The 288,358-nt window shown below is 44.1% G+C and overlaps 1 protein-coding gene across 4 annotated transcripts; it reads right to left on the reverse strand.

The window, feature by feature from the left end:
* Positions 1 to 9,490: 9,490 nt before the first annotated feature.
* ATG10 (autophagy related 10) lies at positions 9,491 to 180,911 on the reverse strand. Of its 4 annotated transcripts, none has more exons than XM_044291566.1 (9): positions 180,887 to 180,911; positions 151,176 to 151,306; positions 140,530 to 140,640; positions 108,731 to 108,787; positions 102,642 to 102,780; positions 80,875 to 80,972; positions 34,080 to 34,168; positions 32,886 to 32,975; positions 9,491 to 10,025 (listed from the first exon to the last, which is right to left on the reverse strand). In XM_044291566.1, the coding sequence occupies exons 2-8, from the start codon at positions 151,293 to 151,295 to the stop codon at positions 32,888 to 32,890; spliced, it is 702 nt and encodes a 233-aa protein (XP_044147501.1). In that variant the 5' UTR covers positions 151,296 to 151,306; positions 180,887 to 180,911; the 3' UTR covers positions 9,491 to 10,025; positions 32,886 to 32,887. The 4 variants fall into 4 exon arrangements, with proteins under 4 accessions (XP_044147501.1, XP_044147525.1, XP_044147518.1 ...); XM_044291583.1 differs by lacking the exon at positions 9,491 to 10,025 and adding an exon at positions 12,312 to 12,383; XM_044291575.1 differs by lacking the exon at positions 9,491 to 10,025 and adding an exon at positions 31,015 to 31,799.
* Positions 180,912 to 288,358: the final 107,447 nt, after the last annotated feature.

Genomic DNA, 288,358 nt, shown 5'->3' on the forward strand with positions numbered 1-288,358 from the left:
AATACAACACAGATAAAACTCTGAACAGAGGCTTTTACTCAACACAGCGGGATAATAATCTTGGCACTGTGGGGGTTTGCTCTGGTAGGCAGATGGTAGCGGTGGCAGTATAGAGGCTCAGGAGACAGGCTTTGTGTCCAAACCGTGCTCTTTTATTCACTCCAGTGCATCACATCAAAACTGTGCAATTCACACAACAGCAATGTTTATAAACCCCACCTCCCACAACGGATCCCCAAACGCTGCAGGTGTCTTGGTGCCTGTTCACACAGTCTCTCACATCCGTGATCAGTAATACACCTTGTTGTGGGGCGGGTTTGTCCAAGTTAGACAGGCAGACCAGCAGTCTTACAAGAGGCAACAGGCTTATTGGCTACAATATTATGGTTACAATAGTCTTTCCCTGAGGGTACAGTCTTCATCAGACACTGTCTCCTGTAAGCGAATCTGCCAACAGCAACCTCCCTATACAAATTGTTGTATAGACACACAGCTGTAGCTCACGTGATTAAAATGCAAGATCCGCTCCTTTCTGTCCCACGTTTTATTTTGGGCTAAAAGTCATTTTTCCATTGGGTCTTTATTAAAAATCTAAAATAGTTTTACTTTCTCTAAAGCCTTGAGTTTTTCTGATTGATCCTTCTCAGTGAATCCAATGGCTCAAGTAGCTTCTCAATAGCTCCAATAGCTCAATCTCAGGTTCCCTGACTGCTCATGAACACTATTTAACCTAAATTCTGATCAATTTGGTCTTAATTAGGCCTAAATAAGTGTTTATAAACTGTCAGGGAACTAGAGATTAGGGCTTCAGGTTAAGCTGTCAGAGTGGTTCTCTCATGGATCTATTGAGGAGAAACAAACTGATGAACCTTTTTGTTTATAAAGACCAATTGAAAATTATTTTTAGTCCAACATAAGTAGAATCTAATAAAGAAACTTGCACCCAAAGTTGTCCATAATTTTTAATTGCACTATTCAGTATAAAAAAAATTGTATTATTGTTTGTTTGGCACATTATCTGAAGGGCTAAGAACTGCTCTGACTGCCCTAATGGCCACCTATGATCAATTCATAAGGCTTGCAATATAAACAGTACTAACTATCAGTGATGAGCGGCAAGGGAAAGATTCGAATTCACAATATTTCACAAATATTTGGGCGAACATTCGTCATATATTCGCAAATTCGCGATCTCCTGTCATTATTTTCTTGATTGTGAAAATCGGCAATCAGAAAATTCCCGATAAAAAAAAATTTGCAATAAAAATTAGTGATATGAAAATTCGCGATCAACACTATTCCTGAAGTCAAAGATATTGCAGCCTTCTCATTGGCCCACAAGTAAAAAGCAGTGAGAGATCATAGGTAGAGTTGAGCGGACACCTGGATGTTCGGGTTCAACGGGTTTGGCCGAACTTCCGAAAAAAGTTCGAGTTCGGGACCCGAACTTGACCCCGAACCCGAGCCCCATTGAAGTCAATGGGGACCCGAACTTTGGAGCTCTAAAATGGCTGTAAAAATGTCATAGAAAGGGCTAGAGGGCTGCAAATGGCATCAAAATGTGGTTAAGAGCATGGCAAACGCTCTGCAAACAAATGTGGATATAAAATACGTAAAAATAAAAACTAATCATCTTGATCTAGGAGGACGAGGTCCATATGGAGTAGGAGGTTGAGGAGGCGGTGGATGTGGCGGTGTAGGTGGAAGCGGCGGTGGAGGAGGTAGCCTACACTGCTTTTTGGTTTTACATTTATTTTTATTTTTTTTAATTAGGGTACACCCCAAAACATTGGGAAATATAACCTGTGATAACCCCCTGCAGTCGTGCTAAACACACGTTCAGACAATACACTGGCTGCAGGGCAGGCCAGCACCTCCAAGGGGTAAAAGAGCAAGCTCGGGACATGTGCCCAATTTGGAGACCCACGAGTTGCAGGGGCTGACCCCTGTCAGTCAGTTCGTGTAGGCGTGTGCACACCTACTACCCCACCATGTTGCACGTCCCTGTGATGTTCATGATCTAATTTAATATCTGCTCTATTAACTTTCAATGTTCTTTTCTGCGCCTACCATGGTGATCGCGGGTGGCGGGGAATCGGGGTTCCACGCTGGATAGGGAGCGTGAACAAGAGAGACCACACAGGGAGGATTAATTTTTTCAAATTTAAAATTATAGAGTGGAATTATGGGACAAATTATTAAAGCGTAAAAGTGGGACAACTTTTTAAAGTTTAAGCATTGAATGAAAGGATGTGGCGCGCATTAATTAATGAAGAATTTATTAAATTTTATTCCCTGTCAACTATGCAGAGCAGGGGTTTCTATCTGGCAAAATTTGAAAAATGTCACCTGAGAAATGTAATTGACGATTTTTTTAAAATTATGTTCCTGTCACCTATGTAGAGGTGCCCCAGTGACATCCACCATCCATTTCGATATCTTCTCTATCAACTTTCGATGCTCTTTTCTGAGCCTACCATGTTGATCGCGGTTATCGGCGAATCAGGGTTCCACGCCGGAGAGGGAGCGTGAGAAAAAGAGACCAAATTTAAGGGAGCTAAATTTATAAAAAAAATTGGGGATCAAGCGGAAATGTGGGAAAAGCTGTCAAATCGCAAATGCGGGACAAATTACAGAAGCCCAAATGTGGGTCAGAAGAGTGAAGCGGAATTATGAGAAAAGTTATTGAGGCGAAAATTTGGGAGAAATCACAGAAGCCCAAATGTGGGCCAAAAGAGTCAAGCGAAATTATGGGAAAAGTTATTGAGGTGCAAATGTGGTACAAATTACAGAAGCCAAAATGTGGGCCAAAAGAGTAAAGCGGAAATGTGGGAAGAGCTGTTAAAGCGTAAATGTGGTACAAATTACAGAAGCCCAAATGTGGGCCAAAAGAGTAAAGCGGAATTGTGGGACAAATTATTGAAGCGCAAATGTGGTACAACTTGTTAAAGTTTAAGCATTGAATCAAAGGAGGTGGTGCACATCAATTAAAGAAAAATTTCTGAAATTGTATTCCCTGTCACCTATGCTGAGCAGGGGTTTATTCACATCTAAAATTGTATAATGTCAACCCAAGAATGTAACAGAAAAATTTGTGAAATTTACTAACATGTCTACTTGGTAGAGCAGGGGTCTATGACAGAAAAAAATTGTTTATTAGTCACCCGAAAATGTTAAAGACAGTTATTGAAATTTATTAAGCTGTCAACTAGTTATAGCAGTGGTACCTAACACCCAAAAATTGGTGAATTTCACCCGAAAATGTAACAGACAATTTATTTTTATTTTTTTACCGGTCTACTAGGTATAGCAGTGGTACTTCACACCCCAACATTTTTGAATTTCACCCGAACAAGTAACAGACACATTTTTTTCTTTTTTTTTACCAGTCTACTAGGTATATCAGTGGTACATCACACCCAAAAATTGGTGAATTTCACCAGAAAATGTAACTGATAATTTTTTTTTTTTTTTACTGGTCTACTAGGTATAGCAGTGGTACTTCACACCCAAAAAATGTAACAGACAAAGTAGTGAAATGAAATAAAATAAAATACGTACAAAAAATAAAATAAAATTTGATTTATGAGGTGGAGTTCCATAGGGAGTAGGAGTTTGAGGAGGTGGATGTAGCGGTGTAGGTGGAAGCGGTGGTGGAGGAGGACGAGGTAGCCAACACAGGTTTTTGGTTTTCATTTAATTTTTTAAAATTAGGTTACACTCCAAAAGAGTGTGAAATATCCAAAATACAAGAATAAGCAATTGCGCTGCAGTATAACAATGGCTGGTTAGTGCCAGTATACATGTCTATTCTGCACAAGTACTGTGGGATCCATGCCTGGTTCATTTTAATGAACGTGAGCTTGTACACATTGGCTGTGGACAGGTGGCTGCGCTTGTCTGTGATGACGCCCCCTGCCGCGCTAAACACACGTTTAGATAATACACTGGCCGCAGGGCAGGCCAGAACCTCCAAGGCGTAAAGGGCAAGCTCAGGCCATGTGCCTAATTTGGAGACCCAGAAGTTGAAGGGGGCAGACCCGTCATTCAGTATGTGTAGGCGTGTGCACACATACTGCTCCACCATGTTGCTGAAATGCTGCCTCCTGTTAAGACGTTCCATATTAGCTGGTGGTGCTGGTTGTTGTGGCGTGCTAACAAAGCTTTTCCACATTTCAGCCATGCTAACCCTGCCTTCTGAGGTGCTGGTGGTGCCCCAGCTGCGTTGGCGACCTCTTCCTCGTCCTCTGCCTTCGCCTTGTGCTTCCACTGTGCCCCCGCTGTCAGGTGGGAATGCCACCAGCAGCGCGTCTACCAGCATGCGCTTGTACTCGTGCATCTTACGATCATGCTCCAGTGACGAAATTAAGGACAGTACGTCATCCTTGTAACTGGGATCCAGTAGCGTGGTCACCCAGTAATCAGCGCAAGTTAGAATGTGGGAATCTCGGCGGTCGTTGCGGAGACACTGCAGCATGTAATCACTCATGTATGCAAGGCTGCCCAGAAGCAACGAAAAGCTGTCCTCTGTGGGCGGTGTATCGTCTGTGTCCTCTGTTTCCCCCCAGCCACGCACCAGTGATGGCCATGAGGTGGTCTGGGTGCCTCCCTGCTGTGAACATGGTTCCTCCTCCTCATCCTCCACCTCGTCATCCTCCAGAACTGTGCCCTGGCTGGACAATTGTGTACCTTGGGTTTGTGGGTGAAGGAACCCACCCTCGGAGCCACTTGGGAATGACTGGCCGGAAACCCTACGAAATGATCCCTCTTCACACATCCTGTTCCATCATTGCCAGCAGCGTTTTTTCAAGGAGGCATAGAAGTGGGATAGTTAGAGAACAGTGTTATCGGCACTGGCCATGTTAATGGAGTACTCGAAACAGCGCAACAAGGAACACAGGTCTCGCATGGAGGCCCAGTCATTGGTGGTGAAGTGGTGCTGTTCCGCCGAGCAACTCACCCATGCGTGCTGCAGCTGAAACTCCACTATTGCCTGCTGCTGCTCGCACAGTCTGGCCAGCATGTGCAAGATGGAGTTCCACCTTGTGGGCACGTTGCATATGAGGCGGTGAGCGGGAAGGCCGAAGTTACGCTGCAGCGCTGACAGGCGAGCAGGGTGAGAACGCCGAAAGCGCACACAGACGGCCCGCACTTTATGCAGCAGCTCTGACATATCGGGGTAATTTTTATGGAACCTCTGCACCACTAAATTCAGCACATGTGCCAGACAAGGGATGTGCGTCAAACCAGCTAGTCCCAGAGCTGCTACGAGATTTCGCCCATTATCGCACACCACCAGGCCGGGCTTGAGGCTTACTGGCACCAACCACTCATTGGTCTGTTGTTCAAGGCTCGTCCACAGCTCCTGCGCGGTGTGGGGTTTGTCCCCCAAACAGATAAGTTTTAAAACTGCCTGCTGTCATTTACCCCTGGCTGTGCTGAAGTTGGTGGTGAAGGTGTTACGCTGACCGGATGAGAAGCTGGTAGAGGATGAGGAAGCAGAGTAGGAGGAGGAAGCAACAGGAGGCAAACTGAAGCGCCCTGCAATCCTCGGTGGTGGAAGGACATGCGCCAAACTGCTATCCACCTCAGGCCACTGAATTTACCCAGTGTGCTGTTATGGAGATATAACGTCCCTGACTGTGCTTACTGGTCCACGTATCCGTAGTGAGGTGCTCCTTGCCACAGATGGCGTTGCGCAGTGCACACCTGATTTTGTTCCCTACTTGGTTGTGCAGCAAAGGGATGGCTCGCCTGGAAAAGTAGAGGCGAGTGGGCACGATGTACTGTGGGACAGCCACCGCCATAAGGCCTTTAAAACTATCCGTCTCCACCAGACGGAATGACAGCATTTCAAAGGCCAGTAATTTAGAAATGGTGGCATTCACGGCTAGTGATCGCGGGTGGGTAAGGGGTACTTCCTCTTCCTCTCCAGCGTTTGGGAGATGGAGAGCTGAATGCTTCCGTGGGACATTGTGGAAATGCATGGTGACCCAGATGGTGGTTGTTGCTGGCAGATCCTCTGTTTGTGGGGTGGCAGGCGGCACTGTCTCTCCAGAAGTGGATGAAGAGGCCGAGACTGCAGCAGAAGAGGAAGCAGGAGGAGCCAGAGACCTTTCTTGGTTTTTGAGGTGTCTACTCCACTGCAGCTTGTGCTTTGCACTTAAATGCCTGGTCATGCAGGTTGTGCTGAGGTTGAGAACGTTTATGCCTCGCTTCAGGCTCTGATTGCACAGCGTGCAAACCACTTGTGTCTTGTCATCAGTATATTGTCTGAAGAACCGCCACGCCAGGGAACTCCTTGGAGCTGGTTTTGGTGTGCTCGGTCCCTTGCTGCGGTGGGCAGTAGCAGGCATACTGTCTAGAGGACGACCGCTCCGCTTTTGCACCCTGCTCCCTCTTCTGCTGTGCTGATGGCTCTGTGCGACCACCGCCTCTTCCTCGGAACTACATAGGTCACTCGCATGACCTTGATTCCATGTGGGGTCGAGGACCTCATCATCCTCCACATCATCTTCCACCCAGTCTTCACCCCTACCCTCCTTTTCTGTCTGCACACTTTCGAAAGCCCCAGCAGTTGGCACCTGTGTTTTGTCATCATCCGAGATGTGTTGTGATGGTCCTCCCATGTACTCATCTTGAAAGATAAGTGGTTGTGCATCGGTAAACTCAATCTCTTTCACTTCTGGGGCAGGGCTAGGTGGATGGCCCTGGGAAACCCTGCTAACAGAGTCATCAAAAAGCAGCAGAGACTGCTGCATGACTTGCGGCTCAGACTGCTTGGCTGATTTGCAAGTGGGTGAGGTGAAAGACTGATGGACATCGGCTGCAGGTGCCAACTGTGGTCTTTCAGCATGAGACTGGGTGGGAGACAATGTGAAGGAACTGGAGCCACTGTCAGCAACCCAATCTACTATTGCCTGTACTTGTTCAAGCCTCACCATTCGTAGAGCCGCATTAGGCCCGACCAAATACCACTGCGGGTTCTGTCGCCTACTTGCACCCGAGCAAGGGGTTTCACTTGTGCGTGTAGCTGGCACAGATCGACCACGTCCTCTCCCTGCAACAGGAGCTCCACCAGCAGCACCACGACCTGGGCCACGTCCCTTATTTGACGCTCTCCTCATATTTCTGGAATTTAGGATCTCTGCCAGATCTGGCCGGCCCTCTGCCAGATGCGGCACCTCTGCACTAGGCTCAGCCTGATGCGCCATGGGATCCTGGCAGCAGCTTCGTTGAGCGAAGTGCGCATGCTGCCAGGAGTCTGCGGCGCATCAGGCTGAGCCTAGTGCGCACGCGCCGGATCTGGCGGAGACGGCGCTGAGGTGAGGAAGGCGGCATTGTAGACAGGGAGGGCGACGATTAAGACTGGGAAGGAGGCGCTGGGCACCAGACAGCCGGGCACCCTGTATTAACGGACGTCCCCTTGGGGACCTTAGGTAGGTGATTTACAGGTTATAAAAACCAGTGTTTTGGGCTAATAGAGCCACAAGCAGGTTTAATAAGGCCAGTTTAGGATTCATGTTATTATACGGACATGGGCATATGTTTAGCTTATATGGCTAAAATCTCATGACAGAATCCCTTTAAAGATTTGTGCACAAAATGGCTGTATTTCAAATACATGAATAGAACTCCTGTATTTAAAGAGTGTATCTCACAATGACATCTGCAGCAAAGTCAAATAAACTTTTTTTTCCCAAACGGGTGTTAGTTTAATGACTGAATATGACAGCAGTATATAACCCTGGAATTTCAAATGTCTTGATGCTGCAAGGCCTGGAAAATTGTGTATTTTGCCCCCAAAAGGGTGTTTTATTAATAGAAGAATATAAGCCCTGTATATACAGGGTGTATCTCACACGGCCTGACCCACACTAGGCCGCAATTAAAGATTTGTGCACAAAATGGCTGTATTTCAAATACCTGAATAGAACCCCTGTATTTAAAGGGTGTATCTCACAATGACATCTGTAGCAAAGGCTGCCAAATATTTTTTTTTTTTGCCCAAACGGGTGTTAGTTTAATAACTGAATATGAGAGCAGTATATAACCCTGGAATTTCAAATGTCTTAATACTGCAAGGGCCCAACAATTGTGTATTTTGCCCAAAAAAGGGTGTTTTATTAATAGAACAATATAACCCCTGTATATAAAGGGTGTATCTCACACGCCCTGACCCACACTAGGCCGCAATTAAAGGTTTCTGCACAAAATCGCTGTATTTCAAATACCTGAATAGAACCCCTGTATTTAAAGGGTGTATCTCACATGTCCTGACCCACACTAGGCCTCAATTAAAGATTTGTGCACCAAATGGCGGTATTTCAAATATCTGAATATAACCCAAATATAGAAAAGGGTGTATCTCACAATGACATATGCAAATAAAAAAACTTTTTTTGCCCTAACGGGTGTTTGTTTGATAACTGAATATGACAGCAGTGTATAACCCTTGAATTTCACACGTGCTGATGCTGCAAGGGCTGTAAAATTGTGTATTTTGGCCAAAAAGTGTGTTTTTAAAAACCCAGAAAACTATGGCTGTATTTGAAGCTTAAATTGCACACTGACTAATCCAGATGTTGCATATTGCCAAAAAAAGTGGGGTTTTTTGCTAACAGAATATGAAAGCTGCATATAATGTTTGAATTTCACACGTCCAAATGTAGCTAGGGATGTAAAATGGTGTATTTTGCACAAAAAGGGCGTTTTAAAAAAACCCAGACAATTATGCCTGTATTTCTAGCTAAAATGGAACACTGACTAATCCTGCAAATGCACCAGATGTATATTGCAAAAAAGGGTGATTTTTTACAACCAGATTATTAGTGCAGTTTTTCAAGCTTGGATTAGAATGTCACAAAAGCTCAGATGCAGTGCTGGTGCACTGAGCTTGCATAAAATCGCTGCAGCCACCGCCGCCCACCCAACTAACAGACGGATAAAAGTTAGTTTTTTTTTGTCAATGGGCTCAGGGTAGGGTAAAAAGATTGTGCCCTGCACCCACACAACTAATTGCATGTAGATTGCAGAGTTAGATTCTCTCCTATTCTCAGCTACGTGACTCAAGCTTATATAGAGCCTGGGTCACATGCTGCACTGGCCAATCACAGCCATGCCATTAGTAGGCATGCCTGTGATGGCTTCTAAGGTCAGACAGTTAAACGCTTGTTGATTGGCTGCTCTGCAGCCTTTCAAAAAGCGCAGAGAAAGTGCCGAACACCAAACCCGAACTTTTACTGAAATGTTCGGGTTTGGGTCCATGGTCCAAAAATCCTAAAGTTCGGTTCGGTCGCTCAACCCTAATCATGGGTACTGATGAAAAAAAATCTAGAATATTTGCGATTATGAAGATATAGCACTATATTCTAGATATTCATGAATTCTCAAATTGCCAATATTCGCGATAAAAATTTGTGATTAGAATATTCGCAATGAACACTACTAATCATATTGAACACAAATGTATTATCATACAAACTATGTTTTTACATTTTATTGTCAAATGCTTCTTAAGTGTTTACATACTGATACTCTAATACTTTTTCATTGCTTCAGTCGTAATTGAAGCAGACCACAATAACATATACACAGTACAGTTTCTAGGAAAAGTGAGGCTTACAATTATTTTTGTTCCAAAAGCTTTGACTTTTATTCCATTTGGGTTTACTTTGCAACGGTTTAATTAACCAATCTTGTCAAATACATTTTAATGACTATGTCTGCATGACCCAGTAGCCTTGATGAGAACTTGTTCCACTTCATTAGGGTTCTAGCTATTGTTGGTTAGTAATGTGTGATTGGCCAAAGAGCTGCATCACAGTTGTATCGGTGGCTTCCACGGTACATTAAGATTTGCTAACCACACTCCATCAACATGCGGCAGAGTGACAAACAGAGCGGGAGGTACAGTATGAATGGTGGGCGTGAGATGACAGTGTTCTCCAGCTTAACATGTGATTTCCCTGGAGCCGATCTCAGACGTAGAACGATGAACTGGGTTCTCAGTTTGGCCTGTAATCCTAGAATGAACAATGGGCTGGTGTTAGGATATGTACAAAATGTGCAGAAACTGGTGACATTTTAATGCTGCCTTATGATGCAAAACCAATATAAGAAAACATTGGAGATGCCTGTTATGCTAAACAATATCCAAAGGAAATTAGATTATTAATTCCAAATGTTCTGGCAAGATACCCACCTTAGCTTTGCCAACACAACGTTGGCGAACGGCACTGAATCCCCACGAAGAGAAAAGAGCTTAATAGCTTAATGTAATATGGCATGTTTAGAGCGAAGTATATGAATAAAAGTCAAAACGTAGGGATGGATTACAGGGCCAGAAATCAATAAAATTCTACACAAAGTATTGCCCATAAGAAACAGCATTGTTTACTGCTTAAACACCCAAGTTAAACAAATATTACAAATACTACTAAATGCTATTTGTAATAAGCATAAAGAAGAAACAGAATACAATCTATGTAGTAAACCATAATACAGTGTCCTCTGGTGCTAATAAATGTGGCCTTATAAAAGAAACATATTCCTCTGGATCAACTTGCAGGATGACAGGCCGAACTGGATGGACAAATGTCTTTTTTCGGCCTTATGTACTATGTTACTATGTATATAAAATAAAAATGTCCAGCGTTTTTAAGAACATGAGATTTTCTATATTTTTTCCCCCTTTTTTAATGGGTTCAGGGCCGCTCAGACTATATACATTTGGGCGATCCATGCTCATCTCTCCAATGATCTTCATAAGTGATATTGCAAATGGCCTCGATAATAAGGTTTGTCTTTTTGCTGATGACACAAAGATATGTAACAGGGTTGATGTTCCTGGAGGGAAACGCCAAATGGAAAAGGATTTCGGAAAACTAGAAGAATGGTCAGAACTCTGGCAACTGAAATTTAATGTTGATAAGTGCAAGATAATGCACCTGGGCGTAAAAACCCAAGAGCAGAATATAAAATCAGTGATACAGTCCTAACCTCAGTATCTGAGGAAAGGGATTTAGGAGTAATTATTTCAGAAGACTTAAAGGTGGGAAGACAATGTAATAGAGCAGCATGAAATGCCAGCAGAATGCTTGGATGTATAGGGAGAGGTATAAGCAGTAGAAAGAGTGAAGTGCTGATGCCGCTGTACAGAGCACTGGTGAGACCTCACCTGGAGTATTGTGCTCAGTACTGGAGACCATATCTCCAGAAGGATATAGATACTTTGGAGAGAGTTCAGAGAAGAGCTACTAAACTAGTACATGGATTGCAGGATAAAACTTACCAGGAAAGGTTAAAGGACCTTAACATGTATAGCTTGGAAGAAAGACGAGACAGAGGGGATATGATAGAAACTTTTAAATACATAAAGGGAATCAACAAGGTAAAAGAGGAGAGAATATTTAAAAGAAGAAAAACTACCACAAGAGGACATAGTTTTAAATTAGAGGGGCAAAGGTTTAAAAGTAATATCAGGAAGTATTACTTTACTGAGAGAGTAGTGGATGCATGGAATAGCCTTCCTGCAGAAGTGGTAGCTGCAAATACAGTGGAGGAGTTTAAGCATGCATGGGATAGGCATAAGGCCATCCTTCATATAAGATAGGGTCAGGGGCCCATTCATAGTATTCAGTATATTGGGCAGACTAGATGGGCCAAATGGTTCTTATCTGCCGACACATTCTATGTTTCTATGTTTCTGAACCTGCTTGGAGAGAAAGTAGCTGCACACAGATTGGAGCTGGTGTTCTATGACCGGCTTCCCATTGAGAAGTCAGTCAGAAACAGTTGATTACTAAATGAGTGCTGTATATACAGATGAGGCAAATAGCCACGACGCTTCCTGCTGGTCCTAGCGATCACATGACTTAGCAGACCCCTGGTCAGCTCTGCAATGAGGCTGATCAGCCTTGTACAACTTTTTTGGGGATTGCATTTTACCCTGTAACTGGGGCTCATATGTAAGCCCCAGTTAAAGATGAAATAAGCAATAAAAAAGAAAAGATGGAATGTTAAAATGCATCCTAAAGTGTAAAATAAAATTACAAAAATTAAGACAGTTCAAAAATAAAAGTAATAATAAAAAAAAAGTAATAATAAAAAGAATGCCACTACTAGCCCACACGTAGCTTCCAGCTGCCGTAAACTATATATATCCTTTATAAAAACAACCATAATGGAAGAGGGATACAATTTTCAAATGTATTTTATTTGCTTTTACGACGTGTATTTTTTATTTATTTTTTACAATAAAGCCCCATGTATCACTGAAAAACAGAAAAAAAAAAATTACAGTTTTCAATATCATGTGTATTTTAAAAAAAAATTGGACGGATCTTGAACTTGAAGAGAATCTCTACCAACAAGATTATTATCTAGAAGAAGGAATGGGAAAGAAAGGTGCATTTTATTAAAAAGAACCTGTCACCACAAAATGAAGTGCAATCTGTAGACAGTATGCAATAGAGCAGGAGGAGCTCAGCAGATTGGCATACAGTATGGTGGGAAAAGATTAGGCAGTGTGGTGTGGATCTCCATAAAAAGACCAGTCTTATATCAAGACGTATTAGCAATGCCCCATGCGAAAGGATATGCAAAGAGGTATCTCCCAAGAAAAATAGCTATCTCGCTAGCGCCACCTTGTGGAAGTGGCTCCCTATGAGACAAAATCCGACTTGGAATATGACAAGGGGAAAATGCCAAGCTTTACCAACATGCAGGAAGCATATAGAACTTGTGGGTATACATAATTATAAGATTATACTGCTATACTACTGCACTAGACTATACATCAAACCTGACAAGTGAGATACAGAAAACACAATGGGGAGATTTATCAAAAATGGTGTAAAGTACAACTGGCTTAGTTGCCCATAGCATCCAATCTGATCCCACTTCATTTTTCAGAGCTCCTTTGGAAAATGAAAGGTGCAATCTGATTGGTTGCTATGGGCAACAAAGCCAGTTTTTCTTTACACCAGTTTTTAAAAATCTCCCGCAGAGTATCAGCCGATTGTGCCAGTTCTAGTGGCCCGTGTGAATGATAGAATATTTGAAGACTATTATGAGGTTAGTCAAATATAATAGTAAAAATACACCAAAACGCAAAAAGTTATTTTCAGTTCTAGTGGCCAGCAACTCCACCCCCCCGCCCATTCTGCGGGACCTGCAAAAGGAAGCTTACTTACCTGCTTCACAGTGCTGGCTCCCAGCTTCTTCTCCCAGCCTGCGATGCTCTTCGGAGCTCCAGCATTGTCAACATCCGATTTGCAAATCACAGGTCGCGGTGCTGTCGGGTTCCCCGTGTGTCATGACAAATGGTCGCAAGGGAAGCCTGACACTGCCACGTCCTGTGATTTACTGTGGCATTGTCAAACCAGATGTTGACATCACTGGGACTCCAAGGAGCATCGCAGGCCTGGAATAGGAGTGAGGAGCTGGCGCCAGGAAGCAGGTAAGTAAGCTACCCTTTGTAGGTCCTACACAATGGGGAAGGGAGTTGTCAAATCTCCCCCCATTCTGCACAACTCCTTTAAGCAAATGTAATTCTCCTATACATCCCTTTAAAAAAAAAAAAAAAGTCACCTCCCATTGTTTACCTTAGTTATTCACATTATCCCAATATTCGTTATTACATTTATTTTGGCATTTTTGATGGTATCATAAAATTGCAATTAGTCGGTCATTTATTTTTATTTTTTATACAGCAACACTGGGTGGGCACAGCAAAAGAAAAATAGCTATCTCGCTAGCGCCACCTTGTGGAAGTGGCTCCCTATGAGACAAAATCCGACTTGGAATATGACAAGGGGAAAATGCCAAGCTTTACCAACATGCAGGAAGCATATAGAACTTGTGGGTATACATAATTATAAGATTATACTGCTATACTACTGCACTAGACTATACATCAAACCTGACAAGTGAGATACAGAAAACACAATGGGGAGATTTATCAAAAATGGTGTAAAGTACAACTGGCTTAGTTGCCCATAGCATCCAATCTGATCCCACTTCATTTTTCAGAGCTCCTTTGGAAAATGAAAGGTGGAATCTGATTGGTTGCTATGGGCAACAAAGCCAGTTTTTCTTTACACCAGTTTTTAAAAATCTCCCGCAGAGTATCAGCCGATTGTGCCAGTTCTAGTGGCCCGTGTGAATGATAGAATATTTGAAGACTATTGTGGGGTTAGTCAAATATAATAGTAAAAATACACCAAAACGCAAAAAGTTATTTTCAGTTCTAGTGGCCAGAAGACACACCTAGGTTTTAGAGGAGGACAATAAGAAAAAAATTTTTTTTCAATAGACCAGCATCAGACCTCTAATGTTAATCAGACCTCAGATCACAGCCCCAATCAGACCCCCAATGTAATAAGACCCTCAGTCAGATCTCAGATCAGACCCCAATGTTAATAAGATCCCAATAAGACCTCAGATCAGACCCACAATAAGACCTCAGCTCAGACCCCAACGTGAATGACACCGAATCAGACTTTAGATAAGAGCCGCAATATAAATAAGACTCCCCATTCAGACCTCAGATGAGACCTCCATACTTCAGATCAGACCACCATACTTCAGATCAGACCCCCATACTTTACATCAGACCCCTATGCCTCAGATCAGACCCCCATGCCTCAGAGCAAATAAAAAAAAAAAATCAACTTACCTCTCCTCCTCCGGACGCCACGGGCTCTCAGGATCCAACTCTCTCTCTCTTCTTCCTGCCGTGCACTGTGCTGTGACCCGATGCGCACAGCCTGAGGTCACAGAGCGTCCTCATGCTGTGCACAATCACAGCACGGCCAACGGCAGAGGACCAGGAAGCGGTGAGTACAGACCCCAAGGAGCGCAGCATTCACCACTTCCCGATCCTCCGGTGCTAATGAGCACTTCCATTAGTATTCGCCGCAAAAAAAGCTGGGAATTTTTCCCGCACTTTTGGGGGGAAAAAGTGCTTCTTATGGAGCGAAAAATACGGTACCTACAGTAACTGGCTGACTGTAGATATGGTCCTTAATATGCTAAAAACGTGAACAAGGCCCTGGGTCCAGATGGATTACATGATATAGATCTAAAGGAACTCACTTCAGTTATTGCTTTGCCTCTGTTTATATATTTCCAGATTCTTTAATGACAGGCATTGTACCAAGGGACTGGTGAAAGGCAGATATGGTGCCCATTTTCAAAAAGGATGCTAGGTCTTCAACAGGAAATTATAGACCAGTAAGTTTAAGATCCATTGTAGGTAAAATGTTTGAGGGCCTTCTACGAGACTCCTTACAGGATTATTTAACTGTCAATAATATTATAAGTCATAGCCAACATGGTTTTACTAAGAACAGAAGCGGTCACATTAACCTGATTTGTTTTTATGAGGAGGTGAGTAAAAACCTAGACAGAGGGAGTGCTGTGGATATTGTGTTTTTGGACTTTGCAAAGGTGTTTGATACTGACCCACACGGACAACTAATGGGAAAATTGAGGTCTATTGGTTTAGAAAATATAATTTGTAATTGGATTTAAAATTGGCTTCATTGTGCCGTTATGCAGTATGGGACCAGTGTATACAATGAAGAGGCCATAGCACTCGCACAAGCACCCTGCCCCTTCAGCTGATCAGACCCCCACTGATCTAATGGTGATGGCCTATCCTAACGATAGGCAACCCGTTTTAAAAAGTTGGATAACCCCTTTAATAATAAATCTACACAATGCAGGAATATAGAGGAATGACATAAGCTCCTGCTTGCACAGAAGCATATTCTGACATGCCGATCTGCACACGCCTGCCAAGATATACAGTACCTTGCAATGAAATTCTTTATTTTGACAGAAAGTAACTATTTCATGGTGAAAATTTCTGGACTGGCGTCTGTAGATGAAACATGGGCACAGTCCCAATGACCTCAGACTCCTTTGTAGCACCTGGAATTTTTTTCCTTCGTGAATTTCATTAGGCTTCGCTTTTTTCCTTCCAAGTATAATGCTGCAGATTTAATTATCACAGAATGGCTCTTCTGATTTGATGCCAATCATTTCTGCAGTTATACGCTGGTAATCTGCACCATAGCTTCTAGGATTTCAAAGCAGGTGAAAGGAATGTAGTAATGCAGACCGACTAAGAATACACAAATACATTAAAGGGGTTTCTGAAAGCAAAAAAGGTCTTGTCTCGGGGTTGTGTGTCTGGTATTCAACTGAATCGGGCTGAGATGCAATGCCAAATACAACCCATGAATAAGGGTGGCACTATTACTTAAAAGAGTTATCTAGGATTTTACTACTGCTGACCTATCCTCAAGGACAGGTCATCAGTATCTGATCGGTGGGGATCTGACACCTGGGAACCCCACCAATCTTGTGAGCGCCGCTGTCTTTTGGCAGCTTACCAAGCACAGTGCCATAAATTGTATAGCGGCTGTGCTTGGTATCTCAGCACCACTGCCTTCTCAAACAGCTGAACGTCAGGGGTCCCGGGTGTCAGATCACCACCAATCAGATACTGATGACCTATCCTGAAGATAGGTCATCAGTAAACAAAATTTCGGGAAAACCCCTTTAAAGATGGATGGTCCTTGGTCAACCCCTTTAAATGTGTCGAAATAATGGGTGGCAGGAACATTTTCACACTTCTGACATGTAAAAATGAACAAAATCGATATAATAAAAACTCATTGAAGATAACTAGTGAGTGTATGGAGGCTTATTTTCAAGCAATGCTCCTGGCATGCAAATGAACTTCTGGCAGTCAAACCAAAGACTTCTCCAAAGGTAAGAGCAACCCTTCTGCAGGGCCCAAGGTCATCTGAAAATGTCATTCTGCCTTAGGGTACGGCCACACATATTAATGAAGACCGCACTGTATAGTCCTTCTTCATTGTTAATAGCCACGCAGCACCTTTAAACAGGGGCTGATGCTGTATATGGGGTTTGGCTGGTTAGGTGGGGGTTCAATATGCATATTATTGCTGTTTTGCCTGCAATCTCCTGCAGGTTATTTGACAGTTAACACAGAACAGAATATTAATCAGCTCCGGCATACCCACTTCTCCAACCCCAGCGCTCTCTGGCACTACAGGTGGGAGCCCTTCTTCTGCAATCTGCTTTTCCTCCTTTTCCACATCATCTAATATCGGTGAGAATACAGTATGTCATCAGGAATATCCAGCTTACGGCATACATATTAGGACATCGTCAGACATCATCCACAACTCCATCCTCCGTCAGGCAAAACTCCATCAGCCCTCAGACATCAGACAAAACTCCGTCCTCCGTCAGGCAAAACTCCATCAGACATCAGACAAAACTCCGTCTTCCGTCAGACAAAACTCCATCAGCCCTCAGACATCAGACAAAACTCCGTCCTCCGTCACCCAAAACTCCATCAGACCTCAGACATCAGACAAAACTCCGTCCTCCATCAGGCAAAACTCCATCAGACCTCAGACATCAGACACAACTCCGTCCTCCGTCACCCAAAACTCCATCAGACCTCAGACATCAGACAAAACTCCGTCCTCCGTCACCCAAAACTCCATCAGACCTCAGACATCAGACAAAACTCCGTCCTCCGTCACCAAAAACTCCATCAGACCTCAGACATCAGACAAAACTCCGTCCTCCGTCACCCAAAACTCCATCAGACCTCAGACATCAGACAAAACTCCGTCCTCCGTCACCCAAAACTCCATCAGACCTCAGACATCAGACAAAACTCCGTCCTCCGTCAGGCAAAACTCCATCAGACCTCAGACATCAGACAAAACTCTGTCCTCCGTCAGGCAAAACTCCATCAGACCTCAGACATCAGCTAAAACTCTGTCCTCCCTCAGACATCAGCCAAAACTCCGTCCTCCCTAACTCAAAATACGCCCTACTACACACACTCTTCACCTGACGGAGCTGCTAGCTGCTGGAGAGGCAAAGGACCTGTGATGACGTCATGACCATGTGACGAGTCACGTGTGTGGGAGGGGTCAGATGTGCACAGCAGCTGGTAGAGTGTACAGAACAGTAGCCATCAAATAGAGCTCTGTACTAGAGATGTGTGTGTAACCTGCATGTAGCAGAGCTGTGTACTGTGTTACAGAGATGTATGTGTAACCTGCATGTAGCAGAGCTGTGTACTGTGTAGCAGATCTGTATGTGTAACCTGCAGGTAGCAGAGCTGTGTACTGTGTTACAGAGATGTATGTGTAACCTGCATGTAGCAGAGCTGTGTACTGTGTAGCAGAGCTGTATGTGTAACCTGCATGTAGCAGAGCTGTGAACTGTGTAGCAGAGCTGTATGTGTAACCTGCATGTAGCAGAGCTGTGTACTGTGTTACAGGGATGTATATGCAACCTGCAGGTAGCAGTGCTGTGTACTGTGTAGCAGAGATGTGTACTGTGTTACAGAGATGTGTGTGTAACCTGCATGTAGCAGAGCTGTGTACTGTGTATATAGAGCAGTGTGTGTAACCTGCATGTAGCAGAGCTGTGTACTGTGTTACAGAGATGTGTGTGTAACCTGCATGTAGCAGAGCTGTGTACTGTGTTACAGGGATGTATGTGCAACCTGCAGGTAGCAGAGCTGTGTACTGTGTATATAGAGCAGTTTGTCTAACCGCATGTAGCAGAGCTGTGTACTGTGTTACAGAGATGTGTGTGTAACCTGGGAACTATAAAAAAGTGTAAAAAAACCCCATAAATATTCAGATCACCCCCCTTTTCCCAAAATTAAAATAAAAGACACATCATGGGTTTCGCAATGTGTAAAAACGCCCATTGTATAAAAATATATTCCCCATACGGCAAACAGCAAAACAGAAAAAAAAAAAGAGTCCAAATGTCCGATTCGCCGTTTTTGGTCACTTCATTTGCTACAAAAATGTAAATAAAAAGTGATCAAAAAGTCTTAAACACCCCAGAATGGTATCAGTAAACAGTTTAGATTGCCCCGCAAAAAATGAGCCCCCATCCAGCTCTGTACACATAATTACAAAAAAGTTATGGGGCTCAAAATATGGCGACAAAAAAAATCGGATATTTTAATTTTTTGATCACTATTAAAACGCAAGAAAAACTATACATATAAGGTATTGCCGGATTCGATCTGACCTGTAGAATAAAAGTAACCAGTCAGTTTTATCGCACATCGAATGTTGTAAATAAAAATCACGTAAAACTGTGGTGGAATTGCTTTTTTTTTTTCAACAGGAAGAATGGGCAGTTTTACCATCTGAGAAAATAAAGAGCCTCATCCATAACTACCACAAAAGACTTCAAGCTGTCATTGATGTTAAAGGGGGCAATACATGGTATTAATAACTGGGGCGTGTAAACTTCTGATCAGGGTCATTTGGGGAGTTTGTGTTGTGATTATGATTTATAAAGAGTAAACACCGTTGTTTGACATAAATGGCTTCAGCCGACCACTAACCGTGAGCGAGAGAAAAGTGTCTGTGGTATCATTCATATTCTCTGCACAATGGTTAAAGGGGTATTCTCATCTTAATGATCACCGGTAAATCTGTTAATGATTTGACAGTGACCATTTTTCTAAATACATTTTATTACCCAATTCCCATCCTTTTTTTAGAAAATAAGTCCCCTCTTACCTGATGATGTCTTTGGTCTCCCCTGGTCACGGCCACCTCTCCTGTCGAATCCAGCCGGGCCACGCTTGCGCAGAAGACGGAAAATTCTCTCCCGGCTGGGCCGCGCAATGTCCTGAACGCGCATGCCACCGCGCATGCGCCATGATGACTTCTTCCTGGCCAGTATAGTACAGAGCCGCGAATGCGCACGCCGACTCTGTACTATACAGGCCAGGAATAAGTCACCATGGCACATGCGCGGCGCTGTGCGCGTTCAGGACATTGTGCGGCCCGGCCGGGAGAGAATCTTCAGTCTTCTGCGCAAGCGCGGCCCGGCCGGGAGAAGAATACAGGAAGTGAACGTCACGCTCAAGGAAGGTAAGTATAAAAAAGGGAAGATGAGAATACCCCTTTAAGAAATCATAAATTCTGCAAGGGTATGTAAACTTATCAGCACAACTGTAAGTAGCTGTGTGATATAAATCTGTGGAATATGGGAAGCACAAGAGGATGTGCACCTTAAATCCCATCTTTGTAAGGCCTCTTGCACATGGTCGTATTGTGGACCACATACGGCGGTTCCGCAATACACAGGGCACCAGCCGTGTGCATCCCGCATCCGTGATGTCGACCCATTCACTTGAACGGAACAGAAACACGGATCGGATCCCCACAGAAGCACTACAGAGTGCTTCCGTGGTGTTTCTGGCCATGCCTCCGCACAGCAAAAAAGTAGAACATATTTACGGACCCATTCAAGTTGAATGGGTCTGGATCTGTCCCGGCTGCTGCACGCACGTTGCCCGTGCATTCGGGACTGCAAATTGCTGTCCCCAATGCACGGAATGGACCAACAACGTTCATGTGCAAGAGGCCTAACACTTGTGATCTGTGTGAAGCGGCATATATGCATTCATGTTGCATGTATTTATTAATTAGGGTTACCAATTCTGAGTAACTCGGAGTGACAGGAGATTTACAGAATCAGATTTTTTTTTTTTGTCGTCATATTTTGACCTCTCTAACTTTTTTGTAATTATGTGTACAGAGCTGGATGGGGGCTCATTTTTTGCGGGGCAATCTGAACTTTTCACTGATACCATTCTGGGGTGTTTAAGACTTTTTGATCACTTTTTATTTACATTTTTGTAGCAAATGAAGCGACCAAAAACGGCGAATCGGACATTTGGACTCTTTTTTTTCTTCTGTTTTGCCGTTTGCCGTATGGGGAATATATTTTTATACAATGGGTGTTTTTACACATTGCGACACCCATGATGTGTATTTTTTTAGTTCTTTTATTTTCATTTTGGGAAAAGGGGGGTGATCTGAATTTTTATGTTTTATTTTACACTTTTTTATAGTTCCCAGGTTACACACACATCTCTGTTACACAGTAAAAAGCTCTGCTACATGCGGTTACACACACATCCCTGTAACACAGTACACAGCCTGCTACATGCAGGTTACACATACAGCTCCGCTACACAGCACACAGCTCTGATACATGCAGATTACACATACAGCTCTGCTACACAGTACACAGCTCTGCTACATTCAGGTTACAAATACAGCTCTGCTACACAGTACACAGCACTGCTACATGCAGGTTACACATACAGCTCTGCTACACAGTACACAGCTCTGCTACATGCAGGTTACTCATACAGCTCTGCTACACAGTACACAGCTCTGCTACATGCAGGTTACACATACAGCACTGCTACACAGTACACAGCTCTGCTACATGCAGGTTACACATACAGCTCTGCTACACAGTACACAGCTCTGCTACATGCAGGTTACACATACAGATCTGCTACACAGTACACAGCTCTGCTACCTGCAGTTTACACATACAGATCTGCTACACAGTACACAGCTCTGCTACCTGCAGGTTACACATACATCTTTGTAACACAGTACACAGCTCTGCTACATGCAGGTTACACATACAGCTCTGCTACACAGTACACAGCACTGCTACATGCAGGTTACACATACAGCTCTGCTACACAGTACACAGCACTGCTACATGCAGGTTACACATACAGCACTGCTACACAGTACACAGCTCTGCTACATGCAGGTTACACATACAGCCCTGCTACACAGTACACAGCTCTGCTACATGCAGGTTACACATACAGATCTGCTACACAGTACACAGCTCTGCTACCTGCAGGTTACACATACAGATCTGCTACACAGTACACAGCTCTGCTACCTGCAGGTTACACATACATCTCTGTAACACAGTACACAGCTCTGCTACATGCAGGTTACACATACAGATCTACTACACAGTACACAGCTCTGCTACCTGCAGGTTACACATACAGATCTGCTACACGGTACACAGCTCTGCTACCTGCAGGTTACACATACAGATCTGCTACCTGCAGGTTACACATACATCTCTGTAACACAGTACACAGCTCTGCTACATGCAGGTTACACATACATCTCTGTAACACAGTACACAGCTCTGCTACATGCAGGTTACACACACATCTCTAGTACAGAGCTCTATTTGATGGCTACTGTTCTGTACACTCTACCAGCTGCTGTGCACATCTGACCCCTCCCACACACGTGACTCGTCACATGGTCATGACGTCATCACAGGTCCTTTGCCTCTCCAGCAGCTAGCAGCTCCGTCAGGTGAAGAGTGTGTGTAGTAGGGCGTATTTTGAGTTAGGGAGGACGGAGTTTTGGCTGATGTCTGAGGGAGGACAGAGTTTTAGCTGATGTCTGAGGTCTGATGGAGTTTTGCCTGACGGAGGACGGAGTTTTGTCTGATGTCTGAGGTCTGATGGAGTTTTGCCTGACGGAGGACGGAGTTTTGTCTGATGTCTGAGGTCTGATGGAGTTTTGGGTGACGGAGGACGGAGTTTTGTCTGATGTCTGAGGTCTGATGGAGTTTTGGGTGACGGAGGACGGAGTTTTGTCTGATGTCTGAGGTCTGATGGAGTTTTGCCTGACGGAGGACGGAGTTTTGTCTGATGTCTGAGGTCTGATGGAGTTTTGGGTGACGGAGGGCGGAGTTTTGTCTGATGTCTGAGGTCTGATGGAGTTTTGGGTGATGGAGGACGGAGTTTTGTCTGATGTCTGAGGTCTGATGGAGTTTTGGGTGACGGAGGACGGAGTTGTGTCTGATGTCTGAGGTCTGATGGAGTTTTGCCTGATGGAGGACGGAGTTTTGTCTGATGTCTGAGGTCTGATGGAGTTTTGGGTGACGGAGGACGGAGTTTTGTCTGATGTTTGAGGTCTGATGGAGTTTTGGGTGACGGAGGACGGAGTTTTGTCTGATGTCTGATGGAGTTTTGCCTGACGGAGGACGGAGTTTTGTCTGATGTCTGAGGGCTGATTGAGTTTTGCCTGACGGAGGATGGAGTTGTGGATGATGTCTGACGATGTCCTAATATGTATGCCGTACCAGCTCCTCATCTCACTTTTCTAGGACATGGAGACTTTGAAGGTTGATTTGAAAAAAGTTAAGCCTGCCAGATGACGATGGTCATCATTAAGACCTGGCCACCCTAAGCAGGGCCGGCTCCAGGTTCATGCGGGCCCATGGGCCCATGGGCAATAAAGTCTCAGTGGGTCCCCTTGTGGCATTTGACACTGCGCTTACAGTAATGAATATTATTGTAAATAATAATGTATGTATTATAGATTAAATACCTTACACAGAGCATGCTACTGAGCATGCTATTCAGTAGGACTATCAGCTGTGTATCCACCTGACTTCTCCACAACGCAACTGATGGTCCCAACCCCATTTATAAGGCAAGAAATCCCACTTATTAAACCTGACAGGGCACACCTGTGAAGTGAAAACCATTTCAGGTGACTACCTCTTGAAGCTCATCAAGGGAATGCCAATAGTGTGCAAAGCAGTAATCAAAGCAAAAGGTGGCTACTTTGAAGAACCTAGAATATGACATATTTTCAGTTGTTTCACATGTTTTTGTTATGTATATAATTCCAAATGTGTTAATTCATAGTTTTGATGCCTTCAGTGTGAATCTACAATTTTCATAGTCATGAAAATAAAGAAAACTCTTTGAATGAGAAGGTGTGTCCAAACCTTTGGTCTGTACTGTATGTGTATCATTCCTTATGTGTTTACTTTTATTTTCTACCCAGTGTTTCAGTCCCTCAGGTCTACTCACTGATATGTTTCCCCTCACGGTAAATATGCCAAAATATGCCACCTTCATAGTAGATATGCCAAGATATGTGCCCCCTCACAGTAGATATGCCAAGATATGTGCCCCCCTAACAGTAGATATGCCAAGATATGTGACCTCTTACGGTGGATATGCCAAGATATGGGACCTCTTACGGTGGATATGCCAAGATATGTGCCCCGTGCCCCTTTCACAGTGGTTATGCCCAAATGTGCCCCCTTTACAGGAAGTGAAAAAAAAAAAACAATAAATACTCCTCGCCTCAATCACCTGGCTCCTCCCATGATCTGCACTCCCCATCAGCAGAAGCAGGATACTGTGACACATCACACTGCTGTGTAGGAGGAGCAGAGGCCGATTCCCAGCCTGCCCCTCTCCTCCTTCTACACAGATCAGCAGGACGATGTGTGAGGACATCATGCTGCTGCTGCTGAGCGCTGGCGGCTCAATTGTGGAGCGGGGAGCAAATAGTTCCCTGCTTCAGTGGGTGCCTACGGTGTTTGGCACCTGGGGCGGGTCCTTTCTCTGGCACCCACCCCAATACTTTAAAAAAACTGAATTAGTCTTACCGGTAATTCAGTTTCCATGAATCCACCATGACGGCAACCAAGTAGAGAGATTGACCCCTGACCTTTGTAGGGGCAGGAACAGAGAAAGGTTAAATTGCCCCCTATCACCACCATTCACCAGTGTGTTACTAGATTGCAGTGCTCCATAACCCGTGTGTAGATAAATTTATATATATATAAATTGGGGGGGGGGGTTATTGTGCCGTCATGGTGGATTCATGGAAACTGAATTACCGGTAAGACTAACTCCGGTTTTCCATTTCACCACCATGACAGCAACCAAGTAGAGACCTAACAGATTACTAATATTAAGGGGAGGCTACGGCTTGTAGGACTTTACGCCCAAATGATAGCTCCAAGGACCTTGACAGGTCTAATCTGTAATGTTTTACAAAGGTGTTCATACTGGACCAGGTTACAGCCCTGCATATCTTCTCTAAAGAAGCTCCTGCTTTTTCTGCATATGATGATGACCTGGCCCTGGTAGAATGTGCTTTTATTTCAACGGGGCTATCGAGGCCCTGAATTCTGTAACAATCTGAAATGGTCTGTTTAATCCATCTAGCGGTGGATGACTTTGATACCACTTTTCCTTTATTTTTTCCCGAAAATTGGACTAACAGGTTATCTACTAATCAAAACCCTTTAGTGACTTCTAAGTATCTGAGGACAATTCTCCTGACATCAAGGGAATGCAATTTCCTCTCTCTAGAATTTTTAGGATCCGTACAAAAGGAAGGTAGTACTATTTCTTGTTCTCTATCGAAATCAGATACTACTTTTTGGCAGAAAACCTGAATCTAACCTCTAGAGCAGGGATGCTCAACCTGCGGCCCTTCAGCTGTTGTAAAACTACAACTCCCACGATGCCCTTCTGTAGGATGATAGCTGTAGGCTGTCAGGGAATGATGGGAGTTGTAGTTTTGCAACAGCTGGAGGGCCGCAGGTTGAGCATGCCTGCTCTAGAGCGTTTGATCTTTAAACCTCCGAACATCTCCTCCTGTATAGAATGGGTTTTTTAGACCTCTTCTATCCTCATAGTATCCCTGACCGCTTTTAAAAGGTCGTTCATTTCCTCAGTGGGGAAATTTTTACAGAGTTTACAGAGTTTTTTAGAGTATTTATCAGGAAGCTTAACATAGCATTTAATGCATTTTGTGCTTCTCCTGGGCTTCTTCAAAGCCTGTTTAGAAACCTATGGTAAGAGAGCAGCTTTATCAGTGCAGGATTCTTTGTGTAACACACTTAAATACAGCATGTAATATACATATATGTCTGTAAAGACTCAGTAAAGGACAGTATATGGAGGTACCATACATAGTATAGGTCCCCAACATAGAGTATGGTCCCCAACATAGTACTACTGAGCCTGCTGCCACTGTATCCCCCACATGGGGGAACTCACGGTTTTCTGTGTTGGAGCATCCAGCTCTCTAGGCAGCTGAAACTCGGGGTCTGACATCTTCCAGTACACCAGGCCTCAGTCAGATCCGTGGCCGCTCTGACTTTGAAATCTTTCGGCCCCAGTTACAGAAGCACTTCCGGGTATGCACGCACGCGTCTAAACTCGGAAGTGACGTCATACGCCCGCGACACGTGAGGTTCCTGCATCTAAGCCAGCTGATCTCACTAGGAGACAGGAGGCCGTGGCAGCATCAGGGTAGGCTCCTGATTAACAGGAAGCGTGACCCTGCCTTCTCCCTGCCAGCGTTGGAATGAACCGCCAGAGGACAGGGGACATACCCGGGCACCGGATCTATTGCAAGGGAAGTGCAAATACAAAAGAAGTTTTCAAATCCACTTCACCTCCCTGACTGGCAGAGAGGACTTCCTCTGTCCTGGCCACTGTAGGGACAGGAACACACTGGTGAACGGTGGTGGGAGGGGCAATTTCTCCCTTCTCTGTTCCTGCCCCTACAGAGGTCAGGGGTGAATCTCTCTACTTGGTTGCCGTCATGGTGGTGAAATGGAAAAATTGTACCCCCTCACAGTAGTATTGCCCTCATTGTACAACCTTCACAGTAGTTTTGTATAGCTGTGTGCCCCCTCACAGTAGTTACGGCCACATTGTGCCCTCTTACAGTAGTTATGCCCCCTCTGTGCCCCTTTCACAATTGTAATGCCCTATCTGTGCCCCATCACAGTAATAATCCCCATTGTGTCCGTTCATAGTAATGATCCCTATTGTGCCCCCTTCATAGTAATAATCCCCATTGTGCCCTCTTCAAAATATTGAGAATTTATTGCGAATATTGGCACTCATTAACATCCCTAGCAACCAATAGGAAAGTTGCCTATAGGAGTAGTGTTGAACGCAAAATTTTGTATCGCAAATTTTATCGTGAATTTTCTGATTGCCGATTTTCACAATCAAGAAAATAATGACGAGATCACGAATTCTCAAATTCGTGAATATATGATGAATATTCGCCCAAATATTCACAAAATATCGCGAATTCGAATATTGCCCCTGCCGCTCATCACTGGTAATAATTCCCATTGTGCCCCCTTCACAGTAATAATGCCCACTGTGCCCCCTTCATTGTAGTAAAGCCCTCTGGCTCTGTGCCCCCTTCACATTAGTAATGCCCTCTGTGGCCCCTCCAGAGTAGTAATGCCCTCTGTGCCCCCTCCATAGTAATAAAGACCTCTGTGCCCCCTCCATAGTAGCAAAGACCTCTGTGCCCCCTCCATAGTAATAAAGTCCTCTGTGCCCCCTTCATAGTAATAAAGACCTTTGTGCCCCCTCCATAGTAATAAAGACCCCTGTGTCCCCTCCATGGTAATAAAGACCTCTGTGCCCCCTCCATAGCAATTAAGTCCTCTGTGGCCCCTCCATAGTAATAAGGTCCTCTGTGCCCCCTCCATAGTAATACAGTGCTCTGTGACCCCTCTGTATTAAAAAAAAAAACACAGTAACTACTCACCTTGTCCCGTTCCTGAAGCTCACATACCTCTCTTCCCTGCAGGCACAGATCGCTCTGCAGCACTGTGTGGGCGGAGCATATGCAGATTTCTGGGCTCCAGGCTCCACCCACACAGGCTGACAGCACGATCCGTGCCTGCAGGCTGAATGGTGGAGCAGGAAGAAGTCTACCTGCTTCACCATTCAGAGCACCACTGGCCTGAAGAAGGGGAGGAGCATGGGGAGCTGAGCAGTGAGTGACAGGACCCAGCTCCCTGTGCTCCAGCAATGAGGATGGTAATCATTAAGACCTGGCACCCTAAGCAGGACCGGCTCTAGGTTCATGTGGGCCCATGGGCGATAAAGTCTCAGTGGGACCCTATGGGGTGGAGACTGGATGGTATTGGTTGGCACGCTGGCACTGGAATAATAAAGGCTTCCATCTTATTGATATTGAATTACATTTACAGCTGATGTAGGAATAAGTAAAAGTAGAAATAAATAGAACTGTCACAGAAAAAAAATCTCCCTGCAGTCTCCCTCTCTCTCTAATATTTTTCTATTAATCTTTTTCAGCAACACTGTCCCTAGCGCATGAGCTCTTGTCATGTCTCTCCCTATGCTCAGCTCACAGGACAATGGCCAAGAGGGATGAGGCTTTTATAGGGTTGTGGCATCACAGGCGATGCTATCTGCAGATTGGCTGTCGGCACCGCATTATGGGTGATCTCGCGTTCCCCGGCTTGTCTCCACACTTAGTTTTGCTTTGTAACTCATGCAGCCGACATTTTAGGAAAACCATATTCGTTACCATGAAGTGTAAGGAAATTTGAATTCATTGCAAATTGAAGTTTACCTAAACTTCAGACCGAATTCCACTTTTAATGCTTTGCTTCGCTCAACACTAGTCAGTAGGTAGCAGTGTTACTGTACGTAACATATGTATTCTGTCGGTACTGTACCTTTAGTGGAGGCAGGCAGAAAGGAAGGGGGGGGGGGTTTGAGGTGCTCGGCTCTGAACTCCTAACTTTTCTGATGCAAAAAACACTGCATGAAACAGATTATTACAACTTTCATTTCAGCCATGAGCTCCCCCAAGTGGTACAAACAGGAGCTGATAAGACTTCTTTATAGGTTTCACACCCAAACAGCCTTTCAGAAGATTCCATTTTTTATATGTGAGGCAAAATAGATTGAAGCCAGCGAGGATTTTTATAAGCATTGGAACAGCGGCTGCAAGGAATCAGTGAGATGAGTGAAGCTTCTCCTTCTACTCCATATATAAAAAACAATCCCCTCCGTGATCTCTTCAGGATTAAAGACTGTGCAGCATATATATATATATATAGCTATCCTTCACAACTAATAGATTTTGTCATCTTCACGCAGCACCTCTTGGCTAGTAGCACACCCCTTCATTTTAGAGCAGACACAGTGCTATATTTTGTGGTGGTTGTACGTGATACTGCAGCTCAGTCACATTCAAGTTAAAAAGAATCTGTCAGCAGGATCAACTGTATTAAACCATTAATACAAAAACTCCAGTTAAATCGTATTGGATGCAACTTGTTTATTGGGTTTTCAAAATCGGTTACTGCGGCGAAGTAAGTGTAACGTTTCGGCAACTATGTGCCTTCATCAGACTAATGCCGCTTTTGAGAGAGGAAGCCACGAGGGTGTAGACGCTGTACTACAGACAAACATGCGGATATACCGCTAGAGGAAAAATGCGCCGTGCTGTATTAAACCATGAATATTGTCTGGAAGCCTGTTCCTGCCGACATCCATACATTGTTCAAATCCATTGCCCCATTCTGTATAAATTGTGTATCTATTTTATGTAACTAAGGGCTTTGGAGCACCGAAGGGCAGGACCTAGCCCTTTGGTGCACCCAAGCTTCTCCTGCACCATGCACCCCAAAATATTGCCCAGATGGAAATAGTGCCACATGGTGCAGTTGTAGGGTTATAGTGCCAGGTGGGAGGATGATGATGATGCCTGGCCCTGACAGTCAGTGAAGTATCCAGAGCTTGAAAGCAGAGGATGTAGGGTGCACCGAGAGGTTACGTCCCACCCCTTGCATTTTGAAGCTCTCATTTGCACAAAAATAAGAACCCAGTTTTTTACAGAACAGTGCAATGTTTTTAGCAAGATTAGCCATACCAGGCATTACGTCTGGTTTAATAGGGTTGATCCTACTGACAGATGCTCTTTAATGGGACTGGACTGCAATATAATGAAAAGCCACAACTCAGCGTACATAGCTTTGTCTGGTAAAGAATAAAGCAGTAGCTGCAGCCAATCGGATTGGCTGACTGGTGAGGTGCTATAAAATGGACCCCCACCAATCATATATTGATGGCCCATCCTACGGAAAACCCATCAATAAGTCCAAGAAAACTCCTTTATTTCTCCTTATTCTTAGCGTTCTGCTTACATAACATCAGTCTGGCAGAAGCATTTGGTCACACTGGCTTTCAGGAGAATATTGGGAACCAATATACCATCATTAAACCCTTAAGGACCTTGTGATTTTCTGTTTTTGCATTTTCGTTTTTTAACGCCCAGCCTTCCCGAAGCCATAACTTTTTTATTTTTTAGTTCACATAGCCATATGAGGGCTTTTTTTTTGGGGGGGGGGGGGGGGGACAAGTTGTACCACCATTTAATATTGCAAACAATGTAGTGGGAAGCTGGAGTAAAATTCCAAATGGAGCTAAATTGGAAAGAAAATTAAATTCTGCCACAGTTTTATGGGTTTCATTTTTATGGCGTTCCTTATGCAGTACAGCTGACCTGTTATCTTCATTCTACAGGTCAGTATGATTACATCAATACCACATTTATATAGGTTTTATTGTGTTTTAATACTTAAAAAATAAAAACTGAAAAAACTTTTTTTTCTGAGCTGTGTGAGGGCTCATTTTTTGCACTGCAGTCTGTAGTTTTTATTGTTACCAATTTGGTAACATTTGGCTTTTTCTTACTATCATGTAAGTAATCAGGTTACTTATATAGCACTTAAAACATATTTATTGGAATACAATTGCAGATATTCCTGGCATTTTCTTTATTTCTGTGACTAAGTACGCATTGGAAAACAGTTATACACTTAAACATATTAAGAAAGTGAGAAAATATATATATACACTAGAGATCCAAAATTTTTCATAAATAATGTCATCTTCATAGCTCAACAGTTGAAGGAATTTTCTTTGTTGCAATACCATACTACTAGAACAGAAAATAACCAAGGCACTTCATTAAAAAAAACTTTATTTTTGCAGAAAACACAATCATCAAAATTAGAGAACATCAATGACCATAGCACAGAGAAAGATTACAACTTAGGCTACTTTCACACTTCCACGTGTTTTGGGCGGATCCATCATGGATCTGCAAAAATGGATCCGTTACAATAAAACAACCGCATGCATCTGTCATGAACGGATCTGTTTGTATTATCTGTAACATAGCCCAGACGGATTCGTCATGAACTCTATTGAAAGTCAATGGGAGACGGATCCATTTTCTATTGTGCCAGATTGTGTCAGAGAAAACGGATCCGTCCTCATTGACTTACATTGTGTGCCAGGACGGATCCGTTTGGCTCAGTTTCATCAAGCGGACAGTAAAATGCTGCAGGCAGAGTTTTGGTGTCCGCCTCCAGAGCGGAATGGTGACTGAACAGAGGCAAACTGATGCATTCTGAGCGGATCCTTTTCCATTCAGAATGCATTAGGACAAAACTGATCTGTTTTGGACCGCTTGTGAGAGCCCATGACGGATCTCACAAACGGAAAGCCAAAACGCGAGTGTGAAAGTAGCCTAAATCTTCTGAATGTCTTTATCACATCTGTGGCAACAGGACATCGCTAGTCTCTCACACTGCTGTGGTGTGATTTTGGTCCACTTTTCAGCCAGACTCTTCCACAGTTCGGTGACTGTAGTTGGTTTCTTAACCATAGCTTTGTTGCTAAGGATTTTTGAGAGGTTTTCTATTGTGTTTAGATCAGGACTCTGGGCCAGCCATTTTATTATTTCAATGTTTTCAGTTTCAAGGAACTGTTTTACCCATTTTGCTGTGTGACAAGGGGCATTGTCCTACATGAAAGTTGATGGCTGAGTGATGAATGCAGAGAAGGAACCACATGTTGTCGATGAAGGTGCTTGGAGCACTGCTCCTCTGTCCATACAACATGCTCTTCAGCAAAAGTTAGTCTAACCTTTTGAGTCATTCTGCTAATGAGAGGTTTGTTTACTGCAGAGTGGGCTTTCAGTCAAAATGCTCTTGAACGTCGAGAAACTGTATGATGAGACAGATCCTTACCCTGTTCAGTGCTGAACTGGTGAACAATTCCAGCTGCAGTGTTGAACCGATTGCCTATTAAGATTCTCTGCATTATCCTGTCCTTTCTTGCATTTTCTTTCGTGGGTGACAATCCTTCTTGGGGGACTTGAATGAGTTTGTGACATTGTAAAGATGCAATATTCTAAAAATCACAGACTTGGAACGGCCAACTTCTCTTGCTATGGCTATGGAGAAGTGAGAACTGATTATCTATCACCACTAGAACACCCTGCTTATCACTGTTTATAGTAAAAGATATGAGAGGACACAGGAGAGGTCAGAACTGATTATCTGTCACCACTAAAACACCCTGATTATCACTGTTTATAGTAAAAGATATGAGCGCACACAGGAGAGACGAGAACTGATTATCTATTACCACTAGAATACTCTGCTGCTTATCACTGTTTATAGTATAAGGATTGGAGAAAACACAGTAGAGGTGATAACTGATTATCTATTACCATTAGAACATCCTGCTTATCACTGATTATAGTATAAGGATAGGAGGAAACACAAGAGGTGAGAACTGATTCTCTGCCACCACTAGAACACCCTGCTGCTTATCAGAGTTTATAGTATAAGGACAGGGGGGAACACAGGAAAGGTGAAAATTTATTATCACCACTAGAACATCCTGCTTATCACTGTTTATAGTATAGGGAACAGGAGAGAACACAGGAGAGGTGAGTATTGATTTCCTATCACCACTAGAACACCCTGCTTATCACTGTTTATAGTATAAGGACAGGGGAGAACACAGGAGAGGTGAGAACTGATTATCACCACTAGACCCTGTTTATCACTCTTTCTTTTATAAATAAGGGCCTGGTAGAGCAGAAATATATATTCATGATTAGCATTTATAAACTTTTCTAAATTTATATGAAAGTTTATAAATTAATATATTTTAGTAAGCCGAGTCTGAGTTGGTCCATTTCTACTTACTCCGACTTCTCCTAAAACTACCTATGACCTTGTTACAGTGAACAATTGCTTTGGATTGAGCAGACACAGTTTCTGTATCACTGCCATCCCTGTACTCTAGATTTGACAGTGCTAAATGCTAATTACATAGCTCCAGCAGAAATGTAGGGGTTAAATAGGCTTTACCCTTTGCATACTTGTTAAAGGTACAAAAAATATATAGAAGTATAAATAACTACATTTTATTAAACAATCCAATCTTAGAAAGAACTTAAGATACTAAACTAGGAGGTGACCATTTCTCTTTAACTAGTAAAATAGATGTAAAAAAATAATATATTTACCTTCACACAGTTTTTCCATAACTTAATGGTAAAGTCAATCCAACCACAGGTCCTACTGTACTGAGCCAAGTAGTGATGTAATTCCCTTCTCTGAAAACAAAGTAACGATCGTTAGGAAACTGCTGACGCTGTGACTTATTGTGTCCTCAGACTTCATATTCAAGTCAGTCAATAGCAGTAAGATTACATTATAAGCCAAACATAAGCAACAGTATTAAAGGGGAGGTCTGAGATAATTAAAATTATCAGACAATCCCTATAATGCCAAATAAATAAATAAAAATGCTACACTCACCCAATTCTTCAGCTCCGTTCTCTGACATGCTTGTCCGGTACTCTTGCCACTGTTTGTTTACAAACTGCATCGGTAACGTGTTGTGATACATCACGTGACTGCTGCAGCCGATCACTGTATCCAAACCACTTTGTGAGCACCTGTCAGCCTGTATATGCACCTGTCTCTGGGAGAAGCAAAACGTAGGTTCCAGACACAATGATTTCAGTGGTGAGTCAATTACTGTATGAGGGGATGTTTTACCTTTGGAGAACTCACAGATTAATCATCACAGCACAATGGAAGTAGTTCACCGGAGTCATAAGATAAAGGCTTCCACCCCCAAAGATTAACATATTTATCTATGTGCACAGTAACAGGGAGAAATCTGTCAATCAGCGACTGGAGGGCTGCAATGATTAAATGAGCTGTTCGAGATTTTGATATTAATAGCCTGTCCTTAGAATAGGTCATCAATATCTAATTGCTGAGGGTCCGATCAGATATTGATCATCAGCTGTTTAAAGAGACTGCCACGCTCTGGCGCTCTTCCTATGCCTGTGATGTCACACTCATCAGTTATATGGTCTGGGCACAGCTAACATTGACTTCAAATGGACAGCGGTATGCCTGGAAAGTTGAAAGGATGCTGCGGCTCAAACAGGAGCACCGTGTCCCCCTTAAACAACTGATCAGTGAGTCAGACCCATGCTGATCTGATATTGATGACCTATCTTGAGGATAGGACATCAATATTAAACACCAGGACAATCCATTTAATGTGGATGGAGAGTACCATGTCTGTTTCTACCGTTTGCTTTCCTCAGCAAGGGCAACATAAAAGGGCTGACAGGTTCCCTTTAACATACGCACAGATGAGGTTTAATATATTTCCTACACAATGTGAATGATGTTCTCACCTGCTTGTGCTCCCTTGAAGTAATGACATGAAGTCATTGGTTCGGCATGGGTGAAGTACAAAAAACGGCTGCCCAAGAATTGGATGCTCCTAAAGGAGAAAGAGATATTAACTGCTCATGACATCAGAATGCTGTCATTAATCTAAGTGACTGACATTTACTAACTGAGAACGTGGAAGAGGGATGTTAGCATGAGATGTTCTGAGGACCATCTACTCCAAGAACATAAAATGTCTCCACACACAATGAGACCTCATTAAAGGGGTTGTGGGGTCTATGAAAAGGAAAAAAGCATATTCATTGTATGTCATGTGAATAAAAGGCTTTTCTAAGATCTTTAAAACTCATCATCAGTATCTGATCGTTGGTGGTCCAACACCCAGCACTCAAGTAGCGTTGCGACCTTCCCACATCTTTCCCTAGGCCAGTGACATCACATTCATCAGTCACTTGGCCTGGGTGCAGCTCAGCCACCAAGCACAGCTGCTACACAATGTACGGCGCTGTGATTGGTGAGCTGAGAGAAGACCATGGCACTACTGCAAGCGCCTGTGCCTCCACAAACAGCTGATCGGTGGGTGTCCCATGTGTCGGACCCCCTTCCCCCCCCCCCCCCCCCCCCCCGATCAGATACTGATAACCATCCAGAGCATAAGTCATCTTGGAAAACTCTTTTAATTACCTGTAATAGATAGGGCTACTTCACTATCCCCTTCAGGTAGCAACAAGACATGGTACACCCCTACATGTAAGACTCCAAGAGATCCAACTACATGGAAGACTACTGCAAATATACTCAGTTTAAACTAAATTTAAAAGGGGTCACTCTCAACAGGACATCCCTTCTCAAAAGGAAGCTGATCTCTGTACGGTTGGTTGTGAAACTCCTGGCAAACAAGTGATCATGGAAGAAAGCTGCGGGCAGCCAAAGTTATACTGGGCCAATTCCAGTGAAAGGGAAACCACATTGTTTTTGGAGTGGGAATCACTTTTTGTAGGCTAAGAGAAAAACAGAACTAGCCATCTGCCCTCTATGGTGTCCATATACCCAGGGGCAGACATACCATATGTGCAACCTGTGTAGTTGCACAGGGGCCCACTGTTAGCCTAAAATGAGCTGTCTGCTGTCTTACTCATTGCCACTAAACTAATGACAATGGTTCACAGTTGGTAGAGAGACCTATGCCAAGTTATTGAAGAACAAGGGTCCCTATATTGTTACACCCTAACACTATTGAAACACTATAATTCTCACTGGCAAGGTACAGTATATTGGAACGGTAACCAATCAAATGAGCAATCAAAATATAGGAAGTACCAGATTTGGTACATAATTGAAGCAAACGTCGCTGACCAGATTACATTCACTCTACTGGAGTCTGTTCAGCTCTGATTGAAGATGCTGCTCTTTCACAGGACTTTTTTGTCCTCCCTTTTTTATGGAATATGCAACGGAGGCAATGAACGGATGCCTCCAACACACATCTGAACATAGCCTAACAAGTTTCTAAAAATTCCACAGTAAGAATTCTAAACTGGCAGTCATCGGTTGATGTGGACACTAGAGGGCGCAATTGTACCACGCTGAGACTACACTGAACTGTGAGGCGATAAAAGAAAAAAGTGCATTTACCTTATTGTTTTAACCTGCAACTGTAAGAAACAAATAACTTCAAGGGTACATATCAAAAGGTCACCGTCAAATGTTCTCACTTTTCTGCATCCCACTGCAGGAAAGGCGGCCGAGTGCTCAGGAGAAATCCATATGATCAGAAGAATACTAGGTAAAAGTCTCTTGTATACAAACATAATTTGGAGGCAGAACCCATACTGCTCCATCCCAACATGGAAAAAGGAACAATAAATAGAAATGTAGTGATTATAAAGTTTTATGCAAAAATGAAAATACCAGTATACCACCACACATACTGTAAATTGAAAGTCTCAGCTTTTATAATTGTGTTGTTAGTTGTGGGTTCTGGTATTTTTGGAAGGACAGAAGCTATAGTTTGATAGATCACACTGTACAAAGTAGTTTGTTGAAGGTTTTTAAAAAGTTAATTCAAAAGTGAAAACCAATATGACTAGCAGAACAGTTCTAATTACAAGACTTTGGCTACAATTCTAACTTTAGATTTTTATTTTATATATATATGACAATTTTTCTGTTTTAAGAACACATCCTCTTTAGTTTGAGGGCCATATAAAGCATAAATAGTAGTAGTACATAAAAAATCAAAAGGAACATATAAATAAAAATAAATGACCTATATGTGCAGATTCTCCCCATCGCCATTCAAAACCATGTTAAGATATACAGTACAGACCAAAAGTTTGGACACACCTTCTCATTCAAAGAGTTTTCTTTATTTTTATGACTATGAAGGCATCAAATTCACACTGAAGGCATCAAAACTATGAATTAACACATGTGGAATTATATACATAACAAAAAAGTGTGAAACAACTGAAAATATGTGATATTCTAGGTTCTTCAAAGTAGCCACCTTTTGCTGTGATTACTGCTTTGCACACTCTTGGCATTCTCTTGATGAGCTTCAAGAGGTAGTCACCTGAAATGGTCTTCACTTCACAGGTGTGCCCTGTCAGGTTTAATAAGTGGTATTTCTTGCCTTATAAATGGGGTTGGGACCATCAGTTGCGTTGTGGAGAAGTCAGGTGAATACACAGCTGATAGTCCTACTGAATAGACTGTTAGAATTTGTATTATGGCAAGAAAAAAGCAGCTAAGTAAAGAAAAACGAGTGGCCATCATTACTTTAAGGAATGAAGGTCAGTCAGTCCAAAAAATTGGGAAAACTTTGAAAGTGTTTCCAAGTGCAGTCACAAAAACCATCAAGCGCTACAAAGAAACTGGCTCACATGCGGACCGCCCCAGGAAAGGAAGACCAAGAGTCACCTCTGCTGCGGAGGATAAGTTCATCCGAGTCACCAGCCTCAGAAATCGCAGGTTAACAGCAGCTCAGATTAGAGACCAGGTCAATGCCACCCAGAGTTCTAGCAGCAGACACATCTCTAGAACAACTGTTAAGAGGAGACTGTGTGAATCCGGCCTTCATGGTAGAATATCTGCTAGGAAACCACTGCTAAGGACAGGCAACAAGCAGAAGAGACTTGTTTGGGCTAAAGAACACAAGGAATGGACATTAGACCAGTGGAAATCTGTGCTTTGGTCTGATGAGTCCAAATTTGAGTTCTTTGGTTCCAACCACCGTGTCTTTGTGCGACGCAGAAAAGGTGAACGGATGGACTCTACATGCCTGGTTCCCACCGTGAAGCATGGAGAAGGAGGTGTGATGGAGTGGGGGTGCTTTGCTGGTGACACTGTTGGGGATTTATTCAAAATTGAAGGCATACTGAACCAGCATGGCTACCACAGCATCTTGCAGCAGCATGCTATTCCATCCGGTTTGCGTTTAGTTGGACCATCATTTATTTTACAGACTTTTGGTCTGTACTGTATTTATCCAAAGAATCTCAGATTTGATCCTTACAATGTGAATGATAAGAAAGCTACATGTTCTGGCTACACAGCATGAAAGGTGTCCTTGGGAGTAACTACCAGACTAGTGGCCCATGCTGTCTCTCAGCTCAGCAGATGTGATGATGTCACTGCATCACGCCTGCTAGGGCGAACAGGATGTGCTCCATTCATCATGGGAATGGAGCTAGGTGAATTACTGTTTTTATTTTATTAAGACCACAGGGGCTTCACTAATGTACGGGGGATACTAAACAGGATCACTACTGTGTGGGGGGACTAAGGGAGACACCTACTGTGAGGAAACACTAAAGGGCAGAACTTCTTTGTGGGGGCACTAAGGGGGTGCACTACTGTGTGGGGACACTAAGGGGGCAAAACTACTGTGAAGTGGGCGCTAAGGGGGCATAGCTACTGTGAAAGGGGCACTAACAGGGCATACAGTATCTACTGTGGGGGACCAATAAGGGAGAAGAACTACTGTGTGGGGGCAGTAAGGGGGCATTCAACTTTGTGGAGGTACAAAGGAAGAATAACTACTGTGTGAGGGAAGTAAGGTGCCATAACAACTGTGAAGGGGCACAAAGGGAGCATAACTGCTGTGTGGGGGCATAACTACTGAGTGGGTGGGAGGTTGCATGGCAAATGTGGGCAGTATGGGACTGGGGTTCCTTGGGCCCACCAGTGGAAATTATTTTCTGGGTCGAACCCCATATCATCAATAAGTCTAATACTGTAGGTTTAGATTAAAAGAAAGAGAGCCTAGTGGCAATTCATTGTCTACAAAGTCAACTCCAAATTGTTTGTTTTTTCTTAATCCTGGACTTTGAGGCCCACTATGGTATCAGAGCCTGGGCCCATTAAAGATCCAAGATTCAAAAATTTGCAATGTGGCCCAGCCCTTGCTAGTTCTTAAACTATCATGATATCGCTATGTGCATGATCCATGTACTGTGGTACTACTATGTATGTTATCCCTGTAATGTGACATCACCGTACATATTTTCACTGTTCTGTAATTTCATTATGTGCATTAATCCACTATTGTGATATCACTGTGGCCTCACTGTGTGCATTATCCTTAGGCGTTGGGGAATCCACAATACATTTTTCATGCTCTGAATTTGGAGTCATGGTGGAGTAGAGCCCAAATACAAGTTCTGCTATGGGGCCCCATGAATACTTGATACACCCCTGCAGGTATCCATAACAGGTGCCAAACTCCAAAAGAACAATCACACAAGAAAATCATGACCTGTAGAACTTCAAACCACTACCCTCAACTATAGCCCTAAAACTGCAGTTGAAATGATGACCCCAATCATTAATTTGGAACATTAGCTGGCAATCCAAACATGTAATAAAAGTAGAATTCCGTACTGGAAGCTTTCATATGGAACGGTTTTGTTCTGGTACAGTATGTGCAAAATATTGTGGAAAGGTAACATGAGGTGCACTTATTAGTATACCCTGTCAAAAGGTTGGAATGCTAATTCTCCAACATGCTCATCAGTTGCCTGCTAGTCAGCATCCTAATATGACAGCAAATTTATCCCCAGTTACACTTTATTTGTACAGCAATTTTTTGTGGCTGATATGAAAACAAATAGCTTTGCCTTCCACCAAACTTTTCATAGGATCGTGAGACAAGAATAAGTTGTAATCTGGATGCCAGACCTGGTGTCATCATTTTTTGGGTTCATAATAAGAAGTGTAGTGGGGATTTAGTTGGCATTTCACCGTATTTTCTCCAGGTCAGGGAATCTGGCTCTGATATCCAGAGGAAAAAATGCTGACTGATTTGTAGCCGACTGGGAAAAGCAGCTTTATAAGTAAACTGACAAAGCAAGTGTGGCAGCTTGCACCTGTGTTTCAATCCCAAGTCTGTTTTGTCTTAAGTGTGTGACTTGACTTCAGGAGAGAACGGCATTTATTCACTATCTTTTTCATTGCAATTGTATAATTTACAAAAAAACTTAAGTGTAGATAATCACATATGTTGGTCATGCAAAAATTGAAGTATTATCACAGAAAGCAAAAAACAATTAAAACATAACCTTAATATATATTAAATAACAATGTATATCCCAACGTAGCACTGCTATACCGATAGTGATAAACTTGGCATCAGGGGAAAATAAGGGCTACATATAGGGAAATCTGACCCTGTCGGAACCCTAGATAGTGGCTCAGCCCAGAGGCACACCCTGATGGTGGATACCCTCTGTCCTCGTACCGAAGTTTATTATGCTCCTAGAAGCCCTAACAAAATTGTGAAAAAAATATTTGGGATTTAGGGTATTATTTTTTTGCAATTATGTTAGGGCTTCTAGGGGCATATTAGGCTTAGGTACGAGGACAAGAGGCCATCCACCATCAGGGTGTGCCTCTGGGCTGAGCCACTATTTAGGGTTCCGACGGGGTCAGATTTCCCACTATGTAGCCCTTATTTGCCCCTGACGCCGAGTTTATCACTGAGTATCGGTATAGAAGTGCTACATTGGGATATTCATTAATAGCCCTAATTGGGCTCTTTTTATATAATATATATTAAAAGTTATGTTTTAATTGTTTTTTGCTCCCACTGATAATACAATTGTATAATTTACCTTTTTTTTGTTTTTTGTTTTTGTTTTTCCATTAGCAAATATGTGCTTCATGACTGACAGTGCAATCCAGTGCTATGTATGCATGCAGTCCTTGAATCACATTTGGAAGCCCAGATCCTGGATCTAATTGAACAAATTGCACTGAGATGCGTTGACAATATGGAAAGGAGTTTGATGGGGTCAGTGGGTGAAGATGGTAGTATAGGGGACCAGGAAAGTGAGGTAGCTAGCTGGGTAACAGAAGGTAGGGTAGAAAGAAGCATGCCAGGGAGGCTAGCCCTGAGCTGACACACCACAAGAAGTTTGCTAAATTGGCAGATGAGGGGGATGTTCATTCAGGGGTACCACTGCTGCAGCAAGATACTCCCTCGCCAAGTCATGGGAATGTCACCTCCAGAAACCAGGAGACTAGAAGTACAGGGAAGGCCAGACAGGTGCTGGTAGTAGGAGATTCAATCATTAGGGGTACAGATATGGTTATCTGTCACAAAGATTGGGATTGTCAAACAGTTTTTTTTTTTTTTTTTTACTGGCGCTCGAGTTTGACATATCGCAGATCGAGGTGATGGATTACTGGAAGGAGCAGGTGAAGATCCAGCGGTCATGGTGCCATTGGCACCAATGACAAAGTGAGAGGCAGGTGGAGGGTTCTTAAAATGATTTCAGGGACTTATGTCACAAGCTCAGGGCAAGGACCTCAAGGGTAGTATTTTCTCAAATACTACTTGGACCACAAGCCACACCAGAAAGGCAGAGTGAGATAAAGGAGGTAAACAAGAGGCTCAAGAGCTGGTGTAGGAAGGAGGGGTTTGGGTTCCTGGAGAACTGGGCTGACTCCTCTGTCAGCTACAGGATGCATGGTAGGGATGGGCTGCACCTCAATGGGGAGGGTGCAGTTGTTTTAGGGTAGAAGATGGCTGTCGGGTTGGAGTGTTTAAGCTAGGGACTGGGAGGAGGGTAATTACAATTTAGAAGGGAAACATAGTGCAGACACTGATCCGGGGAAGAGTAGTGGACCTGGAGGTGTAATGGAGGAGGGGACTACAAAAGTTCATAATAGGGGCATCTCTAGGGCAAAACATTTGGGGCAACTCAGGCCGTGGGCCGGAAGAAACTTGAGGCCTTTATTGCAGATGGAGGTGAGGAGTAAGGTGAGTATTGTGTTCTTTTTTTCTAACTGACATTAGGGGAAGATGGTACTGGAAGCACTATGTAGGGGGTGCATTATAACTACATAAAAGCTCTAAGTACTGGGGTAATATAGGGGGTACTATGAGTGCTGGGAGAACAAAGGAGGTTTTATACCTATGTGGGGGCATTATAACAATATAATATGGTGGCCTTATAACAATAGGGGGACATTAAGTACTAGGGGCACTACAGGGGGTACTATAAGTACTGGAGGCACTACAGGAGTGCGCTATAATACTGGGGACACTACAAGAACATTATACCTAGTGGGGGCACTAAAAAGGAGCATTATAACTACTGGGGCACTACAGGGGGCATTCTACATATTTTACAGGGGGCATTATAAGTACTGGGGGCAACTAGAAGGGTGTACTAGAAGGGGCATTATACCTACTGGGGTTACCAGAGAGGGTATTATAACCACTTGGGGCATTACAGTGGACATTATATCTACAGGGGCATTATAAGAGGCCATAACATTTAGTGGGTCACTACAGGGGCATTATATCTACTAGGGGTACTAGAGAACATATCTACTAGAAGCACTATAAGGAGCATTATAGGTCTGTTCCACAGGATTGGCCCTTAGCAAATGTGGTGCAAATATTCAAAACAAGGTAAAATAACGGAGCCAGGAAACTATAGGCCGGTAAGTCTAACATCTGTTGTGAGTAAACTGTTTGAAAGTTTTCTAAGAGATGCTATTCTGGAGTATCTCAATGAAGATAAATGTATAAAGCCATATCAGCACATCTTCATTAGGGATCGGTCCTGTCAAACTCATCTAATCAGTTTCTCTGAGGAGGTAAGTTCTAGACTAGACAAAGCTGTGTCAGTGGATGTCGTATATCCTGATTTCTCCAAAGCATATGATACAGTAGCACATAAAAGGTTATTAAATAAAATGAGAATGCTTGGACTGGGGAAAAAGGTCTGTATTTAGGTAAGTAACTGGCTCAGTGATAGAAAAAAAGAGGGCGCTTATTAATTTTACACACTTAGATTGGGTCACTGTCACTAGTGGGGTACCAGAGGGGTCAGTATTGGGCCCTATTCTCTTCAATATATTTATTAATGATCTTGCTGACAATCCTAAACTGTCTACAGTAATTAACAAAAAAGCAGACAGTATACTGTATTGGAGGCTTGGGCAGAGAAGTGGCAGATGATGTTTACTATTGACAAATGTAAGGTTATGCACAAGGTAACGAATAATGTAAGTCACCAGTACATACTAAGGTTACTTTCACACTAGCGTTTTTTGCGGATCCGTCATGGTTCTGCAAAAATGCTTCAGTTACAATAATACAACTGCATGCATCCGTCATGAACGGATCCGGTTGTATTATGTCTTCTATAGCCATGACGGTTCCATCTTGAACACCATTGAAAATCAGTGAGGAACGGATCTGTTTTCTATTGTGCCAGATTGTGTCAGAGAAAACGGATCCGTCCCCAGTGACTTACATTGTGTGTCAGAATGAATCCGTTTGGCTCCGCTTCATCCGGCGGACAGCAAAACGCTGGAGGCAGCGTTTTAGTGTCAGCCTCCGGAGTGGAATTGTGACTGAACGGAGGCAAACTGATGCATTCTGAGCGGATCATTTTCCATTCAGAATGCATTAGGGCAAAACTGATCCGTTTTGGACCGCTTGTGAGAGCCCTGAACGGATCTCACAAACGGAAAGCCAAAACGCCAGTGTGAAAGTAGCCTAAATGGTAAAACACTGGGTAACACTGACATGGAAAAGGACCTAGGAATTTTAGTGAACAGCAAACTAAGCTGTAGAAACCAGTGTCAGGCAGCTGCTGCCAAGGTCAATAAGATAATGGGTTGCATCAAAAGGGGCATAGATGCCCGTGATGAGAACATAGTCCTACCACTTTACAAATCATTAGTCAGACCACACATGGAGTACTGTGTACAGTTCTGGGCTCCAGTGAACAAAGCAGACATAGCAGAGCTGGAGAGGGTCCAGAGGAGGGCAACTAAAGTAATAACTGGAATGGGGGCAACTACAGTACCCTGAAAGATTATCAACATTAGGGTTATTCACTTTAGAAAAAAGACGACTGAGAGGAGATCTAATTACTATGTATAAATATATCAGGGGACAGTACAGAGATCTATCCCATCATCTATTCATTCCCAGGACTGTGACGAGGGGACATCCTCTGCGTCTGGAGGTAAGAAGGTTTGTACACAAACATAGAAGAGGATTCTTTACGGTAAGAGCAGTGAGACTATGGAACTCTCTGCCTGAGGAGGTGGTGATGGTGAGTACAATAAAGGAATTCAAGAGGGGCCTGGATGTATTTCTGGAGTGTAATAATATTGCAGGTTATCGTTAGTAGATTTCTGGAGAAAGGTTGTTGATCCATAGAGTTGATCCATCAACTTTGCAGGATAACAGGCTGAACTGGATGGACGTATGTCTTTTTTCAGCCTTAGAAAACTATGTTACTATGATATAAGCAAACTTTTTTTTTTGTAAAACCAACCTTCAAGCCGGTGGAGGAAGGCCTTATCAAAAGCCCCTCATCTGCCATCTCTCCTGTATTAGCCAAGCACCACTGGAACTTGCCAACAATCAGACTAGATGGGCGCTGAAGGATATTCATTTCCTCAAACCAGTTTCACGTGGCTATAGTGTGAGCATTTTTTAGAGTTAACATTATGGTGCCTCTGTGGTTCTGCTGAACTAAATCAACAATAAAATATAATCTAGTTCATTAAAGGGGTTACTCCATCTGGGACATTTTGACATATCACTAAGATATGCCATAAATGTCTGATAGGGGCAGATCCCATTTCTGGGACCTACTCCAAAACGAGACCCCAAAGCGAATTAAATAGCACAGAGGTGGGACCCACTCCTATCTGACATTTATGGCATATCATCGTAATATGCCATAAACATCCCAGATGGAAATACCCATAACTTGAAGGTGGATCATCACATTAAAGTGGCTTCAAGGCATAGCTTTGTTCTTTTCCACATCAGGACCAGACAGCCTTTACACATTTTTCTCACTTTTTTGTGAATAGCACAGGTTTCTTTTCATATGATTTTTAAACACCTAATTTATACTTTTTTTTTTTTACAATTTTTGGCTAATAGTTTAAAACATGGTAAAAATGCTATTTTTCTGGTAATAATATAGTATCACCCTTACATTTTATTACTTTTTCCTTGAGTTAAACATTACATGTCCAACACACGGTGATAAGTCACAGCTAGTGGTACAACAGTGATTAGCGCAGGGAATTTTTTATTAATTTTTTTTCTTTGGGGGGGGGGGACTTTTACGGTACTTTATTTTTTTTATACTCTATCCCGCAAAAGGTCAAAAAAGACCACTTTATAATTGTCGATCATATGACCAGAAACATGACCTTCAGGGCCAACACAGTAATGTGTTAGAACAGAAAAGACAGAAGCAGTGAAAATCATTCACTTTCGCTTCATGGTCCCTGATAGCAGGGGACTCCACACAGTTGCTCAATCAAATGGGCAGTTGGTTAAACAATGCACTGTAAGGAGGGTATAGAAGGGGCTTAGGTACCTGGACCACTGTGTCATAAATAGACAGCAAGCTGTCCTTAACCACTTAAAGTGAGTCGCAGCTTTCACCATGCTAAATTGCTGAAAGCACTAGGTAGGGTCTGTGGAGAGCAATGCAAACATACATTTTATTATCAGAAGTGGTGTGAATATGAAGTTTTATTTTGCTAGATTCTGCTGCTACAAATGCACTGTAGGTGGGCTTCACTGTGAAGTGTTCTCTCTGCATTGAGCTGTTTCAGACTACTCCTGTAAAAGATACACAAAAGGTATGTTTATACTGCTCTCCCCAGCCCTTACCTAGTGTTGTCAGAAGTTTTGCATGGCTAAAACTGCTGACAGCCTCCCTTTAATTATGCCACTCATATATTGTACAGTTTTACCAATGCAGAATCTAATGCTATAATACAGCTCATGAAGTAAACCTAATTGTATGCCAAGCAGTGGCAGTTTCAGCAATAGATGAAGTGGTGTATGTCTCAAGATGATAAATTCATATCTACTCTAAGCATTGTGCCTTGAGTTATTTGCTTGCCTGTAAAAAATTCATGACCTGCAAAAATAGTGTTCTGCTATCTGATCTGTTTTCTTCTGTGCTGCATTCTTAGGATTTATGGAAATAGGCATCAAAAGAAAGAATCAAATGAAGAATCGGCGTAAGGTTAAAACAAAATGACATAAACGACATGATGTGTCCAGAGGAATAACAAAGACAACTGATTTATCAGGTAGCACAAGTGACATGAATGAAGCGCCAGTGTTTCCATCACCACTTTCTCTAGCAGGATCTGGTATATTTAACAAGACATGCAGTCACATTTACTGATTCCTCACTTTAGTCCATCACTACTATCTATTATGCCATCTTATATGTTTAGCTCTCACCTTTTATTTACTGTGCATTTTTTTTATGCCTTACTGGTTGCCATAGGTTAATACATTCGGGGCCTGGGCCCCAGATGTTTTGTTCCAGGCCCCGAATGTACTGCCTGCTAACGAAAAAACAGGGAAGACTACTGACCAGGGAAGCACTGGAGGAGCTGAAGGACCCGTGATGACATCACATTCAGGTGATCTGTGCTAGAGGCAGAGCTCAGTGGTGGAGAAGGACCTTCGATAATGTCACTGTCATGTGATAAGTGTGGGATGGGGCGGAGCTAAGCTGTGAAGTGGAGAAGTAGTGGAGAAGACCCTGACTGTGATGGCTTTTGTGACTGAGGAGAGGTAAGTGAAGGGATGGATACAGTGTGAGAGCCAGAGGAATGCTGGGAGTTGTATCTCTACTCTCACACCACCTTCCTGCTTAGTTGAGGGAGTGATGTTAATTACAAGGGAATGTATGTTAGGGTTGAAGGGAGGGGTGTTATTTACATAGGACTGTATGTTGGTGGGGCTGAAGGGCAGGGAGTGATGTTATTTAAAGGGGTTCTGCACTTTCATTTAACTGATGATCTATCCTCTGGATAGATCATCAGCTTCTGATCGGCGGGGGTCCGACACCCGGGACCCCCGCCGATCAGCTGTTTGAGAAGGCAGTGGCGCTCCAGCAGCGCCGCGGCCTTCTCACTGTTTACCGCCGGGCCGCCCGTCCACTGACGTCATGACTTGTATCAACTAGAGTGGGCGCGGCTAAGCTCTGTTCACTTGAATGGAGCTTAGCCGCGCCCACTCTAGTTGATACAAGTCGTGATGTCAGTGGGCGGGCGGCCCGGCGGTAAACAGTGAGAAGGCCATGGCGCTGCTGGAGCGCCGCTGCCTTCTCAAACAGCTGATCGGCGGGGGTCGCGGGGGTCCCGGGTGTCGGACCCTTCGCCGATCAGAAGCTGATGATCTATCCAGAGGATAGATCATCAGTTAAATGAAGGTGCAGAACCCCTTTAAATATAAATAAAGAAAATCTTGCCTGTCTGGCACTTACTAAACATCAAAGGTTCCTATCTATCCGCTGGAGGGCTGCTCCCGGCCAACTCACAAAACAAGGCTTCAGCAACCTAGTACTCACGGTTTGCTCACTCACACAGACATACTTTATGTGTACCCAGGCAGAGAGAGACTGACTGACCTCCTGGCTCTGTTATATCCCCACCCTCACTGCTGCTTCATTAATTACCTCACAGGTGAGAGTCTTTCACCTGCTACTTCACATAGGAGAGGAATCTTGGGGAAATATACCTCCCTTCCACTACCAATCCAGCATTGGTGTCACTATATATATATATATATATATATATATTGTAGGAAGCCGCAAGGCTCCGTCGTTGGCGGAAGGTAGGTTCCTGGCCTCGGTGAAGTAAGAGCCGGGTGCCAGCGGCAGCTAATGCTGATTGCCACTTTGCTATTTTAGTGTGGCTGTATAGCTGATCCAGGACGGCTCTTACTGGGAGCAGTCAAAGTAATTGGTGGGTGATTACTCCCCACGTTCCAGGCCGGGTCTTAACTGGCCTATAAAAAAACACCCAGCAGTGTCAGCTGGGAGCGATTACCTCTCTCTGACAGAGGAGCTCTGTCAATTGCTGGTGTGGGAACTGTGTACTGGAAGAGCAGGCGACCTAAAGCCTGCAATTTGGCTGCTGGAGGCAGAACCGCCGACAAGGTGACGTTTCTTTGTTATGCACTAACTTTCTACTTGGTGTGAACAAACACTAACCTTGCAAAGAGTGTTTTTTGTTTGACCTTATGTGTGAATAAACACGGACATTTGAATTACGAACTGGTAATTTGCCTCTGTACTGCACCTGCTTATCCCAAATACCAGAGCGAATCCTCACAATTGGTGGAGGATGCGTGCATTGCAGTGAAGCTGGCGTGAAGGCCAAAATATTTTTGTCTTTCCAGGCACAGTTGTATGTCTTACATCAAACCAGCGAGATTACAACCCATGTCCTAGACAAAATGGAACCTGTTGTGAAAGCCCTCGCTCGTGGAAGCTAACCTGCAACAACGGGAGGCCAATAAGCAACAGCAGGATACAAACCAGCTGCTGTTACAACATGTGATGGCTTTACAAGCAGCAGTAGCATCCCAGAGCGTCCATAATGCCCGGAAAGCTGTTCGTGCAGCGATCCCCAAGATTACCCCTGCAGACGACGTTGAGACCCATTTGGCAATCCTCGAGAAGGTAGCCGTGAGAGAGAAGCTACCCCGGGAGCAATGGGCTGAGGTCGTTTCTCCGTTCCTGGCGTCTGGACCCCAGGAGGTGTATTTTGACTTACCAAATGATCAAACAGTTGATAACCCGACAGTAAAGGGTGAGATCCTGTCGAGACTGGTGGTAAATGTCTAAGTCCGGGCCCAGCGGGTGCATCAGTGGAAGTTTAACCTGGCTGAGCCCGCGAGGCCCCAGTATTATACCCTATTACACCTGTTGCAAAAATGGCTGCAACCTGACATGCTGAGTCTCACTGCTATGCTGGATCGTCTGTTGGCTGATGTGTTCTGGAGAGCTTTGCCATACCCCCTCCAGCACTGGATAGGCCATGTGTCTCCTGGTAATGTCCTTGAGATTGTGGACCTGGTGGAACGCTTTGAGGCTACCAGGGATTTGAAAGGAGCTTTGTTTGGGAGGGGGGCAGCCAAACCCCAGCACCCTCCATCCCAGACCCAGAGACTTGTGCCAACCAAGCCCACCCAGCGTGTATCCCCCATAGACCCGGCTCCGATAGTATGCTGGCGGTGTCAGAAGCCTGGCCATGTAAGGGCTGACTGTCCACATTGAGGCGAACCCATGGAGACTAACTATGGATACCGCAACTCGTTGTACGCCAGGAAGCTGTGCGCATCAGGTATCCCAGAGACTATAGACAATAACCACCTGTGCCAGGTAGAAGTGGGAGACACTCTGTCTGTGGCTTTGTTGAACTCAGGGAGTCTAGTGTGCCTGGAAAGAGCTACCCTTGTGCGTCTCGACGAGTATACCGGGCGAAAAATCATACATTTAAAGGACTATCCCACAGCCTGGTGTCTCTATCCACGGGAGGCGGCAGGTGAACTTACGAGGTGGCCGTTGCCACCACTTTACTTTGTGAACTAATAATAGGGAGAGACTTTCTGGGGTTCCCAGCCCTGTGGCTGGCTGTGAGAGTTGTTGATGCCCCTGAGTCAGGGGTAATCAGCCGAGTGGCTTGGCTTAGGCGGAAACCTGAGGCCGAAGGGCCAGCGGTAGGGGTAACCGCCACTTTGGTGGACGAGGGGGAGACAACCCCGCTGAGTGTGTTGGTAGGAGACGTTGAGAACTGGCCACCAGGTCCTGAATTAGCAGACCTCAATGTCTCCGATGAAAATTTCGGAACAGCACAACACCGGGACCCAAACTTTTCCCGGGCCTGGGAGAATGTGGTAATAATTGATGGTGAACCACAAAAACCTGGGGCCGAGTTGATGATTCCCCAGGAAATGCTGTATCGGGTAAACCAATGACGTGGTGAGCATGTTGAACAGCTGGTGGTGCCCAAGGCGTATCGCAAGCTCGTATTGGAGCTTGCCCACCAACATGTTCTTGGAGGTCACTTGGGGTGGCAGAAAACGCAGGACCGGATACTACAGTGGTTTTACCGGCCCAGTTTGTTCAGAGAGGTAGAAGAGTTTTGTAACTCTTGCCCAACCTGCCAGATAAATAGCCCCCAGCCACATTTTTGGATGGAGCCCCCTGGTGCCTCTCCCGATTATCGAGGTCCTGTTCGAGCGAATCACTATGGATTTCATAAGCCCAGTACTGTAGTCTGCTAGAGGGCACCAACACATCTTGGTCGTCCTCCACTAGGCCACTCGGTACCCGGAGGCGGTGCCACTGCGACATACATCAGCCAAACTCATAGCTAAGGAGTTAATGGAGATGTTTTCCCGAGTGGGACTACCTAAAGAGGTTCTGACTGACCAAGTGACCCATTTTATGTCTAAGGTCATGAGAGAACTCTGTAAGTTGCTCCACATAAAACAGCTACAAATGTTCGTGTATCATCCTCAAACGGATGGCCTGGTAGAGAGATTTAATCAAACATTAAAAAAACATGTTAAAAGGAGTAGTGCCCAAGTATGGGAGGAACTGGGACCTTCTTCTGCCCTATCTCATGTTCACAGTGCGAGAGGTGCCCCAGGCCTCTACTGGGTTCTCGCCCTTCAAACTGCTATATGGCAGACACCCTCGCGGACTGTTGGACATAGCCAAATAAGCATGGGAACAACAATTCACACCGCACAAAAGTGTTATTGAGTATGTCACCCAGATGCAAGGACAGATGGAGACAGTGTTGCCTCTGGTCAGGGAACATATGGAGGCAGCGCAGTGAGCCCAGAGTACGGTCTATAATCGGCAGGCTCGGGTCCGGAACTTTAACCCGGGTGATCAGGTTTTGGTTCTGGTACCAACCGTAGACAGTAAGTTCCTAGCTAGGTGGCAGGGGCCCTACGAGGTACTTGAGAAAGTCGGAGAGGTAAATTACAAAGCACACCAGCCGGGGCGGCGAAAGCCGGAGCATGTGTACTATGTGAATTTACTAAAACCAGGGAAAGATAGGGAGTCCTCTACTGAAGACAGCCCGTGGCCAGGTTTTCTAGGAGAAGGGGTTCAGGCCCCTCAGTCTGATGCAAGAGAAGCAGTTGTCACAGTAAAAACTGTTGACAGCCTCTCCTTTAAACAGACTTAGGAAGCCAGGGAGTTCATTAGTTGGAACACGGATGTGTTCTCGGACCTACCTGGACGCACTTCCATAATCCAGCAGGAAATTGGAACTGAGCCTCAGGCAAAAGTCCGGTTAAAACCATACCGGGTCCCCGAGGCTTGGCGACAAGCCATCGCGGAGAAAGTGCAACTAATGCTTTAACTAGACGTCATTGAGTCGTCCAAAAGTGAATGGGCTAGTTCGATAGTCTTAATACCCAAACTAAATCGATGCGTATCCCATGCCCTGGGTAGATGAGCTAATCGAGAGTTTAGAACAAGCCCGATGTTTTTCTGTTTTTATCTTCACGAAGGGCTACTGGCAGGTGCCCTTAACAGAGGCTGCCAAAAAGAAAACTGCCTTTGCCACCTGTAACGGGGTGCCAAAGGCGCACTCTGTCTCCCAACAGCCGCAGACCTGCTGCTTAGCTTCGGGAGCGAGGATCTGTGTTTGACCTCGTTCCCAGGGCGGCTTTGCTACCTGGGAGGCTCCCTGCTCTTAGGTCTGCCTTGAGCGCCGAGCTGATCATTCGGTGCTTGACTGATCGGTCTGTCGGTCATGTGACGCTGGCCACGTCACATGACCCTCACTCCTCACTATAAATACAGGCAGCCTGCTGGCCACAGGTTGCCTGTTAATTTCTAGGTTCCTGGCTATTTGTTGGACTACTAAATACTCACCTGATCCTGTTCCCTGACGATCCTTTGCCTGCTCCTCCTGTACTGCGCATCCGTCCTGGTATTGTGACCTCGGCTCCCACCTGACTACTCTTTGCGGACTCCTCTGGTACTTCTCTACTCTCCTGGTATTTGACCCCCGGCTTCTCCTGACCATTCTTTGCTTAACCCTTTGTACTGCGTAGCTCTCTTGGTTCTGATCCGGTCCGTTCACGTTCCGTATTTTGTCTTGTCTGTCTTCCCTGCACATATTCTAAGTAAGGGACTGTCATCCAGTTGTCCCCTGTCATCAGGACTCGTGAGGCAAGTAGGCAGGGCCAGGGGTGAGGGTGGAGCGCAGTGGTCACTATCCTTCCCCCTGTGTGTGTGTGGACGTGACCGTTACACCACCCCTGAGGGGCTGTATCAGTATAAAGTGTTACCCTTTGGTCTGCATGGTGCCCCCGCCACATTCCAACAACTCATGGACATTGTATTTCGTCCACATCTTCGGTACGCGTCGGTTTACCTGGACGATATCGTCATCCACAGCACGGACTGGGAAAGTCATCTACCCAAAGTGCAGGCTGTAGTGGACTCTCTTAGGAAGGCTGGACTGACCGCAAACCCAAAGAAATGCGCAATAAGGTTAGACTAAGTACCTGGGGTACGTCATTGGATGTGGGGTTATCAAACCCCAAGTGAATAAAATAGAGGCGATTCAGAATTGGCAACGACCTGTCACCACTAGGAAAGTTCCTGGGAATGGTGGACTATTATATGAGGATCGTTCCTCATTTTGCCACTTTAGTGGCTCCGTTGACAGGGCTCTTGAAGGGACGGAACACCGTCTAGAACACCGGCTGGGTCGACGCCAAGAAGAGTCACGGTGCAGTCGGCGGCTGCTGGAAGGATTCCCCAAGGACAGCCAAGTGAGAGGACATTGAGTCAGGCTCATGGGATGGGGGTTGCGTGTGACCAGCTGGGCAGGATGGGGGCGGAAGGTTTAGCACAGGAATTGTTGTCGGATATGTGGACACTTATCGCATTGAAGATCAGGTGCGGTGTCGTCTCCAGCTGCAGTGTGGGCTTCTGCGCCGGCGGTTGGGGCGGGGGACCGGTTGAGTGCGGTTTGCGTGGAGAGCACGCCTGCTGTGGCGGCAGGTTCATCAGTTGTAGAAGTGGCGGTGAGTGGGGGTAGTAAAAAATAAACTTGGGGAGGAGGTTAGGCTGGCGAATGCAGCAAAAGGGGAGGTCTATGTGTGTTTTGAGGGGCCCTTGGGGGCACACTTGAAGCCCGATGTTAGGGAGAAGATTTGAAAGGACGAGTATGTAGGGATATTTTCATTGCTTCCGTTAGACAAGTTTCATTTGGATAGGGTGAAGCCAGATGGGAGAAAAAAAGAGGAAGAGGAGAAGCAGCGGTATAGGCTGATTCTGCAAACTTTTTTGAATTGGCTACAGTCACATGCTATTTTAGCAAGTGTGGTGGGTGAAAAGGCCCCGGAGCATTGTTCTGCTCTTTTTTGCTATATGGATGCTATAGGGGAGGCGTATCGGATTTACGGGGGGGTTGCATGGCTCAGGTATGACGAGCAGTTTCGCTTGAGAAAATCCGGTGGGACCATAAGGATATCAGCCTTTGGATGCAGCTGATGGCGGCTCCAAAAGGGGTTAACCAGCCCTTTCGGGGTGCAATCGGGGGTTCCTCGATGTCGGATTCAACCAGCGGGAATAGAAAGGAATGCTGCTGGCAATTCAATAAAGGGTACTGCAAGAACCTTTCCAATTGTCGCTTCAAGCATGAATGCTCAGGTTGTAGCGGTGCCAACAGCTTGGCGGAGGCGGCGAAGTTGTTGTTATTGAGTTTTAAGGACGGGTTAAGATCCTGTATGCTTTGATGGGTTCGGGGGTCACTGCTCGCAACTTGTCTTCTGCGTTGCAACGTCCGGAGGTGGTATTGGATAAGTTTGAGCAAAAGAGGTAGCGGCATGGAGGATAGCGGGCCCCTTTGCGGAGTGTCCTTTGCAGGATTTATGGGTTTCGCCGTTGGAGTTGGTCCCAAAGAAGGAGCCAAACAAATTTCAGCTCATTTATAATCTTTCTTATCCGGCTGGGAGCTGTGTAAATGATGGTATTGACGATGATTTATGTTCTATGTCATATACATCGTTTGATGAGGCGGTTTAGTGGGTGCGTAATTTCGGGCAAGGGGCGCTGTTGGACGGATATTGAGGCAGCGTTTCGCTTACTGCCAATTTATCCGGATAGCTTTCACTTGCTTGGTTTTAAAAGGGATGGGCAGTTTTATGTTGATTGTTGTTTACCGATGGGATGCGCTATCTCGTGTTCCTTGTTTTAAGCATTTAGTTCTTTTTTGGAATGCGTCGTGAAGCAAGAGGCAGGATAGAATTCGGTGTTGCATCTCCTCGACAACTTTTTGTCTCTGGGGCTGGCGGTGTCGCATGTATGTTCGGTTTTGCTGCGAAAGATAGAACAGGTGGCGGCGAGGTTTGGTGTGCCGCTAGCAGAAAAAACGGAGGGGCCTTCTAAGTCGGTTACGTTTTTAGGGATAGTGATTGATAGTGTGGCGATGGAATGTAAGTTATGCGAAGATAAAGTAGTGGATTTGAGCAGCGAGGTGGTTTTCCTGCGTAAGGTGAAAAAAGTGCAGCTACGTCGTGTGCAGTCTATTTTGGGTAGACTGAATTTCGCTTGCAGGATTTTGCCAATGGGGAGGGTGTTTTGTAGGCGCTTGGCCATGGCCACAGTGGGGGTGAAGGTGCCTTTTCATTTTGTGCGGCTGTCGGCCGAAGTGCGGGCGGATTTGGAAGTGTGGGAGCATTTTCTGAGTGAATTTAACGGTCGTTCGGTGTGGATGGAGGCGCTCATTTCTAGTGTGGATTTAGAATTGTTTACCGATGCGTCGGGTTCATGTGGTTACGGCGCTTTTTGTCAAGGGCAATGGAGTGCGGGTCCCTGGCTGGAGGAGTGAAGAGTTGCCAGCTTACTTATAAACTTAGCTTTGTTGGAGTTGTTCCCTATTGTTTAGGCAACTTAGTTGTGGGGGGATTTGTTAATGAATAAACGGGTATGTTTTTACTGCGATAATTTGAGGGTAGTGCAAGCAGTTAAGTCGGTCAGCTAATTCACCCCCGGTGTTGCGCTTACTTCGGCACTTAGTTCTTAAAGGTTTGAGGTTAAATGCTTGTTTTGTGGCGGTGCATGTTCCTGGTGTTGATAATTCAATTGCTGATGCCCTTTCTCATTTCCAGTGGGATCGTTTTCGCAGATTGGTCCTGAGCGCGGACGCAAAGGGTTTTCCTTGTCCTCAGTGGCTCTGGAGCGTGGCCTTGGAGTCTCCTCAAATCTGATTCGGCGGTTCGTGAGTAGCAGTATGTGGTCAGCTTACTCTTCTGTGTGGTCTCAGTGGGAACGTTTAGTGGATCAGGTAGGGGGTTGTGAGGTAGTTGAGGATTTTCACTTGTTACTGGTTTATTATGTGAGGATGTCTTAGTTCGGGTGTGTCTTTTTCGGTGGCATCTAAAAGGGTAGTGGCAGTGGCTTTTTGGTTGTGACTGCGTGGTTTGTCCGACGTGTCCAAAAGTTTTTGGGTGCGCTAGGCTTTGAAGGGGTATCGTCGCAGTGCAGTAAGAAAGGACACTCGTCGTCCAGTTTCTTTTTCAGTGTTGCAGAAGTTGTGGGATCAGGTTGGAATAGTGGGCAAGTCTTGGTATGAGGTGTGTTTGTTTCGAGCTGCGTTTTTTTTGGCTTTCTTTGGTGCCTGTTGGGTCTCTGAGCTGGTGGCTAGCAGTCGGGCGCGAGGCGGTGGTTTGTTGCGAGAGGATATACGTTTTTACAAGGAAGGATTGCGATGTGTGTTGCGTAGGTCAAAAACTGATCAAGTGGGTAGAGGGGCATGTATTTTGTTGCACCCGATGTTTGGGTCGGTGCTGTGCCCAATTCGGTGTTTGGAAGAATTTTTGACTCTTCGGCCAGGTGTGGCAGCTTCTTTTTTGGTTCATCAGGACAGTTCGGCTTTGTCTCGCTTCCAGTTTGTTGCTGTCTTTAGGAGATGTTTAGCAGCAGAGGGTTATCCGGCAAATTGTTTGCGTCTCATTCCTTCCGGATAGGTGCGGCAACCGAGGCGGCTAGATGGGGTTTAGGTGAGGATGCAATTAAGCGGATTGGCCGGTGAGAATTGGCGTGATTTTGTTCGTATATTCGTCCTCATATGTTGTAAGGGCTGGGTTTCATGATCAGAGGTGTTGCCTTGTATGTTATTTGTTATAGTTGCACGTGGAGGCCAAGTTTAATTTTGTTTACAGGGTCATCATTATGTCTGGCGTGGATTTTTGGACATTCCTATGTTTACTAGGGAGCTTTGCGAGCCAACGTGCAAAGGAATGGAAGGCAATTAGGTTTCCAGCCGGATGTGTTACAAGTCCGGTGGATAGGTTTGCAGGGTCTCTTGTGGGGGCGGGTGTTACCTGAATTCCATGCTTATGCTTCTTTGGATAGGCCCCCAGATATTGTGGTTTTGCATGTAGGAGGTAATGATTTAGGAGTACGCCGTTCAAGAGATGTGATACGCGACATTAAATGGTTGTTATGCGAGTTTTCTGATTTGTTGGTCGTTTGGTCAGATGTGGTCGCGGCGATTTGCAAGGTCAGTAGACCGTATTAATAGGGCTCGGGCGAAGCTGAACAAAGAGGTTGGGCGTTTTGTACGTCGTCAAGGCGGTTTTGTGGTGCGCAATACAGAGTTGGAGGTGCATCTCAATGATGTGGGTACAGATTTGTAGGCCTTAGGGCTTTAAGAGGGTTTGGAGACAGCTCTTAGGGTGTGGCAGGACATCTATAGGTGAGGTGTCACCTATGTTTGTTGCTGGAAGGTTAATGGGGAGTCCTAGAAGGCAATACAATGTTTAATAGGTGCATGACATGGAGCGTGCATCTTATGAGGTTCATTAAGCTGAAAGCTGGGTGCTCCTGTTTGGGCTAAAAAGGCTTACAGGGTTATATGGATATATATTTTGGAGGATTTGGTGCCCTTGGGTCAGTGAGTGTGGCAAAGGGTAAGGTGAAAAGACAAGTGGAGGTGGGGAGTGAAGAACACAGCTTGCTTGGGTTAGCTTCAAGGATCATTCCACAATGTAGGTTGGAATGTTATTGCACTTTATTATATGTGTTTATGTGTTTATTATCATTGTCTTTTATTAAAGATGTTTGATAATGTTCTGGATTAATAAACTGACTACTACGAACTTTCACCAAGAAGTTGGACTCGGAGAGTAACGGATATCCTGGCACCCCGACCGGGTACCTCCGTCGATAGATGCTCCTAGTGCTTTCCGAGGACTCCAAGCACTCCACTTGACACCGTACGCACTGCAGACCCCACAAACCGCCGCAGCTTGGTTGGGGTCTCACCGTCCTCCACCCATGCTGGACCCAAGACCGGGCTTCAGCTTCCAGTGGGTGAACCTCTTCTACATCCAGAGAGCAGGAACCATGAACAAGCTCTTACAAGAGCTTATACTCAGGGGAGTATTGTGATATAGCAATCCCCAAGAGTGTAGTTATCGCATGCCCCAAACATGAGCCAAAACTTAATGAAGGTATAAAGCAGCCTCTTTATTTTAACACACAAGCATTTTATACACATCTTCCAACAAGGTTACCACCCACAGGGTTTTGTAAAAACAGCCAATAACCACGTAAAATACACTCAGACACTCCCACACAAAATCCTCCCCTCTGCCCGCGATAGAATTACCTCACATTGGGTTGATGCAATCATCACAGGCAGGCGAATACACAATATCCTCTGTCCTGGAGAAAACCAAGAAGTAATTCAATTATCTCTCAGGACAAAGGACATCGCCAATACACACAGAGAGACAATGGAACAGACCTCCCTACTCAACATATACAATGTCCCACCCTTTTCAATACACAGACATTTAACATCCCAAAATGGCACGAATTAGACCAGGGGTTCAAGTTAGTCCAAGTCCTTTGTGAACAATGGAGGCCTGGCTGATGAGAGGGCCCATAATCCTGGGGCAAGAGGCTAGTAGCCAGGCCCCTCCAAAACCCAGTGGCGAGGTTGGTTCACCACACATCTCCCCTCCCAGGGAAGACTAACCAGATACCTGACCTCATACCGGTCAGTATCTGAGTTAGTCTGGCAGTCCACCCACAACCCAATACTGGACCTGTTGAATTTTGGGGCCTGGCTCTGTTCTGTATGTCCCCAGCTGTTGAGGGGGCATCTGCTACTCCTTGCTTCCTTGTTGCTCTCTAGCTTGGAGCTGTACAGTCATGGCCAAAAGTTTTGAGAATTACATAAATATTGGAAATTGGAAAAGTTGCTGCTTAAGTTTTTATAATAGCAATTTGCATATACTCCAGAATGTTATAAAGAGTGATCAGATGAATTGCATAGTCCTTCTTTGCCATGAAAATTAACTTAATCCCCAAAAAAACTTTCCACTGCATTTCATTGCTGTCATTAAAGGACCTGCTGAGATCATTTCAGTAATTGTCTTGTTAACTCAGGTGAGAATGTTGACGAGCACAAGGCTGGAGATCATTATGTCAGGCTGATTGGGTTAAAATGGCAGACTTGACCTGTTAAAAGGAGGGTGATGCTTGAAATCATTGTTCTTCCATTGTTAACCATGGTGACCTGCAAAGAAACGCGTGCAGCCATCATTGCGTTGCATAAAAATGGCTTCACAGGCAAGAATATTGTGGCTACTAAGATTGCACCTCAATCAACAATTTATAGGATCATCAAGAACTTCAAGGAAATAGGTTCAATTCTTGTTAAGAAGGCTTCAGGGCGTCCAAGAAAGTCCAGCAAGCGCCAGGATCGTCTCCTAAAGAGGATTCAGCTGCAGGATCGGAGTGCCACCAGTGCAGAGCTTGCTCAGGAATGGCAGCAGGCAGGTGTGAGCGCATCTGCACGCACAGTGAGGCAAAGACTTTTGGAAGATGGCCTGGTGTCAAGAAGGGCAGCAAAGAAGCCACTTCTCTCCCCAAAAAACCATCAGGGACAGATTGATCTTCTGCAGAAAATATGGTGAATGGACTGCTGAGGACTGGGGCAAAGTCATATTCTCAGATGAAGCCTCTTTCCGATTGTTCGGGGCATCAGGAAAAAGGCTTGTCCGGAGAAGAAAAGGTGAGCGCTACCATCAGTCTTGTGTCATGCCAACAGTAAAGCATCCTGAGACCATTCATGTGTGGGGTTGCTTCTCATCCAAGGGAGTGGGCTCACTCACAATTTTGCCCCAAAACACAGCCATGAATAAAGAATTGATACCAAAACACCCTCCAACAGCAAATTCTTCCAACAATCCAACAAGTTTGGTGAAAAACAATGCATTTTCCAGCACGATGGAGCACCGTGCCATAAGGCAAAAGTGATAACTATATGGCTCGGGGACCAAAACGTTGACATTTTTGGTCCGTGGCCTGGAAACTCCCCAGATCTTAATCCCATTGAGAACTCGTGGTCAATCCTCAAGAGGCGGGTGGACAAACAAAAACCCACTAATTCTGAAAAACTCCAAGAAGTGATTATGAAAGAATGGGTTGCTATCAGTCAGGAATTGGCCCAGAAGTTGATTGAGAGCATGCCCAGTCGAATTGCAGATGTCCTGAAAAAGAAGGGCCAACATTGCAAATACTGACTCTTTGCATAAATGTCATGTAATTGTCGATAAAAGCCTTTGAAACGTATGAAGTGCGTGTAATTATATTTCACTACATCACAAACAACTGAAACAAAGATCTAAAAGCAGTTTAGCAGCAAACTTTGTGAAAACTAATATTTGTGTGATTCTCAAAACTTTTGGCCATGACTGTAGGTACTTGGTGGGCAGAGGCCGACTGCACTCTGCCCTGATGCCAGCTCTTCCGCTGGGGTAGCCTGTGGGAAGTCCGGCTCTGGAGAAGAGGATAGGGGAGGGCAGAGGCCAACTGTGCTCTGCCCAGATGCCACCTCTTCCGCTGGGGTAGCCTGTGGGATGTCCGGCTCTGGAGAAGGGGATAGGGGAGGGCAGAGGCCAACTGTGTTCTACCCCGTTGCCAGCTCTTCCGCTGGGGAAGCCTGTGTGGAGTCAGCCTCTGGAGAAGAGGATAGAGGAGGACAGAGGCCAACTGCGCTCTTCCCAGATGCCAGCTCTTCCGCTGGGATGGGGTCAGGGAATCCTACCCCCAGGACCTTGTTGCGGATCAGCTGTGGAGAGGAGGGATCACTTACCTCCTCCTCCTGGCATTCCTGCGGGGTCGGTGGAAACTCTGTACCGGCCGTCCAGCATCCCGGTAGGCCTGGTGCAGAGACTGCGGTCCCATCTGCACCATTGGAGTTAGGGGTGCGAGACCGGTTGTCTCCTCTCCCTTCAAAGTACACTGCCGCTGGGGAGCAGAACCAACTGTCCCTACTCCCTGAAACTCCGGCTGCCGTTGGGGATCTGGGCTGACTGCCCAGCATCTCTGTAGGGCCGGTGGAGAGACCTCGTCCCATCTCCACCTGCCATATGGGGTTCCCCCCAGGACCAGTCTATGAGGTCCCCTACCTGTGTAGCTGGGACTGAAGCAGGGGATACTTCAGTCGGGTCTTCCCAGTAAACCTCCACAATATCCTCCCAGCTGAAGGGCTCTGGACCTGGGTCTGACACTCTGCTCTCTCGCTGAGCCCTCTCAATGGAGTGGAAGAGATCTCTGTAGTCCTGCTCCAGTTCCCACTCCAGGGTTGCTAGGTGAGCCAGGTCTTTCTCTACCTCGTGGCGGTCATCCCAATCCTGCCTAGCCTCCCTCTCGTAGAAGATGTCCTGAAGTCTGGACTGTGCAGGGCTCCCGAAGTTAGGCTCTGCAAAGGACTCCCATAACAAGCCAGGACCATAAAACTCCTCTCCCTCTGGCTTGTCATGCTCAGCTGTCCAGGGTATATACTGTGCCATATACCACCAGAGCGCCAGGTAGGCCTCCTCCAAACATAGCTCCTGCCATACCCGATGCTCTAGTTCCTTCACCCATTCCTCCAGGGGCTGCTCTCCCAGGAAGGGCATCCGCAGGGCCACTTGCTTCTGCAATCGCTGCTCTACACTGGGGAGACTCTCACCTCGCTGATATTGTACATTACCCAGGGCCTGGCACCAGATGTCTTTCCTTAATGCATCCCGGACATCCAGGTCTTCCTCATCGTAGTGGAACGCTGTTTGAAGACTAGCCGATTCCATCCTGCTGTAGCCAGGGGCGCTGTACGGATACTAGCGTCGCCCTCAATATACTCCACGAACGGTGTCTCTGAGCTGCTTCTCCTCACACTAGGACGCCATCCCACTGCTTGCCACCAGTTGTAACGGATCTCCTGGCACCCCGACCGGGTACCTCCGTCGATAGAAGCTCCTAGTGCTTTCCGAGGACTCCAAGCACTCCACTTGACACCGTACGCACTGCAGACCCAACGAACCACCGCAGCTTGGTTGGGGTCTCACCGTCCTCCACCCACGCTGGACCCAAGACCGGGCTTGAGCTTCCAGTGGGTGAACCTCTCCTACATCCAGAGAGCAGGAACCATGAACAAGCTCTTACAAGAGCTTATACTCAGGGAAGTACTGTGATATAGCAATCCCCAAGAGTGTAGTTATCGCATTCCCCAAACATGAGCCAAAACTTTATGAAGGTATAAAGCAGCCTCTTTATTTTAACACACAAGCATTTTATACACATCTTCCAACAAGGTTACCACCCACAGGGTTTTGTAAAAACAGCCAATAACCACGTACAATACACTCAGACACTCCTACACAAAATCCTCCCCTCTGCCCGCGATAGAATTACCTCACACTGGGTTGATGCAATCATCACAGGCAGGCGAATACACAATATCCTCTGTCCTGGAGAAAACCGAGAAGTAATTCAATTATCTCTCAGGACAAAGGACATCGCCAATACACACAGAGAGACAATGGAACAGACCTCCCTACTCAACGTATACAATGTCCCAACCTTTTCAATACACATAGACATTTAACATCCCAAAATGGCACGAATTAGACCAGGGGTTCAAGTTAGTCCAAGTCCTTTGTGAACAACGGAGGCCTGGCTGATGAGAGGGCCCATAATCCTGGGGCAAGGGGCTAGTAGCCAGGCCCCTCCAAAACCCAGTGGCGAGGTCGGTTTCGCCACACGGAGTGTTATTTTTCTTTTGGGGGGGGGATGTAGATGTGGGTTTAGCAGTTGTCTAAAATGATCTTACATCCTTAAGTCAGTAGAGCAACGGCGCGAGGCGCAGACGTAGCAAAGTGTAACTTGACTTAGGGGTAAATTTGAAGGCAGGAAGGGGTTAAGATTAGAAGTATGGGTGAGGAGTCTGATTGGTGGGTAAGGGGGTGGTGCAATAGGTTTCGCAGGCTGTATATAATCTGGTATAGGGGTGGGGCTTCACCAGTGGCCGTTTTTACCTGCGTGAGTTGCCCACCCACCCGCCCTGTTTAGATATCTATTTTAAAATCGTAGCTGGGGCAGGTTAATGGGGGGTCCTGGAAGGCAATACAATGTTTAATAGGTGCCTGACACGTTGGAGTGTGCATCTCATGAGGTTTGGTAAGCTGAAAGCTGGGGGCTCCTGTTTGGGCTAGAAAAGGCCTACAGGGGTAGATGGATATGTATTTTGGAGGATTAGGTGTCCTTGGGTCGGTGAGTGCGGCCAAGGGTAAGGTGAAAAGACAAGTGGAGGTGGGGAGTGTAGAATGCAGCTTGCTTGGGTTGCCTTCTAGGATCATTCCACATTGTAGGTTGGAATGTTATTGCACTTTATTATACAGTATGTGTTTATTATTATTGTCTTTATTAAAGATGTTGGATAATATTCTGGATTAATAAACTGACTGCTACGGCCTTTCATCAAGAAGTTGGATCCGGATTATTATTTTTTGGGGGGGATTGGGTGAAGATGTGGGTTTGGCAGTTGTCTGAAATGATCTTACATCCTTAAGTCATGCTCGGGTCACCAGATGGTTCTTGTCATTACAGAACTTCAAGTTCTCAGTGGAACACAGGGCAGGCCGCTTTCAGGGAAATGCAGATGCCCTGTCCCGGGTACACTGTATGGCAAGTGCTCTTCCCCTCAGGGTTGAATAAAGGGGGGGAGGTATGTAGGAAGCTGCAAGGGTCCGTCGTTGACGGAAGGTATGTGTCACCTAGGTTCCTGTCCTCGGTGAAGTAAGAGCCAGGATTTTCAGGTGTCAGCGGTAGCTAATGCTGATTGACACTTTGCTATTTTAGTACGGCTGTATAGCTGATCTGGGACGGCTCTTACTGGGAGTAGTCATGGAGTGATGGGTGGGTGACAACTCCCCACGTTCCAGGCTGGGTCTTGACTGGTCTATAAAAAACTCAGCCAGCAGTGTCAGCTGGGAGTGATTAATTCTCTCTGACAGAGGAGCTCTGGCAATCGCTGGTGTGGGAACTTAGACCTGTGTACTGGGAGAGCAGGCCACCTAAAGAAGAACCGCCGACAAGGTGACGTTTCTTTGTTATGCACGAACTTTCTACCTGGTGTGAACAAACACCAACCTTGCAAAGAGTGTTTTTTGTTTGACCTTATGTGTGAATAAACAGGGACATTTTAAATTACGAACTTGTACTTTGCCTCTGTACTGTACCCGCTTATCCCAACTACCAGAGCAAAGCCTCACTATATACAGTACAGACCAAAAGTTTGGACACACCTTCTCATTCAAAGAGTTTTCTTTATTTTCATGACTATGAAAATTGTAGATTCACACTGAAGGCATCAAAACTATGAATTAACACATGTGGAATTATATACATAACAAAAAAGTGTGAAACAACTGAAAATATGTCATAGTCTAGGTTCTTCAAAGTAGCCACCTTTTGCTTTGATTACTGCTTTGCACACTCTTGGCATTCTCTTGTTGAGCTTCAAGATGTAGTCACCTGAAATGGTTTTCACTTCACAGGTGTGCCCTGTCAGGTTTAATAAGTGGTATTTCTTGCCTTATAAATGGGGTTGGGACCATCAGTTGCGTTGTGGAGAAGTCAGGTGGATACACAGCTGATAGTCCTACTGAATAGACTGTTAGAATTTGTATTATGGCAAGAAAAAAAGCAGCTAAGTAAAGAAAAACGAGTGGCCATCATAAAAAAAAAAAATTGGGAAAACTTTGAAAGTGTCCCCAAGTGCAGTCACAAAAACCATCAAGCGCTACAAAGAAACTGGCTCACATGCGGACCGCCCCAGGAAAGGAAGACCAAGAGTCACCTCTGCTGCAGAGGATAAGTTCATCTGAGTCACCAGCCTCAGAAATCGCAGGGTAACAGCAGCTCAGATTAGAGACCAGGTCAATGCCACACAGAGTTCTAGCAGCAGACACATCTCTAGAACAACTGTTAAGAGGAGACTGTGTGAATCAGGCCTTCATGGTAGAATGTCTGCTAGGAAACCACTGCTAAGGACAGGCAACAAGCAGAAGAGACTTGTTTGGGCTAAAAAACACAAGGAATGGACATTAGACCAGTGGAAATCTGTGCTTTGGTCTGATGAGTCCAAATTTGAGATCTTTGGTTCCAACCACCGTGTCTTTGTGCGACGCAGAAAAGGTGAACGGATGGACTCTACATGCCTGGTTCCCACCGTGAAGCATGGAGGAGGAGGAGGAGGTGTGAGGGTGTGGGGGTGCTTTGCTGGTGACACTGTTGGGGACTTATTCAAAATTGAAGGCATACTGAACCAGCATGGCTACCACAGCATCTTGCAGCGGCATGCTATTCCATCCGGTTTGCGTTTAGTTGGACCATCATTTATTTTTCAACAGGACAATGACCCCAAACACACCTCCAGGCTGTGTAAGGGCTATTTGACCATGAAGGAGAGTGATGGGGTGCTGCGGAAGATGACCTGGCCTCCACAGTCACCGGATCTGAACCCAATCGAGATGGTTTGGGGTGAGCTGGACCGTCACTCACTTACTTCTAAAAAGTTATAAATATAAAACATTTGAAGTGTAATGTAACAGTGTTTAAACAGGATTCTGAAATCTGTCAATTATCAGAAAAAACGTTATGTAGCTGACTGACATGAGCGATGGGCTGATGTCAGCAGTACATAACAGAGTGTTTTATAACTCCCTGCCTGCCGCTGCCGCCGTTCTATTAAAATAAAGACTTATAATATGCTAATGAGCTTCTAGGTGCTATAAGGGCGTTGCTGCAGCACCTAGAGGCTCCGTCTATTCAGCCTTTGGCAGTGGCACGCCCATGTCCAGTTGATTGACGTCCGAGTTCTCCTCTTAGTCCCGTAAATCCCACGCCTGCGCCGTCCCGTTTAGTATTCGGCGCAGGCGCAGGATTTATGGGACGAAGAGAAGAACTCGGACGTCAATCAACTGGACATGGGCATGCCACTGCCAAAGGGTGAATAGACAGAGCCTCTAGGTGCTGCAGGAACGCCCTCATAGCACCTAGAGGCTCATTAGCATATTATAAGTCGGCAGGGAGTTATGTACTGCTGACATCAGCCCATCGCTAATATCAGTCAGCTACATAACGTAACGTTTTTTCTGATGACAGAAACCCTTTAATAAAAAATATTAATTGATTGGACAACAACTATCAATAAAATGGATTTTGCACTAACATGAAATTTGGATGTCTGTATTGGACGATATGTATTATTGCACATATAAGATGCCCCCCACAAAACAGTGGCATTTCTTTATGGGGGCATATTTTAGGTGCAATACTAACAAGTGCCTTGCCCTGCACTCGCTCAGCTGTGCTCGCATACATATCGTGCCCTGTGTCCACTGTCCTGTGACCACTCTGCTAAAGCCTGGCATAGCCCAGCTATGCCCTGCTTTACCAAAGCAGACAGGCAGGAACGGTGATGTGATCATATTTATTGTATATATGTGTCCGTCCCTGTGTGTGTGACTGTCCGTCCCTGTGTGTGTGACTGTCCGTCCCTGTGTGTGTGTGTGTCCGTCCCTGTGTGTGTGTGGCTGTCCGTCCCTGTGTGTGTGTGTGTGTGTCTCTCCCTGGGTGTATCACCATGCCCACAGTGTTCCTATGTCTTGACGCAGCTGCATCAGAAGTTCAGAATGTTCTGTGCGGGGCAAGAAGAAGATGAAAGAGGAGGCAGCGCCAGCATGGAGTCCGTGCGATAGACACAGGGAGGCACACTAAGGACGAAGGTAACACTTCCACATGATCTACACTAGTGTTACCTGTGGTTTTACATAGGACTGCAGGTAACACTACCACATTAGCAGCACTAGTGTTATCTGTGGTTTTACATAGGACCAGAGGTAACACTACTACATTTACGGAAATCAGAGAGCCATCACTGTGTTATCTGTATTCAGAGAGCTATGTGGTGTTATTTGTGGTGTTACATAGGACTGCAGATAAAACTTTTATGGTATATCCACAGGAGTCCCATAGATTCAGATACCGTATCGTGTAGCAGCATTATGGGTCCCCAAAAAACAGGGGTAAGGGGGGGGGGGCCACAAGGTTAGCTCGCACAGGGCGCCTGAACACCTAAGGCCGCCCTGTGCGAGTTTAAGTTCTTCTGAGCAGGACCTTTAGGCCTCTTTCACACGGACGTCGCGTGTGAGGGCCGGATAGGATGTGGGTTGGGGATTTTGCCTGCGAGGGGGGTGAGTATTGTATGCGATTGCGTTGCGTTCTTTATTTTTTTCCATGCGAGTGCAATGCATTTTGCACGCGCGTGAGAAAAAACTGAACGTGGTACCCAAACTCGGACTTCTTCACTGAAGTTTGGGTTTGGGTTAGGTATTCTGTAGATTTTAATATTTTCTCTTATAACATGGTATAAATGGAAAATAATAGAATTCTTAACACAGAATGCCAAGTAAATTAAGGATGGAGGGGTTATAAAAATAAACTCACCTCATCCACTTGATCGCCCAGCCTGGCTTGTCTTCTTTCTTCTTCTTTGAGGACCTGGGAGAAAAGGACCTTTGGTGACATCACTGCGCTCATCACATGGTCCATCACCATGGTGTCGGACCATGTGATGAGCGCACTGACGTCACCAAAGGTCCTTTTCTCCGAGGTCCTCAAAGAATAAAGAAGACAAGCCTGGCTGCGCGAAAAAATGGATGAGGTGAGTTGTTTTTTTTTAACCCCTCCATCCCTAATTTACTTAGCATTCTGTATTAATGCTAATGCTATTATGAATGCTATTATTTTCCCTTATTACCATGTTAAAAGGGAAAATAATAAAGATCGGGCCCCCATCCCGATCGTCACCTAGCAACCATGCGTGAAAATCACGCATTGAGCCCACGCGGGAAAACTCGCATGTGATAATTCCGCGCGTGAGGTGAACACATTGCACCCGCACAGAATCCGGACCCATTTACTTCAATGGGGCTTTGCACATGAGCGATGATTTTCACGCATCACTCATTTTGGGTATGCGTGAAAATCGCAGCAAGCGCTATATTGTGCGTTTTTCACGCAACGCAGACCCCACAGAAGTAAATGGGGCTGCAATCAAGTGCGGATGCGGTGCGATTTTCACACATGGTTGCTAGGTGACGATCGGGATGGGGACCCGACTTTATGATTTTCAATTATAACATGGTTATAAGGGAAAATAATAGCATTCTTAATACAGAATGCTAAGTAAATTAGGGATGGAGGGGTTGATGGACTATGTGATGAGCGCTGTGATGTCACCAAAGGTCCTTTTCTCCAAGGTCCTCAAAGAAGAAGAAAGAAGATAAGCCGGGCTGCGCGAACAAGTGGATGAGGTGAGTTTATTTTTTTTACCCCTCCATCCCTAATTTACTTAGGATTCTGCATTAAGAATGCTATTATTTTCCCTTATAACCATGTTATAAGGGAAAATATTAAAATCTACAGAATATCTAACCGAAACCCGAACTTCAGTGAAGAAGTCCGGGTTTGGGTCTGGGTACCACATTCAGTTTTTTTATCACGTGCTTGCAAAATGCATTGCACTCGCACGGTAAAAACTAAAGAACGCAATGCAATCGCATACAATGCTCACCCCACTCACAGGCAAAATGGCACGATTTTCCCGCGACCCAACCGCATCCCATCAACAAAATTCTTGAAAAATATGTTTAACATAAAAATGTGATTAAACAATAGGTTGATTTCTGATGACACATTTCCTTTAAAAAAAATACAAAAGTTTAAAACGCTTCATTCATCGCAGCAGGAGGCCTTTTAATAGACATGCTGGAGAAATGATGCTGTTAGGACACAACAGACTGTGAAGGGAGGGGAAACGGTAGACGTACAAGTGTCTGACTACGCTACCATCTGCTGCTCATACCACTACATCTCCATCTTGTAGACCAAATGCCTGATGCTATGGCGGAGCACAGGTGCTTTATACCGCACACTGTGTGTAAATGGTTTTCAAAGATCAAGATGTAAAGTCTTCCCACTTATTAGAACAAGCATAATAGTCCATAGAATATTGGTAGTACAAGAGGAGGTATGAGGAGAGGACTACAACTCCCAGCATGTTCAGCTTGTTATGTAATATCAAAGTACATTACAAGAGGAGGAATAAATGGAGATGACTACAACTCTCAGCATGTCTAGGCCATTATTATATAATATCGAGGTACATTACAACATCATGCATATGCTGGGAGTTGTATACCTACTCTTATAATGTACTCTGATATTACATAATAACGGCTTGGACATGCTGGGAGTTGTAGTCCCATCATCTTATACGTCCCCTTGTAATGTGCTCTGATATTAAATAATAGACATGCTGGGAGTTATAGTCCTCTCCTGTTAAACCTCCTGCAGTAATGTGCTCTGAATTAGGGTCGGGACGATTGATACGGGAGGATAGTCATCCGCCTAGGGTGCCACTTCGCTACCCATAAAGGGGGGCACACTCATGGCAGTCCAACTTCACAAGCCTTAGGCCGCTAGGCCTCAAGCCTGTGAGGCATTAGAACAAAGCAAGAAGCCAAAATTACATCACTGCAACCTCCTGCTCTGGGTCTCGCATGATGACGTCATCACGTGAGACCCAGAGCAAGAGTGGTGATGTCATTGGGACCGCAGCAACACAAGCAGCACATAAAACTGTGGTCTGCATCGCAGAAAGCGGCAGGGGAATAGGAGGGAGGCACTTTTTTTTTTTTTATATACAAAATGTCCACACTGCCAGGGGCACCAGTGATGGGGGAAGGAGATCATTATATATACTTGGCACTACTGGGGAGGAATGGTGAAACATGATATATATACTGGCACTATGGCGGGAAGCATTATATATTGGAACTAGTGGGGGACATTAGAGCCACTGGGAGCATTATGGTTATATTATTACTATTAGAGTACTGTAGGAGCGTTATTATTATTTGACACAATATGGAGGGCATTGCTACTAATGGGGGCTATCTTGGGGAGTATTATCACTATTGGGGGTACCATTACTAATCAGGGCAGTATAGGTGTATAGTATAGTAATACTGTTTGTGGACATTGGGTGGAGCAGAACAGGCACAGTATTGGGGGTAGCTTTAAGAAGTTCTCTGGGTTTTTTCATATTGATGACCTATCCTTAGTATAGGTCATCAATATAAGATCGGCAGGGGTCTGACACCCGGCACTCCCGAGGGTCAGCTGTTTGAGGAGACAGTCTCCCTTCTCTCTTTCTGCTGCTGTATGTCTATGGGACAGCAGCAGTGAACAGCAAGCGCCGTCTCTTTAAACAGCTGATCGCCGGGGGTGTCGGACGTGCGATTTTAGCACATTATTACAAGATGTGGGCACCCTCTTGATTTTGCTCAGGGCCACATTTTTTTACTGCCTAAATAAAGTACGCAAAAATTATTTTTATTATATTAATTATTAAAATTATCTGCAACAAGTTAGGCTTGGTAGGGTGAGAGGGGATATCTCAGACTGATGATGCTGATCCCTACAATCATCCCTACCACTAGAACTCCAAAATATAAGGAGTCAATAATATGTGGCGTGTTCCTCTATCTGCCTGGGGCAAACTGGTAACATCCATACATAGGTACCTGATTGAAACAGTGAGTGAATGTGACAGGTCTCCTATAAGAGAGACACTGCACACCACACAATGTCAGGTAACACTACTAGGATAGTCCAATCCCCAGCCGATGATAAAATATAGGAACAAGCCACTAGGCTCCTCCAGTCAGCAAGTCAGGACGCGTTTCTCTTGTCCAACTTGTTTGTTGGTTCATCAGGAGCAAGTTACTAAAGCCACTGTTGTCACCGTATGTCACCCCCTCACACCGGGTGCATCACAGAGCAACAGGAAGCTTTAGAAATTATCTGACTGAATATGAACTACATGCAGTTGGTATAATGCATGTAGCCCTGTTTTAAACACCAAGCTCACTGTCACCGTTTAGATATTATCCCCTTACACTGGGGATAACGGTTGACAAAGAACTCAGGAGCATTTTATATTTTCACATGAGATATGCTGAACGCCACTGATGACGTGCCTGCTGCAGGCACGTCATCAGTGGCGTTCAGCATATCTCATGTGAAAATATAAAATGCTCCTGAGTTCTTTGTCAACCGTTATCCCCAGTGTAAGGGGATAATATCTAAACGGTGACAGTGAGCTTGGTGTTTAAAACAGGGCTACATGCATTATACCAACTGCATGTAGTTCATATTCAGTCAGATAATTTCTAAAGCTTCCTGTTGCTCTGTGATGCACCCGGTGTGAGGGGGTGACATACGGTGACAACAGTGGCTTTAGTAACTTGCTCCTGATGAACCAACAAACAAGTTGGACAAGAGAAACGCGTCCTGACTTGCTGACTGGAGGAGCCTAGTGGCTTGTTCCTATATTTTATCATCGGCTGGGGATTGGACTATCCTAGTAGTGTTACCTGACATTGTGTGGTGTGCAGTGTCTCTCTTATAGGAGACCTGTCACATTCACTCACTGTTTCAATCAGGTACCTATGTATGGATGTTACCAGTTTGCCCCAGGCAGATAGAGGAACACGCCACATATTATTGACTCCTTATATTTTGGAGTTCTAGTGGTAGGGATGATTGTAGGGATCAGCATCATCAGTCTGAGATATCCCCTCTCACCCTACCAAGCCTAACTTGTTGCAGATAATTTTAATAATTAATATAATAAAAATAATTTTTGCGTACTTTATTTAGGCAGTAAAAAGATACACATTGAGTTAGTACGTAAACGCTACTGTGAATAATTAGTTAATTCAGGGCCACATTTTGTCTAAAACCTGCCCTGGACATATCGATACAATAGCGTCCTCTGTGTTGATCCCCCTCTCCCTACGAGTGAGAAGCCAGTGCAGCGTCCCACTAGCTTATGTGGGAACTGCAAAAGCTTTTTGTTATCATCTGTATATCAAGTTGTATTGTGTTATCCTGTGATATTCCTATTTACCAGCCTGTCAGGTGCATTACATACATCCACCACTAGATGGGGGTAGCACCACAGAATAAATATAGTAGTTCAGGCCTAGTTGGAAGGGTTTTTGTTCTCTCTAAGGAGATAGAAACATAGAATGTGTCGGCAGATAAGAACCATTTGGCCCATCTAGTCTGCCCAATATACTAAGTACTATGGCTAGCCCCTGGCCCTATCTTATATGAAGGATGGCCTTATGCCTATCCCATGCATGCTTAAACTCCTCCACTGTATTTGCAGCTGCCACTTCTGCAGGAAGGCTATTCCATGCATCCACTACTCTCTCAGTAAAGTAATACTTCCTGATATTACTTTTAAACCTTTGCCCCTCTAATTTAAAACTACGTCCTCTTGTAGCAGTTTTTCTTCTTTTAAATATTCTCTCCTCTTTTACCTTGTTGATTCCCTTTATGTATTTAAAAGTTTCTATCATCTCCCCTCTGTCTCGTCTTTCTTCCAAGCTATACATGTTAAGGTCCTTTAATCTTTCCTGGTAAGTTGATGGAGTGAGGAGATGGAGTGAGGAGCTAAGGGGGAAGGAGAGGTTCCCTCTCCTCCTAGCTCTCTGGAGCTTCACGGCCCAGAGAAGCCATCATACACCTCAGGACCTAAGACAGGAGACAGGCAGAGGGAAGTCTATCTTTATTTTTCAGAAGGAACAAGTGAATTTCTTGAGTTTAGTGGATCAAGACAAAGGAAGGATAAAGCCATTGTCATAGGCTCTAGGCGCCTTTGTAATTTGGTGAAGGACTTAATAGCTTCTGGCAGCCTCACCGTTATTCCTAAGACAGATAAGGATTCTGTCATATCACTTGTGTAGAAGATCAAGATTGGGACTACCTCAACTAAGACTGGAGCAAGCCAGAGATCTGTTTTCCCAGTGAGTACATAACTTACCACCCTAGCCTGACACAGTATCATCAGCACAGCCTGTTACTAGGATTTATCACATCCTATTCGCATGTGTATCAGAGACTGTTTTATTGCTGGATGCAAACTGTTATGAAGAACCTGGTTGTAGTAAAAGTTACCGTTGGATTTAAATCTGCCTTATTCTTCTAAGTCCACACCACTACCACTCTCAACATTTCGCAGTATCAAGGTGCTGGCGTCACAACATTATTTAAACCAGGGGCCCAGCCGCACAAGCACTCTGCAACCATCCACCATCAAGGGCACCTCGATCACCACCTGGCCAGTGTCCCCTGTAATAGAGTGTGCCCTGGAGATTCCAGTGCTGTTCTCCCCTTCACTGCACTGCTTGCCCAGGGAGGCGTCTGCTAAACTGTGAGTAACCAATGAACTGTATTTACATTCCGGCCCACCGTGAAGCTCATGTGTTCTACCCCTGTGGACTGGCATGTTGCACCAGTAGCTAGTAGCAGCTGTTGCTCTGGCGGCCATTTATGTTATGGTGGGGGAAACGTCTGTTTGCAAAGGGTGTCGGGACCAAGACCCACAGCAATCAGTTAATCATTATGGCAGCTCTCAGATTAAAAGGGTTGTCTGTGGTGAAACAACACCTTTAATGACCTTAAAGGGGTTCTCCGGGACTTTAGAAAATGAAAATACTTAAATATTACTTTATTATAAATATATTACCAAATACCTTTCATTGGTTATAATGGCTCGTTTTGTCCGGGGAGCAATCATTCGGAAAAATACAATGGCCGCCATCCTACTAGTACACACAAAACCTGTCCTAATTACACAGAAGGACAAGTTAACAAGCTCCACCATCTTCCTCTCTTGTTAAGAATTATGATCCTGAATACAGTTTAATATGATCTTCAGATGAATCTCTGTGGGAATGGAGTTCAGAATCATGAGGAAACATGAAGTACAGAGAGGACAGTGGGGGTGTAGATAATGAGCAGCAGCACTTGTATGCAGTCTCCATTTCCACAGTCTGTCCTGTCCGTCCTCTCTGTATGGCTACATGCACACGACCGTATGCGTTTTGAGATTCAGCTGAAGATCTTTTCATCTGCATTCAGGATCATAATCCATGACAAGTAGAGCAGAGAGGAGGATGAGGCAGCTCTTTATCTAAGTGTTGTAAAGTAACTTGCCCTACTATGTGATTAGGACAGGTTTTGTATGCGCTAATAGGGCGGCGGCTATTTTATTTCTCCTAATGATTGCTCCCTAGACAAAATCAACATTATAAGTTATGAGTAATATATTTATACTAAAGTAATTTTTAAGTATTTTCATTTTCTTAATTCCCGGAGAACCCCTTTATAAAGGGGCTGTCCATAATATATTTTTAAATTCCTTCCACCTTTCCCACACACATACTCAGCGTGACCTATGAAGGGGAGTATACTTACCTTCTCCACTTAGTTCCAAGCTCCATGGGTCCCAGGCTGTCGTCACTGCATTTCCGGTTCCCACTACCCAACTTCCTGCACGGGCGGTGTCACATGTGAAACTGCAGCTGGCTTCAGCGGTGACATGTTTCCAAGCAGCATTTGACCCAGCAGTGAAGTGCTGATTGGGTACACTTCACCGTTGAAGCTCGCCATTGGTTGCACTGGCACAAGTGACCCCGTCAGTGCAGTAAGTTTATATGTGGGGATCCTGCAATATAGACAGCCCAGGACCAAGTGGCAGAGAGCAGGTAAGGTCCTACTGGCTGGGGTTGGAGAGGATGTAAAATATATATATATATATTGGACAACACCTTTAAGTACTGAAAATCACTGTCAAATATTCTTTTAATAAAAGTGAATCCTACCTTATCCTAAGGGGCACATTTATAAAGCCCTGCACTGGAGGTAGATCCGCCAAAGTTATGAAGGGGCACCAGCCTCTACATAACCTCAACGGATCCACCGCCGCTTTTTAAATGTAAGTCAGCTTCCTAGCTGTCTTACGTTGAGACCGTTTTCTACTCCTATGCCCACACCACACCCACTTTTTTAGACCTAGCGCGAGCGGGGAAAAGTTGCAGATTGAGGAGCAAAGGACCTTTGCACCACAATCAGCACCAGAAATACGCCTAACATAGGAGTATTACTGTTTCATAAATGACCCCCTAATTCTTTATAATGGGATTGCAAGAAAATTTAGACTAAAACCTTCAGAATCACAGGTGCATATCCATGAAGCAAACAGAATTACAAAAAAACAAAATGGATGCACACCATTATATATGCAAACAATAGAGCTAAGAAATAGGGGTCATTCTAGATAAAAGTGGTACAATACCGACTATAAATGAGTATAAATGAGTAATGGAAGCTCTTAGCGCACATACGTGTCGGGCCCACCTACCAGGCGTCAAAGTGGCTTCCGCAGATGGGTCCCTATCACTAAAGATACTGCCTCACTTTGGACTTACTTAAGCTTCCATTACTCATTTATACTCATTTATAGTCGGTATTGTACCAATTTTATCTAGAATGACCCCCATTTCTTAGCTCTATTGTTTGCATATATAATGGTGTGCAGCCATTTAGTTTTTTGTAATTATCTTTACAATGGGAGTCAGGAATGCATACAACTGGGTAAGTATTAAACAGTCTTATAGCCAAATCTCAATCATTCCCAGCTTCCCTGATGTCACCTGAATTTCAGTTAGTGAAGGGGGTTTTCTGGCCTCTAGACATTGCTGACCCATCCCCAGTGTAGGTCATCACAATAAGTGGGGGTGCTGGGTGTTGGACTTTTCCTTCCCACTAATCGCCCTTTTCCAGTTAAATAGCATCAGATTAGAGAACTTTCTTTAAAACAAGTTTTTTTGTTATGGGGCTTCTTCCTTTCACAGCCCACAGTGGGGCCGTTACTAGAGCGGAAGCATGAGTTGTGTCTGTGCATTAACAGGATAATCATTCTCATGGCAGACATCACAGCTCAGCACGTGCCGCGTGCTTCACGAGAAGTGTCAAGTACTTCACCGCAGAACCAGCCGCTGAATATTCCTTCGACCCTTGGTACATTTCCCAGGATTCACACATTTTATTGTTCCTCTGAAGAGCTCGGGAGACTTGGAAGACACACACTCTGGTTCTCAGGAAATATTTCAACTTGTAGGGAAAGTTTGCATTGTGCTTATTGACAGTCATTATATAACATGTCCATCCATATAACACATACATTTTTCTTACTGTACATTACACTTTTCTATTCTGTTTTACTCAATGTATACTTCAACTTAAAGGGTTTTTTCAGGATTTTACTATTGCAGACATCAATATCTAATCAGCGGGGTCCAACACACTGCTGATCAACTGTTTAAAGGGGTTGTGTCACTTCAGCATTAGCATTTATTCTGTAAAGAAAGTAAATATAAAGTAAAAGTTAATTTAAAAAAAGAAGTGCTAGTCTCTCTGGTGGCCGGGAACCTGGGAGTGCACATAGGTTGGTGCTTTTTCCTATAGTGTGCAAGCATAGCCACCATTGCTGGATTGCAAGGTGGTCGTAACCATGGAAACAAGTAGTGTATGATGTGATGGAAAAATGAATCAAGACAGTCACAATACATTAGTAACTGCCTTGTATTAACTTTCTCTATTTAATGAATGCCATTTGACGAAGTGACACAAACCCTTTCACGGTAGCTCCGGTTGTGTAGTGGATTGGGCAGGTTAATGCAGCGCTGCTCCTGTACACTTCAATGGGAAAAGAGATGCAGTAACAGGCTCTGTCTCCTACACAGTGGGAGCCAGCGTTACCCCAATACAGCATATGAGCAGGGGGTCAGACCACCAACAATCAGACCATTAATGGCCTATCGTAAGGATAGACCATCAATAGTAAAATCCTGGACAACCACTTTTGATGGTTTTCAAACACTAAATAAATCGTATAAGGCCTCTTTGAATCCAGAGGGGAGACAAACCAGGCTGGTGTAGTGAGCTGCATCTAAATTTATTTATATAAGGAGATATATAACGCGAGTTTGACCGCGACGCGTGGTTGATTAAGTGTGTGGTTGTAGGGAAATTAACAAGTGGCTCAAGAACTGGTGTAGGAAGGAGGGGTTTGGGTTCCTGGAGAACTGGGCCGACTTCTCTATCGGCTACAGGCTCTATCGTAGGGACGGGCTGCACCTCAATGGGGGAAGGGGCAGCTGTGTTGGGGAAGAAGATGGCTAGAAGGTTGGAGGAGTGTTTAAACTAGGGACTGGGGGGGAGGGTAATTATGTTATAGAATGGGAAGATAGTGCAGATAGAGACCGGGGGCAAGGTAGTGAGACTGGGGGAGGAACGGAAGGAGGGACTAGAACAGTTCAGAAGGAAAGGTGTAGAGTAAAAAATATACATAAACCTCTCAAATGTATGTATACTAATGCCAAAAGCCTGACTAATAAAACTGGTGAACTGGAATTAGTGATGTGTGAGGAGGACTATGACATAGTGGGAATAACTGAGACATGGCTGGATGATAGCTATGACTGGGCAGTTAATGTACAGGGTTACAGCCTGTTTAGAAAGGATCGTCAAAACCGGAGAGGGGAAGGGGTCTGCCTTTATGTAAAGTCCTGTCTAAAGCCCACACTCCGGGAAGATATAAATGAGGGACATGAACATGTGGAGTCACTGTGGGTAGAGATACATGGCGCTAAAAACAATAATAAATTACTAATAGGAGTTTACTATAAACCACCTAATATACCAGAGTCCACAGAAAATCTACTACTAAACGAGATAGACGAGGCGGCAAATCATAATGAGGTGGTTATTATGGGGGACTTCAACTACCCAGATATAGACTGGGAAACTGAAACTTGTATATCTCATAAAGGAAACAGGTTCTTGGCAATAACCAAAGACAATTACCTCTCCCAACTGGTTCAGGACCCGACTAGAGGGACGGCCATACTGGACTTAGTATTAACCAATAGGCCTGACAGAACAACAGACGTGCAGGTTGGGGGACACCTGGGAAATAGTGACCACAAAGTAATAACCTTCCAATTATCATTCAAAAGAGCGTTTCTACAGGGAGGAACAAAAATACCAAACTTCAAAAAAGCTAAATTTAGCCAACTAAGAGAGGCCATAGGCCTAACTAAATGGGATAAAGTCCTCACAAATAAAAATACAGCCACAAAATGGGATATCTTTAAAAGCATCCTAAAATCTCATTGTGAGAGGTACATACCGTATGGGAATAAAAGGTTAAGGAACAAAAAGAAACCAATGTGGATAAACAGAACTGTAAAGAAAGCAATAAATGACAAAAAGAAAGCATATAAAACACTAAAACAGGAAGGTAGCACGGAAGCACTGAAAAACTATAAGAAAAAAATAGAACATGTAAAAAACAAATAAAAGCGGCCAAACTAGAGACCGAGAGATTAATTGCCAAAGAGAGTAAAACTAACCCTAAAATGTTCTTCAATTATATAAATGTTAAAAAGTATAAATCTGAAGGTGTCGGCCCGTTAAAGAGTAATGAGGGGGGAGTCGCAGAGAGCGACGAGGAGAAAGCAAAGCTGTTAAATATTTTTTTCTCCAATGTATTGACTGAGGAAAATAAACTGTCAGATGACATGCAGAATGTTGAAATAAATTCCCCATTAAAAGTGTCCTGTCTGACCCAGGAAGAAGTACATCAGCGACTTAAAAAGATTAAAATAGACAAATCGCCAGGACCGGATGGCATACACCCCCGTATCCTAAGGGAATTAAGTAATGTCATAGCCATACCCTTATTTATGATATTTGCAGATTCTATATTGACAGGGAATGTCCCACAGGATTGGCGCATGGCAAATGTGGTGCCAATATTCAAAAAGGGTCCAAAAACAGAGCCTGGAAACTATAGGCCGGTAAGTTTAACATCTGTTGTGGGTAAACTGTTTGAAGGTTTTCTGAGAGATGCTATGTTAGAGCATCTTAACAGAAATAAGCAAATAACGCCATATCAGCATGGCTTCGTGAGGGATCGGTCAAGTCAAACAAATTTAATCAGTTTCTATGAGGAGGTAAGTTCTAGACTTGACAGCGGCGAATCAATGGATGTCGTGTATCTGGACTTCTCCAAAGCATTTGACACTGTACCACATAAAAGGTTAGTATATAAAATGAGAATGCTCGGACTGTGAGAAAACATCTGTATGTGGGTAAGTAACTGGCTCAGTGATAGAAAACAGAGGGTGGTTATTAATGGTACACACTCAGATTGAGTCACTGTCACTAGTGGAGTACCTCAGGGGTCAGTATTGGGCCCTATTCTCTTCAATATATTTATTAATGATCTTGTAGAAGGCTTGCATAGTAAAATTTCAATTTTTGCAGATGACACTAAACTGTGTAATGTAATTAACACTGATGAGGACAGTATATTACTACAGAGGGATCTGGATAGATTGGAGGCTTGGGCAGATAAATGGCAGATGAGGTTTAACACTGACAAATGTAAAGTTATGCACATGGGAAGGAATAATGCAAGTCACCCGTACTTATTAAATGGTAAAACACTCGGTAACACTGACATGGAAAAAGATCTAGGAATTGTAATAAACAGCAAACTAAGCTGCAAAAAACAGTGTCAGGCAGCTGCTGCCAAGGCCAATAAGATAATGGGTTGCATCAAAAGGGGCATAGATGCCCGTGATGAGAACATAGTCCTACCACTTTACAAATCGCTAGTCAGACCACACATGGAGTACTGTGTACAGTTCTGGGCTCCAGTGAACAAAGCAGACATAGCAGAGCTGGAGAGCGTCCAGAGGAGGGCAACTAAAGTAATAACTGGAATGGGGCAACTACAGTACCCTGAAAGATTATCAAAATTAGGGTTATTCACTTTAGAAAAAAGACGACTGAGAGGAGATCTAATTAATATGTATAAATATATCAGGGGTCAGTACAGAGATCTATCCCATCATCTATTCATTCCCAGGACGGTGACTGTGACGAGGGGACATCCTCTGCGTCTGGAGGAAAGAAGGTTTGTACACAAACATAGAAGAGGATTCTTTACGGTAAGAGCAGTGAGACTATGGAACTCTCTGCCTGAGGAGGTGGTGATGGTGAGTACAATAAAGGAATTCAAGAGGGGCCTGGATGTATTTCTGGAGCGTAATAATATTACAGGCTATAGCTACTAGAGAGATCGTTGATCCAGGGATTTATTCTGATTGCCTGATTGGAGTCGGGAAGGAATTTTTATTCCCCTAAAGTGAGGAAAATTGGCTTCTACCTCACAGGTTTTTTTTGCCTTCCACTGGATCAACTTGCAGGATAACAGGCCGAACTGGATGGACAAATGTCTTTTTTCGGCCTTATGTACTATGTTACTATGCACACGACCGTTCCGTTTTTTGCGGTCAGAAAACCGCGGATCCGCAAAAAAACGGAAGCCGTCTGTGTGCCTTCCGCAATTTGCGGCCCACGGCTATATTTTTTGGGCGGGGCCACGGAATGGAGAAAAGGATGCGGACAGCACACGGAGAGCTGTCCGCATCCTTTGCGGCCCCATTGAAGTGAATGGGTCCGCACCCGAGCTGCAAAAACTGCGGCTCAGATGCGGACCCGAAAAACGGTTGTGTGCATGAGGCCTAAAAGTGATCATGGGCACGGCAATGATTCACCACATATGCTAATGAGTACAAAAAGAGCCACTCCTCCTGCTCCTGGATCCGCATGGCCATTTATGACTCTTCTTTTAAGTAAACTGTAAGTAGGCTAATTTGTATCTTCTTTATACTTTTTTGGGGACTACTTAGAGGGAAATATTTGGAATTGCGAGGGGTCCTATATCAAGGTGTGCATTATTATTTTATTATTATTAAATTGGCCAAAAAAGAGATTTAACTAACTTGGAAAAGTCAAAAAGTCTTTCAGGGGGATAGAAAACTCTTGAAATTGCTAAGATATTGGGGTGTGATCACAGAACCATCAAGCGTTTTATTGCTCCGGCCAAAAACACTAGCCGGAAAGCCGAATCCAGCATTAATTTACATTGAAGTGTATTAGTGCCTGATCCGGCATTAAGTGTTCCGGCAAAACGGATCTGGCTTTTTGCATGCGCAGACCTTTAAAAATGCAAAAAAAAAATGTATACTGGATCTGTTTTTCCAGATGACACCGGAGAGAAGGATCCAGTATTGCAATGCATTTGTCAGATGGATCAGCATCCGTCGAACAAATGCCATCAGTTTGCGTCCGGATTGCCAGATCCGGCAGGCAGTTCTGGCCACGGCACTGCCGGCCGGAATCCTCTGCGGCAAAGTGTGAAAGTACCCTAAGTTACATAATAATTCTGTACACTAAGAGTGGCCCAATTATGCACACATAGATCTTCTCATAACAAGGCAAAAATCTCCCTTTTACTTTCTTACATATTGTATGCAGGTGATAGTTCGCAATTCAATTTTACTAAATACAGCTCACGCAAAAGGGAAAGGGTTGACAGTGTACAACTTATGTGCAGCCAAGTGCACTCTACTGGATATAAGTGGTCAGACGGGACATTGATCAATCTCATTTGGCACATACCCAGAATGCTTCATTTTTATCTTTTAAAGAGATTTTCTGTGTAAGCTATGAGTATGTCTGACAACTGCTCCATAGAAAAACACTTTAATTAGCAACAGTCTTAGGCTACTTTCACACTGGTGTTTTGGCTTTCCGTTTGTGAGATCCGTTCAGGGCTCTCACAAGCGCTCCAAAACGGATCAGTTTTGCCCTAATGCATTCTGAATGGAAGATGATCTGCTCAGAAAGCATCAGTTTGCCTCGGATCAGTCTCCATTCCGCTCCGGTGGCCGACACCAAAACGCTGCTTGCAGCGTTGTGCTGTCCGCCTGACAAAGCGGAGCCAAACGGATCTGTCCTTTTGTAAGTCTATGGGGATGGATCCGTTTTCTCTGATACAATAGAAAACGGATCCGCCCCCCCCATTGATTTTTAATGGTATTCAAGACGGATCCATCATGCCTATAGAAGACATAATACAAACTGATCCGTTCATGACGGATGCATGCGGTTGTATTATTGTAACAGACGGATGATGGATCCGCAAAAAACGCTAATGTGAAAGTAGCCTAAGGCTAAAGAAATACTAGAGAGCATTAATCACTTTGCAAACATCTGTAAAAAGAATATTTACAAAGCACAAAGACAGATGGAAAATCTTCAGTCTTACTTGTTGGGTAATAGTTTCCCATGGTCCATGTAGTAGTCGAGGTTTATAGCTGTCATGCACCCTCTCCCATATTGCATCTAGTGTTAGGGGTCTTCCATCTAGAGGGACAACAAAAAACATAAGATGTTATCAGGGAACAACTGTAGACTTTGTGGGGAACCAGGCAGGAAAACCTGGTCCTGTTCCCATTGAAAATACGGTGCAGTGCATAAACATGCTCATATGGTCTTCTACTGTATATTGGAGAAAATATAGGGAAAATGCTGATATGGTTTCAATATTAGAGAGAATATAATAGGGAAATGCTCATAATATTCTAAATTGGAGAAGATATAAAAGGGAAAATTCTCATTTAGGGTCCATTCACACGTCCGTTTTTTATTTCCTGATCTGTTCCGTTTTTTGCGGAACAGATCAGGACCAGATCTGGACCCATTCATTTTCAATGGGTCCTGGAAAAAATCAGACAGCACAATGTGTGCTGTCCGTTTCCGTTGTTCCGTTCCGCATGTCCGTTTAAATATAAAACATGTCCTATTCTTTTCCGCAAAATTCGGATCCTGGTACAATACAAAGTCAATGGATCCGCAAAAAACGGAAGACATTCGGATGTCATTCCGTATGTCATCCGTTTTATGCGGAATCCGTTCCTGGAAACACATAACAAATTTTTTATTTTTATTTTTTTCAATTTTTTCTTCAAAGAAATCCAAACAACTTTATTTGATTATTGAAATTTATACATGTTTCCATTTTTTGCGGATCTGCAAAAAACGGATGACATACGGATGACATACGGAAACATTTTCAGGAACAACGGATCCGCAAAAAACGGACCGAAAATCGGGATATAGGAAAATACTGACGTGTGAATGTAGCCTAAGTCCGCTATATTGGAGAAAATATAATAGGGAAAATACTCATATGATCTTCTATATTGGAAAAAATATAATGGGAAGAATGCACATATGACCTTCAATATTGGAGAAAATATTACAGAGAAAAAGGGGAAACAAACTTATTCCACTTGAATAAATGCTGTAAAGAAACTTCAATGACAAACAGCACTGAAATAAATCTGATATGTGAACTTAATTTTCTATGTAGGTCAGTTGAAGAAGGGAAGGTTAGTAAGAAGCAGCTTTTAATAGAGGGTGATCTGTTCCTAGTCAACAGATGCACAAAACGTACCAACTATTTACTATACAGTTAAGGTTATGTACAACTTTGCAACTTAAAAGGGCTATCCCAAGATTATTGTAAAAATCTAAATCAGACATTGTATAGTACAGGACAAGCTCTTTCTAACAAAGCTAGAACCAGCCCTGCACCTCACATGGATCCAAAAATCTCCCCATTCATTGTTCCACTAGACTTCTATCAAGCTGGCAGCTCACGGGGCTGAGTGTCTGTTCTGCTGCAGCTCAGGAGGCGTGTCCATTCTCCTGCAGCTCTCACCCTATCACAGCTCAGGAGGCAGCTGAAGGATGAAACTGAGCATGTGCGTCCTTCTCAGTGAGCAGGACAAAGAAATAAGGAAAAGAACAAACAGCAGGTGGCGATATACACATACATTTTATAGAATAACTCACTGGCTATGCTAAATTTTTAATTACTTGCAATTACAAAAGTATTCAGATCTAGGTGCCGTTTTGAAAACTATACAATATTTTCATGGAAAAACCCTTTTAAAGGAGTTCTGTCATCAGATATGTCTCACCAGACGGTTCTATTGCGGCATGTGCACTTGAGAGTTAAAAATCATGGTTTTGGTCCCATCTTGCTAGTTGCTCAAATTCTTGAGAAAACTGATGTTTTATAATATGCCCTTTGTCCTGCGTTCAGAGCCCTCCCTGTACAGCGCCTGCGCTGAGTGAGTTCCCATGAGACTTCAGGGCCAAGCGTTGAGTATGTCTTCACTGCCTAGCCCTGTCAGTCAGTGGTAGAGGCGCATGAAGGACAGTGAGCCAAGCCTCGGGGAACAACCTCGTTCCTCCTAAGGGCTCATTTGTATATTAGAGAACACCAATTTTCTCAAGAATGTGGGAACCTAGGAAGAATGGACCAAGACCATGATGTTCAACTGCCCAGTGCACAGGTCTTGGATGAGAGCTTTATTTCGACATATCTGCTGCACAGAACCCTGGAAAATGTTTTACTGTTCCAAAAAAAAGTCTTAGTTTAAAGGCTAAGGGCACCTATACACTCTTTTTTTTTTCTTAAAAAAAAAAGTTACAAGTTGTAACAAGTAACAAGTTGTCCTCTGCAGTGTGTGCTCTAGTCCTTCACTTGCTGGTGCTGCTGAATCTGAAATCTGTCAAAGCTCTGCTCCTGTTTCCTGTTCCCTTCCCTCTCAAAGTATTAGCTAATATGGACATAGGGAAGAAGGCAATTAAAGGGAACCTGTCATTAACTTTCTGCTCAAGGAAAAATCCCAGCAGTTGTGTCTGGAATATTCGTGATGTTTTATTGCATCAAATCAAAATGTCCTCAATCCAGGACGCTTTTCGGCAAGCATGCCTTTATCAACAGATACAGCTGTATCTGCTGGGATTTTTCCTTGATTACACGTGCTTCCTATCCCGTGCGGCGTGCAAAGAGAGTGAGTGGCGGCTGATTTATTTTGTGAATTAACTTTATGCTGCCCATACTAACGGCAGAATAAAGTAGAGACAGGTGAGTTGATTTCAGCGGTCTGTCATTTAAAAGTTAGTGGTTGCCGAGAACCAACATCACAATCTTTGCAGACTGGGCCTGGAAAAGAGTCACGGCCTCCTGAGAAGAGTCCTGGTTATTCATGAATTCCTGCTCTCCCGTCCACCTGCTGATGACTGACCGTCTTCTACCTAGTTTTCTCCCTTTCCCTCTAGGAGAGAACTGCCAATCATCAGCAGATGGGGAGAGAGCAGGAGATTATGAATAACCATGACTGGTCTCAGGTAGATCTGACGCTTTTCCAGACCTGGGCTGCAGTGATTATGATGCTGGTTCTCAGGAACCACTTACTTTTAGCTCATGTGTGACACACCGCTGAGATCAGCATTTCTGTCACTAACTTATGCTGCCCTCAGTACAGTCAGCATACAGTTGACGACAGGTTCCCTTTAAGTCAGTCTGCAAGGGGAAGACAGCAGCACCCTGGACACACCCACACCCATGGTGCATAAATTACTAAGAGTGATTCGCCCATATGAGAAAACCCTGGAACTAGGAGAAGGTTGAAAACTGAATATTGAGGGGTGGGGGGTGAAAATTAATTAAGAAATAAAGATAGCACACTGAAACTTAGTGCAACTTGGACTGTTTTGTGTCTACAGCTGCAATGCAGACCTACCTGTGTCCTTGTGTAGTCTGATCATGCAGTTGTACTCTCACATGTCCTCTACCTCTTGTTACCTATCTAATTTACGCTACGTTAGCAAGATGTAGATATTAATGAAAGTTTGACTGCAAGATCAGACTATAGTAGGTCTGTAACAATGGAGACAAACAGGTCAGCGGGGAAGCCGTATACACAAAAAAGGAGGAAGATTTAATCAACCCAAATTGCAAACATGCTACATTTTTTGGATAGGAACAATGCAAGTTTTCCATTTTAAGGGGTTGTCTCATCATGGACAATGGGGGCATATTGCTAGGATATGCCCCCATTGTCTTATAGGTGCAGGTCCCACCTCTGGGACCAGCACCTATATCGAGAACAGAGCCCTGCAAGGTGGTGGCTGGAGGACTCAGTCCGGCCACCACCAAGCCGGCTCCCCATAACCGTGAATGGGAGCGTATCGCGCATGCGCGGCCCCCGCTCCCATTTATTTCTATGGAGCCGACATAAATAGCCGAGCCATCGCTTGGCTATTTTCGATGGCCCCATAAAAAATGAATGAACGGAGGGCGGCTGCGCATGCGCAGTGCGCCCTACTTCACTTACGGGGCTCCGTTCTCGATATAGGTGCGGGTCCCAGCGGTGGGACCTGAAACTATAAGACAATGGCAGCATATCCTAGCGATATGCCCCCATTGTCCATGATGAGACAACCCCTTAAACTTTGATTTTATATATTTAAGTCCCTGATCAGTTTAGACATATGTAGACAATTCTATCTGTATGCATGCTCAAACAGAAAGGCTGTCGACCCACCGGATCCACAGCCCCAGAGACAGCAGGGATTTCAGGAAATATATTTCCACTAATACTGAATATTTTCCCACAAAACTCTATAGTATATAATGTACTATAAATCTGTGCAGCATGTTTATTGCAACAGGATCACCTTAAATCAGGCTTCATCCTCTGCATAGCAAAAAGTGAAATCCGCACCTGATTAATGCAACTTAAACAAAACATTTTTTAAAATCTCATCCATTTCGCTTCTACTATTAAGGCCTCTTGCACACAAACGTTGTGCGGCCATTCTGTGCATAGGGGACCACAATTTGCAGTCCCCAATGCACGGGCAAAGTCCGTGTGGCAGCCGGGACTTATCGAGACCCATTTAACTTGAATGGGTCCGTTATGCGTCCGCACCGCAAAAAAAAATAGAACCATTTTTTTGCGGTGCGGAGGCACGGACAGAAACACCAAGGAAGCACTCCGTAGTGCTTCCGTGGGATTCCAATCCATGCTTCCGTTCCGCATCTCCGTGATTGCGGACCCATTGAAGTGAATGGGCAATACGGCACGGTAGGAGTGGGCGATATAGCCTAAAATCTATATTGCGATATAATTTTAAGCATGTGCGATATGCGATATATTGTTTTCTATATTTGGGGGGATTTAAACTTTTTTTTTTTACTTTTTATTTAATAACTATTAGCCCCCTTAAGGGCTAGAAATAGATCTCTATTAGGGTGAATAGCACTTTACACTATCCCTGCTGCCCTGTGCTTTGTGCACACAACAGCAGGGAGCTGACCATGACCCCTCCCCAGTATTAATCATTGGTGGCAGTAGCCACTTGGGTCCCTCCTCCCATCATTGGTGGCAGTGGGCAGTGCGCCCCCCCCCCCTCACAAGTATTGATCATTGGTGGCAGGAGCCCCCTTCCCCCCCACATCATTGGTGCCAGCAGCAGTTCCGATCGGTTACCATGGCAGCCAGGACGCTACTAAAGTCCTGGCTGCCATGGTATGTCAGTGAGCAGCATTATACTCACGTGTGCCGTGGCCGGCGGGCGCTTCTTCTGTCTGTGCGGCGCATTGCTAAGGAGCACCCGGCGGCCACGGCGCACGTGAGCTATAAGCATTAGCAATGCGCCACACAGACAGAAGAAGGAGCGCCCGGCGGCCGCGGCGCACGTGGCGCACGTGAGTATAATGCTGCTCACTGACAGTAGCATCCTGGCTGCGATGGTAACCGATCGAAGCCCCAGCATTACACTGCTGGGACTCTGATCGGAACTGCCGCTCCGTGGTCATATCGCAGTCCGGCGATATAGGTGATATGCACAAAATCCATATCGTGGCACAAATTTATATTGCATATCGCCTATACCGCCCACCCCTACGGCACGGGTACACAACGTTCATGTGCAAGAGGCCTAACTCTGTCGATTTTACCCATGCACTTCTGCTGCAGAAAATTTGTGGCAATAACGTTACATGTTACCCTAAAAGCAGGCAGCTCAGGCTACTTTCACACTTGCGTTCAGAGCGGATCCGTCTGGGGTCTGCACAGACGGATCCGCTCCTATAATACAGACGATGGGATCCGTTCAGAACGGATCCGTCTGTATTATAGTTTAGAAAAAATTCTAAGTGTGAAAGTAGCTCAGACGGATCCGTCCAGACTTTACATTGAAAGTCAATGGGGGACGGATCCGTTTGAAAATTGAGCCATATTGTGTCAACTTCGAACGGATCCGCCTCCATTGACTTCCATTGTAAGTCTGGACGGATCCGTTTGCTTCCGCACGGCCAGGCAAGCAGCGTTCAGGTGTCCGTCTGCGGAGCGGAGGCCAAACGCTGCCAGACTGATGCATTCTGAGCGGATCCGCATCCACTCAGAATGCATTAGGGCAGTACGGATAGGTTCGGGGCCGCATGTGAGAGCCTTCAAACGGAACTCACAAGCGGAGCCCCGAACGCAAGTGTGAAAGTAGCCTAAGATGAAATTCCCTGCAATTACCCAGCAGAGTACAAGCTGCCTTTTACAGTAGTCTATATAATCTGCCTATGGAATGGGTTGTAAAGAGCACCAGTCCGGTCCATGGCTTCTGTATAGCATTAAAGTTCAGCCCCATTCACTTCAATGGAGTCATGCGGCAAAACCATACAACCGCAGATGAACGATTTGCTCAAAATTTTATTCCCGTTTGATTCACCTAAATCATTTACAGCTACTTCCACATCTGTGTTGTTAATTCCTGTTTTAAGATCTGGTAGATGAGCTCAAACCTGGAATTAAATGGATCTGTGCCATTTAATACATCCTGATGCATCTGTTTTGGCCGGATCCGGTTGCATTAAATCAAAACTGAACAAACTGGATCGGGTATGAAAATCATTGTAAGTTAAAGGCCTCATGCACACGACCGTTGTGTGCATCCGTGGCCGTTGTTCCGTTTTCCATTTTTTTTCGCAGACCCATTGACTTTCAATGGGTCCGTGGAAAAATCTGAAAATGCACTGTTTGGCTTCCGCGTCCGTGATCCGTTTTTCCAGTCCGTGAAAAAAATATGACCTGTCCTATTTTTTTCACTGACAACGGTTCACGGACCCATTCAAGTCAATGGGTCCGTGAAAAATCACGGATGCATACAAGATAGTCATCCGCGTCCGTGATCCGTGTCCGTTTTTCCTATCATTTTCAATGCAAACTTGACTTAGTTTTTTTTTTCACTTTTCATGTCCGTGGATCCTCCAAAAATCAAGGAAGACCCACGGAAGAAAAAACGGTCACAGATCACGGAACAACGGAAATCCGTTTTGCGGACCGCAAAAAAAAAACGGTCGTGTGCATGAGGCCAAAGGGTGCTGGATCCAGTTTTTTCTCTAACAGAAAACCCCGGATCCGGCACCAATGACTTACTCTCATGCCAGATCTGGTTTGTACCATTTCTCAAACCGAACACAAAACCGCAGCTTGCAGCAATTATATTGCATACTTATGCATCCTGATCAGTTTTTTTCCCTATTGACAATGAATGGGGACAAAACTGAACCGTTTAATTCCGGTTTTGAGATCCTCTGCCGAATCTCAAAACCAGAATTGAAAACGCAGATGTGAAAGTAGCCTAACTGATTCAATACAGGTCTGAACCTGAATCTAAAGTGCTCCAACTGGCATGAAAATTTGTGTATAATGCTTCATTCACATGTCAGTGTTCGGTCAGTGATTTCCATCAATGATTTTAGGCCAAAACCAGGTGCAGCTCGAAACACAGAACAGGAGAAGATTTTTTCCCTCACCCTAAGTTCACACCTGAGCGTTTTACAGCGCGTTCCTACGCGCTGTAAAACGCTCAACAAGGAGAAACCAATGCTTCCCTATGGGAATGGTTCTCACCTGGGCGCTGTAAAACGCCTGACGCTCAAAAAAGTTCTTGAGCTTCTTTGGGGCGTTTTGTCGTACATAGACTTTTGGGAACGCGCGACAATGGGCGTTTGCTTGTCTCTGTATGCGCGATTGTAAATGCCGGTACAATCGCACATACAGAGCGCTCCATCGCGAACGCTCAGGTGTGAACCCAGGGTTAGGCCTCATGCACACGACAGTATTTTTTTGCGGTCCGCAAAAATGGGTTCCGTTGTTCCGTGATCCGTGTCCGTTTTTGTTTCCTTGTGTCTTCCTTTATTTTTGGAGGATCTCCAGACATGAAGGAAAGTAAAAAAAAATCTGAGTCAAGTTTGCCATGCAAATGATCACCATGAGGATGGACCATGTGATGAGCTCAGTGACGTCACCACAGGTCTTTTGACAGGTCCTGAAGAAAGAACAGGAGACCGGCAGCTACGTGACCAATTGGAGGAGGTAAGTAAAGTTTTTTTTTTTTAACCCTCAATTGACCTTCTACTAAGCATTCTGTATTAAAAAAATGCTATTATTTTCCCTTATAACCATGTTATAAGGGAAAATAGTACAATTTACAGAATACTGAACCCAAAGCCGAACTTCTGTGAAGAAGTTCGGGTTCGGGTCTGGGTACCAAACATGCAGATTTTTTTCACGCGCATACAAAACGCATTAAAACGTTTTGCACTCGCTGGGAAAAATCACGCATGTTCCCGCAACGCACCCTGCATCTTTTCCTGCAACGCCCGTGTGCACGACAGCCTTATAGCTTACGTGTGTGGAGGCTCCAGTCCTGGTTTTGGCTCACAATCACTGATGGAAATCACTGACCAAAACACGGAAATGAGGCTTAACACTGAGATCTCCTAGGACTCATTCTTTTCCTGTCTCTTTTTTTATTTTTATTCTCTCTCTCCGAAAACTCACCCAAATTGAATCACCAAAAATTCAGATGTGGATCCAATTCAAATTTTTACAAAATTTGGGTGAAATTTGTTTCGCATCGATTCACTCATCTCCACAGAAATCCCATGGACAGCTGCGGTGCCGCTTCATGTTTCTATAATCCTGGATTTCCCTGCAGGTTATTCCTATATCACTTTCAAGTCAAAACCTCGGTGCGTTATGTGTATTGTGCACTAGAGAATTACTGATCAATATAAGATTGAAATATTCATTGATTTATTGCTGCCATTTTTGCAACAATTATTGAAAATGTCCAGTGCAGCGCTCCATTCCTTTCTATCAGGTAATATACACACATAGCACACAGCCCCCCCTTTCTGATTATATTAGCACCAAAATACCACCCCCCCAGTATCCAGAGAACACAATCTATTCATATCACTGGTTTGGACTGGGCGACAAAACTAGAAAAGTCCGGAGGTGACTCATGCAAACATGGGAGGAATAAACAAATGCCATGTGAACCGTGACCTTGTGAGATCAAACCCACAGTCCCTGCGCTAGCAAGCAGCGGCGTTAACCACTGCGCTGCCATGGCTCCGTTACCATAGAAACATACAGTACATGGGCACTTTTAATCTTCCTTCTAAGCAAATGTGCATTGGTGTAACCTTAGCAGATACAAGTTAACAAAACCACTGATTTGATTCAAACCCAATTAGACAAGCACCTGTAATAACAAGACGCTGGAAGGAGCTCCCTGCAAATGTTCCGTTTCGCTGAAACCGACGCAGTGTATTCTTTGGCCTCCAGATGCCTATAATTAAATAGACGTGTAAACAGGAATGTTCTGTCGCTTCCACTGGGAGTCTCACATGCCACACTGGCAAGGTGTAAAAGGGAGAAAAACCTAAAGTTGCTCAGCTGCACGGAGCAGGCGGCGAGTAGACATGAAGGCACAATTGTTGCAGCGCTCAGTAAGGGGAGCTGTTGGCACGCCGGAGAGACACAGGCGCCTCTTCCCCTCATCTATACAATTCAGGCCCAGATACAAGCAGTCATGTTTCAACACCTCCGACTCCCAGATGCTGACAAGCTAAACAAGTTGTTTTGTCTCAGGGAGCTTTTCTGTGGTGATTAACTGCTTACAGTGAATACTAATTAAATGGAGGACTCCCAGGTTCATGGAATTTGTGTTTTAAGGATTTTTTTTTATTTTTATTTTTTTTACAATTTTTTTTAAATTATTTATTCAGTGTCTAAATTATACAGATAGAGAAGCGGGTGCACACAAATTGGTGTTTATTTTTTTACAGTTTCTCATGGTCAAACGTATGTATTGTTAGGTCAGTGTTTAAATATTCCACTTCATCTTCCTAAATAATTTTATTCGTTTTTTACAGCTTGTTCGAGACGGAAAACCGAATAGGAGATATTACAAGATACCTTGAAGAGGATTCCTGCAGGAGCAGGCGTAGATACAGGCTACCTGAGAAAAGGCTACAACAATCCTCTGGATCATTTCTGAAGTGGAGAATTATACACTAAGAAAGCAAATGAGGACGTGTGATAAGCCTGGATGTTATTTGCCTATTTCCACATCTTCAGCGTCTGTCTTACAGAAAGCACACCGATAAGCAATTATAGATAGGGGCGTCTGTGTAGGATGCAAAATACTACTTCTTCTCATGGGTTTAACCAGCTCATGGAGGAGAAGTCTCAGGGCTTCTTGCCTTATAAAGGCTATGTGCGACTTTGACAGTTGAAGGCTCTGCATTGTATGATACAAAACAATGGTGAAGCTAGCCAAAGATAATGATCTGCCTACAAATAAGCAACATTCACACCACCGCTAATTATTTCCCTTTGTTCTGCTCCATTTAAAAAAAAATAAAAAATAACGCATGTGCCACTTCCTCACATAACTGACCCAAACAGACCCCTTTGACTGTTTGGTTTACGTTTGGGATCCTTTTTTCTGCTGTTTTTGACGGAATCTGCAACGGAGGTCCCAAACAGATGCGAGGAAGCCCTTAGAGATTGGTTTTTCTATATGTTCAGAGCAGCGACATTAAATCACCTTCAAAACACTTTCTCGAGTATTATAGATTGTTGCAAAATATGAAAATCAGACATCATATACATGACAGTCTTGTTCTTTCAAGTCTAGAACCAGCCCTGTACCTCACATACATTGCTCCAATTGCTCTTTTAGATTTATTTCAGGCTGGCAGCTCAGGGGGTGTGTCCTTTCATCTGCTGCTCTCTCATTACCACAGCTCTGGGGTGTGTCCTTTCATCTGCTGCTCTCTCATTACCACAGCTCTGGGGTGTGTCCTTTCATCTGCTGCTCTCTCATTACCACAGCTCTGGGGTGTGTCCTTTCATCTGCTGCTCTCTCATTATCACAGCTCAGGGATGTGTCCTTTCTGATTCAGCTCTCTCCCTATCACAGCTCAGGGATGTGTCCTTTCTGATTCAGCTCTCTCCCAGCTTAGGAGCAAGTTCTTTCAGCTGCAGCTCTCTCATTACCACAGCTCTGGGGGGTGTCCTTTCTGCTGCACCTCTCTCATTATCACAGCTCAGGGATGTGTCCTTTCTGTTGCAGCTCTCTCCTTTTGACGGCTCAGGGGCATATCCTTTCTGTGTAACTGTCACAGCTTCTAACAGTAAATTGGGTTGGTGGCAGTTGAAGAATGGAACTGAGCATGTGTGTCCACCTCAGCGATGTTACTGAGGCGGACAGATAAATAATAAAATGGAAAACAGCAGATGGCGCTATGTAGATATGTTTTATTGAATAACTCAATGGTTTTACAAAATTTTTATTTACATTCAATTACAAAAGTTTTCAGATCCAGGTGCTGGCTTAAAAAATGTTAAATATTTTTGTGGGACAACCCCTTTAGGTAATGTTCTACTATCAGGGTTGGACTGATCCATTACAGTACCATACTCTAGTGCAGAGGTTCTCAAACTGTGAGGCAGTCTTTACTGGTGAGACGCCCCTCCAGTTCTTGGTTAGGTGCAGCTAGGTGGCCAGTCTTGGCAGATATTGTTATACTGTATGCTGTACAGGCCAGTCTATAGTTGCACCATGCTCTGGTTCAGCAACATAATTGTTTCTTTTTGTATGTATTTCAATGTTCTCTAGACAAAGTCTAAACCTAATTGAGGTAATGTAATACATTTTTTAGCACAGACTATGAGCAATTGTAAGGCTTAGTTACCCACTATGTTCTGGCTTGTGAGTCTTCAGAAAAAGATTACAAAACCCTGCTCTAGGGGACCCAGGCCTTGACCTGATAATGAATCCTAAGGCCTCTTTCACACGGGCATCGCGTGTGAGGGCCGGATAGGAAGCGTTGTGGGAAAATGCGTGATTTTTCCACGCGAGTGCAAAGCATTTTAATGCGTTTTGCACACGTGTGAGAAAAATCTGCATGTTTGGTACCCAGACCCGAACTTCTGTGATCGATGTTGTGTAGATTTTATTATTTTACCTAACATGGTTATAAGGGAAAACAATAGCATTCTTAATACAGAATGCTTAGTAAAATGTCCATTGAGGGGTTAAAAATAATAAACAAATTTAACTCACCCCATCCGCTTGATCGCGTAGTGGATCTCCTCTTCTTTCTACTTTCTTCAGGACCTGGCTAAAGGACCTTTGATGAAGTCACTGCGCTCATCACATGGTCCATCACCATGGATATTGAGTATGTGATGGACCATGTGATGAGCACAGTGATGTCATCAAAGGTCCTTTAGCCAGGTCCTGAAGAAAGTAGAAAGAAGAGGAGATCCGCTACGCGATCAAGTGTATGAAGTGAGTTAAATTTGTTTATTATTTTTAACCCCTCAATGGACATTTTACTAAGCATTCTGTATTAAGAATGCTATTATTTTCCCTTATAACCATGTGATGCGTGAAAATCACTGCTCATGACATAGACCCCTTGAAGTGAATGGTTCCGTGCGGGTGCGGGTGCAATGCGTTCACCTCACGCATCACACCCGCATGGAAAACTCGCCCGTTTGAAAGAGGCCTAACAGTCCAGTAGAGGACAACCCCATTTGGAGGTGACTTTGCAGCCAATTGTTTGCCACTTGGGGTCTATTTCCTATGGGTTTATTCACAAATATCTTATTATATCTTGATGATATATCATTGTGTGCAATCAGATGTCTTCTCTTTAAAGGGTTTCTTCTACACACTTGGTTTGTAAAAATACCATGAATTTTATATATCCTTTACAAGCATTGTTTGGTTGGCATTTTTTAAAATTCATACTTTTTACATGTGTTGTTTCATATGATTTTCCAGTCCTACAGAAAAGCCTATGAGCCAAGGAATGAAAACAAAATAAAAAAAAACTGCAGTTTGTACTGCATTTTCTATTTCTATATTAACTTGCTAGCAATTGGCTGCAGGAGCTTTTGACAAAATAAAAAAAACTGTGTTTAAAAATATCTGTGTGAAACAACCCTTATAAGTAAGTATAAAGCATCATAAGTAGGGATGAGCGAACCCGTGGAAGTTCGGGTTCGCCGAGTTCAGCCGAACTTCAGGTCAAAGTTCGGGTTTGGGACTCGAACTTGACCCCGGACCCCATTAAAGTCAATGGAGACCCAAACTTCACTTTATTATTTTCCGTTATAACATGGTTATAACTGAAAATAATAGAAAATAAATAATAGCAAATAATAAAATAGCAATTGAGGGTTTAAAAATAATTTAAAAAAACTCACCTCATCCACTTGATCGCACAGCCTCTTCTTTTTTCAGGACCTGCAAAAGAACCTGCGATGACGTAACATCACCGCAGGTCCTTTTGCAGGTCCTGCAGATTGAAGAAAGAAGAAGATACCAGCTGTGCGATCAAGTAGATGAGCTGAGTTTTTTTAAAATTATTTTTAACCCCTCAATGGCCATTCATTATAACCATGTTATAATGGAAAATACTAAAATCACCAGAACACCGAACCCAAACTTCAGTGAAAAAATCCGGGTTCAGGTCCGGGAACCCGAACTTTGCAGTTCAGGTTCGCTCAACCTTAATCATAAGGCTACAATCCGAAGATAAGAAGTAATAGCGGCACTCACCATTGCAGTAAAATCACTTCTTTATTGACTTGAATAACTGGTAACATGGGCTGGGGCGGACATAAAGCATAAAAAAAACTGAGTGATCAGCTGGCGACGGCCGTTTCGGGCACCTGAGCTTCTTCTGGCCTGTAACCTCATCGCGCTTACTATGCGCTAATTTAAATACGTCCACATTGCCTGTGCAACCACAGACGCTAAGACATCCTCATCCAAATGAGAACAAGAAAGGTAAAAACAATATACTCCCTAACACTAAAGGTGTGCGTGCCACGTGTATAAACCTCAAGCTGCTACAAAAAGACACTCAAATCGTTACGATCATTTAGTCCTAATGGACCCATAGCTGCGGTACGGATGATCCACTCCGCCTCCCTCTGAAGTAGGAGGCGGTGCCTGTCTCTGCCCTGTACCGGGACAGGAACATGTTCAAGAGCTGCGAATTTCAAACATTTAGTGTTGTGATTATGCCTATTACAGACATGATCAATAAGCCTAGGGCATCCTTTTCCCGACCTGTGTTCCCTGAATCTCTCATACATAGGGCGAATAGTCTTCCCTATGTAGAAAGACCCACAGGAGCACAAAACCAGGTAAACCACATATTTGGTCCTGCATGTAGCAAACTGCTTAACTGTATGCTTGATACCTGCAAAAAATAGGTACTTGCCCTGGTTGATATATTGGCAAAAGGAACAGTCAATATGTTTTTCACTGAAGCCCCATTCACTTCTATGGGGCTAGGGCTGCGTGTAAAATGCAGGATATAGAACATGCTGCGTTTTTCACGCATCGCAGAACTGATGTGTGGAAAAAAAAAAAAAAAGCTCATGTACACAGACCCATTGAAATCAATGGGTCAGGATTCAGTGCGGGTGCTACGCATTTGCGTCACTCATTGCACCCGCGCGGAAAACTCACTCGTGTGAAAGGGGCCTAAGATTCTACTTGCTATATGTTTTAAAAAAATAAAAATTATAATATAAAACAAAAATATTTTATTTTACTCTATTCCAACTGTAAAAGTTGTCTGATGGTGGAGGAGAGACCTTCATGTTTGTCCCACTAAATTAGCTCTTCAATATGAGAGCCTCCTTATGTCAACTTCCCTGATTCTTGTAGGTTACAGTGAGTGGTATGTTCTGCTGAACTCCCATAATTTAGAAATTTTAGCAAAACGGTGATACTTTTGGGGAGTTTAGAGCCACGCTTTCTACTTTTCCAAAAAGTGGTTAAACCGTTGCAGGGAGTGGATGAAGCAGGGGCAGCTATAGTTGGCATGGGACATTTATTAGAATCGACGCCAGGAAACCGGCATAGATGACAGCCCTTGCTAGTGTACATTTCCAGTTTGGCACACAGACCTGCAAAGATGTGCCACAATTATTATAGAGCATGTGCTTCTTAAGAGTTGTGTGGCACCTGATGCCAGAGGGAATAGATTAAGATCAATGTAATAAGCCAGTCTTAAAGAGTCACTTTTCCTTTACACAATTTCATTTACTAGAGAATTGTGTAACTAGCAAATGTCTAGATCACTTCATTTAAAAATATACCTGAATCCACCTGAAAAACAGGTTGTCTCATTTCAGCAAATTTAATTTATTATGTAGAGGAAGTTAATACAAGCTAATTATTAATGTATTGTTATTATCCATATTGCTTCCTTTGCTGGGTGGATTTATCTCATTTTACACTACCCGTTTCCATGGTTACGACCACCCTGCAATCCAGCAGCAGTGGTCATGCTTGCACACTATAGGTAAAAGCACTAGCCCAGGTGTGCTCCCATGGTCCGGGCGCTTTTTCCTATAATATGCAAGCAAGACCACCATTGATGGATTGCAGGATGGTCGTAACCATGGAAACAAGCAGTGTATAATGTGATGAAAAAATGAATCCAGCCAGCAAAGGAGGCAATATGGAGAATCACAATACATTAGCAAGTGCCTTGTATTCACTTCCTCTACACTGTCTGGCTCACAGGAAATAGGGGTGTGTCAGAGCTAGCTGAGATCTTGAGCTTGATAAAAGAACGGCTTCTACACTGCTCTGAAGATTACAAGGGTGGGTTGTGTGTCTCTAAGTGTGATTTCCCCTTCCTTATCTGTTCTGTGAGCTCCGGAGCTGAAAACTAACATAGTGTGAAGTAGAGGAAAGGAAGTCACAGCAATACAGTGCTGGAAGACTCCACAGAAGGCAGAAGCCCCTGCTTATAAGAGAATTGCATCTAGCCGTGCAGCTGAAACAGAAATTAACATGGCTGAAAAAGACATTAGGGAAGCTCAAAAAGACCTTTCCTTCACAGTTATGATGGTATAAAGAAGCACAGCTACTATGCAAACTTTTTTGAAAACTCAGGTACACTTTAATAAGCATCCCCCCAAGTGATGGGCAATTGATCAATAAAATACTCACTCATCCTAAAAATGGACTGATTTTTCTCAGAGAGATTAACAAAAGGCATTACGAAAAGTGCCGAACCCCAGTGGCCATACCCTTCTTTGTAATCACTTCCTAAAACATTATGGTGAGTAAACCACTTTAAGTATCTATCACATCACTATAATGTATAGTCACATTTACCGCCTAGGGTGAAACATGAAATGGACACTCTAGAAAAAGTAATTCATCATTCAGTGTTTATTTCCATAAGAACTGTAGAAGACTCTGTGTCTCCATAAGCCCTCATTTAAATGACGGTCATCTTTTGTGTCCTGCCAGCGGAAAGTTAAGACTTTGAAAAGAACAGTAACTATAGCATTATAATGCCAAGAGGTAATCTGAATAGTGATCATGACCTGCACTGTCATTGAAAGTAAGCTTCTTTTTAATACCAAGTACAGGGGAAATTATTACCATGATATATCGTAGCTCAAGGCTCCTTCAAAACAGGTGATATATTTAATCTGAATATTAGGGTACGGTCACACGTAGGAGGTCTGCTGCAGGTTTTCAGAGTAGTATCTTCCGATATTCCAAAGCATATACTGCATATTTTCTACCTGATCTACCTATGTGTGAAGGCACCATAAATAAAAAACAGGATTACAATCTCCCTCTAAGTACACCACAGTTAAAGACTATGTACACCTTCGGATTGCATTTTACTAATTTTGGCCTAAAACATTTTCTTCAATTGGTCTTTATTAAAACTATTAAGCTGTTCTGTCACAAAGAGTTAACTATTCTTGTGAATCGTACTTTCACCTTCTCTTTGTGCTGGTCATCTAATAAAACGTATCTCTAAGTTACTAAAAGGGCATAAACACTTACGTAAGAACTGAGCTATAAGGAGTGTTTATAAGGTCAGAGATTTGAGTTAAGGTGCTGCCAGCTGAGCTGTCTGATAGAACAGTGAAAATTCAGATCCCGCTTCTAGAGAAACTCAAAGTCGCACAGAGAAAGGGACTCAACATTTTTAATAAAGATCAATTGAAAATTAGATTTTTAGCTCAAAATGAGTACAAAGCAATAATAAAAAATGCCCCAAAGGTGTACATAGCCTTTAAGTTACAAGCCATGAACCACTACCGTGCTTTTACTTCTGTGCTCTTGACTCGAATGTTAAAATGTAGGCCTTGTTTTCCTGGGGCAACTGCAAGAGTTATGTCTAACTTCTCAAGTGACCTACAAGCAAGTTATTCCACCACCACGAAGATATAACATTTACATTGGGTCTTCTTCAGTCCAATAGATTGCAAATAAGGGATAGCATTAATCATTTGCAGAATACCAAAGCAATTCTAGTCAACAACTTGTCACATGGTTACTGGGTAAGTTTAGCGGACCTATAATCAATGGGTTGGAAGGAGACATATGTCTATCAAGGTCACAGTACAAACTCCAGGGCAAAAGGGTAAAAAAAAAAGACCCTTTAAATAGACCCAATTTGCCATAGGCTTGACAAATTACTTCCTGACCCCTGATGACCTAATCCCTGGATCAACATTCTACATCAGTAGCAATAACCCTGTATATTGTGTCAAGATGTGATCACCCCAATGATAAAGCACTACTTCTCTAGAGGTCATTATTTTACTAAAACAAGATAAAGACCCATATTTACTAATGTGAATGCTCTTAGAATCTGTCTATAAAAGTGGTGTAAACTGGGGAAATTTCGGAACAATTTGGCATAACTTTGGTTTCTTCCACTTTTTTGACTTTCTCAAAAAGGGGCAGGTTTTAGCAAGGAGAGGCTGGGCTTCACAGAAAAGGGATGAGACCTAAGATGAGAAATTCTATGCCAAAAGTGCACCACAATTCTGGCTTACAATTCTATCTCAAAGTAAGCCAAGCAATAGTCGATATAGAGGAAGGAAATTTTATCTATCTGGTGTAGGTCTAGCTCTGCACAAATATCTTGTTAGTTTTTGATGCAGCAGACTGGTATTACATACTATAATTTAGTTTATCACTAACAATTTCACCCCTTCTGTACCTTTTTGGCCAGTTTTAGCAGGTTAGGGAGGAGGAAGATATGGGACATACTTTGCTTTGCAGTTCCAATAAAGCTCAAAGATTGATGAGGTAAATATAATGTTTTTTTAGGTGTACTTCAATATGTTTTGGTACTGCACTAGCCCTTTCTTCAGAAAATACATTTTTTTCTTAATCAGTTTTTCATCCTGTACAAGGGGCTACTACAGGTGTGAAATCTGTTGATTAGTGATGAGCGGGAGGTGCCATATTCGATTTCGCGATATTTAGCGAATATTCTATTGAATATTCGTGTTATATTCGTCGAAATCGAATATTCGCAATTATTCAAATTATCGCGATTTAATTAATCGCGTATTGCGATTTTTTTTTTCTTTTGATAGTATAAGGCAACGTTCCTATGACTAATTGACTATGGCTAGGCTAATATGTGTATTTTACGAATATTCTTAATATTGCTCTAACTTCGTCGTTTAGAATATTCGTAATATTCTAAAAGACGAAGTTAGAGCAATATTACGAATTTTCGTAAAATACACATAAAAATTGTAATTTAGCTAATATAGTGCTATAATCCTTTTTTTTATCAATTTTTTTTTGCCTCTTATGAACTTAAGTTTTGTAAAATATGTACACTATTAAAAAAATTACTATAGCAGTATATTAGCTAAATTACAATCTATGTGTATTTTACGAATATTTTTAATATTGCTCTAACTTCGTCTTTTAGAATATTCGTTATATTGCTCTAACTTCGTCTTTTAGAATATTACGAATATTCTAAAAGACGAAGTTAGAGCAATATTAAGAATATATACGTAAAAAGTTGAAATCGCAATTCGATTATTATAACTTGAATTAATCGAATTGCGATTTCAACGTAATTCTCAAATCCGACAGTACATTCTAGTATATGGAGATGTTCCCATGGTGATGGGGACGCTCCATGAGCACGGAAGTCGGCAGAAGCGGCAACGGGCACTGACTGGAGCAGCCAGGAATCCAAAGGACAGGTAAGAACTACTTTAGGGAAGTGGGAAAGAAAAAAATATAACAATTAAAAAAATAAATAAACTAATATTCGATTTCGCAAATATATAGAACTATATTCAAAATATTTGCGAAATCTCGAAGTTACGATATTCGAGAAAAAAATTAGCAAATCGAATATTCGCACCCAACACTAATGTTGATCTTCATTTGTATATGCAGCCCCAGCAGCAGCCCCATCTATATGTTTTTGTTTTTGCATCATTCATATAGACAGATGACACTACAGAGCTTTGTGTCATCCATGAATATAGAGAAAGTACCATAAAGTCCTTCTGCATAATTTCTAAACAGGTTGTGATGCTGGCATCTAGTTTCTCCTGGTGGATATAGCAGTCAGGATACTCATCCTCCCTGCTGCTCATGGCCTTCGCAGCCTGTTCACTCTATAGACAGTGGTAGTCTGTGTTCTTCATGTTCAGATAGAAAAAATAATAGAACGAGAAGCAGCAACTACAGATCTTTCTTTGTCACTAAGGCTACTTTCACACTGGCGTTTTGGCTTTCTGTTTGTGAGATCCGTTCAGGGCTCTCACAAGCGCTCCAAAACGGATCAGTTTTGCCCTAATGCATTCTGAATAGAAAAGGATCAGCTCAGAATGCATCAGTTTGCATCAGTTCAGTCTCCATTCCGCTTTGGAGTTGGACACCAAAACACTGCTTGCAGAGTTTTGGTGTCTGTCTGATGAAACTGAGCCAAACGGATCCATCCTGGCACACAATGTAAGTCAATGGGGACGGATCTGTTTTCTCGGACACAATCTGGCACAATAGAAAACTGATCTGTCTCCCATTGACTTTCAATGGAGTTCATGAAGGATCCGTCTTGGCTATATTACAGAAAATACAAACGGATCCATTCATGACGGATGCATGCGGTTGTATTATTGTAACGGATCCGTTTTTGCAGATCCATGACTGATACGCCCAAAACGCTAAGGCTAGGTTCACACCATGTTATACACCAAACATTTTCACTCAAATGTGGTCTAAACACAGCTTTTAAAGGGGTTGTCCCGTTTTGGGCACTGGGGGCATCTCATCTTTGAAATAAATGAAAGTCTGCAGCACAAGTGCGGCCACTGCTCCGATCACTTCTATGGGGCTTACAGAAATAGCTAAGCCAGTGCTCGGCTATTTTTAGAACTCCCATGCAAATGAATGGAGCATGCCACTCCATGACTTTGTGGGCTCCGTTCTAAGGATAGAGGTGGGACCTGCACATTAGACATTGGGGACATATCCTAATGATATACCCCCATTTCCAAGATGGGACAAACCTTTTAGGCTACTTTCACACTTGCGGCAGTGTGATCCGGCGGGCAGTTCCGTCGTCGGAACTGGCCGCCGGATCCGCCGATCTGCCGCTGACTGAAAGCATTTGTGAGACGGATCCGGATCCGTCTCACAAATGCATTGCAAGGACGGATCCGTCTCTCCGCTTGTCATGCGGACCGACGGATCCGTCTTGTACATTTTTCTCATTTTTAACAATCTGCGCATGCGCATGCCGGAACGACGGATCCGGCATTCCGGTATTCTGAATGCCGGATCCGGCGCTAATACATTCCTATGGGAAAAAATGCCGGATCCGGCGTTCAGGCATGTCTTCAGTTTTTTTCGCCGGAGAGAAAACCGTACCATGCTACGGTTTTCTCTTTTGCCTGATCAGTCAAAACGACTGAACTGAAGACATCCTGATGCAAACTGAACGGATTACTCTCCATTCAGAATGCATGGGGATATGCCTGATCAGTTATTTTCCGGTATAGAGCCCCTGTGACGGAACTCTATGCCGGAAAAGAAAAACGCAAGTGTGAAAGTACCCTTAAAGGGAACCTGTCACCTGGATTTTGGGTATAGAGCCGAGGACATGGGTTGCTAGATGGCCGCTAGCACATCTGCAATACCCAGTCCCCATAGCTCTATGTGCTTTTATTGTGTAAAAAAAAACGATTTGATACATATGCAAATTACCCTGAGATGAGTCCTGTCCCTGACTCATCTCACATACAGGACACATCTCAGGTTAATTTGCATATGTATCAAATCTTTTTTTTTTACACAATAAAAGCACACAGAGCTATGGGGACTGGGTATTGCGATGTGCTAGCGGCCATCTAGCAACCCATGTCCTCAGCTCTATACACAAAATCCAGATGACAGGTTCCCTTTAAGGGACATTGACACAGGCAAAATACTTGTGAAAAAATGTTGCCTGAGGAAGACAAAGGAGGAAGGAAAGCTAGGGCTAAGCCTCAAGTTTCTGCCATGGGTTCTACCGAGGGTTTGCATGCTGGTTAGACCCATTTAATGGGGCCGATCATTGTGTGGCTGCATCTCAGTTGTTCTGATGAGGAAACTGGCAAAATAGGGCAGGATGCTTCCTCCCTTAGAAAACAATGAGAGGCAGATTTGAGGCATTTTTCCATGCTGATTCCAATGTGGTTTCTGTGTCGGAGTCAGCACCAAAAAACTCAGTGTGAACTAGCACTTAGATTGACTGCTCCGGCTAACACCTAGAGTCTGTGCTGCCACAAGTCTGTAAGTGATCCGTCAAATCTTCAACTGCATGATCACAGACAGAGCTCTTTAAAACTGAAATCAATGAGTAACAAAAGTATATTAGAATGACTATTTTTTCATTCCACAATGAATATGTTTTAGAAAAAAATGTAAATACCACTTTTAGCAACCTCTAGTTATAATGTTCCTCAAACTGGTAAAGCTCCAGGGAATACCAGAACTTACCTAAGAAGCTTGCTCTAAAGTACAGCACCGGTGCCTGATAGCTTATGGAGTACAAAACATGATATTCATAGTGAATCACTTCTGATTGCAGAGCTCCCTGTGGTAGAGCACAGCTATCTTCTTCTTCTTCATGCTTGCCCTAAAAAACACAAATTAAAATCACTCTAGATATTTTGATTATTAAAACGCATTCCCAGCCATCTCTGTCAACTTAAATTCCCATTCCACTTTTCTTCCATGAAATAGAAATAACTAATGGTAAACTATCTTTAATCTACCAATCTCTCTTATACCTTGGGAGGTGTTTTAATCTAAAAACAATTTACGCCTAATTTCCCTATTATACTTCGACAGACAAATTTTTACCAAAATGCCGTCATTTTGGTATATATTTGGAAGGAATATCTTGAAAAAGGAAGTTGAGTCCACTTTTCAATATAAATTATATAAAACATGTATTCATACATGTACAGTACTGCACAAAAGGTTTAGGCGGTTGTGTAAAACATGCTGCAAAGTTAGAACGCTTTAAAAAATGAAGTGTTAGTTTATGTTTATCAATTAACAAAATGCAAAGTGAATAAACAAATGAAAACTCTAAAATCAAAATCAATATTGGGTGCGACCACCCTTTGACTAAAACAGCATCAGTTTTTCTGGGTACACTTGCAAAAATGTAGGTGTTTTGTATGATTACAGTCAGGTGTGTGATTAGCCAACAGGTAATAACAGTCTTTATTTTCATATGTAGGTTGAAACACACGTCGTTAACGGAAACAGAAACAGTTGTGTAGGAGGCTTGAAACTGGATGAGGAACAGCCAAACTCTGCTACAAAGGTGAGGTTGTGGAAGACAGTTTCATGTCACAGGTCATACACCATGGCAAGACTGAGCATAGCAACAAGGCACAAAGTAGTTACACTGCATCAGCAAGTTCTCTTCCAGGCAAACATTTAATGTTGATGACAGTAGACACAGTGGCCGGCCAAGGAAACTTAAGGCTAGGTCTACACGACGACATTTGTCGCGCGACAAAAAGTCGCGCGACAGATAGGGCGCAACAGTTGTCGCGCGACATTTTGTTGCACCAATGTCGCGCGACAATTTTTATAATGGCAGTCTATGGTGTCGCACTGCAACATGCGACATGTTGCGACTGCGACGCGACAGTCGCAGAAAAATCCATCTTGAATGGATTTTCTGCGACTGTCGCGTCGCAGTATGTTGCATGTTGCAGTGCGACACCATAGACTGCCATTATAAAAAATGTCGCGCGACATTGGTGCAACAAAATGTCGCACGACAAATGTCGTCGTGTAGACCTAGCCTAATGCAACAGAAAAAAGACACATCATGCTTACTTCACATATCCAGCCGTTTCATCAGATTAGAACTGGCAGAAACCAAAGGGACTCAGGTACACCTTTCTACTGTTCAGGGAAATCTGGCCAGAAGTGGTTTTCATGGAAGAACTGTGGCCAAAAAGCCATAACTTCAACATGGCAACAAGGCCAAGCAACTCAACTAGGCAAGAAAACATAGGAAATTAGGTGCAGAAAAATGGCAGCATGTGCTGTGGACTGATGAGTCAAAATTTGAAATATTTGTGTGTAACAGAGTACTGGAGAGCGGTACAATAATGAGTGCCTGCAAGCAAAAGTGAAGCATGGTGGAGGTCCCTTGCAAGTTGGGGGCTGCATTTCAGCAAATGGAGTTGGGGAATTTTGTCAGGAATAATGGTGCCCAACATGCTGAGAAACACAGGCAGATAGTTTTCCATCTCGTAATACCACCAGGGAGGGGTCAAACTGGCTCCAAATGTATTCTACAACAGGACAACGACTCATCAAGAACTATCTTTATTGTAAAAAAAAAGAACAAAGAGTCCTGGAAGTGATGATATGGCCCCCACAGGGCATCATTGATTCTGTCTGAGATTACATGAAGAAACTGAAGGATTTGAGCAAGCCTGCATCCACAGAAGATATGTGGTTAGTTCTACAAGATGCTGGGAACAACCTCCCTGCTGAGTTTCTTCAAAATCTGTGTGCATTTGTACTTAGAAGAACTGGTGCTGTTTTCAAGGCAAAGGGAGATCACACCAAATATTTATTCGATTTAGATTTTTTTTTTCATTCACTTTGCATTTTGTTGATTGATAAAAAATAAACTACCGTACTAACACTACTATTTTTGAAAGCATTCTTATATTGTAGCATTTTTACACACCTGCCTTAAACATTTTCCCCGTACTATATGTCTGGGTCTTATGTATGTTTCAAATGGTTTCACTAAATGTAACTGCCAAATATGTGGTGATCCAAGTCTCCAAACTTTTGCTCTTGGATTTACTTTTTACAGTGCTATAAATGTTAATTATATGACTATTATTTAGAGGTACGATATTACACATAGATTATTTTTTTAATTCGTTTTAACCAGTTTGTCCCACCTCATTTTTAGTCTGAGTGTGCTCTGCCTTTTATCATTTTATTTAATCAATAAAAGTTTGCATTATTAATAAAACTTAGTCCTGATTTCCTGATTTCTTCCCTTTGTTAAGGACATTTGGTGATCTAATTTTTAAATTAAATAGAACCTCGGTAAAGGTTCCAGGCCCTACAGAACGGATTTTTATTATAAAGTAATATCCTATTATGTGTCATACGTTATATATATATAAAACTGATCAGTTTTATACTAATGCATTCTGAATGGAAATCATTCCAATCAGTATGCATCAGGATGCATCAGCTCAGTCCCTCTTACGTTTTTGGGCCGGAGAAAATACCGCAGCATGCTGCATTTTTCTCTCCGGCCAAAAATCCTGAACACTTGCCGGAATGCTGGATCCGGCAATAATTTCCATTGAAATGTATTAATGCCGGATCCGGTACTAAATGTTCCGGAAACCCGGATCCGGTTTCCCGATCTGCGCATGCGCAGACCTTCAAAAATTATCAAAAAATTTATACCGGATCCGTTTTTCTGGATGACAACTGGAAAGACGGATCCGGTATTGCAGTGCATTTGTCAGACGGATCCGCATCTGGATCCATCTCACAAATGCATCCGTATGCGTCCGGCGACGGAACTGCCTGCCGGAATCCTCTGCCGCGAGTGTGAAAGTAGCCTAAAGCATAATTATTAATTATTATTCCTGATTTGTCATTTTCTATTCCTTATTTAGCCAATAGCGGGAAGTTATTTGGAACATGCAATTACAGTAATATTTGATAGCTACTATTGCTGGACCACCTTACCAGGGTCATTGGACTTTTCTGCTGCTCATTACCTCTTCAGCCATATTTTGCTAGTTAATTTAGATAATGTTGCTTCTAGTGAAGTGGACAAATACACAACCACTTTACTTATCTTTATTTTATTTAAGGCCATCTTTATGGCGTATTTATGTGGACTGTTTGACTTAGTACACTCATAACACCATGTAAAGACGCCACTTGTAGTTACAGAGTTTACCATTTTAGCCTCTTAATTTGTCTGCTCCTCATAACATATATGAAATGTTATTACTGCAAATTTTCAAGTATTTTCTCTGCATTGCTTTGAGCTGCAAATGGCCTGTGTCGCCTGTGTTTTCCTCTCAAGCACATACTAACCAAGCCCAAGGTCAGCCGCGATCACTCATTGCTGCAATGACCTCCCACATGCTCAGCAATTTTATTCTTTCTGGAAGTCAAGTGCTCTCCTAAAATCAGCTCACAATGGTATCAAGATGATTTGAATTGTATCCAAGGAAAACAAAACACATTCGTTCCCCTTCTTGAAATGCCAATTGAAAGAAGACAGTTTTAGAGAACTGAAAGAGGTCTGCTTAGGGCAAATTTAATCAAACTGAAGTGATGGCATTTAATGTTTCTTTAAAAAGTCAGAATTTCAGAAGTTTCACATTTGTAATTGTAATAAAAAAAACGGAATCATTTTATTTATTTTTTTAAAGTAGGGCACACCAACACCTGGATTTCACACGGAGAGTTGGGTACAATATATGTATTTATTAGACACATAAAACAATCTATTCCGACATGTTATAATGCATGGATAAAATCTATAAAAGACATGGGTATGTGGATGTAAAAATATAAAATATAATATAAAACAAAAATAAAAAAATTCCTTATATTGACCTGTGGGTCAGAGTCTTTTGAGACAAAAGAGCTTATCGTGCTCGGCAGTAAATTGTTGCTGCAAAGTCAGTAAATTCACTATTAGTAATAGATAGGTCGCAGTTGTTTTACTCACTGTTTCGATACTGATGATTTATTTGTAACACTGGTGGCGTCCCACAAGTGATACTATTCTTAATGCGTTGCGGTGTAATAGGAATTTCCACCGAGTCTATGTAAATATCAGGTCCGGGATCTTCGGTGATGTAAGAAGCTGTACTGTCGTAGAAGCCGCTCAGTGATGTCTTAGTGCTGCGCTGTTTGTTTGTATCACGCAAGCTGTGGAGTCATCAAATGCGCTTCCCATAAGTTACCGACAGGTATCCAGCTTTCCTTTATGAAAGTGTATTCTCACCGATCCCTCGGCTGTTGATTCCTTTTCTTTAAGCGCTTTAATCTTCTGGTTCTATGTCTTATTTCATGGGATTTACCCATGAAATAAGACATAGAACCAGAAGATTAAAGCGCTTAAAGAAAAGGAATCAACAGCCGAGGGATCGGTGAGAATACACTTTCATAAAGGAAAGCTGGATACCTGTCGGTAACTTATGGGAAGCGCATTTGATGACTCCACAGCTTGCGTGATACAAACAAACAGCGCAGCACTAAGACATCACTGAGCGGCTTCTACGACAGTACAGCTTCTTACATCACCGAAGATCCCGGACCTGATATTTACATAGACTCGGTGGAAATTCCTATTACACCGCAACGCATTAAGAATAGTATCACTTGTGGGACGCCACCAGTGTTACAAATAAATCATCAGTATCGAAACAGTGAGTAAAACAACTGCGACCTATCTATTACTAATAGTGAATTTACTGACTTTGCAGCAACAATTTACTGCCGAGCACGATAAGCTCTTTTGTCTCAAAAGACTCTGACCCACAGGTCAATATAAGGAATTTTTTTTATTTTTTTTTTTTATTTTTGTTTTATATTATATTTTATATTTTTACATCCACATACCCATGTCTTTTATAGATTTTATCCATGCATTATAACATGTCGGAATAGATTGTTTTATGTGTCTAATAAATACATATATTGTACCCAACTCTCCGTGTGAAATCCAGGTGTTGGTGTGCCCTACTAATTTTACATTTTTCGTCATAAATTTCAGAGGAGTGGGTAAATCCTCTTGTAGGAGCACCCATATCATTTTTGACTAGTAGGTGAGCCCTCTCTAACCTATACTCTTTGAATTTTTTTAAAGTAGTCTGAATTGTGTATGTGGGCAGCACTGTATTCTACTAGACCTTTCAACACCAATGGTTGCATTTCTACAGGCTACGATAGTTGGAGCCTCGTCCTAGTCTTTCTTGCACCATATAATGTATATAAGGTACTTCAATTAGACTTAACATAAACCACTGACAAGAGAAATGAATAACAAGAGATGCATATATAAGGCAGCAAGTCAGTCCATGACGTTGGTTGAAAGCAGGAAAAATAGGCAATTATAAGGAAAAATATATGAAAATTAGCACATTTTACCTCTGTTGGCATCAGATAGGCTAATTTGTATCTTTCCCAGAAACCCAGAGGGGCGTTGCCTGGCCTACATTACTCTCAGGGGCGGACACAGACAGCAGAGGGCCCCTGTGCAAAGAATGTGCCTGGGCCCCCTCCCCTCCAAGCCAAGTTCTCAACATAAATTCTGTCCTAAGATTACTTATAGCAATACAAAGCATACAGTGTCATTGTGATTTTGTAGTAAAAAGGATCACAGAGAGGCACGGAGCATTATCAATCATGTTACTACTCCGTTTCTCTGCTGTCCGGAGCGGGGCTTGGCTCTCTTTCACGCAGCGGATTACCCGCACAGCATCGTGTGAAAGAGCCCTAAGCCCAATGCATGGCTACACTCACCCAGTCCTAATAAAATATGGTCCTACCTCATCCAGGGTGTCGCTGGCGTCGGTGTGATGTCCACTGGATCCAGAACAAGGTCCCTGTGGTGATCGAGAAAAAGAATAAATCACATAAGGAAGGGATGGTGACTGCCCCGTGAAATCGCCAGCAGGGGGCGCTGTGCTGGCCTGTAAGACTGAGCAATCCCAATGTATAGCATGGTAATCTAGTGCAAACATGCAGTACTAATGCCCACATTGTGGCCCCTCACAGTAATTAAGCCGTCAAAACAGTAATGTCCTCCATGTGGCCCCTCACAGCAGTTATGCCCAGATATGTGTCCCTCACAGTCGTTATGCCCAGATATGTACCTCCTTCACAGTAGTTATGCCCAGATATGTGCCCCCTCACAGTCGTTATGCCCAGATATGTGCCCCCTCAGTCGTTATGCCCAGATATGCGCCTCCCTCACAGTTGATATGCGAGATATGTGCCCTCTCAGTCGTTATGCCCAGATATGTGCCCCTCACAGTCGTTATGGCCAGATATGTGCCTACCTCACAGTGGTTATAGCCAGATATGTGCCTCCTCACAGTCGTTATGCCCATATATGTGAGCCCTCACAGTAGTTATGGCCAGATATGTGCCTCCCTCACAGCAGTTATGCCAGATATGTGCCCCTAGTTATGCTAGATATGAGCACCCTTACAGCAGTTATGCCAGATGTGCCCCTCACAGTGGTTATGCCAAATATGTGCCCCTCACAGTGGTTATGCCAGATATGTGCCTACAGTTATCCCAGATATGAGCTGCCTTACAACAGTTATGCCAGATATGTGCCCCTCACAGTAGTTATGCATACATATCTGTGCCCCCTCACAGTAGTTGTTATACCTAGATATGTGCCCCTCACAGTGGTTACGCTCTTTTGTGCCCCCTAACTTTAGTGGTTGCCCCCTTTTTGCAGCTGGGAAAAAACAAACCTTAATACTTACCTTCTTCCCTGATGACAGGCTCCCACACTCAGATCGCGCTGCTGGCTGTGCTGAAGGCAGATTCCCGGGCATTCAGCGCTCCTTCCACAGCCAGCAGCGCAATATGCGGCCAGCAGGGGGAGCGCCTGAGCTCCGAATATCAGTTAATCAGGGAGCAGAGAGGTCTTCCTGCTTCACTATAGAAACGAACAGCCCGGCAGTGCCTCTGCGCCACCTCATGTTTGAAGAGCGCTCTGACTGGGCCCGGCATTCTCGCTGTACTTCATGCTGGGCCCAGTCAGAGCTTGGAGTGCATGGGAGTGCAGTGGGCCCCCTCCCCACCAGGCCCGTGCGCCCCTGCTTGGGGCCCCCAGGAGCAACTGGGCCCGGGGCAGCTGCCCCTTTTGCCCCACTTTAAATACGGCCCAGCGAGTAGCTGATCTTCCCCTGCAGCTGGTAAGAAGGGGCCCCCTCCTGCTCTGGGCCCCTGTGCAACTGAACCGGCTGCACATGCGGTATGTCCACCCCTGACTCCACACACATACTACGCATTCTAGGCACTCTCCGTAATTAGAAAGAGTATCTCCCAAACAAACATCTCTGTCCCCCTCTTTTGTTAAATTCAGTACATATTCTGGTAGAATCAATTTGCTCATCCTTGGGGCTCATGCACAAGAATGTGTGCCGGCTGTGCCCGTATTGCAGCCCGCAAATAGCGGGTCCACAATATACGGGCACCGGCTGTGTGCGCACCGTTTCACAGATGCAGACCTATTCACATGATCCACAATCTGGCTGGATTCATTTTTTCATCACATTATACACTACTAGTTTCTTTTGGTTACGACCAGCAATCCAGCAGTGGTGGCCGTTCTTGCACACTATACAAAAAAGAACCAGCCTATGTGAGCTCCCACGGTTCTGGCCACCAGAGAGGCCTGCACTTTTTCCTATAGTGTTCAAGCACGACCACCGCTCATGGATTGCAGGGTGGTCGTAACCATGGAAACGAGCAGTGTATAATGTGATGGAAAAATTAATCCAGCCAGCAAAGGAGGTAATATGGACAATCACAATACATTAGTAACTGCCTTGTATTAACTTACTTTACATGATAAATGCCATTTGCTGAAGTGACACAACCCCTTTGAGTACCCAGCGCTGGCAGTTACACATTGTACAGAGCTCTCTGCCTCCACTCTGCACACTGTTAGCCACTGGCGCTGCAGCAGCCCAATTCAGCAGATTAGTGGGGATGCTGGATGTCAGACCTCCACCGATCTAATACCGGTGACCTATCCTGAGGAAATATCTGGAGAACGTAATAAAATTGGTGCAAAGCATGTGCACCAGTTTTTCAGCTCAATTTGCACTAGAATTCTGGCGTATTTTGATTAGCAAACCCCCTCCCCTTTCCCCATCTCTTATTATGCTGCTGCGCTTTTTTTATTTTACATACACTAATAATAAAAAGCTTGTCAGAGGTGTCCACAAGGGGTCTCGCTTCCACCTAAGTTGTAGTCTACTGCCTGTTCTCAGGCAAGATCCATCCCTGGTAAGAAGGCAGCTGAGAGGAAGTGTGTGTGTGTGTGTGTGTGTGTGTGTGTGGGGTGGGGGGGGGGCAGAGGTAGCTGAGATCCTAAGCCTTAAAAAAAGAACTGCTTCTACACTGCTTCTGAACATCATAGGAGCCTCCTGCTTTTCTGTAAGGCCTCATGCACACGACCGTATTTTGTTTCCGTGTCTGATCCGTTTTTTTGCGGATAGGATGTGGACCCATTCATTTCAATGGGTCCGCAAAAAACACTGTGTGCTGTCCGCATCAGTATGTCCGTTCCGTTGCTCCGCAAAAAAAATAGTGCATGTCCTATTTTTTTCTAGTTTGCGGACAAGGATAGGCATTTTTACAATGGATCCGCAAAAAAAACTGATCCATTTTGCGGATCCGCAATTTGCAGACCGCAAAACACATACGGTCGTGTACATGTAGCCTAAGTCTGATTTATCCATTTATCCCTCCTTATCAGTTTTCTGAGCTCCCAAGAAGAAAACAGTGTGAAGTAAGGGAAGTGAGGTCACTGAATACAGTGCTAGCAAATGGGAGACACCCCCTGCTTCTGAGATAAATGCATCTAGCTGTGCAGCTGAAACAGGAATTTATACGGCACATTTATGTGTCATCAGAAATGATCTATTGTTTAAAATCACATTTTTATGTTAAAGGGGTTCTCCAGGAATTTAAAACTAATGACCTAGCCTCAGGATAGCTCATCAATATTAGATCGGCGGGTTTCCAACTACTGGCACCCCTTCTGATCAGCTGTTTGGATAGGCCGCTGCTCTCAGCAGAGCACCGGTAAGTGCTGTGGCTTCCTCACAGCTTACCAAGCACAGCGTTGTCCATTGTATAGTGGCTGCACTTGTGGACAGAGCTGTGTAGTTTCAGAGCTACCCAGAAACAGCTGATTGTCAGGGTGCGGGGAGACAGATCCCCACCAATCATTTATTGATGGCCTATCCAGATGATAAGCCATCAATAGGAACATCCTGGGTGACCCTTTTAAGGCTAGGACTGCATGGCCACAGGGTGCAATATTAGCACATAGTGATATCGCATCCTGACATGGAGTGGAGGTAATACGGAGTTCCCATGCACTAACTTAACCTAAGTAATTACAGCAAGTACTATATATTTATATAACTCTCACCTGACAAAACAAAGCATTTCCTCTCTTTTGCTGTCCTAGAGGCATTCAATAAGAGAAAGTCACAGAGAGGAAGCGTTCTGTATAATAATTCTGAATGGATGTGCTGAAAGACAGCAGCATTGCTTCCAAGTATTAGCTGAAAGAGTCTTTTCTTACACTGCCTGTCAATACATGCCTCAGAGACTGGCGTGAATTCTTTATCATATGGCAAACTAATCCTCAGCTCTGCTTTCTGTTTAGCACTTCTGCCAGCGATAAAAAGACTGCAAGAGGCAAAGATTAAAATTTTCATGTATGATGTATGAAGGTTAACTGAAAATTCACAGTCACAGATTTGTGTGATATGTTTTATACAGGGGTTATTTATCCCATGATCAATGTAAAAACTGAAAATCAGAGATCATTTGGTGCATGACAATCTCTTTCTAACAAAGCTAGAACCAGCCCTGCACCTCACATAAATCCAGAGATCTCCTCATTCATTGTTTTGCTAAATTTATATCAAGCTGGCAGCTCAAGGGGAGTGTCCTTTCTGCTGCAGTTCAGGAGGCGTGTCTTTTCTGCTGGAGCTCTCTCTCTCTATCACAGCTCAGGAGGCAGTTGAAGGATGAAACTGAGCATGTGCGTCCTTCTCAGTGAGCAGGACAAAGAAATAAGAAAAAGAACAAACAGCAGGTGGCGCTATACAGATAAGTTTCATTGAATAACAGTGGTTATGCAAAACATTTTATTACATGCAATTACAAAAAGTATTCAGATCCAAGAGCTGGTTTGAAAAATGTAGAATATTTCTTGTGGGACAACCGCTTTAATAAAATGGGGACCATATGAAACAGAGGACCTGTTTGGAGCCCTTTGGAGTAGAGTTTATCCAAGAAAATAGATTGAATATTCTGAGTTTAATCAAAGAGAGTACTGCTGCCTAAGCTTCTAGATTAAAGGCTATAATATAGCCTCACACCCAGTTATTTACCCCAGTGCATATAAAATGCAAAAGAAAACAACATTTTAAGTCGTGTTCACACACTTAGTATCCTGTCGTGATTTAGGTACAGATTTTCAGAATATTTTGACATTTACTCCATTGAATTATGGTGGGACTAATCCATGCTAAATTCCGCTAGCCAATCCATGGCAGAAATCTGCATTTCAGCAGCAGATTTCTGCTGTGTAATATCTAAAAAATCCAATGCTGATTTATTTGGCTATGGCAAGCCCATATAATATTGAAATAGCCTTAAACTGGTCCATGGAAACAGACTACTAACAAATCCTGTGTAGTCCGATTCTGCAGAGATACCCATCACTTTTTTTTTTTTTTTTTATAATTTCTTTATTGTTTTTCTGAGCCAAAAAATGTGAATTCCATTACACATAGTTTAAAAATAACAGATAATCATACATCAATCCACATAGTTAACCCCATTATACCCCCCCCCCCCCCCCCCACCCCTTAATTCACTGCTGCGGGATCCAGCCATCTCCTATTACTACTCGTGATGAATACCACAAACAGCCAGGTTCTTTGGAGCGAAGAAAAGGTATCAAAAAAACATGCCCCTTCCAGGACTACTCTTTTTTTTATTTTTTTAGCATTCTTCTATAAACATCAATGGTATCTATCCGAACCCTCCACTCAGAGTAAGGCCGAGTTCACACGAACGTGTGTGTGACCCGTGCTCGTGCTGCGGCCCGCAAATAGCGGGCCGTAATGCACGATCGCCGGCCGTAGGTCAGCCGCATCGGATCGCGGACCCATTCACTTTAATGGGTCCGCGATCCGCCCGTTCCGCTAAAAGATAGGACATGTTCTATCTTTTTGCGGAACGGAGGTACGGGACGTAACCCCACGGAAGCACTCCGTAGTGCTTCCGAGGGGTCCCGTCCCATGCGGCCGTTCCGCGATTCCGGATTTGCGGACCCATTGAAGTGAATGGGTCCGCATCCGTGATGCAGAATGCACACGGAACTGTTGCACACGGAATACGGCCACAGATCACACACGTTTGTGTGAACTCGGCCTAGGTAGGGCTATTTTTTGTGCCCCAATATTTAAGAATCAAGACCTTTGCAACCATAAAGCTCTCCAAGGAGATTTTAATCTGATAGGGCGTTAAATCCACATGGGAAAAAATACCTAATATTGCTTGCTTAAAACAGCGGTTCAGTTTAATCTTATATCTGCTATATAGTTCTTTATAGATTCTGGACCAATATCCATTTATTTCTGGGAAATCCCACAGCAAGTGAACTAGACCAGCGTTTTCAGCCGAACACTTCCAACACGTATCCCTTCTTTCTCTATATATTTTAGCGGGGAAGGTGGGGGAGTAATACAGGCGATGTACAATCCTAAACTGGATTACTCTGTATTTTTGGGATATTGATGCTTTTTTTATATTTCGATATACTATATCCCAATCAACAGTACTTCCTACACCTAAATCGGCTTCCCATCCTCCCTCGCTTTTAAATGTTATTGTTTCTCCTAAGCAGTCCCGGAATCTACGATATATTTGTGAAAGAGTGAGTTGTGTATCCCTAAATTTAAAACAATAATCCAAGAAGGAATTTGCCCTGGGGTTGGGGCTTTAGAGGCAGATTTGGCCAGACAGAACAGAGATACCATCACTTAATTCTTGCTGAACTACTGAATGTAAATAGGGGAAAATGGTATCGCGCATGACTGCAAAATCAGACTACGCAGAGTTTGATGACTGTTCTCAGCTAGAGATAGATAGATCTGCATAGGTGCTGGACACACATACTGGTAGGACATATGTCACGGTCTCTAACGTGACAGGTGTGAGAAGTTTTTTGGTTTCACTGGTTTCAGTGTTGTTGCTGGTAATAACCACACCATTTGTCTCAGGTGTAGCTTTGTGGTCATTCAAACTCCCCTATTTAGTCTGACTTCACCCATCATGCTATGTGGTTGATAGCTTCAGTTTGGTATTGGAAGTGCTGGTGTATGGTCCTCTTCTGAGTTTCTGCTCGTCCATTTTTCTTCAGAAGTTAAGTGTTACTTCTCTTTTATATTTTGTTGTTTCCACTCTGTCTTTTGTTATGCCTCAGGGTGACACTTGTTCTTTCACATTGGAAGGAACAGGTTGTCTCAAGCCCAGACACTACTCCAGGTAAATTCAGGGTTTCCAGGGTCTCAGGTTCCAGTGTATGAACATTTCTACCCTCAAGGTACGTTCATGCGGATAGGTGTCAAAGCTAGGATTAGGGTTTCCATAGGTGGTGCCCATTTCCCTTTCCCTAGCTTTCAGGCCTAGTTCCTTTTCCCTTCCCTCCTGTTGTCGGTTTGGTGTTCCCTCCCACATCACTACGTGACAACATAATTGTAATTTACAAAGCTGCTTACAGCGTATCTGAGCTTTAAAAAAAAAAAAAAAGGTTTGCATACTGTCTGTGCTTCTTTGTACACTCATAACTGTGAAGGAGCTGTTATGTTTGGGCTTTCCTACAGTCTCTATCAGTCATATTATTCTTTGATTTAGCTGCACAGCTAAATGCATTTCTCTCAGAAGCAGGTGGTGTCTCCCTTCTGCCTGCACTGTATGCAGTGACCTCACTTCCTTTACTTCCCATTATGTTTGTTTTCAGCTCGGGAGCTCACAGAACAGAGGAGGAGGGATAAATCACACTTATAAATAGGTAGGAGGCTCCTGTGATGCTAAGAAGCTGTGTAGAAGCAGTTGTTTTATCAGGTTGATAATCACAGTTAAATCTGACATGCCCCCACTTCCTCCCAGCCATCTTCTGAGTCTCTGTTACCAGGGACAGACCTTGCCTAATAACAGGCAGTAGACTGAACGTTAGGTGGAAGTGGGACCCCTAGTGGCCATGATTTAACTGCTTTTTTCACATGGATGAAGGTATATTTTTTAAACTAAGTGATTTAGAAATTTGCTAGTTACAGCATTCTCTAGTAAATGAAATTGTGTGAAAGTGCAGTCACTCTTTAAAGACCCTCTGTCAGCATGATTAACCCTTAAACCAGGCATATTGCCATATTAGCCCTGTCAATTAAAGGGGAAGGGAGAGTGTAATGAGCACTAGGTGTGTAGCAGTGGCAATGCTTGAAATGTGACTGCCTGCCCCTTAGTGCTCCAACTGCCTGATTTGCATAATAATAAAAATCTTTATTCTATCTCCACAAAGCTGCAACCTATAAAAGATAAATAAGGTATCCTTTTAATCAGCATGATCAACCCTACCAGGCAATATGCCTGGTTTAATAGGGTTTATCATGCTGACAGAGGTTCTTTAACCTCTCAGCGACCAGTCTATTGTGGGTCTTTCATTTTTTTTTATTGTCATATTTCAATAGCTATAACTTTTTAATTTTTCCATTGATGTAGTAGGATTAGGGCTTGTTTTCAGCAGGACAAGTTGTACTTTTAAATGGCATCATTGTGGGGTACACATAACTTACCGATTAACTCTTTTATTAACTCTTTTTTAATTCCACGGCACACCCAAAAAGTAAATTAAATTACTTATTTACTTGGATGTTGGATCACTTCTGCAGCCGCGGGCACACCATAACTATTTAATCGCTGTGCCGTTCACATCATTTGGAATTATCTATATATACACACATACTATATATATATATATATATATATATATATATATATATATATATATATATATAGGTCCATAAAAGAAGTTTCAGGCAGCACTCCTGTCGTTTTACTCAGCCGTAGCTGTGTGGTGCCGGCGGTGGTCCCTCGATTCGAGACATAAAACAATGAAGAAAATCCGCAGCACTCCTTGAAATGTAAAAAAATGTGTAGTTTTATTCACACATGTCAAATAAGACAACGTTTCGGTTCTCTCACAGAACCTTTTTCAAGTCACTTGACTTGAAAAAGGTTCTGTGAGAGAACCGAAACGTTGTCTTATTTGACATGTGTGAATAAAACGACACATTTTTTTACATTTCAAGGAGTGCTGCGGATTTTCTTCATTATATATATATATATATATATATATATATAGAAAAACTAACAGCACTCCTGGAATCCACCGAAAAGGTTTTTCTTTATTCACCCATGTGATGCAATGTTTCAGCTCTGAACTAGAGCTTTTCTCAAGCAAAGAACAAGTGCATTATGTGAGATATATACCCAACAGGAAGTGAAGTCAATTCAATTCAATTACAAGATCATGTGACAATCATGTGATACAAGTCATGTGATACAAATCATTCGTAGATACAAAAACAAACACAAAAGTGTTCAAATATACAGTAATCAGTGCATAAATTCATACAGATGACATCATAATGTATTGAAGTACGCCTATAGAGAGCAATGTAGTGTCATCATATCAATACATAAAGTGCATTGCTCTCTATGGGCGTACTTCAATATATTATGATGTCATCTGTATGAATTTATGCACTGATTACTGTATATTTGAACACTTTTGTGTTTGTTTTTGTATCTACAAATGTTTTGTATCACATGATTTGTATCACTACTCCCACAATGTGATCCTCTGATCACTTCTATAATACACTATACTGCTTATGCAGTACAGTGTTTTATACTGTCAATTCTATACTGACAGGTGCAAGAGAGGCACAGCCTGATACATATATGCTGGCCAGGGGCATTCATGGGGTGCTAAATGGCGACAGAGGGAGCCCCTTCGCTTTAAACCACTTAGGTGCCGCAGTCGCTATTAACCTTGGCGTCTAAGGGGCTGAACAGCCTGGATCAGTGCTTCTGCTGATCCTCACCATTAGAGCAGGAGCATGGCCCTCATGTGAGAGCAGTGCACCCACTCTCCACTGCATGGGAGACTTGAGAAGGGCTTAAACTAGGTTGTTGTAAAAAGGTGATCGTCATAAAAAAGCGCCTTGGCAGTCCCTAATGGGTTAAATGTTCATTTTAGATACATTGGGAAAATAAAACCAGGTTGCACCTTTATAATAAATAATCATTATATTACTATTTATTGGTTTTAAGACGAACATCAGGTCACAACCTTTTAAAGGGAACCTGACGGCGGCAAAAACCACCCCAAACCGCTAGCAGTACCTTCAAGTATCCGGCAGTGTGTTTCTAATGACGATTTTCTTCCTGCAGTCAGATGCGGTAAAAGCAGGAAAAAACATTATTTTATCCCCCAAGCGCGCTATTTATAGTCACTCTTGAAGTCAAGCGGGCAGCGGCCTCCTTGCTTCGAGTCAAGGTAACCGTGCCCCCTTCCGTGCCCCTTCGCATAGAGTCAGAAAAAATTGATGTTCCAGAATTATTATGACACTGGGAATGCAAGTAGTTACTAAAACAGCCATGTCTGGAGAGGCGACAGCTATTTACAAGTCAGCAAGAAGTCTTTTGTACTCCGCTCACCTTCTCTTCCCTAAAAGCACCACCACCACCACATTGAATATGGTAAACAGTGTAAGATATACATTTTCCTTCTGCCTTTCCTCCCATGAAAAAGTCACATAGAATGACTCACAGTCTCCAGGGGGGAAAAATATAACAGTAGAAATCTTTACAATCCAAAACTGATGTAGGGAAATGTATTTTCCTGCATTTTCAAGAAAGTAAATCAGACACTCCAGGATATATTGTGTGGTCTCTCCAGTTAACATTTTTTCATATTTTGGATTTGGCATTTAAATACTGTCATGTTACCTGTAACATTGTAGTTTGTAATTATGCAGCTATTTGTATTGTAGCAGTAGCATGAAAATCCCGAGCATACGCTGGATACACAGAAACAAATATTAGCCTGTATCCACGACCACTATAAGGCCCCTTTCACACGGGCGAGTATTCCGCGCGGGTGCAATGCGTGAGTTGACCCATTCATTTCTATGGGGCTGTGCACATGAGCCATGATTTTAACGCATCACTTGTGCATTGCGTGAAAATCGCAGCATGCTCTATATTCCGCGTTTTTCATGCAACGTAGGCCCCATAGAAGTAAATGCACCCGCGTGAAAATCGCAAGCATCCCCAAGCAAGTGCGGATGCGGTGCGATTTTCACACATGGTTGCTAGGAGACAATTGGGCTGGGGGCCCGATCTTTATTATTTTCCCTTATAACATGGTTATAAGGGAAAATAATAGCATTTTGAATACAGAATGTAAAGTAAAATAGTGATGGAGGGGTTAAAAATAAAAAATAATTAACTCACCGAGTCCACTTGATCGCGTAGTTGCGGATCTCTGTCTTCTTCTGTAATGTTGAGCTGCCAGCTAAGGACCTGTGGTGACGTCACATCACATGATCCAATCACATGGTCCCTCACCATGGTGATGAACCATGTGATTGGACCATGTGATGAGCACAGTGACGTCATCAAAGGTCCTATTCCTGTGCACAGCAAAGAAGACAGAAGAGATGCCGGCTGCACGGTCAAGTGGATTAAGGTGAGTTAAATTATTTTTTATTATTTTTTTAACCCCTCCAGCCCTATTGTACTATGCATTCTGTATTAAAAATGCTATTATTTTCCCTTATAACCATGTTATAAGGGAAAATAATACAATCTACAGAATACCTAACCCAAACCCGAACTTATGTGAAGAAGTTCGGGTTTGGGTACCAAACATGCCGATTTTTACGCGCGTGCAAAACGCATTACAATGTTTTGCATTTGCACGGAAAAATAGTGCATGTTCCCGCAACGCACCCACACCTTTTTCCTTAACGCCCGTGTGAAACCAGCCTAAAGCATAACCACCTCGCAGCAATTTTCACAAACATGCACATGGCAAAGTAGACAGAGCCACACAGACTCAATAGACGTCCCACTGTTTGCTGCTGTATCTGAGTGGTACTACACTATATTCTTGCCTCAATGTTTCTTTCTAGAGGAGATGCATGTATCATACAGAATGCATTGGAACATGTAAGATTCCATATGAGTCAGTGGTATAAGTTCATAGATGTCTATAGCTGCCGGTACGGATGCGAAGGGTCTATAGTACTACATAGGACACCCATCTATTATGTATCTTCTTATGGTATAACTGCTACCTCTGCGCCCTCTACAGCTATGACCCTGAAGTGATGCTGCAATAAACCACCACCTAAGATCCCATGCTCATGGCCGTTTTACGGAAAGTTTTCTATGGAATTCCCATAAGGCTAGGTCTACACGACGACATTTGTCGCGCGACAGATAGGGCGCAACATTTGTCGCGCGACATTTTGTTGCACTAATGTCGCGCGACAATTTTTATAATGGCAGTCTATGGTGTCGCACTGCAACATGCAACATGTTGCGACTGCGACGCGACAGCCGCAGAAAAATCCATCTCGAATGGATTTTCTGCGACTGTCGCGTCGCAGTCGCAGCATGTCGCATGTTGCAGTGCGACACCATAGACTGCCTTTATGAAAATTGTCACGCGACATTAGTGCAACAAAATGTCGCGCGACAAATGTCGTCGTGTAGACCTAGCCTAAAGGTGCGTGGGGTCTCTACCGCGCCTACGAATGCTTGCGATTTCATATGGAGCTTTCATTTCTGTGGGATTCCAACAGTAATTTAACAGAAAACCATTTCCCCCTAGATCCCAGCACATACAGCTCCTATGCACTTCTATGTAGCCTCCAAGCCCGTGGCTTTACTGTGTAAATAAGCCCTTAGGCCCCTTTCACACAAACAATACAAATTGGCTCCGGATGCGTTCAGGGTGCGTTCAGTGAAACTCGCACCATTTTGCAAGCAAGTTCAGTCAGTTTTGTCTGCGATTGCGTTCAGTTCAGTTTTTTCGTCGAGAGTGCAATGCGTTTTGATGCGTTTTTCACGCGCGTGATAAAAAACTGAAGGTTGCTTGCGGATGCAGTGTGTTTTTCACTGAAGCCCTATTCACTTCTATGGGGCCAGGGCTGCGTGAAAAACGCAGGATAAAGAACCTGCTGCGTTTTTCACGCAACGCAGAACTGATGTGTGCAAAAAAAGCTCATGTACACAGACCCATTGAAATGAATGGGTCAGGATTCAGTGCGGGTGCTATGCATTCACGTCACGCATTGCACCCGTGCGGAAAACTGGCTCATGTGAAAGGGGCCTTAGGGGCCCAATGCACGGGCAACATCAACATTCAACTTGAATGGGTCCGTGATCCGTCAGCACTGCAAAAAAACAGAACATGTTCAAGTAAATGGGTCTGCATCCGTGATGCGGGGTGCACACGGCCAATGCCCGTGTATTGAGGACCCACCGTATGCGAGCCGCAATACAGCCATGGCCGGGCAACAGCCGTGTGCATGAGCCCTTAGGCTACCTTCACACTTGTATTGTTAATTCCGGTATTGAGATCTGGCAGAGGATCTCAATACCGTGATTAAACTGATCCGTTGTGATTTTGCACATCAGGATGCGTCCATTCCATTAGGATGCGATTGTGTGTAATTAAAATGGAAACAAAAACCCCCCCAAAAAACGGATGCGTCACGATTGACTTACGTTTTTTTTAAGCGCCGTCTCTGTTTTTTTGTTTGTTTTTATGACCGGACACAAAACCGCAGCTTGCAGCGGTTTTGTGTCCGGTCACAAAATGGAATGCTGACGGAATGGAAGACATTGTAGGGAAAATAGATTGGTTCAGGAGCAGCAACACAAACGGCTTATGAAGAGCAGAGATGGTGAATACGCAGCAGCTGGGCAGGGGAACGCAGATCCAAAGCGGTCCAATGGCATGTAAAAAAGAATGGAGGGCCACAGCAGCGTCTCGCCAGAAAACTTCTTTATTCAGGAACACTCCTCACAACAAGGCATATAAAAAGTAGTTTGCAGCAACGTTTCGGCTAGGAGTAGCCTTTGTCAAGCATGTTAACAAGTTAAAATCACAGCCTATAAGTAGCACATGACAGGCCACCCACACCGCTAAGCAGCCAATAAGATTCAAATTCATGTATAACACACCTGTGCATGAAATCAATGGGGACCGACATGCTGAAATAGATTAGCCAGCTGTAGAAAAACGTACCTATGTGAGGCCATCATATACATGGCTCCTCCGTCCCTCCAGCGTCCCATGATCGGCAGTGCGCATGTCTGCATACGTCATCGCATGCGCCACCACGCGGCGGCGCGCGTATGACGTGCCCAAGTGAATCCGAATGCATAGTCCACGCCGGACAACTTACATCATCAGGCGGCGGCTGACTAACGTCACAAGGCCACTCCCACCTGGCGTTACGGATTGGAGTATGCATAAGGACTCAAATGGGGCTGTACATGGAGGGCGATCGCACCACTGTAGTACATGAACAGTGTGCAAAAAACGCTCGCCAAGGATAACAACAATCAGGCATAGAAAGCGCACTGCCATTAATACTAGCGCAAGGAAGGAACAGGGAGACATGCAAAAACACATGGGCATCACATAGGTACAGCAGGCATAATAAAGAGAACAGGAATCACTGGATATTGGTGACACATAGTATTTTCACTGTGCACAGGTTACCATTGATAAATAATATATCATACACAGGTGTGTGTAGGCAAAACTACAATGATCATCATGATGCTATAAAGCGGTGTGATTAAGGCACATAATTAAAAAAACAAAGCAAAAAATACTGTAACAGAGGAGAAATATGAAGTCAGCCATATAAAAAATATATTTCTTGATTAAATCCAGATTTTAGCTGATACCAGCCACATTGAATTCAAGATTTAGACCAAATGGCTGTAGGGATTTCAGTGTGTAGATCCATTTGAGTTCCTTCTTCCTTAATATCGCATCCCTGTCACCCCCTCTCCGTAAAGGGCCCACACTGTCAATAACTCTAAAGCGAAGCTGGTTAACAGAATGCCCCGCCTCCACGAAGTGTTTCGCAACGGGCTTATCCATGTTCATCTTGCGTATGGTACTCTTGTGTTTGTTAATACGTTCTCTAATCTCCATAGTGGTCTCTCCCACATAAATAAGGCTGCAGGGGCACTGGATGGCATAAATCACATCCCGTGACCTGCAGGTGTAATAGCCCTTGATTTTATATTTTTTCCCACTGTAAGGGTGGGAGAAATATTCACCTTTGAGAACGTTACCACAATTACAGCAAGATAAACATGGATAAGTCCCGTTTTTGCGCGGTGCAAGAAGTTTTTGTGTCAGTGACTGGCCACCTACATCGGATTTAACCAGTCTATCACGGAGACTAGGGTTCCGTCTGTATGCCATCAGCGGCGGGGATTTGAACTCTTCTATATCTGGCAAACCCCGTTGGAGTATATGCCATTCCTTTCTGAGGATATTGGCAATATTGCCGCTATCCCGGCCGAAGATGGACACAAACGGAACCCTAGTCTCAGAGACCGCCTTTGTTGGTTTCCGTAGTGCGGTGCACCTGTCAACCAGCCTCACCCTCTGTTTGGTTCGAGTAAGTAGGGGTTTCGGGTAACCTCGTTCCAGGAAACGTGTGCACATCGTGTCAATCCTTTGTGCACACGTTTCTTCATCAGAGACAATTCTCTTCACCCTTAAGAGTTGACTCCATGGAAGGGAGTCAAGCATTCTATGTGGGTGGTAGCTATCATGCATAAGTAAAGTGTTGCGGTCAGTGGGCTTCCGATAGAGGTCCGTAGCCAAAAGACCCTCCATCACATAGACTCGCACATCAAGGAACTGCAACTCACTAGGAGAAACAGTTATAGTGAATTGCAGACCCGGGACACCCGCGTTCAAATGAAGATGAAAATTATCAAGTTCATTCAAAGTGCCTGTCCAGATCATAAAGATCTGGACTTTCTTTGGGAGAGTCCTATGTTGGTGGCGCTACATCGACGACATCTTTATGATCTGGACAGGCACTTTGAATGAACTTGATAATTTTCATCTTCATTTGAACGCGGGTGTCCCGGGTCTGCAATTCACTATAACTGTTTCTCCTAGTGAGTTGCAGTTCCTTGATGTGCGAGTCTATGTGATGGAGGGTCTTTTGGCTACGGACCTCTATCGGAAGCCCACTGACCGCAACACTTTACTTATGCATGATAGCTACCACCCACATAGAATGCTTGACTCCCTTCCATGGAGTCAACTCTTAAGGGTGAAGAGAATTGTCTCTGATGAAGAAACGTGTGCACAAAGGATTGACACGATGTGCACACGTTTCCTGGAACGAGGTTACCCGAAACCCCTACTTACTCGAACCAAACAGCGGGTGAGGCTGGTTGACAGGTGCACCGCACTACGGAAACCAACAAAGGCGGTCTCTGAGACTAGGGTTCCGTTTGTGTCCATCTTCGGCCGGGATAGCGGCAATATTGCCAATATCCTCAGAAAGGAATGGCATATACTCCAACGGGGTTTGCCAGATATAGAAGAGTTCAAATCCCCGCCGCTGATGGCATACAGACGGAACCCTAGTCTCCGTGATAGACTGGTTAAATCCGATGTAGGTGGCCAGTCACTGACACAAAAACTTCTTGCACCGCGCAAAAACGGGACTTATCCATGTTTATCTTGCTGTAATTGTGGTAACGTTCTCAAAGGTGAATATTTCTCCCACCCTTACAGTGGGAAAAAATATAAAATCAAGGGCTATTACACCTGCAGGTCACGGGATGTGATTTATGCCATCCAGTGCCCCTGCAGCCTTATTTATGTGGGAGAGACCACTATGGAGATTAGAGAACGTATTAACAAACACAAGAGTACCATACGCAAGATGAACATGGATAAGCCCGTTGCGAAACACTTCGTGGAGGCGGGGCATTCTGTTAACCAGCTTCGCTTTAGAGTTATTGACAGTGTGGGCCCTTTACGGAGAGGGGGTGACAGGGATGCGATATTAAGGAAGAAGGAACTCAAATGGATCTACACACTGAAATCCCTACAGCCATTTGGTCTAAATCTTGAATTCAATGTGGCTGGTATCAGCTAAAATCTGGATTTAATCAAGAAATATATTTTTTATATGGCTGACTTCATATTTCTCCTCTGTTACAGTATTTTTTGCTTTGTTTTTTTAATTATGTGCCTTAATCACACCGCTTTATAGCATCATGATGATCATTGTAGTTTTGCCTACACACACCTGTGTATGATATATTATTTATCAATGGTAACCTGTGCACAGTGAAAATACTATGTGTCACCAATATCCAGTGATTCCTGTTCTCTTTATTATGCCTGCTGTACCTATGTGATGCCCATGTGTTTTTGCATGTCTCCCTGTTCCTTCCTTGCGCTAGTATTAATGGCAGTGCGCTTTCTATGCCTGATTGTTGTTATCCTTGGCGAGCGTTTTTTGCACACTGTTCATGTACTACAGTGGTGCGATCGCCCTCCATGTACAGCCCCATTTGAGTCCTTATGCATACTCCAATCCGTAACGCCAGGTGGGAGTGGCCTTGTGACGTTAGTCAGCCGCCGCCTGATGATGTAAGTTGTCCGGCGTGGACTATGCATTCGGATTCACTTGGGCACGTCATACGCGCGCCGCCGCGTGGTGGCGCATGCGATGACGTATGCAGACATGCGCACTGCCGATCATGGGACGCTGGAGGGACGGAGGAGCCATGTATATGATGGCCTCACATAGGTACGTTTTTCTACAGCTGGCTAATCTATTTCAGCATGTCGGTCCCCATTGATTTCATGCACAGGTGTGTTATACATGAATTTGAATCTTATTGGCTGCTTAGCGGTGTGGGTGGCCTGTCATGTGCTACTTATAGGCTGTGATTTTAACTTGTTAACATGCTTGACAAAGGCTACTCCTAGCCGAAACGTTGCTGCAAACTACTTTTTATATGCCTTGTTGTGAGGAGTGTTCCTGAATAAAGAAGTTTTCTGGCGAGACGCTGCTGTGGCCCTCCATTCTTTTTGGAATGGAAGACATTGTGATGCATCATGAACAGATCTCTTTCTATTCAGAATGCATGAGAACCGGAAACGTTTCTATTCGGTATCGAGATCCTCTGCCGGATCTCAATACCGGAAAACAACAATGCAAGTGTGAAACAGGTCTTAGAGGTTAAGCTGCTACAATGTCCAAACATGAGAGAGATAAAAAATAATCAAACACAGGTGAACTTATGGTGAACTAAAAAATGCATCCGGAAACAACAGCAATTCACATTAAACCACGTGCCTTGTTTGCTGCATGTTTTTTGGGCCACAACGTGTATGGGTGCCCTCAGCGTCTCAAGGAGGTGCCTCAGGAATCTAATGGTAGTTTCATTCTAGCGCTAAAATCTTCCGTCAGGCTGTTCTGGCAGAGGAACAGCCTTCAAGAGCTCATTGTATTGGGCATAGCCAGATACTACCTTTTCCAGCCAGAACCCATTGACTATAAAGGAACCTGGCAGGGATTAGGCCTGTTTCCGCCATTAGTGCCAGAATTCAGCCACATTACTGCTGCTTGCAGTGGTGTTTATTCAGCTGAATCTCGGCACTAATGCCGAAAACAAGCCAGATCCCCACCAGGTCCTATTAAAGTCAATGGGGCCTGGCGGCGCTCCCGCCCCTTCTGGCTATGCCAGATACAATGATTTTAGCGCTAGTGCGTGTACTAACTCTCTACAATCTTCCTAAGCTGAAATATTTACGTAAGTGTTCAGGCAATAAACAGCAGACACCCAGGACTAATGTATGCTATCGATGAGAACGTCACTCGCATATGTTTAACCCCTTAGATGCTGTGGTCCTCCAGGCCATGCACCAGTTCCCCCTAGCGAGGATCAGGGGAGCAGCAGCCTCAGTCCTTCTGAGTGACATGAGGCTGCCAAACATTAGTTCCTATGGAGAGCCTGCCTGTGGCACGGCTCCATAGAAACATAGTGTAAGTCTTATTAACTCCAATGCAATGCATTGGAGTCTGTGAGAAAAGCAATCTAATGATTGCTTGCTATAGTTCCCTAGGGGAACTTTTAAAAAGTGTAAAAAAATTATGTTTTTTTAAATATTAAACATAATATTAAAGGGAACCCGTCACCGGTATTTTGGGTAAAGAGCTGAGGACATGGGTTGCTAGGTGGCCGCTAGCACATCCGCAATACCCAGTCCCCATAGCTCTGTGTGCTTTTATTGCGGGAAAAAAAGACGATTTGATACATATGCAAATTACCCTGAGATGAGTCCTGTCCCTGACTCATCTCATGTACAGGACTCCTCTCAGGTTAATTTGCATATGTATCAAGTTCATTTTTTTCCACAATAAAAGCACACAGAGCTATGGGGACTGGGTATTGCGGATGTGCTAGCGGCCATCTAGCAACCCATGTCATCAGCTCTATACCCAAAATCCCGGTGACAGGTTCCCTTTAAATAAAAAAATATATAAAAATCTAAATCAACCCCCTTCCCCCAAAATAAAAATACATAAATAATTTTTAAAAATTAACATCCTGGGCATTGCCACATTCAAAAACGCCATATTAAAATATAAAAATATTTATCCCATACGGCAAATCGGAAAAAGAAGACAAAATGGCCGATTCACAGTTTTCTGGTCAGTTCACCTCCCACAAAAAAATTGAACAAAAATTTATCAAAAAGTCATACACATCCCAGCCCTGCAAAAAATGTGCCCTCTCACAGCTCCAAACACATAAAAATAGTAAAGTTATGGGGGTCAGAATATGGCAATGCAGAGAAAAAAATAGTTTTTTCCAAAGTTTTAAATTTTTTCAGTAAATTAATTTTTAGAAAAAAATATATATATGTGATATCATTGTAATCGTACTGAGCTGGAGAATAAAAGTAACAGGTCAGTTTTTACCACATAGGAAACAGTATAAAACAGACCCATAAAACTGTAGTGGACTGGTGTTTTATTTTTTTATATTTCCACTCATTTGAATTATTTTTCCTGCTTCCCACCACATTGTATGCAACTGTAAATGGTGCCATTAGAAAGTTCATCTTGTGCCGCAAAAAAAAAAAAAAAACTGTCATATGGCTATGTGAATGAAAAAATTTAAAAAGTTATGGCTTTGGGAGGGCTGTTAGTAAAAAACAAAAATGCAAAAACAGAAAATCACCCTGCCTTGAAACGGTAAAGCAGCCCTGGTATAGTAGAGAGAAATGGATACAACACATAGAAATTACATTCAATCTATAAGTGACCATCAATATTAGATCGTGGATGTTCAACAACCAGCACCTCCACCAATTGGCTTTTCGGGAGTGGCTCCGGCACTGGCACTACACAGCTGTGGAGAGATCATCAATATAAAAAGCCCCCCTTTAAATTATTTGATCAATCTATTTTCCCTGCTCATCCATATCAATACAAGAATAACGAGCCCGAAACCAGACAAGGTCTTGGCCTGGACATGTTGTCCGCAGCGGACAGAACATTCTGTAATAATTCATCTTCTGTTTTCATGCATCCATCCTGGACATCATCATGGATTCATCCTCTGAGGGCTGCTTGTATAGTCATTACCCCATCTCATTCAGTAGAAAAGAAAACAATTTCAGATTGAACATTACAGCAAGGTACTGATGAAGAAACATGACTCATGGCCTCATATCTCTATTGATTGACTGTCACTAGCGAGCACTGCTCGTGTCTCACTGCAAGTTAATCTAAGAAACATCAATAGAAAATGTGAAAGTAACAGATATATGTCTGCAGTTTTACATCAGGTTATGCTCTGCTGCGCCTGCTACAAACATGTCCTGTCCAGAAGTAAGGCAATAAGTCATTATTCGGCGTATGATGGGTTATATTAGCTTACCATGTGCATCGGTATTCTGGATAATAGTTTCCATCAAAATCTGGGATGTACAATATTGAATAAGGATTTACCCTTCACAAAGTCCTGATGTTTCGCATCAACAGTTTATGTAGCCATTTATACTTTGCATCAGTAATTTACATGTAACATTATAATTTGGGGGCCGTCCACTGACCATACACATCCGAGCGGTCAGCATTTAAAGAGGTTGTATCACTTCAGCAGATGGCATTTATCATGTAGACAAAGTAACTACAAGGTACTTACTAATGTATTGTGATTGTTCATATTGCTTCCTTTACTGACTGGATTCATTTTTCCATCACATTATACACTGCTCGTATACAGGGGTCACAGCCGTTCGCTGCAGCACACATACAAGGTGTCTCTGTGCGCTTTCACGGTCCAGGCCACCAGAGGCTAGTGCCTTTTCCTATAGTTATAGTTAATACGGTTGAAAAAAGACAAACGTCCATCAAGTTCAACCAAGGGATAGGTGGGGACGCGAATCCCAGAAGGAAGTGAGACTCAGATTTCTAAATATTTTCATAAGCATTTATGTTTTTTAATTTTAAGAATTCGTCTAAACCCTTTTTGAAACTGTCCACTGTTCCTACTGTGACCATGTCCTGAGGAAGTCTATTCCACAGATTCACAGTTCTTACAGTAAAGAAGCTTTGACACTTCTAGAGACTGAACTTTTTCTTCTTCAGTCGGAGGCAGTGCCCCCTTGTCTTTTGAGCACATTTTACATGGAACAGCTTTTCGCCGTATTTTTTGTATGGCCCATTTATATACTTGTACAGGTTAATCATGTCCCCCCTTAGACGTCTCTTCTCAAGACTAAATAAATTAAATTCTTTTAATCTCTCTTCATAACTAAGACCCTCCAGGCCCCTTATCATTTTAGTCGCTCTCCTCTGTATTTTTTCCAGCTGCAGTGCATCCTTTCTATGGACTGGTGCCCAGAACTGCGTATTCCAGATGAGGCCGCACCAGTGCTTTGTAAAGTGGTAGTATTACATCTCTGCCCCGCGAGTCCATGCCTCGTTTAATGCATGACAATATCCTGGTGGCCTTAGAAGCAGCTAATTGACATTGTGAGCTGTAATTTAATCTACCATCTACAAAGATACCCACATCCTTCTCTATAAGTGACTCTCCCAGTGCTACATCACCTAAGACATATGAAGCACAGAGATTATTACTACCAAGATGCATAACTTGACATTTATCCACATTGAACCTCATTTGCCAAGTTGATGCCCAATCACTCAGAGTGTTCAAGTCAGCTTGTAGTGTGTGGATATCTTGTATAGACTGTACAGTTCTACACAGCTTAGTGTCATCTGCAAAAATAGATATGGTGCTATTAATCCCGTCCTCAATATCATTAATACATTAAATAATATCGGGCCCAGCACTGAACCTTGGGGTACACCACTTATAACCTGGGACCATTCTGAATAGGAATCATTGACCACAACTCTCTGGACATGGTCCTTCAGCCAGTTTTCAATCCGATTACAAAGTATACTGTCCAAGCCAATAGACCTTACTTTACTTATTAAGCGTTTATGAGAGACAGTATCAAAAGCCTTTGCAAAATCCAGAAACACCACATCCACAGCCGCCCCTCTGTCAAGGCTACTACTCACCTCCTCATAAAAACTAATCAGGTTAGTCTGACAACTTCTGTCTTTGGTAAACCCATGTTGGTTATCACTTATATTATTTATAGTCACATACTCCTGTATATAGTCCCTTAAGATTCCTTCAAACATTTTTCCCAAAACAGAAGTTAAACTAACTGGTCTATAATTACCTGTGGAAAACCTAGATCCTTTTTTGAATATGGGCACCACGTTTGCTTTGCGCCAATCACTTGGCACTGTACCAGTCTCTAGAGAATCCTTAAAAATTATAAACAGGGGCACAGCAATGACTAAACAGAGCTCTTTAAGCACTATTGGGTGTAATCCATCTGGACCCGGAGTTCACATTTATCCTATTTAACTTCTCTTGGACCATACAGTATCTACAGTTAGCCAATTGAGTATATCACTGGATGTACTAACAACCCCCACGCCACAGACATCAGCTCCTTTTTCTTCTTTTGTATATACAGAGCTAAAAAAAACTATTTAGGAACTCTGCCTTTTCCATATCTTCAGTGACTACCCCCCCCCCCCCTTCATTACCATTATTTAGGGCACATACCTGCTCAGACCTAGGTTTTTTAGCATTTATATATTTAAAAAACTTTTGGGGATTTGTTTTGCTTTCTTTTGCTACCTGCTGTTCGTTTTGTATCTTTGCTAATTTTATCTCCTTTTTGCAGATTTTATTAAGACCTTTATAATCTTCAAATGCTACAGCTGACCCCTCAGATTTGTATTTTTTAAATGTCCTCTTTTGTCTTATTGCTCTTTTTACAGTGGCTGTAATCCATGGGGGGTTTAATTTTAGCTGTTTATACTTACATTTTTTTGTGCAATTACTCAATGTGGATTTGAAGCTCTCTGTCACAGATGGTGTAACCGAAAACAAGAAGTTACAAATAAGGATCCGACTGGCTTGATCCGAAACTAAGGAACAAAAGGGTGACCCCTATTTAAGCCCTGAAACTCTCCCTGTCTTCTCAGCCCATGCAAAGATCTCTATGATAGAAAATTGCATGCCCCCGTGCCTCGACTGCATGACACCTGAACACCCTATAATAGTGAGGGGACACGACCACCGGCTAACTACACTTAATACGGAGGGAGTCAGGGTCACCTAGGATCAAGCAAACAGGAAAACACAAATCAATGAACAGACTTATCTGTAGAAGCATCAGTTGTAGCATCCAGCATGTACACTCTCCAGGAAGTTGTATAAACCGCAAAGTGATGCAGTATGGGAGGGGATTTAAAGGGAACCTGTCACTGGGATTTTGTGTATAGAGTTGAGGACATGGGTTGCTAGATGGCCACTAGGACATCCGCAATACTCAGTCCCCATAGCTCTGTGTGCTTTTTATTGTGTAAAAAAAATTATTTGATACATATGCAAATTAACCTGAGAGGAGTCCTGTGCGTGAGATAAGTCAGGGACAGGACTCATCTCAGGTTATTTTGCATATGTATCAAATCGTTTTTTTACACAATAAAAGCAAACAGAGCTATGGGGACTGGGTATGGCGGATGTGCTAGCGGCCATCTAGCAACCCATGTCCTCAGCTCTATACACAAAATCCAGATGACAGGTTCCCTTTAAAGGGATGCAATCTGTGCAACTAGATGACAGCTGAGAGAGGGAAACGAGATGACAAAACGAAAGCAAAACAAAAGAAGTTCAAGCAGGAGGTTCTGAAGAACGTCTGTCAGAGCTTCTCAGATGTCTGGCGGTGACACTCTGCCATTTATCCTCAGTATTATTATGTGACAGTAGCTGCTCCGAGTCTATGCCCTGAAATGCTGCCCTCAACCCAGGGAAATTAGCCTTTTTGAAATTCAGTGTCTTTGCTCTGCCTGACAGAGTTTGCTTTTTATAGTTTAGGGGGAATATAATTATATTGTGGTCACTATTACCTAGTGTTTCTCGAACAGTAACATTTCCAACAAGCTCTGCATTATTAGAAATTACCTTATCCAATAGAGCATCGTCCCTAGTGGGAGCTTCTACAAACTGGCCCATAAAGTGGTCCTGCAGCAAGTTGAGGAATTTTCTCCCCTTTGCAGTTGAGGCAGAACCATGACCTCAGTCAATATCTGGGAAGTTAAAATCTCCCATTATGACCACTGTACCGGCCTGTGCAGCCCGCTCTTTTTGGTTACACAGTTGCATTCCTATCTCTTCTGTGATGTTAGGGGGTCTATAGATTTATTATTATTTTTTCAGTGTTTATATCCCTTTGAACTTCCACCCATAAGGTTTCAACATCCTCACCCACAATTGCCTCTTTCCACTACTGCTGGATTGCAGGGTGGTTGTAACCATGCAAACAAGCAGTGTATAATATGATGGAAAAATTAATCAAGCCAGCAAAGGAGGTCCCTGGGTAGATAGGTGGCTCAGTGCTGAACTCCTTTTCCTGCATTTTCGTACATACGCCACTACACACTAGCGAGTGCAAAGGGATTATTCCAGTTTCCTCTGCAGTCAATGGAAACTGTATAAATTCCTATGCACTGAGCTCCCCTAGTGGTGGCTGCAGACAGCCAGTTTTGTAGTGCATTATGTCAAGCGAAGCAGTGATGTAAAGCAATATGGGGGAGATTTATCAGTGTATTTATGGCAGTTGTCTGGTTTAAATACAAATATGGTGTTCAGACTGAGTGACATATTTTTAAAGCACTTGTTCCCCTTTTCCGACATCAAATAAGTCAGATAAGGTGGGTGAGGCCGAGAATGGCTTTTTTATTTAATTTTCTTAAGGTTACATGCACACGACCGTAAGTGTTTTGCAGTCCGCAAATTGCAGATCCGCCCAAAAAACAGATGACATCCGTATGCCATCCGTTTGTTTGCGGATCCATTGTAACAATGCCTAAAACGGATAAGAATAGGACATGTTCTACTTTTTTTGCGGGGCTACGGAACGGCCATTCTGAGGCGGACATTTTTTGCGGACCCATTGAAATGAATAAGCCCACATCCTATCCACACAAAAAAACGGAATGGACACGGAAGCAAACAACATTCGTGTGCATGTAGCCTAATAGCTTTGAAGCTTTGAGCTTTGCGTTCCAGGTTCCCTGTAAGTGTGTCACTCATGCCTACTGGGAAACTGGATGGGACAGAGGAGCCCATACTAAGTTTTGCTATGGGAGCCTATGAGACATGTCTATGCCCCTGAGACAAGAAATAGCTTAAAGGGAACCTGTCACCTCTACTATGCTACCCTCACTGAGCGTTTCTAAATGTTCATTGTCTTACCCTAAACATATAAATTACACTTTTAATTTCATTTGCAGACGAATTCAATAAGTATGCATTTTGGTACTTCCAGCCTTTTATGCAAATTAACATAAAAGAGTCATATCTTACTTGTGTGACCAGAAAAGAGTCATATTTTCAAGCTCTGACTTATCTCAGGTTAATTTGCATATGTATCAAATCGGGTTTCTGACACAATAAAAGCACACAGAGCTATGGGCACTGGATATTGCGGATGTGCTAGTGGCCATCAAGCAACCCATGTCCTCAGCTCTATACACAAAATCCAGGCGACAGGTTCCCTTTAATAATTAATAATATTAATAAATTTAAAGCAATCATGTGGGGTCAAAGACAAAGGTTGTTGTAAATGAAAGCTGCTCTCTCCTAAGGCTGGTTTACATGTTCGGGTTTTAGATTTATTTTTGAAGTCCAATCCAGGAGTGGATAAAAAAAATAGAAGACTCATTCATTCCTTTATAGTGTACATGTCCTTAGTTTATGATCCATTCCTGACTTTGGCATCAGAAACTGCATTGAAAAATCTGAAAATATAAACCAAGACGAACAAGCTAACAGGGAAAACGCAGGAATATTGAACTGCTTGCAGCTTCTCTTGCATAATATATGGTATCTTTCACTAGGAAAGTCGATATATTCAGATAACAATCAAGGGAATGTTCATACGTGGCAGATTTGTTGCAGAAATTTCTGCAACTGTAAATCTGCTCCATATATCTGAATAGTGTTGTATCTGCAGCTTGTACAGTGCATTCAGAAAGTCTTCAGACCCTTTCACCTATTTCACATTTTGTTATGTTGCAGAATTGTGCTAAAATAAAGAAAAAGTTCTACTTTTTTCTCATCATTCTGCCCTCAATACTCCGTAATGAGAAAGTGAAAACAAAATTTTAGATATATTTGCTAATTTATTAAAAAGGAAAAATTAAGATATTGAATTGACATAAATGTTCATACTCTTTACTCAGGACTTAGGCCTCATGCCCACGAACGTAATGGCTCCAGGCCCATTATGCAGACCGCAAACAGTGGGTTTAAAAAAATCATGTCCTTTCAAAATCATGTCCAATCAACTGAATTTACCACAGGTGGACTCTAATCAAGGTATAGAACATCTCAAAGATAATCACGAGAAACGGGAGTTAAATTTTAAGGGTCATAGCAAAGAGTCTGAATACTTATGTTCATATTAATACATTTATAAACTGTTCTAAAATTCTGTTTTCACTTTCTTATTATGGGGTATTGAGTCCAGAATGATTGGGAAAACTAGATTTGTTTCTTACTTTAGCACAAGGCCGCAACATAACAACATGTGAAAAAAGTGAATTGGTCTGAAGACTTTTTGAATGCACTGTATATGGATTTTTGCAAGTCCTATTCAGATAAATGGGGTAGGGGCATATATTTCTGCAAAAAAAAACGCAGTGTGAAAATATTGTACATTTAAGGGGTATTCACATCTTGGACATTTGGAGTATATCACTAGGATATGCCCCCAAAGTCTTATAGAGGCAGGTCCCACTTCTGGGACCAACTGTTACCGATGAGGTAAAGGAGTAAACACCACACCAACAACCAGGGGGGAAGGAAAAAGCCACTAGGCCTCAACACTAGGGAAGGGAAAGGGTCATCAAATAAAGAACCCTACTCCTGGCCCTGACTCCTAACCATATGGGCACCCCTTGAAGGTAGAAATGCCCATACACAGGAACCTGAAAGCCCTAGAGACCCTGAGGAGCCCTAAAGATATTGGCAGGGCTGAGACAACCTGTTCATTCCAAGATGAAGGAACAAGCGTCTCCCTGAGGCCTAGTAACCACAACCAAGAGGAAAAGGCAAAATACAAATAAGCAAGACACTTATCTTCTGTTGTAGAAGGATGAGGGAGAACCACATTCCAGCTCTTTTCAAAACCATATGAAGCAATCAACTGCATAGTCAGAAGGGTGGGGTCAGACTAGAAGTAAAGGGGTAGAAGTGGGGGCTAGAAGTGATGACCACGGAGCAACAGCTGAGACAAGGGAAGTGGTCATTAACCCCATCAACACTGAATCAAGAGCAATCAAGGAGGCTGTTAGATTCCTCCACGCTCAGCCAGTCTCCTTGATCTCCTGACATCAGTCCACTGAGGGACTGTGACACCAGCATCTATACTTAGACTGGAGCCTGCAAAGTGCCGGTGGATGCACTGCACATGTGCGGCTGTCCTCTTGATTTCTTTGGGACTTACGGAAATAGCTCGGCTATTTCCGTGACGTGCCCTCCGGTAATTTGCAGGCTCCGTTCTAAACAGAGGTCAGACCCACACCTATCCAAGTGATATGCCCCAATGTCCAAGATGGTAATACCCCTTTTATTGTAACAAAAGTAATGTTTATCAGTCCAGTAATATATCAAATTCAGCAAAAATATTTTTAATTTTTTTTAATGGACTATCTTTATTGTATGTATCATTGGTTTACTAACAAATATAGAACTTCTAGGCAAGATAGTGGAGATAATGTGGCTGAGGTGCAACACCAGAGCAAATCTGTAGAGAAGGGAGAAGTAAGGGACTGTTTCTGGGAAAAATAAGACCCCTTTTCCCCAAAAATCCTGTAGGCCCTTTAAGGACAATTTTGACCTTAAAGGGGTATTCTGGTTATATGAAGTTATCCCCACTCCACAGGAGAGGGTTTATCTGTTAGATTGGTGAGGGTCCTACAGCTGCTACAGCGACAGGTGCTCTTTAACCCCTTCACGACATGTGACGTACTATTACGTCAAATGTCAGGTCTTTAAAGAGGTGCCCACTGTTGTCACACATCAGACATCTGGGCTTGTCCGTGACACAAGTCAGTTTTATTGCATAGTCAACACCGTAAAAACAAAACCCAAAACAAAACTGTGGCATAATTGCATTTTTTTTCGAACTTGGAATGTTTTTCAGCTTCTGACTATGTCCTATGTAATATTAAATGGTGCCATTAGAAAGTACAACTTGTCCCGCAAAAAACAAATCCTCATATGGCTATGTGAACAGAAAAAAAAAAAGCTTCAGCTCCAAGAAGACAGGGAGTTAAAAAACGAAAAGCAAAGAGGGAAAATTGCTCCTTTAGTAATTAAGGTCTTTAACCAGTTCCAGACCAGGCCATTTATCTCAGCATTTTGCGGAACAGAATTGCGGACCCATTCATTTCCGCACTTCCGGGTCCGCATTTCCGTTCCCCCAAAAAATAGAACATGTCCTATTCTTGTCCGAAATTTTAAAGAAAAATTCCAAAATCAACTTTTTTACAGACCAATTCAGTTCTGGAACTACCCATAAATTACCCCATTTTAGAAACTACAAAATATTGAAAACTGATTTTAGAAATGTTAACCCTACAGAAATTAAATCAAAATGGAAAAAAATTACATAAATACAACACATATAGTCATAAACTGCTGTATGGGCACACAGCAGCGCTCAGAAGGCATGGAACACCATATTGTTTTTGGAGGGCAGATTTTGCTGGAATGGTCTTTAGGCACCATTCATTGTATTTGTAGAGACCCTAAGTGACCACATTTTGGAAACTACACTACCTAAAAGAATTTTTAAGGGGTGTACTGAGAACTTTGACCCAACAGGCATTTCACAGAATTTATAACACTTGGCTGTGAAAAAGCTGTGGGGGCTTGTTTTTGGTGGGATGAGGTGACATTTTCATTGGTACCATTTTGGGGTACACACAACTTTTTGATCGCTTGATATTATATTTATTGGGAAGAGAGGTGACAAAAAAAAGCTGTTTTGGGATTTTTTTTGTTTTCCTGATGGAATAGATCATGTAATAGTTTTATAGAGCTGGTTGTTACAGACATGGTGATACCAAATATGTATATTTTGTTATTTTTTTAAATGACTAAATTGGGGAAAAGAGTGCTTTATTTACATGTAAAACTTATTTTTTTATTTTTATAAAACACATTTTTATTTTATACTTTGTGTCCCCATAAGGTCATTCAAGACCTCTGGGGAACATTTAACATTACTATATATTTTACTATTGATTTCACCTGTAACTGGGGCTAACATAGGAGGTGCACAGCCGTTCCATTCATTTCTATGGTAGTTCCAGACTCTGCTATTTCCAGAACTCCATAGAAATGAATTGAGCGGCTGCGCGCATGCCCAACCATTCACTCCATTCAAAGCCTTTAGATTCCATGGTCACAATTGACCATGGCACCTAAGGGGTTATACTGTGGAGATTGGCGCTAGCCGTGACCCCGGTATGTAACAGCTGACATCTGCTGCTGATGGTACAGGCTTCACTTCTGAGCCTGTACTATCAGTGCTTTACGGCACAGAGTGGGAAGGTGCTAAGTAACAAGGCAAGAGGTAATAGAATTTAAATATTTTTGTGAATTCAGTAAATACATATCTAAGATATAAATAATAGTAAATCATACATGAACAGAATCTAGTTGCCAAGTCGGCTGTGTGCTCTCATTTTTATTAATAAAGGTAATAGCGCAGCACAGTCCTGATGCCAGCTCTTTACATTTGCTAATGGAGCACTTACTCTTGGCTGCACAGCCATTCTTTTATGTTCAGTCCCAGCTAGTGAAACAGTTTGTTAGCAATCCATAACTAACCTATTCTACTGACACAGATAATCAGCTCTGTAAGGTCATGACGCTACAAAATGCGGATGAAGAAAAATATTTTCAGGAGGTCAGAAAAGTCAGCATTTTAAGCTCTCCCTCCAGCTCGCTTGTAAATATGCTTTGATTTACTTATTGTTGTCACTGTCAATCAAACATATTCTTTTGGGGAATGTAACAGAATTGTAGGAGAGATCAAAGTCAGAGTCAGGGGAAGATCATTGCCTCCAATCTCAGAGGACAAAACCGAAGAGTAGGGAGGGAGAGGACAGCTCAGCTTCTAACTAACATCAACACAACACAGAGGAGCACAAGATACAAGCAATTATGGGCATTTCTGAAAACGATTAGATAAAAAAGTGCAGATATCAAGCAAGGTTTCCACGTACAGTATGACTCCCATAAAGCACCCCACAGCCAAAGATCACTACAGATCAAAAGGAGGGCTTCTCAGGACAATTAAACTGCATAAATGCTTCATATTTCATAATTTTTTGGTTCGCAATTTTCGAAATGCCTGAAAACCAGAAGCTTGAAACTAACATAAGTCAATTATATTGAGAATAAGTACAAATAAGATGCTGGATAGCAAAGATTAGAGATCTCCTAGAGGCCATACGACCCTCCTCAGGAGATGATACACAGGAGGAGAGCTGCAGTCCTAGCCACAGAAACCCATACAGATAAACAGATGGGCCTGCGTAACAATGGAGTGGACAAGGCACTCACTCCGTTTCAGAGGTTGGACCCCTCCACCAATCCGATATAGACACATACATTAAAGGGAATGTGCAGGTTAAAAACTAAATAGTATAATACATGGTAATATATTAAAATAATAAAAATAAATTATATTCACCTTTCTGAACCAACTCTGTTCCAGCACCACTGCTCTAATTCTCCATCTTGGGCTTTATTTTCATGACTGAAACAGTGATTACCCATATATTGCATTAGACCTCAGTAGTCTAGTGCAATATCCCCCTGAGGTCAGTTATTATCTGGAGCGGTCACATGTGGGCACATCATTACTGCAGCCAAAAGTGTGATGTCATTGATGCAGTGGCAGGAAGGATCAAAATGGTGGGGTCGGAGTGGAGGGGATTTGGAACGGTGAGTACAACTTATCTTTCTTTGCTTGTAAAAAATTTTTTCTCAATTCAGACAATCCCTTCAAAAAGGTTGGCAGAATTTCAAGAAGGGGTCTGTTTCCCCCCTGCCCCAAAAAAACGTTGCCTCTCTTGCCCGTCAGATATGTCTGGAATTACAGATTATCTCCACTCATTTGACATGTTATGAGCTGATATACCAGACACCGGGTCATTGGACAAGAGTGCCACTATTTCTGGAAAAACAAAAGATCCTTTTTTTATAGCTCTGGAAATAGTGGGGTTATCTTCTCATAGACATTATATGAGTCTGTGCCACAGGGACTTCACGTGCCACTATAAAGCCTTCTGTACATTGATCTTAAGTGAACATTACAATAAGGCCTCCTTCACATGACCGTATCTGTTTTGCGGCCCATAAATCCCAGATCTACAAATTACAATTGCGGTCCGCGCGCATCCCTCATGTTCTATAATTTGCGGCATGGCCATACGGATGACATCTGTGTTCTGTCCACATTGTTTGCGGCCCTATAGAAATAAATAGCTCTGAATTCGATCCCCCAAAAAATGTGGATCAGCTGCGTACAGAAAATACGATCGTGTGCATGAGGCCTTAGTGTCCAGCAGCTCTAAGGTCTCTTCTGCCCACCCTATGACTGCCTTTTGGAGCAATGGAAGGGACAACCGTTAGAAGGACTTTTCATGCTCTGAGCTATAAATGACATTTATTCCTATTTGTGAGGGGGAAGAAAGTCATAGTTGTATAATATGGAATACTGGCTTACCTCTGAAATTGTGAATGCGTTCTCATCTTCCTGCTCATGTGTCTTCACACGATCTGAATCAATAGCTCTTGTTTGATAGCAGATCTTACTCAGATATCCTTCCTCACATCCCTGCATACAAAAGACCAATAATGTGGATCACAAATATTCTGTCATCATGGTCATCCACGATTATCTGCTGCCATGCACATATTCTATGTAACATACAGATCACTAGTTATAGAAAAGAAAACAGTTCCATGTAAAATAAGAAATCTTAGGGCATATGTGCTATACAGGCTGTCCATATGGTAGCCCTGGGCCATCCCTGTTTGGATGACTCCCTTCTTTTAATGGGAGGTAGGAGGCTGTGCAGGGATTCCCAGTCCACAGGTCGTACAACCTCAGCATGCAATGGTGTGGAGAATTAACCCAATGATCACAGAATGGAGATGAAGGAGCAGCAAACAAGTATCATGTTCTCCGGTGCCGGTTGTTTAGGAGGGGTGGCAGAATTAACCAGGACTAGAAGGAGGCCACATTTAAATATTTGCTCTGGGTCCCTATTTTCTTTGTACACATCTAATATTAATATAGATTTCGCTGATTAACTTACTGGCATTATAGCCTTGCTGTAAAATGACCCAACATGAAGACTATGAAGTATATATCCTTCATAGGGCACCTTATCAAAGAGAGGTGGCTTCTACTATGAGCATCAAGGAGATCGAAAAAATACATTCTTGACCAGATAAAGGTTTAAATTCGAAATTATAAAAAAAAAAAAAAAAAAAAAAAAAAAGAGTGGACAATAAGCAACATGATGGGTGGATAATATCACAGAAGTCATTGAGAAGCATGAAAACTTGAATAGAAGACTGGCTATAAGACTTTTATTATATGGTTGCCATGATTAAAGAAAAAACTTGAGTGATACATAACATAATACTTTAGGTGCCTTAGGCCCCTTTCACACAAGCGAGTTTTCCGCGTGACGTGAACGCATTGCACTCGCACTGAATCCGGACCCATTCATTTCTATGGGGCTGTGCACACAAGCGGTGATTTTCACGCATCACTTGTGCGTTGCGTGAAAATCGCAGCATGTTCTATATTCTGCGTTTTTCACACAACGCAGGCCCCATAGAAGTGAATAGGGCTGCGTGAAAATCGCAAGCATCCGCAAGCAAGTGCGGATGAGGTGCGATTTTCACGCACGGTTGCTAGGAGACGATCGGGATGGGCACCCGATCATTATTATTTTCCCTTATAACTTGGTTATAAGGGAAAATTAATAGCATTTTTAATACAAAATGCATAGTACAATAGGGCTGGAGGGGTTAAAAAAAAAATATATATATTAAGTACAGACCAAAAGTTTGGACACACCTTCTCATTCAAAGAGTTTTCTTTATTTTCATGACTATGAAAATTGTAGATTCACACTGAAGGCATCAAAACTATGAATTAACACATGTGAAATTATATACGTAACAAAAAAGTGTGAAACAACTGAAAATATGTCATATTCTAGGTTCTTCAAAGTAGCCACCTTTTGCTTTGATTACTGCTTTACACACTCTTGGCATTCTCTTGATGAGCTTCAAGAGGTAGTCACCTGAAATGGTCTTCCAACTGTCTTGAAGGAGTTCCCAGAGATGCTTAGCACTTGTTGGCTCTTTTGCCTTCACTCTGCGGTCCAGCTCACCCCAAACCATCTCGATTGGGTTCAGGTCCGGTGACTGTGGAGGCCAGGTCATCTGGCGCAGCACCCCATCACTCTCCTTCATGGTCAAATAGCCCTTACACAGCCTGGAGGTGTGTTTGGGGTCATTGTCCTGTTGAAAAATAAATGATGGTCCAACTAAACGCAAACCGGATGGAATAGCATGCCACTGCAAGATGCTGTGGTAGCCATGCTGGTTCAGTATGCCTTCAATTTTGAATAAATCCCCAACAGTGTCACCAGCAAAGCACCCCCACACCATCACACCTCCACCTCCATGCTTCACGGCGGGAACCAGGCATGTAGAGTCCATCCGTTCACCTTTTCTGCGTCGCACAAAGAAACGCTGGTTGGAACCAAAGATCTCAAATTTGGACTTATCAGACCAAAGCACAGATTTCCACTGGTCTAATGTCCATTCCTTGTGTTTTTCAGCCCAAACAAGTTTCTTCTGCTTGTTGCCTGTCCTTAGCAGTGGTTTCCTAGCAGATATTCTACCATGAAGGCCTGATTCACACAGTCTCCTCTTAACAGTTGTTCTAGAGATGTGTCTGCTGCTAGAACTCTGTGTGGCATTGACCTGGTCTCTAATCTGAGCTGCTGTTAACCTGTGATTTCTGAGGCTGGTGACTCAGATCAACTTATCCTCTGCAGCAGTGGTGACTCTTGGTCTTTCTTTCCTGGGGCGGTCCGCATGTGAGCCAGTTTCTTTGTAGCGCTTGATGGTTTTTGTGACTGCACTTGGGGACACTTTCAAAGTTTTCCCAATTTTTCGGACTGACTGACCTTCATTTCTCAAAGTAATGATGGCCACTCGTTTTTCTTTACTTAGCTGCTTTTTTCTTGCCATAATACAAATTCTAACAGTCTATTCAGTAGGACTATCAGCTGTGTATCCACCTGACTTCTCCACAAGGCAACTGATGGTCCCAACCCCATTTATAAGGCAAGAAATCCTACTTATTAAACCCGACAGGGCACACCTGTGAAGTGAAAACCATTTCAGGTGACTACCTCTTGAAGCTCAACAAGAGAATGCCAAGAGTGTGCAAAGCAGTAATTAAAGCAAAAGGTGGCTACTTTGAAGAACCTAGAATATGACATATTTTCAGTTGTTTCACACTTTTTTGTTATGTATATAATTCCACATGTGTTAATTCATAGTTTTAAAGCTTTCAGTTTGAATCTACAATTTTCATAGTCATGAAAATAAAGAAAACTCTTTGAATGAGAAGGTGTGTCCAAACTTTTGGTCTGTACTGTATATATAACTCACCTTAATCCACTTGATCGCGCAGCCCGGCTTCTCTTCTGTCTTCTTCTTTGCTGTGCACAGGAAAAGGACCTTTGATGACGTCACCATCTTTCATCACATGGTCCGTCACATGATCCATCACCATGGTAAAAGATCATGTGATAAGCGTCAAAGGTCCTTTTCCTGTGCACAGCAAAGAAGAAGACAAAAGAGAAGCCGGGCTTCGCGATCAAGTGGATTAAGGTGAGGTAAATTATTATTAATATTTTTTAACCCCTCCAGCCCTAATCTACTATGCATTCTGTATTAAGAATGCTATTATTTTCCCTTTTAACCATGTTATAAGGGGAAATAATACAATCTACACAACACATAACCCAAACCCGAACTTCTGTGAAGAAGTCCGGGTTCGGGTCTGGGTACCAAACATGCCGATTTTTCTCACACGCGTACAAAACGCATTACAATGTTTTGCACCCGCACGGAAAAAAACGCAAACATGGAACGCAATCGCAGTGAAAACTGACTTGTTTTAGTGTCAAAATCGCACCATTTTCTCTGAACGCATCCGGCCCCAATCCGCAACGCCCCTGTGAAAGGGGCCTTAGACTTTCCTTCTTCATTAGAATGGATGTGCAGTAACCAGGTATGGCCACTAGACAGCGTAACAGCTGTTGTGTTTCGTTGCCTGGTTCCAGCACACAGCAGCATCTGAAAATAGCTGTTCGGTGGTGTCCAGAGGTGGACCCCTGCCAATTTCATATTGATGACCTATCCTGAGGATAGGTCCTCAATACTATGGAAAAACTCTTTAAGAATATTAGAAGGCACCCCGAAGTTCTGTGACCTATATTAATGTCTGCAGAAACTCTCAAAAAAAGCTTAAAAATGACAGGGGGGAGGGGGGGAATATATCTCAAATACAACAAAACTACATTCTAATCCACAAATAATTTGGAAAGGATTGCTCTATTTTGTGGTATCTTCCCTTTTCTGCATCATTAACAACGTACAGTAAAGGGCAAAGTCTGGGAGAAGCAAATCACAGTAAACATTTATTTCATCAGTGTAAGGTTTAAATCAAATTGCTATATGCAAAAGTAAGTCATTGATTTATAGTCAAATTTTATTGGAAGAGAACATTCATAATATACCGATCAGACATTTACAAGATAAAGCAGTATATAAAGGTGCAGTAACTAATTCATTGCGAAAAAGAGATTTCTTCACTATTGAATTTAAACAATAAAATAAAGGAAAATATAAAATGAAAAAGATACCGGTAATATTATTTACTTAAATAAAGGTCATAAAACCACACAAGATAAAAACTGCAAAACATCTTTATGCCTGGAGCCAATATGTTTCAAAACAGCTTAAGAAATCAAAACACTACAAATCCAACAAAACTGCACGGTTCACCAGTCCACCTAATTCTTATACCCTGTGCAGCATTGCCTGGCTAAATACATCAGTTAAGAGGGGCTAGTCGGTACTGGGAAAGGGCTTAGTGTGGAGTAAAAATAAAACTTGCTATACCTCCCATTTCAATGCTTATATAGCCCTTTTTCTATGATATTTCCCTGCTGGACAACCCCTTTAATGTTCCCCATTAAAGGGATATTCTAACACTTGCGGCAGAGTGATCCGACAAGCAGTTCCGTCGCCGGAACTGGCAAACCGTATGCCAACTGATGGCATTTGTAAGACTGATCAGAAAAATGCATTGAAATGCCAGATCAGTCTTTCCGGTGTCATCTGGCAAAACGGTTCCAGCATTTCTTTTTTTCGGTCTGCGCATGCACAGAACGGAAGGGCGGAATCGGCATTCCTATGGAAAAAAATGCCGGCATTCAGGCAAGTCTTCAGTTTTTTTCGCCCTTTTGCCTGATCAGTCAAAAAGACTGAAATGAAGACATCCTGAGGCATCCTGGACGGAATTCTCTCCATTCAGAATGCATGGGGATAGTTCTTTTCCGGCATTGAGCCCTTTTGACGGAATTCAGTGCCGGAAAAGAAAGACGCTAGTGTGAAAGTACCCTAATCTAGTACATAGATTACAGTTGAAGAGCTGTCCAGTACATGTCGTGTAGGTAAAAGGCATTCCAGCGCATGTAGTAAGATGATCACTTCACTACATATGTAATACAGGTAGAGAGAAGTGCAGTACATGTAGTAAGGTAGTAAGTGGATCAGTAAATGTAATACAGGTAGAAAAACGCAACAAGAGGGAAGTACATACAGTGGAGGAAATAATTATTTGACCCCTCACTGATTTTGTAAGTTTGTCCAATGACAAAGAAATGAAAAGTCTCAGAACAGTATCATTTCAATGGTAGGTTTATTGTAACAGTGGCAGATAGCACATCAAAAGGAAAATCGAAAAAATAACTTTAAATAAAAGATAGCAACTGATTTGCATTTCATTGAGTGAAATAAGTATTTGAACCCTCTAACAAAAAAAGACTTAATACTTGGTGGAAAAACCCTTGTTTGCAAGCACAGAGGTCAAACGTTTCTTGTAATTGATGACCAAGTTTGCGCACATTTTAGGAGGAATGTTGGTCCACTCCTCTTTGCAGATCATCTCTAAATCCCTAAGGTTTCGAGGCTGTCTCTGTGCAACTCTGAGCTTGAGCTCCCTCCATAGGTTTTCGATTGGATTAAGGTCCGGAGACTGACTAGGCCACTCCATGACCTTAATGTGCTTCTTCTTGAGCCACTCCTTTGTTGCCTTTGCTGTATGTTTTGGGTCATTGTCGTGCTGGAACACCCATCCACGACCCATTTTCAGTTTCCTGGCAGAGGGAAGGAGGTTGTCGCTCAGGATTTCACGATACATGGCTCCGTCCATTTTCCCGTTTATGCGAATAAGTTGTCCTGTGCCCTTAGCAGAAAAACACCCCCAAAGCAAAATGTTTCCACCCCCATGCTTGACGGTGGGGACGGTGTTTTGGGGGTCATAGGCAGCATTTTTCTTCCTCCAAACACAGCGAGTTGAGTTAATGCCAAAGAGCTCTATTTTGGTCTCATCAGACCACAGCACCTTCTCCCAGTCACTCTCTGAATCATTCAGGTGTTCATTGGCAAACTTCAGACGGGCCTGCACATGTGCCTTCCTGAGCAGGGGGACCTTGCGAGCCCTGCAGGATTTTAATCCATTGCGGTGTAATGTGTTTCCAATGGTTTTCTTGGTGACTGTGGTCCCTGCTAATTTGAGGTCATTAACTAACTCCTCCCGTGTAGTTCTAGGATGCTTTTTCACCTTTCTCAGAACCATTGACACCCCACGAGGTGAGATCTTGCGTGGAGCCCCAGAGCGAGGTCGATTGATGGTCATTTTGTGCTCCTTCCATTTTCGAACAATCGCACCAACAGTTGTCACCTTCTCTCCCAGCTTCTTGCTAATGGTTTTGTAGCCCATTCCAGCCTTGTGCAGGTCTACAATTTTGTCTCTGACATCCTTGGACAGCTCTTTGGTCTTTCCCATGTTGGAGAGTTTGGAGTCTGCTTGATTGATTGATTCTGTGGACAGGTGTCTTTTATACAGGTGACTAGTTAAGACAGGTGTCCTTAATGAGGGTGACTAATTGAGTAGAAGTGTCTAACCACTCTGTGGGAGCCAGAACTCTTAATGGTTGGTAGGGGTTCAAATACTTATTTCACTCAATGAAATGCAAATCAGTTGCTATCTTTTATTTAAAGTTATTTTTTCGATTTTCCTTTTGATGTGCTATCTGCCATTGTTACAATAAACCTACCATTGAAATGATACTGTTCTGAGACTTTTCATTTCTTTGTCATTGGACAAACTTACAAAATCAGTGAGGGGTCAAATAATTATTTCCGCCACTGTATAGTACAGGTAGAGAGCCGCCCACTACATGCACAGATAGACAGCAGTCAGTATATGTAGATATCGAGCAATCCAGTGAACGTAGTACAGGTAATGGGCAGCACAGCACATGTGTATGCAGTACGGGTTAGGGCTGTTTCACATGAGCGGATGCCAAGCGTGACATCTGCTGCGTGAATGACAGCCAAGACCCGATGCGGACAGCAGAAGCACGGAGCAGTAACATGACTGATAATGCTCCGTGCCTCTCTGTGATCTCTTTACTATGAAATCACAGTGAGATAAAGTTGTCACTGTGATTTCGTAGTAAAGAGATCACAGAGAGGCACGGAGCATTATCAATCATGTTAATGCTCCCACTTCTGCTGTCCGCATCGGGTCTTGGCTGTCATTCACGCAGCGGATGTCACGCACGGCATCCGCTCGTGTGAAACAGCCCTTAGAGTTTAGTCCAGTACACAGAGTAAAGGTAGAGAGCAGATCAGTACAGGTACAGAGCAGTCCAGTACATGTAGCACAGGTACAGAGCAGTCCAGTACATGTAGCACAGGTACAGAGCAGTCCAGTACATGTAGCACAGGTACAGAGCAGTCCAGTACATGTAGCACAGGTACAGAGCAGTCCAGTACATGTAGCACAGGTACAGAGCAGTCCAGTACATGTAGCACAGGAACAGAGCAGTCCAGTACATGTAGCACAGGTACAGGGCAGTCCAGTACATGTAGCACAGGTACAGGGCAGTCCAGTACATGTAGCACAGGTACAGGGCAGTCCAGTACATGTAGCACAGGTACAGAGCAGTCCAGTACATGTAGCACAAGTACAGAGCAGTCCAGTACATGGAGCACAAGTACAGAGCAGTCCAGTACATGGAGCACAGGTACAGAGCAGTCCAGTACATGGAGCACTTTTCTATACACGAGAGAAACACTATTTGACGGCCAATCAGTGCATGAACTTGAGTTATGCAGAGTGACCCTTTGACAGCAAAATACCTCCAGCCAATCGCATCTGCCAAAACTGACATAAACCATGAAATTCGGTTGAACACACTGATTTTAGTAAGATCAACCAATTATACTATCATGCCTTATCTAGGCCTCTAGCAGGCCAAACGAAGTCAACAACAGGCCATGTAGAAGCAGCAGGAGACTAACAGAACTGCTAGAGGCTAATCAGCAACAGCAAGAAACGAACCAACGTCTGCTGCAACACGTGATGGCCTTACAGAAAACAGGAGTATCTCAGGGAGTCCACGATGCTCGGAAAGCGGTCCGCACGGTGATCCCCAAGATGGCACCGACGGATGACGTCGAAACCTACCTGGCGGTGTTCGAGAAGGTGGCCGTGAGGGAGAGTCTATCCTGAGACCAGTGGGCTGAGTTCATCTCTCTGTTCCTGGCATCAGGACCCCAACAGGTTTACTTAGATTTACCGGGCATGCGTCAGACTACTATAAGTCAAGGGTGAGATCCTGGCGAGACTGGGGGCGAATGTGTTGGTCCAGGCCCAGCGGGTGCATCAGTGGGAGTTTAACCCAGCGAGACCCCAGTATTATAATTTGCTGCATCTCTTGCAAAAATGGCTACCGCCTGACGTACTTAGTTCCACTGCTATGCTGGATCGTATTGTAGCTGAAAAATTCTGGAGGGCATTGCCACCACCCCTCCAGCGCTGGGTTGGCCAGACGTCTCCTACTAGTGCCCCGGAGATGGTGGACCTGGTTGAACGCTATGAGGCTACTGAGGAACTCCGGGGGGGGAGGGTGTAACAAAATCCAGAAAATCCCTGCCCCAGACCCGGTGGCCTGAGCTGAGAAAGGCCGCACGGGATGTGCCCTTTGGGGATCGGAACCCGAAAATCTTCTGGCGGTGTCATGAGCCCGTCCCGACCTGGTCGAGTCCATGAACGTAAACTTTGGGTATCAACAGTCATGGTATGCCAGAAGGGTCAGTGCGTCAGACACTCCAGAAACTCTCCATAACTAACCTTTGTGTCAGGTGGAAGTGGGAGTCACTCCCGTGGTGGCCCTGCTGGACTCAGGGAGTCAGGTGACCCTTGTGACAGCCTTTTCCACTAAACAGACTCAGGGGGCCAGGGAGTTCGTAGGTCGGAACATGGATGTGTTCTATGACCTCCCTGAACGTCCTTCCACAACCCACCGTGATATTTTCACTGAGCCCCAGGCAAAAGTCTGGTTAAAGACGCACCGGGTGTCTGTGGCTCAGCGACAAGCCACCTCTGAAGGAGCGATACGGGGTTGGCCGCGGCCTGTCACAACCTGGACATGACTCTGGTTACTGCAGAACTTCACGGTGAACCTCACGGTTCATGGTGGAGCACAGAGCAGGCCGGTTGCAGGGAAACGCAGAGGCAGTGTCCTGGGTGCACTGTTTATGCATGTGTTCACCCCCTCAAGGTTGAACAAAGGGGGAGTATGTGACACAGTAAAGGGAATTGTATGTGGAGGCAGGTATTTTCCTCCCAATGTGTGCTGCTGAACTAATTAGCAGTCAGGTAAGGTCAAACACCGGACTGGATCGCAGGTGCCGGTCTGGTTTTTGTTAACACCTAGCTGCCTTTAAAAGACAGCTGGGTTCATGCAGAGGGGATCTCTGTATTGGGATCTGAGGCTTGTGCCAGGGTGGAGGGTTGAGACCCATGTGAGGGGAAACAGGCCGACTAAAGCCTGCTGATAGACTTTGTTGGGAAGGTGACTTTTTAGCTTGAAAAAGTGTTATTTTTTTGTTCTGTGAACTCTCTAACGTGTGGTTAAACACTGAACGTTTGGTTTAAGATTATACATACTTACCTGCTCCCCACAGCCGATTTATGGCTACTTCATCTCCCCAAGTTTGCCACCCTCACTATAAAAGGATAACTCTTTCTGCTGCTGCTGTCTTTTGGAGAACTCTGGTTAGGAATCACTGATGCAGTGAAGGTACAAAGAGAACAATATGTACGTGAAATATAACATTCTGACAGTAATTCAGTTTTATAACCTGTATTTAGGGAGTTAAATAAATCATACATATAACAATTTTTTCCAAAAATAAAAAAGTGTAATAAATGGGTGAATACTGGGTACAGAGCAAAGTCCTCCTAGGCCAGCAATCGTAGACCCCCAAGTCTTGTACGCCTATTACCATGTAAATATGCTTTCATGCCAGCCTAAATTTTTTTCAGAAAAAAATTTGTAGTGGGCAGTCCCAAACGCTATGTGCGCACTCCCATCGGATGGGATAGTGCCGATATTTGCAATAAAAATTTGTGATTACTCAGGAGGTCAGAAGGAAGAGGGCGTGTTTAAGTCTGGAGAAAGCCGATTGGTTGGGGTGAAGCTGTGCGTTCCCGAGATGAGCCGAATTAATTCTGGGTAGTTAGGGAGGGAGGTCTTTGCCTCAGGGTAAGGGCATCGGCGGCCATCTTGAGAAGATAGTCAGAAAGAAGTCTTGTGAGGAGCAGTTGCAATGGACGGAATCTTATTAAACAAGTGGTATGTGAAACACAATAATTAGTGATTATGGATTATCACCGCAGCAGCAACAACATATGAAAATTTTATTTTGAGTGAAAATATGAGAGTTATCCTTTAAAATAATCCTAGAACTGCGCAATTCTAATAGGTGATTTTCTCCGGACCCACAGTTCCAAAGGCTTAGATGACCCCTTGTCACAAAATATTGAGTAGTTGTTAGCGATTTAGCAGCTAAGCAAACTAAAGCAAAAATAAAATCAGCTTTGTGCAGCTATTTTATTGAAGAATGTAATATACTATAGCATACATTTGAAATTAAATTATATGTAAAAGTGACTCAGACTGACGTTACCTGGACGTTTTTCCACTCCCAGCCATCCCCAATAGCTTGAGAGTGCTTCAAAAATTCCAAGCAGAAGTATCTAAATTTCTCTTCTCCCAGGATCAAGTTCTTTCTGCTTTCAGAATTCATTTTGTAGAAACCTGTACGCACAGGAAAAGAAAACGGATAATGGAGATTACATTTTGCAGGTTCCCCTTTTTTTTTTTGAAAATCCACTGAAAGACGTCACAATATGGAATTTGTTATGTCAAACTTTCTAAATGACAACATCTGGAGTCAGGTTTTTCAAACAAACAGAATCCATTCCTTTCAAAAGTAACATTACAAAATTCAATAGACAAAATGTAATTTTGCTCAAGGAACACAAAGTAAAAAATAACCTGAATGTAAATACATTTGACAATCTTCACTGATAAATTTCAAAGAACTGAAAACTTATCTCATCATGAAGTAATTTCAATACCAAAATATCAACTAATGTAGAATTTAGAGACTAAACCTAGAGTTCAAACAGACATTTACTTTGTATAACTTGTGGTCCAAGTTATGGTTTTTGCCATAAATGATAAAAAGGATTGCTAGGTCTACCTTTTATAAAATGCAATTTGAGAAGACAACCATAGATATGTGGAGGTTTATCTATTTATGCTCTATTTTGTCATTGTAGCAGAGATATGGAATTCAAGGTTGGGCAGATCCATTAAATGATGGACAATAACAGCGCCCGAAAGACCCCACTGACATCACTTTACCAGAAGAAACGGCAGTATTTTTTCACGCAAATATGAAAGATGCAACAAAGGTTCTGGACTTTTATTAGATGACTGATCGTGGGATTTATTCTCACTTCCCTATTAAGAGTTGGGAAAAAAAATTCTGCCCTAAAATAAGTTAAACTGGTCTTATTGCCTTTTCAGGATTAGCACTTGAGAATAAAAGAGTGAGCTGGACTTTTTTCAGCTTTACAAACTATGGGTGGAATTTATAATTTGCAGTGCACATGGTCTTATTGCTTGGTGCGGAGATGTAACGTTTTGCAACATTTTAAAAAGTCCCACATCATAAATGAGACACAACACTGTTCTAACCTGGAATTCCGACCAACTTTTCACTCCACTTGCAAAGCTTATCAAATGTCGCAAAATATAACCAAAGTCGAAAAATGCACAAAATGTTGCACTCTTGCAACATTTGTATGCCATAAAACTAGTTTAGCAGACTTGATAAAGGTCCCTCTATGTTATTATTTAAACTATAAGGTTTCAATTCTTCAACAGTAAGCAGATAATTAAAATATTGGAAAATTAAAGCACACGTGTAATGGGCAGTGGGTGTAAACCAACTGTGCCAAATAACCAGCTTGACTTTGGGCTAAACCTAAGGGCGTTGTCCTGGCAGTTCCCTGGAATTCACTTTTTAACCCATCTACAGGGATCTGGACTTCACTGCAGGAAACCAACCAGGCTGCTAAATGGAAAATGCCATGTTGTTAAAATTAAGCATTTATGTTAACCCCCCCACCCCCCCCCCCCCAAGCAAAAGCTGACAAACATGTATGGCACATGTCTAGAGTTTAAATATGGCATTGGTTCAGGAACTGAGGGGGCCCCATAGCTTGCAGTTGACTGCTGTGTTACAGAAGACAGCTATGAGCAGTGTCCAATCAGAGATGACGCCAATCTGAACACATCTCCTCAGATGCCATAGTTAATTACGACCACAGCCATCTGAGGTACTGTAGTTCATTCATTCCAGTTATTACTTTAGTGGCCCTTTTCAGAACCCTCTCTAGCTCTGATGTCTGCCTTGTTCACAGGAGCCCAGAACTGTACACAGTACTCCATGTGTGGTCGGTAAAGTTGCAGGACTATGTTCCCATCACTGGCATCTATGCCCCTTTTGATGCACCCCATCTTATTGGACATGGCAGCAGCTGACTGACACTGGTTTCTACAGTAAAAGGCTATGTACACCTTCAGAGACAATTTTTTTATGATTACATGATACTCATTTTTGGCTAAAAATCTTTTTTTCAATTGGCATTTGTTAAAAATATTCAGCTGTTTTGTTACAAATGGTTAATGGGTTTCTAGCTGTGTGATAGATGACTGGCACAAAGTGAAAGTACCAAATAAATCTTATCTCTAAACTACTTAGTGGTCATAAACACTTATTTAAGCCACATTTTTATCAGTAGGATAAGAACTGAGCTATAATGATTGTTTAGGTGGTCAGAGATAAGAGATAAGGAGTCCGTCTGCTCCTTGGTCAGACGGAAAAGACTGAAAATCCAGGAGTGCTACTAGAGCATGTCAGCTCTGTACAGAGAAAAAAAGGAAACAAAAGAAAATATTTTTAATAAAGACCAATTTAAGAAATTATTTTAGCTCAAAATAATACAAATATTGCCCCCAAAGGTGTACAAAGCCTTTCAGTTTGCTGTCCACCAAAATTCCTAAGTCCTTTTCCATGTAAGTGTTACCCAGTGATTTACCATCTAGTATGTATTGGTGACTTGCATTATTCCTTCCCATGTGCATAACCTTATATTTGTCAGTGTTGAACCTCATCTGCCACTTCTCTGACCAAGCCTCCAATCCATCCAGATCCCTCTGTAGCAGTATACAGTGTAGCAGTAAAGGGGTTGTCCAGGTTCAGAGCTGAACCCAAACATATCCCCATTTTCACCCAGGCAGCCCCCCTGACTTGAGCATCGGAGCAGTTAATGCTCCGATGCTCCCTGCACTGAAAAAAAAAAGGCTCGGCCTCTCTTAGCTGGTCAAATTGTGCTTTTTGGAAGCTTGGCATTTTTGGACCTCCTTGAAAAAAACACTCTTTTGAATGACAATTAGAATTTTTTTTATGTAAAAGGTAATTGTCTTTGGTTATTGCCAAGAACCTGTTTCCTTTAGGAGATGTACAGGTTTCAGTTTCCCAGTCTATATCTGGGTAGTTGAAGTGTCACGGCTGTTAAGGGTAACCAGAGCATACACAGTAAGAAGAGCTACTGACCGGACCCAAACTAGGGAAGAGAAAGGGTGACCCCTGTCAGACCCTCAACACTCAATGGTGGAACGAGGCATGCCCGCGTACCTTAGACTGATGAGCCCTGTAACCCCTACAATAGTGGAAGGGGCACGGCCACCGATGCCCTGCTCAGAATATGGAGGGAACCGTGGCCACCTCAGATCCAGTCAGGAAATCACCAGGTACACAACAAAGTTTGCACACTTAGCTGATGGAGCTGCAGCCGCAGAGAAGACGGATCCAAGGGCCGCTGGCAATATCCGGAGTGCTTGCAGCAGCAGAACACAGGTCCAGAGAACTAGTAGCTTAAGAAGTGAAGATACTCAAGGCAGAGCTACAACTGAAAAGAGAAATATAATCCACGCCCTGCAATAGGAGGAGGGGTGATTTAAAGGCAGGGAAATCAATCGCAGGAGAGACAGCTGGGAGTAAAGACCTCATCACAGGGGCGGAGAAACAGAACAGTGAGAACACCTCCAAACTCTAAGTGACATCATCACAGGGGTGGAGACACAGAGCTGTGAGAACGTCTCAAAGCTCTGGTAGTGACAGTACCCCCCCCCCCCCTCTACAGGTGGACTCCGGACACCCAGGACCCACCTTCCCAGGATGAGCCCTATGAAATGCCCTGATAAGGCGAGTGGCTTTAATGTCCGACATCGGAACCCACATCCTCTCCTCAGGACCATAACCCTTCCAATGAACGAGGTACTGAAGAGAACCGCGGACAATGCGAGAGTCCACAATTCTGGAAACCTCAAACTCCAGATTGCCATCAACCAAAATCGGAGGAGGAGGCAAAGAGGAGGGTACCGTGGGCTGGACATATGGTTTTAAGAGAGATCTGTGAAATACATTATGTATCTTCCAAACGCGTGGAAGATCAAGACGGAAGGCAACAGGATTGATGACTGACAAAATTTTATAAGGCCCAATAAACTTGGGACCCAATTTCCAGGAGGGAACCTTCAGTTTAATATTTCTTGTAGACAACCACACCAGATCACCCACATTCAGGTCCGGACCAGGCACACGTCTCTTATCAGCCACACGCTTATACTTCTCACTCATCTTTCTGAGATTACTCTGAATGTTTTGCCAAATGGTAGACAAAGACGAGGAAAATCTCTCCTCCTCAGGTAAACCAGAAAGAGCCCCTCCCGAGAATGTCCCAAACTGCGGATGGAACCCATATGCACCAAAAAATGGTGACTTATCAGAAGATTCCTGACGACGGTTGTTCAAAGCAAACTCAGCAAGAGGGAGAAATGAACACCAATCCTCCTGGTTCTCCGCCACAAAACAGCGCAAATATGTCTCCAGATTCTGATTGAGGCGCTCAGTCTGACCGTTCGACTGCGGGTGAAAAGCAGAAGAGAAGGACAGCCGAACCCCCAGGCGAGAACAGAAAGCCTTCCAGAACCTGGACACAAACTGCGTGCCTCTATCGGAAACAATATCAGAGGGAATGCCGTGCAATTTAACAATATGGTCGACAAAAGCTTGCGCCAACGTTTTAGCATTGGGTAAACCAGGGAAAGGAACGAAATGAGCCATCTTGCTAAAACGGTCCACGACCACCAGGATCACCGACTTCCCCGAGGAACGAGGAAGATCCGTGATAAAGTCCATGGACAGGTGTGTCCAAGGACGGGAAGGTATGGGTAACGGGAGAAGGGAACCTGAAGGTCGTGAACGAGGGACCTTAGCGCAAGCGCACGTCTCACAAGCAGCCACAAAACCCTCCACAGACTTACGAAGAGCCGGCCACCAAAATCTCCGAGCAATGAGATCTACCATGGCTCTACTCCCGGGGTGACCAGCAAGAACCGTATCATGATGTTCCTTAAAGAGTTTGTGACGTAGCTCAGGAGGCACGAACAACTTCCCGGAGGGACAACAGGCAGGTGCCTCAGTCTGGGCAGCCTGGACCTCGGCCTCCAAATCGGAATATAGAGCAGAAACAACTACCCCCTCCGCCAAAATGGGACCCGGGTCCTCGGAGTTTCCTCCTCCCGGAAAACAGCGAGAGAGAGCATCAGCCTTCACATTCTTGATCCCAGGGCGGAAAGTAACAACAAAATTTAATCTGGAGAAGAACAGAGACCATCTGGCCTGTCTCGGATTCATACGCCTGGCCGACTCCAAGTACGCCAGATTCTTATGGTCGGTAAAAACGGTGATAGGGTGCCTGGCCCCCTCCAACCAATGGCGCCATTCCTCGAAAGCCAACTTGATGGCCAACAACTCCCTATCTCCCACATCATAGTTTCTCTCTGCCGGGGAGAGTTTTCTAGAGAAAAAGGCACAAGGTCGCCATTTGGCAGGAGAGGGGCCCTGGGACAAAACTGCACCCACACCCACCTCGGAAGCATCCACCTCAACAATAAAAGGTAAGGAAAGATCGGGATGCACCAAGATGGGAGCAGACGCAAAACTCTCTTTAATCTTAGAAAAGGCTGCAAGCGCCTCCTCCGACCAAGAGGAAAAATCCGTCCCCTTTTTTGTCATGTCAGTAAGGGGTTTGACAATAGAGGAATAATTCAAAATTAACTTTCTGTAGTAGTTAGCATAACCCAGAAAGCGCATCGATGCCTTCTGATTTTCAGGAAGCTCCCACTCCAGCACAGCACGGACCTTCTCCGGATCCATGCGAAAACCAGAAGCAGAGAGGAGAAAACCCAGAAATTGAATCTCCGATACCATAAAAAGACATTTCTCCAGCTTGGCATACAGTTTATTCTCCCGCAGTATCTGCAGGACCTGAAAAAGATGATCCTGATGGGTCTGAACATCAGGGGAAAAAAATCAAAATATCATCAAGATACACCAATACAAATTTCCCCATTAAATGATAGAAAATACTATTAACAAAATGCTGAAAGACGGCCGGAGCATTCATCAGGCCGAAAGGCATAACGAGATTCTCGAAATGCCCATTAGGGGTATTAAAGGCCGTTTTCCATTCATCCCCCTCTCTGACCCTGACCAGGTTGAACACGCCTCTCAGATCCAATTTGGAAAACACCTTGGCCCCAACAATTTGGTTGAAGAGGTCCGGGATAGGGATCGCGAATCGTGATACGGTTCAGCTCCCTAAAATCTAAACAAGGTCTCAGAGAGCCATCTTTTTTTTTAACAAAAAAAAAACCCGCGGCAACAGGTGACTTTGAGGGACGAATATGCCCCTTCTCGAGACTCTCGGAGATATAGGTTCGCATTGCGAGTCTTTCCGGTTGTGAGAGATTGTAGAGGCGTGCTTTTGGCAGCTTGGCGCCGGGAATGAGATTAATGGGACAGTCAAACTCCCGGTGAGGAGGTAGCTCCTGAACACCGCTCTCGGAAAACACATCCGAGAAATCAGAGAGAAATGATGGCACAGTTTTAGTAGACACCTCTGCAAAAGTCGCTGTGAGACAATTCTCTCTACAAAAGTCACTCCACTCACTTATTTGCCTTCCTTGCCAATCAATAGTGGGGTTATGTCTAGTGAGCCAGGGTAGCCCCAAAACTAGAGGAGAAGGCAATCCGTTAAGGACAAAACAAGATATCTCCTCCACATGAGTGTCACCTACAGCTAGCCGGATATTGTGAACAATGCCTTTCAGAGATCTCTGCGAGAGTGGAGCAGAGTCGATAGCAAAAACAGGTATATCCTTTTCTAATGTACAAACCTGAAAACCATGCAAGGCTACAAATTGAGTGTCAATAAGATTGACGGCCGCTCCACTATCGACAAAAATCTCACAAGGAATGACTTTGCTCTCTAGCGCCACCCTGGCAGACAGGAGAAAACGGGAACTGCAGGTCAGAGGAATAGCATCAATTCCTACATCAACTTTGCCCAAAGTAGCAGATGAAGCAGAACTTGATGATCTACCTCTTGAGGTTTTTCTCTTATTATCGCTCTTAGTACAGTTCAGGAATCTCCTAGACGGACAAACATTTGCCAAATGACCTATTCCCCCACAACAAAAACACACCATATTCTGAGGACTAAATCCTCTTTTATCAGGGGCAAGTCGGCCTAGCTGCATGGGCTCCTCCTCAGAGGGGAGCAAGACAGGATGAGACCCCTGCATACTGAATGAGTCCGCACCATTGCCCCTAGACTGACAATGGCTGGACGGAGAGGTCTTGTTTCTTTCCCTTAGACGCCTGTCAAGGCGTACCGCCAATGACATGGCAGACTCTAAGGACGTTGGTCTCTCATGGAAAGCAAAGGCATCTTTCAAACCCTCTGAGAGACCATGACAGAACTGACTTCGGAGTGCAGCATCATTCCAGCCTGAATCAGCTGCCCATCTCCGAAATTCAGAACAATAAAGCTCCGCAGACAGTTTGTTCTGGCATAAAATACGCAAGTTCGATTCTGCCAGAGCAACACGATCCGGGTCATCATATATCTGCCCCAGGGCCACAAAAAATCTTTCCACGGATCGAAGGGAGGGATCCCCTGATGACAGCGAAAAAGCCCAAGTCTGAGCATTACCCCTGAGCAGGGAGATGACAATCCTCACCCTCTGTTCCTCATTACCAGAGGAGTGGGGAAACAAACAAAAATGGAGTTTACATGCCTCACTGAAGCGAACAAAATTCTCACTGCCCCCGGAGAACGTTTCCGGAAGTGAGACCTTTGGCTCGCAACAGACTCCATGAGCCGGAGCAGAGCCCAATGTTTGTAGCTGAGTCACAGATTGACGGAGATCCGCTACTTCCAAAGAAAGACCCTGCATGCGGTCAACCAAGCCAGAAAGCGGAGCCATGTCAACAAGGACGGTTTTGGTGGATTATAATGTCACGGCTGTTAAGGGTAACCAGAGCATACACAGTAAGAAGAGCTACTGACCGGACCCAAACTAGGGAAGAGAAAGGGTGACCCCTGTCAGACCCTCAACACTCAATGGTGGAACGAGGCATGCCCGCGTACCTTAGACTGATGAGCCCTGTAACCCCTACAATAGTGGAAGGGGCACGGCCACCGATGCCCTGCTCAGAATATGGAGGGAACCGTGGCCACCTCAGATCCAGTCAGGAAATCACCAGGTACACAACAAAGTTTGCACACTTAGCTGATGGAGCTGCAGCCGCAGAGAAGACGGATCCAAGGGCCGCTGGCAATATCCGGAGTGCTTGCAGCAGCAGAACACAGGTCCAGAGAACTAGTAGCTTAAGAAGTGAAGATACTCAAGGCAGAGCTACAACTGAAAAGAGAAATATAATCCACGCCCTGCAATAGGAGGAGGGGTGATTTAAAGGCAGGGAAATCAATCGCAGGAGAGACAGCTGGGAGTAAAGACCTCATCACAGGGGCGGAGAAACAGAACAGTGAGAACACCTCCAAACTCTAAGTGACATCATCACAGGGGTGGAGACACAGAGCTGTGAGAACGTCTCAAAGCTCTGGTAGTGACATGAAGTCCCCCATAATAATGACCTCATTATGATTTGCTGCCTCGTCTATTTAATTTAGTAGTAGATTTTCTGTGGACTTCTGTGGTATATTAGGTGGCTTATAATAAACACCTATTAGTATTTTCTTATTGTTTTTGCCTCCATGTATTTCTACCCACAGTGACTCTGTAACATCCCGAAGTATGTTACTCAACTCTCTTTCCCCGCTACAACATGTTAAGTGTAATTTCATTGTCCGTTTATATAATTATAATGTCATTTAATGTATTCCTAGGCCTGTTTTCATATATTATGCGGCAATTTCCAGGTGCACCAGCAGGTGGCAGCAATGTGTGATCAGGACCATAGCCAGTTTAGTATTGCTAGACTAGAATAGTTCATTCCAGTTTTAGTTCCCCTCCTCTGTGAGCAGAAGTGGGCTGGTCCCATGTCCTGTCTCATGGGGAGGAGAAGGAAGTTAAGTTAGTGTACCAGCTACCCCCGCTTGGGGTAGGCTGTGTTAGTAGTAGCTCCCAGAAACAGGGATCCCAAGACAGGATCTTGCCTCGGCTGAGGCCAAGGATCAATCTTCCCAGCCTGAGCTATCAGCCTCAGCTGGTTGACAAGAAAGCAGCCGTCTCCAGCCTCCAGGAAGAAGCATTCCCTGTGGGCCAAGCTGTGAGTACATATCCAGAGTCCAGGAGAAGTCAAATTCCTCCTCAGCTAGTAAGGCCCATACTAAGCAGAAGACAGAGCAGAAGATAAATACCTGCCAGATTCCCCAGGCACATAGTATAGAAGCAGAATAGATACTGATCCCTGGCATACATTGCCTATACCTGCTGGGACCTAAGACTATTGCTGTAACTTGTATGGATTTAAGCTGCCATTCAGTAAAGACAAGTTAGATTATATTACCAGTCTGGATCTCATTTACTACTACCAAAGTTCCTCAGTTACTCCTATTAACAACACTCATTTTATTGCAAGTGAGCCAGGATCCAGGAGTCCAGCCGTATCAAGGTAGGAGACACCGTTGACACTACCATATCTGCTATACAGAGACATTATCCCCCTCTGGCATTCCTCACCTGGTACATGAGCTATACCATCTTAAAGGGCCCTGCTACAGTACCTGCGCAAGCTGCAATTGGCGTCACAAACAAACCATAGACTTAGATACACATATCCTGACCCACTGCATCATTGGCCACCGTACAAGTGTCCTGCTCATTGCAACTCCACATGTTTCAGTCATGTCTCAGTTATTCCCACTATGTCATTGTCCTCCTCACACATTACTACTTCCAGTTCCCCAGTTTTATTAGTCTTCTGGCATTAGTAGACATACAATTAAGAGGTGTACCCTACAGCTTTCCTTCTGAACTGTTCTAGTACCTCCCTCCAATCCACACCCAGTCTCATTACCTCGCCCCAGGTATCTATCTGCACTATCGTCCCCTCCTATAATGTAATTCCTCCCCCCAAGTCCCTAGTTTAAATACTCCTCCAACCTTCTAGCCATCTTCTCCCCTGAAACAGCTGTACCTTCCCCATTGAGGTGCAGCCCGCCCCTACGGTAGAGCCTGTAGCCGACAGAGAAATCAGCCCAGTTCTCCAGGAACCCAAATCCCTCCTTCTTACACCAGCTCTTGAGGAACTGCATCTCCTGCTGCCTTTCTAAAGTGGCTCATGGTATCAGTAGTATTTCAAAAATACTACTTTTGGAGGTCCTTAAAAATTCAAATCACCTAATTTCTCAATTTTAGATTGAAAAAACAACAAAAAAGTAAACATAACTAATATTGCCACATCTGAAAATGTCTGGCTTATTAAAATCTAAAAATATTTAACCTACAAGGTGAACTCCCTCATGGAAAAAAATCAAAATGGCTGAATCCGTTTTTTGATCACCTCCAAAAAATGTTTATAAAAAGATCAATAAGTCATATGTACCCAAAATGGTACAGACAAAAATATATAAAACAAAAAGCTATGAGTGTCAGAATATGGTGACACAAGGTAAATTTTCAGCATTTTTGATATTGCTGTAATTGTATTGTTTAACCCTTGACCCTGAGATTTTCCATTTTTGCGTTATTGTTTTTTCACTCCCTGCCTTCCCATAGTCCTTTTTTTTCCGTTCACATAGCCTTATGAGGGCTTATTTTTTGCAGGACAAGTTGTACTTTCTAATAGCACCATTTATGGTTGCATACAATGTAGTGGGAAGCGTAAATGTTTTCCAAATGGGGTAGAATTGGGAAAAAATGCAATTCTGGCAAAGATTTTTATTTTTTTTACACAATGCACTATGCTGTAAAATTGACCTGTTATATTCATTCTCCATGTCAGTACATTTACAACGATACGATACGTTTTAATACTGGGAAAAAAATTAAACTTTTGAGAAAAAAAGTTTAGTCACCATATTCTGACCCCTATAGCATTTTTGTAGTTAGGTGTACGGGGCTGTGTGAGGGCTAATTTTTTGCGCGGTGATCTGTACTTTTCAGTGATACCAATTTGAAGTGTGTGTGACTTTTTGATCACTTTTTATAAAATAATTATTGGGGAGTTAAAATGACAATAAATGGCAAATTGGCATTTATTTTAATTTTTTTTTACATTACGCCATTTGTCGTATGCCATTAATATTATAATATTTTAATTCTATGGGCATTTTCACACGCGGCGATGCCCATGATGTTTATTTTTTTTATTAGGTAAGTATTTTTATTCTTATTTTAAGGTAATGGGGGGTGATTTAAACTTTTATATATATATATATATATATATATATATATTTATTTATAAAAACTTTTTTTAAACTTTTTTTTTTTTTAAGTCGTCCTGGGTGACTATGGCATATAATTATATTGCCCATTGTGTTCATTGATAGGTATATAGCCATCATTGGACACTTCATTTTCAGTATAACAATACAGTGCTGCCACCTAGTGGCCTGTATTAGTATTTTCATCTAATAGACTCTGAAGTCTGCTTGAGGCTTCCGTCTATTAGATCAATGTAACAGGTTCCCCGATCTCAGCTATGGAACACTGTTACCAGAGCGGAAGCGTGCGGTTTCTGCTTCCGGACTGATCAGGTGCCATGGTCACATTTGGCCACGGCATCTGAAAGTGAAAATGTATGCTATCAGCCTCTGTTATGTAAAATATCAGAAACCTAGCAGTTATGGCGCTCGCTACACGTGCGAGCGGGTGCAATGTTTAGAGACTGGACTTCCGTCATACATGTGCGCCAGAGGTCCTGAAGGGGTTAAGCACAGAGTGAACAAAGTAAAAAATACATATGAAAATACACAATGCAAAATTGAATACATGGATTATGTATTTACTAACACTATATTGGCTATATAAATGAACAGGAGGTCTTGAGCACGGTAACTACACTATATTATGACAAGTATTGGGACACCACTTAAAGGGAACCGGTCATGTTGAACATGGTATCTGAGTAGGAGGAGCTGAGCAGATTGATACAGTATATAGTTTTGTCGGAAAAGATTTAGTAAAACTTGTAATTTATACATTTAAATTACTGCTCATTCTGGGCTTTGAAGTCAAGGGGGCAGTCCTATATATCAATCTGCTCAGGTCCTCCTGCTCTTTAACATGTGGCCTGTAGCTCAGACACCATGTTCAACGTGACAGGTTCTCTTTAATCATTAAATTCTGAGGTTTCATTTAGTCCTATTGCCGTAGGGGTATAAAACCCAGCCCCTAGCCATGCAGTCTGCCCTTACACACATTTGTGAAAGGATGGGTCATTCTAAAGAACTCACTGAATTCCAGCAAGGTACTGGAACAGGATGCCACTGCTGCAACAAGTCATGACATGTCTTCCCTCCCAGATATTCCACCATCAACTGTAAGAGGTATTATTGCAAAGTAGAAGCATTTAAGAATCTCAGCAACTCCGCCCCAAAGTGACATGACAAAGTTACAGAGGTGGGGTCGCAGAGAACTAAGGCACATTGGTGGGGAATTTATCAAGCCCTATACGCCAGAATTATGGCATGAAAAAGTCACAAATAGGGGTTTTTGTGACTTTTTGGGGTCAATTTTGTGACTCTTTGAGCACTGCGCCTTCCAGCATCACCTACAGATTTGGAGTGAAAATTTGGGCAGAATTTCAGAGTAGATTACTTTTGTGTCACATTTATGAAATGCAACTTAAAAAAAAAAAAGTCACAAAGAATTGCAACTCCATGCCAGCCATTCCACGGGCGTACTTTTACTGAAAAAGGCACAACCACATTGCACTTCCACCAAATTTATCATTACTGTAAACTTTTAATAAATTTGGCACAGGTGTGTATCGAAACTCCAGTCTAAAAACTAACCTCAAATACACCAGCAATGAAAAATTGCCCCCATACAAAGTCACTAATGCTCTGTAGAGGTCCAAACCTCCTCTAGCATTTCCATCAGCACAAAAGCTGTGCTGCGAGAGCTTCATGGCATGGGTTCCCATGGTTGCAACAAAGCTAAGTGTCGGACAGAGCGGTGTGAAGCTTGTCTCCATTGGACTCTGGAGCAGTGGAAATGTGCTCTGTGGAGTGATAAATCATGCTTCTCTATCTGGCAGTCCGATAGATAAATCTGGGTTTGGTGAATGCCAGGAGAACATTATCTGCCTGACTGCTCTGTTCCAACCGCAAAGTTTAATGGAGGAGGGATAATGCCATGAGATTGTTTTTCAGGGTATGGCCTAGACCTTAATTCTATTGAATGGAAATCTTAAAGGGGTTCTCCGGCCATTAGTGATGGACGAACATCAGCCGGGACGGTTCGCGAACGCGATCAAATGTTCGCGAACCTCAAGTTCGCGGCGGGCCTCATTTACTTTAATGGCAGGTATACCTGAAAAACCTTCAGCTCATATTTGCAGCCACCAAATACGTAGAAGTGCACAAATAGTACCAAAACATGGACTGTGACATACTAGAGGGGGATCAATGACAAAAAATAAATAAAAATGTATCTTAATCAGGGGACATTTGCATGCGTCGTAAAAAGGGAAATTATATGTTCTAAAGCAGTTTTTGTCATGTATTAGTGGCAAAATAAAAATAAATGTGCCGTTCAGCGGTGCAGTTATATGTTCTAAAGGCGTATGCTCGACAGACAGGATCCATTTTTTGTGGGTTATTGTTCTGACGGATCAGAGAAAGGGCAAAATAATCAGTGACGTTAACACAGACTTACTGCTGACACCCTCTCCACTCTGTCGGGGGGCTCTACTTGTATAAGCGTTTAATAGAACAGGTTCTGTAGACATCTATGTGGAATCAGCTGATGATCGTGTAAAAGGAGTGTGCTTCATACGTGAGTTATTTGGTCAGTTTTGGCCCCGTGACTGCCCTAATAAGTGAAGTGTGCAGTGATTCTAAGAGCGACGCCTGTCATCTGCATGTCATACTGACTCACAGTATTGTTTCACTACCACAGCACACTCCCTATGTGTGTTACTGCAGGGCACAGTGTTCTACACCCCTATAAAAGCTCTCTGCAGCCAAGAAATAGCTGTTTTGTAACACGATTCGCCACAAATAAACTTAGATCAAACCAATTTTTTTTTTATTTATTCGGCCGAATCGAATTTTTGAAAAATTCGCTCATCTCTAGTTACAATCCTCCCTTTCCCTTCTGTTATCTCTAACACAGTCAGAAGGAGTGAGCAGAAAGATCTAGCACAGCAAAGAACATGTCAATATATTTAAAAAAAATAATGATATCTTGCAGTTTTCACATCAACCACTGAGTCTCACAATAGGCTAACCCTTCTTTTTCTCACTTCTCAGCAGTCATCCTATTTATCATCACAGACAGGAATACAATGAATGACAAAACCTCTATTATAAAGCAGGAGGCAAAGAACACAAGATCCTCCATTGACAACAGATGGACGCAGCCGACCTCTTGCCGTCTCTGCACAGTGACCTCTGAACTGCTGTTTATAGAGCACCGAAGCGGCTCAGCAGAGATGGATGTTCCTGTAATCATGTACTGCGAACAGAAAAATCTACAATCAGACATAATTGTAGATTTGGAAAAAAGCCTGTATCTGGTTTTAGCAAAATAAAATTACCTTTAAAGGGGTTGTCTCACCTCAGACAGCTAGGTTATGCCCTCAATGTCCGATAGGTGTGCACCTATCTTAGAACAGAGCCTGAAAACTGAAGGAGGGCGGACCGCCCATGCACGACCTCCCTCCATTCATTACTATGGGAGCACCGAAAATAGCCGAGCGGTGTCCCATTGAAATGAATGGGAAGCGTACCGCACAAGTGCAGCCACCACTCCATTCACTTTTATGGGGCTGATAGAAATAGCTTTAGGATTATGGTCACCTCATTTCTAAATGTACGACTTTGATTATCTGAGAAAGTACGTGTGTAATCCACTCACCACCGTGCTGTCAGTAGTATTACAGTCAAATTGTACACTAATCCGTTTATATATTTAATTTCCATTTTTCTTGCTTTGGGTTAATATTAGAGGGGCTGAGCATAACTTTCCACTATTTTCACTTTTCAATGACAGCTCTATAACACAGTGGTACTATACAGAAATAAATCACAGTTCTTATCCATAGGACAATGCGATACGGGTCACAGATACATCCAGAAGTTAACTAGCTTATACCAGGCAGTCAGACATTGTCACATTGTGATACAAAGTCAATTATCCTAACATGTCCTCAACAGATCCCTTCAAATACAGAAGGCTATAAGTTTAAGCTTTTGAAGAAGAGAAAATCCGACCAGATTTTTAAAATATACCTCATATCCAGAAGAGCTCAGGGAGCGCTGGACGCAACTAATCGGAACTTTTTTTTCTCATTTACTTCAGTTATTTTTTTCATTCTCTCCAACCATGATTGCATTGTTAAAGAGGTACTTTTAATTAGAAAATGTAATTATAGCCACTGATTTGTTCAATAAAATCTATCTGTATAAAGCCACCTGTTTATTCTTTTCCTTATTTTTTCATCCCCCTTGGTAACATCGCTGAAATGGTCGCACATGCTCAGTTTGATTTTTCCAATCATTATCGGAACTGAGTATAAATATTCCAATTTCCAATAATTGCCCAGATATTCTGTACATGTAAGTGCTCCTGACATACACCGAACCCCAAACAAGTCTATATAGTACAATGGGCCCAGTGTATATCAAAGAGTGTAGTTTTTACTTGTTTGACCGGTATACCTTCTATTTATGTTATTTACTTATATAGCGCCAACATATTCTATAGCGTTTTACAGAAGTTATCATCACCCATTGTACCCAGGGGTGCTCACAATCTAAATCAGTATGTCTCTGGAGTGTGGGAGGAAATCCCCACAAAGAGAAAACATACAAAGTATAGGATTCTCTGTGCGCTTTTTAATACATTGCATCCCACAAAATAATGTATTTTTTTGTTACAAAGTAAGTCAATAAGTGTTGGAGCCATACATTTGGCAATGTAATTAAAAGTACTTCTAGCACATGCCTCAAGCATAAATTATATCTGAACAGATCTTAAAGGGGTTGTGCCAAGTTAAAAGGTTATCCCCTACCCACAGTGTAACGGATCTCCTGGCACCCCGACCGCGTATCTCCGTCGATAGATGCTCCTAGTGCTTCCCGAGGTCTCCAAGCACTCCACTTGACACAGTAAGCGCTGCAGACCCCACGAACCGCCAAAGCGTGGTTGAGGCCTCACCGTCTCCTACCCACCCTGGACCTACGACAAGGCTCCAGTGGGTGAACCTCTCCTACAGCCAGAGAGCAGGATCAGCTCTTACAAGAGCTAGTAGTTATGCCAGGGGAGTATAGCAAATCTTCAGCGTATAGCAATCCCCCAGTGTTGATCAGTTACCCAAACACCAGCCTCAACATGATGAAGGATAAAACAGGCACACTTTATTGAAGGCTACCCGCCCGTATTTATGCAGGTCCTTATCTGGTGGACACGCCCCTAGGGGACCAGAAGGAAGACTGTGACACAGGACCGATATGCAGCAATTCAGGAAACACAGACACAATACATCCCCACAATGCATCATGGTTTCCTCCTCTCTGCCCTGGCGACACCTGAGGAGCAATTCAATTATCTCTCAGGACAAAGGGAAATCGCCATTGTACATGTGGGGACAACAGGACAGAAATCACTATTCAAATATACAATGTCACAACCATTACAGTAAACACAGACATTTAATATATCCCCAGATAGCTCAAGTCTGAGTGCATATTATTAGGTGAATGGCATTCAGACTACACGAATACAATAAAATTAGCTATCTGGGTACCCTCACATAACATAAAATACAATTCCAAAGACAGATTTAAGCTGTGCGGCCGGTCTGTCTTCTCCTTTAAAGTTAGTATGGGCCATAATCCTGAGGCAAGAGGCTGGTAAACAGGCCCCTCCAAAACACAGTGGCGAGGTTGGTTTCGCCACACAGGATAGGGGATAACTATCTGATTGGGGTGGGGAACACCCACTGGTAGCTCCAGCCTGCTGCTGCTCCATTCATTGTCTATAGCACTGCAGGAGATAGCAGAGTACAATCTCTCAGTCTCATAGAGAATGAATGGAGCAGCAGTGCGCCTGCTCAGTCTGCTGCTTCATTCCGACAGGGGCAACAGAAGCCCCATTCTCAGGGTCATGGTGTGTCCCAGCAGTCGGATAGTCCCTGTGGATAGGGGGCAACTTTTAAGCCTGGCACAGCCCCTTTATCCGTCAGGAAGAATTCATATCAATTCCCTGTTTTAAAGGGGTTATCCAACCCCTATAATGCCTCCCCAAATGCCCGGGCACTTCACACAGATTGCACTTACCTCGCTCCGCGGCACCTGCTTCGCTTCTGATGCCCGCAGCGTGCCTGCATCTCTCCGCTGCGTGGATGAAAACATCCGGCGACAGGAGGGGGTCAGCCAATAGCAGGCTGCGATGGGGACGATCCCCCCTAGCATTACCCGCGATGCGAGGGGGGGCTCGTCCCCGTCACAGCCTGCTATTGGCTGTCACCACCTCCCACGTTGCAGGATGTTTTCATCCAGACGATGGGGAGATGCAGCGACGGCAATACGGGCATCAGGAGTGACGCGGGTTTCAGGGAGCGAGGCAAATACAATCTGCGTGAGGTGCCCGGGCATTTGGGGAGGCATTATAGGGGTTGTATGAACCCTCTAACTACAGTAGTGTATTTGTGATATACATGCTGTCATGGGTATGGTACATAGAAATGTAATTGTAGTGAATACGCTAAATGAGGACTTTGCAAGCTTTTTCTACTGGGGTCTCGCCATCAAAAACATAGTAATGCCTGGTTCTTATCACGTACTTGCCAATTTTCAGAAGTCGGCAGAACGTGATTGTGGCGCAGGAGGAAGGCACCTGGTGACATACATTTAGAGCCCATGGAAGGGAAGAAAGCAGCCCTTCATGAGATGTGCAGGAGATCTGCCAGCATTTATGTTGCTAAATCAGGTGTCATTGAGATTGAGAGGGGTCTAAGCAGCAGAAGCTATCCTCGACAAAACTAAGCTTCAATACACAGGCACAGCCCAGGAATAAGGGTGGCGCTGTTTCTAGAAGAAAGCACAATTACAAGTGTTGCAGATTTCTGAGGAAGAAGGATCAGTCAGGATAGATTTCAACATTGCCAAATGCCTATGTCTTCAAGGAGATAAACCAAAGCCAGAGTTGTATGGCAGCTGCTTCTACCACCTCTTCCTACTAAGAATACAATGCGCACTCATCCAAGTCAAGTGTGCATGCATATGGGGGGAGTTGGCAGGAGCAGCTCTCGGCTGTAATCTCGTTCTGCTAAAATACTGTATATGGCCGCCTCATAAAGAGCAGAATATCATCCCATGAACCTATATATCCACAGAGGTATATGCAATACAGAACATAAGTGAGCACCTAGCATGTCTGTAGCCCATTGCAGCTTCCAAGAAGGTACCATATATCCCAAGAATAATACTAAGGCTACGTTCACATCTGCGGCAATGCGACCTGGCCGCCAGTTCTGGCAGAGATTTCCAAGAATAGGCCGAAAAAAAAATGCAGTGTGCATTGGTTTCTGTCTGGCCGATTCTCGGCATATTTGCTGGATTGGAGCTGACAGATGTTTTGGTTGCATTCGGCAGTGCCGGATCCGGACAATTCTGGCAGGCTGTTCTCTGCCGAAATCCATGCTGCCGATGTGAAAGTTGCCTCACTGAATTTAGTTTGGTGCACTCCTATCCTGTGCCTATACGACAGTAAGGCAGTAGTTATAGCTACAACCCCGGCTATCACTATTTATGTCATAGGCACCTGGGTCGTTTCTGATCCCACGCGCTCTTTGTTTGCTCCTTACATCTCTCGCACTGGGGTTTCCCACAACCAGGATTTGTTTCTACGAGTTAATCCAACGCCTGCAGCACAGTGTACCTGAACATCAGAGATGTGCAATCGTTAGGCTTTATGAGTGATATTCCCCGAGGTGCGTTCACAACGTGATGACAGCTGCATGACTCGTGTGAATGAGCACTAACGCTGTCACAAAACAGAATTTCTAGCAATGGTAACAGCCACGCTTTAATATCATTGCTCAGAGGGTATAGTTTCATGTTCTCTCACTTTAACAAGGCCACTAAGGGTGGGTTCACATCACGTTTTATGCCTCTGTTTGACGTACGTGTTAGAAAAAAAAAAGGATACGATAAAAACTGCAACACACCACGCTCTTATATCCTGCACAGTCCAGTAAAAAAAAAAACTTTTTTTTTTTTTTACAATGGGCAATGGATGCCACTGTACAGTATCAGTCTGAAGCATCCGTTTAAGGCCTCATGCACACGGCCATTGTTTTGGTCAGCATCCAAGCCACCGTTTTGGCTCGGATGCGGACCCATTCACTTCAATGGGGACGCAAAAGATGCGGACAGCACTCCGTGTGCTGTTCGCATCCATTGCTCCGTTCCGTGGCCCCGCCCAAAAATATAACATGTCCTATTGTTGTCCACGCTTTGCGGACAAGAATAGGCAGTTATATGTAAAGGCTGTCCGTGCCGTTTCGCAAATTGCACCCGGGGACAATGGAAGTCAATGGGAGAACCCGAGCATTAAACTAGGCACCCCCTGCTGTGAAGAGGGGAGGGTGTCTGGTTCATAGGAAAAGGTCAGAAATTGATGGAAACCCCACCAAAATGGTTCGGGAACAGCATGGGGAGGATGTCTGGATGCATCTTGGACTCCCAGGTCGCTGCTGGGAACGATGTTGCCCGAGTAGTACGCCACTTTTACAGACTGACAATAATACACTCAAAACCGAAGATAAAATCGATTTTAGAGGAAAAATTATTAGGAAACATTCTTTCCTGTATATTTACTTGTATATAAAGTGCAAGTGCTGCCAAAAATTACAAGGAAGGGGCACTCCGATACAACCTGTATATCACATAAAGGAGGGCCTCATTCACATTGTGGTACAATCGTTCAGGTAGTGGGACTCTTACGCTCATAAATCCTATGCACTAAGTGAAAGGGCTTCCAAAAATTACAAGGAACCGGCACTGTATTCAGTACTTTATAAAAACACATTTAAGGTGCCTTCATGTTCAGCCGCTTTCCTCTGGTGGAGTAGAGAAGTCAGGGGCAATCCAGGCCTTGTTCATTTTTATAAGGCCTCATGCACACGACAGTATTTTTTCACGGTCCGCAAAACAGGGTTCCGTTGTTCCGTGATCCGTGTCCGTTTTTTCTTCCGTGTGTCTTCCGTGATTTTTGGAGGATCACCAGACATGAAGGAAAGTTAAAATAAAGTCGTTTTGGTGTCCGCCTGGCCGTGCGGAGCCAAACGGATCCGTCCTGACTTACAATGCAAGTCAATGGGGACGGATACGTTTGACGTTGACACAATATGGTGCAATTGCAAACTGATCCGTCCCCATTGACTTTCAATGTAAAGTCAGGAGTCCCTATCTGAGTTTTCTCCAATCCGATGGTATATTTTAACTTGAAGCGTCCCCATCACCATGGGAACGCTTCTATGTTAGAATATACCATCGGATTTGAGTTACATCGAAAACTCAGATCCGACAGTATATTCTAACACAGAGGCGTTCCCATTATGATGGGGACGCTTCAAGTTAGAATATACTAAGAACTGTGTACATGACTGCCCCCTGCTGCCTGGCAGCACCCGATCTCTTACAGGGGGCTGTGATCCGCACAATTAACCCCTCAGGTGCCGCACCTGAGGGGTTGACTGTGCGTATCATAGCCACCTGTAAGAGATCAGGTGCTGCCAGGCAGCAGAGGGCAGACCCCCCTCCCTCCCCAGTTTTAAATTCATTGGTGGCCAGTGCGGCCCCCCTCCCTCCCCAGTATTAAATTAATTGGTGGCCAGTGCGGCCCCCCTCCCTCCCCAGTATTAAATTCATTGGTGGCCAGTGCGGCCCCCCTCCCTCCCCAGTATTAAATTCATTGGTGGCCAGTGAGGCCCCCCCTCCCTCCCTCCCCTGTATTAAATTCATTGGTGACCAGTGAAAGTCAATGGGTCCGCAGAAAATCACGGAAAACGGAACAACGGACACGGATGCACACAACGGTTGTGTGCATGAGGCCTAAGAGTCAACTTGTCAGCATTTTCAGTTGACAGGCGGATGCGTTTATCAGTTATTATGCCCCCAGCAGCACTAAATACCTGCACTGACAAAACGCTGGTGGCACATGTCCAGCTTGGACACCCAGTAGTTGTAAGGCACAGAGGGATCATTGAGGACGCTGACATGGTCTGCTACGTACTCCTTCACCATCTTCCAAAATGTTTCCCTCCTTGTGACACTAGGCCACGCATCAGGGTGAGGGTGCTGGAGGGGTGTCATGAAACTGTCCCAGGCTTTTGAGTGTGTTTCCCTGCCTCTGTTGGAACCGCTGTGTGTTCCCCTTCGCCGTTTCGCCACATCTCCCCCTCGGTTGCCCAAGTAACTACGTACTCTGCAGCCTGACAAAGTTGTCAGCTGGAAATTTTTGGAGCAATTTTTCCACAAGGACCTTCTGGTATTGCAGCATTTTGCTTGTCCTCTCCACCACAGGAATGAGAGGTTCTCTTTGTAGCGGAGGTCGAGAAGGGTGAACAACCAGTAATCGGTGTTGTCCAAAATGCATAAAGCGAGTGGGTCACGGGAAAGGCAGCCTAACATAAAGTCAGCCATGTGTGCCAGAGTCCCAACATGCAAGACTTCGCTGTCATCATCAGGAGGATGACTCTCAATCTCCTTATCCTCTTCCTCCTCCTCTGCCCATCCACGCTTAACAGATGGAACTAAACTTCCATGGGCACTACCCTCTGTAGCTGAGGCAACCGTCTCCTGCCCCTCCTCATCATCATCAATTTGCGCTGAGAAGACAAACTGAGGGTGTAATGTTTTCCCCCATTTCCACCTCTTCCACATGCAAAGCATCAACCTTAATTGAGCAGCGAGCGTTTGAGTAGACACAGAAGTGGCATGGTTACGCTGATAATAGCATTATCGCCGCTCACCATCTGTGTTGCTTCCTCAAAGTTTCTTAAAACCTCACAGAGGTCAGACATTAATGCCCACTCCTCGCTTGTGAAGAGCGGAAGCTGACTGGAAAGGCGATGACCATGTTGCAGCTGGTATTCCACTACTGCCCTCTGCTGCTCGCAAAGCATGGCCAACATGTGGAACGTCGAGTTCCAGCGCATGCTGACGTCGCACAACAGTCGGTGAGCTGGAAATTGTAAGCGCTGCTGCAGCACTGACAGACCCGCGGAAGCTGTCAATGACTTGCGGAAATGGGCACACACGCGGTGCACCTTCACCAGTAGCTCAGGCAAATTGGGGTAGGTTTTGAGAAACCGCTGAACCACTAAGTTGAAGACGTGGGCTAGGCATGGGATGTGTGTGAGCTTGCCGAGATCCAAAGCCACCACCAAGTTACGCCCATTATCATACACAACCATGCCTGGTTCTAGGTTGAGTGGCGCCACAGCTCAGTCTCTTATCCCCTGCCACAGCTCTGCGGCGGTGTGCTGTTTGTCACCTAAGCAGATCAGCTTAATCACGGCCTGTTGACGCTTCCCCACTGCAATGCTACACTGCTACACTGCTTCCAGCTACCGACTAATGACTGACTGGTGCTGCAAGAGGATAATTCTGAGGTAGAAGTGGAGGTGGAGAAGTGGGGGGTTGGAGCCACTAACGTAGGTGGTGGCGGATACCCTGATGGAATTAGGGCCCGCGATCCTTGGTGTCGGTAGCACCTGTGCCATTCCAGGGTACGACTCGCTCCCGACCTCCACAACGTTCACCCAGTGTGCCGTCAGGGAAATGTAGCGTCCCTGGCCGAAAGCACTTGTCCATGTGTCAGTGGTTAAGTTTACCTTTCCAAGAAACTGCGTTGCTCAGGGCATGGGTGATGTTACCGGACACATGTTGGTGTAAGGCGGGCACGGCAAACCGTGAAAAATAGTGGCGGCTGGGGACTGCGTAACAAGGGGCGGCCGCCGACATCAGGCTGCAGAAGGCCTCAGTATCCACAAGCCTAAATTGCAACATTTCCAGGGCCAGTAATTTGGAAAGTTGCGCATTTGGTGCTATAGCCTGTGGGTGGGTGGCTGGGTATTTGAGCTTGGGTTCAAATGCCTGGGGTAAGAACATTTGTATGCTGCGCTGGGACACAGAAGTGGATGTGGTCGCTGATGGTGCTTGCGAAGGTCCAGGTGCAGGGCAGGAGGCATCCGGGCCTGCACCTTCGACAGGGGATTGGCCAGCACATAACACAGGGGAAGAGGAGGCAGTGGTATAACACACAGATTCTGGACCCAGGCGTTCGGCCCACCTAGTACGGTGCTTTGATGACATGTGGCGGATCATGCTGGTGGTGGTGAAGTTGCTAGAGTTCACACCACTGCTCATCTTTGTATGGCACAGGTTGCAAATTGCAATTCTTTTGTCGTCCGCACTTTCCTCAAAAAAGTGCCAGACTGCAGAACACCTAACCCTTAGCAAGGGAGATTTCCGCAAGGTGTGCTCCGGGGAACAGTTGCAGGCCTGTTTGGTGTGGCCCGCCTTCTCTCTTTTGCCCACCCCACTGCCTCTTCCAGCCTGTTGCAGTGCTGTTGATCCCTCCCTTTCTGTACGGCAGTCCTCGCTTGGCTTGCCACCTTCCCAGGTTGGGTCAGTGACTTCTACGTCCACCACCTCCTCTTCCACTTCCTCACTCTGCTCATCCTCCTGACTTGTTGACCTAACAACAACCTCAGTTATTGACAACTGAGTCTCATCCTTATCATCAACCTCTTGAGACACTAATTGCCGTTGACTTATTGGCAACTGTGTCTCATCATCATCTACCCCGTGAAACACTAATTGCCATTCCCCACCGTCATCTTCTTGTGACTGTGAATGCTCAAGAATTTGGGAATCAGGGCAGAAGATCTCGTGTCCCTCTTCAAGCAGGCTTGTTGAGAGGCCCAAATGAATGAATGGCGCTAAAAAGAGCTCCCTGGAATATCCAAGTGTGGGATCACTTGTTTGACAAGACTCTCCATGGTGGGAGGAAGGAGGATCAGGGTGAGAATTGTGTTGACCAGACTTTTGGCTACTGAGACTGGACTTGGTGGACGACAGGGTGGTGCTTAACCGACTGGAAGCATTATCTACTGCAATCCAACCGACCACCTGGTCACACTGGTCTGACTTCGAGAGCATTGTCCTGCGCCACCCAGCAAACTGGGACATGAATTTAGGTATCGTGGATGATTGTTTTTCTTGTGCTCTGGCAACAGGTACAGTTTCAACGCACCCAGGGCCACGGCCTCTGTGTGCACCATCAGCATCACGGCCATTTCCCTGTCCCTTACTGCTCGCCTTCTTCATATTAAATGTTATATATTCTTGAAAGTATGTCACCCGTACAGTAGCATAGGATTTGTAATTGTATGCGCAACAATAAATAAATAAATAATGGTATTTAGGATGTGGAAACGTCACACGGGACAAATACCGCAGATAATGTCGCTGATGTCACACAGCTACAGCAACAGCTAATAAAAAATTACAGGGAATGTCACAGGTATTTGGGATGTGCACACGTTACACAGAAGATGTAGCGCAGCGAACGTCGCTGTCCACAGCAGACACCGTCTACGGAAAAATACACTGTATGTAACAGATATTTTTGGGATGCGCACACATTACACAGGAGATGTAGCGCAGATAATTTCGCTGTCTGCAGCGGCCTAACTATTGCACGCTATTTAGCGCAGGATGAGCTAAAAATATATATTGCTGCAACACACAATAGTCCTTAAAAGGACTTTTGGGTCTGTAAAGTTTTAGCAATTTAGCTCAGGCTGCGCTAAAAATATATATTGCTGCTGCCACACACAACAATAGTCCTTAAAAGGACTTTTGGGTCTCTGACAAGTTTTTCAACTTAAAAAAAAAATCTTTCCCTTCTTCAGCACAGCTCTCCTTGACTAACACTGAGCCAAACAAGTGTCATCGGGTGCTATATAGCACCCGATGATGCATTTCGGCCAGCCAATTACTGTAATGCCAGTAACCAACATGGCTACAGCATTACAGTAAGGGCAGTACTTACCTGCATGTTAATTTGCTGCGTAGCAGCCAACAAACATGCGGGGAGAAGACTCGAGAATTGCGCTCGAGCACATGCGGTGTTCGGCCGAGCATGCTCGATCAACACTATTCTTGTAGGAATAACAGATGGATTGCACAGCCCAGAGTCATATGAAAAGATGCTACAGAATTGTTATATTGTGTGGGACAGACATGACAGGAGAGGTGATGGGTCGTGTTTAATGAGCTGTTCACAAAGCAGTCACTTAATAGCCAGCAGTAATACTGAACAAGACATGACGGACTTCACTTAAGGGCTTATGCACACGACCATTATTGTTTTGCGGTCCGTTTTTCACGGATCTATTGTTCCGTATCTGAGTTTTTTTTTCTCTGATTTTAGTCCTCTTCTGTTCCGTTATTCCACAAAACATATCCGTATGTGATCCGTTTTTTGCAGATCGGAAACAGAAACAGTAACTTATTAATCACCAAACACATGAGCAATATGGGCTGGGCATAGCATTTCTACAGTATGGATCCACAAAATACAGATGACATATGGATGTGTTCCGTGTGCGTTCCGTATTTTTTGCGGACCTATTCATTTGAATGGGGCCTCGGACCATGATTTGAGGACAATAATAGGACATGCACTACTTTTTTGCGGGACGGAAATACGGAAACTGAATGCACACGGAGTACCTTCCGTTGTTTTTGCAGACCTATTGACGTAAATGGTTCTGCATACGTTCCGCAAAAAAAATGGAACAGAAGCAGAAAGAAAATACGTTTGTGTGCATGAGCCCTAATTCTCATTGTTTCTTCATGGGTTCTCTCCAGCTTCTTGAACGTCAAAACTTTGCAGTTGTATGACTGATCTGCCGACTCAGCATACAGTACAATGAATGCAGAACTCGGGGCCTTGGTCAAATCGTGTAATTCTGCCACCAAAGGAAAAGAAAATCTGCACCAAAACCACAGAAAAAGAAACGCACAAAAATCTGCACTATGTATGGCAGTTTTGTTTTATTTCTACTGCAGTTTTTATGTATTTTTGGCATGGATTTTCTGTTTATTTTTAACAACCCCATTGAAGTCTATAGGGAAAACCACTCTACAGAAGGTGCAGAATCACACAAACAATTGACAAGCTGCAGATCTTAAAATCTGCACAACAGGTCAATTTCCACATCTAAGAAAGAAAGCAAACTGTACATCAGATCTGACAAATCTCACGCACTTTGCTGATACTGTATTAGGCTGCATTTACACGTCCGTGGAACACGGACCGTGTGATACAGGACTGGCATCCTGCTTAGTGCAGGAGCGCACGGCATCATTGGTTTCTATAACGCCGTGCGCTTCCTGCTGCAGCCGCAGTACAGTGATACACTCGTATGATCTATACGAGTGTATTACTGTACTGCGGCTGCAGCAGGAAGCGCACGGCGTCATAGCAACCAATGATGCCGTGCGCTCCTGCACTAAGCAGGATGCCAGTCCGGTATCTCACGGGCCGTGTTCCACGGACATGTGAATGCAGCCTTAGGGCTTGTTCACACGACCGTATGGCTTTTTCAGTGTTTTGCGGGCTGTTTTTAACGGATCCGTTTTTTCCATTTTTTGTTTCAGTATTGTTTCCGGTTACATTCCGTTTTTATTGTGAAACCATTGAAAAGAATGGTTCTCTATACGGAACTCAAAAAACTTTTGTGTGAACGAGCCCTTATGCTGAAGAAACACGCATAATCTGGATCATGTTATCACGATCAGTGGTGGGGGGGGACTCAACTCCACAATGAACACAGGAGGGAAAGGGAACAGTAACTGGGCCTGGAAACTAGGGAAGAAACAGGTCACCTCATAGACAACCCTAATCCGGGCCCTGACTACCTATCAACATAAATAGACCTTGAAGGTAGGAATATTCATAAGCAGGAGACCTAGGCCCTGATTTCCCTATAAGGCCCTGGAATAAGTATAGGACCAGAGACAACCCATTCCTCTCCAGATGGACGAATGGAAGTCTCTGTCTCAGGCCCAGATACAACAGTTAATATAACAAATACAAACAAACATGACACTTAACTTCTGTAGAGATGGAAGAACAGGAACACCAGAGAGGATCTCACACCAGCTCAACCAAATCCAAATTAAGCTATTAACCGCATAGTCAGAAGGGTGGGTGAGAATATAAAGGGTAGAAGTGATGACCACTGAGCAACAGTTGAGAAAAGGGAAATGGTCATTAACCCTCTTAACACTGAATCAAGAGAAATCAAGGAGGCTGTTAGATTCCTCCACGCTTAGCCAATCTCCTTGATTTCCTGACATCAGTCACCTGAGGGACCGTGACACATGTGCAGTCACAGAATTTTATTGTGATGATTTTTTTACCTTCCTGAGCGAGCGCTGGACTACCTGATCTAATTATGTTGTGGGCGCTTCTGGGATCACTTGCCGTACATCGGGCACGTGATCTTAGCCTGGTTTCAACTCACAATGTTCATGGGTGCGTGCACAGTCAGGCAGCCTCGGACACAGACACCTCACAGTGCCAGAGGCTGCCTGACTGCACAGGCGCAACCTCCGTACAATTTGTGTTGGAACCGCCACTCGCCACTGTGGACAAGATTGAAATGAGATGAGATTAAAAGAATAAATAACCGAATAACCCCTTTAATACAGAAAAGTGGCTTTCAACACATCAAATACATGATGTTTTGGCCTCATGCACACAGCCATTGTGCGGCCGTTCTGTGCATTGGGGAGCGCAATTTGAGGTCTCCAATGCACGTGCCCCATCCGTGCTGCAGCCGCGATGGATCCAGACCCATTCAACTTGAATGGGTCCGTGATACGTCCGCACCGTAAAAAAATAGAACAAGTTCTATTTTTTTGCAGTGCGGAGGCACGGACAGAAACACCACGGAAACACGCCATAGTGCTTCCGTGGGGTTCCGTGCCCCTGTTCCATTCAAGTGAATAGGTCCACAATGCGGGCCGCAATACACAAACACAGTCCGTGGGGCAGCGGAAGCGGAAGCAAGTCCATATGCAGTGCGTTTTACACTGATCATTGCTAAGAGATGTTGTTTGTAAACCTTCAGTTTTTATCACGCGTATAAAAAACGCATTAAAAAGCATTGCACCCGCACGGAAAAACTGAACAACGGAACGCAATCACAGACAAAGGCCTCCTGCACACGAACGTGATTGCCCGACCATGGGGCAGCCACAGCGGATCGCAGACCCATTCACTTTAATGGGTCCGCGATCCGGCCGTTCCGCAAAAAAATAGGCCATGTTCTATCTTTTTGCGGAACGGAAGTACAGGACGAAACTCCACGGAAGCACTCCGTAGTGCTTCCATAGGGTTCTGTTCCGTTCCGCACCATTCCGCATCTCCGGATTTGCGGACCCATTCAAGTGAATGGGTCCGCATCCGTGATGCGGAATGCCCACGGAACGGCACCTGTGTATCCAGTCCGCAATACGGCAACAGGGCGCACACGCCAGTGTGAAAGAGGCCTAAGTCATCAATATTTTTTCTAGCATAACCCATTTAGGGACTTGCATTGCAGATACCATCAAAAAAGCCAAACACAATAGCGTAGAATGCTGCACGATCTTGTCCTGTAAGGCCTAGTTCACACGGACGTATGGCTTTTATATTTTTTTGCGGTCCGTTTTTCACGGATCCGTTGTTCCGTTTTTGAGTTCCGTTGTGTTTCTGTTTCCTTTCCGTTTTTCCGTTCCGTTTTTCCGTATGCCATGTACAGTATATAGTAATTACATATAAAAAAATTGGGCTGGGCATAACATTTTCAATAGATGGTTCCGCAAAAACGGAACGGATACAGAAGACATACGGATGCATTTCCGTATGTGTTCTGTTTTTTTTGCAGACCCTTTGACTTGAATGGAGCCACAGAACGTGATTTGCGGGCAATAAAAGGACATGTTCTATCTTTCAACGGAACGGAAAAACGGAAATACGGAAACGGGATGCTTACGGAACACATTCCGTTTTTAATGCGGAACCATTGAAATGAATGGTTCCGTATACGGAACACAAAAAAACGGCCCGTACACTCGCAAAAAAAACGATCGTGTGATAGGCCTAAGGCTGGGTTCACACGTGACGGATTAGCTGCAGATTTTCGGGAGAGTCCGCAGCGTTGTACAGTACCAGCAAAGGGGATGAGGATTTTAGAATTTTCATCTATACGTTGCGTTAAAAAAAAGTATTTTTTTTCTGCTGCAGATTAGACATAGAAATGCTGCCGAAAATCTGCAGCTAATCAGTCATGTGTGAACCCAGCCTAAAACCAGCTCTGTTTTTTGCTTATGTTTTTACGTACTTGATTTGACCACTTCACAATTTACAACAGTAGAAGTGATACGAATCTATTCTTCATATTTTACCGTATATCAGTAGGTTGCAACCCACATCTCTCATTTTGCACTACACCTCCCAGCATCAGCTACAAAAACAAGCTGCTAAATCTATCGTGTTTCTACTGTCCGCAGCATTACTACACTGAGTGTGTGTATATGCACAGATATATGTGACTGTATACCCATATCTGTACATAGAATTATCTACGTCTTTTCTAGATGACATCCAGCACTTTTCCTCTGCAGAAACACATCCAACACCACTCACATGTCTTCCTGCTCCCCAATGCCTCTCCCAGCATCCCTCGCTTCATACTACCGTAATATACTGCATACTGCAGCCTGCTCACATTACCACACCGCCTGGACTATGAACTCTCTTCCTGTGGTGTGAATATTTCCATAGACGACGCATCCTCCTGTTGAGTAGGGCGGCGTTCACAACCGGAGATTATTGCTTTGGTTTAGGACTCATGCACATGAACTTATTTTCGCTCCGTGTATACAGACCAATCAGTTTCCGTATTTCCGTTCCGCAGAAAAATAGAACATGTCCTATAATTGTCCGCATTACGGACAAGGATAATACTGTTCTATTAGGGGCCAGCTGTTCCGTTCCGTAAAATACGGAATGCACACGGACGTCATCCGTTTTTTTTGCGGACCGCAAAATACATACGGCCGTGTGCAAATTGTGAAAGATATTGTTTTCTCAATTTATGTAGTGAAAGTGAAGACATCTGAAAGCGACCCTCCTGAGGATGACATGCAAGATGCGTCACTGTTTACACCGGATAGATATAATATATCAGTTCAGTATATTGGACAGATCCTGGCAGAACAGGAATATCTCACTCAAAGAAAGCACTGAGGGTGCAGACTTTTACTGCTGCTACTTAAAGGGGTATTCCACTTGTATGCGGATGGGGATGACTTTGTATAAGGGCTCACGCACATGACCGTTGTTTTTGTCCATATCCAATCCTCATATTTTGCAGATCAGATGTGGATCCATTCATCTCAATGGGGCTGCAAAAGATGCAGATAGCACACCGTGTGCTGTCCACATCTTTACGTCTGTTCCGCAGCCCCGCAAACAAAATAGAACATGTCCTATTCTTGTCCGTTTTGCAGACGAGGAAAGGACAGTTCTGCAGAATGCAGGATATCGTATTCCGACGGCCGTGTGCATGAGCCCGTACCGGAATACCCCCATAAACATTGGCTAGCACTGTAAGGCCCCATTCACACGTCCGCAATTTAGTTCTGCATTTTGCGGAAAGGAATTGCAGACCCATTCATTTCTATGGGGCAGCATGATGTGCTGCCCGGATACAGAATTGGGGACCCCCACTTCCGGGTCCGCAATTCCGTTCCCGAAAAAAATAGAACAAGTCCTATTCTTGTTCGCAATTGCGGACAAGAATAGACATATTCTATTAGTGGCGGCGATGTGCGGTCCGCAAAATGCAGAACTCACATTGCCGGTGTCCATGTTTTGCGGATGCACGGAACATTACGGACGTGTGAATGGAGCCTAAGAGTATTTTCAAATAGGAAGGGAGCAAATCCACAGCAAAAACCAAAATGTTTGATATTTTAAAAAATCTCATCCACAAGATTTGGAAACTTTCGGCAACTGTAACCGCAAATAACTTGACCCGAGGTGTGGATTTGATATCCACAGCACGCCACTTTATGTTGCAATGCAGAGGGTGAAATTATGTTGCTTGCGGATGCTTGCGATTTTCACACAACCCCATTCATTTCTATGGGGCCTGCGTTACGTGAAAACCACACAAAATAGAGCATGCTGCGATTTTCACGCAACGCATAAGTGATGTGTGAAAATCACTGCTCATGTGACACAGCCCCATAGAAATGAATGGGTCAGGTTTCAGTGCGGGTGCAATGAGTTCAACTCACGCATCGCATCCGCACGGAATACTCGCCCGTGTAAAAGGGGCCAAAGGCAAGTTTTCTGCGAGGGTGCAATGCGTGATGTGAACACATAGCACCCGCACTGAAACCTGACCCATTCATTTCAATGGGCCTGTGTACATGAGCTTTGTTTTTCACGCATCAGTTCTGTGTTGCGTAAAAATCGCAGCATGTTCTATATTCTGCGTTTTTCACGTAGCCCTGGCCCCATAGAAGTGAATGGGGCAGCGTGAAAAACACACTGCATCCGCAAGCAAGTGCGAGTGCGATGCGTTTTTCACTGATGGTTGCTAAAAGATGTTATTTGTAAACCTTCAGTTTTTTATCACGTGCCTGAAAAACGCATGAAAACGCATTGCACCTGCGCGGAAAAAACTGAACAACTGAACGCAATTACAGACAAAACTGACTGAACTTTCGTTCAAAATAGTGCGAGTTTTACTGAACGCACCCTGAACGCATCAGGCCTCTTTCACACGCTCGTGTGAAAGAGGCCTTACCCGGCTGTAACAGATCATGCACACGACAGTGTTTTTTTGCTGTCAGTGATTTGGCTTCAGTGGTTCGTGTACGATTTAGCTTCAGTTGTGTTTTTTGTGTATTCCCTTTTTTTTGTCTGACAGGGGGGAAAAAAGGAAGGTTAATGAAAAGTGTAATTTTATTGCACTTAGGTCTTGTAGAAAAAAACTGACACGGACGGGGACACGGATGACATACCAGTTGTGCATCCGTTTTTTTTGACGGACCCATTGACTTGAATGGGTCCGTCCTCCATTTTCCACTGACAACAATAGGACAGGTTATATTTTTTTGATGGACTGGAATCACGGATCACGGACGTGGAGAAAAAACGGAGGACTATCAGTTTTTTTCACAGCTCCATAGAAATGACTGCTAAACTGTGAAAAATGACAGAACGGACACAGATGCACACAACGGTCGTGTGCATGAGGCCTTACTTTAACCATACCCTGCCACTGCCTGGGTACCCGCTGCCTTCCACTTACTGCTCCTGTCTTGATAAAGCAGGGAACGGCCAGGTCTGCCATTCAGCCAATCACTGGATGAGGCGAGTCATTGCTGAAACCAGTGATTGGCTGAGCGGCACGCCACAGCAGAGATATACGGTTCAAGCAGATCTGACCGCTGAGGCCTATTATTGGCTGCAGTGTTCACGGAACCAAGACACATGCTGATCCTGCAGGGACCAGAAGTGTCCAGAGACAGGGCATGGCACGGGCATGGCAGGACCACAGACAGCGGAGTGTGTTTTTTGTTTTATGGAGCACAGGTTAGGACCATAGGGGCTGGACAACCCCCTTAAGAGTGCTGTCGCAATACACAACACATTTTTTCAATTGCTTTACAAATCGCTTTGGGGTGCCATTTCTTGGGTACTTTCACACTAGCGTTAAAGTTTTCCGGTATTGAGTTCCGTCACATGGGATCAATACCCAGTTTTATCCTAATGCATTCTGAATGGAGAGCATTCCATTTGGTATGCATCAGGATGTCTTCAGTTCAGTCATTCTTACAGTATTTGGGCGAAGGAAAATACAGCAGCATGCTGTGGTATTCTCTCCGTCCAAGATTCTGGAACACTTGCCGGAATGCCGGATCCGGCATTTTTTTCCATTGAAATGCATTAATGCCGGAGTGTTCCGGCAAAACGGATCCGGTTTTCTGGTCTGCGCATGCAAAGACTTTTAAAAAAGCAAAAAAAAAAAAAAATACCGGATCCGTTTTTCCAGATGACACCGGTGAGACGGATCCGGTGTTTCAATACATTTGTTAGACGGATCCGCATCCAGATCCGTCTACAAATGTTATCCGTTTGCACACAGATTTCCGGATCCGGCAGGCAGTTCCGGCAACGGAACTGCCTCCCGGATCTTCATAACGCAAGCGCAATTGTGAAAGTACCCCTAGTCACACTATTTAATTTAATGTTTCCTTTTTTGATACAGAAAAGTCTATAAGGAAAATGTCAGAAAAAAAATCACTCAGCATTCTGACATTTCAAAAATGATCCAAGGGAGGGTAAAACAAATGGAAACTGTCTTAAAACTTCACTAAAAATAAATTGTGTTTGTGGGGTGTTTTATCATTTCCTATTGGCCATTGTGAAATATTTGTCCACAGCGTTTGTTTTGCTCCAACAAAAAAGTCAGCATTTTTGTAAAATAAAATAAAAACATGTATGGGGGAGATTTATCAAAAATGGTGCTGCCAGTTTTCCTTAGCACCATTTTTGATAAATCTCCCCCATACATGTTTTTATTTTTTTTTACAAAAATGCAGACTTTTTTGTTGGAGCAAAAAAAAACGCTGTGGACAAATATTACACAATGGCCAATAGGAAATGATAAAACTTGGGTTTTAGTTACTTGGGTTGCGTTTGAGATAGACCTGTAATTGCCAATCGTCTTGTTTCAGGTCAACCTTCCTTGTCCCTTGTCGGGGAAAATCCGTTGGATCAGGTAGTAAAAAAAAAAAAACTGAGTGGCAGGTGGTCATGGTTTTGCATTTTCTCTTTGAACTCGTGGTCAGCTTACGGGTCCTCTATTGTCCATTCAATGCCAGTTCATTTTCCAGGATCCTGGTAAGTTCACGTCACCGCGATTGGTGGTGGTCATATTAGGTTGGCAATTTTCTTTACTAGTAAGACTTCACGTGGCGATTTATATTGTGCTTGCCAGTCCACCTGGGGAATGCATGGGGCTCACGGGGTACGCAGTGGGGTCTGAAGTTCACTCGGGTGGTTCTCTTTCTTTGGGTTAGGTGCGTCTCTGTTTCACCTTCACTGTATGCCCAGTTTGACGGTTTCTGACACCACGCCGGTGGGAGTGTGCATGGATTTACTCGTCCTCTGGCAATTCGGTGATTGCTCACTCTTCAGATGGTGGTGTTATGCTGCTGATTTAGTCCTAAATCTCAGTCTTGTTTGCAGTTAGACATGTCGCATGCGTCTGATATTGTGGAAGCCTCCGTGGATGAGAACGTTGAGAATGTCGCCAGGATGTCAGAAGCTGGCAGCATACCGTCACTTCGTAGCTGGACCATTTCCAGACTTACGTCAGAGCTGTTAAAAAAGGGTATCCCTTTCTCGGCCTCAGCTAGAAAGGCAGAGCTGTACCGCTTACTGGTGGCGAATACAGCAGGTTCTCCTCAGGACAAAGCTTCTATGATTACGTTACATACTTCTCTTACTCAATTGCATGTGTTGGTTAATAACTTGACATCGTCGATTAACAGCATTCAGGCAAGGTTGGAGACAGTAGAGGTTCGGGATGTTGCTGCTGCTAATCCTGCCCAGGACATACCTCTCGCCTCCACATGCGCTGCTGGCCCCTCAGGTACCGTGTCCCCCGTGCCCAACATCACGCCGTCACACTTCATCCTGGCTAATATCAAGAAGAACGTACTGGAGGGCAGAGATGTGAATATCGCATCCTTACTGATTGCTACCAGGGATATGTGTAAATTCCGATTCATTGGCCTGTATTTGTGGGAGGGGAGGGGTACTGCTGCCTTTATGTTCGGCCGGCGTCCCTCCCACTTTGTACGTCGTTCGGCGTTTTTCCCTCCCACCCTCCCTTACTCTTGTTACTCATGGAGGGGATTCCCTCTTTCTGGTGTCCCTGCTACGTCGCGGTTGCAGCACAACTCTAACCGCTTAGGCGTAAGGTAGTTTCAGGTGGGATAGGGTGCATTCTCTCGGTAGCCACGACCGCAAATCTGAAAATAAAGTTATTGCATGTGGTGATGTTTCCGTGGTTCTTAGGAGCCACAATCACCGGCTCAATAGAAAATTAACGATTCCAGAATTTGTTCTGGCATTTAGCCTATATAGAGATGTCATCTGTTCTGTCCGTCCTCACAGAAGAGAAGAGTTGGATCTGTACCTTTACAGAGTTACTGATTTGGGGCATAAGTACGGTGGTACCGCATTTTACAACTACCATTGTTCTTTCTCCGCGAGAGCTGCAGCAGCTCTCAGTCAGTTTCAGTTCATTACAAACTGGGCCAATATTGATACGGAGCTCTTCTGCAGACACTTTGCTGGGCTCAAAGCACCATCGTGTTCCCTGTGTCAATCTATTTTTCATACAGCTGAGTGGTGTCATCTCGCAGCTGCTGGTTCAGAGACAACCCCCAGAGTATCTCCAGCTGGCCTGCCAGATGCTCACAAGGGTATGGGCGCAGTAGACAAGTTAGGTCGCCCTATCAAATTTTTAGGCAGATCCCAAATTTGCAATAATTTTAATTTCTCATCTTGCAATTACGGTCAATGTTGTCTGCTTCACGTATGCACCAATTGTTTCAGGGCTTATCCCAAGGTAGCGTGTACATTAAAATCTGATAAATCCTACATGAGTGTCATTAACACTGATTATTTACAGATTCGTCATCATGACCCTGAGTTTGTAAATTTCCTGGTCACAGGGTTCGTGACGGGCTTCCATACAGGTCTGGTCACGCTGCCTGAGGTTACGTACGAGTGCAAGAATTTGCAGTCGGCTGAGAAAGCACCAAATTCAGTAGACAAGTTTCTACAAACAGAGGTAGGGAAAGGGTTTCTTATCGGGCCCTTCTCGGTGTCACCATTTGATTGCTGGAGAGTCAGCCCTGTGGGGGTAGTCACGGGCTAGTTTAGCAACAAGGACAGGCTAGTTTATGACCTTTCCACCCCGCACGGTTCTCACATTCCCAGTTTAAATTCCCTCATTCCTTCAGAAGAAGTGAGCATTAAATATTCCACCATAGATCACACCATAGCTACCATCATGCAGTTAGGGTCAGGTTCCCATTTGTCCAAGGCAGACATATCTGATGCCTTTAAACTCCTTCCCATTACGCCTGCGCTCTGGCAATGGCATGGTATAAGATGGAGGGAGCTATACTACTTTGCTACGAAGTTAACATTTGGGTCCAAGAGTAGCCCTTGGTTATTTGATCAGTTCGCGCAGGCCCTGCATTGGATACTGGAATCTTTGTTCCACTGTGAACATGTTATCCACTATCTGGATGACTTTCTGTTGATGGAACACCCGAGTAGACCGCCACAGGCTCTTGAAACCTTGTTGGCAGTCTTTTCCCAGCTAGGTATGCCAGTGTCACCCAAGAAGCTAGAGGGCCCTTCCAGTGTTATTAACTTTTTAGGGATCATGCTACATTCAGTAAATATGATGGCTAGACTTCCAGAAGAAAAGTTAGTGAGGATTAAAGATGTTATCCACAATTTTTACGCAAGTTAGGGTGGCAACGAAGGCAGATTTACAGTCATGCGCATTATTCCCCAGGGCAGGTAGTTTATTTCCCGATTGTTGACCCCTCTTCCCAAAGCACCTCATCAGGATAGCTCAGTGCAGTTAGATGCTCAGGCTATGGCAGATCTGGTCATGTGGGATCATTTTTTGAGCCACTGGAACGCCACCAGTGATTTTTCTTACATGGTCTTTTCTGGCGGCTAAGCCGGTACTGGTTTTGCTGCTATTTTTGGCACCAACTGGTTAGCTGGAACATGGCCCAACAAAGTTGGGCAGATTCCCGGTTTCCTGCAGACTTCAGCATTATTCGAACTCTACCCCATAGTGGCGGCTGCACATGTTTGGGGTAGCTGATGGGCCAATTCCACAGACATCTTTGTTTCCGATGATTCTGCTACAATAGACATTTTAACGCAGGGGAGGTCCAAGTCATGTGTTATGTCTTTCGCGAGACATCTAGTTCAGCTCTCCCTGTTGCATAATTTCCATTATTGTTGTTCCCATATTCGAGGTACCCAGAAAATGACAGCTGACACCTTGTCACAGGCTAATTTCTCCCTTTTTTCGCAGGTCATGCCAGAAGCAGACGACATAGGGGCCACAGTTCCACCTTTCTCTGCGTTAGTCCTTACAACACGGGTTGGAACTTGTTCTTCAGATTTCAAGAAATATATCCCCAGAGGGACATCAGGTTTATTGAGTATGTTTTGGCCTTCATTGGCTACTGCCATTTGGAATGTAAGCTGTCGCATAATACGATCCGGTCCTACCTTGTCAGAGTGCAACATTTCACCTTCATTAGATCCCTATTCTTCGCTCACGTTATTAAGGCCGCCTTGAGGGGTTTAGAGAAGTCTAGTCCGGGAGGTCAATTGCGCAGAGAAGGGGGTCAGTTGCGCAGAGAAGGCATTTCAGGTAAACTGTTTCGACAATTGTCAGATATGTTGGATAGAGCCCCTTTCGGTATACTGCCTAGCTTAGTGCTTAAAACTGCTATTTACTTAGCATATTATGGTTTCATGAGGCCAGGTAAGTTCACGTGTAAGAACGCCGGCAGCAGGTTTATCAGCATCAATCAGGTCACCTTCTTTCCGACTTCCCATTCCTGGTGCCCGGTGCTGGTTCTTCAGCAGTTACTAACTGCCCATGCGGACCGAGACCCAGAGGGACCGTTGTTGCCATTCCCCACGACATCCCTCACCACCTCACAGTTTGTTACGCATGTCCGCATTTTAGTCTCAAATTTAGGGTTGAATCCTGCTACGGTGTCAGGGCACTCTTTCAGGATAGGCGCTGCATCCGCTGCCTCCAAGAACAGGGTCCCGGCTCACGTTATTCGCAAACTAGGCCGTTGGCGCTGCTCTTGTTTTAATAGATATATTCCGCAGCCCAAGCAAGAAATGTCACTCACGTTTCAGAATCTGGTCATGTAAGATTGCTGTAAATAAATTTGCTAATTCTGCACTTTGGTGTTTTGCCCTCTTTTCCTGTATGCCTACTACACAGCTGTTATGGCATAATTCAAGCCGCTTAGTTCTAGTTAGTTAGGTAGGTTGAGGGTCTTGTCACCAGGTGTTCTCACCTTTCTGATAGCCACGACCACAAATATGAAGACCGATTTATTGGCCTGTATTTGTGGGAGGGGTGCCTGTAGCCTTCATTAGCCGGGCGTTCCTCCCCCCTCCTTCTGACCAGCGTGGATGCGGCATACTCTCCCAACCCACCCTTATTCAGGTTCATTCTACAGGCTTTGCCCTCTTTTCAGGTATCCCTACTACGCAGCGGTTATGGCACAATTCAAGCCGCTTAGTTCTAGTTAGTTAGGTAGGTTGAGGGTCTTGTCCCCAGGTGTTCTCACCTTTCTGATAGCCATGATCACAAATCTCCCATATAGTGTGAAACCACTTGAAAGGGTTGTGTCACGGCCTTTGGTTTGTGCTGTGTCACTGTTGCTACACTTGCGGTTGCCCGCGGCAACGTGTTGCTGTGAGAGCATGCGGTGGCAGTGTCTCGGCCTTCTGGGTGATTGCCGGGACATGGTTGCCACGCATTCTGTTGCCGGTGGTAACGTGTAGTTAGGCATGCTTGTGTGCGCACTTCCCCTTTAAGTTGTAGCCTCTCTATCTGGTGCTGTAAGGGTTAACTCCCTGACTGGGTGTGGTCATTTGGATTTTATCTTCCTGTGTGAAGGGCCACCTAGTGGGACATTGATGTCTCCAGCGATGTCTTCCTTATGTCTCCTCCATTTTCCCTACCTTACCTGTGGTTGTTTGGTGTCCAGCATGTTTGCTAGACATTCCCCTGTCTCACGTTTATTGCAGCTATGAATGTCCTGGGTTCCTGTGTGGTTTGTGGTGTGTGCTGTGTCCTTTAATGTTGGTGTTGACAGCAGCACTTGTGCATGGGTTCCAGTCAGTGTGTCTGTGGCAGGTAAGTGTGTTATGGGTTTCGCTTACCTGCCATCTCCATATGCTGTATGTGTTCCCCTTTCCGTGACAGTATGATCACAAGGGTGGCCCTCTGGACAGATGGAATACCCTGGACTGGAGCAGAGCTCCAGCACCAACGACAGCTGTAGTACCACTGACTCCAGCCAGGAAACCACAGAAATGCAGCCAGCACACAACAAAAGCACGTGAACCACTGAGAAATGGACGAGGAGAAACTCAAACACAAGTGACGGTTCACACCTACTGCAACCAACAGTCACAGGGAACCGCACTGTTAACAGCGTCTCACCTTTCACCCTCTCTCCGGAGGATAAGCATGTGCGCCAGAAGAACTGCAGGCGACACATGCTGGGCCCTCTGCCTTCGGCCAAAATTCCGGATCACTTGCCTGAATTAATTTTCATTGAAATGTAGTAATGCCGGATCCGGTATCAAGTGTTCCGATAAAACGGATCCATGCGCAGACCTTAAAAAAATTGAAAAATAATAAATACCGGATCCATTTTTCTGGATGACACCGGAAAAACGGATCCGGTATTGCAATGCATTTGTCAGACTGATCAGGATCCTGATCAGTCGGCAAATGACACGCGTTTGCATACAGTTTTTCTGATCAGGCAGGCAGTTCCCGCAACTGAACTGCCTGCCGGTATCAAACAACGCAAGTGTGAAAGTACCCTTAGACCAATGGTAGTCTATGGGGTTATTCACATAGCAGTTTGTCAGTGAAAAACGTACATAAAAAAATAGAACATGTTCTATCTTGTTCCTTTTTTACTGACCAACAGAAATGGGTCAATTTCTCAGAAAGGCATCAATGAAAAAAAGTCTGTTAAAAATGGACAGTTTATCCGACTTTTTTTTACTGTCGTGTGCATGTAACCTTAATTTCGCTTTGTAACAGATGAAGCCACCATTTTAGGAAAACCTTATTCGTTATAAGCGCAAGAAAATTTGGATTCGCTTTGAATTAAAGTTTTCCTAAACTTCAGACTGAATTCAGCTTCGAATGCTTCGCTTCACTCAATAGTAGTTACTTCATATATAATGAAGTGTGCAAATTAGCTCTTTCCAACAGAGAGAAGAAAACTGTGCAGCTATCCTAGTCAATGTCTGACCTTATAAGTAAAGGTTGGCTTACAGGATAGCTACCATCCAACTGGTGGTACCAGAGGCAGGGCTTTCTTTTCTTTGTTGGAATGAGTGAATTTGCATACCATTTTTCCAGAGGTTCATTGCCTGGCCCTTTAAGACACCTTAAGTCTACTAGGTGGTCTCCAAAGAGAGAAATAGTAACCCTGGATCTATATGATGTGACACATGTAACACAGTGAAGGAGCTTCGGGAGGGGTGATCACCAGGGTCGTAACTACCATAGCGGAAGACCATGCGACTGCTATAGGGCCCAGTCTAAGAGGGAGCCCAGTCTTTGTTGGGATCATCTCCTCTTCTACTGGAGGTGAAAACCTGGTCAGGACGTTACCCTCTAAAGGAACAACTTTTAGCAAATGAGGAAGTGAAAAAAATCGCCCAAGGGTCATTAACCGCTTTAAGTCCGCCCATAGGATATAAACGTCCTATGGGTGGACCTCTATTTCTGAAAGCACGTTTTAAAACGTCCTTTCAGAAATAGCAGCTGCACGCTAATCGTGCAGCTGCTGATCGGGTTGCCCGCTGTCAGTGACAGCAGGGCAACCCAGAGATAAGGCAGGGACAGTTCCCAGGTGTCCCTGCCTTCTAGATCGCTGCAGACACAGCGCTCACCGAGCGCTGTGTCTGCAGAGCAGGAAGCGCTGTGCGCTTCCTGTTCCGGCCCGGCGGTCATGTGACCGCCGGGACCGGAGCGTGCAGGAGCTGTGTGAGGTCTCTCACAGACCTCGATCAGCCCTGCTCTGAGGCTGTACAGCGCAGAATCACGCTTTACAGCCTCTCTGGGGGGTGCATTTCCACTGTAACTGGGGCTACTATGTCAGCCCCAGTTACAGGCGAAATCAACAGTGAAAAAAAAAAAAGAAAAAGTGAAGCAAATGTCCCCCAGAGGTCTTGTATGACCTTATGGGGGACGAAAAGTGTAAAAAATAAAATAAAATAAAGGGTTGAAAAAAATAAAATAAAAAAAAGTTTCACATGTAAAAAAAAAAGGTCCCCAAGTAAGGAATAATAAAAAAATAAAAAAATAGAAAAAATAAAATAAAATAGACATATTTGGTATTGCCACGTCCGTAAAAACCAGCTCTATAAAAATATCACATGAGCTAACCCCTCGGGTGAACACCGTAAAAAAAAAAAAAAACTGTGTCAAAACAAGCAATTTTTGTCACCTTGCATCACAAAAGGTGCAACACCAAGTGATCAAAAATGCGTATGTCCTACAAAATGGTACCAATAAAACCGTCACCTCATCCCGCAAAAAATGAGCCCCTACATAAGAAAATCTCTCAAAAAATAAAAGAAAACTATAGCTCTTAGAACATGACGACACTAAAACATCATTTTTTGGTTTCAAAAATGCTATTATTGTGTTAAGGTGAAACAAATAAAAAAAGTATACATATTAGGTATTGCCGCGTCCGTAAAAACCAGCTCTATAAAAATATCACATGAGCTAACCCCTCAGATGAACACCGTAAAAAATAAAATAATAAACTGTGTCAAAACAAGCAATTTTTGTCACCTTGCATCACAAAAGGTGCAACACCAAGTGATCAAAAACGCGTATGTCCCACAAAATGGTACCAATAAAACCGTCACCTCATCCCGCAAAAAATTAGCCCCTACATAAGAAAATCTCTCAAAAAATAAAAAAACTATAGCTATCAGAACATGGACACATTAAAACATAATTTTTTTGTTTCAAAAATGCTATTATTGTGTAAAACTTTAATAAATGAGAAAAAGTATACATATTAGGTATCGCCACGTCCGTAACAATCTGCTCCATAGGTAGCGTAGTGGTAGGACCCCTTGCCATGCTGAGAACCGTGACGTGGTGCTTGGGGCTCCGATATCTTCCTGACAGGAATATATTGGCAAAAGTCTCAGCTTTTAATATCTGCATTTATGACTAGCCAGTATAGTCAGTGGCATATCCGTGTGGTGCATTTTTTCTGTGATTTATGATTATATTTTCATCCGCACAATGCTCCGTTTTGTGTAGGATGCCTTTGTGGTGCATGTGGACCGCGCCGACATCCTCCACCGTATGCAAAATATTTTTTGCTGGGGATAGTCGTTTGCTGCGGTCCACATGCGGTGGGGCTGCTCCCCCAATGAAAAACACGCTACAGTGTTAGGGGTTGAGCAGCTCCCCCAGATTTGCCACTATATATTTCTGTGTTTTTGTCTATAAAAATGTCACTTGACTGAACCCCTCAGGTGAACGCTGTAAAAATAAATAAATAGAAACTGTGCTAAAACAACCAATTTTTTGGTCACCTTGCCCCATAAAGTGTTATAATGAATGATCAAAAAATCATATGTACCCAAAAATAGTACTAATAAAACTGGCACCTTATCCCCTAATTTCCAAAATGGGGTCACTTCTTGGGAGTTTCTACTGTAAGGGTGCATCAGGGGGCTTCAAATGGGACATGGCATCTAAAAACCATGTGGAGTTCCTTTTCTTCTGCGCCCTGCCGTGTGCCCATACAGCAGTTTATGACCACATGTGGGGTGTTTCTGTAAACCGCAGAATCTGGGTAATAAATATTGAGTTTTGTTTGGCTGTTAACCATCGATGTGTTAAAGAAAAAATTGGATTAAAATGGAAAATCTGCCCAAAAAGTGAAATTTAAAAATGTGATCTCCATTTTCCTTTAATTCTTGTGGAACGCATAAAGGGTTAACAAAGTTTGTAAAATCAGTTTTGAGTAACTTGAGGGGTGTAGTTTCTACAATGGGGTCATTTATGGGGGTATCCACTATGTAGGCCCCACAAAGTGACTTCAGACCTGAACTGGTCCTTATAAAGTGGGTTTTGGCAATTTTCTTAAAAATTTGAAGAATTTCTTCTAAACTTCTAAGCCTTCTAACGTCCTAAAAAAATAAAATGACATTTCCAAAATGATGCCAACATAAAGTAGACATATGGGGAATGTTAAATAATAAATATTTTATGAAGTATCACTTTCTGTTTTAAAAGCAGAGAAATTGAAATTTAGAAAATTGCGAATTTTTCACATTTTTGGGTAAATTTGGGATGTTTTCATAAATAAAGGTGAAATATTTTGACTCAAATTTATGACGATCATGAAGTACAATGTGTCACGAGAAAACAATCTCTGAATGACTTGGATAAATAAAGGCGTTCCAAAGTTATTACCACATGAAGTGAGATATGTCAGTTTTGCAAAATTAGGCCTGGTCAGGAAGGGGGCAAATGGCCCAGATGGGAAGTGGTTAAAGGGGTTTAGGCAGAAACCCTTCTGTCCTGGGTGATTACGCCACTGGTGATCACTAAAGCCATCACTCTTCCCCATACAGAATCATTGTTTACCGGCAGTAGAGGCTGTTTAGATGTTACAATCTACTGTTGGCAAAAGATGATTTATGTGTATACATGAATGATCCAACTAACTGATTGCTCGTTGATCCCTTCACACTGGGAGATTATCACTTATGAGCGTTCTTATGAACTGGTGCTAGTTACTATGTGACAGCTACAAAAGTACACAACCTGCTGTTCCCTTACGTCCTAACCAGTGGCACAGATGGGGTATTCTGCCCCTGTGGACTGGTTAGGACAGGTGGAAGTTTTAATGACATTAAACACATACACACACCCTCCCTCCCCCAATAAAGAGGGGGCGTGAACCCCAGGCCTTTGTGTTTTTTTCTGTCCTTTGGACAGTTAGGATGGGTGGTCTCCTCCTCCTTTTCGGCGGAGGAGGTTTTTTTGTTGCTGGCCGGCTCGGATCGTTTTGTTTCGAATCCGGTCCATGATGGGACCGTAGGCGGGCACTCACCTGTTGCTGTGCCCCGGCATCGGCTTTCCCTTGCGGCTGCAGCGGTGTCCGCATGGTCTGCTGGGCGCCACCATCTTGGGGAAGTGACATCATGTGACGTCACTTCCTCCTCAGCCCTGCCGATAGCAAGTCACTTCTAAACTTCTCCCATTAGGATTTAGCGGCGCATTTTTCATTTCTAGCTTTGGGGCAAGTTGCCCTACAACTTGTCTTCATATAGGGGCCTGTATAAGGCAATTTTATTTAAGTTTTATTATAAGGGTAACCCCGCCCATTCCGGGGGCGGAGCCTATTGTGTTTGGCGCCAAACAAAGCTATTTAAAGCTGGTGTTGCACCAAGCTCAGTCTCCTGGAGCACAGATTTATCTGTTTTACCTTGAGACTTTTGTGATCACTTGCAGGTTTTGGAGTTGGGGAGCTCCAAGCTTTTTCTGCGTTTGAACCTTATACTAGGTTCCTCCAAGATCGGGTACTACTCAGATTTCTGTCTACCTTTATTCCAAAGGTGCCTTCTTTTGATAACATTAACCAGGTGATTTCCCTGCCGACTTTGGCTCCACCCCCTTCCTCTGAGGAAAGAGGGCTTCATACCCTCGACATTTCGAAATGTCTTAGGATTTACCTGGAATGCTCCAAGGTATTTAGGAGAGATGAAAACCTCCTTATCCTCTTTTCCGGTACCCACAAGGGGAGGAAAGCCTCTAAGCCCGCCATCAGTCGATGAATTAAAGAGGCAATTCAGTAGTCCTATATGTCTCAGGGCTCGGAGCTTCCTGAGTTTGTAAGGGCCCACTCCACTTGGGCAGTGGCCACTTCATTTGCAGAGAGAAGCTCGATTCCATTGGATGTGATCTGTAAGTCGACTTCTTGGAGTTCTCACTCCACCTTTATTTCACACTATAGAGTGGATTCTAGAATTCATAGCTATTGCTCATTTGGCCGGACAGAATTAACTTCCACCAGGCATGAGGACCCTCCCATGGGAGTTTCTTCTTGCTAAATCCCCATCTGTGCCACTGGTTAGGACGTAAGGGAATCGTTCATTTCTAACGATAATTTGTTTTCCCTTAGTCCTAACAGTGGCACACAAATATCCCCCCTTAGTTATACTTTAAAGTTGTTATTTTTTCTACTTGTAACTACACAAGGGCCTAGGGTTCACGCCCCCTCTTTATTGGAGGAGAGAGGGTGTGTGTATGTGTTTAATGTCATTAAAACTTCCACCTGTCCCAACCAAGCAAAAAGATGGAGGCAGCATGTCCGGTAAAAAAAACCTTTTAATGGGAACCGCCAAGTGAACTTACGTGCAACAGGTTGTGACGTTTCGGCTGATCCACAGCCTTTATCAAACACAATATACAATCTAAAAGTGCCTGTTTAAATAAATTAAAACACACCCACTCACACAGGAGTGGCCAATAACACAGTGAATGAAGTGCTGATATCATCAGAGGTGCGCCCTCCAGTGCTCCTATCCAATGTCTTAGTCTACACCCCCCATAGATATACGATCCATTATCCCACAAACCTTCAAGGCATGTTCCTCGGCGTTCCTGGGCCACTAGCGCGCATGTCAGGGAAGGAGGACTTATGTCATAGCTCTCTGACCAGAGATCACATGATCGCGAGCGACTCCGCCCTAGCGATCAGCGCGTCATCACAGTCATGCCCCGTCATGTGCGCCGTTGTCAGGGACGCCTGAGGGTCGGTCCGCCTACCTCCACGTGATGTGAGTGCCCGCCTCACATCTCCACATCATCAGCATCAGCGGTCGGAACCTGAATCAAGCGGAACGGTAGTAAAAACCACCGCCGCCCATAATGCATCCACTAGCGCAGTCAGGGACCGTCCGGAGGAGTACAGGCAGAGGCTCCCCACCTCCATGTCTCCAGCCGAAACCCGGCCTGGGTGACACACTCGCCCCGCCCCTCCATCATCGAAGCAGCCCTGTGTTGCTAGAGACGCAGTCAGGATCTAACTCCGCCCATATCAGTGACGTGTAGTGGGAGACATCCACACTCACGCAGGGGTACAGGCAGGCGCAAGCCCCATACTCCTTCAGTGTGCCATGATCCTGTGCGGGTCAGGAACAAGTGTAAATGTGAATCAATAAAAAACAGAATACAATTAAAAAGTACCATACAGAGAACCAGTTCAAAGGTCACTTGGAACACGTTACACATTTGTTACAGAGAAGTCTACATTCATTCCAAATGGCTGGAGTGCTCTCATCTCAAAGATCCATTTAAGTTATTTTTTACGTAGAATCCGATCCTTGTCCCCTCCACGTCTCAGAGGGCCGACAGAATCAATGATTCTAAACCTGAGTTGGTTGACCGAGTGTCCACGCTCCAGGAAATGTTTCGCCACCGGTTTATCAATCCGGGCCCTGCGAATGTTGCTCTTGTGGGAGTTAATACGCTCCCTGGCTTCCATTGTGATCTCCCCTATGTAAATCAGGCCACACGGGCACGTGATCATATATATCACGTCCCGTGACCTACATGTGAAGAATTTTTTTATCTTATAGGGCTTGCCACTATAGGGATGGGCAAAGGTATCTCTCTTCAACATGTTGCCGCAGTTGCAACAACCAAGGCAGGGAAAACATCCCAACTTCCTTGGTGCCAGATACCTTTGCCCATCCCCATGCGGCTCACCAACCTCGGTTCTCACCAATTTGTCACGTAGGTTGGTCCCTCTCTTATATGCCATCATTCCTTTCAGAAATTCAAGAGCACACGGGGACGGACGACGAGACGCAACCAGCCATAGCTCTAAACCTGGTTGTTAACATCTCAACGAGACAGTTATCTAATGACCAACTTCTAATCTTGGGACGTGGATTGTCCTTCTGCCCTGGACATGAAAGGGACTGGTTTAAATTGGAACTTGACCTCCATCGCTTTTACCGCATGTTGAGATTGAAGGCCTTCTTCCTGGATAGGGAGGATAAAAAGGCGATGTCTACGTCTGATGCAGTTGGGACAACTGATTTTGTTTTGAAAACACTTGATTTGAGCAATAAGAGTGATTTTGCTCCACCGCGTAATAACCACGTTGTGGAGACATTTATTGCGATTGTTTCCAAACAGATTGACACATTGAGAGAGAAGAGGGTGAAGGGGACTGCGGCGAACCTGACGAGGGGAGAGAGAGAGGCACTTCGACAGCTGGCGGGGGACAAATCCCTGACTATCAAACCAGCTGACAAGGGAGGGGCGGTGGTGGTGATGGACACACCAAGCTACGAACGGGAGGTGCATAGACAGCTGAGTGACCAGGAGGTATATATTGAGTTTCAGAATGATCCCAAATGGAACATCAAGCGAAACTTGGAGAATATTATCGGTGAAGCCTTGGTTGAGGGTATCATCGATAAGGATGTCAGGGATTTTCTTCTGATTAAACACCCAGTCACTCCCCTGTTCTATGTACTTCCCAAGATACACAAAAGCTTGGTCGACCCTCCTGGCCGGCCGATTGTGTCGGGCAGGGGATCGATTTTTAGCAATATAGCTATATTCCTTGATAGGGTATTCTGTGTCCACGCCACCAACGCCCCGTCCTACATTAGGGATACCGGTCACTTTCTATTGAAGCTCAGGGATCTGAGTCTTCCTGCCGATCCTCTTCTTGTCAGCTTTGACGTAGTCTCATTATATACCTCCATAGAACACACATATGGACTGAATGTCGTCGATGTGGCCCTGGCTGGCACCGGGCTCTCCCCGGGCGGTCGTGGGTTTGTCCTCCATCTCCTAGGCATGGTCCTGAGGCGGAATTATTTCTGCTTTGGGGACACCTATTACCAACAAGTACGTGGGGTGGCCATGGGCTCGAACGTGGCGCCCACGTACGCCAATATGTTTATGGCGGAGGTGGAGGACAGACTCATTTACAAAGCTGCCCTTTTTGGGAGAGCCCGTTGCTGGTGGTGCTACATCGATGTCATTTTTGTGGTGTGGGGAGGCTCTCATGGTGAACTGTTTTTGGAGTTCTTTAATAGCATGGTGCCCAGGTTGTGGTTCACCATGACAGCGTCGACAGTCTCTCTACAATTTTTGGATGTAATGGTACATCTCAGGGAGGGGAACATTGAAACTGACATCTTCCACAAACCGACAGACAGAAATAATTTATTAGAGTTTAGGAGTAACCATCCACGACGGATGGTGGAGTCATTGCCCTGGAGCCAGATGTTGAGGGTGAGACGGGTGGTATCAGGGGACGAGCTATTTGAGACAAGGGTGGATGAAATGGGGAGGAAGTTCCTTGAGAGGGGATATCCACGGCGATTGGTGGAGAGGATCTCTCAAAAGGTGGGGGAGGTTGACCGGGAGTCCACGTTCCAGGGAAAGAAGAAGGAGAGGGACCAGAAACGGATCCCGTTCGTTTCTACGTATGGAGCCAACAGTGGGGATATAGCGCGTATTATACGCAAAGAATGGCACATTCTGCAGAAAGGGTTACCCATGATAGAGGAATTTGTGGGCTTCCCGATGATGGCATATAAGAGAGGGACCAACCTACGTGACAAATTGGTGAGAACCGAGGTTGGTGAGCCGCATGGGGATGGGCAAAGGTATCTGGCACCAAGGAAGTTGGGATGGTTTCCCTGCCTTGGTTGTTGCAACTGCGGCAACATGTTGAAGGGAGATACCTTTGCCCATCCCTATAGTGGCAAGCCCTATAAGATAAAAAATTTCTTCACATGTAGGTCACGGGACGTGATATATATGATCACGTGCCCGTGTGGCCTGATTTACATAGGGGAGACCACAATGGAAGCCAGGGAGCATATTAACTCCCACAAGAGCAACATTCGCAGGGCCCGGATTGATAAACCGGTGGCGAAACATTTCCTGGAGCGTGGACACTTGGTCAACCAACTCAGGTTTAGAATCATTGATTCTGTCGGCCCTCTGAGACGTGGAGGGGACAAGGATCGGATTCTACGTAAAAAAGAACTTAAATGGATCTTTGAGATGAGAGCACTCCAGCCATTTGGAATGAATGTAGACTTCTCTGTAACAAATGTGTAAAGTGTTCCAAGTGACCTTTGAACTGGTTCTCTGTATGGTACTTTTTAATTGTATTCTGTTTTTTATTGATTCACATTTACACTTGTTCCTGACCCGCACAGGATCATGGCACACTGAAGGAGTATGGGGCTTGTGCCTGCCTGTACCCCTGCGTGAGTGTGGATTTCTCCCGCTACACGTCACTGATATGGGCGGAGTTAGATCCTGCAGTGGCGTAGCGTGGGTTTCCAGCACCCGGGGCAAGCCAAAAATTGCGCCCCCCCCCCGCGCCTACCCCAGGCACGCCACTTTTAACAGATATTGCAGTAGATCACTAGCAGTCCTATGTAACACCTCAGATAACACAGAGATAACTCTCTGAGTACAGATAATGTAGTAGATGGGTGTGAGCCCCCAGAATTCAGAACACACACAGTGTGACCTGAAGTCTGGGGCCAGAATGCGGCAGTATGGGCCAAATTCTCAATCTTCTCCCCCAACCCTACCATGAAACAGATATGTGGATGGACATTATTATTACAGTAGAATACCGCACCATACCTGTTACATCCTGTGATGTAGACTCTCCTCGACGTCTTCATTCAGAGATAAGACCATCATGATAACTTCTTTCAGCCGCTTCTCGTCTCTGCAGAGTTTCACCGAAAAAAATTTAGGTTCCTCACTTTACTATCATGCTCTCCTTCCTGGTATCTCAACACTGTCATCCTGCTGCCCCCCAATACTGAGCTAGAGCCAGACAGATAGCTTTCATTCCCCATAATATTATTCCCCCTGTATATTATAATGGCCCCCTCTTTATTATTAATGTACTGGCCCCCTCTTTAACCACCTCCGGACCGCCTAACGCAGATGTGCGGTCCGGAGATGGCAGCGCTGCGCACAGTCACGCATATACGCGTCATCTCGCGAGACGCGAGATGACGCGAGTATGCGCCCGCGCGTGCGCAGTTCGCGCCGGCATTTCGTCGAGAAGTATTTCGTCAGCAACCTGCCAGCCAATGATCGTGGCTGGCAGGTTGCTGATTTTTTAAAAAGCCAATCAAAGTGCCAGATATCAGATCATATTAGTAAATATGATCTGATATATGGCTGCCTGCTCCTCTGCTGGTTCTTTTCGTCGGTTGGATCCAGCAGAGGAGCAGGCTTCACAGTGAGTACACCAAACACTACACTTTAGCCCCTGATCACCCCCCTGAACCCCAATTAACCCTTTGATCACCCCTGTCAATCACAAGTGAAAAGAAAAAAGTGATCAGTGCAAACTGTCACTTTTTTTTTTCACTGTTATTGACCGTTAGGTTTTAGGTATAGTTTAGGTCCCTTGGTTAGGTAGTTAGCGATCAGTTAGCGCCCAGCCCACCGCACCGCAGTCCGTTATTCGCTGATTAGCATATCGCTAATCAGCATTTGTACTTTTATAGTATCTGGAAGTGATCAAAACTGATCACGGTCAGATCTATAATAGTACTAGTGTCACTTTAGTTCGCCCTCCACCCAAAACGCAGTGTTTGCCCGATCAGGCCTGATCGGTCACCCACACGTGCGTTCGCCCACACCCGCCCCACCGCAGTGACAAAAAAAAATTTTTTTTGGATCACTGCACATTCACTTTACACGCACTGCGGCGATAAAAAAATCAGTTTTGATATTTTTTATCAACCGCAGCGGCCTCCGGTACTTCGCTAGGCTCCCCTTTGTAAGACAGGCTTGCTTTTTTTTTATTGGGTAGTCTCAGGGAATACCCCTAAATTTAGTTGCCCACATGTCTAACAGGGGGTATTCTTCTGAAGAGGCCTACAGGCTTCTGACCCAGTCGGATGAGGAGTGGGAACCCTCATCTGATGAATCCAGCGGGTCAGAATACGAACCTGTAGAAAGCAGTGGCTCTCTGACCCAAAGTTCGGACGAGGAGGCTGAGGTCCCTGATACCACCAGGCGTACCCGGCCCTGTGTCGCTAGACCGCAGGTTGCGCAGGATCCGCTTCAAGAGCAGCAGAGTGGGGCTGGTGCTGTCGGATTACGTGGTGAGGCATACACCAGCAGCCCAGCCCTCCCTGGACCTAGTACCAGCACTGCCGTACAACCTGGTGAAGTAGCGAGCACCAGAAGGGCAGTTGAAGCTGGTACGGTGGCACGTGCAGTAGTGACCCCGTCGCAGCCACCGCAAAGACGTGCCCGTAGAGCCCCTAGAATCCCAGAGGTGCTGGCAAACCCTGATTGGCAGTCCCCAACTTCCGCCGCACCTGTAGTTTTCCCTTTCACCGCCCAGTCTGGAGTTCGGGTTGAGACAGCTCAGATCGGTTCGGCCCTGGGATTTTTTGAGCTGTTCTTGACTGCGGAGCTTTTAGACATAGTTGTGGCCGAAACAAACAGGTATGCCACACAATTTATCACCGCTAACCCGGGAAGCTTTTATGCCCAGCCTTTCCGGTGGAAACCACTCCAAGTTTCCGAACTTAAAACTTTTCTGGGCCTCCTCCTCAACATGGGCCTGACAAAAAAGCATGAATTGCGGTCATATTGGTCCACAAACCCGATTCATCACATGCCCATGTTCTCTGCTGCCATGTCCAGGGCACGTTTTGAGGCCATCCTGCGGTTCCTGCACTTTAGTGACAACACCGCCTCCCCTCCCAGGGGCCACCCTGCTTTTGACCGGCTCCACAAAATTCGGCCCCTCATAGACCATTTCAACCAGAAATTTGCAGATATTTATACCCCAGAGCAAAACATCTGCATAGACGAGTCCCTGATACATTTTACCGGACGCCTTGGCTTCAAACAATACATCCCAAGCAAGCGCTCCCGGTATGGGGTCAAATTGTATAAGCTCTGTGAAAGGGCCACAGGCTATACCCACAAATTTCGTGTCTATGAGGGAAAAGATCAGACCCTGGAGCCGGTCGGTTGCCCTGACTACCTGGGGAGCAGTGGGAAGACAGTTTGGGACTTGGTGTCACCCTTATTCGGCAAGGGGTACCATCTTTATGTGGACAATTTTTACACAAGTGTGGCCCTCTTTAGGCATTTGTTTCTAGAACGGATTGGCGCCTGTGGTACCGCGCGAACTAGTCGCGCGGGCTTCCCCCAACGGCTCGTTACCACCCGTCTTGCAAGGGGGCAGAGGGCCGCACTGTGTAACGAAGAACTGCTCGCGGTGAAATGGAGAGACAAGCGTGACGTTTACATGCTCTCCTCCATTCACGCAGACACGACAATACAAATTGAGCGAGCAACCCGTGTCATTGAAAAGCCCCTCTCAGTCCACGACTATAACCTCCACATGGGAGGGGTGGACTTCAATGACCAGATGTTGTCTCCGTATTTAGTTTCCCGACGCACCAGACGCTGGTATAAGAAGGTGTCTGTATATTTAATTCAATTGGCTCTGTACAATAGTTTTGTTCTCTACAGTAAGGCTGGGAGAACTGGATCCTTCCTCAAATTTCAGGAAGAGATCATCGAGAACCTCCTGTATCCAGGAGGTTCCGTGGCCCCAACCACCAGTGTAGTTAGCCGTCTACACGAGCGACATTTCCCCAATGTCGTTCCTGGTACCTCAACCCAACAGTCACCCCGAAAAAGATGTCGTGTCTGTAGCAGGAGTGGAATAAGGCGTGACACCCGCTATTTCTGTCCTGACTGTCCGGACCACCCTGCCCTATGCTTTGGAGAGTGTTTCCGGAAGTACCACTCACAGGTACACTATTAGCATAGGGATCATCTCACCAGGACAGGCACACAGGGCTATTAGGGCCCATTCACTCACTGCTGCTGCAAACGTCTCCTTTCACATGGGACAAAGTGCATAACGCACTTCGCCACATCTTTGGGCGATTTGCGCTTTGCACATTGACCCATGGGGAAGGAGAGGTTTGTTCTATAAAGGTAAAAAAACAAAAAAAAAAAAAACACACCAGTAAGCAAACACGTTAATGTTCAGTTAAAAAAGTTAAAGTTTATATGTTCTGTTGCAAAGTTAATAAAATTATTGCGTTGCGGCCTGCTTTTTTCTTTTTTTTTTTTTTTCTTTTTTTACCTTGTACAGGTGGACCAACCGATTGACTAGCTGCAGCACCGATGTGCATTCTGACAGAAGCATTGCGCTGCTGTCAGATTACACGCAAGTCGGTGTATGCGGCGCTGCAAGACGGGATTTTCTCCTCTGCAGTGACAGATACGTTTGCCAAGGCATACGAGCTGAGGAGGAGGCGGCGTTCCTATGCTTTGGCAAACACTTTGTATATATATATTTAAAAAAAAATCCCGGCAATGATTTATTCATCCACATCGATTGATGTGAATGGAGAAATCTGGTTTGCCAGGGCATATGAGCTAAGTGGGTATGGATGTTGGGCGGAGCTCCTATGTCCTGGCAGACGCCTTTCCCCTCCATTTTTTTTTTTTGGCAGAGATTTTTTCATCCACATTGATCGATGCGAATGAAGAAATCTGTGCCGTTCATTTTTTTCTTTCAGCCCAGAGGCTGAACGGAAAAAAATATCTCATTACCTGTATGCTCAATATAAAGAGAATAGCAGAAACTCCTAATGCTGGCCATACATGTAATGATTGCGGAGACCCTCAAATGCCAGGGCAGTGTCTACTTTCCGAAATGGGGTCATTTGTGGGGTTTTTCTACTGTTTGGGCATTGTAGAACCTCAGGAATCATGACAGGTGCTCAGAAAGTCAGAGCTGTTTCAAAAAGCGGAAATTCACATTTTTGTACCATAGTGTGTAAACGCTATAACTTTTACCCAAACCATTTTTTTTTTTGCCCAAACATTTTTTTTTTTATCAGACATGTAGAACAATAAATTTGGCGAAAAATTTATATATGGATGTCGTTTTTTTTGCAAAATTTTACAGCTGAAAGTGAAAAATGTCATTTTTTTGCAAAAAAATAGTTACATTTTGATTAATAACAAAAAAAGTAAAAATGCCAGCAGCAATGAAATACCACCAAATGAAAGCTCTATTAGTGAGAAGAAAAGGAGGTAAAATTCATTTGTATGGTAAGTTGCATGACCGAGCGATAAACGGTGAAAGTAGTGTAGTGCCGAAGTGTAAAAAGTGCTCTGGTCATGAAGGGGGTTTCACCTAGCGGGGCTGAAGTGGTTAATAACAAAGAGGGGGCCATTATATTAGCAAAGAGGGGGCCAGTACATTAATAATAAAGAGGGGCCATTACATTAATAATAAAGAGGGGGTCATTATATTAATAATAAAGAGGGGGCCATTATATTAATAATAAAGAGGGGCCATTACATTAATAATAAAGAGGGGGTCATTATATTAATAATAAAGAGGGGGTCATTACATTAATAATAAAGAGGGGGCCATTACATTAATAATAAAGAGGGGTCATTATATTAATAATAAAGAGGGGGTCATTACATTAATAATAAAGAGGGGGCCATTACATTAATAATAAAGAGGGGGCCATTATATTAATAACAAAGAGGGGGCCATTATATTAATAACAAAGAGGGGGCCATTACATTAATAATAAAGAGGGGGCCATTATATTAGCAAAGAGGGGGCCATTACATTAATAATAAAGAGGGGCCATTACATTAATAATAAAGAGGGGCCATTACATTAATAATAAAGAGGGGGCCATTATATTAGCAAAGAGGGGGCCATTACATTATGAATAAAGAGGGGGCCATTATATTAGCAAAGAGGGGGCCATTACATTAATAATAAAGAGGGGCCATTATATTAATAATAAAGAGGGGCCATTACATTAATAATAAAGAGGGGGCCATTATATTAGCAAAGAGGGGGCCATTACATTAATAATAAAGAGGGGGCCATTACATTAATAATAAAGAGGGGCCATTATATTAATAATAAAGAGGGGCCATTACATTAATAATAAAGAGGGGGTCATTAGATTAATAATGAAGAGGGGGTCATTAGATTAATAATAATAATGTACTGGCCCCCTCTTTATTATTAATATAATGGCCCCCTTTTTATTAATAATGTACTGGCCCCCTCTTTATTATTAATATAATGCCCCCCTTTTTATTAATAATGTACTGGCCCCCTCTTTGCTAATGTAATGTCCCCCTCTTTGTTATTAATGTACTGGCCCCCTCTTTGCTAATATAATTGCCCCCTCTTATTACTGTGCCAATGCCATTGAATAGGATAGCCTTTCTGCTCCAGTCCTCTCCTCTCCCACCCCCCATACTACCCCCAGAGCCTCTGCAATTAGGTAAGGTAACATAAAAAAAAAATACTTACCTATCTCCATCCCCGCTTGTTCCCGCCGCAGGCGGTCACGAACGCCTCCCTGTGGCTTCCTGCGCCGCGTCATCGCGTCATCTCGCGAGACCCGACGCAGGAGGTCACAGTGAGGTTATCGTGACCGAGTCCTGCATCGCTCTACTGCCTTATAGGCTTCAGGCCACTAGGCCTGTAGCCTATGGGGCATAACGGAGGGGACGGGAGCCATAGGCTCCCGTAGCCCTCATTGAAATTTCGGATGCCTGGCGCCCCCTGCAATTTGGCGCCCGGGGCAACGGCCCCTCCAGCCCCCCCCCCCCACGCTACGCCCCTGAGATCCTGACTGCGTCTCTAGCAACACAGGGCTGCTTCGATGATGGAGGGGCGGGGCGAGTGTGTCAACCAGGCCGGGTTTCGGCTGGAGACATGGAGGTGGGGAGCCTCTGCCTGTACTCCTGCGGACGGTTTTTACTACCGTTCCGCTTGATTCAGGTTCCGACCGCTGATGCTGATGACGTGGAGATACGAGGTGGGCACTCGCATCACGTGGAGGTAGGCGGACCGACCCTTAGGCGTCCCTGACAACGGCGCACATGACGGGGCATGACTGTGATGACGCGCTGATCGCTAGGGCGGAGTCGCTCGCGATCATGTGATCTCTGGTCAGAGAGGTATGACTTAAGTCCTCCTTCCCTGACATGCGCGCTAGTGGCCCAGGAACGCCGAGGAACATGTGTGCCTTGAAGGTTTGTGGGATAAAGGATCGTATATCTATGGGGGGTGTAGACTAAGACATTGGATAGGAGCACTGGAGGGCGCACCTCTGATGATATCAGCACTTCATTCACTGTGTTATTGGCCACTCCTGTGTGAGTGGGTGTGTTGTAATGTATTTAAACAGGCACTTTTAGGTTGTATATTGTGTTTGATAAAGGCTGTGGATCAGCCGAAACATCACAACCTGTTGCACGTAAGTTCACTTGGCGGTTCCCATTAAAAGGTTTTTTTTACCGGACATGCTGCCTCCATCTTTTTGCTTGGAACTTTACGTAGGAGCCCTGACGAATCTTGGACTCCAGGTAGGCTGCTGCATACCGGACGACCTCAAGATCTGGTGAGTGCGATTCCACAAATATTTTTTGGTTATTATCTGTCCTAACCAGTCCACAGGGGCAGAATACCCCATCTGTGCCACTGTTAGGACTAAGGGAAAACAAATTATCGTTAGAAATTAACGCGTGTTCTAGTTCATTATCAAACCCTGGTGAATTAGACAGAACTTACTGCTTTCTCTTCTTTCCAGACCTGACCACTTCTTATAACCACGTCCGGCTCGGTCCAGCCATCGTTTTGTGACCAATGTTCTCACAGCAGAATTTTGTTCTGCTGACTGGTATGAAGATTTGCGTTTTGCAACATATCTACCTTGACAAAGAAACACACATGCCGTGAAATACAGGAAAATGAGCTTTTGTGCTGCATTCTGGCATTTTCTTGAATTTATAAAAATAACTTTAGAAATGACATGAATATAGTATAAAGATTTCCCGGCACATTCACTAAACCTTGAATGTAGTATACTGTACTCTATTTTTTCACAATGACATATCATTGATGATATCTAATTTGCTTAGTATACTGGAGAAATATATGTATAGTCTAAACATAAAAAAAGCACCTACTAAATTGCGAGAAGTATCCATAAAATAAGACGATTATCTGGCTCCTATTTTTGCTATACTAGACGAGCTGCGAGCTGTTAATGACTATTATTCCTCCTGCTCAAGTGTTATTCGCCATTATAAAGCCTATGTTTTTGTCTCTTGCATTTCACAGATCTTTTATAAAAATTCAGTGCACGCTTTTCCTCTGTTACATAAGCTACACTGCAGTCCCTGCGCTCTCACTGGAACCGGCTCTCTGTTAGCACAGCAGCAGTAACCATGTATAGACTATAGAGCAAGTAATTCCTCTTTAGAAAATAACTTGTGTGCTTTCATTTGGCTCAAGTAAGTAAATAAAGCCAGCGCAAAGAGCATTAATTAACCCTCCATAGCAGTAAGAATAAACACTCTCTGAACGAGCAAGTCTACCTTCTGGGGATTCCTAACTACACTGGATTTAGGCTATATATAACATGTAAATAAAAATCTACTACCAATTTTAAAGAGGTTATCCCATGAAAGTTCCTACTATGCAATGAATAGAGCATTTCAAATGAAGCATTATTGAGATATACAGTCAAAAAAATTATTGTTAGGTTTTATTATGTACATTACATTTTCGTCTCTGGTAGCGCCCCCTCCTGTTTCCCTTGTGACTGCAATACTGGTCCACCTTCTCCTGCATTCAAGGATGGACCAACATGCTCAGTAGCTTCTCTGCTCCTTCCTTCTTTCAGCGTTGGAGTAGTGATCTCGCAGGTAAAGCATTCATTCATTCCTACTCCTAAACTTATAGAAATATATACTGAAGCTATATCTCTAGACCGCAGAGAAGGAAATGGGGGTGCATGACATAGAATAGTACATTTTGCTCTATGGTAGGGCCCCCCTGCTGTTTTTCCTGGGCTGCAATACTGGTCCACCTTCTCCTGCATTCAGTGGTGGACTAACATACTCAGTAGCTTTCTGCTCCTTTCCTTCTCTAAGTGTTGGTGTAGTGACATAAAGAAGCAAGTGAAGCGTCCCAGCACCATTAATTCATTAATCCCTACTCCTAAATTCATAGAAACAGATAGCTATACTCAGTGTCAGACTGGGGTGCCTAGGGTCCACCAGTAAAATTTATTTGGGGGGTCCACCGTCTGGATACATTCAAATATTACCTGCTCAAACAGCAGCAAGATTTGGATCGACATTACATACATATCTATGAAATGGTGAACTATTTGAGAAATGCATATGACAGAGCTCAATACAGTCACTCATGTAGAGTAGAGAATCCTATGGTTTGGTGGGAACATGGATAATGTACACTTTGGGGGGTCATTTATTAAGACCGGTCTTAATACACCTGCATTATGCAGCGGCACAGGCCCTGTGACATGGTTTAAACTACGCCAGCTCACTTGCTGCCGTAGTTTAAGACCATTTTCCACGCCATAAATTGGCGTAGAAAATGGCAAATGAGAAGTGTCGGCCTGCCCTCTTCCCTGTTCACACCATGCCACCTTTTTCCGCTACCTTGGAAAAGTGGCACGAGCGGGGAAAAGGCACAGATTTTGTCACAAAATTTGCTCCTCAAATACATCAAAAAGTGGTGTGTTTTTTTGTCATAAATGACCCTCTTTTAATTTTAGATATTTACTTTATTTCCACTGAGTGATAAATTATCTCTTAAACTTGTTATAGAATTTATTCCAGCATCACATGCACTTTTCCATCCACTCGTATAAACAGTACAGACATGGTACATCACGTCTTGACATCTCTTGACCCTTCTCCTTCCAGTAAAGCTTACCTTCATACTGCCTTGTCAATCAGCCTGGTGGTCTGAGAGCTGCTAAGATAGAATATGACTACTTGCTTTCCCACCTCTTAAAAACACAGAGATAGATTGGCTTCATCAGAGGCTTAAAGGCCGCTGACAGGCGTGATGACAGCTGCGGTAAACGATACTGTGGTTGCGCGTTGGTGGAATGTCAGCCTAGTGTAGGCAGTAAATGGACAGACGTTATTGCAAATAAGAAACCAAGTGTTGCTTACTGTACTACCCTGTGAGATTCATTTTCAATGCTGAATTGGTTTCATGTTTACATTTTCATCGGTAGTTATCATGCAGCTGTAGGTCCCAACATGAGCTGGCACTCATAATGATGTCATTGTTCACTACCACCTTCTGACCTTCTGAGGACTTACATGAGACAATTCAAATAAAGTCACTATTTTCCATGACTTCACAGATGCGATTTTATAAGATTTATCTTCCTGACAATCCTACACTAATGATGACCAGTGACAGTACCAAGACAGTGACCAGGTAACCATCACCTCACCAGCATGCCCCCCCCAATCCTCAGTGAAACCACCAAAGTCTCAGTGCACACGCTATACGTCTTGCAACCCCTATGACGTCATTCACCCATCATGATGATGTCCGCCCCTGTGACATCATCATTCCTTAGGCAAAACCCCCATTATGATGGCAAGAATCCTTTAATATTATCATATGTACTGGGCACCGACCAACCTGTGTCTCTGACAGCAATGACATCTTCAATAATGAATCAGGAAAAAGCAGTGGAAAAATTAGAAAGATGTGGAGTAGGAGGAGCAGACTTTGTCACTTTTTACTAGTAAGATGCAACAGATTTTCCACTCTGGACAGAAGGACCTTGGCTTTTGTCTCCATCTCTATACCACGTGCTCACTGACCCTTGGGGAAATTTCTTACCCATTGTTTGCTAATAATTCAGCTATAATGGAGAATGGAGCCCTGCATTGGTAATTAGCTCCCATTGCAAAAACTATGCTTGAGGGGAAAAAAATAAAAATGTTCTTAATTTTATTGCAGGGAATTTATTTTTTCAAATGTGCAACATGCTATAGCATGGCAGCTCAGCGGTTAGGTTAGCACTGTTGACTTGCAGTACTGGGGTTTGCATTTACCCAGAGTTTGTATCTTCTCCCAGTGTCTGTGGGGCTCCCTCTGGATGCTCTGCTTTCTTTCCACGCTATAAAAATAGGTTAATTTGGAATTTAAATTATATGGACAGGGGCTGATGTTAGTTTGACAATCTCTGTACAGCTCTGTGGAATATGTTGGTGCTATATAAATGAATAAAACAATAATGTGTGAGCATAATGCCCCTTGCAGACGAGCGTGAGCGGATTAGGTCTGGAAGCGTTGCGGAGGCGTTCAGTGAACATTCTGCGATTTTCATGCAACGCACAAGTGATGCGTGAAAACCAACGCTCATGTACACAGACCCTTTAAAATGAATGGGTCCGGATTCCGTGCGGGCGTAATGCGTTCGCATAACGCATTGCACCCGCGCGGAATACTCGCTCGTGTGAAAGGGGTTTAAGTGTTGGATTTTTTTCTATGCAAAGGGTAAAGCTCGTTGCAAATCTACAACAAAATCTGCATGCAACACAAATCGTTTCCATCAACTTAGCTGAATCATAATTGAAAATCTTCATGTCAATTTGGCCCGAAAACATGTATGTTGGTTACCAGGCGCAATTTTAAACTCTGCACCCTCTGTAGTTCTGCACCCATGATACTGTATATTCAGACTTGTGGTGGACCAATTTATTTTACAAAGGAATGTATAACATTGGACGGATAACATTTTAGGGTTTTGCGGCGCTATAGTGCTTTGGGCCAGCATGAACCGGATTCTCTGAGACTGGGAACCCCTTATCACATGGCAGGCAGGAAGCACTTGTTCCAGCACTGAGCTCCCATTTCCTCTACTTTCAGTCCTTACTGGACCAGAAGTGTGCCAGCCAGTTGCTGGCATATCCATGACCATGCCTACACATGTCACCACTGATAGGCCGGCAGCGGTAACGTGTGTATAGACGTTATGTCACACTTCCGGTCCAGAAGGGACAGGAAGCTGAGAAGACAGCTTGGCGCCAGAGCACCAGTGACTAGGGTTAGACTGGCCCATCAGAATACCAGATGATCCTCCAGTGGGTCCATATTTTTATACCACAGTGGGACCAAATATTCAGGTAAAAAAAAGGCAATCACTTCCCACTAGGGTCTATTACTTGGATTCAAAATCAATTAAACTTAAAGAGGACCTTTCACTAGAATAAAAAATGTAAACTAAGCATACAGACATAGAGAGCGGCGCCCAGGGATCTCCCTGCACTATTATCCCTGGGCGCCGCTCCGTTCTCCCGGTATAGGCTCCGGTATCTTCATATGTTCGGCTCAACTGGGCGGAGCCTGCCGGCGTCTCCTTCTCCCAGGCTGTAGTGCTTGCCAATCGCAGCGCTCAGCTCATAGCCTGAGAGAAAAAAAACTCTCAGGCTATGAGCTGAGCGCTGCGATTGGCCAGCACTCCAACCTGGGAGAAGGAGACGCCTGGAGGCTCCACCCAGTTGAGCCGAACATATGAAGATACCGGAGCCTATACCGGGAGAACGGTGCGGCGCCCAGGGATAATAGTAGGTGCAGGGAGATCCTTGGGCGCCGCTCTCTATGTCTGTATGCTTAGTTTACATTTTTTATTTTAATGAAAGGTCCTCTTTAAATGATGGTATAGGGGTTGAGCCTTGAGAATAATCTTTGGTGGACCCAAGGCCTCCAGTCTGACACTGCCAGTGACAGGTGACTCACTGCGCCCTGCCTGGCCATATGTAAATGGATTCTTGGTCTCAGAAAACCTCTTGAATAAAAGGATCAGCTAATTTTCCCAAAATAGTGCCACTTTTGCCTATGGACTGTGTCTGGTATTGCACCTCAGCATGAAACATTAAAGTATATTGCAATACTAGACAAGGCCAATGGACGAGAGAGATGTATCTTTCTAATCTTAGTGCAATCCATGTCAACGCAGTTGTCAAAACCCCGGTCACACATATGATGCTTTATGATGAATAGATGATTTCTAGATATGGGAACAGAGGATACAATCACAAAGCAGTCTTTCTTTTGTTGGCTTATTTTTTTTCTTCACCAGCTTCAGTATTCAAAATACAAGTGGCTCTTTTTCAACCAGACATGGTGACATTCACAAAGTCAGATATACCTGTAAATTGTCAATAGCAAACTGACTGCTGATCCAAGGTCAAGCATAAATTTCATGCTTGGTAGGTCCATCACTTGTGTTGCTGATTTTTTTTTTACCCTGACTGCTGATGCTGAGGACAATTACTGATACTAAAAAGTTTTAACACATCCAGCGATTGTCTGTCAGCTAAAAGCAGTGTTCTAAAACCTAATTTATTTCTTAGCTGCCAAATGGGCAATGGTCCACGCTTTGACTTTTTCAGGTGAATTATAAATCTGTAATACACGTTGTGAAATTAAAAGAAACAAAATGAAGTGCTAAAATATAATAACTTATAGTAACAGAAGTAGTAAGACGACACAAAGGGAACAGAAATAAAACTGATGTGGAATGGGGGGCTGGAGAGTTTCACTACAAAAGAATGAGGATTTAACTGTAAATGAGGGGCGTACATAAAAATCACTGGGCCCCATATCAAGAATCTAAATTGGGCCCCATTTCCCATTCATGGTCCCTCCCACTACCGTTCCTGGACAGTATATATAGCAGTGAACGGATATGTGAGGTATGAGATAAATGACATCTTGTACCTCACATATCAGTACACTGCTGGACATACTATATATCTGTACGCGCTGCATCTATTATACTTTATAATAGGTGCAGTGTGTGTATGTATAAGGTGTGTATGTGTGCGGTACATGAGGGTAACTGTACTATATACTGTATGTGAAAGAGATATGAGTATAAATAGGTAATGGGGGTAAATGAAGAGAAAGGAGGAGGACCTCCTCTTACCACTCCATTCTAGTCTCAGTGGAAAGCTCATCCTGCAGTTCTTCTCCATGCAGTTGGGGGTTAAAGGACCTGTGATGGTGCTTTGCGCAGTTTCTTTACTACAGTAGATGTACAGGACCTGTGATGCTGAATATGTTGTCATCACAGGTCCTGGCAGATGCTCCTATCTAACCTGGGACTACATCATTCTTTGTGCAGTTCCTGTGATGACAGCTTTCTCTACTCCAAGGCCTTTGGTTCACTGCAGGCCCCTTTTCCCCAAGGGCCCCATAGCAGCTCTGTGGTCTGCCTCTATTGGAGGTACACCACTAGTGACTGTAGTAAGGAAATCGATGAATAATCTCATCTGCAGCACTGATGCCAGTAACATGGATTAGACTGTGACAACTACAATGAGAGGGATATGACATATTTCTCTGATCAGTAGAGGACCCTAATCAGCCCTCTTCATTAGAAAGAAGTTACCGTATGTAACAATACCAAAAAGTGTGCCTCATCAGGAGTGGCAGTGTAAGCAGTGAAGCAGTGAGAATACAACCTTAATATAAGCTAAGGCTACATGTACATGACTGTATTTTTGTTCCGCATCTGATAAGCATTTTTTGTGGATCGAATATGGACCCATTCATATCAATGGGGCCTCAAAAAATGCGGACAGCACACCGTGCAGATCGCAAAACACATAGGATCGTGTGCACGAGGTCTAATTCTGAAAAAAAAAAAAACAGTAAACAAGGAAATAACCACAAATTTTCCTTTCAGAAAAATGGTCACGTTTAGATGTCTTAGGGCAGGCATGCTCAACCTGCGGCCCTCCAGCTGTTGTAAAACTACAACTCCCACAATGCCCTGCTGTAGGGTGATAGTTGTAGGATGTTCAGACATGCTGGGAGTTGTAGTTTTAAAAACAGCTGTAGGGCCGCAGGTTGAGCATGCCTGTCTTAGGGCATCCGATCACTGTCCTATATAAACATGTTTGTTTACTGTAGATGTCTTTGGACCCGATGATCCCGATTAGAGATGAGCGACTCAACTTCGGATGAAACATCCGAAGTCGATTCGCATAAAACTTTGTTTGAATACTGTACGTTTGAACCTTTTCCCGAACTCGGGGTCGGTTCCAAGGTACCACTTAGAACTGAACTCGAGTTCAGGGAAAGGTTTTTAACAGTAGAAATTAATTTTTGAAGTTATTACCTGCAAGACTTCGCAAAGTAAAAACTTCGGCTCATCTCAGCGAATACATTCTAATACTGTACGGAGCTCCCGCTCGGTACAGTATTCAAACAGAGTTTTATGCGTATCAACTTCGGATGTAAAAAAATACATTGTAAACAGGGGATGTGCAGCTGAAAATAAGCAAACTATATGGGGACAAAATAATTTCTCAATTTTTCACGCCCCCATACAGTAAAATGAAAGTACAACGACTGCTGCGTGTAAATGCAGGTAACGAGCGCCTATCGGCATGCTATTGTTGATTGGCACTTCTTATCAGGCAGGATATCTGCCCTTGTAAAAGGATGCTTATCAGTTTTTACTGTATACTGTAGCTAGACACCATACTGTAATATTAGTAATCTTTATATAGCACCAACATATTCCGAAGGGTTTTACAATCAGTGGGTTCATGTACAAACAAAATCATACATTACATGGCAACAAACAAGTCAACAATTAAAACAAGAGGAATGAGGGCTCTGCTCACAAGTAGTGATGGCCAGTTCGCAGTGTTCGCCGACGAACACATGCGATCTGCCATCTTTATTCCCAAGCCCGGCGATGCATAGGTAAGTACTTACCTGTGCCTGCGCCGCGAGCCGCTCTGAAACACATGCCGTCACCGGGAGCCTTCATCAGGCTGTTCTTGGAACTGCCCGCTCCCGGTGACCGCATGTGTTTCAGAGCGGCTTGCGGCGCAGGCACAGGTAAGAACTTACCTATGCATCACCGGGCTTGGGAATAAAGATGGCAGATCGCATGTGTTCGTCGGCGAACACTGCGAACTGGCCATCACTGCTCACAAGAGCTTACAATCTAAGAGGAGATGTGGTGACACAAAAGGTAAGTGCTTGTTTTGTACAATGGTCCAGCCATCTTAACAAATAGAGGAGTAGATATAAAGCTGCATGAGCCATCACCAGCTGATATTTGTACTGCTTCTGAGTGCATGGTGTGTGGTGGATAGAGTTGGATGATGGATCAGGCTCTGAAGAATAAGGTTAAAGAGGGGGAGGGGATAAATGGAGAAGAGTAAAATTAGGGGATGTGATGGGCCACCCTAAAAAGATGTGTTTTTAGGTAACGCCTAAAATTATGGGTGCTGAAAATTGACCTAATTGTTTGGGGTAGGGCATTCCAGAAAAATGGTGCAGCTCGGGAGAAGTTTCAGAGACGGGAATGAAAGCCCGGATTATGGTGGATGTTTTAGATCACTTGCAGAGCATAGTGCACAAGTAGCTTGGTAGACGGAGATGAGTGCAGAACTGTGGAGAGCTTTGTGGGCGAGAGAGAAAAGTTTCAATTGACTGGCACAGGGCAGAGGCATCGGAGTAGCGGTTAGACAGATAGATGAGCCTGGCTGCTACATTCAGGGTGGACTGGAGAGGTCGTGTACATTGGCATACTTTTTGTAACTCAACATGTAAACAGCAACATAATCCATAATTTTTCACTGCATGGACCTAATAAGGTAATGCCTTGTTTTTGTAACCTGCATCAGAGAAACAGTGATATATTTTTCTGCCCTAGTTGTGAGCTCGACCGCAAGGGAATTCCATTTCCTGACACACCCCTTATATTCTGTGCTTTCACATTTACTGACCAACAGCTGGATACTTTTGCAAGAGCATGAAAAACGGGTATGCTTTCATCGAGACTGATAAACATGTTTTTCTTGGAGGTTTGAAGCTTGTCCAGTGGAAAGAGTCGGCATACTCCATGTTGTCCTTGCACACTTGTTGTGAATGTGTTACATTGCAGGCTGCTCGCAGGACAAAAAAATTAAAATCAGCCTCATAAAAATTCATTTTTAACAACTTCTGTGGAGCTAATTTAACCGTCATACCGTTCATTCAAAATTTAAAAAAATTAAAAGGTCAACACACTCTTTACCAAAATGGTGGGATTGGTACTGTACTTACTAGGCCAGACTGTTATGTTTGCTTCCTTTCCGGTATTTTAGGCCTCATCCACATTTCCGTTTTTCACTGACGTGTGCTGTCTGCATTTTCCACGGACCATACACTTGCCCTTTATTTAAACGTGTCTGTTGACATTTCAGTATTTTTTTTACTGACCATCAGTAAAAAAATCACAGAGACATGCACAACTTTCATCCGTGATGCGGACCAAGCACGCCCATTGAAGTCTAAACACAACACGAATGGCATCCGTTTTTCACTGAAGACTAATAGGAGATTCTTTGGAAATTAATTTTCAGCTGAGCAACGTCAGTGAATTACGGATGACACGCGAATGGTAAAGAAGGAGACACAGACCAACCACGGGTCCTTCACGGACATCTTCAAGGATTAAACATATATCTTCTTTTACAGAAATGTGGACGAGGCCTTAGTTACTGAAACAGAATGTATCCAGTTTATTAGACGGGTGACTCTAACAAGTGGTGCTACTGCCCCTTTAACACCGCCATTCTGGCTTTCGTTTTCTGTGTCAGCTTCCATTTCTGAGAAGTTGAATTTAATGTAACACAAGAATATGTTCTCATAACTTTCTCGCTACTACTTTCTTGCCAACTGGGTCAACAATCCTAAATATAGAACATCACAACAAACATCTACAAAACAGGCAAAAGGAATAAAACTGGATATTATTTCTGGTTACACTTAAAATTTTCATTCCATGATTTTCTTCCATGTCTTTTATGTTACCTGCACACAGGTGCCGGTCAACATGCAGAAGATCCACATGAATTTCCGGATCCGTTTTTCCGGAACACTTGATACCGGATCCGGCATTAATACATTTCAATGGACTACATATTATGGATCCGGCGTTCTGGCAAGTGTTCCAGAAGGAGAAAATACCGCAGGTAATACCGTAAGAGGGACTGAACTGAAGACATCCTGATGCATACTGAACTGATTACTTTCCATTCAGAATGCATTAGAATAACACTGATCAGTTTTTTTTCCAGTATAAAGCCCCTGTGACGGAACTCAATACTGAAAAACGTTAACGTTAGTGTGAAAGTACCCTTAGCTGGTGACAGACAAGCCATAGCAACGGTCTTTTAAGGGAGCAGTGGAAAGGGACAGGAGACATTAATAAAAGCTGTTATTATAAGGTAATTACAGATCTTTTGACAATTATTGACAGACTAAGGCCTCATGCACACAAACGTATTTTCTTTCCGTGTCCATTTTATTTATTTTTTTTGCGGATAGGATGCAGACCCATTCATTTCAATGGGTCCACAAAAAATGCGGACAGCACACCGTGTGTTGTCCGCATCAGTATGTCCGTTCCGTAGCGCCGCAAAAAAATAGAGCGTGTCCTATTCTTGTCCGTTTTAGGCATTGTTACAATGGATGTGCCCTTGTCAGCTGAATTGCACGGCATGGTGTGAACCGAACACTAGGACTTGATCTATATACGTGGTAGCCACCGCCTGGTGTGAGCTGAACACCAGGACTTGATCTATATACGTGGTAGCCACCGCATGGTGTGAGCTGAACACCAGGACTTGATCTATATACGTGGTAGCCACCGCCTGGTGTGAGCTGAACACCAGGACTTGATCTATATACGTGGTAGCCACCGCATGGTGTGAGCTGAACACCAGGACTTGATCTATATACGTGGTAGCCACTGCCTGGTGTGAGCTGAACACCAGGACTTGATCTATATACGTGGTAGCCACCGCATGGTGTGAGCTGAACACCAGGACTTGATCTATATACGTGGTAGCCACCGCATGGTGTGAGCGGAACACCAGGACTTGATCTATATACGTGGTAGCCACCGCCTGGTGTGAGCTGAACACCAGGACTTGATCTATATACGTGGTAGCCACCGCATGGTGTGAGCTGAACACCAGGACTTGATCTATATACGTGGTAGCCACCGCATGGTGTGAGCTGAACACCAGGACTTGATCTATATACGTGGTAGCCACCGCCTGGTGTGAGCTGAACACCAGGACTTGATCTATATACGTGGTAGCCACCGCATGGTGTGAGCTGAACACCAGGACTTGATCTATATACGTGGTAGCCACCGCATGGTGTGAGCTGAACACCAGGACTTGATCTATATACGTGGTAGCCACCGCCTGGTGTGAGCTGAACACCAGGACTTGATCTATATACGTGGTAGCCACCGCATGGTGTGAGCTGAACACCAGGACTTAAAACAAAGGCAAAGTTGTTTTTTTCTGTTTTGTGATACCTGTCAAGTGTGAATAAACACTGAAGTCTGGTAAAGACTGTTTTTGTACCTCGGTACTGCGTCCGCCCACCCTGCCTACCAGGGAGAATGCCCACACTTGTCACTAATTACATGCATCCTCTGGAAGTGCAGGGGATATCAAGGCCAATGTAGCACACACCGATCTTGATCTTTTGTGACTCTAAGCGTTGAAACAGTAATTAAATTCTGTGATGACGTATGGTATACACTGGATTTCAAAAGAGAAATAGGCTAGGTCTCCACAGTGATATGACATTGACAGAAGAGATGCCGGCTGCGCGAACAAGTGGATTAAGATGAGTTAAATTATTATTATTTTTTTAACCCCTCCAGCCCTATTGTACTATGCATTCTGTATTCAGAATGCTATTATTTTCCCTAATAACCATGTTATAAGGGAAAATAAAACAATCTACACAACCTTGAACCCAAACCTGAACTTCTGTGAAGAAGTTCGGGTCTGGGTACCACATTCAGTTTTTTATCACGCGTGTGCAAAACGCATTGCACCCGCGCGATAAAAACTGACTGCAATTGCGTACCTACTCGTGTGGGTTTTCCGCAATGCATCCGGACGCATCGGGATACGCTCGCCTGAATTAGTGGGGCCTATCTCCTCGTCGCGGAGATCAAAAAATCCGGCGATGGCGGGTAGGTTTTGGTCGGGGGGGGGGGGGGGTTTGGTGGTTTATAGCCAATAGCAGGCCGCAATGGGCACGAGCATCCTTAGAATCCCCCCCCCCCCCCGTCGCCGGATGTTTTGATCTGCGCAACTGGGAGATGCAGCGGCTGCCGTGCGGTCATCAGGAGCGATGCAGGTATCAGGGAACGGAGTATGACCAGTTTGGGGGGACGGGCATTTTGGGGGGCATTATAGGACTGGGCTAGGTCTCCACAGTGAAATGACATTGTTTGGGAGTCTTTGTAAAACTGTTGCAATACTGCAACTATACGGCGACTTTAAAGGGGTTATCCAAAGACTAAAACATGCCCCTTATATAGATTGTACTTACCTCGCTCGACAGCACCAGGGTGATGCTTGGGAGGCTCCCCCTGTCACAGCCTGCTATTGATCCGCGAGATGGAGAGATGCAGCAGTGGTCGTGCGGTGATCAGATGCGACGCGGGTGCCAGGTAGCGGAGTAAGTATGACCTGTATGAGGGGCCCAGGCATTGGGGGGCATGTTTTAGACTTTGGATAACCCATTTAATGAGAAAAAAGCAACCTTGCTACAACTGCTTTTTTTTCAATGCAGCAATTTGTATTCCACAGGCAGGGGTGCACCACCAATGAGGCGAGGTGAGGCAATTTCCTCAGGCAGCACCAGGTAGGGGCAAGAGGGGGGCAGCAGATTGGGGATTATCTGTTTCTGCAGTATAGTAATGAGAAGCATAATGGGCACAGTGTGTGGCACTGTATTACCCTGTATGTTTTGTAGCTCTGTATGTCATGTTTTCCAAGTATGTCTTTAACAGTAGGGCTGGAGGGAGGGGTTAGGTTAAGAAATTGGCATTGGGGGGTTGGGGCGCCGTTTCAGTTTTCGCCTCAGGCAGCAGAAAGGCTAGGTGCACCCCTGTCCACAGGGATACATTACTGTTGCCTCGTGGTAATCCTGTGATTTTACAGTGACTCACACTGCCGGGCACATTGTGTCATGGGGAAACCTACTCCTGATAAAGCCGCTGAGGTGAAACGCGCGTCGAGGTATTGCGCTTAGGGCTTTCTTACCTCTCTTGGGCTAGATCCTGTCTTCAGGTACGTCCCTGGTTAGGTGTGTGGCCCAGTCTAAGCGCTGCACGGGTCCCCGGCTCACATGAGAGCCGCAGCCCTGCTCTAACAGCTCGGACCAGCAGGTGTGCCGATCGAGGCTGTTTAATGCTTTACATGTTAAGTGCTGACAGAGGGAGCGGACACCCTCTATCTCCCATCAGCACCCCGCAAATGCGATTGCGGGGTGCCAATGTGTGTGAAGGCTGGCTGGGGTCTCGTTTAGGACCCTGGCCAGCCTTGAGTAATTTCCAGCAGGCTGCGCCTCTCTGGCACAGCCTGCTGGTCAGTGTCAGAATAGCACTGACATTAAAATGCAATGCACTATAGGGATAATTATTGCATTTTAAAATCAATCAGAATGTTGTCTGTTATAGTCCCCTTGTGGGACTATTAAGTGGTAAAAAAACAACAACATTTATTCAATAAAAAAAAATTTCAATGAAAAAATAGCAAAAAATAATAATCTCCCCCATATGTTTGGTATTGCTGCGTCCGTAACGACCCAGACTACATAAATATTATGTATATTATACCCTACGGTGAATGCCGTAAAAAAGTTTTTTTACAAAAAAAGAGCGAATTGCTAATTTATTCTTAGTTGCCACCGAAAAAAACATAATAACAAGCGATCAAAAAGCGCTATTTACTTCAAAATTATACCAATGAAAAATTTGTCCTGCAAAAATCAAGCCCTCACATAACTCCATAGAAAGAAAAATAAAAAAGTTAGGGGTCTTAAGAAGCAGCAATGCAAAATGGGTTTTTATTGCAAATAAAACTATGTATTCGGTATCACTGTACTTGTAGTGACCCAGAGAATAAAGATATTATGTTATTTATACCGAAAAATGAACACCAAAAAATTGACAGTATTGCTGTTTTTCCCATATCCCCTCCAGAAAGAATTAATAAAAGTTAATCAGAAAGTTATGTGTACCCCAAAATGGCGCCATTAAAAACTACAACTTGTCCTACAAAAACCAAGCTCTTATAAAGCTATATAGACGGAAAAATAAAGTTGTACCTCTTGGAACGCAACGATGAAAAAAGGAAGAAAAACGCTTGGTAAGTAAGGCCCCTTTTACATGGGCAAAAATTCCATGTGGGTGCAATGCGTGAGGTGAACGCATTGCACCCACACTGAGTCCAGACCCACTCCCTTCAATGGGGCTGTGCGTTGCGTGAAAATCGCAGCATGTTCTATATTCTGTGTTTTTCACGCAACGCAGGCCCCATAGAAATGAATGAGTCTTCGTGAAAATCGCAAGCAAGTGTGGATGCGGTGCGATTTTTCGCGCATGGTTGCTAGGAGATAATAGGGATAAAAGCAACCCCTGACCTTATTAAAGTGTATTCACTGTATTATTTTCCCTTATAACCTGGTTATAAGGGAAAATAATAGCATTCTTAATACAGAATGCTTAGTAAAATGAGGATTGAGGGGTTAAAAAATAGAAAAAATTTTACTAAACTTATCCAATTGATCTCGCAGCCTGCATCGTCTTCTTGCTTCTTCTTTCAGGAAATCTTCTATCTTCATTCAGCAGACCCTACGCTGACGTCACCGTGCTCACCATGTGGTGAGTGCAATTACGTCACCAAAGGTCCTTTGCAAGTCCTGAAAGAAGACGATGCCGGCTGCGCAATCAAGTGGATGAGGTGAGTTATTTTTTTTTCTTTTTTAACCCCTCAATCCACATTTTAGTAAGCATTCTGTATTAAGAAAGCTATTATTTTCCTTTATAACCATGTTATAAGAGAAAATAATAAAATGAATAGAACACCTAACCCAAACCTGAACTTCAGTGAAGAAGTTCGGGTACAGGTCTGGGTACCACATTCGGTTTTTTCTCACGCGCGTGCAAAACACATTGCACTCGCGCGGAAAAAACTGAACATCGGAACGCAATTGCAGTCAAAACTGACTGCAATTGCGTGCCTACTCGCACGGTTTTCCCGCAATGCACACGCAATGCACCTGGAGCAAATCTGGGACGCCCGTATGAATCAGGCCTAAGGCCCAAAACAGGCTGGTCACTAAGGGGTTAAGAATATCTATGTACTTTGCTCCATTTAGCTTTCACTCAACTCTGACCATCCTCCCTGTCCCTGTGCCAGATTGATGAGCATATTGAGTGAAGTCTAATCAGGGATTGATTTACAGGCCTTGAACCATGTGATGGCGTGCCTTCTGGCTATGTCAACACGCAGTTACACACAGTAGAATCTTTAGAATGCCGATATCGATGGCATGACTTGTGTAAAATAAGCGAAACTCTACTGGCATCATGTCTCCTCCCATGGTGGGTTTGCATACACACAAATTAAGATTGTAACTTGGAATATAAGGCTGGTTTCACAAGGGCATTGCGGGATAAGATGTGGGTGCGTTGTGGGAACATGCACAATTTTTCACCGCGAGTGCAAAGCGTTTTAATGTGTTTTGCATGCACGTGAGAAAAATCGGCATGTTTGGTACCCAGACCCGAACCCGTTTGGGTTCAGTATTCTTTAAATGTTATTATTTTCCCTTATAACTTGGTTATAAGAGAAAATAATAGCATTCTTTAATACAGAATGCTAAGAAGGTCAATTGAGGGTTAAAAAAATAAAGAAAAATTAACTCACCTCCTCCAATTGTGTCACAAGGGTGTCAAGAGCCACGTCTGACTCCGTTATACCCAGGGTCAGGAAGTCACAGCGGGTGGCTGAGCGCTCTATGTCTAAATATCGCGCTGTTACTCAATGGTAGCTTTCTATATTTGCCTTGCAATCCTTTTTGTCTCACTCAGGAATCCGTAGCTTCTTCTCCTCAGCTGTTTCTTGTCCGGCACTCCCAACCTCTTTATATTTCCCTCTCCCACTTCTCTGGTCGCCAGATATAGAGCTGCCTGCCTCGACTTCTATACTGACCCACTGGAGCTGAGTCGCTGTTATTCCTGGTTGTCGTACTAGAGCATTACCCTCCAGATCACTGTTGGTTGATTGTTGTCGCCCACCTGGGACTATATGTCATTTCATTAATGTCTGTCCTTACATACTCAAAAACAAAAGACCGTCAGAAAACTACTAACCCCAGGCTGTGTGGAGGATGTCAGCCGGGGGGTATACGTATCCTCCATATGAACATCTTAATTTGTGTTGCCAGCGGTTGTTGTTTTTGGTGTTAAGACAGAGACTATTTCTTTCTTTCTAGACAGTGGAGCAGGAGTAAACTTTTTAGATGCCCAGTTTGCCCAGACTATGGGTTTGTCTTTCTGTACGCTACAGAGACTTATTCCCATTTTCGCTATCGACTCTGCTCCTCTGTCTCAGAGAAACCTTACTCATATTGTCCGTAACTTACACCTTCGGGTAGAGGACCACCATAACGATTGTCTTTCATGTTATGTTCTGGAGGACCTTCCCTCTCTTGTGGTATTGGGTCTTCCCTGGTTGGTAGCGCACAATCCAGTGGTGGATTGGCAGGCCAGGGAGATATTGGAGTGGAGTGAGCATGTCAGTGAAAATTGCTTAAATAGCCATTGCTTAGTCGCCTCCATAGCTACTCTACCTACATTTGTTTTGGACTTTGAGGACGTTTTCTCTGAAAAGGGGTGTCAGAAGTTACCACCTCACCGTCCTTATGATTGCCCGGTTAACCTGATTCCTGGTGCAAAATTACCCAAGACCAGGTTATATAATCTTTCGGGTCCCGAGAGACAAGCCATGAAAGATTATATCTCAGAGAGCTTGGCTAAGAGACACATCAGGCCCTCTTCATCACCCGTGGCTGCAGGGTTTTTCTTTGTTAAAAAGAAAGATGGGGGCCTGCGTCCTTGCCTAGATTTCCGCGAACGAAACCAGATAACCATCCGAGACCCATACCCTCTTCCTCTCATTCCTGACCTTTTTATTTAGATCGCGGGTGCTAAGTTGTTCTCCAAACTTGATCTTAGGGGGGCCTACAATCTGATTCCTATCAAGGAAGGGGATGAGTGGAAGACAGCCTTTAAAACCCCGAAGGGGCATTATGAAAATCTAGTAATGCCTTTCGGTCTGACCAATGCTCCCGCTGTCTTCCAACATTTCGTTAATTATATTTTTAGTCATCTTATCGGCAGGTTTGTGGGGATATACCTAGATGATATTTTGATTTACTCGTCTGATCTGAAGACACACAAGGTACATGTCAGACAGGTACTGCAGGTCCTACGGACGAATAAATTATATGCGAAAATTGTAAAGTGTGTTTTCACCATTCAGGAAATACAGTTCCTGGGATATCTATTATCTGATTCTGGTTTCCGTATGGATCCTAGGAAAGTCCAGGCAATTCTAGATTGGTATCTTCCTGAGAACCTTAAAGCACTGCAATGTTTTTTGGGTTTCACAAATTTCTATAGAAAATTCATTAAAAATTATTCTGCACCGGTACTAATCCAACCTTATGTCTCCCAGCCTTTTATTGTTGAAGTAGATGCGTCAGAGGTGGGAGTGGGGGCTGTACTGTCTCATGGTTCGTCTCCTGGCAAATGGCATCCTTGCGCTCCTTTTCAAAAAAAAACTATCTGCAGCGTAGAAGAACTATGATATTGGCAATAGGGAACTATTAGCTATTAAACTAGCATTTGAAGAATGGAATCACTTTTTAGAAGGGGCAATCCACCCCGTCACTGTGATTACGGACCACAAAAACCTTCTGTACCTTGAATCAGCTAAGCGTCTCACCCCTAGACAAGCTAGGTGGTCTCTATTTTTTACCAGGTTTAACTTTTTCATCACCTATCGTCCTGGGGCAAAAAGTACCAAGGCAGATGCATTATCTCGTAGCCCCTGAAGTAGCAGCCAGCTCCCTTAATAATCCCTTACTAATCACTTTATGATATTGAAATTGCTGACATATTGCTGACATAATGCTGACTTTTGCTAAAGTATGGAGTGATAATGTGATACGTTATCATGGGACTTAGTAATGTGACAATTAGATCAAATTAGCCGAGTCATAAAGTTCCCCTTTTTCTGCTATAAAAAATCATGTAATCTGAATAATAAACGGAACATCTAGCATTGACTTCTCTGTGACAGTCTGTGTGTGATCTCTCGTGGCGTACGTATGCCTATCATTTCATACCATTCGGAGCAGTACATCAACCTTCCCTGACTATTGGGGTCAGATCCAGAATCAGAGCCATATCAGTTGGCGCCCAAACGACGTGGGGCCTGAGGATTGGACCTCCTGCTGGCGTACCCCCAGAGACTGGACCCAGAGAGACAAGCCAACGGACACCGGGACCGCGGCCCGTAATAAGAGGTGAGAAAATATATTCATCTTACCTATTCTGTGTCCCTTGGCTTAGTCTATCCATATTTGTTCTAGGGAGGGGTGCACCGACAGTGAGGCATCCTCAGGGGCATGAAAGTAAGAACCCCATTGTATTGATAAGCTTGATGTATTGTGTTTTATTATTTTTTTGTGTATGGTTGGTTTCTCTGGGAGAAAGGAAAGGCATAGACTGACAGAACAATAGAAGTCTCCTAAAGTGCCTACATTGAGGGGTAACCCCGGTGTGTGACCCCAAGAAATAGTAGAAGGGAAGGAGACAGCTTGCTGATAACCCAGTGGTGTGTTAATCTCAAGCTCAAGGTGTTTGTTTGTCAGTGTCTGTGCTAATCCAACTATCAGAGACAGTAAGTAAAGGCTCCAGAACGTGTTGAATGCTCCAGAACGTGGTGTTTTGAAAAAAAATGGGTAACCGAAATAGTGTCCCGAAGGGCTATTGTTCACCTGAACAGTACGTGGCGGACCGGAGAGGAAAAGGTTATGTTAAAGGACTAAGCAAGTTAGAAAAGAGTTATGATATTGCAAAAGGAGGTGTATTGTGTTCTGCTATATGGCAGACATTGTTGACTGAGAAGAGAGGCAAATTGAATGATGATAAGTTGATAGATACAGTTAGGGTATGGCTGGACTGTAGCAAAGAATTTGAACAGACAAAAGGAGAAGCAATGTTTGATGAAAAATCAGGACTCCATTACTATCGGCCTGGCCCAGTCTTAGTACAGGAACAGCCACCGCCCTATAATGGCGCAGCTGAAAGAAAAAGGGGAAGTTGGACTTGTACACATTGTGGTCAGCAGAACCCTGCCCCTCGTGATACGTGCTTAGCCTGTGGTGCTCCACGCCCACATAATCATGCTCTTTTAGCCCCCCAGCACGTCTCACCAGTCCCAGCAATGACGCCATCTTGTCCTCAGCCAACGCCCAAGGCTGGACTTGTAATCTCCCCAAACCCTGCTCTTTCTGTCATGCCACAAGTCACTACTATATACCCACTTGTAAATCCTGACGGCACCTACATGCTACCCAGTCAGCCCATAGCTCCAGCTCATATAATGGTAGGAGGTAGTGGTGCTGTAGATCAGGAAGATGAGGATGGGGAGAAACAAAAGGAAGATGCAGGGGAAGACTCACAGCAGACAGTGGACTATGCACCTGGTGCTGCAGCACAAACCCCGGGATATCGCAGCCCACCGCACCTTGGACGATTTTCTGATATTACCCTAAGTAGCCAGCAGGGTGCAGCAAGAGCAGTGAATGAGTCTTTTCAAAACCAAATTACAGAGCTGCAAAGAGAGATCCATAACATAGGACAAGGAAATCTTGAAGCCTTAAGGGAAATATACTTGAACACTCGCCCAGTCGGGCCACCTAAGTATGTGTCCTTTACCCCCCAGCAGTTGTTCACCATAGTGAACCTCATGCCTGACCCAGATACTCACCCTATGCCCTTTTACAGAAAATTGGCACAAGTATATCAAACCTACGGGTGTACTTGGTCAGACTTGGTGAATTTTCTTCACTTATAATGGATCACATACGCCAACCAGAACTCCCTGGAGCAAATTATGACACTCGTGATTCAGAATCTGGCCGTGATTTCATTCAGCAATTATATAAGTGGGCGAAAGACAGACTAGCAGAGCAGTCCACAACCCTGCAGGACATGGTACAGGATAAAGCAGAGTCAGTAGAAAAGTTTGTACAAAGAGTTAAACAAAACTATAAAGATATGGGATTCAGTCCAAATGAACCTGTGCACCTAAGACTCCTAGCACGGTCATTTGTAGATGGCCTTAGGCCAGATCTGAACAAAGCTCTTGTAACCTGTCGCCCAGAATGGAAATCATTAACATTGGAAATCTTAGAACAAGTTGCAAAAGGGCTGGAGAGTAGTACAAAGAAATCCCGCATATCAGTCATGGCAGTCATGACGGGAGAAGGAAGAGAGGAAAGACCCCCGCCCCGTGTCTGTTATGGGTGCGGCAAACCAGGGCACATTAAGAGAAACTGTCGCTCCAAACATCTGTGGCCAGCAGATCAGAGCCAAAGAGGAACTCCTCCTCCATGGCCAGCTCCATCCCACTAGGACGTTGGCAAACCAGTGTTGCTGGGAGGGGACACCCCGTGTATGGCAGTCTCTGCCCCTCCTGCAGGCCCCGCCCCTCGAATCACCCTCGATGTGGCAGGGAAGGAACTCTCATTCCTTGTAGACACTGGTGCAGCCCGCAGTGTGTTATGTGAGACCGCCATACTCCCTTCCTGGCTCACAGATATGCATTTACCCTGCTCTGGTTTAGAAGGGGTCACCCAGCACAACCCTGTTACTAAGCCTCTCTTGATTACTCCCTCCACTAAGTCCCAAAGCCAATCTCCACAGTTACATCTGCCCACTGGAGTAATGTCACAATTTGTTGTAAGCCAGACATGTCCTTATAACCTATTAGGCTCAGATTTTCTTCAGAAAATACGGGCCAACATCCAGTTCAAGGAAAATGGTACAGTTATTTTAGGTACGGCGTTGAGTCCTGAAGAAACCTGCCTCCTAATGGCATTAAAATCCCAGTCACTTGAATCACATGAACAAGGGGATTCGCTGCAAAGCATTTTGCACCTCATCCCTGATACCCTTTGGACCAAAGGTCCCCAAGACATTGGGCGTCTCAAAGTCCCGCCAGTCACTGTAACCTTGAAGAATCCTAACTTACTGCCATATAAAGCACAATACCCTCTCTCCATTTCCCAGAGAGATGCTATCACCCTCCAGATACAGGCTCTTCTTGCAAATGGAGCTATTAAAATTACCACCTCACCATGTAACACTCCCTTATACCCAATTAAAAAGAAGAGTGTGAAGGGACAGCCTCCTGTATATCGCATGGTACAAGACCTCAGAGCAATTAATGAGGCTACGGTCTTTGAAACCCCCATTGTACCAAATCCCCACACTTTGCTTGCTAGCATTCCTCCTGTGGCTGCTATCTTTACTGTCATTGATCTAGCAAATGCCTTTTTCTCTGTCCCATTACATGAAGACTCCCAATTTCTCTTTGCTTTTACACATGATGGAAAACAATATACCTGGACGGTGTTGCCTCAAGGAGCTCATAATAGTCCTTCCTGCTTTAGCAAAGCAATGGCATCCATCTTACAACCATGGCAAGCAGATCACCCAGAGGTGGAACTCTTACAATATGTCGATGATTTACTCCTCTGTGCTGACTCACACCCCGTCTGCCTGAACTCATCTGCCTCACTTCTTGCCTACCTGGCGGATGCTGGGTGCAGAGTCTCACGTTCTAAATTACAGTTGTGTCTTCCAAAAGTTGTTTTCCTAGGTCACTGCATCTCACAAGGCAGTAAGCATCTTACGGATGCCAGAAAGATAGCAGTCTCAGACATCCCACTGCCAGATACCCCTCACCAACTGCAAACCTTTCTGGGACTAATTTCATACTGTAGACCATGGATCCCTGATGCATCCGTTCTGATGCAGCCACTGTTTGATTGCATACCCCGTATTGCTACTGTCCCTTTCCAAATGACTGCAGAAGCCATAAAAGCATTCCAATCTCTCAAACAAATCATTGTCACTGCCCCAGCTCTTGGCATCCCTAACTATCAGCTTCCCTTTCGCCTTTATGTCATGGAACGTCAGGGCCATGCCACTGGAGTTCTCACCCAGAGCCATGGGGGTCGTAGTAGACCTCTAGGCTACTTCTCAAAACGTCTAGACCCTGTAGCCAGAGCCACCCCTTCCTGTGTCAGGGCCGTTCATGCTGCTAGTTCTCTCCTGAACGCTACCGCTGACATCGTCCTGGGACACCCACTCACCATCATGGCTCCCCATGACATCTCAGCTATCCTGCAACAAACACAACCTAAACACCTCACTGCACAACGCCACCTCAGGCTCCAGTGTAGTCTGCTTCTGCCAGATAATGTCACCATCCAGAGATGCCACATCCTCAATCCTGCTGCACTCCTTCCTCTCCCAAGGGGGGAGTATACTGCAGATGGAGATTCTGAAGATTTTATTGATCTACGTGCTGAAGAAGATCTTCAGGAAGAAGAACTATGGGCCTCAACCGACTCTCTTTACAAAGAACAAGAACATGATTGCATTACAATGATGGAAGCTGAAGTAGGAACTCCACCATCAATACAGGATACTCCTTTGCAAAACCCACACTGGACACTCTTTGTAGACGGTTCAAGGTATGCCGATGACAAAGGGAAATTCCATACAGGCATGGCAGTTACTAGTGAGTATGAAGTACTGTGTGCAAGGCAATTGCGCCCAGACCAGTCAGCACAAGAGGCTGAACTCATAGCCCTTACTGAGGCCTGCCTCATAGCAAAAGACTCCACTGCTAACATCTACACAGACTCCAGATATGCTTTTGGAGTAGTTCATGATTTCGGAATAATATGGAAGGCCAGAGATTACATTACAGCAGCAGGAACCCCAATTAAACATGCTTTAGCAGTGGAGGCTTTGATGACTGCAGTACTCCTGCCCACCAAAGTAGCAGTAATCAAAGTAAAGGCACATACCCGTGCTGACACACCAGAAGCCAAAGGAAATGCATTGGCTGACCAAGCAGCCAAACAGGCAGCAATGGAAGAGGAAAGAGCACAGCCAGATAAAATCATGTTAGCACAACCGGATGTCAAGCAACAAGAAGTATCATGGGATCTACTGAAACAGATGCAGAAGCAAGCCACCCGCTCAGAAAAGGAAACCTGGCTAAAGGAGTCAGCCCTGGAAGAAGAATCCGGACTTTGGACACAAGGGAAGAAAGTGTGCTTGCCTAGAGCACTCTATCCTGTAATAGCCTCTGTAATAGCCTCTGTGGCCCATGGGCCCACTCATCAATCTAAGACAATAATGAAAGAACTCATCGATAAAATATGGGTAGCCCCAGGAATCACTCCTGTACTAGTGAAATATGTCCAGTCATGTTTAATCTGTGCCCAATGCAATCCAGGTAGGACTGAGCCCACGCCCAAAAAATGTCTCCCAAAAGCCTTATACCCCTTCCAGAGGATCCAGATTGATCATATCCAGATGCCAATGTGCCAAGGGTTTCAATACGTGTTAGTAGTGGTAGACATGTTCTCTGGGTGGCCAGAAGCCTACCCCGTCAGGAATCAGACAGCAACAACTACTGCTAAAAAATTGATACAGGAAACTGTCTGTAGATACGGGGTACCTGAGGTCATTGAGAGTGATCAGGGCCCAGCATTCACTGCTAACCTAACCCAAGAGGTCTGGAAGATGGTAGGGTCACACCTGGCATTCCACACCCCTTACAGACCCCAAATTAGCGGCAAAATCGAGAGACTGAATGGGGTATTAAAGTCAAAAATGCTGAAAATGACTAGGGAGACAGGGCTCAATTGGGTTCAGTGTTTACCAATAGCACTCTTTGCAGTCAGACACACTCCCAAACCTCCCCATAAGCTGACTCCACATGAGATATTGTTTGGGTCGGGACCCCGGATGGGCCTGTACTTCCCTCAACAGTTGCAAATGCATTATGAATCTGTTGCAAAGTATGTGATAGCTTTGAGCAAACAGTTGTCTAACATCCATGTACAAGTCTTTTCTTCCATTCCAGATCCTGACTCCCTAGAAGGCAGCCACACTCTGAAACCAGGAGAGTGGGTAGTGGTCAAGAAACACGTCAGAAGTACCCTAGAACCACGCTTCGAGGGGCCTTACCAAGTACTACTGACCACTCCAACTTCTGTAAAGCTCGAAGGGAGATTTTCTTTTATCTGCTAGCACTGGTGACACTCACCAGTGCATACATTCCTCCCCCGGCAGAAATGGATGATGACGGGTGGGACAATAAGTTTGTCAAACATCATCAAGTGTTGTATAAAAGCCTGAAGGAAGGTGATTCTGACACCACCACCTCTTCACTAAAAGATTGTTGGATATGTACACATGGCCCAGTAAATGCTAGAGCTATGCCTTATTTAGCTGTGCCCCTAACCTTCCAAGAGATAAAAGATTTGGCAGGATCAGCTGTTTTCCTTTCTAGCATAAATGAGGTTAATACCAAAAATGGCAACAGAAAAGCTTCCCTAATAGTAGTAGCATGGGATGGGTCCCCATGGCTAATGATAAACAGAACAGGACCCTCAGCTCAGAATAGCAATATGCCCTGGAATGACTATATGTGGAGCAATGTATCCTGCTTCCCAAATTGGACCCACTGTTACTGCCTACAGGTACAAACCCATGGTATGGTTTTCAGTTCCCATAACAGATCAGGCTGTAATGATTCCAACCCAGACAGTCCAGTACAGTGCATTGGTATATATGCTGAAGCAAGTGGTGATCTGGCCTGCGCCCGGCGCAGTGTAAGGGACTTGACAATAGGGATAACTAGTAAAACCACAGAGGGTCAAGGAAAGGGTCAAAAACTAGCAGAAGGTATCATATTAGCCCACTTAATCACTCGTTTGTTCAATAGTACAGTGGTTTCGGTCCCAAAAAATATATAGGCTCCCTTCAGATTTCAAAGGTTTATGTACAATTGCTAGGCTCACACCAGCCACTTTTACACTGCCTCATGGAAAATTAAATGTCAATACTATCCCCAAACACACCTTATATAAAAGAGCCGCAGATAACATTCCTAGACCAAATGGAAAACCCCATCTTGTAGAAATGAGTGGTGCCAACAAGTTCTTTAGTACTCTATTAATCTATCCTATGCTTACACAAACATATGACAAACTAGTAATGGCTACCGACTACTTGGATGATCAGATTTGGGAAATTATGAAACTGATGAATACATCTAATGTTGTCCAGAATCAGCTCATCATAGTCACTAATCAACACACTTTAGTATTAGACTATTTGACTGCAAAGGATGGAGGTATGTGTCAGGTAGTAGGTACTGCATGCTGCCATTATATCGATCCACAAGGTAATCTACAAGTAAAAGCTGGTTTGGAAAAGATGAGTGAGATACGTGATGAATGGCTAGAGGCTCACAGTGCAGATAAGTCAACATGGTGGTCTGACACTTTCTCATTCCTTAATCCCAGTAACTGGTTCAAGGGAATTAGTGGATGGACGATGGGAATAATTCAGGGAATATTACAGATAGCCCTAATATTGATGGTAATCTACATATTTATCAAAGTTGTTGTTTCCTGCATTAACCGCATCACCAACAGAAAGAAGCCTGCTGAGGAAACCATACTACTTCTCTATGAACAAATGGCTAGCACCGCAATAGATGTGGATGTGATCCCTGCATTCCCGACACCCCCGCCTTCTCCAACTCCCGCTGATGAAGCTCCTCTACCCAGGCCTGAAGATCCAAGAGATGATGAGAATTAGGGACAAATGAATCCCAGGGTATTACCAGAAGTCCGCTCAATCGGGAACTTATTCACAAGGGATAAGTTGTCGCCACTGTGGGTGAAGAGGATACGAATGGTATGCCAGGGGATTCGCTAGGTTTAGGGAAAGTCTACAATCAAGTCTACAAGGGGGGACTGTTGTGGAATCATATATCTAGTATCAAATGTATACTTGCTTGTATTATATCTAACAGTTTGCTTAACAAAATGGCCCCTGAAGTAGCAGCCAGCTCCCTTAATAATCCCTTACTAATCACTTTATGATATTGAAATTGCTGACATATTGCTGACATAATGCTGACTTTTGCTAAAGTATGGAGTGATAATGTGATACGTTATCATGGGACTTAGTAATGTGACAATTAGATCAAATTAGCCGAGTCATAAAGTTCCCCTTTTTCTGCTATAAAAAATCATGTAATCTGAATAATAAACGGAACATCTAGCATTGACTTCTCTGTGACAGTCTGTGTGTGATCTCTCGTGGCGTACGTATGCCTATCATTTCATACCATTCGGAGCAGTACATCAACCTTCCCTGACTATTGGGGTCAGATCCAGAATCAGAGCCATATCAGGGTAATGTGGGTGATCCGGTACCCATTCTACAAAGAGGAGTAGTTGTCTCTGCTGTACACTCTGTTCTGGAGGGGAAGGTGTTAGAGGTCCAGGGGGACTCCCCGGTCTCTTGTCCCTCAGAGAAATTGTTTGCACCGTTAAACCTGCGTCTCGAATTATTAAAGGAACATCATAATTCGGCACTTGCTGGGCACCCGGGTAGTAAAGCAACCTTTGAGCTATTGTCTCGTTGTTTTTGGTGGCCAAGGTTGCGTCAGGATGTAATGGATTTTGTGTCTACTTGTTCTGCTTGTGCACGCGCTAAAGTCTCTCATACACGTCCTGCAGGGTCTTTATTGCCACTTGTCATTCCCAATAGGCCATGGACACATCTGTCAATGGATTGCATCACTGACTTACCTTTGTCTGCGGGTAAAAAAGTTATCCTGGTAGTAGTGGACAGGTTTAGCAAAATGGTACACTTTATTGCGTTACCCGCACTACCTAATGCTAAGACGCTTGCTCAGGTATTCATCAGTTAAATCGCAAAGCTTCACGCGGTCGGATCGGGGAACCCAGTTTATTTCTAAGTTTTGGAAAGCTTTTTGTTCCCGTTTGGGGCTACACTTGTCCTTTTCCTCAGTCGAATGGACAGACTGAGCGTACCAACCAAAACCTTGAGACATACCTAAGGTGTTTTGTGTCTAAAAACCAAGAGGTGTGGTCATCATATTTACCGTTAGCCGAGTTTGCTATAAATAATCTCCGTCAGGATTCCACTGGTAAGTCACCATTTCTTGATGCATATGGTTTTCATCCCCAATTCTGTACTTTCAAAGAGGGGGGGGGGGGTTTCTGGGGTTCCTGAAGAAGAACGTTTTTTGTCATCTCTTTCATCTGCATGGCAGAAAGTGCAAGCTACCTTGAAAAATATGGGAGGTAAATATAAATGCATGGCTGATAAGAAACGGGGTCAGGAAGTTGCAGCGGGTGGCTGCGCGCTCTATATCTAAAGATCCAGGTCCGGACCTAGGAGTGAATGACGATGTGTGGTTATCTACTAGGAATATTAAGTTAAAGGTTCCCTCTTGGAAACTGGGTCCTAGGTTCATTCGTCCTTACAAAATAGTAGCAATCATTAACCCTGTGGCTTTTCGCCTGGAGCTACCTCAAACTTTTAAAATCCATAATGTCTTCCATAAGTTGTTACTCAAAAAGTATGTTCCACCTCTAGAACCATCACCGCTGCCACCCCCTCCTGTTATTGTTGATGGTAATCTAGAGTTTCAAATATCCAAAATTGTTAATTCTCATTGGGTCTGCCGCTCTCTTCAATGTCTGGTGCATTGGAGGGGTTACGGTCCCGAGGAAAGAATGTGGGTTCCAGCGTCAGAAGTAAATGCCGACAGGTTAGTTCGGGCTTTTCATGCCTCTCATCCTGAGAGACCTGGTCCTGAGTGTCCGTAGGCCCCTCGTGGAAAGGGGGGTACTGTCACGAGGGTGTCAAGAGCCATGTCTGACTCCGTTATACCAGGGGTCAGGAAGTCGCAGCGGGTGGCTGCGCGCTCTATGTCTAAAGATCGCGCTGTTACTCAATGGTAGCTTTCTGTGTTTGCCTTGCAATCCTTTTTGTCTCACTCAGGGATCCATAGCTTCTTCTCCTCAGCTGTTTCTTGTCCGGCACTCCCAACCTCTTTATATTCCCCTCTCCCCACTTCTCTGGTTGCCAGATATAGAGCTTCCTGCCTGGACTTCTATACTGACCCACTGGAGCTGAGTCGCTGTTATTCCTGGTTGTCGTACCAGAGCATTACCCTCCGGATCCCTGTTGGTTGGTTGTTGTCGCCCACCCGGGACTTTATGTTTTGTCAGTATTGTCTGTCCTCTCCCTGGTGTTTTCCTTTAGTGTTAGTGGTGCGGACTAGTGTTCCCACCACCCTATTCACTACTTAGGGCTCATCTTAAGGAAAGGCAGGGTTTAGGCACGTGATCGGCGTACGGGTGAGAAACCCGTCTAAGACATCAGGGCAGTCAGGTGCCAGCCTCAAGGTGAGTTAGGGGTCACCATCTTTCCCTCTCCCTTGGAAAGGGCCTTCCTTTTCCCTATCTTTGCGTCACGTATGGTCGTGATAAATTAATTGCGTAGCTGCCGGTCTCCTGTTCTCTCTTCAGGACCTATCAAAGAACCTGTGGTGACATCACTGAGCTCATCACATGGTCCATCACCATGGTGATGTATCATGTGATGAGCAAAGTGATGTCACCAGAGGTCCTTTGACAGGTCCTGAAGAAAGAACAGGAGACCGGCATCTACGCAAAACGGACAAGAATAGGACATGCTATATTTTTTTTGCGGGGCCTCGGAACGGAGCAACGGATGCAGACAGAATGCTATTATTTTCCCTTATAACAATGTTAAAGGAGAAATTAATACAGTGCATAGACTTTCATCCTAGCAACCATGAGTGAAAATCTCACTGCATCAGCACTTGCTTGCGATTTTCACGCAGACCCATTCACTTCTATGCAGCCTGCGTTGCGTGAAAAACACACAATATAGAGCTTGCTGCGATTTTCACGCAACGCACAAGTGATGCGTGAAAATCACCGCTCATCAGCACAGCCCCACAGAAATGAATGGGACCGGATTCAGTGCGGGTGCAATAGGTTCAACTCAAGCATTGCACCCGCGTGGAAAACTCGCCCGTGTGAAAGGGGACTAAGGGTTCATTTTATGTATAAACACTTGGGAATCACAGTATGTATAACGAAATGTGATGCATAACCATAGATTTTTAATAAACATCTCTTTATGGATATCGTTACATATAAAGTTGGCTTTTATTAATTAACTTTTTGATGACCAGGCCTAAAAAAGGCCTGAATGTCCAGGAAATTTTTTGTAACTTTGCGCATGTGGTGGTTTAGTGACCCTAACTTTTTTTTTATTAGTTTGACTACCAAAATAATTTTTGTGATGTTTTTTACTTGAGCCTTAGGTCTTTTTTATTAGCATGTTGTGTGTTTGTTTGTTTTTTCCTTTTTTTTAGTTTTATTTGGGGAAAACAACTTAGGGCTCTTTCACACTTGCGTTCTTTTCTTCCGGCATAGAGTTCCGTCGTCGGGGCTCTATGCTGGAAGAATCCTGATCAGGATTATCCCCATGCATTCTGAATGGAGTGAAATCCGTTCAGGATGCATCAGGATGTCTTCAGTTCCGGACCGGAACGTTTTTTGGCCAGAGAAAATACTGCAGCATGCTGCGCTTTTTGCTCCGGCCAAAAATCCTGAACACTTGCCGCAAGGCCGGATCCGGAATGAATGCCCATTGAAAGGCATTGATCCGGATCCGGCCTTAAGCTAAACGTCGTTTCGGCGCATTGCCGGATCCGACGTTTATCTTTTTCTCAATGGTTACCAAGGCTGCCGGGACGCTAAAGTCCTAGCAGCCATGGTAAAGTGTAGCGGGGAGCGGGGGAGCAGCATACTTACCGTCCGTGTGGCTCCCGGGGCGCTCCAGATGACGTCAGGGCGCCCCACGCGCATGGATGACGTGATCGCATGGCACGTCATCCATGCGCATGGGGCGCTCTGACGTCATTCTGGAGAGCCCCGGGAGCCGCACGGTCTGTAAGTATACTTCTCCCCCGCTCCCCACTACTACTATGGCAACCAGGACTTTAATAGCGTCCTGGAAGCCATAGTAACACTGAACGCATTTTGAAGACGGATCCGTCTTCAAATGCTTTCAGTTCACTTGCGTTTTTCCGGATCCGGCGTGTAGTTCCGGCAAGTGGAGTACACGCCGGATCCGGACAACGCAAGTGTGAAAGAGGCCTAATTCTTATTAAGAAGTCTTTTTTTTATTATAGCTTTTTTTTTCTTAAATATTAAAACTGACACAAAAATGAATTATTGCAATGAGTTCCCTATTTTGTGACAATCGTTTTGTTTGATACCTAACATGTATAGGTTTGAGTGAACTATGGTGATGGTTTCCAATAGTGATGGCATTTTTTTTTTTTTGTATATCTAAAGACCTTTGGAGGACACTGACTTTTTTTATTTTTTCTTGCACTGTTTCATCCACAGGAGCCCCAGTTATAGAGGAAAACAGCCCACACGTAGAGCTGATCAGTGTCTCCTTAGACCCTGCAGCTCTGCTCCTGCCCCAGACACCCAGCGGTCACATGACCATCAGGACTATAGGAAGCGGTTCGGTTGCTTCCTGCTCTCCCTCCCTGCGCTCCAATCTCCTGCCGACACTGGAGAAGGCAGAAGTGGTAATAAACCGCTCCTGTCTTCTCCTCAGAGTCCCCGCTGTGTCTCACTACCAGGACCAGACCTGCTCCTGCTAGATAGCAGGAGTTTTAATACCAGCACTGTACAGTGCTGGGATTAAAGGGCTACCTGACTGTTTATATATGTGCTATCTGCATGGGGTATGTGCAGATAGGACGTATATAGTCAGTGGACTGTCGGGAAGGGGTTAATGATTGATGTCACTGCATGGTATATATTTATAATTACGTGATTGTCAGTATGAAATTGTTTGAAAAAGGTCCTGTGACAGGACAGAAGCGTTTCTGTAACATAAATGAATAAAAGATTTTTTTATTTTACTTTTTTCACATTTAAATATATATATTTACAAGTGGATAACTCACTTGATCGACGTTGCTGACCTCAGCAGCTTACGCCACACTGATGCCCCGAAGCACAGGGGCCTGTTTAATCTGTGCACAAGAAAAGCAAAGTAGGACAGTGGAGATTATGAGAGGTTGAACAAATTAGCCTAATTTTTTCATACACATGCGATCTTGACCTTGATGATTAGGTTACATAAGCATTTACAGCAAAGCAGCTAACTAGAATATAAAAACACCATTACATTTACAAGGTCACAGAGGAACAATTCAATGAACAAAATGTATATATGTGCTCTGTCACTATGCTAACCCCCTCTGCTTTCGGGTTTGTGGGTGTACTGCAGGGGAATGCAAGTGAGTAGAAAAGTATAAATTACATATTCTAAGGTTATGCCTTTTGGGTTATCTACTGACTTTAGAGTGACATCCTTTATGTAATGAAGGGCAGCGTCAAATTGGTTATCCTCACCTGATTACAACGCTGCCCTTGGTTTGCCGATCTGCAGTTCCACTGCAAAGAAATGTCTTATTTTTTTTTTTAGCAGTATGCAAATAAGGCTTTAGTGCAACATGGGTGTCATAGTTGGTCTCATTGCACTCCAGCCTGTTCCACTTTCTTGCCAGCCCCTCCCTCGAATTTCTGATTGACAGAGCCAAGCAATAGGGACATAATCTTTTGACTGGCTCTATCAATCAGCAGTCTAAGGCCTCATGCACATAAACGTTTTTTGGGTCCGCATCCGAGCCGCGTTTTTTGCGGCTCAGGTGCGGACCCACTCACTTCAATGGGGCCGCAAAAGATGCGGACAGCACTCCGAGTGTTGTCCGCATCTGTTGCTCCATTCCGAGGCCCCGCAAAAAAAAAAAATAGAATGTCCTATTCTTGTCCGTTTTGGGGACAAGAATAGGCATGTCTACAATGGGCCGCCCGTTCCGTTCCGCAATGTGCAGAAGGCACACGGGCGGATTCCGTCTTTTGCGGATCCGCGGTTTGCGAACCGCAAAAAACGGAAAGGTCGTGTGCATGAGGCCTAAGGGAGGGATCTCCTTGCACTACAGATTTTTTTTGCATTTTGCACAAAAAAATAAAAAAAAAAATATTGAATTTCTTTGCAGGGAAACCATAGATCTAAAAACTAAGGCCTATTTCACACGGGCGTTGCGGGAAAATGTGCGGGTGCGTTGCGGGAACACACGCGATTTTTCCCCACGAGTACAAAACATTGTAATGCGTTTTGCACTCGCGTGAGAAAAATCGCGCATGTTTGGTACCCAAACCCGAACTTCTTCACAGAAGTTCAGGCTTGGGATCGGTGTTCTGTAGATTGTATTATTTTCCCTTATAACATGGTTATAAGGGAAAATAATAGAATTCTGAATACAGAATGCATAGTACAATAGGGCTGGAGGGGTTAAAAAAGGAGGGGTTAAAAAAAAATAAGAAAAAATAATTTAACTCACCCTAATCCACTTGATCGCGCAGCCGGCATCTCCTTCTGTCTTCATCTTAGCTGTGTGCAGTAACAGGACCTGTGGTGACGTCACTCCGGTCATCACATGATCCATCACATGATCTTTTACCATGGTGATGGATCATGTGATGGACCATTTGATGACCGGAGTGACGTCACCACAGGTCCTGTTACTGCACACAGCTAAGATGAAGACAGAAGGAGATGCTGGCTGCGCGATCAAGTGGATTAAGGTGAGTAAAAAAAATATTATTATTTTTTAACCCCTCCAGCGCTATTTTACTATGCATTCTGTATTCAGAATGCTATTATTTTCCCTTATAATGGGGTCTCCATCCCGATCGTCTCCTAGCAACCGTGCATGAAAATCGTACCGCATCCGCACTTGCTTGCGGATGCTTGCGATTTTAACGCAACCCCATTAATTTCTATGGGGCCTGCATTATGTGAAAAACGCAGAATATAGAGCATGCTGGCATTTTCACGCAACGCACAAGTGATGCATGAAAATCACCGCTCATGTGAACAGCCCCATAGAAATGAATGGATCTGGATTCAGTGCGGGTGCAATGCACAGAATACTCGCCCGTGTGAAAGGGGCCTAAGGGTAAAGTTGCAATGAGGAAAGCCGATTTGATGCTGCCCTTGGTTCCATAAATATTTTACTGGTGGCAGACTCACTTTAAAGAGGCCAGCTGTGTATTAAGACTTAGTGGCAATGCTCTATGGGAAATTAATATGCAAATAGATATTTCTCTCAGAGAAAAAGAAACCTCTCACTAGTGCCACCTTCTGTGTGTTGCGCCTATGAGCCAATGTCCACCTTTTTAACAAGTCTTGAAACACGACAAGGTAAATTATCCAAGCCAAATATTGCACTGGTGAGATGGTTCTTTCTCTCGAACTATCCAGCCATTACAGTACCGTAGGAGGGTTCTGTCATGACACATTCTCTTTAGCAATAGTACGAGGAGCACCCAGCAGTCCTGCATACCAACGAGCAGAAAGCAGCTGTCAGATACCCATTTAATAAAAACAAGTAAAAAGTCTGGTTACTGACAAATCTGTTATTCTCAGGAAACATTGGTCAGTGTGAACCATGACGCCATCCCAAAAACTTTCAGAAGAACTCAGAAGTGTTTTACAGAGGCATGAACCTGGAAAAGGCTACAAAAGCATTGCTAAAGACTTGGGAGTAAATCATTCTAGGGTTATATGGAGAAAATTTAGGACTGTCACTACTTTCTCTGGGAGTGGCCATCCTGTTGAGCTCACTCCGATAGAACGGGCAATTCTGACAGAAGTCAGAACAAACCTAAGGCTGCTATCACGAGCGCCTATTTGCAATGCGTATATAGTCCGGATTGAGGCTAGGGCTACACAGCTACATGTGTCGCACGACAATTTTTATAATGATAGTCTATGGTCTTGCGCTGCGACATGCTGCGACTGTGACGCGACAGTCGCAGAAAAATCCATCTTGGATGTATTTTTTGCAACTGTCGTGTCGCAGTGCAACACCATAGACTATCATTATAAAAATGGTCGCGCGACAGTGGTACGACAAGATGTCAAGCGACACATGTCGTCGTGTAGCCCTAGCCTTAATGTCCCAGAATCTGCTGCTAATGTTAATGAATTGAGCTATTCAAATGGGCATATCATTTCCGTCAGTATTTGAAATCCGCAGCATGTCCGAGTTTTGTGCGGATTTGTTTCCAAATACGCACGTTAGTGCAGTGCATAAATAGTGAAGGAAAGAAGACGGATGGAAATCCTGATGAAATCCTGAAGCAATACTGATGGTATATCATCAGGAATCCTGAGCCAGAATACTGAAAGATCAATACGCTTGTGTGAAAGCGGCCCCAAGAATGCACAAGACCACCTGGATGTTCCACTATGTCTCTGGAAAAGCGTTTTAACAGCTGACACAAAAGTGGAACATTTTAGCTCCAAAGCACAGAGCTATGTTTAGAGTAAAATCAATGTAGCACACAAACGCCAAAACAAAGTTGCAGGGTAAAATGGTCCAAAATCCCCCCTTAACGTTGTGCAAATCTTACTTGCAGCTACAGGAAATGTTGGAGGGGGTGGGGGGGGGGGCAAAACGGACAAGAATAGGACATATTTTTTTGCGGAACGGATATACGGAAATGGAATGCACATGGAGTCATTTTGTTTTTTTTACGGAGCCATCGAAGTGAATGGTTCCGCATACGGACCTGTAAAAAATACGGAACGGAAACTAAAAAAAAAAGTTTGTGTGCATGAACCCCAACACTTGTTTATGTCTTATTAGTTTAGATTGTGTTTGTAAATTTTAACTTCAGCCACATTTTATTCATAATCCATGCGGAAATCCAGGTACTTCCAACGGGTTCACTAACTTTTCTTGCAACTGTATAATCAAAAGCAATGAACAGACACATTTATCTTTATGCGCATATACATGTGTGGCGCTTGCCTATAACAGTCTGCAAATAGAAATCGGGGAGCTCTGAAAAATTTAAATGACAAGAAATCATCTTTCTTCTTGTTTGGCATACAGTATATACATGACTATTGTTCTTACATACTACACATGTTTCCCTTTATTCTTAGGCTAGCTTCATATCTGTAGTGGAGATTGCGGCAAGAGCCTCTGCTGCCGATTCCCAAAAAAGAAAAAACAAAACACCTCTGCATGCAGCAGTATTTATCTGGTAAAATGCCAGTGTTCAGGCTGGAAACCCAAAAGGACCCCATTATATTGAACGGAATCCATTCGGCTTCTGGCAGTGTATGGTATTTTGTTTCAAGACTGGAAGCAGAATACTGGAATCATACCGCTGATGTGCACCTAGTCTCAAGCATATAAAACTACTTGATCTACTATGGTGCACTAGTATTTGGGCTTACATGGGTTCTCTGCTTTTTGCATATTGATGACATCCTCAGGATAGGTCAACAATATAAGTTCGGCAGGGATCTGACTCTCAGCACCACCGCTGATCATCTATTTGAAGAGAAAGCAGCGCTCATACGAGCACTGCCTTCTCTTTACTTTTGCCATCGTAATTACAACTTTGTGGTCTACATTCACTTCATAAATTAGAAATTCTCCGGCATTCTGTGTGCATAGACAGAAATCCGCCGTAGACTTCTGGCTCCATTTGCGTAAATGCATCCTTCCTGCCCTTGCCATGCCCATTTCTGAAAAGTGACAAGGATGGTGGAAAAACTAGGAGATGTGAATTTTTAAAAAAAAAGTTGCAAACAAATAGAGGGACATTTACTAAGCATGTTGCGCCATAATTATGCAAAAAGAATGGCATTTTGATTTGCACCAAATATGGTGAAAATTAGCAAAATCCAGAATTTTCTCCATAAAGAATGCATAACACCAGACATGAGTTATAAATGTCAAAGTGGGCAAGGCTATTAAATTGGCAGATATTGCACTTCATTTATCATCCTCTTATCAGCAGAAATGGCTCAAATTGTTGTGGACAGTTAAGCAGCTTACGTGGTGGCATAAAGATGCGACTATTTGTCAAAAAGTCACATTTATGAAAAGAAAAGCCAACTCGTTGTGGGAACAAGTGATTAAGTTAGTATTAAAACAGGGGGCATTTATTTTTATATAATAGATAGTAAATTGAGATTCAACAAAAAACAATAACAAACGTTCCGAGTCTAAGACAAAAGTCATGATTTATCAGTGGAAATGTAGCAAATATGCTTCAAAAGTCACAAATATATTTCAAAAGTTGCAAGTGCGGTTTGGCAAGGTAGGCTGAAATGGCGCATTTAAGTTTAAAAGTAGCATTTTAATGCTATTGGCATTAAAATGATGCAAATTGAGAGAAATAGGGGGGCAATCAAGTTTATATTTACAAAAGTCACATTTTATATTAAAAAAAAAGTCACATTGATATGAGGTGAAACAAATCACCACTTTTGATTTGTAATGTTAGTATTTCTTTGGCGCAAATTATGCCATTATTGATAAATGTCCCCCATAGTTGGCGACTTTCTAACGCCACTTTTCAGGCAGAAAGAAGATGATAAATCTCCGCTATAGAGTTCTAGAAGCATTAGGCCTCATGCACACGACCGTTGTTTGGGTCCACATCTAAGCTGCCGGCTCGGATGCGGACCCATTCACTTCAATGGGGCAGCAAAAGATGCAGACAGCACTCCGTGTGCTGTCCGCATCTGTTGCTCCGTTCTGTGGCCCCACTAAAAAAATATAACATGTCCTATTCTTGTCCACGCTTTTTGCGGACAAGAATAGGCATTTATATTGCCGGCGCCTGTTCCGTTCCGCAAATTGCGGAAGGCAATGCGGACGGCTTCTGCTTTTTGCCGATCCGTGGTTTGCAGACCGCAAAAAACGGCACGGCCGTGTGCATGAGGCCTTATTCAGATGAATGTGACATCTGTTGCATATGTATTTACCTTTTTCTTTTACACTGCTCTTTACTATGTCTTTGTTTTGTCTTAAAAATAATCAAAACTGGACCGTAAGCAGCCTTGGAATTATTATATAGCACGTATATGATGACTCATGGAATTCTGCTCATTCATGTTTCTGTATTATTTGCATTTTTAAAAGGTGCCTATATATTGCTATGATTTAAATGAAATGTTCATATTTTTTTTAATATATTATCATCATGGCATTTTTTTCAATTTGTAGTATGTTCCAGAGGACCCATATTGGTGCTGCTTTTTAGCCCATAGTCGTCAGAGCTGAATATTTGATTTGCATCGTTCACATGTATGTGTCAGTCTATCCATCCTTTTGCATCTGCATTTCAGCAATATTACAGAAACCACAACAAAGTCATTCCTTTAACATAAAATGGGACAAAACCACTGTGTATTTGATCTGAATTTTGACACTAACGTTCGAAAGAACCCTAATTATACAATACTATAACTAAAGAGCCTCTCTCAGCATTAAACCAGGCATACTTGTTGGTAGGGTTGATCATGCCAATTTAAAACAATACATTTTTTGGGGTCTGTATGTTACATAACTGCAGAGATATCTGTATTTTTATTAATATGCAAATGAGCAAGCAACACCCCCTGTGCTCTGCACACTCTCCCCTACTCTTGATTGACAGGGCTAGACATCAACATGCTGAGGGCAGACAGCAGTATCATAGTATGTACAGTGGATATAAAAAGTCTACACACCCCTGTTAAAATGTCAAGTTTCTGTGATGTAAAAATTTTTTGACAAAGATAAATCATTTCAGAACTTTTTCTACCTTTATAATGTGAGCTATAAACTGTACAACTCAATTGAAAAACAAACTGAAATCTTTTAGGTAGAGGGAAGAAAAAATATAAAAATAAAAAAATAATATGGTTGCATAAGTGTGCACACCCTTAAACTAATACTTTTGCTGAAGCACCTTTTTTGACTTGGCAAGATTTGCCCACTCTTCTTTGCAAAAATACTCCAAATCTGTCAGATTGCGAGGGCATCTCCTGTGCACAACCGTCTTCAGATCACCCCACAGATTTTTAATCGGATTCAGGTCTGGGCTCTGGCTGGGCCATCCCAAAACTTCTTCTGGTGAAGCCATTCCTTTGTTGATTTGGATGTATGCTTTGGGTCGTTGTCATGCTGAAAGATGAAGTTCCCCTTCATGTTCAGCTTTCTAGCAGAAGCCTGAAGGTTTTGTGCCAATATTGACTGGTATTTGGAGCTGTTCATAATTCCCTGTTGCTTAACGAAGGCCCCAGTTCCAGCTGAAGAAAAACAGCCCCTTGGCATGATGCTGCCACCACCATGCTTCACTGTGGGGTATGGTGCTCTTTTGGTGATGTGCAGTGTTGTTTTTGCGCCAAACATATCTTTTAGAATTATGGCCAAAAAGTTCAACCTTGGTTTCATCAGACTATAACACCTTTTCCCACATGCTTTTGGGAGACTTCAGATGTGTTTTTGCAAAATATCGCCTGGCTTGGATGTTTTTCTTCGTAAGAAAACTCTTTCGTCTTCCCACTCTACCCTATAGCCCAGACATATGAAGAATATGAGAGATTGTTGTCACAAAAAAACTGAACAATGGATCCGTGAAAAATGGACCGCAAAACACTGTAAAAGCCATACGGTTGTGTGCAGGAGGCCTGATACTACTGCTATTGTGATGTCCACATTTTTGTATACATACATAATTCTATAACGTCTTAATTCTCTAATTTGGGTCAAAAAGCGGTCTAATACTACTGCTTTTGGGGTGTCATTCTATAATGCCTTGATTCTGTAATTGGGGTGAAATAGCGCTGGATTTTTTGTTATTTTGTTTTCCACCTTGTTTTATAGATAAGTAATTCCATTAGGCCTTGATTCTGTTATTGGGTTGAAAAAGTGGGCTAATACTACTACTGTTGGGGTATCCACATTGTGTTATTGATAAGTCATTCTATAATGCCTTGATTCTGTTATTGGGTTGAAATAGTGCTCTATTTTTACAGTTATTTGTTTCTCCACTTTGATTTATAGATTAGTAATTCCATTAGGCCTTGATTCTGTAATTGGAGTGAAAAAGCATTCTAATACTACTGCTATTTAACACTTACTATACAGTATGTTTAACAGACAGCTGCCAGGTCCTTCCAAAATAACAGGCAGCGGCAAAACTGTTTCTGCAGCTGGAAGAAGTAGCAGCAGTCGCAGCAACACGCCATAGATGCCAGTGTCATCCAGGGCCGTCTTTGCCGCAGGGCAAAAGGGGCAGCTGCCCCGGGCCCAGTTGCTCCTGGGGGCCCATGGGAGCTCCATTCCCGACTCCCATTCACTAGTGGGCATTGCTAGGTTAAAACATTCGGGGCCTGGGCCCCGGATGTTTTGTCCCAGGCCCCGAATGTCCTGCCTGCCTGCTAGATACAACTGTATTGCCGTACACAGAACGGCAATACAATTGAATCTAATACACTGGGAAGAGGCGAAGGACCTGTGGTGACATCACAGGTCATGTGATCAGCTAAACAGGCTGTGATAGGATGACCTGGATGATGTCACCATCATGTGACCAGTGCAGGATTGGACCAGAGTGAAGAGGAGGAGCCTAATGCAGGACTGGAGAGGTAAGTGAAGGGAGAGGCAGAGCAATACTGGGAGTTGTAGTTATTTAACTGGGATGTATGTTACGGCTGAAGGGAGGGATGTTATTGACATGGGACTGTATGTTGAAAGTGGATGGTGTGGGGGGAATAATGTTGATGTACATGGGTTTAGGCTACGTTCACACTTGCGTTTGGGGATCCGCTTGTGAGATCCGTTTCAAGGCTCTCACAAGCAGCCCCAAATGCATCAGTTTAACCCCAATGCATTCTGAATGGATGCGGATCCATTCAGAATGCATTCGTTCGGCTCCGTACAGCCCCCCGTTCCGTTTTGGAGACGGACCCCAAAATGCTGCACGCATCGTTTTTGTGTCCGCATGGCCTTGCAGAGCCAAACGGATCCGTCCTGACTTACAATGTAAGTAAATGGGGACGGATCCCTTTGCATTGACACAAAATGGTGCAATTGTAAACGGATCCGTCCCCCCATTGACTTTCAATGTAAGTCAGGACGGATCCGTATTGGGACTTAGAAATTCAAATCTAATACAAACGAATCGGTCCTGAACGGATGCATTCGTTTGTATTATCGGTGCGGATCCGTCCTGTACAAGTACAGGACAGATCCGCACGAACGCAAGTGTGAAAGTAGCCTTAGGAGGTGATGTTTACATGGGATTGTGCGTTGGAGGTGGCTGGGGAGGAGGTGATGTTATTTACATGGGACTGTATGGTGGAGGGAGGATTAGGGTACTTTCACACTAGCGGTTTTCTTTTCCGGCATAGAGTTCCGTTACAGGGGCTCTATACCGGAAAAGAACTGATCAGGCATATCCCCATGCATTCTGAATGGAGAGTAATCCGTTCAGTTTGCATCAGGATGTCTTCAGTTCAGTCGTTTTGACTGATCAGGCAAAAGAGAAAACCGCAGCATGCTACGGTTTTCTCTCCGGCCAAAAAAACTGAAGACATGCCTGAACGCCGGATCCGGCATTTTTCCCCATAGGAATGTATTAGCGCCGGATCCGGCATTCAGAATACCGGAATGCCGGATCCGTCGTTCCGGCATGCGCATGCGCAGATCGGTAAAAATGAGAAAAATGTACAAGACGGATCCGTCGGTCCGCATGACAAGCGGAGAGACGGATCCGTCCATGCAATGCATTTGTGAGACGGATCCGCATCCGGATCCGTCTCACAAATGCTTTCAGGCAGCAGCAGATCGGCGGATCCGGCGGCCAGTTCCGACGACGAAACTGCCCGCCGGATCACACTGCCGCAAGTGTGAAAGTAGCCTTATAACTGCAAGGGGAACTGCAGATCCAGGGGACATTATAGGCATCTTATTACTACTGGGGGCTCTATAGGAGGGTCTTATAGATTCGCCTTATTTCTACTAAGCGCACTATGGGGGCCTTATTACTACTGAGGGGAACAATAGGGGGCCTTATTTCTACTAGGGACTCTGTGAGGGTATTATTAATATGGGAGGGCTCTTCTAATAATGGGGGGCATTGTTGAGGAGCATTATCACGGTTGGGGCAGTGTTACTAATGAGGGCATTCTAGAAGGGAATTACTATTGGTGGGACTATGAGGAGCACTATTACTATGGGGGGCAGTAATGTTTCTTCAGGATAGTATTTGGGGGTATTGGGGGGAGGGGGGGGGGTCGGGGCGTAACTAAAGGCTCATGGGCTCCGGTGCAAGAGTTCATCTTGGGCCCCCCTTCCCTCAGTGCTTTGTGTGTCTTCTTATGCGGCACAAGTGTCTTTGGGCCCCTTCAGGCTCCTGGGCCCGGTAGCAACTGCTAGCTCTGCACTCCCTATAGCTACACCCCTGGGGGGGGGGGGGGGGGGGTTACAGCAAGCAGCAGGATAACACTGTGAGGACTCCAGTTGGGGGATAATGATAGAATGTGAGGAAGCTAAGATGTCTGTGTGTCACTCTCTGCAGAGACAAGGCGGCTGAGAGAAGTTGTCCAGACCGAGTGGAGAAGATCTACAGAGAAGATGATGACAGAGAGGAGACGTCACCTGGAGGCCCTGGATGTGACAGGTAAGTGCTGCTGTATAGCAAGTACAGCAAAGTGCGGGGGGGGGGGGGGGGGGGGGGGCGTTATCCAGGGGGCCCAAGTAAATTCTTGCCCAGGGTCCAATAAATATTAAAGACGGCCCTGGTGTCATCCAGCGGTCGTGTTTTGACCAGCAACCCAGCTGTCCTTGAATGGTTGACTCGTTCTTCAACATCATCTCAAATGACATTAGAAACCCACAGCCAGGAGTCGTGGGTTCCTCTGACACCACACTTAGTTGGCATGGCCCAGCAACAAGCTATGTGCTCCCACCTGTTCTGAACCTGCCTCTTTCTTTTTCTGCTCCTTCTGCTTGGGAAGTATTGTGTGCTGCCGACTCTGCTCCACTTTTCAGCGAGGACAAGCTTATTGAGGACAGGCAGCAGCTACTGCGCAGCCCAGATTTGGAGAAGAGAACCGCTGCTTCCCCCTGTAGACGGGCAAGTAGCGACAATGAGAGTCATGTAGGAGCAGGTGTTGCAAGCGGTCAGGGATGCGGCCATAAGACTGGTGAGGGTGACAACAGTAGACTTCATATACTTCAATGGGTATATTTGATCCACATCACGGACCAAAGTAGTGCTTGTCTCCTTGGTTTTTCCACTGGCCCACAGTCATTGGAAAATCACTGATGTATAATTAAATACATGCAAAATTAATGGGTACATGTGCTGTCCATGGAGAACACAGACAGCACACACCCATGATTCACTGATGTGTGAAAGGGGCCTCATTGTTGATTCTGGGGCTTTGCCAAAACCGAAGCAGCATCAGCACAGGGGAGCCTGAAGATCAGTGAGAGTAAGTAATCCTTGTTTTTAATCTGTAACCAATTCTAGATAAATATAAAAAAAAAACACCCCCAGAAAACCTTTTTAACCCTCAGGATACCAGAGTTTTTTTTCGTTTTCATTTTTCTTCCTTATTTTCCGTGAGCCATAACTTTTTTAATATTTCTTTTCACATAGCTGTATGAGAGCTTATTTTTTTGCGGGACAAGTTTTACTTTTTAATACCACTATTAATTATGGCATAAAATGTAGTGGGAAGTGGGAAAAAAATCCAAATGGGGTGGAATTGGAAAAAAACTGCAATCCCACCACCGTTTTACGGGTTTTGTTCCCACTCCGTTTTGTTTACGCCAAAACTGACCCATGCCCTTCATTCTCTCAGTACAATTACAAATATACCCCATATGTATAGTTTTTTTATGTGTAAATAGTGTAAAAATAAATGTAAACTTTGAGAAAAATTTTTTATTTACATCACCATATTCTGACCCCCATAACTATTTTTTATACTTATGTCTACTGAGCTATTTAGGGGCTTATTTTTTGGGAGACATTTCATAGTTTTTATTGATACAATTTTGGAGTATGCATGACTTTTGGATCGCATTTTATTTCATTTTTATTTTGGATAAGAGAAGCAATGAAAAAAATGGCAAATTGGCCATTTTGACCCTTGTTTTAGATTTTAATATTATGGGCGTTTTTGGTCACAGTGATACCCAGGATGTTTATTTATTGTTATTTAGGTATTTTAATTATACGGAAAGGGGGTTATTTAAACTCTTTTTTATATATACACTCACATAAAGAATTGTTAGGAACACCTGTTCTATTTCTCATTAATGCGATTATCTAGTCAACAAATCACATGGCAGTTGCTTCAATGCATGTAGGGTTGTGGTCCTGGTCAAGACAATCTCCTGAACTCCAAACTGAATGTCAGAATGGGAAAGAAAGGTGATTTAAGCAATTTTGAGCGTGGCATGGTTGTTGGTGCCAGACGGGCCGGTCTGAGTATTTCACAATCTGCTCAGTTACTGCGATTTTTATGCACAACCATTTCTAGGGTTTACAAAGAATGGTGTGAAAAGGGAAAAACATCCAGTATGCGGCAGTCCTGTGGGCGAAAATGCCTTGTTGATGCTAGAGGTCAGAGGAGAATGGGACGACTGATTCAAGCTGATAGAAGAGCAACTTTGACTGAAATAACCACTCGTTACAACCGAGGTATGCAGCAAAGCATTTGTGAAGCCACAACACGGACAACCATGAGGCGGATGGGCTACAACAGCAGAAGACTCCACCGGGTACCACTCATATCCACTACAAATAGGAAAAAGAGGCTACAATTTGCACAAGCTCACCAAAATTGGACTGCTGAAGACTGGAAAAATGGTTTCTTGAACATGACAATGAGTTCACTGTACTAAAATGGCCCCCACAGTCACCAGATCTCAACCCAATAGAGCATCTTTGGGATGTGGTGGAACGGGAGCTTCGTGCCCTGGATGTGCATCCCTCAAATCTCCATCAACTGCAAGATGCTCTCCTATCAATATGGGCCAACATTTCTAAAGAATGCTATCAGCACCTTGTTGAATCAATGCCACGTAGAATTAAGGCAGTTCTGAAGGCAAAATGGGGTCCAACACCGTATTAGTATGGTGTTCCTAATAATTCTTTATATATATATAAAAAACTTTTTTATCATCATTTTAAGGCTCATAAATGATCTTATAAATTATGTTTTTGAATTTTTCATTTAGATCTATAAGCGATAAAAAAAAATGTTGCTCATTTCTTATGTTGGTCTGCCATCGGGTGGCCAAAAAAAGAATTGCAGCATTAATGCTCTGAATTTCTTAGAGATTCAGAGCATTCAGCACATGTGCTGAAGTCCCGATTGGCTGCACAGGGCTTCAGTACTAAACGCTTCCGGGTTTTTGCGCATTCAGGTGCCGTGATCTCACTTGATCACGGCATCTAAAGCATTTAATTACCGCGATTGGCATTATTGCCGGTTGCGATAATTAGCTGCATGATGCGTGAGCGGGCATCATGCTTTCACAGCACTACCAGGGCCGTACATGTACAACGCGGGTAGCGAAAGGGTTAAAGGGAATGTGTCATCCAAAAATGACTTGATTGTTTAAATCATGTTTTTATGTTAAACATATTTTTTATTTTTTTTGGGTGAAATATTATTATTATTTTTTATTTTTTCCATGTCACTATATAAAAAATTGTATATCATCCTGCAATTTTTACACTGACCACTAGGCCTAAAACATGTTAACATTTCCTGTCTTTTGAGAACAGCTGTCTTTTGGCACAGCTAAATGTGCAATTGACATAATGGAAAGGAGATGATTTCATAGACTTCTTCTATAGAAGAGTTCTCTAGGCATGCTCTGTGACCTGTGCAGAGGTCAGGAGGGAGGAGAGAAGCTGTGATAGCACCTATTGTGAATGACGGATCCTGTGTTATCTATGTAAGGGCTCTTTCACACTTGTGTTGTCCGGATCCGTCGTGTACTCCATTTGCTGGAATTACACGCCGGATCCGGAAAAACTCAAGTGAACTGAAAGCATTTGAAGACGGACCCGTCTTCAAAATGCGTTCAGTGTTACTATGGCAGCCAGGACGCTATTAAAGTCCTGGTTGCCATAGTAGTAGTGAGGAGCTGGGGAGCAGTATACTTACCGTCCGTGCGGCTCCCGGGGCGCTCCAGAATGACGTCAGAGCGCCCCATGCGCATGGATGACGTGTCCATGCGATCACGTCATCCATGTGCGTGGGGCGCCCTGACGTCACTCTGGAGCGCCCCGGGAGCCGCACGGACGGTAAGTATGCTGCTCCCCTGCTCCCCACTGCACTTTACCATGGCAAACAGGACTTTAGCGTCCTGGCAGCCATGGTAACCATTCAGAAAAAGCTAAACATCGGATCCGGTAATGCGCCAAAACGTTTCGCTTAACGCCGGATCCGGATTAATGCCTTTCAATGGGCATTAATTCCGGATCCGGCCTTGCGGCAAGTGTTCAGGATTTTTAGCCGAAGCAAAAAGCGCAGCATGCTGCGGTATTTTCTCCGGCCAAAAAACGTTCTGGTCCTGAACTGAAGACATCCTGATGCATCCTGAACGGATTTCTCTCCATTCAGAATGCATTAGGATAAAACTGATCAGGATTCTTCCGGCATAGAGCCCCGACGACGGAACTCTATGCCGGAAGAAAAGAACGCAGATGTGAAAGAGCCCTAATTCCGCCTGTGATGATAACAAGATAGCTACTAAAGTTACCTGTACAGAATAGGAAATCATGACCTGTTATTACGCCTAGTTGCCAGTGTGAAAATTGCAGGATTATACACATTTTTTAAATATAGTGACATGGAAAAATATTTTTAAAAACCTTACCAAAATTTGATATGTTTAACATAAAATGTGATTCAAACAATAGATTATTTTCTAATGACACATTCCCTTATTGGCTATCCTATCACTTTAAAAATGGTAATATTGTCTATACCTCTTGTGAGTCTGTGTCCTGGATCAGGTAGTAAGACTTTAACGTGAATAATTCAGGGTAACCTAAATCTTCTGCCCAGGTTTGCCTGGTGTTGTGCTGGAGAATGCTACCAGTTTAGAATGAGGTTAACTGTATAGTGGACAGATCATTCATCATAATCTGCTACATGGCTTTTATGAAACCCCATAATGAGTGACAAGAGTACTTGCTAATAATTATCCATGATCACTCATTTTAGCAGCATCACATCGTTTTGATGTTACCATAAATAACTTGAGGTTTACCTAAGTGCTGTAAATGTCAATATGTAACCCCTGTCTGAAGAATAATGATCTATTAAGAAGAATAAATGTTGCTGAAACTGACAGCCCAGTATTATGTGGGGGGCGTTACAAATGATTTTTATTGATGGCAAAGTAGGGCATGAGACAGGAATATGGCAAGAATTGTCAGATACATGGTTATGAGTGGTCATGTTTAAGGTGGTTTCACACATACTTTAGCGTTATTGGAAAAAAATTACTTTTTTACTGTTTTTACACAAAAAGATGTAGCTAGATGTTACATGAAAGTCTATAGCTTGGTATGCATTTTTCTGGCACCCTCATACCCTTCATGTTTTCGGCACACAATGCTATAGCCAGAGATCCTCAGCACATCCATCATGTGTGAACATAACCTAATTGTTAACATTTCGTATGGGACTATTTGGCCTCATGCACACAACCGTTGTTTTGTTTCCGCGTCCGTTCCGCCGATTTTAGCGTTTCAGATGTGGACCCATTCATTTCTATGGAGCCGTTGAAAATGCGGATAGTCCACCATTTGTTATCCGCGTCCGTAGTTCTAGTCCGTCAAAAAAATATAACCTGTCCTATTCTTGTCCGCGAAAAACAGTTCGTGGACCCATTCAAGTGAATGGGGCCACTAAAAAATGCGGAGGCACATCAGATTTTCATCTGTGTCCGCATCGGTTTTATTTCTATCATTTGGCATGGCAAAACTGTCTGCCAGAACTTGTGCCAATAAAATAAAAAAATAAAAATATACAGGAAGTTCAAGGTCACAGGTTATGCTAATTGCTAGCCACTTGTGGTGAAATTCTCTAGTGTGGTGTAGAAGTGAGTGCCTTGAGAATTTCTTGTAAGATGCCCCGGTGGAATGTCGAAAAACTCATTTCTTTGGTGCAGGAGAGGCCCGAACTCTGGGACACCCGGTCCAATGCATACCAAGACCGAGTTAGGAAGAAGTCGGCCTGGGAGCAAGTGGCCTGTAGCATGAGGCAGGCCAAATGGACGAAAGCAGATGGCCGAGGCCGTGCAGCTAGCAATGTCGTTGTACTGTCCTTGCCCTGTCTGTCCCTAAATGATGTAGCTATAAATTCCATGAGGTCAGAATACTGTATATTTTGTGGGCCAGCTTCATTTTGCATAGGCCTGTACCTGGTTTTGGGAAGAGTTGTGCATTAAATACCATACCCCATCATTTTTTACTTTAAATGGCTGACCCTCCCTTTGCTACAGCAAATAGTAGTCATGTCTAACCTGTATGTGCACTTTTTTTGGGGTGACACGTGTCCCTTTTGTAATTGAGCGTCCTATAGTTGTCACCATCACATATTATAAAGTATTTTAGTACAAATGGCTTGCACGACTAAGGGCTCTTTCACACCTGCGTTCTTTTCTTCCGGCATAGAGTTCCGTCGTCGGGGCTCTATGCCCGAAGAATCCTGATCAGTTTTATCCTAATGCATTCTGAATGGAGAGAAATCCGTTCAGGATGCATCAGGATGTCTTCAGTTCAGGACCGGAACGTTTTTTGGCCGGAGAAAATACCGCAGCATGCTGCGCTTTTTGCTCCGGACAAAAATCCTGAAGACTTGCCGCAAGGCCGGATCCGGAATTAATGCCCATTGAAAGGCATTGATCCGGATCCGGCCTTAAGCTAAACGTCGTTTCGGCGCATTGCCGGATACGACATTTAGCTTTTTCTGAATGGTTACCATGGCTGCCGGGACGCTAAAGTCCTGGCAGCCATGGTAAAGTGTAGTGGGGAGCGGGGGAGCAGTATACTTACCATCCGTGCGGCTCCCGGGGCGCTCTAGAGTGACGTCAGGGCGCCCCACACGCATGGATGACGTGATCACATCGTACGTCATCCATGCGCATGGGGCGCTCTGACGTCATTCTGAAGCGCCCCGGGAGCCGCACGGACTGTAAGTATACCGCTCCCCCGCTCCCCACTACTACTATGGCAACCAGGACTTTAATATCGTCCTGGCTGCCATAGTAACACTGAACGCATTTTGAAGACGGATCCGTCTTCAAATGCTTTCAGTTCACTTGCGTTTTTCCGGATCCGGCGTGTAATTCCGGCAAGTGGAGTACACGCCGGATCCGGACAACGCAAGTGTGAAAGAGGCCTAATCTCCTCCTTCCTGAACTTATTGTACATTAGTATCCCCACACCTGCAGTACTGTACCATGTGCTGTATAATCTTGCCAATTCAGACATTTATAAGATTTGCCGACTTGATTTAGCTTACAAATTTTCGCTTTGGTATTTGTACTGATATTATTTAATATTTGTTGCTTACATTTCTTTAGAGTAATTGGTATATTTCTTGGTTAGCCATAGTGGTAAAGAATGTAAGGGGTTGTGTGGCGTTGTACTATTGATGACCTATCCTTTGTGTAGGTGATCTAAATCATTTTTGTGGGGGATTAATAACCAGGCACCAACGATGATGAGCCATATGATGAGACGACGAACGTGCAGAGCGCACATTCCGCCTCCTATATCTCTTTTTTTTCCTACTGTATGTGGCACTATTTTCAAGATCAAGTGACATAGATGTCTGCAATCAGAGCAGGAATCAAGAAGGTAGAGGGCCCGTGCGCACGGCACGCATTGTCTCCTCATACAGTTGATCGTCATGGTTGCCGGCTGTTGGTTCCCCGCCAATATGATCTTGTGTACCTATCCTGTGGATAGGTCATAAATATGAAAAGGTTGGACAGACCCTATTGCCTTTTTTTTGGCCCTGAATAGTGTAGTCATTTGCGTATGTTTAGTTTATTTTGGTGGTTTTAAGATTTGGTACCCGTTCTGTACTGTAATTGTAATTTATATAGTTTTGATGTTGGTGTCACGGGAAGGCAAGGTAGAAGGAAGTGCACCCCCTAGACTGCCACCCTCAACCCTGTCCCTGCCTTCTTTCTCCACCCGCCCTAGGTGATGGGGCGCAACTGGGCGACGGTCCCTAACCTCCGTAAGTGCCGGGTAGGTTAGGAAGGAACAGAGAGGATACCGGACAACTAGGCAAAGAACGGTAAGCGAGATGCTAGTAGACAAATGGACAAGGAAGTGGACAAGAGAGAGGTACCCTGTGGATAAGGATAAGGCAAAGGCGGGTCAGCAAGCTGAGGTCAGTCCGGGTTAGAATCCGAGATGTAGCGTCAAAACCAAGGGAGCAGGCAAAGGGAGGTCAGGAAACGGTCAAGGTCAAATTCCAGAGGTCAAATCAATAGAGTAGCTAACAATACACACAGCCTAAGAGACTAAAATCACAGGCAACCTGTAGCCAGCAGGCCGCCTGTATTTATAGTGGGGAGCGAGGGTCATGTGACGTGGCCAGCGTCACATGACCGTCAGACAGACAAGTCGAGCACCGAGTAAACAGCTCGGCGCTCAAGGCAGACCTAGGAGCAGGGAGCATCCCAGCTAGCAAAGCCGCCCTGGGAACGAGGCCAGACACAGATCCTCCCTCCCAAAGCAAAGCAGAAGGTCTGCGGCTGATGGGAGACAGAGTGCGCCTTCGGCGCCCCGTTACAGTTGGCTTACAAACCACAACATGGATTCATAATCCGATTATAATAGGGTATAATGATGCTCCAACTGTGTCCGGCCAGCTGATTTTTAACTACTACTACCACCATGGCCTTGTGATGCCTGGTCCATGTTGTTGTTCTGAAAATGATGTTCTTTTCGGTTTTCATTACATAAGGATGTTTGGATGGTAGAAGCAGGCAGGATACAGACGAGACAGACAGAATATCACCAAATAAAAAAAAAATGTTTATGGGTTGTTTTATTTTGGTAACTTCAAATTAAAGGTGATAATCCAACATTATTAAACAATATGGGATGTATGCATGCTCACCGTATATATAGTACACACACAGCTGTTTTTATTTAGAAAACATTATGTACTTTTGAAATGTAGTAGTCAAATGATGTAATATGTTTTCATGTCATTTTTAAATACAGTCCTGTGGACAGTCTGGATGACCAAGAGGACTCGGAGCCGGGCGAAAGTGACACGCCGGCAGTCTTTTACCCGGCAAGTAGTCCTGCCCCAATGCTGGCTGAGGAGCCTGACCAGCCATCACTGGCCCAGCCCACCCTATCACCGTGGAGCCCAAAAAGAGTCCAGCAGATGCAGCCCAGACATCGCTGCAATGTCCCCCACTCTTCCCCTGGGCAACCGACTCGGGAGATGATCGATGCCCGAGTCATTGAATTCCTTGCCCAGAGGAGGAGTGATGGCATGGAAGAGTCAATGTTGAGGGGCCTTGCTCCTTTATTGAAACAGGTCCCTACCGACAAGCATCATGAATGTGTTGCTTTGTTAGCCCTCGTACTGAAAATGTATGCCTCCCCTTACCAGGGAGACATACACTCGCAAATTAACGATTTGCGAAGGCACATCTGGAACATTCCTCCTCAGCAACATGGACGCAGCCACCCCCAGCCTGCACAGCCACCCCAAAGGCCATCCCCCCCCCCCAACCACCATACCAATGGTCCCAAGACCCTACACCACCTGTTGGTCAGCCAACTTACCAGCACAGTTTGGCAACTGGGGCCACGGATCCTGCCCATATACGGCCATGCTCAACATATGGGCCTGTTTGAGCTTTAATTTAATATGGTCAGAAATGTTATGTTTTGTGTTTTATGTAAATTTTGATTCCAAAATTTCAATTGGCTTGTGGTAATTTTTAAAATACACCAAACATTTACAGTTCTTCTACACATTTTCTGAACACATAGACACGCACACCAGTTCCCCAAAAAACACTTTTTTTATTTTGAGGAACATAATCTGTATGTGGGTAATGTGAACATGAGGTATTAGAAGATTTTTTGGACCATATATGCAAAATACTAACAATGTTAATGTCGTTTACATTTGGTCGCAAACATCATTAGTATTGATATTTACTTTTAACTATGTGATGGCCAAAAAACCTCAGTCCGCAAGCCCACGTCAAGGGTCCTCAATCTCTTGAGAGTCCCCACACTCAACTACCACAATAAATTTACATTATCTATCTGCAAAATAAAATAAAAACGAAAGTGCCCAGAAGATATAAAAAATTACCATGAATAGCGTCCCTCTGCCATGGCAAGGACCCCTCTGGGCTGTAAAAGTAGTCTGCATAGAGTTCCCGAACTGCAATGCCTGCAGTCCCAGGTCGTCTATTCAGGGTCCTTTCCAAACCCAATGACATAGGAAAATCTTCCATGTCAACAGAAGAGGAAGCCTCATTAATCCTGGTGAAGTTGTGTAGAACAACACAAGCTTGAATCACCAGGGTAGCAGTCTCCGGATCCATCTGTATGGATGACAAAAACACCCTCCACTTGCTAGAGAGTATTCCGAAAGCGCACTCAACATACCGACTGGCACAAGTCAACCGGTAGTTGAAAATACGCCTCCTGACATCCAAACCACGCTTTAGGAAGGGCCGCATAACAAGGGTAGTCAATGCAAACCCTTCATCCGCCACGATGACAAATGGAGCTGGCGGACCAGCAGATCCGGGCAGTCTTCTGGACTCGGGCAGGGCAAGCTGGTTGGCACGAAGCCGCTATCCCATTCTAGAAGCACTAAAGATGCGAGCATCTGCTGTGCTTCCATAGGCCCTAATATCAACCATTGTAAACCGGTAGTTACTGTCAGCAACAGCCATAAGCACTACCGAAAAATATTGCTTATAATTGAAGAATCGGTACCCTGAGTGAGGAGGCTTCTTCACACGGATGTGATTGCCATCCATTGCCCCAATGCAGTTGGGAAACTGCGCCGAAAGATTAAATCCCTCAGCGATCCGAACCCAATGGTCTGTCTTGGGCTGTGGCATCACCATCTCTCAGAGTTGATGCCAGATGACATGGCAAGTGTGACGCACAATTCGAGAAATTGTTGAGGTTCCCAAAAGAAACTCAAAATGCAGGGATGCAAAAAAATTCCCATTTGCAAGGAATCTGTAGGAAAAAGAAATGAAAACCATATCAGTAAGCAGCAAATAAAAGGGAACATCCGATACATGATTTGCCTATAATTTTGTATATGAGACGTGTTTAAACAATCTATGTCCATTCACGAATTTCAAAAACTATATAATGTGAATTTGTGTGTATTAACCAAACACTAGCAGCAATTGGGGTTTGGGCAGTACTCCCACAACTAAGTTACAACAACTGTGTTTACGTCATTTCCATGCAGAAGGTATGGGCGACTTAAGGATGATGGGAACACTCTGCATGATGATAACGACGTTAGCTGAACACAAATTGGAAACCTGTTTAAAATAAACGACTACCTTTAATCTTGCCATTTTATGTGTCAGGGATTTAAGCAAAAAAAAAAAGAGAGATTACAATGTTCGCAAAACATTATGGACAAAGAAAGGTTACTTCAGCAAACATTAGCACATGTCTGACACCAGCCATTTCCAGAAACATGTTCCTCCTGACAGAAGCAGTGCACATTACTGTTTAAACTATAAGTAGGATATTGCTTACCTCAACGTGACGATGAGCCTTTCCTCTGGAGAAATGCTGCGCCACATATTGGTGTCTATGAAGGTAAGGACAGTACATAGATACGACAGCAAGCAATCAAATGTAGAAGACTGACATCCGACAGAAGGAAAAAAAACTTCTCTGGATGCTGCCGAAGATCTTGGTATAGGGTATAAAAGTGTCCTTTCCGATAGCATTGTGAAACAATTGGATGGACCTGTTTGCCAGCCTCTTGCCTCAGGATTATGGCCCATATACTAACTTTGAAGGAGAAGACAGACCGGCCACACAGCCTAAATCTGTGGAACTGTTTTGGGCAGGAAAGCTATGCTTATGGTCGGCCAAATGTGACTTCCATGGAATTCGGGAACCCCTGCTCGGATCTGGGCGATTTTTGGATATGTTGTTCACCCAGATCAGAGCTATCAATGGATGTATAAATTATGGGGATATGTGGGGTTTTGAAGTGGTTTCTTCGTGTTGGGGAAAAATGTGTGTTTTCTGCCTGTGATTAAGTTAGCCCATTATGTTTGGTAATTGTATTACAGACAGAGCCCATTGTGTTTTAGTAATTGTATTTTGTTGATTGCGTCAAAGACAATGCCTATTCTGTTATTGAGTGCGTCATAGGCAATGCCATTGTGTTTGTTAATTTAGTCACAGACTATGCTATTGTGTTTGTTGAATGTATAGTTTTTGTGTTTAAACTGTAAAACTGTAAAGGATTGGCTGCTAGGTTATGTCCTCAGTTCCCAACCAGGTCCACGGGGGAGGTACCCTTGTTGGAAAATGTGTATATAAGTCAATGCTTGTGTGTTCAATAAAGAGTTCCTGTTTTACCCTTCATCATGTTGAGGCTGGTGTTTGGGTAACTGATCAACACTGGGGATTGCTATACGCTGAAGATTTGCTATACTCCCCTGGCTATAACTACTAGCTTTTGTAAGAGCTTGTTCATGGTTCCTGCTCTCTGGATTTAGGAGAGGTTCACCCACTGGAAGCTGAAGCCCGGTCTTGGGTCCAGTGTGGGTGGAGGACGGTGAGACCCCAACCAAGCTGTGGCGGTTCGTGGGGTCTGTGGTGGTTATGGTGTCAAGTTGAGTGCTTGGAGCCCTCAGAAAGCACTAGGAGAATCCATCAACGGAGGTACCAAGTCGGGGTGCCAGGAGATCCGTTACAGCTGCCTTCTACTAGGTTACTCATCCAACAAAAGGCAGCGCTGTCCCCATCGCCGAGAAACAAGCCAGTGCAGTACAACCTCTTCCTCTGAGTCATCCACCATGGTGAAATAGCAAAAACAAGCAACCAAACAAACCTCTGTACCCTGTAAAGACTACAGAAAATGGCCACCAGACCAGCATATATATCAGTATCCTGGGTGGAGATATTAAAATTACACTTTTTTTATTTCCTTTTTTTCTGGCGGTCCGCCCAAAAAGAACGGAAGACACACAAACACAACAGAACCAAAAATGGAAACGGATCACGGAAAATCGAAACCTCATTTTGCGGACCGCAAAAAACAATCGTGTGCATGAGCTCTTTGTAAGAGGATTGAAAATTTCCACACCTCTCTAACAAGAAAAAGGTATCCTTTACAAACATGTTTAATTGCTACGGGTTAATGTTGGCTGTTATTGAGGCAATACCATCCATGTTCAACTGTTGGACTGTTATGTGACTAGTTACGTAAAAATATGCTGTTTATGCACCTATTATGAGGTATTTATATGACATGCTATCTCATTTGTATATGATACACACTTAAAGGGGTTGTCTAACTTAGTGGTATGCTAGGGTATGCCACCAATGTCACATAGCTGTGGATCCCACTTCTGGTAATTGCCCCTATCTCTAGAATGGAGCTCCCAAAGTGATGCATGGCCGCCCTTCATTCATTTCTGTAGGAGTGACGAAAATAGCAGAGAGCAGGCTTGGCTATTTCTAGCAGTTCGTTCGATAGAAGTGAATGGAGTGGTGGCCGCACAGTACAGTGCACACTCCATTCAGTTCTGTGGGGCTTACGAAAATAGCGCACCAAGAATCTGCAGTTTTCTTAGTGTAGAAACAGAAAAACTCTCTCATTGTTACCCTGATCCATTCTCCCCTTGATTACTGCATCTCTTTACTAATCAGTCTTCCCCCTAATAAACCCTCCAGTCTATCCTGAATGCAGCAGCCAGGTTAATCTATCTGTCCAACTACTACACCAAAGCCTCCATCCTGTACCAGAATGCACTGGTTACTCATACAATATAGGATTCAATTTAAACTTCTTACTCTCACCCCCAAAACTGTCCACAGTGCTAAACCCCCTACATCTCCTCCTTCATATCTGTCTACCACCCATGCTCTCCATTCTGCTAAAGATCAAATGTAGCTATAAATGGAATTCACTGGGTATAGCTTGCCTTGTTCAGTTTTCCAACTCAACAAGGAGGTTTGGCTCCTTATCAGAAAGGAGCATGGCTTAAAAGGGTTGTCCACTCTTTTACTATTGATGGCATAAACTCAACAGGGGCACCCCGCCATTGAGCTGTTTCAGAGTAGCTCCAGCGCTAGAAGTAAACAGCTCTGTCCATTGAGCAGAGGACGGATCTTGCAACTGAAATGATTCTCCCATTCACTTCAATGAGAGCAGCTCTGCAGAACTAGTTCCATCCACTACAAAATGAACAGGGCTGTTTAGTTCTGGCAATGACGTCCTGCACCTGAGCTACTAAAAACCTGTGGCAAAATTACACTAAAGGACTGGCACAAAATAAGTCAACCAATAGTTGGTGTAAAGTTTGATAAATTTGTTAATGGCTAGACAAATTTGTCTAACAGTGTGATCCATTGTGATAGATTTGGTGCATCTTAAAGGGGTAAATATTACTGTATTATAAATATATTCCCAAATACCTTTCACTAGTTACAATTCATTTTGTCTACAGAGCAATCATTAGGAGAACTAAAATGGCTGCCTTCCTATAAGTACACACAGAACCTGTCCTAATCACACAACAGGATAAGTTACTTCACAACGCTGAGCTAAAGAGCTGCTTCATCATCTGCTCCTACTTGTCAGAGATTAGCTGAATTTCTGTAGGAATGAAGTTAACAAGGAGAAATCCCCACCTCCTCTCTGTACTTAATGTCTCCTCATGAACTCCATTCCTACAGAGTTTCAGCTGAAGATTTTGTCTGAATTCAGGATCATAATCCCTGAAAAGTAGAACAGAGAGGAGAATGAGTCAACTCTTTAGCTCATTGCTATGTGATTAGGACAGGTTTTGTGGGTATACAGTTGCAAGAAAAATTATGTGAACCCTTTGGAATGATATGGATTTCAGCACAAATTGGTCATAAAATGTGATCTGATCTTCATTTAAGTCACAACAATAGACAATCTGTCACGACCGCTATCCCAGCAGCAGGCGTGTCGTACCAGACGGAGGGGAAGGGGGACCCTTATCTATGGATGGGAGATAGAACGGCCACCCCTGACTAACCCTAAGCTGGCACCTGTCTGCCCTGATACCCTAGACGGGGTGTGAACCCGTGCGGCGAGCAGGATGCCTAAACCCTCAGTCACCCTAGCAAGAATAGACTGGGGAAAGGAAGATGGGAGCACTAGTCACCATCACTCATGTCTAGGAGAACAACAGGGGAAGACAGCAACAAACAAACAATCTATAACAGAGAATAGACTTATCCAGTCACGAGCAGAGAAGGTGATCCCAATAACGACAGTCCACGCCAGACAAGAGCTCCACAGCAATACCATCAAACGATCTCCTTCAAAGGTCAGAATAACACTGGAAGTAAGGACTATATCTGGCAATGACTGCAAGTGAAACTGAAACTAATATAGTAGCTGGGAGTGGCAGACAGGACTCACCTGAGAAGGATGCCTACAAACTCCCAGTCAGGACAAAAAGGTTCACAAGGCAAAACCCTGATGACATACCCTGAACCACAGAGCAAACTCACAAGCTATCGCGAGTAGCAAGTCGCTGCGACCTTCTCCTCCCAGACCTGTCTGGATCAGTCACAGTCGTGACAGTACCCCCCTTTCTACGAGGGGCCACCGGACCCTCAAGACCAGGCCTCTCCGGATGGGACCTATGAAAAGCCCGAATGAGTCTGTCCACCTTTATCTCTGATGCTGGCACCCACATTCTCTCCTCGGAACCATAACCTTTCCAGTGCACCAGGTACTGAAGAGAGCGGCGAACATATCGTGAATCAACAATCTTTTCTACCTGAAACTCCAGACTGCCATCAACAACCACCGGTGGAGGCGGTAATGGCAATGGTTCAGGAGGTTCTACATATCTCTTAAGCAGAGATCTGTGGAAGACATTATGGATTCTTAGAGTCTGAGGTAGCTCCAGACGAAAAGCCACCGGGTTAATGATCTTAATTACCCTATAAGGACCAATAAATCTCGGACCTAATTTCCACGAGGGAACCTTCAACTTGATATTTCTGGTAGACAACCACACCAAGTCATTCACCCCAAGGTTCGGACCTTCAGAGCGCTTCTTATCAGCCACACGTTTGTATCTACCACCAATTCTCTTCAAACTTTCTTGCACACTCTGCCACACTGATGAAAGTGAAGACGCAAATCGTTCCTCCTCGGGAATCCCAGACGGCCCCCCCTCACTAAACGTACAAAACTGAGGATGGAAACCATACGCACCAAAAAATGGTGACTTATCGGTGGATTCTTGACGACGATTATTAATGGCAAACTCGGCCAATGGTAAATAAGATGACCACTCCTCCTGATTTTCTGAAACAAAGCATCTCAAATATGTCTCTAGGTTTTGATTGGTACGTTCAGTCTGACCGTTGGACTGTGGATGGAAAGATGAAGAAAACGACAGATGAACCCCTAAACGAGAACAAAAAGCTTTCCAAAATTTAGAAACAAATTGGGTACCACGATCCGAAACAATATCGGAAGGGACCCCGTGAAGCTTCACGATGTGGTCAATAAAAACCTAAGCCAGTGTGTTATCATTAGGCAATGCGGTAAGAGCAATAAAGTGCACCATTTTACTGAACCTGTCAAAAACTACAAGAATAACAGTCTTCCCCGCTTATACTGGTAGATCCGTAATGAAATCCATTGATAGGTGCGTCCAAGGCCTGTTGGGGATGGCCAGAGGTAAAAGACGCCCTGCTGGACGAGTATGATCTACCTTAGAACGAGCACAGGTAGCACATGCAGACACAAAATTCAACACCTCCTGGCGCCACTTAGGCCACCAGAACCGACGAGACACTAATTCAGAGGTTGCCCTACTACCTGGGTGTCCTGCCAGTGTGGAGTTATGGTGTTCTTTTAGTATCTCCAGGCATAAATTTTCTGGCACAAACAGTTTACCCGAGGGGCAGGAGGCCGGGGCGTCCCCCTGAGCTTCCAACACCCTCCCCTCTAAACCTGAGTGTAATGCAGAGACCACCACCCCCTTTTGCAAAATAGGCTCTGGTACATCAACATCACCCCCTCCAGGAAAACTTCGAGACAATGCATCCGCCTTAGTATTTTTTGCCCCCGGGCGATAGGTTATTACAAAATTAAACCTAGTAAAAAATAACGACCACCGAGCCTGTCTAGGGGTGAGACGTTTAGCAGACTCCAGATATAATAAGTTTTTGTGATCAGTAATCACCGTGACGGGATGAACCGCCCCCTCCAAAAAATGACGCCACTCCTCAAAAGCCAACTTAATAGCCAAAAGTTCCCTGTTGCCAATATCATAGTTCCTTTCTGCAGTAGACAATTTCTTCGAAAAGAAAGCACACGGACGCCATTCATCAGGGGACGGGCCCTGAGATAGTACCGCTCCCACCCCCACCTCTGATGCGTCAACCTCTACAATAAAAGGAAGCGAGACATCTGGCTGTACGAGAATAGGGGCTGAGGTGAATCTCTCCTTCAGAGATGTAAAGGCAGTTTTGGCTGCATGTGACCATTTGGAAAAATCGGATCCCTTTCGGGTCATGTCCGTCAGTGGTTTGACCACCAAAGAATAGTTCTTTATAAACTTTCTATAAAAATTGGCAAACCCCAGGAAGCGTTGCAATGCCTTCAGGTTCTCAGGCAGATCCCAGTCCATAATCGCCCGGACTTTCTCTGGATCCATGCGGAAACCTGAATCTGACAACACATACCCCAGAAATGGCAGTTCTTTTACGGCGAACACACATTTCTCTAATTTAGCAAACAATTTGTTGGCCCTTAATATCTGCAGCACTTGTCTCACATGGATCTTATGTGTATCCAGATCTGGAGAATAGACCAGGAAGTCATCAAGATATATCACAACAAATCTCCCGATAAGGTGACTAAAAATATTGTTGACAAAATGTTGGAACACCGCAGGCGCATTAGTAAGACCAAAAGGCATAACCAGATTTTCATAATGCCCTTCTGGAGTATTAAAAGCTGTCTTCCACTCATCCCCCTCTTTGATGCGAACCAGGTTATAGGCTCCTCTGAGATCCATCTTGGAGAACCATTTAGCACCAGCAACCTGATTAAAGAGGTCGGGAATGAGAGGAAGAGGATAGGGATCTCGGATAGTTATCCGGTTTAACTCCCGGAAATCCAGGCAAGGACGCAGGCCCCCATCTTTCTTTTTAACGAAAAAGAACCCTGCAGCCACAGGTGAAGAAGAGGGTCTGATGTGTCCCTTAGCCAAACTCTCCGAGATATAATCTTGCATAGCCTTCCTCTCCGGGCCGGAAAGATTATATAACCGGGTTTTAGGTAGTTTTGCCCCAGGTACTAGGTTAAATGGGCAATCATATGGACGATGAGGTGGTAACCCCTGACAACCCTTCTCAGAGAACACATCCATAAAATCTGACAGAAAGGCAGGCAGAGATGTTACAGAGAGTGTAGAGCACCTACTACTCAAGCAGTTGTCCTTACAATGATCACTCCACTCCACAATCTCCCCGGCCTGCCAATCCACCACTGGATTGTGAGTCACCAGCCAGGGAAGCCCCAATACCATAGGAGCCGGAAGACCATCCAGGACATAACAAGAGATATGCTCTTTATGGAGGTCCCCTACCTGCAGATGGATGTTATGGATGATCTGAGTTAACTCTCTCTGAGTAAGAGGGGAGGAGTCGATGGCAAAAACAGGAATAGTTCTGCGTACCGGTTCTGGAGTAAAACCCAGAGCCTGAGCAAACTGTGAATCCACCAAGTTGACCCCCGCCCCACTGTCCAAAAAGACGGAACAGATCTCAGTCTTATTGCCAGCCTTAACGGTAGCGGACAACAAAAACTGAGACATGCGTATGGAGGAAACGAATACGCCCAGACTGTTATCCTCCGCACAATCTGGGGACTCTAGTTTTCCCGCGGCTCCTTTGTTTGTTCTCTTGGGTTCTGAGGGACATACCTTTACAAAATGACCCCTCCCCCCACAACGAAAACAAACCTCTGACCTATGGCGGACCTTCGGAGGATTCACCCGTCTAGTGACGCCCCCTATTTGCATTGGTTCGACTGGATCATAACAAACCGATCCCTGCCCTATAGAGGCCTCTGTAGAGTTTAATAGTCTCTCCTTGAGTCGTCTGTCAACTCTAATAGACAGAGACATAGCAGCCTCAAGAGACCCAGGGACCTCGTATACCGCCAGCGCGTCTTTTAATTTTTCAGACAACCCCTGGCAGAACTGACTCCTAAGGGCCGAGTCGTTCCATAATGTATCAGTAGCCCACCTACGGAATTCGGAACAATATAGTTCAGCAGACCGGTTCTCTTGCCGAAGTCCACGTAGCTTAGACTCAGCCAGTGAGACCCTGTCCGGGTCATCATATACGAGACCCAGGGCTTCAAAAAACTCCTCCACTGATCATAAGGCTGGAGAGTCTGATGGTAGGGAGAAAGCCCAAGCCTGCGGATCTCCTTGCAGGAGAGAAATTACAATGCCCACCCGTTGTTCCTCGCTGCCAGAGGATCTAGGGCATAACCTGAAGAACAATTTACAAGCTTCTCTGAAGGTTACAAATTGGTCTCTCCCTCCTGAGAACCTATCAGGTAAAACCACTTTTGGCTCAGGAGTACCTTGGTTTCCCGTAGCAACGGTGGAACCCAAGGATTGCTGCTGCTGCTGCAGCACTGTTGCTTTTAATCCTGCCACTTCAAGGGATAACCCCTGTAATTATTTTGCCAAAACCGTAACCGGATCCATAGTGGAACAGCAAAATACAAAGCAAAACAGCAAGCAATAAAAAAAATTTAAATGGCCAGATATACTGTCACGACCGCTATCCCAGCAGCAGGCGTGTCGTACCAGACGGAGGGGAAGGGGGACCCTTATCTATGGATGGGAGATAGAACGGCCACCCCTGACTAACCCTAAGCTGGCACCTGTCTGCCCTGATACCCTAGACGGGGTGTGAACCCGTGCGGCGAGCAGGATGCCTAAACCCTCAGTCACCCTAGCAAGACTAGACTGGGGAAAGGCAGATGGGAGCACTAGTCACCATCACTCATGTCTAGGAGAACAACAGGGGAAGACAGCAACAAACAAACAATCTATAACAGAGAATAGACTTATCCAGTCACGAGCAGAGAAGGTGATCCCAATAACGACAGTCCACGCCAGACAAGAGCTCCACAGCAATACCATCAAACGATCTCCTTCAAAGGTCAGAATAACACTGGAAGTAAGGACTATATCTGGCAATGACTGCAAGTGAAACTGAAACTAATATAGTAGCTGGGAGTGGCAGACAGGACTCACCTGAGAAGGATGCCTACAAACTCCCAGTCAGGACAAAAAGGTTCACAAGGCAAAACCCTGATGACATACCCTGAACCACAGAGCAAACTCACAAGCTATCGCGAGTAGCAAGTCGCTGCGACCTTCTCCTCCCAGACCTGTCTGGATCAGTCACAGTCGTGACACAATCACAGTCTGCTTAAACTAATAACACTCAAAGAATTAAATGTTACCATGTTTTTATTGAACACAATGTAAACATTCACAGTGAAGGTGGATAAAGTATGTGAACCCCTAGACTAATGACATCTTCAAGAGCTAATTGGAGTGAGGTGTCAGCCAAATTGAGTCCAATCAATGAGATGAGATTGGAGATGTTGGTTACAGCTGCCCTGCCCGATAAAAAACACATACCAGTTCTGGGTTTGCTTTTCACAAGAAGCATTGCCTGATGTGAATGATACCTCGCACAAAAGAGCTCTCAGAAGACCTATGATTAAGAATTGTTGACTTGCATAAAGATGGAAAGGGTTATAAAAGTATCTCCAAAAGCCTTGCTGTTCATCAGTCCACGGTAAGATAAATTGTGTATAAATGAGAAAGTTCAGCACTGCTGCTACTCTCCCTAGGAGTGGCCGTCATGTAAAGATGACTGCAAGAGCACAGCGCAGACTGCTCAATGAGGTGAATAAGAATCCTAGAGTGTCAGCTAAAGACTTACAAAAGTCTCTGGCATATACTAATATCCCTGATAGCGAATCTACGATACGTAAAACACTAAACAAGAATGTATTTCATGGGAGCATACCACAGAGGAAGCCACTGCTGTCCAAAAAAAACATTGCTGCACGTTTACAGTTTGCACAAGAGCACCTGGATGTTCCACAGCAGTAATGGCAAATTTTTCTGTGGACAGTTGAAACCAAAGTTGAGTTTTTTGGAAGAAACACACAACACTCTGTGTGGAGAAAAAGAGGCACAGCACACCAACATCAAAACCTCATCCCAACTGTGAAGTATGGTGGTGGGGGCATCATGGTTTGGGGCTGCTTTGCTGAGTCAGGACCTGGACGGATTGCTATCATCGAAGGAAAAATGAATTCCCAAGTTTTTTCAAGACATTTTGCAGGAGAACTTAAGGCCATCTGTCCACCAGCTGAAGCTCAACAGAAGATGGGTGTTGCAACAGGACAACGACCCAAATCATAGGAGTAAATCAACAACAGAATGGCTTAAACAGAAGGAAATAGAGTCCTGACCTCAACCCGATTGAGATTCTGTGGCATGACCTCAAGAAAGCGATTCACACAGACATCCCAAGAATATTGCTGAACTGAAACAGTTCTGTAAAGAGGAATGGTCAAGAATTACCCCTGACCGTTGTGCACGTCTGATCTGCAACTACAGGAAACGTTTGGTTAAAGTTATTTCTGCTAAAGGAGGTTCAAAAAAATTATTAAATCCAAGGTTCACATACTTTTTCCACCTGCACTGTGAATGTTTACATGGTGTGTCCAATAAAAACATGGTAACAAATAATTATTTGTGTGTTATTAGTTTAAGCAGACTGTGATTGTCTATCGTTGTGACTTAGATGAAGATTAGATCACATTTTATGACCAATTTGTCACATTTTATGACCAATTTGTGCAGAAATCCATATCATTCCAAAGGTTTCACATAATTTTTCTTGCAACTGTATATAGGACGGTGGCCATTTTATTTCTCTGAAGTTTGCTCCTCAGACAAAACAAGCCATTATAACTAATGAATATTTATAATAAAGTAATATTTAAGTATTTTTAGTAATTGTATTTTCTTAATTCCGTGAGAACCCCTTTAAGACTGCAGTCTATTTATTAAACAGACTAGTAAATCTGTTGTATTGTTTTCAATTGGCCTTAATTCAGACATTAATACGAGCTGATTATCAGGAAAATTTGTGCAGTGTAATAGGGCCTTTAGGTTCCTGTATTTAATATTTAATATTTCATATTCCAGATGAAACATGTCGGACTCCTTGCGATTTTACTGAACTAAACTTACGCCACCATAGGTTCAGTATGTTTGCATGCAGGCTTGTGAGCGTAGATGGAAAAAGAGGTAGATCATATCCATGCAGTTCAAGGAAAAGAAAAGTATTATTGGAGGAATGCGCTCCCGCTAACAGTATACTACTATGGTGCTGTGCATTTTGGAAAGCCTAATATCACAGACCAGAAACTTTATTATTGAACATTGTGTTCCTCTGTGACAATTCCATTTTATAGGTGTTTTTTTTGTAATACTGACTGTGCATAGTCATACAGACTGTAGAAATTAAAAACAAGTGAAGAAGTCTGCAAATGGCTTTCTGAGGAGATCTGACAAGTAGAACTAAGGTTAGTTTTACACTTGCGCTAAAGCTATCTGTCAGAGGAACAGCCATCCAGAACCCATTTATCACCCCAGACCCCATTGACTATACTGGGATCTGGCCAAATCCCCACCGGATCCCATTATAGTCAATGGGCTCTGGTGGTGCACAGCTCTCCCTAGCCTTAGGTACCATTCCATTTTATCAGTAGGACCTTCATTACCCATACCCCCACCAATCAAAATATTAAGATCCCAGAGCCACAACTGTATTCAAATGCATAGTTGACTACAAAAACATGTTTAGGGAAATGTATTCTTTTAAAGTGGTTGTACAGGCAACCTAATCTAAAATTATATCTGCCTGCAGTATACCTTCCTGGGCCTTGTTTGAAGCATCATTGGCCTTGGGCAGGTAAACTGTGTAGGGGCAAAAGGAATATATATGCAGAAGATTTAGACAGGTGTGAATAAAAATAACAAAATGCTAAATGAATGAACAAAAGATTCTAAACTAAATCAATATTTGGCATAACCACTCTTTGCCTTCAAAACAGTATCAATTATTCTAGGTACACTTGCACAAAGTCAGGGATTTTGTAGGATTATAGTCATGTATGATTAACCAGTTATGCCAAACAGATGATGATCTTCATCCTGATATGTAAGTTGAAACACAGTCATTAACTGAAACAGCTTGTAGGAGGCTTAAAACTGGGTGAGGAACTAAGTGCAGCAGATGAAAGACACATCATGCTTACTTCCCTTCGAAATCGGAAAATGTCCATCAGTACTATCAGCTCAGAACTGGCAGAAACAAGCGGGACCTAGGTACACTCATCTACTCTTCAGAGAAGTCTAGCCAGAAGTAGTCTTCATAGAAGTGGTCAAAAAGTCATACTTTCAACATGGAATCAAGGCCAAGCAACTCAAATATCAATAAAAACATAGGAGCTGGGGTGCAGAAAATGGCAGTAGGTGCTCTGGAATGATAAGAAGTCAGTTAGTTCATCGAAAGGCTGGAGAGCGGTACAGTAATAAGTGTCTGCAGGCAACAGTAAAGCATGGTGGTGGTTCTTTGGAAGTTTGGGGACGTAGATAGTTGGGGATTTCGTCAGGATTAATGGTATCCTCAATGCTGAGAAATACAGGTAGACACATATCCATAACATCAGAGAGGTGTCTGATTCGCTCCAAGTTTATTCTGAAGCAGGACAGTGACCCCTAACATACAGCCAATATCATTAAAGGATAACTGTTTATTAGAGCCAGGGATGTATACCTGAGTTAGTCTGTCAATGATTGCCAAAAGATCAGTAATTACCTTATAATTACAGATTTCATTAATGTATCTTGTCCCTTTCCACTGCTCTCTTAACTACTTCAGCCCCGCTAGGTGAAACCCCCTTCATGACCAGAGCACTTTTTACACTTCGGCACTACACTCCTTTCACCGTTTATCGCTCGGTCATGCAACTTACCACCCAAATGAATTTTACCTCCTTTTCTTCTCACTAATGGAGCTTTCATTTGGTGGTATTTCATTGCTGCTGACATTTTTACTTTTTTTGTTATTAATCAAAATGTAACGATTTTTTTGCAAAAAAATGACATTTTTCACTTTCAGCTGTAAAATTTTGCAAAAAAAACGACATCCATATATAAATTTTTTGCCAAATTTATTGTTCTACATGTCTTTGATAAAAAAAAAATGTTTGGGCAAAAAAAAAAATGGTTTGGGTAAAAGTTATAGCATTTACAAACTATGGTACAAAAATGTGAATTTCCGCTTTTTGAAACAGCTCTGACTTTCTGAGCACCTGTCATGATTCCTGAGGTTCTACAATGCCCAAACAGTAGAAAACCCCCACAAATGACCCCATTTCGGAAAGTAGACACCCTAAGGTATTCGCTGATGGGCATAGTGAGTTCATAGAACTTTTTATTTTTTGTCACAAGTTAGCGGAAAATGATGATGATTTTATTTTTTTATTTTTTTCTTACAAAGTCTCATATTCCACTAACTTGCGACAAAAAATAAAAAATTCTAGGAACTCGCCATGCCCCTTACGGAATACCTTGGGGTGTCTTCTTTCCAAAATGGGGTCACTTGTGGCGTAGTTATACTGCCCTGGCAATTTAGGGGCCCAAATGTGTGAGAAGAACTTTGCAATCAAAATGTGTAAAAAATGACCGGTGAAATCCAAAAGGTGCACTTTGGAATATGTGCCCCTTTGCCCACCTTGGCAGCAAAAAAGTGTCACACATCTGGTATCGCCGTACTCAGGAGAAGTTGGGGAATGTGTTTTGGCGTGTCATTTTACATATACCCATGCTGGGTGAGAAAAATATCTTGGTCAAATGCCAACTTTGTATAAAAAAATGGGAAAAGTTGTCTTTTGCCAAGATATTTCTCTCATCCAGCATGGGTATATGTAAAATGACACCCCAAAACACATTCCCCAACTTCTCCTGAGTACGGCGATACCAGATGTGTCACACTTTTTTGCTGTCAAGGTGGGCAAAGGGGCACATATTCCAAAGTGCACCTTTCAGATTTTGCAGGCCATTTTTTACACATTTTGATTGCAAGGTACTTCTCACACATTTGGGCCCCTAAATTGCCAGGGCAGTATAACTACGCCACAAGTGACCCCATTTTGGAAAGAAGACACCCCAAGGTATTCCGTGAGGGGCATGGCGAGTTCCTAGAATCTTTTATTTTTTGTCACAAGTTAGCGGAAAATGATGATTTTTTTTTTTCTCTTTTTTCCTTACAAAGTCTCATATTCCACTAACTTGCGACAAAAAATAAAAAATTCTAGGAACTCGCCATGCCCCTCACGGAATACCTTGGGGTGTCTTCTTTCCAAAATGGGGTCACTTGTGGCGTAGTTATACTGCCCTGGCAATTTAGGGGCCCAAATGTGTGAGAAGTACCTTGCAATCAAAATGTGTAAAAAATGGCCTGCAAAATCTGAAAGGTGCACTTTGGAATATGTGCCCCTTTGCCCACCTTGGCAGCAAAAAAAGTGTGACACATCTGGTATCGTCGTACTCAGGAGAAGTTGGGGAATGTGTTTTGGGGTGCCATTTTACATATAACCATGCTGGGTGAGAGAAATATCTTGGCAAAAGACAACTTTTCCTATTTTTTTATACAAAGTTGGCATTTGACCAAGATATTTTTCTCACCCAGCATGGGTATATGTAAAATGACACCCCAAAACACATTCCCCAACTTCTCCTGAGTACGGCGATACCACATGTGTGACACTTTTTTGCAGACTAGATGCGCAAAGCGGCCCAAATTCCTTTTAGGAGGGCATTTTTAGACATTTGGATCCCAGACTTCTTCTCACACTTTCGGGGCCCTAAAAAGCCAGGGCAGTATAAATACCCCACATGTGACCCCACTTTGGAAAGAAGACACCCCAAGGTATTCAATGAGGGGCCTGGCGAGTTCCTAGAAATTTTTTATTTTTTGCATAAGTTAGCGGAAATTGATTTTTTTGGTTTTTTTCTCACAAAGTCTCACTTTCCGCTAACTTAGGACAAAAATACCTTGGGGTGTCTTCTTTCCGAAATGGGGTCACATGTGGGGTATTTATACTGCCCTGGCTTTTTAGGGGCCCTAAAGCGTGAGAAGAAGTCTGGAATATAAATGTCTAAAAATGTTTACGCATTTGGATTCCGTGAGGGGTATGGTGCGTCCATGTGAGATTTTATTTTTTGACACAAGTTAGTAGAATATGAGACTTAGTAAGAAAAAACAAAAACAAAAACAAACAAAAAATTTCCGCTAACTTGTGCCAAAAAAAATGTCTGAATGGAGCCTTACGGGGGGGGGGGGGGGTGATCAATGACAGGGGGGTGATCAATGACAGGGGGGTAATCACCCATATAGACTCCCGGATCACCCCCCTGTCACTGATCACCCCCCCTGTAAGGCTCCATTCAGACATCCGCATGATTTTTTACGGATCCATGGATACATGGATCAGATCCACAAAACACATGCGGACGTCTGAATGGAGCCTTACAGGGGGGTTATCAATGACAGGGGGTGATCAGGGTGATCACCCCCCTGTCACTGATCACCCCCCCCTGTAAGGCTCCATTCAGACATCCGCATGATTTTTTACGGATCCATGGATACATGGATCGGATCCACAAAACACATGCGGACGTCTGAATGGAGCCTTACAGGGGGGTTATCAATGACAGGGGGTGATCAGGGTGATCACCCCCCTGTCACTGATCACCCCCCCTGTAAGGATCCATTCAGACATCCGCATGATTTTTTACGGATCCATGGATCGGATCCACAAAACACATGCGGACGTCTGAATGGTGCCTTACAGGGGGGTTATCAATGACAGGGGGTGATCAATGACAGGGGGTGATCAGGGAGTGTATATGGGTGATCACCCGCCTGTCATTGATCACCCCCCTGTAAGGCTCCATTTAGACGTCCGTATGCGTTTTGCGGATCCGATCCATGTATCCGTGGATCCGTAAAAATCATACGGACGTCTGAACGGAGCCTGACAGGGGGGTGATCAATGACAGGGGGGTGATCAATGACAGGGCGGTGATCAATGACAGGGCGGTGATCAGGGAGTTTATATGGGGTGATCATGGGTGATCAGGGGTTTATAAGGGGTTAATAAGTGACGGGGGGGGGGTGTAGTGTAGTGTGGTGTTTGGTGCGACTGTACTGACCTACCTGAGTCCTCTGGTGGTCGATCCTAACAAAAGGGACCACCAGAGGACCAGGTAGGAGGTATATTAGACGCTGTTATGAAAACAGCGTCTAATATACCTGTTAGGGGTTAAAAAATTCGGATCTCCAGCCTGCCAGCGAGCGATCGCCGCTGGCAGGCTGGAGATCCACTCGCTTACCTTCCGTTCCTGTGAGCGCGCGCGCCTGTGTGCGCGCGTTCACAGGAAATCTCGCGTCTCGCGAGATGACGCATATATGCGTGACTGTGCGCAGGGCTGCCACCTCCGGACCGCACATCTGCGTTAGTGATCAAAAAAAAATTTTTTTTTTGTCACTGCGGTGGGGCGGGTGTGGGCGAACACACGTGTGGGCGACCGATCAGGCCTGATCGGGCAAACACTGCGTTTTGGGTGGAGGGCGAACTAAAGTGACACTAATACAATTATAGATCTGACCGTGATCAGTTTTGATCACTTCCAGATACTATAAAAGTACAAATGCTGATTAGCGATACGCTAATCAGCGAATAACGGACTGCGGTGCGGTGGGCTGGGCGCTAACTGATCGCTAACTACCTAACCAAGGGACCTAAACTATACCTAAAACCTAACGGTCAATAACAGTGAAAAAAATAAGTGACAGTTTGCACTGATCACTTTTTTCTTTTCACTTGTGATTGACAGGGGTGATCAAAGGGTTAATTGGGGTTCAGGGGGGGTGATCAGGGGCTATAGTGTAGTGTTTGGTGTACTCACTGTGAAGCCTGCTCCTCTGCTGGATCCAACCGACGAAAAGAACCAGCAGAGGAGCAGGCAGCCATATAACAGATCATATTTACTAATATGATCTGCTATCTGGCACTTTGATTGGATTTTTTAAAAATCAGCAACTTGCCAGCCGCGATCGTTGGCTGGCAGGTTGCTGACGAAATACCTCTGTGCGAAATCCCGGCGCGAACTGCGCATGCGCGCGCGCATAGTCGCGCCATCTCGCGTCTCGCGAGATGACGCGTATAAGCGTGACTGTGCGCAGCGCTGCCACCTCCGGAACGCACATGTGCGTTAGGCGGTCCGGAGGTGGTTAAAGACAGTTGCTTTGGCTTGTCTGTCTCCGACTAGGAAGACAGAGGGGCGGTCCTTCACACTGCATGCCTGCATTAGCCTTCAGAGTGAGGAGGCGTGTCTCTCAGTAATCCAATCTGATTGGCTGGCAGAAAGCTGCTGGCTACAGCAAGTTTGTATGTGACCTGAGGGAATGCAGTTTTGGCCTCAGAGAACTGGCAGAGGAGCCATCTTGAGAAGATCTTCATAATGTAGGAGTCAAAAACAGCCGTAACTAAGGGGAAAACTCAAAGAAAACTGTGGTAAGTGAAGAGAGTAAACATTGCTTTATGCATAATGCTGCTGCAGCAGTAACATATGCTAAAATTGATTTTTTGATGAAAATATGACAGTTATCCTTTAAGAACTATCTTCAGTGTAAAGAAGAACAAGGAGTCCTGGAAGTGATGATATGGCCCCTGATATCATCTCAACATTAAAGAGTCTGTCTGGAATTACATGAAGAGACAGAAGGATTTGAGCAAGCCTACATAGATAGACCTGTGGTTAGTACTCCAAGATGTTTTGAACAACCTCCCTGGTGGGTTCCTTCAGAACTGTGTGTAAGTGTGCCTAGAAGAATTTATACTGAAGAGGGAAGAACAAATATTAATATTGAGATTTTTCTTTTGTTCATTTACTTAGCATTTTAACTGATAAAAATAAACTATTAACACATCTATTTTTGAAAGCATTCTTACTCTGCCACATTTTCCACACCTGCCTATAACCTTTTCAAAGTACTAATATATAGTCATGTACCTGTAAAGGATTCACCTGTGGAGCTGCCACCCCACTAGGTCCTGGCCCCCTGACAGCACAGACCTGTGGTAGTTTCATCAATGGTCAGGACGACTAGGCACCTACACTCCATATATCCGGCCAGGGACCATGATAGTATGGTAGTTCCTCCAGTGATATAATATTACTTATTTCTGTACCCCTAATCCTGTTCATATTCTATTACCCTTGTCCAAAAACTGTCCTAAAACAAAAGAGCAACATACAAGAGAAGTATAAAACAGGACGCTATTACACAGTGGCAATTTACCTCTAATTGATGGCTGCACCTGGACTTGCCAGAATTTTTGCCTCCCCATGGAAACCCAGGCTTAGGCCTCTTTCACACGGGTGTCCTGTTTTTGGCCCGGATAAGATGCGGGTGCGTTGCCGGAAAATGAGCGATTTTTCCACGCGAGTGCAAAACATTGTAATGCGTTTTGCACGCGCGTGAGAAAAATCGGCATGTTTCGTACCCAAACCCGAACTTCTTCACAGAAGTTCGGGTTTGGGTTAGGTGTTGTTTAGATTTTATTATTTTTCCTTATAACATGGTTATTCCAGCGTGGCATGGGTTCCTACCACTAGACTTCCATACATATAAAGAAAAATCACTAAAATAAAGTGGCCTAAATGGGAGGAAATGCTCAAAAACTCCAAACACTGTAGAGTGTTTATAACACATTATTCCATCTTGTGTAGGATGCCATTGTGGTGCATGTAGTCCGCTGCCAACATCCTCCATTGTATGCATTTTTGCTGGGGATTACCGCTGGCAACGGATCACATGCGCAGGAATTGCTCCCCCGGTTATAAACACGCCACAGTGTTTGGGGGTTTTGAGCATTTCCTCCTATTTAGGCCACTTTATTTTAGTGATTTTGACAATGGGGCCTGTATCCGTATTTTGCGGACTACAAAATACATACGGTCGTGTGCATGAGGACTTAAATTGAGGCTGCTCTGCGATTCGAGCACTTAAAACTGCATAAAAATACTTTTATAAAACTGCTTGGGTTTTTTCTGTAGTTTTCGATACAGCTGTGGTTTTAACAGGTAAAATTTATTTATTTAACTTCTTCCCCCCTTTATGCATTTTAGGGTTTAGTGACCAAGCATATTTATTTTATTTATTTTTCATTTAAAGAGCTATAACTTTTTAAAAATGTTTCTGTCGATGCAGCTGTATGAGGGCTTGTTTTTTTGTGGGACAAGTTGTAGTTTCTTATTGGCACCATTTTGGTGTACACATAACTTACAGATTAACTTTTATTAACGCTTATGGGGAAGATTAGAAAAGACAGCAATACAGCCACTTTATTTTATAAATTTTGTGGCATTAATAACAGAATAACTTTGATCTCTGGCTCTGTACGATTACAATGATACCAAATACATATAGGGGGTCATTTATTAAACAGAAATACTCCTATATAAGGCATATCTCTGGTGCAGATTGCAGTGCATGCACCGCAATCTGTGACTTCCCGCTCACGCCAGGTCTAAAAAAGTGGGCATGGCGTGAGAGGGGGAGATGATGAACGGCAGGGCGGCATTTACCATACCATGTTTCAGGCGTAGAAAATGGTCCAAATGTAAGACAGCTCGGAAGCTGTCTTAGATTTAGAACTGGCGCTGGATGAGCTCATGTTATGTGGAGGCTGATGCCTCTACATAACTTCAGCGGATCCACCGCTAGTGAAGGGCTTTATTAAGACTGGTGTCTAAAACAACAGCCTTAATAAATGTGCCCTACAGATTTTTGTTTTGCCTTAAGACCAAATATACGCCACTTTTGCCATGGTGCAGCAGAATCCGCGACTTCTTCCCCACTGACTCCAAGTCTAATAAAGTGGGTGTGGCGCGGGAAGGGGACGGGCCGTCTCGCTCATCGTTTTCTATGCCTGGTTTAAGATGTCTTACATTTAGAAGCAGCGGTGGAGGTAGAGGTCGACGTCTGTACATAACTTTTGGTTTTTCTACTTTTGCAGAATCTTTCTTGATTTTGTTTTTTTTGCATCTACACTCACCAATAATATTTTTTGTTAGAGCTGTATGAGGGTTTTGTGTGTCTTTTGCATGTTTAGTGAAAATTTTGATTGGTGCTCTTATGGGGGACTTTTTGATCACTTTTTATTGGGAGTTGAAATAAAAAATAAAAAATAAAAAACAGCAATTGTGCCTTTTTTTTTTCCTTTAAACAGTTCACCATATGGGATAAAAAGGTGATCATTTAACGCTGGGTTCAGACCTGAGCGTTCGGAAACGAGCGCTCTGTATGCGCGATTGTACGGGCGTTTACAATCGCGCATACAGAGATTGGCGTTCACACATTGTCGCGCGTTCCCGAATTTCTATGTGCGGGAACGCGCGACAAACGCCCAAACAAAAGCGTACGCGCTGTAAAACGCCCAGGTGAGAACCATTCCCATAGGGAATCATTGGTTCTTGCCTGTTGTGCGTTTTACAGCGCGTAGGAACGCGCTGTAAAACGCTCAGGTGTGAACCCAGCGCTATTGTATGCGTCAGTACAGATGTGATGCCACCAACTACGGTATGTATATTTTTCTTTTATTTGCATATTTTCACTTAAACATACATATTCACTGGTGAAAAAAATGTAGTGTTTTGGTTTTTAAGTTACTTACTTTATACTTATTTTTGTTTTAGGGAAATTGAACATGCAATGGTCTGATCGCTCATACAATACACTGGAATACTTCAGTATAGTATTATGTCAGATTCTGTAAAGACTGACATAATGGCAGGATCCTGAACTATGAGAAGGGATCCACATGGGATTTTAGCCATCCATTGTGAATTCCCTAATGTTTTGGCAGGGATTTTTCCAGTATTAAGGGCTTGTTCACACGACCGTGCCATCTTTTGCGGTCCGCAAATTGCAGATCTGCAAAAAACTGATGCCGCCCATGTGCCTTCCGCAAATTGCGGAACGGAACAGGAGGTCCATTATAGAAATGCCTATTCTTGTCTGCCAAACGGGGCCACGGGACAGAGCAACGGATGCGGACAGCACATAGAGTGCTGTCCGCATCTTTTGTGGACCCATTGAAATGAATGGTTCCGTATATGGATCGTATGCGGAACTCAGAAAACAGCCCATATACGGAACGCAAAATTCGTTTGTGTGAACGAGCCCTTAGGCCTCTTTCACACGGGCGTCATGTTTTTTGCCCGGATAAGAGGCGGGTGCGTTGCGGGAAAATGCGCGATTTTTCCGCGCGAGTGCAAAACATTGTCATGCGTTTTGCACTTGCGTGAGAAAAATCGCGCATGTTTGGTACCCAGACCCGAACTTCTTCACAGAAGTTCGGGCTTGGGATTGATGTTCTGAAGATTGTATTATTTTCCCTTATAACATGGTTATAAGGGAAAATAATAGCATTCTGACTACAGAATGCTTAGTATAATAGTGCTGGAAGGGTTAAAAATAATAAAAAAGTTAACTCACCTTCTCCTCTTGTTCGCGCAGATTCCACTCTGTTCTTTAGCTGTGGACTGAATGACCTGAGGTGACGTCAGATCACATGCTCCAATCACATGGTCCATCACCATGGTGATGGAGCATGTGATCTGACGTCATCAAAGGTCCTTTAGCCCACAGATAAAGAACAGACCGGCATCTGCGCTAACAAGAGGAGAAGGTGAGTTAACTTTTTTATTATTTTTAACCCCTCCAGCACTATTATACAAAGCATTCTGTATTCAGAATGCTATTATTTTCCCTTATAACCATGTTATAAGGGAAAATAATACAGTGAATAGACTGTCACCTAGAACCCATGCGTGAAAATCACACCGCATCCGCACTTGCTTGCGGATGCATGCGATTTTCACGCAACCCCATTCATTTCTATAGGGCCTGCGTTACGTGAAAAACGCACAAAGAGGAGCATGCTGCGATTTTCACGCAACGCACAAGTGATGCGTGAAAATCACCGCTCGTGTGCACAGCCCCATAGAAATGAATGGGTCAGGATTCAGTGCGGGTGCAATGCGTTCACCGCACGCATCGCACCCGCACGGAAAACTCGCCCGTGTGAAAGGGGCCTTAAAGTGGTTACCATCTCTGGCCAGATTTGTCTAGTGTGGTAACAATCCATGGACTAGTTGACGTTTTGTTTCCATCACTAAGCAGATCTGCTCAGGCAATTCGATCTGATTAGACCAATAATCTAGCCAATCTGTAACTGGGGCAGAAGGAAGATTTCCCCCCTGCCCCAGTGAGAGGTAGTTTTTTGGGGACAAGGTGGTCCCTTATGTGACCAGGATAAGTTGTATGAAAATAGGGCCATCCAGGCTTATAGGGGTTGTCTGACCTCTGCAAATGGCATTTAGCATGTAGAGAAAGTTAATACAAGGCACTTACTAATGTATTGTGATTGTCCATATTGCCTCCTTTCCTGGTTTGATTCATTTTTTTATCACATTATACACTGCTCATATCCAGGGGTAACGACCACCCTGCAATCCAGCAGCGGTGGCCGTGCTTGCACAATATAGGAAAAAGCTCCAGCCTATGTGCGCTTCTGCAGTCCCAGCCACCAGAGAGGCCGATGCTTTTTCCTACAGTGTGCGAGCACGACCACCACAGATGGATTTCAGGGTGGTCGTAACCCCTAGAAACAAGCAGTGTATAATCTGATGGAAAAATGAAACAAGTCAGCAAAGGAGGCAATATGGATAGTAACAATACATTAGTAAGTGCCTTGTATTAATTTTCCTTACATGATAAATGCCAGTTCCTAAAGTGAGACAACCCCTTTAAGTGACTCAACTACTGATTATCTCAAGATTGTGGACAGACTGCCCTCCCAATTCCATTTTTCTATACTTTCTACTGTCACTGCCTTGTTTTAGGGCTCATGCACACTAAGGCCTCTTTCAGATGGGCGTTGCGAGAAAAGGTGCGGATGCGTTGCGGGAACATGCACGATTTTTCTGCGCGAGTGCAAAACATTGTAATGCGTTTTGCACGCACGTGAGAAAAATCAGAATGTTTGGTACCCAGATCGGTGTTCTGTAGATTGTATTATTTTCCCTTATAACCATGTTATAAGGGAAAATAATAGCATTCTGAATACAGAATGCATAGTACAATAGCGCTGGAGGGGTTAAAAAAAATAATAATTAAACTCACCTTAATCCACTTGATCGCGCAGCCGGCTTCTCTTCTGTCTTATTTTTTGCTGTGTGCAGGAAAAGGACCTGTGGTGACGTCACTCCGATCATCACATGGGCCATCACATGATCCATCATTCTGTATTCAGAATGCTATTATTTTCCCTTATAACCATGTTATAAGAGAAAATAATAATGATCGGGTCTCCATCCCGTTCATCTCCTAGCAACCGTGCGTGAAAATCGCACCGCATCCGCACTTGCTTGCGGATGCTTGCGATTTTCACGCAACCCCATTCACTTCTATGGGGCCTGTGTTGCGTGAAAAACGCAGAATATGGAACATGCTGCGATTTTCACACAACGCACAAGTGATGCGTGAAAATCACTGCTCGTGTGCACAGCCCCATAGAAATGAATGGGTCAGGATTCAGTGCGGGTGCAATGTGTTCAACTCACGCATCGCATCCACGCAGAATACTCGTCCGTGTGAAAGGGGCCTAACATATTTTCTTTCCGTATCCATTCAGGGGTTTTTCCGGACCATATGTTGAACCATTTATATCTTATGGGTCCACAAAAAACCCAGAAGTTACTCTGTGTGCATTCCACCTCCGTATGTCCATTCCGCAAAAAAATTGAACATGTCCTATTATTGTCCGCATTACAGACAAGGATAGTACCATTCTATTAGGGGCCATCTGTTCCGTTCCGCAAAATACGGAAGGCACACCGACGTCATCCATATTTTTTTCGGATCCGTTTTTGCGGACCGCAAAAAACATGCGGTCATGTGCATGAAGCCTTAGCGTGGGGTAAAATTGCTTTATAATGAGTGAATTTTTGTAGTTGAGCTCAAGCTTATGGCTGAGCTTATTGCTGCTTTGATAAATTATCATTGAAAGATATGGTTATTAATTTATCAATGGTAAAGGTTAACTAATAAAGGCAATGGACAGTTATTTTCCACTCTGAAGTTGTGTGTTATTTATTAATTTGTATTTTTTATGGAATTAAGTGTGATTTATAATCCCATGGAATTGTTATGCCATAGCAAACCCCTCGGCACCCTGCAATACATCATGGGGAGGCTGATGGTATGAGAGATCGAACCCTTTTACCCACTTATATGTGAGGATCAGTATTAACCCTGGCATCCAAGAAGTAAAATTGCCGGGATTAGATCCCAGCAGTGACAACAGCATGTCGGCTGTATAAGGGCTCATGCACATGAACGGGTGCCGCACGTTCTGTGCGTTTTGCACAGGCACTATCCGTGTGGTTGGCACAGATGGATGCAGTCCCATTCAACTTGAATGGGTCTGTGATCAGTCCGCACTGCAAAAATATAGAACAAGTTCTATTTTTTTGCGGTGCAGAGGCACGGACAGAAAACCCACGGAAGCACTCCATAGTGCTTCCATTCCGCACCATAGCACTCCATAGTGCTTCCATTCCACACCATAGCACTCCATAGTGCTTTTTATTCCGCACCATAGCACTCAATATTGTTTTTTATTCCGCACCATAGCACTCAATAGTGCTTTTTATTCCGCACCATAGCACTCCATAGTGCTTTCATTCCGTACCATAGCACTCTATAGTGCTTCCATTCCGCACCATAGCACCCCATATTGCTTCCATTCCGCACCATAGCACTCCATAGTGCTTCCATTCCGCACCATAGCACTCCATAGTGCTTCCATTCCGCACCATAGCACTCCATAGTGCTTGCATTTCGCACCATAGCACTCCATAGTGCTTCCATTCCGCACCATAGCACTCCATAGTGCTTGCATTTCGCACCATAGCACTCCATAGTGCTTCCATTCCGCACCATAGCACTCCATAGTGCTTCCATTCCGCACCATAGCACTCCATAGTGCTTCCATTCCGCACCATAGCACTCCATAGTGCTTCCATTTCGCACCATAGCACTCTATAGTGCTTCCATTCCGCACCATAGCACTCCATATTGCTTCCATTCCGCACCATAGCACTCTATAGTGCTTCCATTCCGCACCATAGCACTCCATAGTGCTTCCATTTCGCACCATAGCACTCCATAGTGCTTCCATTCTGCACCATAGCACTCCATAGTGCTTCCATTTCGCACCATAGCACTCCATAGTGCTTCCATTCTGCACCATAGCACTCCATAGTGCTTCCATTCTGCACCATAGCACTCCATAGTGCTTCCATTCCGCACCATTGCACTCCATAGTGCTTCCATTCCGCACCATAGCACTCCATAGTGCTTCCATTCCGCACCATAGCACTCCATAGTGCTTTTTAATTCGCACCATAGCACTCCATAGTGCTTCCATTCCACACCATAGCACTCCATAATGCTTCCATTCCACACCATAGCACTCCATAGTGCTTCCATTTCGCACCATAGCACTCCATAGTGCTTCCATTCCTCACCATAGCACTCCACAGTGCTTCCATTCCGCACCATAGCACTCTAAAGTGCTTCCATTCTGCACCATAGCACTCCATAGTGCTTTTTAATTCGCACCATAGCACTCCATAGTGCTTCCATTCCACACCATAGCACTCCATAATGCTTCCATTCCGCACCATAGCACTCCATAGTGCTTCCATTTCGCACCATAGCACTCCATAGTGCTTCCATTCCTCACCATAGCACTCCACAGTGATTCCATTCCGCACCATAGCACTCTAAAGTGCTTCCATTCTGCACCATAGCACTCCATAGTGCTTCCATTCCGCACCATAGCACTCTATAGTGCTTCCATTCCGCACCATAGCACTCCATAGTGCTTCCATTCCGCACCATAGCACTCTATAGTGCTTCCATTCCGCACCATAGCACTCCATAGTGCTTTCATTTCGCACCATAGCACTCCATAGTGCTTCCATTCTGCACCATAGCACTCCATAGTGCTTCCATTTCGCACCATAGCACTCCATAGTGCTTCCATTCTGCACCATAGCACTCCATAGTGCTTCCATTCTGCACCATAGCACTCCATGGTGCTTCCATTCTGCACCATAGCACTCCATAGTGCTTCCATTTCGCACCATAGCACTCCATAGTGCTTCCATTCTGCACCATAGCACTCCATAGTGCTTCCATTCCGCACCATAGCACTCCATAGTGCTTTTTAATTCGCACCATAGCACTCCATAGTGCTTCCATTCCACACCATAGCACTCCATAATGCTTCCATTCCGCACCATAGCACTCCATAGTGCTTCCATTCCACACCATAGTGCTTCCATTCCGCACCATTGCACTCCATAGTGCTTCCATTCCGCACCATAGCACTCCATAGTGCTTCCATTCCGCACCATAGCACTCCATAGTGCTTTTTAATTCGCACCATAGCACTCCATAGTGCTTCCATTCCACACCATAGCACTCCATAATGCTTCCATTCCGCACCATAGCACTCCATAGTGCTTCCATTTCGCACCATAGCACTCCATAGTGCTTCCATTCCTCACCATAGCACTCCACAGTGATTCCATTCCGCACCATAGCACTCTAAAGTGCTTCCATTCTGCACCATAGCACTCCATAGTGCTTCCATTCCGCACCATAGCACTCTATAGTGCTTCCATTCCGCACCATAGCACTCCATAGTGCTTCCATTCCACACCATAGCACTCCATAGTGCTTCCATTCTGCACCATAGCACTCCATAGTGCTTCCATTCCACACCATAGCACTCCATAGTGCTTCCATTTCGCACCATAGCACTCCATAGTGCTTCCATTCCGCACCATAGCACTCCATAGTGCTTCCATTCTGCACCATAGCACTCCATAGTGCTTCCATTCCGCACAATAGCACTCCATAGTGCTTTTTAATTCGCACCATAGCACTCCATAGTGCTTCCATTCCACACCATAGCACTCCATAATGCTTCCATTCCGCACCATAGCACTCCATAGTGCTTCCATTCCACACCATAGTGCTTCCATTCCACACCATAGCACTCCATAGTGCTTCTATTCCACACCATAGCACTCCATAGTGCTTCTATTCTGCACCATAGCACTCCATAGTGCTTTCATTCCGCACCATAGCACTCTATAGTGCTTCCATTCCGCACCATAGCACTCCATAGTGCTTCCATTTCGCACCATAGCACTCTATAGTGCTTCCATTTCGCACTATAGCACTCCATAGTGCTTCCATTCCGCACCATAGCACTCCATAGTGCTTCCATTCCACACCATAGCACTCCAAAGTGCTTCCATTCCGCACCATAGCACTCCATAGTGCTTTTTATTCCGCACCATAGCACTCCATAGTGCTTTTTATTCCGCACCATAGCACTCCATAGTGCTTCCATTCCGCACCATAGCACTACATAGTGCTTCCATTTCGCACCATAGCACTCCACAGTGCTTCCATTCCGCACCATAGCACTCCATAGTGCTTCCATTTCGCACCATAGCACTCTATAGTGCTTCCATTTCGCACTATAGCACTCCATAGTGCTTCCATTCCGCACCATAGCACTCCATAGTGCTTCCATTCCACACCATAGCACTCCATAGTGCTTCCATTCCGCACCATAGCACTCCATAGTGCTTTTTATTCCGCACCATAGCACTCCATAGTGCTTTTTATTCCGCAC

The sequence above is a fragment of the Bufo gargarizans genome, chromosome 1 (genome assembly GCF_014858855.1).
Source record: "Bufo gargarizans isolate SCDJY-AF-19 chromosome 1, ASM1485885v1, whole genome shotgun sequence".
NCBI classification, from domain to species: Eukaryota; Metazoa; Chordata; class Amphibia; order Anura; family Bufonidae; genus Bufo; species Bufo gargarizans.

Coding starts and splice junctions, on each gene's coding strand:
- ATG10 (XM_044291566.1), bottom strand. CDS start 151,295: ATGAATTCTGAAAGCAGAAAGAACTTGATCCTGGGAGAAGAGAAATTT. Junction 140,641..151,175: donor GGGAGTGGAAAAACGTCCAG/GTAACGTCAGTC, acceptor TTTTGTATGCAG/GGATGTGAGGAAGGATATCT. Junction 80,973..102,641: donor CTTTAGAGCAAGCTTCTTAG/GTAAGTTCTGGT, acceptor TTGTCCCTCTAG/ATGGAAGACCCCTAACACTA.